The sequence below is a fragment of the Sturnira hondurensis genome, unplaced genomic scaffold, assembly GCF_014824575.4.
Source record: "Sturnira hondurensis isolate 20B ecotype Veracruz unplaced genomic scaffold, ASM1482457v3 Scaffold0002840, whole genome shotgun sequence".
In the NCBI taxonomy this organism is placed as follows: Eukaryota; Metazoa; Chordata; class Mammalia; order Chiroptera; family Phyllostomidae; genus Sturnira; species Sturnira hondurensis.
The window spans coordinates 28,011,333-28,299,690 of NW_028075471.1; the positions used below are offsets into that span (position 1 = coordinate 28,011,333).

Here is a 288,358-nt window from a genome sequence, read left to right on the forward strand (position 1 = left end):
CACACATGCTTGTATATACGTGTACATACATACATACATACATATGTGTGTGTGTGTATACACACACACACATGTGTATATGAGAATCAGACTCCCACAGAGCAGGCCTCAATCCAAACTACAGCCTGAAACCAAGCGCAGCTGAGCCCAGCGCAGCACCCAGAGTCACAGCCAGCATAAGCACGTGGGTAAAAAATAAACATATGCTACCATTTGGTGAGGGGTCGGGGGTTGTCTGTTGGCACCATTGCAGGAAAATCTAATTAGCACAAGCCTCAGTGAAAGATACTTCACATAATACCTACAAGAAGTTCAACCTCGTTGATAATGGCACTTAAGCTCGTAGGACCCAGAGGGAGAGAGCCTGTTGGGAAACTTCCCTCACTTGGCGTTGTCTGAATATGGCCATTTGTGGCCGACAAGCACTTGTTTCGTAGTAATCTGAAGTCTGGGCATGAAGATGGTGTTCCGTGTGTCGTCATCTAGAAAACCCTGGGTAACTAACTATTCAGGGGTATTATTCATTTCTTCATTAGTGGAAATGCTACCATTTACAAAGGACTCCTTGCTAAGCCATATGTACACACACACACACACACACACACACACATGCCCATTATCTACAAACTAATGCACAGAGAGGTTAAGAAAAGCATCCCAAAACCACACAGATATAAGCAGAAGAGCCAAGATTCAAACCCAGACTGTGACTTCCAGAGGCTATTAAGCTGCTGCCTTCAGGAGCCCTCGGGGCTCACAACACTTTGTTCACACACCCCCACCTCCATTCACCCAGCCCCACCCGGAGGTGGCCCTTCCTCCCGGCCTCTGTTCTTTCTCAGGCCTCCGATCACTCCAGGATCCAGACGAAGGGGTGAGGAGCCTCCATGGGAAGAGACCCCTCCATCGTCCTGTGCGACTGCGTCCAGGTGACTCAGCAGTGGTCTGGAGAGGCAGGAACGGGGGGGTCATGTTCCCCAAACCTCCTGGGGGTCATCTGGCTGTGGGCTACTGGCTGGCTTCTTCTTTTCTTCAGTGAGTTCTCACAAAACCCCACAGTTTGGGTTTTTTTTTTTCCATGAAATTTCTTTTCTTGTCCAGGAAAGTCTTGGTTTCTTATTTTTCCTCTGTAGATACTCAGTATTTTTCTTTGGTTTATAGCCTTTGTGTTTACTGCCCGCACGATTCCTCAAGGGCTTCTAAAGGCTGCGATGCTGCTTCCACCTTCTCAGGATGCGGTAAAAGGCGAATTTTATTCGGGTGGATCTAACGTTGTGGTTGGAAAAGAAACAATCCCTTCTGAGGCCGTTTAAGCCAAAGAAGAAAGAAAAGAAAACTATCTGGATTAGAAAGGTAATATGCGTCTATTGTAAAAAAAAAAAAAGAAAATTTCGGGATATAGGTAACTAAAATCAACATAAAACTGCTCATACTTCCTCCTTCCTCCTGAGATTACTGCTTTTAGTTAATATGTTAATATTATACTTTCTGCCAGTCTCTTAAATACATTTTAACCTAATCAGGATTTTACAGTACATAAAATTTAGTAGCTCGCTTTCTCACTTAACATGATAATGTAAATATACTTCCCACATATATCAAAAGTATTACAAGAGTGTTTGCCAAAGCAGGCGAAGGACCACTGGTCTCTGACACCATCTCACAAAAGCTGTGAGGACTGTGGTCAGACACATTGTTTAAGACAATGAGAGTGACATGGCCTCATCTTGGAGCTGCATGCTGACTCGTTCAAATATCCGAAAAGCTAAGGGGTGAAGAGCTCTCTTTCTTTTCACTTGCCCAGCATTTCCCAGAGACGCTGAGTGAGTGTCCTGTTGTTGGGGGGACAACTATGAAGTCCCACCGTGGTCTCAGAGGGCCCGGGAGGGTCTTGGGAATTTCCATTTGGGTGTCCCATGTTGACTCCTCACTTTAAACCAGTTGGTGATTTAGGCCCCAAAGCTCTAAAAACTAGACATTTTCATTCCACCTTGTAGAAAAATCTAGTTGAAGTGAGAAGAAGACATGGAAGGGTATATAGTTTTCCAGATTCAATTCGAATTTCTAAAGAAGGAAAATCCCCTTATTAACCCATTTCAGCTTATATCTGATAGTCATACACACACACTGCCCCATCTCTGCTGGGTCCCTTAGTATTCAGTGTCTGGTTTCACTATAACCATAATCCTGCTCAGGACCTACGGCTGTGCCCACTGTGCAGGTGGTAAAACTGGAATTGAGTGAGCGAGAGATGGGTTCAAGGGCACAGGGCTTTGAGCAGAGACCTCACTCTCCACAGCACTGCAACCAGCTCCGGTCCGCCTCCCTCCCCCCAGCCAGCTACGAGCATATTAGCTTTCAGTGTGGAATTAAAACCAGTGGTCCGGAGCTAACAGGGTTCATCCCAAAGCCATTAGCTGTCTTTTCAGTGATTTCATTATGCCCCCTGCATGCGAGTGATCTTCTGCCTTCTTATCACCCATCCAGCAGCGCCTTCGTCTGAATGCATTTCACATTCCTGCTTGTTTGGGTCACGAGCAAAATCTCCCTGCCTCATACATTAAACTCATTTCACTCATTGCATTGAATTTCAGCCTCTTATCTGGTACATTAGAAGATGTGAGGAATGCTAAGCTAGAATCCATTTTAAGACTGAATACTGAGTGGATCGCACATCATCTCCCCTCCGAAAGACAGGGACTGGAACCAAGCCGGCATGTCTGTGGGTTTCACTAGGGAAGAATGAAGAAAAGGAAAAACTAGAATGCTTTGAACTATCCCAAGTCAAATGCTTTATATACATTATCTCATTTAATCTTTAAAGCCATGCATGAAATAGTCACAGTCATACCCATTATACAGATGGGAAAACTAAGTGTCACCAAAGAAACTACTTATCTAGGTCCATTCATTTTGAAAGCAGTCCACTCAAGAACTGATCTTCCTGAATTTAGACCCGTAGGGCGGCTGTCACATCCATCTATCCCATTCAAGAGAAATGACCCCAGACACAGGCCCTGGTCAAGGGAAGTTTGCTGTATATTGGCTGCTACGGGCAAGGTCAGGATAAGGAGATAGCTGTTGCCCACAATAGTCCCAGTTAGTCCTGTTGTTCTGGCAGGATTATCAATAGCAGCCCTTTGGTTCTCAAAACTGTCCCAACTTGGAATCACAAATTATAAGTTGCCACAGGTTGAAGGAGTGGGTCCACACCTGAGGAGTAAAAGTCAATGATAAAAATCTGGGGGAGGGGCAGCTATCTTTCCAGAAAGAAAACAGTGGAAACAACAGGCCTCGCTCACAGTCGCTTTAGAGTCACCATGGCAACCAGTAGCCAGCAAGCCACCAGGAGGCAGAACACAGTAAGTGAGCAACTTTAGGAAGCCTCCTCTCAGCTGGAGAAGTGGACCTGAAGGGGCTGGCCCACTGGGATCTTGCAACAGGAGTGAGTCCCGGGACCAGCATCTGTGACCACCATCAGTGACTTTGTTTCGCCCTGGGGCCAACGACCCAGAAATTGCCACTTCCCCACATCTCTGTTGCCATGGCTCTGGTGGAGTAGTGCTGTTTTTCATCCTATCTGCTGCTCTCAGCCCAGACTTTTCCATTCTCCCTCCATATTTCTAGAAGGGCCTCTCATATTTTCTGTTGCTCCCTTTCCCCAAAGCCCTTGTCTGAGGCCCCTGACCAAGGGAGACAGTATGTCCCTTTCAAACGAGCGAGAGGAAGCAAAACACTTCACGGAGCCTGCTGGGAGTGAAGCAAGTGATTCTGTGGAAACATTTAATTCATTCTTGGCAAGCCAGGCCATGAACTTGGAAAAACCAGAGGCGCTGTGTAACATCCAGCAAAAAAGAGCCCCGCTTTGCTGCTCTCCTCCGGAAGCCTATTCATGGGGCCATGGAAAAAAAGAAAAAAAAAAGAACTGAAGAAAGGTAAAATGGATGCTTTATTCAGCAATCTGGGCATATCGACGACAAGCCTGTGAGTAACCATTGTGAGCAGGACTGGAACAGAGCAACAGGCTGGCTCAGGCCCCCGGCCTCTGGCCAAACAGCCTGTGTGCTGCCTGGGGGCCTCCCCTGGGGAAACCGAGCTCTGCCCCCTTTTGGACCTGTTTCTGGGCTTTCTTTTTTCTCTGCAGGGAAATGATCTTAGCTGCAAATGGAATACAGGTAAGGGTTAGACCTCCTGGCCTCCCAACTTGCCACGAAGGGAAAGTAGAATTGATTTGTTTGCCACTCACAGTGTGTTGATTGACTCAGCACAGAGCTGTCTGATGTGGCAGAATGGTGGGCAGCACTGCAGGTGGAACTGGCAGCCTGCAACCAGTTGGGACACCCCAAAGCCTCAGGGGGTCTGCAGGTGCACAGCCTGAGGGCCGCAGCCCTTTACTTCTGATGGCAGAGCCTGAGAAAGGACCAGACTTCCCTTTCCTGTCAAGATCTGACCTACAGGCCCCAGCCACGTAGCTCAGTTGGTTAGTGTCATTCCTATATGCTAAGGTTGTAGGTTTGATCCCCAGTCAGGTCACATACAGGGATCCACCAATGAATGCATAAATAAGTGGAACAACAAATCTCTTTCTTTCTCTCTGTCCCTTCCTTCCTGTCTCTCTAAAATTAACAAATACAAAAATGAAAAAGAGATCTGACCTACATAATCAGCCCAGTCCTCCCAGCTGGAGGAAATTGGCACATGACCTGAAACCGAGGCCCTCCCAGCCTCGGCCGCATCTAAGCTTTGTGCTGCATGGCACATCTGGATGGCATCTCTGGCAAGGAACAAGGAGCGGGCCCAAGGTCAGGCACCCTGAGAGTGGCAGAATCCGTGGTATTGCCCCAGACACTCGCCATAGCTGGATAAACATTGACGGAGACCCGCAGCCCTCCCCAGCTTGCGCTCTGTCACCCAGCCTTCACATCACTCAGACTGTTGAGTGCCTTCTGGTCCTCCCAGACTCCTGCCCTCAGCCGGGTCTCCACTTCTCAAGCAGGCACATGTGCTGCCCTGGGTGCACAGGCTCTGAATGCTGCCCGCTACTTGCACAGAGGTGAGCTCAGAGAGACTAGTGAGCCTCGAGGGCCAAACGTTTTGCGATTGACACGTACTAGGTGCAACACTGGCATAAATCACACGAGGGGAGAAGTGTTCCTCTCACAAATGAATTCCTTTCTTCCTCTGTGCACTCTGAGTTTCGAGCCCCTGTGACATCGTGTGCCACGATCGGTGCAGGAAGTGAGAATACAAAAACACAAAGACTCGGTGCTGTTCTAGAGGACTCGGTCTTGGAGAGGAAACACACTGGCCCCAGATAGACTAAGGGGTCTCCTTTCCTAGGTCATGGGCCCTGGAGCCTGGGCATTTCTGCCTCCTTCTTTTCCCTGCACTGGAGTAGCTGCCATCCAGAGTGGCCATGGAGGTCCCCTCCTGATTTTGGACTTGGGTGTTGGCAGGGAACAAAGTGGCCTCGGCCAAGCCCCCCTGGGGCAGCAAAGGCCAATGTGGGGACTTCACAGTAGATGCTACAGGGAAACAGCTGGGGAAGAAAAGTGGCCTGGGAGCAGGAAACAGGAGGGCTTTCATCGTAATTTTCTCTAACCCTTGGTTACCAGTTTGCGTTTCCCACCTCCTCCTGTGACTGTGCCTGGAAGTGGCTGGGTATTTTTCTGACAAACTAACTGCTTTGATTTCTGAACCTGATCACCTCCCCCACCGCCCCCCACCTCCCAAAGGCTACACATCCTGTCCTCAGTTATAGGCAGGAAACCCCTGCTCTAGACGGGACTGCCAGCCCCCAGACACTCAGATCCTTGCTCCTAAGTCACTAAAGAGCATGAAGAGGCCCCATGACATGAGGGCAGAGGAGAGAGGAGAAGCTTCAACTGGCTGCAGTGGGGGCTAAGAGAGACACAGGGACAAAGATATGGGGTGAAGGCAGCCAATAAGAAAAGCAAGAGGCACCCTACTGGGTGAGCTTGCCTGGATACCACACGGCTTCCTTTGCTGAAAAACGTGTGAAGAGTTCACCTGCGCTGATGAAAGGAGAGAAGGAGAGAGGTGACAGGGCCTGAGGGAGGGGGAAGCCAGGCCGAGCCCTCCATAATGAAGCATGGAGGAAGGAGCAGCCGCCATGGATTAGTCTCTATCAAAACAGCTTTATGTTTGAAAGATAATGTCGCCTCCTCATTTAGTGGTTTCTGTCTGCGATAATTAAGCCTCCAAGTGGGATTCCAGAGAGCCATCCCAAACGTGACATCTCCCATTCAGTTCAGTGCAGAGTGCAGGAGGGGGAAGGCTGGAGGAGGGATTGAATCGAAACCCTATTTTCTACGAACGGCTGCAACGACAATAGTGGGATGTGTCGTGGACTCCAACAGACAAGAACACATTACATGCACAGCCAGTGGCCCCCTAATTCTCCTGTTCTCTGGGGGACTTAAATCTGCAGATGAAAAGGCTTAAGCCCTAAGCACAAGGGGAAGTCCAGGGCTCCCTTCCTCCCACAACACACACACAGTCAAATCACAAGGATTTCAGAGAATTTCCCAGAGCGCTTTGCTCACTCCCACCCCACTGCTGGGAGTCTGAGCTCTGGCTAAACTCTCAGCACCTCCGCACTGTCGGAATCCCGACCCCGCTGTTCTCGGCCTTTCCCTCCAGTCACCTTCGCTTGTGAATTCCACAGTCGAGGGAAGGTTTGATGGCCACTGTGACCCCACGTGTTGCCACAAAGTACTTCTCTCTGTTCACGTCCTACCTGGGGCACTGCCTTCTCACTGTATTTTTTTCAGAACCTTCTTGGGAGGGCTCATTTAATTACCATTCACTTCTAGGGCAAAAGCTCACACATTCCTGCATTTTTTAAAAATGAGAAATAAACTATATCTTCATTTTCTCATTTCTCTTCCATCTAAACGGAACCAGGGATTGACCATTTCACACCCAGCAAGCCCCTCAGGGGTTTTCCTGACCCCGAGTAGTAGTCAGCCCCCTTCCCCTGTCGTTAGCCAAGGTTACTTGCTGCTGGCGTCCTGGTCACCCAGTCTTTTCTTGACTCTCAGTGGGTAACCTAGGAACCACAAAAACGTGTTCTTAAATACACCTAACAGAAATTTTTAACTTTTTAAAGTTCCCTGGAACACATTAATGCCATTTACCACTTTTCCCATCTTTTCTGTGTTCTCATTATGCCATTTTCCTTCTCCGTGTTTCTAAGACAAGACACTGTTACTTCTGCTTCCCCCATTTGGTGTTTACTTACCTATGATTTTATTTACCCACATAAATATCCTTTTCATTGCCTCCCCATTCCCGTCTGAATTTTCACGTGTCTCAGTAGGATCATTTTCTCTGCCCCCAAATTCCCTTTAGTGAATGTTTTCTGGCAATAAACTCCCTCAGATTTTGTTTTTCTGAAAACGCGTCTTCAGCAATACATTTTGCTTTTATTTCTCAAGCTATGTTTGCCGTGCGTAGACTTCTGGTCGGCATTTATTGTCTTTTAGCACGAATGGTACCGCAGCACTAAATCCAGCTCCTTGTCCTCTGGATTTCTAGTTTTCATGGAGAAGTCAGGTGTGAGGTCTTAAGGCTGCTGCTTTTAGAGTAATGGGTTTACTTTGCTTTGTCTTTGGTTTTCAGACACTTGCTAATGAAGTGCCCAGGTAGGTAGGCTCTCAAAAGAGAAAAATCCTGTTAGGAGTTTACAGGGCTTCTTAGATCTATGAGTTATTGTCTTTTACCCATATTGGAACATCTCCCCTGTTATCTCTTCAAATACCTCAAATATCTCCTCAAATACATATTTCTACCTCATTACCCCTTTCCTCATCCTCAGGGGCACCAGAACAGGCCAAAACCCTGTCTGCACACTCCAAGACAGACCTTCCCCAGCTCGCATCTTGACATTGACTGACGGAAGTCCCAGGACGGGCACCTTGGCCGTGATTCCTGGGAGACGATCCTCAGGAATTTCAGTTTGGGGAGAGAATGGTACATGAGAATGGATAGCTAACCCTCCCACAAGATCACTTTCAGCCTCTGGATGAAAGGTTCAGCCTGAGGGTGCTCTCGGGCTGGGCGGGGCTCTGGGCAGTGCCACCGTGCCCTCTGGTCATCATCCCTGAGCCTCCTGCCCAGGCCCTCCTCCCTGGGTCGGCTCCACAGCTCAGGCCCACGGCCCTCCACCGCTCTCCACTCTTCACACTGGCTACGCTGTTGGCTCGTGGCTAATTATTTCTATGCCCTTTCATGAGTCACAGACACCAGCTCACGTTCCTCACTTTCAAATGGCACCTGCTCCAGCATGAGTGGAAGTAAAGATTGGCACTCTTTCTGTTTTGGCCGACCTAGCCTTCGGGCTGAGCTCCCCAACTTTGGAAAGGGGGTTGGGTGAGCCGGACTTCGCTGGCCAACATCAAAAATGGGGGTCAGTAGTTTTATTTTTCTTGGGACCCAAACCATTTAAGACAATCATAATACTTTGCCATAAAGGGATTGTTTGTATAGCTATCTGAGGTATTATTTAAAATGCTGCTTTGTTTACAGGTCCATGACCTCAGATGTTTTATGTTTGCTCTTTCTTTCCTCCTGTGGTAAAAGAGCTGACACGTTTAAAAAAAAACTCATTGTAACAAATAGATTGCAAACAGGATGTTGAAGATTCATCTCACTGAAGCATTTCTGTGTTCTTAGTGATATATACGCAGAAACAGTGCTTTATTTATCTCATTTTGGCAGGTTCTAAACAATCCATCATCCTGTGAGGAAGAATGTTCAGGCTCCGCAACACATCAACAAAAGAACAATCAAGTATAAATCCAGAAACCTAAGTTATGATCCCAACTCCATTGCTAATTAGCATGTGACCGTAGGCAAGGTAGTTTTGTGCTGGTAAAAAATACTATTGCAGGAGGTTACTGAGTGAGCTAAATGAGATACTACGCATAAAAAAAGCCCTGGGTAAAAAGCCTATGATAGAATACACATACAAATACTTCTTAACATAAAGAAGCTATTCAAATGCAAATTATGTTAGACCTCTCAGGGATAGTAAAAATTCACCGTGCAGTCTCAGACTCAGTTTCCTCACTTGCACAAATGAGAGGCCATCTTCAAACAAATACAAAAACTCAGTAAAATTATAACCAATGGGCAAAGGGATTTTTTTATGATTCTTTATAAATTCATTTGACATTTGTCCAAACAGGGTATCAGCAGCTCCATACACTAGAAGTGGTCCTGGGTGGGTTGAACATTAGAAAACCAATCAGTATAAAGTAGAGCTGGACATTGTGTGTACGATGAACACAGACAAAAGCTCGGAAGCATGGAGAGAAAAAGCCTGACTGGCAGGGTGTTTGGGACCCAAGGAATGACACAATGGTGAGTCCTTGGAGCTTTCTTTTGGCCTGAAATACATTAAATGAGGAGTTGGAGAAACCAGCAATTGCCAAGAGGAAGAGACAAAAGAGCCCCAAGAAACGCCTGCTGTCTCTAGCCTGGACGAAGAAAGGGGCAACCCCCCCCCCCCCCCGCCTCCCCCGAGACAGAAACGTTCAGAGGACAGCACCCTACTCTGGGCCGGCACCCGTGAGACAGGCGGGGCCGGGAAGCCGGGACTTCCCCACTCACCAGGCTGTAGCCAGACGCCAGACTCCTCAGCTGCACTGGCTCCAGAGAAGACTGAGCCGGGAACTAGGACTTTCCCACCCACCTTGTGGGAGTAAGGAGTCCCTCATCCCCCTCGTTCCTGTGTGGGGAGAGGGAACAGGTGCCTTCCTCTCTCCCCAGGGGCGAGTCAGCACAGGCCCTCCCAGGCCAATGACTGCCAATGACTGCCCGTGGCTTAATCCTCCTCACCTGTTTCCTCCCTCTGGGGATAAGTGGGACGCATGAACTCAGTAGAATACCCCCTTCCTGCGGGCCATACTCTTGGGGCTTCAGGGTGGCTTGAGACATCACCCAAGTCAAATGTGCTTTTGAATTGCTGGCCCTGCCATTCACCAGCTGCCTATATGTGGGCGGGTCAGGTCACTGCTCTAACCCTCTTACCCAGAAGGAGGGAGGGCTCCATCAAGTGAGTCATGCACACGGCATGGCCCAGGGGCTGCTAACACCCTGTGTGGTCCTAGGTGCACGGCAAACAAAAACTGATTCATTCCCACGACAAAATTTCCAGTTGACTCTGATAGGGACTTTGGCTTCTCTGTGCTTCTCTCAGCACAGGCCTTCCAAAGGAAACGATGGAGAGGAGGCCCGGGGCATCTGGACTCCCCGCTACCTGCTTGTGGAATTGCCTTGGTCTCTCACCTGGTTCCACAGGGGACTCCTGCCCTTCTGTGATCTATGCCTGCATTTAAATACGTTTCTGTTTTAAACATCGTCAGACCTGTGGGAGCTTGTTCTAAAAGAAGTGAGGGATAAACTCCCCCGTATCTTCTATATATATGTTAGCAGAGTGTAAAAATAATCAGACACCCCGCCTGCCAGGATTCATCTCTTGGAAATGACAATAGGCTGCCTCAGACTTTAAAACATTTCATTTGGAAGTGAGCTATTTTTATAAAGGGCAGGGAACAGGGCAGGAGTAGGAGGGGTACAAGCTCATTAAAATTCTCACAATGATTTAATGAGGATGACTCGTCTTCATTCTACAGTCGATGAAACAGGGGTTTAGAAAGATTAAGCAACTTTTTCAAGGTCACATTGCATGTTAACAAGGAACCTGTAATAGGAAGCCACTTTTCTCTACCTGCAGACCCCACACTGTCTACAGGAGCCCCCGCTGATACCTTTGGAAATAGGGAAGGGTGCTTTGAGGATGAGAAACAGAACAAAATCAACAACACAAACTCTTCCAAGTTCTAGGTATAGAAACAATATGCACACAGCTAAACAGCAACAAAAACATTCTAAGAGACCACACCCTGAGGGCAGTTTTACAAAGAGGGCAGGGGGCTTCAGGTGGTCCCTCCCACCGTGACCCCATCCGTTTTATTTTTCTCCAACTACATATATAATTTGGAATTATTTGCAGGTCTTCTCCCTGAAGCCTGGGAATCCTGGGAAGCACTCTCAGGAGCATCAGTAGGCTCTCCCTCAATGTCCCCAGTTGGGGAGGCCACCTGTGCAGCTTTGCCTCCCCGGCGCCCACGATGCAGCTGTGGGTGGACGGTAATGGTCTCACCTGGGCCTCGGCCTCCGTGATCACTGGGAGAGGACCTCGGGCTCCAGAATTTCGCCAGCTCTCATTTCACTGATTGTCACTCTAACTCTGTGTCATTGACAGGGGGCAGAGTTTACTCCCACGACATTGTAATGTACTTTTCTGTTGTTATTTAGTCAATTTGTATTGAGTTCCTTCGTTAGACAAAGAGCTTTCACATGAACTGAGTCTCCCTGAGGGTAGAGCGGTTGCTCACGTAAATCCTAAGTTATAGGGCAGGGACTAAAATCCTAGTTAATCCAGTTTCCAGTACATGGCCCTTCCCACTAGCTCAGGGGTTGGGAAACTTCTTGCGTAAAGGTGGAGATAATAAATATTTCAGTCTCGTGGGCTATCCTGTCTCTGTCAGAAATACTCAGTTCTGTCCTTGTAGCATGAAAGTAGTTGTAGACAATTTGTAAAGAATGAGCAAAGCTGTGTTCCAATAAGACACTATTTACAAAAATGGCAGTGGGCCAGCCTGCGAACCATAAGTGTCCCCCCACAATAGGCCACTACCTTAGTGCTTATGGCATCAGCCTCCTTAGCCAGGACCTTGAATGTTACACTAGTTACTTCCCAAGCCAACACCCAGGCACTGACTGACTTGTCCTCCTTCCTTTTTGGTTGTTGTGAGACAGCAAGAGGCCAGAGTTGACCGGTGCTTGGAGCAGAGTTGGAGAGGGGCAGGGAAGTGCAAGACGAGGTCAGAGAGGGAGCAAAGAACCCAAACAGGCAGGCTTTTGTAGATCTTAGAAGGGATTTGGGATTTATTCCAGCTGAGATGAGTATTCAATGGGCTTTAAAGGAGGGAGGGACAGGTGGTGATATGAGTTTTTAAAGGTTCCCCCTGGCTGTGGTTGCAGTGTGCCCAGTGTGGTGGGGGAGGGCGGGGAAGCAAGAGTAAGGGCGGGAGCTCCCGCAGGGAATTGTTAGAATTGTCTAGACGGACAGGGGTTAATAGTGGGAGCAGGCAATGGCCGTGGGGCTGGTGAGAGATGGTCAGATTTGGGGTCTATTTTAAGAGTTGACAGAAATTACTGATGCATGGAGTTTGAGGCAAAGAGAAAGTGTGGAGTCAAGGATGACTCCCAGGTATTGCATCTTCTCATAACTTCTCCCTCACCTTTTCATCCCTGCAGTTGCTGTGGCAACGGGCTTCCTCAGGTGTAGCCTGGCTGCCTGCAATTTCAACTTGCCTTCTGCCCCAGGGCATCTGGGCACCCGAGGAAGCCAGGAAGAGCCAGCAAGTTCACAGCGCATTGGCGCTTTTGACCCCTGGTTTGGAACATGCACGTAGCATCAACATCCCCTTAGAGCAGTGGTTTTCTACCCGTGTGCCATGAGCATCTTTTAAAACTTCATCACCTGATTATTTAATTGGGGGCACTGACCTCTTTTCCAATAGATTGTCAAATAAAAATGACAACAGTCAACATGACAAAAGCCGTCTGGAGTGAACGAATCAAAATTAGACTTGATTTATTGTCAGATCAGCAAAAAAATAGACTTTTTGGTATGCCACAGAATTTCGGTACTTCGTCTGTGTGGGAACACCGCTGCCCATGGACTGAGCCCCCCAGAGCTCCCCTCCAGAAGCAGCCCAGTCAGACAGCCTTGAGTGCGATTCCCCTTTCCATTTTGGTCTTCTCTGCCTCTCACTATTGTCCCCAAGTTTCCTCCCCCAAAATGGGCTTCCCTCAGGCAAGCCCTTGCAGGGAGCTTGGCATTTACAACTGTCTCCATTTACTGAAAGGAGAAGAGGGCAGGAGGGGAGAGGTCAGCGGGCAGGGCAGACGGGAACAGTTAGTGCAGGGACGACCGAAAAGTGTGAGTGGGTGATTAGATCTCTCCCTGGACACAGCGAGGGGGCAGTTGGACGACTTGAGTCTGGAGTTCGAAACCCAGTGAGCAGGAGAGCTGGGGCCACTGGTTCTTCCATTGGCCCCTGTGTTGGGCATGGCAAGTACCCCCGCATCCGCAGACTCCACTAGCACAGCGGGTCTCTGCACCCCACTGTTTCCTTGGTCGGGGACCCTTACCTGATGAACTGTGAAGCAGTGGACAGTGTGACATGTCCTGTGTTGTAATGACAGCTCTTCAGGCCCTCCTTATTTTGTTCCAGCAGAGACTGTGTCCTCACGGTCCCATTAGAATGAAAGCTTGTCATCCAAAGTCAGCACGGACACTTTTGCATAGACATTGCCCTATGGGAACATCTCCCTCCCCTGAGATCCACCGCCCACCCTCCACCGGGTTTCAGGACAAGAGACCAGGAGAGTGAGGGGAGGCACGTGGGGGTTGGGGAGAGGATGAGCAGCGGTGTCCCCAGGAACACCTCCGCCCCACCCCCACCCAGAGGTTCAGTTACAGAAACACTGCAGCGCCAGGAAGGGGCTTCTGTTTTCATTTGCATTTAATTTGCCCAAATTAAAACTGCAATTACCAAGCAGTTAGGCATCCCCCTGTGCTTCAGATGAGGCAGTCCCTGGCACATTTGCTGTCCCCATTTGGAAAATCACCCATAAAAGCCTCAGACTTGCCTGTGTTGTAATGTGGAAATTGGCGGTGCAATCCTTTGTGTAAGGGAGGGAAATTCACCCAGGGGCACCAATGTTAATAAGGTTTAATTAGGCCGATTTGTAGTGAGCTGAGGTTCCCACTCTGCGATTTGACAAGCAGCTTCAGACCTGTTTGTTTTGTTTGAGAATGTCTGTATCTCCAACAAAAGGTCATCTGAAACATAAAATTGTATCTGAAAGATTCCTAAAGGCACAGTGAATTTCTATTAACATTAGCAGGTATGTTGTGTTTTTTAGGATGTGCTTATTGGTAATGAGAACATCATCGTGGGTAGCCACGTAATCCATCCCTTTGGTGAAGGAGGGCAGGTAAAACTGGTCCCCTCTTGAAAAGAAAGACCTTCCTTTCAGAGTCGGGGAAAGGGCTTCACAGACCCCTCCCCAGAGCATAAACAATAATTAAAATTCCCTGGAAGTGGATCGACAGGTATGCCATCTTGTCCAAGGTTGACCAATAAATTTTACATGTTATCATTCGATCAGAAAAGGGTCGGATTTGAACTACATTGTCTTTCAGATCTGCAGCAGAGCTGATGCGACTGCAGTGCACTCTGATGCCGTGGTCCCAGCATCTCCTCCAGGTCCCTTAGAAGGAAAAGCCTTGGCCCATTCACTCACACTGTGATCGGGAAAGAGCCGAGGCCACACTTTATGAAAAGGGCACATGCGACCAGACACTCAAGACAGGACACATGGCACAATGTCTTCTTTCTTCAATGACTTTTGACATCAGAAATTATAGACACTGTACCTGAAAATAGAAGAAATGTTTTACAACCATAAGGAGTACCAACAAGTTGTCCAAGGGCATGAGACGGAGCCAGGCCAGAACGTAGGTAGAGTCGATGTGGCGTCTCCATCGTGGGGCCAACAGAACACCCACGGAGCCTGCCCTCGACGTAGCTTCCCTTCAGATCTCCCACAGTGCCTTCAATGCCCACAGCAGAGCCAGACTACTGGTCAAAGATGCTACTATATTCCAGAGGACTTGAGATAAGAAAATGAAAATATGGTACCTAACACGGATACTGCACAGACCTCAGAGCAGCTCAAATACATTTTCAGTAAATTAATCCTGAGGGGGTAGAAACCTGATCAGCTCCATTTTTTGAGAAATGAAAGTTGCCTGGAAGTAACTGGAACATAAGATGCTGTTGGGAGGGCAGGTCAGTTCAGAACGGAGATGGGAAGGATGATAGAGAGAAGCATGGGACATTGGCAGTTAGGGAGAGGACAGGAGTCCCAGAAAGGGACAAGACTGAAAGGTGAAGGCAGGGGGCACAGGTAGAAGGGAAGGTGGCCCAGATGAATAGGTGACCTGACAGTTTGTTTTAATTCCTGGTGAAAAATCTCAAGAGGCTCCATTGTGACCTGTTTCTCCTAGTGGGAGAATAGTCGTTGGCCCTATATGCTCTAATCCAGCTGCCGCGATCTTCGGCTAGAAATCCTGAGAACCTCTGGTCTTGTGTGGGAGGCCTTTCCTCTTCCTACCAGAGAAGCAACGTGAGCCCAAGAAACCATGCTCTTCCTACAGGCTCCCTAGATATTGGGCAGGAACCCCTTTTCTGGCATGGACACACCCAAACCCTTGACACGTGGGGGCCTGCTGGAGTGCCTGCTCACATCCAGGCTCCAAGGGCCAAGCCAAGTCACCCCAGAGTCACACAACTCTCTACATCCAGCCAGCTCATGCCAAGAAGCCTGGTCCATCTGGAAGTTGGCCCCTCCCCCCAACAGCCTAGACATCTGGATGACAGATCACAGCTTTGAGGGAGTTCAGTGGGTGCTTTGAGACAGGGGGACCCTGTTCCCATGTGTCATAAAAGGCACACAGTGGGCCAGGCCATGCGGTTCAGAAGATGAGCATCTGAGACCTGGAGTTTATTTCCTTGCACTTGTTTGATGGCAACGCAGATAAAGCCACATGTGCAAGACCCCCGCCTGATGCAGCCCTGTGGGGCTGCGCTGGACAGAGACATGTGGCTGGAGCTGCAGCCTGTGCGCTGTTCGCCCCCTAGCCTCTCCCTGGCCCCTACTGGGTCTCTTCTTTCTTTGGAAAAAAGGATCGTGTGCTTATGCCCAGAGGGGCGTGAACAAATGAAGTTGCACACACTACTGGTTTAAAAACAATAAATGTCATTTGAGGAAAATAATATGCATATGCATTATTTAGGCAAGAAATGCCATGCACTTGCTGTCACAAAGCAGATAACCTGAATAAACTAGATACAGGCACCATAAATCACGGACCCAATTTCAAGGAAAAGCAAGCATTGCTTCGGAAAATCACATTCCAATATGTTCACTTGAAATCAACTAAATATAAAAAGTTTAACATTCAATAAGATAGATTAGTAGCACTTGAGTCCAATGAAATTAAAATTCCTAAAATTTGGAAGGTTACTGCTTTACCCAAGTTTTTTAAGATAACACTTAAATGCATATGGTTTATCCCTCTCTGACATCACCCCTCCAAAGCAAAACTGAAGGAAGTAATTAGCAACTCCAGACAGAGTTAATATGGAATGAGCCTTTCCACCGTCTCTCCATCCCCAAACAGAAGGATGAAGCTGATGGCTCTACTCTACCCCCAGGGACAGTCCTGGTGATGCCAACACCTCCCAGCCCAGCTGGACACTTCAGTCCCTCTGGAATGCTCTCCTGACTGCCATCTTTATCTCCTTTAGTCAAAGCAACCCAACCATCCTATGGCCTGAGCCGAACAGCAAGCAAAAGAAAGGTAAGACCATCATGCCATGAATTCTATGGAAAGGCCTCAATAAATAAGCCCCATCTAGTTTGGGATCTAAATTAATCTTCCAGGGTTTTTGAGTGTGTTGGGAACCACTCTGCCTGGTTTCAGGAGCTGTAAACCCCCCATGGCTAAGGCTGAGTTAGTGACCTTTGGACCATAAACCACTAAAGAGACAAAGTTTATCTCCCCGGCAGGAGCACTGCTTCTGCTCCTTTTTCCATAACTGGCCTCCAGTGCTTGCTCGGTTAGCCAATGACAGGTCAGATTCCTCAAGGGAGGATGGACCTAAGACAGGCACAATCACATGGAGGCCTCAGGGAAGGACTTGTGGGGGCTATGGAGAAAGGGGGTGATAGGCCCTGGCTCCTCAGCTTTGACATAACCTGAGTCCTCAGTCTGTCTGTGAGAAGTCTCTGAAAATCCCTTGGCTATCTGCCTCCTCTGCTTGACTGAAGCCTGAAACAATGACAGAGGGTGGTGTAGCCCTGTGCTGGAAAGGGCGGGCTCCCCGGGTGATAAGGCCTGAGAAAGGATATGTAAAATCCTGTGAAGCCTGCTCTGCTAAGAATGCTCTCAGTTAAATAATAAAGGTCTGAGCAGGAAATGTGTTTGTTTCTCAAAGTCTCGTAGCCCTTTAGCTAATAGACCCTGACTCAGAAAAAAGCCCTAGAGTTATTTGTATGCTATCTACTGTTTGATCCTCACTGCTTGACAATGATTAATGAGCTATACCTGTAGTCCTGCACAAATTAAACCCAATAAAAGCCTGTCCAGGCAAGGGTCAGTGCACTCTCCCCTTGAGAGAGTGGCCAGGCCATTCTGAGGTGCTCCCTCCTTGAGGGAATAGCCATGTCACCCCTTTTCCTCCACAGGACTTGGTAGTCCATGTGAATTTGTCTCATATCTCATCCATGGCGCCACGGGCACCACGAGCTGGTGCATGCGTCATGAGTGGGGTGGCCTAGCCTATTCACAGACCATTGGCAGGATTCTACCCAATGCATTTCAAAAAATGACAGAATCAAGAGAGCTGTGTGGGTCCACCATGGAAATGAAATTGCACGGGCTGAGCTGTTCTGACTGTGAAGACAGATATCCCCAAACGCCATCTCATCAAACAGAGGAATGCCCTTCAGTGTTGTCAAGCAGTGCCCCCTTACATTCTGGGGGTGCACAGGAGCAATATACACTGTGGATATATATATAATGAGCAAGCAGGTTTCCTAAGACAGAGTCACCCTGTCCCACTGCCTTCAGGAGAGTCAGTGGAGAGGTCCCCTACCACATGGCAAGGACCTCTTGAATGCCCTTCCTCACAGATGTGTGCAAGGAGCCAGCAGGAACACGTCACACCCCGGGTTCACAGGTCGCCTGGTCCACGCCGGGGATCAGCAGGGCTGCCCGCTGCCTTTCACTCCCCTCCTGCCCGCCTAAGCCCCCGAGCCAGAAGGAGCTGTTCAGAGTCTGATTCTTTCAATTACACGCAGAAACATGGTGCAAATGTCAACATAACTAATGGTATTTACATTTTCAGAGCCAAAGTGAAACTTTGTCATCACTGCAAACATTTCTCAAAGCCCCAGATTTCACTGCTGAAAGCCCCCTCTGAGGAATTACTTAGGAAGCCAAGTTCCCTGCGGAGGAAGGGGAGAAGGCGTTTATGTTGGTTTTTACGGCACAAGTTGGGCTACGACACCAGTGGCTGAAATATAACAGAACTGCTCCAACCAGAGCTCAGGGTAAGCTGTGTTCTCAGGCCTTTTATCTGTACGTGTGACCAGAGCTGCTGACATTGATGGGTTCAACTGTTTGTACCCTCAGCATCCCCAGCCCAGCCATCAGGCCACAGCCAAGTCAACAAAAGCAGCCATTAAATGCATTTACCTTGGACCAGCTCTGTTACAGAAACCAGTGCCCGGAGCGTGTGAAGGATGCCTCCTTGCTCTGCAGTACAACATGGAAGGTCAGAGGCAACGGTCTCATCAGAAGCCTCTTCCCGCTTCCTTCCCTCTCTAGATTCTCAGGAGCTGCAACAAGGAAACTCAAACACACGCAGGTGCAAGAAGCACAGAGAGCTTAGATCACAATGCCAAAATTTCCTCAAGCTGCTATGCTCACCACACTAAAAATTAAGGGACCCTTGCACCGGTCCCTCAGCGTGGCTATATGGGCTCCATTGCCATTAACTCAGAACAGCTCTGTGAATCCATTACACCCCAGCAGGGCACAGCCCTGTGTCTCCGCACCCCCAGCCTGTCGGCTTGCTGCTGGTCTGTCTTCTTATCCACACAGTGACTCATGCCTTACACTCCCAGACAGGGCCATCCCTGCTCACACACACTCAGGTTTTTGTAGAGGTGGAGCTTATTCAGCTGAGTAAGGCTCATCTCAGCAGTCACCCTCCCTGACCAGCCTCTGTGACATGCACCCATGCAGAAAAGCTCCCACTGGACTCCCCGAGACCCCCGGGTCAGCTGTGTGTGGTCCTCTCCTTCATAAGCCATTCATCCCAGACAGTGACTGCCTTAAGGACCATCTCTGAGCCCCAATGTTCAGGATGTCTGCCTAAAGAAAACATTTGATTTACAGTAAATCTGGTTCCCGGCCAGCGTTCCTTATATAACAGGCTGGCCCCAACACTGTGCGTCACTCCAGCTAAAGACTTGCCTAGTTGCCACCCAATCTGTCACAAAACTCTCCCCTTTTAGCTCCTTCCTACCTCCTAGTTTGGGGGCTCATCACTTCTCACCAGGGCTGTCTCATCAGCCTCCTATTTGCTCTTTTGACCGAAAACCTCACCTCCACTCCACTTGCTGCAACAAAGGTCTGGTCACATCACTCTATTTCTTAACACTGTCCCTTAGCTGAATTGGCCCTGGGGCAGATCTTCCCACCCAGTGCCACAGCCCACTGGGAATGGTGTGGGGAGTGGGTGACAGGGGTTGGCATCCCTTCCACTCTCGGAGCAGCTGGACAGGAACTGAGATGTCCCCATCTCAGATGCCCCAGAGGTCCTAGCTGTAAGCAGCCCTGCCAATTTACCCTGGACGCGTGTTATCTTCTGGGTGCACTGTAACACACAGCACTTTGGCCACTCTTTCCCTAAACAACGAAACCCCACCTGAACACCCTTCCCACTTCGCTGTGCCGAGCTCACTCAGGAGCATCCCTGAAGGCTGACATAAATCTGCTATCCTGTCTCACACTGGCCACTCCAAAACTGGATTGTTCCAGATTAATCTGAGAGGGATCCACAGTGAGGACTAAGTTTCTGTTTTTCATGCAATTGTTGGCCATTTCACCAGTTTCATGAAATCCAATAGAAGGCAACACGACTCTGAAAGCTCCCTGGAAAGAACTAGATGCCTGGTTCTTAATTTAGGGTCAGCATAATCACTGGCATCCCTTCCTTTTCCCAGTGTGTTCATTCATTCTTGGCCACTTGAACACTGCCATTTTTCAGAATGATTTTCCTGGATTCTGCAGAGGCTTGTTTGCCAGGATTTAGAATCAGAGACAATTTTTGCTTGTTCCTGAGGGTTATATTTGCAGGAGACAGCTAATTAAAATATCCTGGTGCCTGTCCCCTCAGGCATCCTCTGCCACATGGAGGGCTTTCCGGCTCACATCCGTGAGGCTTGTCAGGTCCAGGGAATGTGAGTGACGAAAAGCAGCAAAATGAACAGAAGTCCAACAAGCAGACGCTCCATGCCGAGCTGTGGCACCGTGTGTCTTGGCTCTATTTTATTTATGCCAGAAAAGTGGACTGACTCCCTATCAAGTTATTTTTCTTAATGAGGGTTAACATATTCATGGGTATTTACAACATTATTCTCTATACCTTTTTGTCTGTCTGAAATATTTCATAATAACAAACAGTTTCCCGGTCAAAATGGTTTATCCACATGCAATGAAACCTGGGGAATGAGTCCTTCCAGATCCTTCTCATTTTGCTGGGAGGCGCCTTTCATGGTCTGGTGGCCAGACACTGGGGAAACTTCCAGTGAGGTCATAGGGAGAGACCTTTGGCCTGAAGAGTTGGTGATTCTCAATGTGCCACCCTCTGAATAAATAACTGTTCTTGTCAGTGTCAAGGACAAATTTGCGTCCTACTTTCAGGACCTTCACACATTCCTACTTCCACAGGAAGAGGGGGAAGAACTTTCCCTGAGCACCCTGTGTAATAAGAATCCCAATAGTTCTTTGTCATAGGCATTTTTCCCTCATCAAGTTCAATGTTCATAGCCAAGGGCATAATCAGCATAGGGATTTTATGCCTGTAGACAGAGCAACATGAACCCATCTATTAATTTTGTAGATCTCACAGAACCTGGGGTATGTACTTTAATGAAAGAAATAGAACACTGTCATTTCAAGTCACCTAAGTCCCGGGAGCTGGGCTTTGAGAACCCAGGAAAATATCTCATGCGAACCAAGTGGGGCCCCATCACTGAAGCACTTGGTTTATCTCCATTATCATCATCAATCACTGGACAAAAATCGCTGCTCAACTAGAGCCTGCGGCTATCCCTACCGGGGAGCCGATTACCCCACCCTCCTCATCAGACAGCTGTTTGGATTCCTGGGGCCAAATCACCCTGTGTCCTCCCTCTTTCTTCCTTCTAGGACTAGGAGTGAAAAAGATGTTCGAAGGTTAAACTAAACCCCAGAGACGGTATGCCCCACACACTTGCGATCAAGCCACCCAAATCCATGAGACGGATCCGGGAAAAAGAGCCTCAGTCCTCCACCCCCATGGGCGGTCCTGACTGCCAGCATCGGCCAAGAGGCCATTGAGTCCTTCTGGGCGCAGGTACTCAGTGCCCGCATGAGTCACGGGCAGTGCGTAACCACCCACAAATTCCCTCTTCTGCATCACTCTTCTTCTGTGCCCTTCTCTCATAAACAGTGAACTAAAAAGGATTTCAAAGATCATCTAAAGAAATAAAAAAAAAAGAAAAAAGAAAAAAAAACAAGACTGGTCAACCAACTGGCCCAATTCCTCCTTTCAGTACAGTGTGGGAGATAAATGGGATTCCCAAGTGCAACTGCAGTTTGTGTCTGGGATCTCTGGCCAAGTGATCTCCCTGGTGGCAGGGTGTCCAGATGGCCTGACCCTTAACCCCGCCCATACGCTGCCTCTTTGTGTCACCAATCAGCAAAAGTGTGGACCCAAATCCTTAAACACTATGAACAGGGTCACAAACTACACCTGGAACTCGTCTCCTAAATCAAAGCTCACCTTCCACGTGTGGCGCCGAAGTGATGGCCTGGGGTGTCTAGGACTCACGTGCAGTGATCACCAACGACCACCCCGGTTCCTCAGCGAGTCGCCATTATATTGAGAGCTTTATTTGGTTTACTCAGACCCCTAGATGTGTCCCAGTAAAAAACCCAAGGTTAGCCTTTAGCTGTCATGAATGTAAGACGAATATTGTTGAGGACACACAACTGTCTTAACAAGCGATGGCAATATGCTGGCTCTCAAAAATTTTGGATTTTGCTGTCTATTCATAGCACACTTTACAAAGTCTTGTAAGAATATAAAATCTATCTAAATAGAGGTGGGAAAGATCGATAAACCCATAGTTGGTAGAGCTGGTTTATAAAGTACAACACAGTACATCTTGAAATAGAAAATGCCTGGTGTTAAGTCTTAAGACCTTTATTTACTTCACTGCAGAACATATATTTTTAGACATTGGTGGGTTCTTTTTTGTTGACATTTTCACATCTTTGGCTGAAAACAAGTCAGGAAAATCGCATGGTGACTAGCAGTAACCTACAAGGATGTCAGAGCAAGTATACAGAGCATTCTTTGTTCGGACTCATGTTAAATCAACTGCCGAGTGAGGGCTTTCTTTCTGCCCAATAATTATGCTGTACGGACAGTTACCAAGTAGCACTGAACTGGGAATCCTCCAGAAATAATTAAAGGCTGTCATTTTACAAATACAAGCACCACAGAATGTAGATGGCCTACATCGACTCGTTGGATCTGCCCATCCTAAATTGCTGAGGTTCAGAGAAACTGCTACACTGTGCAAGTTTTTCCAAATCTCTGCTCATGCTCAGTGGAACTAACATGCCCCTCAGAGAGCCCCTTCATCCCAGTGTGTGACATGCGAGCACGCCTGTCCACCACACACATGTATGTAATTAGGAGACACAAGGGATGTACAAAGACGGTAAGAAGCCGCTTGATTCTTTGGTTATGCTCTAGTAGCAAGTACATTATTTCTTGGCAACTAGCCCATCGGCTTGGGAAATAATATCAGACCGTGACCCAGTAAACTCTGACACCCTGCGCCTCACTTTACATGCACCATTAGGAGCTGTCACCAGCCACCAGCCGCCTCTCCCAGGCATGCACCCCTTTCTTTGGAATCCTGGAGCACCCCTAGACGAGTCTGCCCTTCTCCAGAGAGACACATTTCTCACTCCACTGCAGATCCTGATTCAAAGCTAAAATTAATGCAGGCAGGCAATTCAGGGTTTTTAGAAAACTTCCTTAAAAATGACAACGTAGGTGATGCTCAAACCCTCCAGTATGTCTGCATGCTGCCTTGTTAAATTAAAGACACCTGGTTTATTTATACAATGTATCCAATGGCTTACAGATTAGGATTCTAGAAACAATACATGTCTTATAGCAAAAAATATACATATAGTAATCCACCTATAGTTTATATAAATGATGAAATGTTTCTGAATATATCTATATATCTATATATGTACACATATGTATTCCATGTGAGCGTGTTTGCAGAATCGGCACACAAATGCTGTAGTCCTTCATCGACTCCTCCACTTCAGTGTCAAGAACACCAGGTTTCAAAGTCTTAAGCTGCTGATCGAGGGTCACCGCTGAGGGCAAAGGACTGGCTTGATGCACCGCCCCCTGTGAAGGACCAAGTTGGCTGGACAGTGGCAACCTGCCACACATGGCTTATTGCACGGGCCGATCTCATTCCAGTTGTCACAGGTCTTGACGCATCCTGGGCCACAGGTATCGTACACGGCCCCGTGCTTGCACTGGGTGGCTGGAAGAAAGGAGGAGGCACAGGTGAGACGTGGACACGTGGCCTCGCCAACTCACCGCAGCCTGAGGCCACTCTGCGGGCTCCTGCCGCCCCCTGCAGAGGCCTCGCCAGCCACCGCGCAGGTTCCCTGCCACAGTTTAACAAAGGAAGAACGAACACCCGGTGGTCCGAGAACACCCAGGGATCCACCTGCGCTGAGAGAAGCAACATCAAAGAGCCACCTGCTGGGCCAGTGAACTTGGAAATAAAATAAAATGGAAGCTTTGTATGCACAGATAAGACAGAGTATACATTAGTACAGCTATAAAAAATATCTGTAAGCTTATTTAGTTATTGATAATAGTGTGAAAGATTAATTCCACAGAGTCCTTCAAGCAATTGCACTGTGATGAATATGAACATTTGTTCAACCACATCCGTATTTAAATACACATGGTTATACCTATAGGAGAAAACCTGTCAAGGATATTGGAAATGTGGTACACATTTTGACCATATTTTAATTATGTGTTGAATTAATCCATTTGAGGCAAGTTACAGCAAAAGTAAAGCCAAATATATCTGACAACAACTCAATATCCAAAATGTATACAGCACTCATACAACTCAATAACACCAAACAAACAAACAAACAAACTAAAAAAACAACTGAAACAATCCAATTAAAAAATAGGCAAAGGACCTGAATAGACACTTCTCCAAAGAGGGCATATAGATGGCCAATAAAAAATGCTTAATATCATTAATTATCAGAGAAATGCAAACTAAAACTACAATAAGATATCACCTCATATCTATCAGAATGGCCCATATTTACTGATGGTGATCAATAAATCAACTCTCAACAAGTGCTGGTGTGGATATAGAGAAAGGGGAACCCTCCCCCTGGCCGTGTAGCTCAGCTGGTTAGATTGCCGCCCTGATGCATAGAGGCTGCGGGTCTGATCCTCAGTTGGGCTCATCCGAGATGGTTCTTGGATGCATATATAGGTGAAACAATGAGTTGATGCTTTTCTCTCTCTCCCTCTTCCTCTCTCTAATATCAATAACTTTTTTTTAAAAAAGGAGAACCCTCGGGTACTATTGGTAAGAATGCAGGTTGGTGCAGCCACTATGAAAATCACGATGGAGGCTCCTAAAAAATTTGAAAATGAAATTGTCTTATGACTCGGCAATTCCACTTCTGAGTACACACATGAAGAAACCCCAAACACGAATTCAAAGGGGTATATGGACCCCCATGTTCGCTGCAGCATTATTTACAACAGCAAAGCTAGGAAAGCCACACAAGTGCCCCTCAATAGGCGAGTTGACATAAAGCTGTGGTACATACAATGGAATATTACTGCACTGTAAGCAAAGAATGAAATCTTTCTACTACCAACAGCATGAGTAGACCTAGAGGGTATTACTCTAAGTGAAATAAGTCAGACAGGGAAAGACAAATGCCATATGATTTCACTTCTATGTGGAATCTAAAGAACAACACAAATGAACAAACAAAACAGAAACAGACTCACAGACACAGAGAACAGACTGATGATTGCCAGAGGGGAGGGGTTGGGGGACTGGGTGAAAAGGTGAGGGAGTTAAAAACTACAATTGGGTGGTTACAGAACAGTCACGGGGATGTAAAGGACAGCTTGGGGAACACAGTCAACATTGCTGTAGTAACTATGTGCGGTGCCAGGTGGGCACCAGAAGCATCGGGGGGCCCCTTCATGAGGTATGATCGTCTCACCACTACGCTGCGCACCCGGAACCGAAACAGAATAATGCTGCATGTAAACTCTGACTGAAAATGAAATGTTACAAAAGAATAAAGCCAAATAGGGGGAAATCAGATGTGTCTAAATGTAGCTTTATTAAGTTGTGCTGGCTTCTGATAATCTCACTCTATCCTTTAGGCTATGAGAGGAGCCTCTCGCAGCCAAGTTGGTCCCAGAGATGTGTCCTTTGCCTTGACATAGTGCCATTTTCTAGTGTGGTGAATGTCACCATAATTCATCCCGTCTTGCCCTCTTTTAGACTCAGTTTCCCACCTTCTCTCCTGCCTCTCTCACTGCAGATGCCCCTGGACTGGGCACTGAGAGCACCCGCGGCCCACCTCTAACCCCTGCTTACAACGTGAAATGATAGTAACCAGTTTCCCTGCCCTCTTTCCCCCCAACTCGGTCTGGGAAAGTGTGTTCTGTTCCTGTATTTTCAGTAGCAGGAGGCGTTGAACACGCCGCAGGTGCCTAGAGAACTGCTGGGTGACTGAATTCACAGGTAAGTGAATGACCTAGTGTGCAGACCAGCCTCGGCCTCCATGCAATCTCCTGATTTATGCTTTTCTGATAAACTTTTGACTTTTCACAGATCCCTGCAAAGTCCTTTTCTTTTTCTCTTTTCTGTGACTAACCGAATATCCTACACATGGTCCACGCCTGGTAATCTGGAGACATCCAAGCTGAGCATCATATTCATACACAATAGCTGCATGCCACGTGCTATGTTTCTGCTGGCTAATGGTGTTCCAAGCTGAAAATTAGGACCCACCCCCAGGCCAGGTAATTTACCAATTAACTTAGACCTTTTAAAGAGCTATTTATTTATTTATTTATTTATTTATTTTAGAGAGAGGGTAAGGAAGAGAGAAGGAGAGGGAGAAAAACGTTGATGTGAGAGAGACACATCAATCGGTTGCCTCTTGTATGTGCCCTGACCAGGAATCGAACCCACTACCTTTCATTTGGCAGGATGATGCCCAATCAATTGGGCCACACCAGTCAGGGCTAATTCAGAACTTAATAGTGGGATCAAGTTACCAGTAACTTAAAATTAAAAAAAAAAAAAAAGCCCTCCCAAACAGGTAATGTTGATGGGCTCTCAGGACTGAGAACAGGTTCTGATAACAATCTTCACATTCTTGTTTCAGCCACTGCAGAAACTCATCTGTTTCTAGCACATGAGAGGGCAGCAATTGTTTCCAAAGTGCAAGTGGGCGCACAGTGGGAGCCCCTGCTGTTTCCACCCTCTTCCACCTAAACCCACTGTCCTCTCTTTGATGGAGTCAGGTCATCTGCACGTGCACCTTTTTTTTTCCAGATTTAATTTATTCTTAGAGAGGCCGGGAGGAAGGGAGAAAGAGAGGGAGAGAAACATGGATGTGAGAGAGAAACATCAAGTGGTTGCCTCTCATATGTGCCTAGCTGGGGACCTGTCCCTCAACCCAGGCATGAGTCCTGAGTGGGAATCTAATCAGTGCCCTTTCAGGTAAGGGGACAATGCCCACCCCACTGAGCCACACTGGTCAGGGCTGCACGCTTTCCTTCACTCATCTTCCCACTGCCTGTTCTCGTTTGCACCCACCCTTGCTTTGCCGTTCCTGTTTCAGACCCGTCTCCTCCAGGAACCTGCTTTATTTGTCCTCACTGCCCATTAATCTCCTTCTCTGTTGGCTCCAACCTCTAAGCACTAGAAATATTTTCATGTCAATGCTCATCTTTAACCACAGATTTCCCCTAGCCTACGAGGCCTACTTTCTCCTTTCTTTTACCTGCAAACTTCATAGGAGAGTCGACAGTCATTTGATCCAACTCCTCTGCAGGAAACTGAGGTTGGAGTCCTGTCTTCCTTACCTACCACTTTGCAGACTCCGTTCCCACCAAAATGTTTGGCAATGGCCATATTTACAGACATACAGGTGGTCCCCATTTGCCATGGTCTCTCCACAAAATAGTTGTTCTTTTTGTGCATTTTACCTTATGGCACTGAACTCTCCGGGGTCTTTGGCCAATACCTTGGGAACACCTTTCCTCTCATGAGTTTCTTTGCTTATTCCCTGACAAATTACCTGCAAGACTCTTCCCTCTGCACTGTCTTCTCTCTCTCTCTCCCCTCTCCCCCCCCTCTCTCTCACACACACACACACACCAGTTATTACAGTTTCATCTCCAATTTGTAGAGAGTTCTGAACTATGCTGTCATCAGTTCCGATCCCCATCACAAGCCGAGATCCCCACCACCTTAGTCTCGGCTCAAAAGTGACCTCCTTCCAGTAGCTTCCTGGACCTCCCCCAGGATACCCTCCCCTCCTCTGCATTCCACAGCACCCCTCATGTTAGTTATCAGTTTATTTGTTTTAATCCCACAATTACAGTGCAACAACTATAGTTCTTAAGCAGAGATGCCCCTGGGGTCCCCTGATTATCTTTTAAAAAGACATACATTCCTAAGCCCCATTCCCTCCAGATTTGGGCTGCGGGTCTGCTGTCGGGCCCAGATGGCCATAGATCACTAAGCTCTAGGAACCGCTATGGCGAGCACTGATAGCGAACTGCAGAGACCGGCACTCTCGGGGGCAGAGCCCTCATCTTCCACGGCTGAAGTTCTGGCACAGGGCCAAGAGCGGAGGCACAGCTCAGTCAATGCTCATGCCTGTTGCATGATCATTTAATCTTAATGACAGCTAATCCAAAATCCATTTCCTGTTGTGATTACATTTGGCTGGCCTCGAGTTCATTCTCCACTCTGATGCTTCCAGAATGTCTCAACTTGACCCTCCAGGTACTTTGAACCCTTCAAACCTTGCAGAGACCCCTTTGGTATGAAAGCTCAGCAAAATTTCCTCTTTCCCACAGGGGTCCTCTCCTTTGCCCCCATCGCCGACACGGCCTCTCCCACATCATTTCCTGTCTCTGACCTCTCCATTCTTTTTTCTAGCTCAGCCACTTAACTTACTCTACTCTCCTAGGACATCTTACTTTGGACTGTGGAATACTGATATTCCCTGTACAGGTAGAGAATAGAAGGTAGAGAATGAAGAACTGCTGGGGGGGGGGGGGAATCTTTTCCATCATATCCTTATCATCTCCATTTCAACTCATTAAGTTGAGAAACTTCTACTACGTATCTGCTGTGTAGTATCTAGGTTTCATCTTGGGCCAGGGAATCAAATGCGAATCACGTAATTTCTGATCTCCTGTACTGGAGTCTGGGCTGACCACCAAACAGGTGAGCAGATTCTTAGTGAAATTGCAGGCTGTACCATATCAGACAATGAGAGCAAGGGACAAGGGAAGAAAGAGAGATGTCCACGCAGGCTGAGGGGCTAGGGATCAATGAAGACTTCAGAGAATAGATCCACTTCAGTCTTACAAGGTGAGTAGAAGTGGTCAGAGGAACAGTAGCGGGAGCTTCCTGGGCAGGGAGGGCAGCCAGGGCACAGGCAGGCAGGCAGGGTTGAGAGCCATGACAAGCTGCCCTGGCTCCACCCAGGAAGGGTGTCCTTGGCCTGGTGGGAGGAAGCAGGAAGTTTGAGGGAGGAAGCAGGAAGAGGGGACGAAGGCAGAGAAGCGGGCAGGGGTCATAAGCCTGGACACAGGGGAGTCTTAGGTTTTACTGGGTGATGATATGGTTGAATTTGCCTTCAAATTGGCACCTTTTTAAGGGGGTCCTAGAGAGTTAATATTGACTTGGATCTGGGTGTGCCCTTCTGTGAATCCAATTTTTTTTAAATTACAAGGGCAACTGACCATTTTTAAGGCATAAATATAATTCAATTGGCACATTTGCATTTTAAAAGAATTCATTTGTCTTCATTTAAAAAAAAAACCAGGAAGCGATTAGAGTTGGTAGGTCTTATTCTCAAAGGGGCACATGGAAGCTGCTGTGACACACACACGCGCAGCACCACGTGTTCTTCACGGGGTAGCCCGTAAAGGCACCACACGCTTTATCAGTGGGTTCAGTAAGTGTGACTCTGTCCCCTGGGGAACTCCGCTGTCTCCCTGTCCCCCTGCTGCTGAGCACAGAAGGTCACAGCTGCAACTTCATCCCCTTAACCTTTACAGGGGCACCCAGCCAGCTAAGGAGAAGCTCAGGTCAGAGACACGGCAGCCCAGGGGCGGGACCCACTTGGAGTCTGTGGACAAAGCAAGACGAGCGGGCGCACAGAGCCGGGCAGACCTCTCCGGTGCCGCAGTAAGACACGCACCACTGTGACTGTCCTGGCACCTTCCCACCCAGGAAACCAGCACTGAAATGGCAGTGATCATTCGGGTCAGCGAGAGGCAGGGACGGAAAATCTGCTAAGGAGGGCGAAGCAGGGTGCAGGGGTGAGGCCCCAGCAAAGTCACACAGTCGGAAGGTGCCAAGTAACAACTGCCAACGCTAAGGAGCAAATGAATAGGAACTAGAAATGTCTGTATAACACATGAACACATATTTGTATTTAAATATATTTCCCCCACAATGCTCTTATCTGTTCTCCTAATGAGTAAGAACAGAGTCTCTAAAGCAAACTGGCCTGGCTTTAATTCCCAACTTCCTCCTTCTCTGGCTCTGTGACTTTCAGCAAATTATTATAATATTCTTAGCCTCAATATCCTTATCAGTAAAACGCGGGTAATAGAATGTCACCAAATACATGACAATGTGGATTTAAACTGATAAAATGTAATAAAAGTACTAATGCAGTCCTCTGGGCGAGGAGGTGCTTAGAAAATGGTAACTCTTCTTTTTTTTTTTTAAAGGTTTTATTTGTTTATCATTAGAGAGGAAGGGAAGGAGAGAAGGAGAGAAATATCAATATATGGTTGCCTCTCATGAGTCCCCTGCTGGGAACTGGCCCGCAGCCACGATTGTCTGGTTCGAAGGCTTGCGCCCCATCCACTGAGCTACACCAGCCAGGGCAGAAAATGGTAACTCTTAATGTAAGTGGTCGTTACTGGACTTTCACAGCCCCTGTGTGCCGCACTGCCCTCGGCAATCCGCAGGCTCAGCTGGGCTTCCTCGGGTCCTTCCTCCCACGTCTAGTCGGCACAGACTTCAAGCTGGTGCCACTGTCAAAATCCAGGCCCCTTGGAAAAGTCCCTTGTTCAGAGTTTCAAGCCTGCCTGGTTTCTTATTTGTTCAACTCCTCAGCTTTTTACGCTGGAAAAATTCTCTTCTCTGGGAGCTAAAAACAAGGAAAGAGTGTTCGTAGAGCCTTTGGAATTCCAGTTGAGTCGGAAATGGATCTACTGAGAGGGGCTGCATGTCTCTGTAAATTTCTCATGTCCCAGCTGTTCATCTGCAGAAGTTCTGTGTGTGTGTGTGTGTGTGTGTGTGAGAGAGAGAGAGAGAGAGAGAGAGAGAGAGAGAGAATGAGAGAGAGAGAGAAAGGTCCCCTGCAAACTGCACACAGATGGGGTTATACTTCACTCAGATGGCTCTAGGATTGTAAGTGGTAAATGGAACCTTCCAGGAGCCAGATTCCCTTTCCATTAGAAAAGTAATTTTAGCTTCTGAGATTTGGCCCCTGACATCAGAAGCTGACACAAAATTCGTCGTCTTCAAATGCAACGCGTGTGCTGAAATGGTGCCAAATACAGCTCTGGGCTGGGAAGAGTTCAGAGATGCTGTATCTAACACGACCCTCACCACAGCTAATAAAATCAATGAAGTTCTGATGAGTCTGACATTACAGGGATGGAGGACTTGGGATAGAGGAGTATCCAATAGGAGAACTCAAGATGTGCTGAAGGGACCCAGCCCCTCAAACACGTCGCCCTGGCCAGGCAAACCCGCACCCATGCTCCAGGGAACAGGTGAGCCACCCAGTCTCACCTTCAGGAGCCCCCGCCCCACCTTCACGTGAGCTAGGGCTACCACAGCAGTAGTCCCTGGAGAGGTGGGCGGCCTTGATGGAGAGCCGCTCGTGCTGTGGAAAGTGAGCTCAGACGTGAGGACTGGACTGGGGTTTGCAAGGAGGGAAAACCAAAAGGGAAGTCCGAGGAGAGAAAAGGACTCTGGCCTCGTCAGGGACACAGACTCGTGACCACATCCAGGGGTGGCTTGAGGAAGCTTCGCTGATGTCCGAATACCCGTCAACTTGCTCCCTCCAAAACCACGCAAATAAGCCTTCAGATGAACTCAGCGGTTTCAATCCTGGCTGCGGGTCAGAGCCAACTGAAAGGTTTTAGACGTCACACAGGCCAATTGAAGGAGGACATGTGGGCATGGGGCCCAGGGACAGGCTCCTGGGTTGTTGTTATTGTTTTTGTGTTAAGCTCCCAAAGGGACTGCAAGGTGCAGCCAAATAGAGGCCCGCTGGTCTACGGGAACAAGGTGTTCATGCCCTGAAAAAGCTTCCAGACAATTCCTTTTGACCCCTCCCCCAATCAGAGAGTTAAAATGGAGGCCATATCTATTTTGGTCATATCAATATCTCAGTCTTCCACCAACAGAGACATTCTCAAGTTGGCAGCAGGGTGATCGGCCTTCTTTTCCAGCAGCCAAGCTGAGGTTATCAGCACCAGCATCACATTGCAGACCCCAGGCTCTTCGTTCCAGGCAGATGTGGTCCTTTACAGAAAAACGCCTGCCAACCCTCAAAGGAAGTCAACTCATCTCCAAGTCGAAACATCAACAGCGTCTCCATTTGACTGACCATCTTCTATGACTTGGACACTCTTCCAGAAATGTCACATACATATTGCTAATGCTGGTGACTCGGCATCGTACATATTACTGTAAAATTCCAAAATACATCTAGACCACCTGCTTCCCTCTTAATCTTAATCTAAGCCATCGGCACGGGTTTTCACCACAACTATGGCAACAGCCATCTGCCCGGTTACCCGCTTTCACCGTGCCCCCTCCAACCTGTTCTCCACACAGTCGCCTGTACACGGGGCCATCTTTGAAGAGCAGAAAGGGGTGTGCTAAAGCCCATGGGGGCTTCCACTGCTCCTGGAGTAAAAGCTACACTTCTTCCAAAGACCTGCAAGACCCTGCAGGATCCAGCTCCTGCTTCCACCTCACTCTCCTCGGTGTTTGCCCACCTTGCTCAGCCCACCATGCTCAGCCCACGCAAGCTCCCTTCCAGCTGGAGTGTGTGCAGTCTCGCTCCTGCCTCCGGCCACCAAATACATTTCTTCTGCACAGAATGCCCTCCAACTCTCTTCAGTCCTTCAGAGCTTGGCCCAAATATCACCTTCACAGAAGAGCCTTCCCTCTTCACCATGTAAGTACCGCCCAGTCCCCTCCATCTGTTGTTTTCTGCTGCTTTGCTCTGTTTCTTTCCTTCACCACGTTGGCCATGCTTGGCGAGTATTTATTGTGTTGTCACTATTTATTGTGGTGTCTGGGTCTCCCAATGGACTGCCAGCACCTCAGTGACAGGGACCATGGTTACAGAAGTCACCAAAGTCCCCCCAGCGCTTAGCATGATGCCTGGTACTTAAGCCACTTTGTAGGAAGTATTTCTTAGATGAACAAAAATGTCCATTTCATAGCTATCCGAGACGCTAATTAACTTGCCTGAGATCAAAGAGCTCAACTGTTACAGAACATTCTCCTAGGCTTTGTACCACCATCTCGCTCTCAAAAAAACAAATCACACTTATCCTAAGACCTTAAATGGCTAATTGCCCCGAGTCTCCCTGCTCTCTATATAACCCAACCCACAGCTGTGACTGACTGTGTGCTAAGTACATCCAGCCGGTAGCTTGAGGCTGGGAGGATTTTATAACAGTGGAAATCCTTAAATTGCTCAAACGTGCTTGTCCCAAAGCATTTCTCTTGAGTGCTTTCTATTCTGCCCCGAGTGGGAAGTCCCTGTGTTGGATTAAGTGGCAATCCTTAGAGGCCTGGGTCAGGAAGCTCAGGTAGTTAGAGTGTCATCTCCATGTGCTAAGGATACGGGTTCAATCCCCAGTCAGGGCACATACACCAACCCATGAATGTATCAGTAAGTGGAACAACAAATCGATGTTTTTCTCTCTCCCCCTCCCCACCCCTCTCTCTCCTTTCTTCTTTCTAACATCAACCAACCAAAAGAAATAAAATTTCAGTTGCCATCCTTGGGCCACAGATGGGATTTCCCTGTGGCCAAGCGGGGGATGTGGCGATTGACGTCGGCACGGCAGCACGTGGCCCTGGGCACTGACTGGGCGGCCCGGCTCCCCCTCTCACCTGTGCAGCTCTGCTGAGGCTCCCAGTGGACGCTGATGCCCTCGCGCTGGCAGGCCCGGGCGTACGCCAGGAATGACTCGCAGTAACAGTTTTTGTGGACTGGACACTCACACATGTCTGTCACGCAGGACCTATGGGAACCAACAGAAAGGAATAAACATTTAAAAATATCCAACGTCCTGAATGTGACTTGCAGCAAGGGCTGAGTGGGTGACATGGGATACAAATTCTGCATGGAACCTGGGCTGCTGCCTCTGAGCATGACTGGAGATTCCCTTTCTTCTGGAGCAGAACCGCCCGATGAACTTTCTAGAGTGATAGACACTGTACAATCTCCACTGTCTAAAGCAGTAGCCACTGTCTGCACGTGATGTTGCAGCACTTGGAACACATCGCGTGTAACTGAAAAACCAGATTTTTTACTTAATTTGGGGGGTTTTATTTTACAATTTTTTTATTCAATAAAAGGAAATTAAGGATGTACTCGCCTTGTCTATCCCTAGCTATGAAATTTAATCTTTCCTAGACTTTGATTTAATTTCAATTACTTAGCTATAAATAGCCACGTGTGCCTGGCGGGGATCACGTTGAAACGCAGCCCTTGGCACAGAGCCGCCAGCCATTCCGGGAGGTTTCACTCTGAGAGCAGGTTCTGCTACAATGTAATTAGCGGCCAATGGGACAGAAGCACAAAATCTCCTGGCAACATCTCGAATCTTCCTCTCTTAAGGGACATCACACCCCGTTTTTAAGGCTGAGGTGTGACACATTCCTCATGAAGCCACACCTGCAGTAGACTGATTAGCCTCTAATTGGACTGAAAGGTAAACAGGGCTGAGCCCAGGTCTCCTCAGCAGAACTTCCAACACAGAAACGATGCGCCAGGACTAGAACAGAAATAGGTTTCAATGCTAACTGACACGTTTTGAAACGAGCTGCCCTCAAAGACACAGTGATGGCTTTACACCGGTATGTAATTCTACAGTTTTCAGACTGAGTCTGTCACTGTGAGGTCAACAGGGCACCAGCAGCTCTGATAAATGCAGAGGTGGCTCTACGGATGAAGAGGGGCTCAGTCACATGAATAAGTGGCAAAGGAGTGAATTAAATTCCATCTCCTGACTCAAAGACGAGTGGGTTTTTTTTTTTTTTATCATCCCACACCACCGTCCTCATCTTCACCTTCCAGCAAGTTCACTCGCAACAATTTTGCCTTAACATTCATGTGAGAGGTCGCTGAGATTAATCAAATTAAACCATCTTTATTTGGTCACAGTCTTTCTCAGCAAAGTCTCTTCCTTACAGAACCTAATTCAAGACGACAGATAACACAGATGATCTTGAAAGGGATCAGGACAGTGTTAGGATGCCACCGTTTTCAAACAAGCAGCCAGCTCCGTGTGGACGCCGGTGCGCCCCTTGCTCTGAACAGGAGTGAACGACGGAAACCATATGGAAGGACCCGTAGGCTCCCTGTGTGCCCACAAAGTTACTACAGTTCAACACTGTAGTAACACTGAACATGAACTAGGAGAGACAAAGGAGGAACCAATCTGAAAGCTGAAGAGCCCCTTCCACCTCAGCCCGTGACAGATTCTTCGATGACGGACACTTAGGATACAATTACTGGGACAGGCACATTGATCTTGCTCCTCTCTGTGGTCATCAGGTGCATTTCTGAACAGCTTCTCCCACGGGCTTTACAGGGCTCCTGCGAAGTCACACGCACTGGCAAACCCTTTCTGGTGTGAGGCGCAGTGCTGTGTCTAAATTCCTGTGGAGCCTCCAGGCGTCCAGGAAGAGCCGAATAAAGCTGGTCCTTCAAACGCCCTTTCGGTGTCCGAGTCTGAAGCCTCCTGACCAGCATTTCCTCTGTGGAGTCAGTCTCCATCTCAGACTGGCCCAGTGCACATAAGCACAGACTCCGCAGCCACGTGCAGCTGCCCAGGACCTGCGCTCTCATGTTGTCTCACTCCCCGCCCCCCAGGGCATCTGTCATCTTCCCTCCTTCCTGGCCCGTGGGGTGGGGGTCCCCTTCCTTGTCCCCAAGCCCTTGAGGCGACCCGAATGGAACAGCACTGGGGGGCCTGGAACAGTGACAGTATTTGTATGAAGAAGAGCCAGTCTCTCCATGAGGAGGTGTGTCCTCTGATCTGAAAACACATCTCACGGGATTCTGTGAAATCGTGCAGACGAGTCAACACACAAAATTTAATTTGAGTGAAAGGATTATTGGTGAATGTTTTCCTTTTCTTCTGTTTGTTTCTACAGGTTATCTTATGAAGCTATTTGTACAACTTAAAATAAGTGATGGACAGCTAAATCCAACTTCTCGAGATTATGGTTGGAGAAAGTTTTAGGCTCACATTTAATAATCATTCAGTACATACTCAGCCCACTCCACCCAGACCACCTGCCTGTGCCCTCGGACACTAAAGAGATTGGAGATTATTTGATTACTTGGCACTCTTGAAGAACAACATGTGAGGCAAAAACGTTTGCCAAAGACATCCATCCCTTCACTTGAAACATTTCTCTATTTTTGAAGGCTTAAAAGATGTATTTTGTCACAGAAGTTAAAACTACAAGATGTCTTTTTTCACTTGTCAACCTGATGATTTTTACACAGAATTTTGCCCATGGTTTGGGAGAGAATGTAGAAATGGACAGTCCAAACTACACAGTGCTACGGCAAGCATTTCGCCACAGGCAGCCCCGAATGGGCGTCTGTCTGTTCCTACACCTGTACAGGGCAGGTCTCTCCACCAGCCCACCTGGCAGGCAGGGACACCGAAGCTCGGAGCTGTTGCCACCTTGCCCAAGGTCGTGGGCCAATGACAGGTCCAAACTACAAAACCAGGGCTCTAACGTTGGTCTTTCTCATCCCTACACCGGTGCTCCTGACAACTACATTAGGTCATCTTTCTAGAGAACAGCTGGACAACGCTCAGAAAGAGCCTAAGAAAGGTTCCTGGGCTGTGATTGGGAAACCCCACCTTAAAGAGACAGCAATGCGCATGGACAAAGACTGTGTATGGGGCTCCTCATCATGGCGCTATTTAAAATGAAAAAACAACAAACTGCCTGCTTGGGGGTCTAGTTAAATAAATGCACATGGCCTCTACTGAAATACTCCACAGACATCACGACGATATTTTGGAAACATCTGTTAAAATATGAAGAAACATTAAGGAAGGATTAATTGAAAAAAGCAAATTTGTGTGTTACTATTGTGTGGTCAGCCGCAGAAAACAACAAAAAGCAACTGTATCTGTGTGGAAGGGCTTGCCACAGACGGCTGCGAGGGAGGGACCGCGGTCCCTCTGTTTTCTCCTGATCTGCACTTTCTACAGTGAACCCCTCTAAACACGTACGTCACAGGGCAGTGGCGAAACGGCGCCGTGAAGGGCGTGGCTTGTGTTAATATTGAAGTCGGGATTCAGGAACTGGAGTGAGGACATAAGGCATATGGACTCGGGGAAAATTACGATTCTCATTTTTAGGTCTCAGTGAATGTTTCTTCAGCTGCTGTCCCCCTGTCTATGTCCTGGAGGCCGCCTGACAGAGCCTACACATGGTTCAGTGTGGTGTCCTCAGATTTCACCTCTTGGTCCACTGAGGCTGTGAACTTGACATCGGACAGATGGAAGGGATAATGGAATAATTATGCTACAGGGACATTTATTTAGAGGAAAAATAAAAACATCCTCCAATGCCCTTCACATTTCGGGGAGAGGCAAAACTATTATTATTCAAATGTTCAGTTTGTGTTTTTCACACTGACTAATTCAGTATGAGGAGGCCCTAATTTATGGCACGGTGGAGTTGCACTTTTATATGCTAACGGGAGATGGTCATCCTTTCCTGAGCTGATGTGCACCAATGCCATGCACTTATATTCCTTTTATAAAGTAGCAGAATTGTATCATGTTTAGGCATCACAGAGATTTGTGGCTTCGGTTTCTCTGCCTTCACTGCGTTATTCTGTCACTTAGGTTCCATGCAATGGTGACTTCACACTCAGGAGACACAGGTGTTTGTTGCTCCAGTGGGAAACATGGGCTGCAGTACAACGCAGCTCCTCCAGGGGGCACCTACCAGTTAGAGCGCCACCTAGGCCACCCTTCATGGCATCCTGTCCTTCTCAGGGGTTGTTAATTCCTGCAGCTGGACCAGACTTGCTGACTGTCTGGCCTGCCCCTGGCATCTTCCCGAAGGCAGAGAGGCGCAGGCTGGACTCATGTTCTGTGGGGTCACACACCTGCTTCACATGGACGTGTTTAACAAGGGTGCAGAGAACTCGTGTAGCATCCCAGAGTGCTGGGCTAGGGTGGCAGCACTACGTCACATACCAACAGCCCCTCTTTTCTCATTGTTCTATGCATGTGGGTCACTTTCCAAGAAGGCCTTTCCTCAGAGCACCCAGTGAAGAGCTGGTGTCTGAACCTACCTGAGGTTGGTTCCCTTCCTGAAACACAACTCATCACACTGTGTCTGCAGGGAGCCCTAAATATCTGCTTCTCCCCACGAAGTTCCAATCACAGCTTCCTGCCTAGCTCCAAGACCACAGCCACTATCCACGTGGAGCCATTTAAATGGAATGTTGTGAACTATAGTTAAATCACAGTTAACATTCACTTCCCTTAGCCACACTAGTCACATTTTAAGCATTCAGTGGCCACACATGGCTGATGGCCACAACACTCAACAGCGATGTTTGACAGCTGGTCCATTACTGCAGAAAGTTCTACTGGATCTTGGTATTGAGAGTGTGGCTCCATCTATGTTGGGAAACCATTCCTGTGCTCCTCAGAGGGATTTGGGGGTGTAGGGAGATTAAGATCGAGTTAAGTCCTGCTTTCTTACTGGGCAACTACAGAGAAGGATCAAATGCCTTGGCATCACATTCAAGGTCCCTCGCGGTCTAGGTCACACCAGTTCTTCCCTGCACGTTCTCCCACCCAGGCCTAGGGAATGTCTTATTATCCCGCAGGCTTCCTTACACCTTGCTTTGCCCGCCTTGAATGAGTTTCCCTTTCTCTCCCACTGGAAAGATCTGTTGCCTACCCTTTCAGACTCAGTTGGAATTCCTCCGTGGTGCTCCCTGACTGGCCCAAGGAAAGTTAGCCCCTCCCGACTGGGTCCTGTCCACTCTACGCCTTTATTTCTGCAGACCCTTCAAGTCCCAGTGACTTCTTTCCATGTTTGTGGGGAGGACTGTATCTTGCCCATCCAGCCAAGCACGGCTCAGTAAATGTTCGGGGAATCCTCAGAGGAGCGGATGAGAATGGCCTAATGACCTGTGCTCAGCATCCAGGGTCGGGAAGTGGGATGCTGGTGTCCAAAGAACATGAGTCCCTTCCTGGCCTGGACTCCCTGGCAGCTGCTCAGCATGGCCAGGACCCCAGGGGCTGTCGCCCAGCAACCTCTGGATGAGGCTGCTTCTCCTAGAATCTTTCCATGTCCATTTTCCTTCTGAACTTCTTGTGCCACTCTCCTGTATCCGAGGGGGTACATATTTTTTTAAATTTAATGAATGGTGGGAAAAAAGGATTTGATGAGAGCATTCTGCTCTAATGACACATTTGCAGAAAAGCACATTCAGTATTATAAGAATAGCCTGTGGAGCTTACTGTTATTAAAAAGGCAAGCCTCCAATACTGCTACGATCAAAACATCAAACATGTCTTGGCTTCCTAGCAACCGCATACCAAGTGGTTTTCCCTCTGTTGTTTCTGGCAGGAGGGCCACACTCTGTTGGAGAGGCAAGTGCTCACGCCTTTGCTACTCAGACACAGATTCAGCCACTGGGAACTCTCCACCCTGCTCCTGGGAGAACAGACGGGCATGCCAGGAGTGACAGCAGCCAGTCCCACCCGGGAGTCAGAGTCTGCTGCCACCAGGAAGAGTCTTCAGCTGGACTCCGTTGTTCACTGCAGAGGTCAGCTCTCCTGAGAGCAACAACAGAAGTGGGGCTGGAAGGTGACTAGAAAGCACGCTGGGGACATATGGCTTTCCCTGCCGCACACATCTGGGAAGTTCACAGACGTGCGTGAAGGCATCTCAGGCTTGTTGGCGCCTGGGCATCAGTGGGGAAGAGGGAAGGGGAGGATACGAGGGACAGAGTACTGCCTGGTGGACACAATGTGTTTACCTACCTGGGGGCTACAGAAAAATCCACTTACCTTTTAACCCTTCAGATTCTGCCCTGGCCTCCCTGACCTGAGTTGCATGGAAGTAATTAGAGCTGATAAGCTCAGGAAGAAGATACATCCATGTCATGCTGCACCTGAGAAAATGATTTCATCCATAGGTCGGTAGTGTCTGCCTCAGCTCTTCTCCTCAACACTGTGTGGGCACCCCCACGCACTCACAAAAGACAGTGCTCTGGCATTAAAAACAGGGCCCAGAGATTCAGTAATGGGAAATGTGAGGTTACTCTATTGAGTTGTTTATGAAGCGGTGGGGAGGCCCGTGGTGCTGGCTAGAAGGGAGTCCCTGCTGCTCACTCCAGACCCTTCCTGGGCCAGCCAGCTCGGCACTTCTGTGGCTTAAGTGTTGGCGTGAATATTCAGTATCGATTGTGGGCTTACACACTGGTTCTCTGGCTGCCTGGGGTGCCAGGACGGCCCAGCAAGGCTGGGTGTCTTTGCATGAGTGTGTCCATTTCCCAAAGTCAATCTGCAGAGAAGGCATGCAAGCATGTGTGAGTCTGGTTCTTTCTCTGGCTGTGGACACTGAACCCGCCTGCAGCCCTGCCTCAGCCCGCACCCTGCACAGCCACACACACAGCAGGCCTTCCGCTCACTCCCATGTGTCAAGAATGAATTCACTGAGCCCCGTGGGTTCCAGGCACCAAGGGAGGCTCAGAGAGGAGCAGAGCTGGACCCACCCAGAAAGGGAGGTAGTGCAGACACCAAAACCCAGAGTCCAAACGACCTCAGGGCTGTTGTGGACAGGAAGCTAGTGTGATAGCTACTGAGGACTAATTCCATAAAGGTGAGCAAGGGTGTCCTGAAGGAATCAGAGTGGGAGAGACGTGAGAGGGAGATCCCAGAGTGTGGCAGGCACTTAGACAGACGTGAGCAGAGCAAGGATGCTGGGCCAGGTACAGAAGGTCACCAGGGAGGAAAGCCCAGGCTGCCTAGCAACAGACAAAACTAAGAAAACAATGATCTCACCCCCAAGGTGACCTTTTCTCCCCAAGCATATCACTGGTCCTTTGGTTAAGAACTCCTGACCTTTCATATTGCTGGTTATGAGGTTGGGACCTTCCCCTGACCTGTAGCTACTCATGCATGTGAGACCCCACTTACAGGAGGAACAAAAGGGGGGTGGGGACAGAAAATAGCCCTTAAGCATTGAGCCCCCAGGACAATGAGGTTCTGATCTGCATCAAATACATCCAGGTCTCAGTTGTGTTTCAGCTCTAGGCCTGGAAAGACAGCAAAACCAGACAAGAGACGCCATGGCCGACATCAGGACCAGCTGCAGTGACTGATGACCCCCTGCCCTGGTGCCAACCAATCAGTGGAGACCAAGGCCCTGAAAGGGCTCACCCAGAAAACTGATGAATATTCTGTTGGGATCCTCCCCTGAGACTTCAGGATGGGGGACCCAGTGTGGCTCTTGCTCCCAGGAATAGCCTGTAACTTACCCCTTCCCTCACATCTCCCCACAGGCGTGTTACCTTTACCTTTCTCTTTCCTAAGCTCCAAGGGCCCTTCTTTTGCCTCTGTAACTTGTTTCCTGAGTCCATTTCTTCTGCTCACTCCTTCTACCTCTGTGACTTTCTAAATAAATTTTCTCCTAGAGTTTGAGTCTTGCCTCTGAATTCTTTCCCAACGAGAACTCAAGTACTGAGGCTGCTGAACCAAAGTCTGGTCTGACTCCATGGTTCTAATGCCTGGTGCCATTTTCGCCACCAATGGAAGGATCTGTGGAATCTTGCTCAGTTAGAGAATGAGGAAGAGGAAATTCTAGCAAAGGGAGGAGCCCGAATAAAAGCATGGAGTTTCCAAATCACCAGATCTTAGATTTAATAATCATGTGGTCCATCCTCCAATATTAAAAAACAAAACCAAAAGTCCCTGACAGCTACACCTGTTCTCTATGACCTCCTTCCCCCCGCAGAGCAGCACACAAGGTCTATTGTTAGGACAGTGCTTTCCTCTAGGGATTGGAGTCCTCATCATTTCCAACCTTAACTCTTGGGTGGGACACCTGAAGTCACACAGAGTCAGTCCATGAGCCCGAGTGATGGGGACTCTTTGGTTATCTTCCTGCCTTTGTGTCCCTCCCTCTGTTCCTGCTGCTCCTGCCTTGACCAGAATACAAATCCAGCTACCAACACAGCACAGGGAAGACCTACCAAACACTTGATAATTATTCATGATGAACCCCTTCTTCAGATGCCTGCACTCTGTTCCTGTCGTGTATACTCAGCCTACCTACACACAGTTCCGATGTGAGACTGTGGGACTCCCCATTTTTACCTAATTTAGGCATTCTCTACTAGGTACTGAAAAATACGGATGGCTTTAATCCTATAACAGCCCCCCAGAGGCACAGGCCATCACTGGCACAGCAAAAGCGAGCACAACGCAGAACTTCCAGAAACAGCCGTCAGCCTCGGACACCCTTCGAAAGCCAGAGACTGGTTCTGTGGAATAACGGAGGCATCAGAGGACACAGGCCTGCTTTAAAGGGGAGCGATGCGGATGAACCCCCAGATGCCAGCCATGAAAGAAGTGCCTCAAACTCGCTGTGAGCAGAGTCCTGCTTTGAGCCAAGACCAAACCACCATATGGGTTTTCGGAACCTGAAGCCTTTTCTCGCTTGCTAAGACCATCTATCAGACCCTCGGTGGAGAAAATGACCTCTGTGCCCACAGCTGTCTTGTGTCTTAGTGTGGGGGACTGTGTGTGCCCATTCTATTCACCCCACGCTCAGGGGTGATGACTGTTGACGGGCCAAAGCCAGGGACTCCAACCACCAACAGTTATACAGACTCCTCTTGGGAAAGATGAGCTTTCTTTTCGACAGCAGGGAACATCGGCTCCACAGTGTTGGGGGAGGGGGCGCTGGCCACGACTAAGAGACATTTCCTGAGATCTCACTCTTGGAGGAGTAACTCATTTTTCAGTTCCCGAAAAGGTGTTGCAACCAGCCAGCCAGGGAGAGGGCAAGCCTGGTCACTACCCCCCTCTAGTGGCCCAGAGTTAGAGCGTCAAGTAACCTTCATTCTTATTCTAACATTTGCTTCTTACTCTTCATTTTTTCGTGGGGGAGGCTGGCTGATAAAAGAGAACATCAAAATGAAGGCTTGTCAGAAAACCCATGACTTTTCTCTTAAACACGTGCAATTCATCATGGTCACACCCCCTGTAAAACAACTATGAGGCTGGTTGGCACACCAAATCCCAGCATAACCCTAAAGGCCAACCCAGTACAGCCGCCTGCAGGGAACCCACCTGAGGCCCACGTACGGAGGGCAGGCCAGGGGCAGCAACCGTGGGGACAAGCCTACACTTTTCCACCCTCTGTAAGATCTCGCTTCACCTGTGTACTGCCTCTAGACTCCCCTACTTTTGTTTTGACAAAGGCTCTCAAGTGCCAGGGTTACCAGACCCTTCGTCTAGGCAGGAGAGAAACACTCTCCTCCATATGGGAGGCCAGTAACGCACCAGGGGCTGAAGGTGCCGGCTGGTTGCCAGCATTTGGCCAGATTCCCACATCCCCATTTGTAAAACGACAGGGTCCCCAAACTAGGTGATAGTCGCACTTAAAAAGGCCTTCCAGAAATGAGACGGGGCTCCTTATTCGGAACATCTCAACCCGCTTCTCTGCAGTGAGCTGTCTCATTACATCTCCAGCCCCGACACAGATGTGGCAACACACCACCTTTGATACTGTTCCCTTCCACTCGGCACACACTAATTGAGTGTCTGCAATGTGCAAGGCTGGGTGAGGGGGAGACAGGAGGAAAAGTACCCTGCCTTGGACTTGGGACCGTGTGTGGCGAGGGCAGGGCTAGACTGGTCAAGGCAGCAGGCAACACGCAGCACAAGTAAGGTGGCTCTGCTGGGGCTGCTGCCACTGCGCGCACTGGAGCGGGGCCCTGGCTGCCTCTGCACACACGGAGAGAGAAGAGTGTGCCCGCACAGGTGTTCCCATGAAAAAAGCCATGTAGGAGCTCGAAGATGCAGCCTGGTGAGGCGAAGAGCACCATGGAGGCACCAGACCTGGGAACGCCCCAGCTGTGGCTTCGGGTCTGTGCTTTGCCGGCTCCATGCCTGTCTTCCTGTGCACAGCCCCATAGGATTCTAGTGAAAAGGACATGGGAAAAGAGGCAGTCCCCTGCTGCCACCACTGCTGATCCCTGCAGAGGAGAAAGAAAACCATCTGCCCATGGGACTGAGGGCTAGCAGGCGAAGCAAGATGGACTCATGGGCTCCTGGCTTTGCTCCCCTGCAACTCAGTGAGAAGGCTGTTCATTTTCTCTTTCCTTGCCTTCTAGGGTGGCAGCCCCAAGGCACATTTCTTGGGGACATCTTGCCTAAGTGGTGCCTCTCTGAAATCCAGCAGGATCAGGGCCTGCTGAGGGGGAGGTCCCTGGGGTACGGAGTCACAAGTGGCCGTAAGGAAAAGCCACAAGAGTGAAGGCACCCAGCATCTGGCGGCCACACCCCAGCCCCACAAGGCAGCCACCACCAGCTGGCAGGCTTCAAAGGGGCTGAGCCCACCCCAGGCCTTTTTCACATCAGGCTGTGGATGGCTGCCAGGGCCCGCAAACCCTCCACTACGTGCAGGAATCAAGGGCGGCTGCGCTGAAGGATGTGTGGTGCGGGTGCACATTTTCAGATGCCGGGTGCCTTTCATCAAGCATCTGCTGTGTCTCTTGGCTCCAAACTAAGCTAGAATTTGCACCTAGTCATTGCACAAGGAGGGTCCTTGCCCTTCACCAACTGGGCAGCTTGAATGTGCAGGGAAAACACAGTAGGCTAAAACACATGGAGAATTATCCTTCTACAGAGGTTGACCCCACCCCTACCCACAGGGGATGCTCCACAGCAGCCATCGAGTTACTACTGAGAAGAGGTTCATGGGGTAGACTTCCCCCAAACCCAAATCACCAACACTGTGGGCCAGTTGCCTCATTGCCAGCCTCTGCCAGCATGCAAATGGCCCCATATGAACCCCAGAAAGACAGCATGCAAGGCCCGTGTCCTACAAGCTACCAAAGAGCATATTGCCTTAAGGGCCCCAGACTACTCACAGCCAGAGAGTGGAAGAGGTGGGGATGAGGCAACATTTCCTGAGGACCTACTATGTGTTAGGTGCACCGCATATATGAGTGCCTATACTTTTGACTGCAAAATGTCTAAGAGAAGACAGAACTAAGACTCAAAGAGGTCAAGCAGTTGTAGTTTGGGTTTGTTTGCTGTTTGTTTTTTTAAGCACCCCACTGTTAGTAAATGGCAAAGTTAGGTCCACGCTCCTGCCCCTACACTGGGTTACCATCTACAGCGCATGCTGTTCCCCCCACTGGAATGTTCTTCCACCCCTTTCTCCTGGCTGAAACCTACTCCTCCCCTAACATGCAGGCCGACAGCTTTCTCAGGGAAGGTCTCTGAGATCCCCACTCGGGATGAGGTTGATACTGAACGTTATCACAGCCTTCTCGAGTGACTCCTATCACATTAGGACACCCTCCTGTGGTGGTGTCCTAGCGTGACTGACCCCTCACCCCACCCACCCCAGTACAATCCGGGGGGGCCAGTTTTTGCCCACCCTCTTTCGCCAGCCCAGTGCAATGCCTGTTCAGGAGTAGATGCTCAAATCTGTTTTTCTGAATGAACCATTTCTGTATGTTTACGTAGTCAAGTCCTGATGGAGTGAGTACTAAAACAACAGTGAGGATCACATGGATAAGCAGCCCTGGAGAGTTTGAAGGAGCAAACATTATGGACTTAAGTACTTCCAAAGGCCAAGGGGAGTGAGGGCTGAAACCGGGCCACTGGAATGGGCAACGAGAAAGCCGGCGGTGGCCTTAACAGGAACGAATTCACAGGAATGGTGGGAAAACAAATCACCTTAACACCGACTGAAGGTGAAAACAATGTGAGTCATTGGGTGAACAGTATCTTTCTGAAGGTTGGCAGTGAAGGGAAGAAGAGAAATGGGGTGACAGTTTGAAGGGAGCCAGGAGTGTGGATGTGTGTGTGTGTGTGTGAGAGAGAGAGAGAGGATCAAAAAGACTTAAATACGTTGTGCACCAGGAATAAAGAAGTCCAAGAGAAGGTGCTGAAGCTAAAGAGATGAGGGAAGTAGGTGAGTTATCTAACTCCTAGGCAGGGGGCGTCTAACTCATGGCCCGTGGGCTACATGCAGCCCAGGATGACTATGAATGTGGCCTCACACAAAATCACGTTTACCTAAGGCCTCTTTTGCTCGGCAGTTTTTGTTAGTGCTTGTGTATTTCATGTGTGGCCCAAGACAACTCTTCTTCTTCCAGTGTGGCCCAGGGACGCCACAAGGTTGGACACCCCTGACTAGAGTAATGTCATGAAGAAAATAACTGAGGTTAGGGTCAAGAATTGAAGAGAAATATTTTCCTTCTCCTTACTTACAGTTGCTAGTAAATTCATATATATATACATACATACCAAGAAAGGAAATAAGTCCTTATACTTATATAAGTCACAGTGGGGAAAGAGGTGAAAATCAAGGCTACCTTCTAGGTCAGTAGTTGGATGAAGGAAGACCAAAGACCTAATGCAAATTCCTTGCCAAAAAATGGATGGAACTGAATGAAGTTTGCAAATATTTCATGTGAGGTCACCACGTGAGGAAGGACTCCAGACAATGGGCCAGTTTGCCACCTCTGGAAAAGGAGAGTTCTGCTGTCTCTCAGTCTATGACCTAGAGAACCAATGACAAGTGAACTGAAACAAAACTAAGCCACAGTGTCTGTCTGACAGAAATGCAGTGCTAAAGAAGTTTGCCCTTAGCTCCTATGGAGAGAGAGATCATATGGCAGGTTCTCTAGACTTTAGTCTGTGGTCTGAGATTAGTGATGGGACATTTCCCCCCAAATCAAACAACCTGAAGTTTAGAAACTGCATTTTCTTAGAATAAGGGGAATGGGGCAGGCTTTTCTAAATGCTTTCTTCCTAAACGTTTTAATTTTCCCAACTCTATAAGAAAAGTCTTACTAGCAACCATGGTGGCAACCCATCTTGGTTCAGGACATTGAGTGCCCAAAAATCCTCCCAAGAGGCAGGATGAGTCATAAACAGTCACAAAATCATAAAATTGGGAGTCTTAAAAGCCACTGGCGAACACCTACTTCCTGCAGGAATTCCTTTTATAACTTCCTGGACAGATGGTCATACAATAGCATCGTGTCTGGAACAAGGGCTCAGGAGCTTTTTAGGAATCTCATTCCTATGATAGACAAGTAAAGCAGTTTCCTTATGTATTAAAATAAAAAATGTGTTCTGTAGCTTCCACCCATTTGTTCAGTGTCTGCCGTCTATTCCACGGTGCAGTTGTTCTGTTCTATTCCAGGTTCCATGTGATATCCTCTTCAAACACGTTACAAAAAATAGAAATGACCTACTTAAAAGGTAACTTTGGGGGGACTTCCAGAAACTTTCCCATTATACCATTTTTCATTTCCTGTGCTTCTGTTTCTTTCATACCTACCAGCTAAAGGATGTATCAGTCTTCTTCCCCTTGTATTTATTCTCTCAGCAAAGCTCTACCGAGCAGGGACATGGGGCTTGGCTCCAAGTTAGGGGCAAAGATTAAAAAGATGAAGCTCCACCCCGGCCAGGTAACTCAGTTGGTTAGAGCATCATCCCAATATGCCAAGGTTGTGAGTTCCATCCCTGGTCAGGGCACAGACAAGAATCAACCAATGAATGCACAAATAAGTGGGATGAAAGATCAATGTTTCCAACTCTCTCTCTCTCTCTCTCTCCTGCCTTCCTCGTCTCTCTCTAAAATCAATCAACAAATTATTTTTTTAAATGGAGTTCCTACTCCAAAGTACATAACATACTAAAGTAAATTGTAGTAAAAAGAGGAAAATGATGAGTACTGTAAAAAAAACAGTACAGTGTTACAAAGGAACTTCAAGGAGAGAGAGAGATTGTTTGAGGCTGGAGGATAGGGAGTGAGGAGAAATTAAGAAAGATTTCAAGGAGGAGGCTTCATTTGAATTATATCTTAAAAGAAAGAGTAAATTTTACACGGGCACCAAAGAAGAGAGGTCTTTTCAGAAAACACATATTTTAGAAATGCTTGCATTTGAAATGCCACACGTGGTGGGGGCGGGGTGGGGAGCAGCCCATGAGCATTAGGAACAGAACCAGAAGCCACAGGAATCACCTGGAAAGGTAGGCTGTGCTCATGGGACAAAAGGCTCTGTATGCTGATCTGTGAAGCATACACCTCGTTTGGAGATCAGAGGAGTCACTGACAGATTTCAGCAGAAAGTGATAAAATACAAAACACATGTCAGGAAAGTAAGCTGATAATAATGTGTGAGAGGGGCTGAAGGTGGTGGAGGTGGAGGATTCAATGGGGAATTAAGGAGGTTTTGCAGATAACCCAACTCGGGCTTAAGAAAGAAAAAAGACACAACCAGGGACTTATCTGGGGAAGTATCAATAGAAATTCTGAGACATTAAGCCCACGAGATAGCAGAGGCATACGCTGTGGAGTTTGAAAAAGGATCTCGTGTTGAGGTAAGAGGGAAAAGTAGGGTCAAAGATGCCTCTGGAGATTGGAGACTAGGTTTAGAGTCTGTTCACAAATAAGAAAAATGCAGGAGGAGGAGCTGACTGTGGAAAGAAGTAGTGTAAGGAGAGACAATGGATTTATATTTAAACATGCTTGAATTCCAGTGGAACATCCAGGCAGTGCTGGGGCTGTAAATGTTTAGCAATGGCCCCTTAGGAGGATTGGGGAGCAGAGAGAAACCCTGCTTTGTAGTCTCTGCCAATGTCGGTGGTGTAATTTCTCCCACTGTAGCTACTTTCTGGCTACCAATGCGAAATCACTGATCACTGAACATGGAGTTGGAAGAGATGCTACCAATTGCCTCTAGAGAGCCCTCACAAGCCCACCCCAGCACAACACTGCACCCAGCTAAAATATCTAACAGACTTCGGAGAGAGAAGGCCGGAGTTGAGCCAAGCACATTCCTTATTGTCCAGTAAACAAAACGGGATATTTTGTGAGACAAAGTTAACATCACGGTTACCAACAGACTTGGGCATCCCTACTGATGTGTTCCAATGTCAGCCAAGAGGCACGAATAAATTTTCTCATTGTCTTGCCAATGTTCATGCAAACATTATGAAAATGAGTGTTGACAGCCACCAATGAGTTTATCCTAGTTTTATTTTGCATAATGGTGTAGGAAGATTCCTCTGTTGAGATTTATTATTATTTTGCCTACCATAGAAGAGGATGTTGCTAAATTGATTAAAAGATTGCTTCATTTCACTATTTTGCAAGTACCTTTGGACTCTCCACTGTTGTACAGTGGTCCTCAGTCAATCACAGGGAGCAATTTGGCTTGTACAAAAACCTAGAAGCTACTCTTTATCTCTTTCCAGGTGTATAATGATCTAGCAACACAGCGGACGAATATTGGGGCCGTCGATGATGCAATGAGGTCGGTAAGGGGTGTTACATGAAAGAAGAAGTTTAAAAGGTGAGACAAGTGAACAGTCTATATAAAGATAATGGCTGAACATCAGGCACTAGGAAAGAAGATAGGCAAAAAGAACGGTGGAACAGGATTTCACTATGAGTCACCGGGAAAGTGTATCATTTCTCCCCTGTATCTTGCCAGTGGTAGCACAAAGAGCATTGCACGTCTCCTTCCAGACACAACAGACTGTCAAGTATTTTTGTCAGCCATCTTTTATAATAATTCTTGAAGAAACATAAATTCTTCATTCTCTATGTAGCAGCCAAATGTTCTTTTTAAAAGTATAAAACAAATAATATTACTCCTCTAATCAAAAGTTTCCAAAGGAAGAAAAAAAAAGTTTCTGAAGCTATCTCATCGAATTAAAACTACTCCTCCTGAACCCTAACCCTGCCTGGTTCATGTGCCCCTGGTCATAGAAGCCCCTCCTGCTTCACATCTTTATCTCTATTTGCCAGCCTTAGTTCGTGACCTTCCAACCAGGCTGGGCTTCCTGCTCCTTAAACATGCCGAGCTCATTGCCACCTCTGGCTGGAACATTCTTCCAATCTCACTGGAGGACTGGCTCACACCTTCTCAACTTTCAGGCCAGTACTACCTCCTTAGATGCTCCTGCTCTGACCAGCAGTATCTAAAACAACCCTCTCCTCCCATTCTACCACCCTCTATCAAGTCGGAAATTGTTCTAACTATAGGCAAACCTCAGAGACAGTGTGGGTTTAGTTCCAGACCACCACAAAAAAGTGGGGAACATAATGAGGAGAGCCACAAGAACTTCTTGGTTTCCCAGTGCATATGAAAGTTATGTTTACACACACTATAGTCTAGTAAGTGTGTGACAGCATCATGTCTAAAAAATGAACATAACTTTCATTTAAAAACATTGCTAAAAATGTTGCCATCATCTGAGCCTTCAGCCAGTTGTGATTGTTTGGCTCGTGGAGTCTCACCTTAGTGTTGATGGTAGTTGATTCTCCGATGGAGTGCTGGCTGCTGAAGGCAGTGGAGGTTGTGGCAATTTCTTGAAACTAGACCCCAATGAGGTCTGTCACATGCATAGACTCTTCGTTTCATGAATGGTTTCTTTGTAGCATGCAATGCTGTTCGGTAGCATTTTACTCACAAGAGAACTTCTTTCGAAACTGGAGTCAGTCCTCTCAAACCCTGATGCTGCTCTGTCAGCTTGGTTTGGGTCACAGTCTAAGCCCTTTGCTGTCCTTTCAACAATCGTCACAGCATCTTCACCAGGAGTAGATCCCATCTCAGGAAACTACTTTGTTTGTTCAACCATTAGAGGCGGCTCTTCATCTGTGCAGCTGTTATCATGAGGTTGCAGTGATTTGGTCTAGTTCTCCTGCTATTTGCACCTCATCTACAGTTACTTTTTTCCACTGAAGTCTTTTTAAAAAATGTTTAAAGATTTTTTACTTATTTATTTTTAGACAGAGGGGAAGGGAGGGAGAAAGAGATGGGGAAAGAAACATCAATGTATGGTTGCCTCTCATGGGTCCCCCACTAGGGACCTGGCCCACAACCCAGGCATGTGCCCTGCCTGGGAATCAAACCAGAGACCCTATGGTTCACAGTCTGGTGCTCAATCCACTGAGCCACACCAACCAGGGCTCCACTGAAGTCTTGACCCCCCAAAGTCATCCATGAAGTTTGGAATCAACTTCTTCCAAACTCCTGTTACTGTTGATATTTTGACCTCCTCTTGAGACACAAATGTTCGTAATAGTATCTACATGGCAAATCCTTTCCAGAAGGTTTTCAATTACTTTTCCCAAGTCCATAAAAAGGATCATGGTAGCTATGTCATTAATAAATGTATTTGTTAAGTATTAAGACTTAAAAGTGAAAATTAATCCTTGATCCCTGGGTTGAAGAATGGATGCTGTATTTGAAGGCGGGAAAACATTAGCCTCATTGTATATCTTTATCAGAGCTCTTGGGGGACTAGGTGCACTGTCAACAAGCGGTAATACTTTAAAAGGAATCTTTTATTCTGAGCAGTTGGTCTCAACAGTAGGGTTAAACTATTCAATAAACCATGTTGCAAACAGATGTGCAGTCATCCAAGCTTCGTTTTTCTCTTTACAGAATGTAGGCAGAGGAGAGTTAGCAGAATTCTTTAGGGCCCAAGTATTTTCAGGATAATAAGTGAGCACAGCTCCAATGGAAAGTGACCAGCTGCATTAGCCCCTCACAGGAGAGTCAGCCTGTCCTCTGCAGCTTTGAAGCCAAGCACTGACTTACCCTCTCTCTCTGTGAAGGTCCTAGATGGCATCTTCTTCCAGTAGAAGGCTTTTCGACTACATTGAAACTCTGTTGTTGAGTGTAGCCACCTTTGAGAATCTTCTCAGCTGGATCTTCTGAGTAACCTGCTGCAGCTTCTCCATCAGCAATTGCTACTTCACCCGGCACTTTGATGTTATGGAGGTGGCTTAAACCTCACGACCAACCACTGCCAGCTTCAGAGTTTCCTCACTTTCTGCAACTTCCTCACCTCTCTCGGCCTCCATAGAATGGAAGAGAGTCTGGGCCCTGCTCTGGATTAGCCTTTGGCTTACGGGAATGTTGTGGCTGATTTTAACTTCTCTCCAGACCGCTAACATTTTCTTTCTCCACATCAACAATAAGGCTGTCTCAATGCCATCGTCTGCATGGTCAGTGGAGCGGCACTTTAAATTTCCTTCAAAAACTTTTCCTTTGCATTCATGTAGTCCTGTCTGGGCTTTTGACATGCCTTCCTCACTAAGTTTAATCATTTCTAGCTTTTGACTTAAAGTGAGAGATATATGACTCTTCCTTCCACTTGAACACTTTAGTGGCCATGGTAGTGTTAATGAAATTGGCCTAATTTCAATAATGTTGTGTCTCCAGGAATAGGGGGGCCCAAGGAGAGGAAGAGAGATGGAAACGGGAAGTCTCTGGAGCAATTAGAATACATGTAACATTTACCAATTATATAAAAGCTATAAACACAATTTCACTAAGTGCCAGCAATAACTTCTTAGGAGACACACTGTACAAAAAGATGCAAGTCATGTTATCAACCAACTGATATAACAGAAACAACACTTAAATATGCAGATGCTATATGAAGCAAACAACAATATGTGCTTGTGGAGACCAAGAGAGATTGCCAGGGGTAGCATAGCACATCTTATTTTTCTATTAAAAAATTCTACTTTAGGTAAATCTTAATGCAATATGAATCAAAATAAAAAAGATAAGAAAATCATTTTTAAAAATCTCTGTGGCTGCACAGAAGCTGGGGTGCAGAGGCAGAATGAGTGTAGGTGTGGGGGAGGGAAGTACCTGGGGGTGGAGGGAAAGGACCTTGGCTCACAAAAAGATACTGATGGTCATCACCAGGGCAACAGTGGTTGCTAATGCAACCAAGGAAATGGAGCTGAGGTACGTCTGAAAGCTGACATCAACATGATTCAGAAACTGGCTGAATATTTGAGCATGAGTTGAAGGAGAGGGAAGAATCAGTGACTTGTACATTCAACAAATATTTGCTAAGTACCTTCCATGCGCCAAGCATTAAATGAGGCACCAAGAACCACGGATAATTAAATGAAAACATACATTAATTCAGCAGCCTCCTAGGAAAGAGAATGGGTAAACAAACAAACAAACAAATAAAATAAAAAACATAGTTTCAGCAGACAAGACACCTATGCATATTTCATGAACTACAAACAAAAATCTAATGTGAGACACAATTACCTGGAAATTAGGAAGCAGGTAGGCCTTCAAATCACTGAATCACCAAAGGGAAATCTAAATGTTTGGCTAATGGAGGAGAAGAGCACAGAACTACAGGGAAGGGTGGATGTAAAACTGATCTGTAAATTTGGCTCACACTGAGCAAACACAGTGGAACTGGAATCACAATCCAAGAGGATTATGATGCAAAGGGACATTTAGAAAGGAGAGAGGACCACTGGTTCTCAGCCCTGATTACACCTTAAAATCAGCAGGGAGCTGCAAACAACAGTGACACCAGGGCCCACAGGCCCGCAGTGGTTCGGACCTAACTGGTCTGGGTGTGGCCAGGGGGTGCAGCTCTGAGAGAGCCGCAGAAGCTGGTGCTCATCGCTCGCGAGTCCAGATATCACTTGCAATCAAACTCAGCCAAGAAGGTCCTATTAGTAGGGCTCAGAAATTGCACCAGGCCCCTAATTCTCCACAGGAATTTTTAGAGCATTTTTTTTTAAGAACAGAGCAACTAAGAATCAAATTTTTAAAATCTTCTACAAACTAAACAGCTTTTCCAACCTTGAAAATGCTGGAAGTCCATTAGAGTCAGATGGTTTTCACCACTGCTGTTGTATAAATAAAGTTGGGGGTCCCGTGTAAGACTGCTCCCCCTAAATTGGCATTAAAATAATCTTAGTTTTAGAAATACTGGTCAGTATTGAGCTCTTACAATTTTATTCTTCTATAAAGAATTATTTTGTTAAAGAGCGTACTAGAAGAATGGATTGGAAGAGTTTCTACGAACTCTAAGAAGAATGCTACGTTTGCCCGGTTGCATAAGAACCAGGGAATTGCTGAGGCAAATGTTATTTCAGACCTTTGATGAAAATTGTCCCTGTGCACATGCCATAAACCCAGAGAAAAATGAACAATCTTGGTTATTATTAGGAACATTCAAATAAAGAACTGTAATCTCCCTCAAGGCTCTTGACTCACAATTGTCCTTCATCTAAAGGTCGCTGCAAAACCGAAATCATCAAAGGAGGGAAAGGAGTTAAGGACAAACGACAGGGCTGCCCGAGGCTGTGTCCAAGCCTGGTTTCTCTCCAACAGCCTCCTCCTCTCCCAGGGCTGGTGACCCTGTGCAGGAAAACTTGCTGAGAGGCTGAAAGTCCAGCTGAACTTTGTGCTGCTGGTCCTTCTCCTCCAGCGGCAGCTTCACCCTCACCTGGGGCCTGACCCGGGTTGGGTGAGAAATGCAGGCCTCAGCTCTACCCCACACCGATCACAGTGCACTCTTCATTTTAACAAGATCCGGAGGGACTTGAACGGGTACTGAAGTCTGAGAAGTGCTGGTCTAGAGCAGAGCTACCAAAAATGTGGTCGCTGGAACGGGAGCTCCAGCATCTCCCGAGAGCAAGGGAGAAATGCAGATCCCTGGGCTGTATTCCAGACCCACACAATCAGACTCTCAGGGGGCTGGGGCCCTGGAGCCCAGGAATCAGCATTTTAACGAGCTCTGCAGGTACTTCTTGTGCCCAGCCAGGTTTGAGAAGAGTGCTCGAGAGCAGGTGTTTGTTCCTCCCCACACCTACCTCCAGAGCACTGTCTGGGCGGAGACAAAAGGGTGAACAGGAGTTAAGAAGACCGAGAAGGGGATGGAGCTCCACCACAGGATGGTACATTGTCACCCATCATCTCTGCCCCAGCCTGAGGTTAGCTTATCATCTGAGAATGAGCCTTGCAGTCTCATGCCTGAGAAATTCCAGATTTTAAAATGATAGATTCAGTGGTTTGGAATCTCAGTCTCATTTTTTTTTTTGGAAAAGCATGCTTTTAATTCCTATTAAAAACAAACAAACAAACTTTGGCTCCTGGCCCATGTTCTTACCCCACCATCCCTACTAAAGACGTCTGAGAGTATTAAAAACAAATCTTTCACAATGATGGAAACTGATCTCCAAAATACTCATGTTATCGATGCTGTGGGTAAAATTCAGTTGTGGCCTACTTTCATGCTGATTTCATGGTATGAAAAACACAGCCAAATTCCTCAGAGAGTTTATTATGTGCTTCATTTATGCCTTGTCTCCCGCAACAAACATGCATTGAGCATCTGCTGAGTGTGAGGCCAGGGGGCAGGGCATGGAGGAAGGAAGATGGAGTCCCAGCCTCATGGAGCTAGGAGGAGGAGGGCAGGGAAGAGCCCAGCCATGAGTCACTTAGCCTGTGAAGGGCTGTGGGCAGGGCCCCAGGTAGTGTGGTGGCAGGAACCCCCTGTGAGGCCCAGTCCTGAGCTGGGAAGCGCTGGGAGGACAAAACTCAGTTTGGGAAGTCGGAGGTGGAGTTTCCTAAGTGGCCATTGGTGGAGAAAGGTTTTCCTTTTCTTTCAAAATGCTAATAATCAGGGCTTCATTAGCTTCTTCCAGTTCTGTTATTTCCTTGCTATGAGAAGACATTTAGCTTTTTAGAGATGGGCCAAAGCAGATTGTGACGTTTTTTTGAGCACAGGGAAAGTCCTCCCTCTCTATTTCTTTGGTCCCCCAAGATGCTCAAGATTTGACACCCTGCGTTGGGTGTATCTAAGATGCTCAATGCAATGAATGATTCCTTGATTAAAAAGAAAAAAGAAAATAAAACTTTCCTTCTTCATAAGTCCGGGGGATGCTCACTGAACTGCAATCAAGCTGAAGTCAGAGCTGACGTAGTGGATTTGTATTTCATCCTCACACTGCAGGGCCTGCTAGGAAAGACTGACTCTATAATTCTTTCTTGTTTAATATTTATGGCCAGAACTCTTGGGGGTCAAGGAGAAAAGTGGGTAAGAATGCACACAAAGACTAAACTTCAAGACTGAAAGACTAAAAATCAACTTAGTTTTAAGTATAAATAAACTTTGGAAAAAGTGGAAGGAATTCAGTTTGAAATTATAAACATTAAGAGTTTTCGTACAATAAAAATAAAGAAATCAAAATATTGAAACTAAAATACCAAGCACTAGCTGCGTATCTCTGGACAAGTACCTCCAACTTCTCTTTGTAATGAGTATTTCAAACAGAAAGGAACAGAATGTATTACAGCAAGTCACTATAAATGCAGCCCTCAGAATTATACAAATGTTAATGTTTTGCTATATTTGTTTTAGGTGCACAAAAGAAAGAAAAAATTAGAGGTACAGCAGAAATTCTCTTTCACTCCCTCTATCCCTAATTCCATTCCTCAAAGGCAAATGACTACCCTTTCTTCATAATAATTTCACATTTTTACTACATCTAATTATCTCCATCAAACAATACGTGGTATTTTTTTATACTGTATTTTACATTTAATGCGAATGGTGTCACACTGTGTACGTCCTTCATGAACTTCATTTTCCCACACAATACAATGTTTTCCAAGTTTATGAATGCGGATGCCAGAACATCCAGTTCATCACTTGAACCAATTTCTGGTATTTTTAACAAGACATTCACCTAGTCATGGACAATAAGTTATTTCCCATTAGGGGCTACTATTAAGAATACTCTCAATAAGCATCCTTGCATATGTATTTTTGGTGTCTTTTTGAAAATTTAAAAAATGTAATTGTATATTATATCAATCTTTGGAACATGTTGAGACTTTTTGTAGTCTATCAGTCAATTTCTTACAATGGTGCATGTATAAGTGGCTACTTTTTTAAAAAAGATTATTTATTTATTTATTTTTAGACAGTGGGAGAAAGAGAGGGTAAAAAACATTAATGTGAGAGAGAAACATCAATCAGTTGTTTCTTGTATGTGTCCCCACTGAGGACCAAACCCACCACCCAGGCATGTGCCCTGACCAGCAACCTTTTGTTTTGTGGGATGATGCCCAACCCACTGAGCTATGCAGCTCAGGGCTGGATACACTCTGTTTCTTGAACAGAGTTCTATGCTCTATGAGAACAGAGTTCTATATCTGTTAAATCAAATTAATTCTAATTGTTTAAAATTTTCATATATTTATCAATTTTTCGGTTTGACTTATCCATTTCCGAGAGTGGTATCCTAAAATCTTTCCTCATAACTAAAGAGTTGCCAAATTCTACTTGTCAGCTGGAAAATGTCTGATGTATCAGTATATGCAAAAGCAATGTGATTAGGAATCACACGTGACATCTTAGCGTCTTATCTCTGATACCGCATTTTGCTTTTATCACCTTAAATCTGATTTTGTCTATTACTGCTGGAGCAGCTTCATGGGTTAATATGAGGGTATATTTTCTCACTCTTTTACTACTTCAGTCCTTCTGTGGCATTCTGTTAGGTATTGCTTGTGCAAACCACATATAACTACTATTTTAGAAATCTGAGAGTTTATAATTTTTCATAGGCCGCTTCAATCAATTCATAATTTTTCCAATTATTGATGTATTAGAATTTTTTCTTCTATTTTTATATTTTCTATTTACAATGATTTTTCTCCTTTATTTCTCTACTTCATCTTCTATTTCTTTTAAGATAACAAATGTTACTCTCCTACCCCACAATCCCAGCACTGGCTATTCACCCTGTAGAACAATGAAGCAGTCAGCAAGAACAGATATACAAAGGTGTCCCATGAGGCATTATCTATAGTGTTAAGCTAGAAACATATGTGCTATAAGAGGGAATATGATAAAATATTTTATAACTAGTACAACCACTTTGGAAGCCTATAGAGTACAATAAGAAAAATGTTGACTGATGTTCTAGTATTAGGAGGAAATCCAAAATTCCACGTATACCACGTGGACCACTATTTCAACCACATCGGGATAGGTCGGTGTTTGGTTGAAAGGCGGCCAGCCCACCTGGCTCCTGTGAGCAGTGCTGGCCCTCTGTGCCTGGGTGCTGTGTGGGCGCCCTGGCGCCTGCCAGTTGAACATTTCACTCAGCCTGTGCCCCACACCTCTGCTGTTTTTCACTCTCAGAAACTGAGCTAGTGATGTACATACTCAACCAGACAGTTCTCCTGTACCCACTGGATTAGGGCTCTCCAGAGAAACAGAACTAATTGGATGGATGGATGGATGGATGGATGGATGGACAGACAGACAGGAGACAGATTTATATGTATTAAAAAGAACTGTCTCACAAGATTGTGGAGGCTGGTAACTTCAAACTTTGCAGGCAGGCTGGGGACGCAGGGACAAAATGACAGTGCTGTTTATGAAGGCATTCTCCTGGGAGGATTCCCTCTTCCTTCAAGAAGGTCAGTGTTATATTTTTATTAAGACCATTGACCAACTTGGATGAAGGACACCCACATTATAGAGGGCAATCTACTTTACTCAAAGTCTGCTGATTTAAATGTTAATCCAATCTCAATTATGCCCTTAGAAACATCTAGACTGTTTGACCAAATACCTGGGCACACTTGCCTAGGCAAATGGACATATCCAATTAACCATCACGCTGCTCTTGTTCATATTAGTCATTCATCTCGCTGTCCATCCAGCAAGTTTTCATTGGATACCAAGCAGACACCAGGCATGGCAGTACTCCCACTTTTTAAAGGTGATGTTACCCCTCCTCATGCCATGAATCCCACATCACCTGGCCACCCTCCTGCCCACAGGGACTTTGCTCTGGAAGCCCTTCTTCCCTTTGAGCGGGGAAGATCCTGTAGAAAGAAAACAAGATGCAAATACGAACAGTGTTGTGTGGAGATGGCGGAACAATTTCTCTGAAATAACCTTCTGTGACTCTAAGTTTAATTTTGCTTTGTTTTAATAAAATGAAGTAAATGAATTCAAGGCTTTCTTAAGACAAGAGAAAGTGGAAAACCGTAACAAAGGAATGCATTGAAGGTAGAAATTTAGTGCTCAGGAATTTTCAGAGGTTCATGCTTAAATCTTTAACACAAAGAATAACAGTTCTGGAAAATGCATTTCAGCCCCTCAGGATGGCTGCATTTATTACATTAGCAGAGTGTCCTTTCCACTGGCCTCGGAGCTACCATTCTGAGGCCAAATTGGCAGAATGTCTCCTATCTCAACCTTCTGTTTTTGGGTGAAAAATGATTTCTGAAGCAAGTTTGGCTTGTGCTATGCAGACTTTTCAGAGACCCACAGCTTCCAAGGTATTAAATAACAGCTGACAAAAAAGAAAAACAAAAGATAATAGTAAACAGGGTAATAGTAATAATAACATGTTAGAATACCTTTCTTTTTGTTATCATAAAAGCCCCAGGGTTCACAGGATAATAATTGTATTGTTTCTCTTTAGAGAAACTGAAAATCAAGAGTGATTGTCAACAGTTTACTTGACTGTTAGGAAAATTACTTAGGACTTTTTGACCCCAAAGGGGCCTGGGACAAGGTATGGCCTCTTGATATATACTTCTGAGGAGCTTGTTACTCAAGGGAGCCTTGAGACATCCTGTTGACAATGTGAGCCTAGTGCTTTTGAGTCAGACAGTGTTATAAAAATGGCTACGACAGGTGGAAAGAGAACAATTTTAAATTCAAAAACACCTAAGTTTCTGAGGTGGCCTCCCATTGATGAATGAGACTATTTGACCTGAAGCTCTGACATTTTACTGTATCATAAATCATTTCAAAAAACTTAAGAATAGACGAGATTCCACTTGGGAAGCCATGAATTTACTTCATTTTAAGAGTCCCCCTCGGCAACTCTTAATGCATTACTGTCCATGTACTCCGATAATAACACCCATTAAGGAGAAATAATGACTTGAGAACCCCAATTTGCTTTGGGAAGTTTGTTCATGCATGATTGCTGAACTGGGATAGTTCCGTTGCTATTGTTGTTGTTTATTTTTGCTTGATTTTGTCAAGAATTATGAAAACAGCTAAACAGATGACAACAGTTGTTTGGAAAGGTAAAAAGAATAAAACATTTATGGAAAACATAGGCTTTTAAATGCTTCAAAAGTCTCTCCTAACTTCTACAATTCTGTAATTCTCAAAAGTGAGTAATTCAGAAAACACAGAAAATGAGCTACAGAGATCTGAAATCTGACAAGTTTTCTTTCTTTGTAAATATAGGAATGAGTGTATAAGTGGAGTAAGTAGAGGGAAAAGGCAGATGGAAAAAACTAAATTCCATCTTAGAAATCTTTAGTTTCATTATAAAGAATGAGACACCCATCCATTTTCCTATCTATCCATCTACCCACCCACACTCTCACCCACCCATTCATCCAATACTTCACCCAATACTTTGCTATGTACTGCTGTTGCCTACTACCAGGTACTGGACTGCAGATCTGAATAAGAAGGTCCTGTCCTCATGGAGTTTATATTCTATCTCATTTTAAAATGTTCAATCTTTCATCAAAACAAAAAGATGTTATCCATTATTATTTAACATAAGAACCAATGCCATCACATTAAAAGATGCCAGACATCAATAGTTACAAAGGAAATGCAAACCACAACCACAGTGAGATGCACGTCACACTCACTAGCATGGCCATCACTGAGCAGAGCGATGATGGTAAGTATTGGGCAAGGGCGATGCAAAGTCGGAGCCTAAACACACTGCTGGTGCAAATGAAAAATGGTAGCCACCTTAGAAACCAGTCTGGCAGTTCCTCTAATGATTAAACATAGAGCAACCATACCATCCAGCAATTTCACTCTAAAAGCAGTGAAAGCAGGTATTTGAATAAATACAAGTACACAACTATTCGTAGCAGTACTATTCACAAAAAGTGGAGACAGCCCAAATGTCCATCAGCTAATGAACGGACAAACGCAATGTGGTCTAGCCATACGATGGAATACCATTCAACCACAAAGAAGCCTGGAATACTAGTATGGATGAATCTAGAAACTATTACATTAAGTGAAAGAAGCCGGTCACAAAAGACCACATGATATGTGATTCCATTCATGCAAATGTCCAGAGGCAGGAAATGGAGAGAGACAGAGAGTCCAGGATGGGCTGTTGGGGAGGAGGTGAGGAGGTTAACTGACGCACACGGGGCATCTTTCTGAGGTCATGAAAGTGTTCTGAAATGCACTGTGCTGATGGGTGCGCACATCAGGGAACACAATAAAAAAACACAGAATTGTACATTTTGAATGGGTGACTGGTATGCATGTAAATTATATCTAAGGAAAAAGAAACATATAAAAAGAGAAAAAAGTAATGCCATTGCCATGTTCTGAAGAGAGCAGTCACCTTTCTCCTAAGGCCACTGTCCTGTCTGTACATGTTTGTGCTTGGTTGTCTCCACTGTGCTTTCCTGGATTAGGGTGACCTGCGCACGTTCACCGTCCCTGTTAGAACGCAACCGCCCGGGGGGCGGGGCTTATACCTGCATCATCTTCGTAGCTGCTCGAGCACCTAGTGTAAAGCCATTTACACAGTAGCCACTCAGTGTACTTTTGAGCGACTAAACCATTTATTGGTTCAAAATGAAGAATTATTTGGTTAATAGTAATTAAAAACTGAAGAATTATTTTAAAAAACGTGGTGAATGACAATCACTCTAATTTTTCACACTTTCTTGACTCCCTGTTACTCTTCTTAGTATAATAGTACAATCAGCTGCATCATCACCATGGCCTGTGCCTCCCAGCTGGATGCCTCTCCAGCCTCATCTCACCCAGCCGCCCTCTGGTCCCCTTTCCGCTCCTTTCTACCTCAGGGCCTCTGCATGGCAGGTCTCTTGCACTGACCTCCCCTGGCTCATGCCCAAGCCTCTTCGATGGCAGCTTAAGGCTCCCTCCCTTGGGACACCTTCCCTGGGGTTTACATGACAGCTTCTGACCACTCCTCCCACTTTTCCTGACTGCACTTTGCACGTATCACAATTTGCAGTGACTTTTACCTGTGTCATGATGGGCTATTTTTTCTCCTCACCACACTGTAAACTCAGGGAGGACAGAGACCCCGCTGTTTTTTATTTGCAAAAGCATCTCCAGACCACACAGGTCTGGGGGCCCCCTGGGCACTCGGAAAAGACTTTCAATTGAACTCATAGGTTGAGTTTTTAATAGTCAAGAAAGACAAAGTGTGGAAGAGCCTCAGTGCTAATAAATACGAGCAAGACTTCATAAATTAACACTTCACAAGTTGAATCTGGTTTAGAGACCAAAGGGATGATGTGAACCCATGTGTCCAATCAGTGCCTGTCACAGGAGCAAACCAGCAAGCAGTGCACCCTGGGCTGGCTGACCACACAGCCACCCAGGCTGAGAGGTGTGTCCCTGGGGCCCGGGCCCGTGGGGATGGAGGTGAACTCCCGGAGATCCTGGAAAAACATGTGGCTGTGTGTGGTGGAGTTTATAAGAGGAAGGGGATGAAACACTTGGCCACAGGAAGACAGCTGCCTATAAATGGAAACCCAGGCCTATTATGCAGGAATCATCTCCCCTAGATTAAAAACAGGGAGGCAATAACCATGCCAATTGTGTCAATTAATGTTATCAGTGAGGCAAGATGCACCGACGCTCATTCACGGGCACAGAGCTGCACTTCCAAAGCCTCACAAGAAGAATCTAGCAGGCAAAGGAGACACAGTGACACTGCCCAGACCACAACTCCGTGGCAGGGGAGACGTGAATGAGAAGAGGGAGCACTTGGTGAACTCAGGACTCTGGGTGGATAACTACACGCCTCACCAAACAGCGTCCGGGGGACCATTTGTGGGAGATGACCAGTTACCATGATGACTGCAGGATGCTTTCAGCTTGCTGGAAGCCCATGAACTCATACCTGCAAAGCCCTTAGCACATTACCTGACACAAGGTAAGAGATTAATAAATGTTAATTTTTAAAAACTGTTATTATTGAGCCCAAGGTTTGCTATTTCATTACATAACTTGCTCCGAAACCGTATGGACAACATTTGCGCCTACGTACTGAACGAATTCTAGATGGTTTCAAAAAATGGATGCCGACCAGAATAAATTCCAGATGGATCAGAGATTTAAAATGAAATAAATGGAACCATAAAAGCTCTTGAGTGAAATTTATGTATATTCTTATATAATTGAGGAGCAAATAAAACCCATATAAGCATAAATGCAAAAGGAAAACCCATAAACCACAAAAAAAGACAGACTGAGCACTAAAAAAAGCAACCGTTGCATATGACAATAACCACTAGAACCAGAGTAACAGAACACACGACTTGGGGAAAAGCACAACTCATTGCAAAAGGGTAATGTCTTTAATATGAAAAGAACTCCCCAAACTCACTAAGAAAAAGACAAATGCCATTAAAAATGAGAAATCAATTTTTACCTATCACCTTAGAACAAGTTCTTTCTCTTTGCTTTTGAGTTTTCTAGGTTTTTATTGTTTGTTTTAGTGGAGACGCTCTGTTAGCAAGGGCGCTTGCCCTCTGATTGCTGGTGAAACCAGGAAACTGGCTTGGCCCACCTCGGGGCAGTTTGTAGTATGGACAGGTCATAGCCTTGCAGTTTGTATGCTGTTTGACCTAGAAACTCCACTCCTGACCATGCACCCTAAGGGAATGAAGACAAACACAACTACTAAAATATGTTCATTGCAACGGCACCCAAAATCGCTGTAAAAACGCCTGAAATGCCCAGCAGCCATGGTGGACGAGGATGAAATAAACTGCGCCGCATCTCGGTTTAGATGAAATGAGCTCATATCTGTAGAGTAACTAAGAATTTGCCTGGCACATTGTACACTCTGTGCAGGAGTTTGTTAAATGAAAAGAAAAATAAATAAGACACTGTACAAGTATTTGCAATAACAGTATAGAATAATATTTCCTGATATATAAGGATGTGAGGAACATATTGTTAGGTGAGAGAACCAGCTTACAATGCCATCTACAAAATGATCTGGCTGTGTGTGTGAGTCTGTGTGTATATATAGTATGTGTATATATAATATATATAATACATATATAATGTGTGTGTTTATATATACATATATGCCTGAGAATAAAAACAGGCGTATTGGTGAAGTTACTTCTACCTTCTACATCGCCTCTATTTTCTAATTCGCTTGCAGAGTTCATGATACATGTGTAATACAGTTTAGAGGTATACTGAGTTTGAATTTTAACTTGTTAAAACAAAGAATTTCATAAATCTTGTAAGTTTGCTCAATTTAAAATGTAAAAATGTATACAAATGCTTGTATAAATTCTATTTTAAAAATGCTCATATCCGTTCTTTTGCAGCCATTTAGACAGTACAAGACATTTTTTTCTGTGTTAATTTCTGAGTTGACGGCAATCCCCACAGACTATAATTTTGCCTTAAATTGTTTTCTCTTCAGCAGGCTCAAGGGGGGCTTAGCCTGTGATATTCGCGGATTACCAAGGAAATACTTGTAACATCATCAATGCCAGCAGAGACCCAAACTGGAGTCTTGACTTCAGATTTAACCTCACCTTGTTACCCTCAAATGAGATTAATTTCCAGCAGACCACCCAGCCACCTCCAAATGACTATAACATTCAGGCTTTAGTCAATCAGCAAAGTCTTCACAACCCAACTGGATCAACCAGCTGCGAATCACCTGATTGATTGTGCAGACAAACTGTACTCACGAAAAGGTAACTGGGGGACAAATTAAATGTGAACAAAAGGAGTTGACGCAGGGCCACAGAGAACTCAAACCTCAGCTCCAGCTAGCTCACCAGCATGAGGCCTCTGTTAACAATCGGGGGCCAAAAGAGGATGCTACTGAGTCTCTGATTTCCCATTTGAAGTTCCATGAAACAGCAGGAGATTCCATAAAAGCTTAATAACAAAATAATAAAAAACTGTCTCTCCTCAGTAATTTTTCCAAGGAGTTGTTAACAGGACCGTGTCACCGAAAACTAAGGTAAGCATCCATCTTTCTTATGGAAATCCCAGCCTTCACCCTCCCTGCCTCGCTCCAAAAGGAGGTTCAGCCATCAGTCTTAAAAGAAAACCACAGAACCAGGAGGACTTGGTCCTCTGAAAACATTTTAAGAGCAAAAACAGCCTTCACCTTTCCACAGAGTCTCTCCTACGCCTTCACGTGGGGTTTCACGACCCCAAGATGAACATCAGTTGTGCTTCTAAATCCGCACTCTTATCTGATTATTCAGTCTGGGTGCGTTTCTCACTTCCAACTATAAGTTTCAAAAACCCACCTGATCTGGGTGAGAAAGAATAGCTTTAGAGTGGGAGACCCGCACCTTTGGCTCGCACGGGAAACTCCCTTCCAGGGTCTCCACATGACAACATGAAGCCTTTCTGTCTTAGAGCCATTCTCACAGATTCTTCCAAATTTCACAGGAACACACAGTATATAAAGTCTGAAAGCACATACAACAGTGATGAGGAAAGTGACAAACATACTCCTTCTGTGGTTCCCAGAGCAGCAGGCCAGCTGTTGTTCTCATCACTGCATCCCTTTCAGAACCCCCGGGAGGCTTTGCAATCTGGCCCTAACCCTCAGGGCTGCGCTGGCCACACTGAACAGGAACAAATGCAGACCCACACATCCACCTTCCTTCTCCCTCTCCCTGCTGCCCCACACCCTCACCCCAACAAACACAGACCCTGAGGGGGCGGGTGGAGCAGGGCAGGGAGGGAAGGAACTGCAGTGAAGTTGCTGGATCCATGCTGGATATGCTGGACTTGGATTGGCAATTTGAGGCAATAAGACCTCGGTGCTTATAAAGCCAGGTGTTCTTTGCCCATGAAAAACCAGGGAGGATAAAAATGCAGAGCCCATGGAGAGCAGCCAGCCAAGTCCACTGCACACAAATCCAGCCAGTGGAAACCTTGATACATGGTTCAAAAGCAGGTCGCTACTTCGAAATACTATCAGAGGCATGATTTCATCTGCAAGGCTCCTGGAGCAGCAGGGAGCTTTCCTGGGATGGCACTTTCCCTCACACTGTGTGGTGACTATCGGTGAGACTTTCCGTGACACTGACAGCCAGGGGATACAATGAAAAAAAAATAGCTAGAGCAAGTAAAACAACCTCAAGGGTATTGCTTATACTCAAGAAGGTCAAGTTGTAAAAGAAACCTTCATGCTGACACACTCAGGATCGATTCGTTTGAAGAAAACTAAAATGAGATTGGCAGCATATATCGAGGATGAAGGAAGTTTCAATCTTAAGGCTGAAATCATACCTGGTTCATCTTTGTCCCCCACATAGAGTCTAACGAGTGCCCACACAGAGTGGGAACTCAGTAACTGCTCACCATTTCAGTTATTATGCCATCAAGAAATCTGAGAAAGGATAACAGATTAATAGAACAGCTGGGAGGTCACTTGGAGAATCAGATCAAAGTGAAAGTTCGTATTGTGATGTTCAATTTTGTGTCAACTTGTCTGGACCATGGGCTACCCACATATTTGGTAAAACACTATTCAGGTTACTGTGAGGGTATTTGGGGTGAGCTTAACAGATAAATCAATAGACTGGGTAAAGCAGACTGGCCTTCCCAATGTGGGTGGGCCCACCCAATCAGAACAAAAAGTCAGACCCTTCTTGAGTAAAAGAAAGTTCTTCTGACTGCCTTCCAACTAGGACATTGGTTTGTTTCCTGCCTCTGGACTTGAACTGAAATATCCACCCCGCCCCCCCCTCCCCCCGGGGTTCTGCGAGCCTTTGGCCTTCAGACTAGAGCTACACCATTGGCTCTCCTGGGTCTCCACCTTGCCACCTCACACTGCAGGTCTGGGGCCTTCTCAGTCGTAATAATCACGTGAGCCAATTCCTTACAATAAATCTCTTTACATGTCTTACCGGTTCTATTTCTCTGGGGAGCCCTGATTAATATGCCAATTCACTTGAAAATCATACTTCCACCTCTCCTGTGACTGCCCACTCTGTTGCAAGAAATATTTTAGGCTTAATCTAAGACTAAGGCCATCTGGTAGCCAATACTGGGCTAAAAATTAGAACCATATAATACATAAGGGAGTATCGAATGTTTAGGAATATTCAAAAATCCATGGGGACTATTAGGGTCTTTTTCTTGTTCCAACCCAGAAATTTGGAATCAGGTAGAAATATCTCTAAAGTTCATGTTTCCTGGGTAAGTACTTCAAAACATATAGACTGAAACAACATACCAGTAGTCAGAAAAGTCCTCCTCTCTTCTCTACTCTCATACTCAAGATCCTATAGGTTACAGAGAAACCCTCGAGGTAAACTGAAGGACATGAAGGAGGGAAGTCAGTAACAAACACGCCCTCTGTGTGCTACTCAACCTATCCCGAGACCGCCCAGCACCCTGAAGATGGGTGACCAGGAGAAGACAGAGGAATGTGGGGGCCCTGCGCCAAGTGAAAAAAGTCAGCCAGAGAAAGACAAGTAGCTTATGATTTCACTTATATGCGAAACCTAAAGAACAATATAAACAAAATAGGAACAGAATCATCGACACAGAGAATGGACTGATGGTTGCCAGATGGGACGGGGTTGGGGGACTGGGTGTAAAAGGCGAAGGAATTGAGAAGTCCAGACTGGTCGTTACAGAACAGTCATGAGGATGTGCAGTACAGCACAGAAAGTGTTACCACTGATAATATTGTAGTTACTGTGTCTGGTGCCAGGTGGGCACTGGAGATCCACTTTATAAAGGGAGTGTTTGGTGGTTTAGTCATCTGTGGTACACCTGAAACTAATACAGAATAATATTGAATGTAAACTGTAATTGAAAAATAATTCTTTTAAAAAATGGAGAAGAAGAAGAAGAAAAGACAGCTGACGTGGAAACTGGGGGCTCTGGCGGGGCCTCCTTGGGCAGGTCAGAGGCTCTGCAGTGAGCTGACTTCACATTCAGGGGACTGCTCATGCCAGTGACCTCTACTGGCCCTGCGTGTCCTCGGCTTACTCAGGGTTATGCTGCAAAGGCCATTTCCAATGAGTTGGGCTCACTTTATAACACTGGAAAAGCCCAAAACGACACACCCTCCATATATGTGCAACACTCTGGGAAGCAGGACATGGAAGGATGGACTTCCTCCACTTCCCTGTCAGAATCACTGCCAATAATGAGATGTACAGAACCGGCACAGACCGTTCACTGGTATTTTTTAAATCTCTACAAAAACCTTACAGATCCAGAGTTATAACCTCAAAGAGATTTGTGTTTGTTTTGTTTTGTGTTATCCTCTAATCACTATAATGGCAGGTGGAGGTAGAGCATCTTATAAAAAGTCATAAACATTTATTACATCACAGACTTTGTACACAATGCTTCAAACATATTATCTTCTCTAACAATTACAAGAACCTTATGCGGTAGGTGTGAGTGTTACACTCACCTAGGAGACGAGGAATCTGAGACCTCAAAAGTGTGTCAATTTTTGAATTGCACCCAGTAATGGTGAAGCCAGGATTTCAGCCCAGAGGGTCACACAACAACCCCTCGCTCTTGGCCATTACACCAGAACTCAACACACCGAGAACCAAAAGCAAACCTCATACACTGAGCGTCGAACCTCATACATCACACAGCTTCTGCCACAGAAGGGGCCCGACATGACATGACATGAGAAAGAGTCCCATCGGAAAAACAATCCCCAAACATGCAGAGTTGCCCAAGATTTATTGTGCAAAGACCAGGACACAGAAAAGAGGGGAAAAACACCTGGGTCTGAGTCAGTGTCATATTTCTATTTTACTTCCGAAAAAAAAAACCCCACAAAAAACCTCAGGCTAAATCCAAATTATATAAGACTCCAAATGGCTTACTTTGTCAGCTGCCTGTATTCCAGTTGGGCCTCTGGAGGGTGTCAACCGGAGCCCTGCTCAGAGATTTGGCAAAAGTCATCTAGTCTGACAGCATTAGCACCGGTGTCCAAGGATACAGTGACAAATGAGTTTGAGAAGGTTGCACAGTTAATTAGGTAATTCAAATTGGCATGTTCCAACCAACACTAAGATGCTACATGCTGAGTTGCCACATCTACCGCTGAAAACCTGGCTGGGCAGCTCAGTCGGTTAGAGCGTTGTCCTAATATGCCAAGTTGCACGTTCTGTCTATGATCAGGGCACACACAGGAATCAACCAATGAATGCATGAATAAACAGAACAATACATCCATGTTTCTCTCCCTCCCTCTCTCTCTCCCCCCTACCCCCACCCCCATCTCTCTAAAATCAACCAATAAAAATAAACAAATAAATAAGTAAAGAATAGAAACACAGACTTCTATAAAGAAAATATTTATTCTAATCATGACGAACCTCTCCTGCATCGAATCAATGACCAGGAGCGCCCCATGCAAAGAGCATCACACCAGGAGCCATGAACTGTAACTGCCACACGGTCCTCCGCTTTGTGACATTTACTCCCGCTGGTTGAGAAGAGGGTGAATGAGCTGCAGAAGGGTAAACAGTGGATGTGAATTCCGGTTACTGACCACAAGGAGCTAGGCGGTTTGATCAACAGTCAAACCAATGCTCTGGTCAATTCATGCAAGAATTCAGGGGAAAAACAGACAGAAAGGATTTACGAAAGGCGTGACATCTGAGCTGGATGTGGAAAGATGGGTGGGATTTGGGAAGAAGGAAAAGAGGATTCCAGCGAAGGGCTGGGGGCACCACAGAGCGTGCACGGGACACTCAGAGCCTGTCGGTCCAGCTGCAGCACGGACCTGGGCACGTGCAGTGTTTATGTGAAGAGAAGTGTGGGGTAGAGACGAGCACACCTTGGGTGCCAAGCTGAAGAGTTTGGACTTTGTCTTTCAAGTAAGGGGGTTACTTAAGGTTTTTGAGGAGAGGACCAGAAAGCTCAAAGCAGCACCCGAGTATGGAGCTCCTCAGGCGGAGGTGTAGAGGAGAACAGAGTAAACAGACTCCCAACAGCGATGAGCAGGTGGGGAGTCTATGGCCATAGTGCAGGCTCGTGGGGTAAGTGAGAAAGGCAGGGAGAGGAGCGCCATGCTGGCCTGGATGCTTTATGCTCCTCATCTCCCTGGCTTCTAACAGCCACCCAGGGTGCAGCGCTTGGTCATCCCATTTCACAGACAAGAGAATTTACCCATCCAGACAGCCAGGAAACGGAAGAGCGATATGTGCATAGGATAAATGAGCAGAATTGGTAACTGGTTGAAGAGGGTGTGAAAGGCAGGACAAAGTCAATGAAGCCTACTTATGCCCATAAGCTTTCAAGCAGAAAAGGCTCGAGATCTTGCCTAATACACATTGTAACCAAGAAGAGCAGCCAGGGAACGTAGAGTCCCCTTTTGGGGGCAGCAGTTTTCCTGTGAGTGTGTGAGGCACCTCCCGCAGAGCTGTGTGAAGGACTGCATTCTCCTAAAAGTTCCCACCCAGGCCTGAGATGAGTCCCCTACTTGGCATAAGCTTTGGGTACACGGTCTTGTGGCCCCTGTGGTTGGGTCCACATAAGTTAATATGTTGGTAAGAATCCACAATACCGTTGGAAGGTAGACTTTGGGAGCTGGGATGCTGACAGCCTGAATATCAAGCCAATGCTTGCTCACCACTCACAGACTGGGGCCCCTTGAGATACTGGGTCACGTGATCTGATCATTCCACTTTCTGAATCTGCTAAAAGACAGCAGTAAAAATTGTCTCAACGTCCCCTCAGCTTGGGGGCAAAATTAGCTCAAATAAAACAGTATCCCCAGTTCACGTATGAAAACAGTTCCTCTGCTTACTGCAAGGCATGCGGACACTCCGGCGAGGACACGGCTGCCTTTTATACACACACCTGTGAAGTGAATACACACTTCGTGTATTAAACTGTCTCATCGTCCGTGAGTCAAAAAAGGACCAGTTCCATCCTCACTGAGGAATCCACGTATCAAAAATTGTCTCACCTTCCACCAGAAAAATACCTCGACTCATGAGTCAAAGTCAATCTGTTCTCTCTGGTGGGTCCAGGCACAGCTGACTGGCCCTCTATGGTGAACTTGGTTCATAGTTTTCTTCCACTGTCATCTAGAGGGAAGAAGAACAAAGCTCAAATTGAACCTGCCTTTTGTTTATTTGTTTGTCTATTTATTATTTATTTTAGAGGGGAAGGGAGGGAGAAACATCAGTGTGTGGTTGCCTCTTGTGCGACCCCCTACTAGGGACCTGGACCAAAACCCAGGCCTGGGCCCTGGCTGGGAATCAAACCAGCCACCCTTTGGTTTGCGGGCCAGTGCTCAATCCACTGAGCCACCCCAGCCAGGGCTGAACGTGTCTTCTGAGACCTCTTTTGAGAAAGTCCAAACGAGGACAAGAAGGCATGCACCCTTGTAGAAACATGCTCACAATCTGTGGCCCAGCCTCCCAGGGACAGGAATGTTCAGAAGCCACACAACGTGAGGGCCCTGACAGCGGCGTTGTGCACAATGTGCCTCTGATTGTGACCCACCACTGGACTGAGAGTCGCCAAGGACTGGCGGTCAGGAGCAACTGGACTCTTCCCAACACTCTCACGAAGAGCAATAACCCAGGTATGAAGGCACCTTGTACCACTTGCCTCCTCTGCCCCTGGAAGACCATGCGCCTCCTACCGTCATGCCAAGCACATGTTCCTAGCCAGTCATTTCCACATTGGAGGCAATTCTAAATGAAGATAAATCCAGAAGGCAGATGGTGAATGCAAGAAAGCACATACAGCTTCCTGTGTGTGGTCAGGAATAGCTCTGGGAACCCCACAGCCCTGCAAATGTGCACAAGTCAGTGCTCTCCTGCCCCTCTCTAAGCTGAAATGTGTTTCTCAACACGCCCTACACCCATTTGTCAGGTCAGGATATCCATGCTGGTGACATCTCCTGTCCTTTCTCCCATCCAGGCGACGAGCCAACAGAGGAAAGACGAGTCTGCCTGCCGTGTGAGCGGGAGGCCAGGGAGCTAAGCACATCCAGGAGTTGAGTGCGTCTGAGCTCTTTGCTGGCCCTCCCCGACCACCAGGCGCTCAGATTTCAACCCCAGAGGCAGACCATTTGGTTGGATCGAATTGCATCTCCCTTTCTCTGAGGTGGTTCTAGAAATTTCTAAAGAAAAAGGGAAAGTGGTCCTGAGCTCAGCACAATGTAAACCAGGTGTCTCAAAAATAAAAAATAAAAAAAAAAGGAGAGTTTTATAAACATAACAACAACAGCAACAACAGAAAGGGAATGGCCTGGTAAGTGCCAGGATTAAAGCTGCCCAAGCGGCCACTCCTCAGCCAGTGCGGGAGTTTGGTGCGGCCCCCTCGGCTGTGTCTCCCTGCCTTTCCTTCCCCTTTGGTTCCCTCTGGCACATGCAGGGGGAGGGGTAGCAGGGGTGCAAACGGCCTCTTCCCTCAAGAGCCAGTATCTCTTCAAAGAAGTTGTCATATAGAGGACTAATGGTAACATATCCAAGGCCAGATGGAATTAGTACATAAAACAAAACAACTAACTCCTGAGAGAGAAGGGAGAAAATCAATTGTAGCTGGAGAAAGGTCTTTTAGAAAGAAATGGTCTTTACACTTGGCTAGAAGAGACAGAAGCAGGGAAGGACGGTCCCAGAAAATGACATACACGAAGGTGCATTCTCGGGAAAATGCCAAGTGTACTCGGGGGTTGCCAGAGTGGGTGGGGTTGAATGTGGGTAAAAGTGAACAATTCTCAAAAAAGAACCCCAAAAACATAAGGCCAGAGGGCATGGGCCTACAATGGCCACACTCAGGAGTGTGAGCCGGGTCGAAGAAGTGACAGTCACCACGTGCTTCTGAGCACAGGAGAAACGTGCATGGTCCCCCTGCTGGCCCTGGTGCCCCGTGCCAGGACCAGTGTGGACCCCCCTGGACGAGCCTGCCCTCTGGGAGACGCCAGGGGCCCCAAGCTCATGCTGGTTGCTGGAGCCAGCCTCCTGGTTCACCGTCTTGACCATCCCAAGAGGCTCCCCCATCCAGCAGCCATGCCGACCTGCAAACATGTTCCTCGGCGGCTGCACCTGCATTTTAATCAGACCTCCCTTTTCACTGCTTCCTTCTCCCTGAAGTCATTTTTAAACAATCCGTGTGCTTCCACCCCTTGTTCCCAGGCACGAGTCAATAGCCAGGGCATTTCTCCTCTGCCTTGAGGAGGAGCAGGGGAAATGGCTGAGCTGCAAGTTTATGTGATGTCGGGGAGATGGTGCAGACTTTAAATGCAGAAGAAAACAATGTTACATTGGACTCAAAGGAACACACCCTGGGGATCACGAGGCACAAACTAGAAGACGGAGGGGTAACGCATCCCTTCCTCTGTAGAATGCTGAGCTTTAAACATACGGTTGTGGGAAACATACAGGTCTGGAAGCAAAAATACCAGGTCCCTCATGGGCCTGAGGCTGGATTTTCAGTAGTTGGATATTAACCAAAGAGAAGGGCACGGTTCCTTCTCTCCACATCCATGTTTATTCTATTACATGTCAAATCCTTGTTTCCACATGGGCCACTTTCTCTTCCTCCTCACAGCAACAGCCAAGGCCCTTCCCAAGGCCTGGAAAGCTCTGTTTCGTACCTCAACTTCCTCCCTTTCTGCTCTGCTTTCCCTCTTCTGCCCTAGAGGCAGTGAGCTTTTGTTATTTCTCAGACTCTCCAGGTTCTTTGCACTCTGCCTGGTAAGCCTTCTTCCTCAAGCTGAGCTTGGCTCAGTCCCTCCCCGCCTCCAAGTCTCAGCTCCAACGGTGCCTTCTCCAAGAGGCCTTCCAGGACTCCAGCTTCGTTCTCCCTCTCCTTCCCTGCTCTGCATTTCCCTGTAGCACATGAAATCACCGCATATATTATCAGTGCCTTTGCTCACTGTTGCCATCCTCGCCACCCCTCCAGGCCATGAGAGTAACTTTGTCTTGATCGCAGCTGCAACCCCCGAGCCTGAAACTATACTTGGTATGGACATTCCTCACCACTTACCGGCAGGAGCCGTGCTGAAATAGGGACACAAGCGTGCTACAGAGGGCGAAGTGGAAATATCCGTTCTTGCCTCTGCAGGTAAAAGAGGACCTGGAGTTATGTTGGGGACAACACCTCTGTCCCCATCTCTATGTGATGAGACCTGGACTGGTCCAAATCTGTGGTTCTCAAAGGCAGTCCTCAGACCACCAGCAGCAGCAGCAGCACCCAGGAACTGGTCAGAAATCCTTAGAACCCACCTCACACCTGCTGAGTCAGCGCATCTGGGAGGGGCCTGGCAATTTGTGCTCTGACAGCCACAGGGGTCCGGCGCCTGCTGAAGGCTGGGGACCACTCGTCCAAACGAACCAACTGATTCTATTTTCCCAGTGGTGCTCATTGGTTCAGAGGTGGGTACAAGCCCCAGCCAGAACCAGCTGGGGCGTTTGAGAGAAAAGAGTCCACCCTGCCCATGTAGCAGGTCTGACGCCATCACCATGACGGGCACTGCAGAGAGCACCCCACTCTCTGGCGGGCACCTCACTTAAACCTTGCATCAGGCCATGAGCACCGGGAAAGCTGCTCTGGCCTTTTGGTTATGAGTTAATTGGCACTCATTTCTACAAACTAAACGTGTGACTATTTAAACCAGTTTACTGGTGGGGCTGAGAGGCAAAAAGGTAAAGAGATGAGGGATTAAGCAAAAAGAAAAAACCAACCCTTAGACACAGACAACAGCATGGTGATTGCCAGAGGGAAGGGGGGGTAGGAGAGGTGGAAGAGGATAGAGGGGGATAAATGGTGATGGAAGGAGACTCAACTTGGGGCGTTGAACACACAATGCAGTCTACAGATGATATGTTATAGAATTGTACACCTAAAACCTATATACATTTATTAACCAAAGTCACCTCGATAAACTCAATAAAATAAATTAATTAATTAAAAATAAACTAGTTTAATTGGGATTTTCCTGATCGTGCACCAGGAAGAAGGGTCTAACGAATACAAAGCGAGCAAAAGTACATGTCACAGCTAAACTCAATCGAGTTAAACTGAGGAAACAGAGGGTATCCTCACAGCACAAGGAAAAGTAGATTGCCGCGTGAGTACACAGGCCCCGAGGGGTGGTCCTCTGCCAGCTAAGGGGGGCTCTGTGCCTGAGACACGTGTGGGGAGAGCCTCTTACCCAATGCCATGTGGGAGTGATACTAAAATCAAGGGGAAAGTTCAATAGGGAACAAAATGAGTGACCAGATGGCCCCACAGTGCTGGGGCTCAATCACTGTTATTGAGAACTGAAGGACAGAGTCCCGGTATCAGGGGTCAGGGAGAAGTGAGTCCGGGGGAGTGAAAGACGCAGCTGACCAGCCAGTGCCTGAGCTGGGCAGGTGGCTGGGCTGCCCGTCACTGACGACTGGTGGCCCAGCATCTGTGAAGACCCTTTTAAGGACCAAGGATGAAGCAAATACAAATGACCTTACAACTCATCTATATCAGCTACTTCACTAATTAATAGACAACTGCCTTGCCTTATTGCTACCAAAACACCCCCACAAAACCCCCAAATCAAAAACCTAACCCTCACTTCAAAAACTTCTAAGAGAACTTCCATCTGATGAAGATCAATGGCAACGATCAACAGGCGACCCACCCATGAACAGGCGGGAACAATTTCTGCACAGGTCCACTGGTGAGCCTTCTACCGCTGTGAGTACACACATCTGTCACACATGGGAGTCCCACTGCAACTGTCCCACAACACAGTTCCCAGGACTCCTTTTCTTAGTGTAGAAAAAAAGAGCAATGGTCCCACGAAAATAGAGATCATTAAAAGTTTCAATGTGCTATCAAGCCTTATATGAAAGCATTTGGACAGTTACTGAGTGGCACAGCACAGAGCAGGCCAGAGTGGAAACAGAGAACGGCAAACCCGCATGGCTCAAACTTGCTGTGTCCGCAAGTCACGAGAGCCTTGCCCAGCTGCACACTCTAGTTTGGAAGGGCAGAGTGGCCCCTGAGATGCTGTATTTTGAACAAGCTCCTAGGGCTGCTGGTCCACGATGGTGCTTCAAACAGCAGGAGTCCAGATTCCATGCTGGTGCAGGGACAGGTGCACTGTGGGGCATGGGTGTGCCCAAGCGGGACCACCCACAGGTACAGCAAGGGCGTCCGCATCCTCCCAGGTACTTTCTACAAAGGCACATGGCCCTGACTCCAGTGTATTGGAGAGAGCTGATAAAATAAACCACTGGCCCATATACAACAGCCTCTGTAACATGGAGACCCTGGAGGGGGAAGAAGAAACTCACTTTCAAGCTCCATGAGGGGGATTTACCGTCAGGGGGAGTATGATTTGGCACGTAGCAGGAATGAATCGTCGGCAAGTGAGTGTCTGTGTAATGTACATTATTATGTTGAGAGGAGAAAAATGGACACAGAGCTCCTTGGAACAGGCACAGAGGAAGCTCGGGGCTTTGGCTGTGTTAGTATTTCAGAGGTACAAGAACGAGGCATAATGTTCCCTGGCTGGGCCCCTCTCCCCCACCCCTTAGCCTGGTTGCTGCTATCCATCCTTTGATCTCAACTCAAATATCATTGCCTGGGGGAAGGGGCAGGGGCTCTCTTGGATCCATCTGCCTCCTCCTTTCTCTACAGGCACACCTATGGGTTGATCTTTGACATGGGTCACACCTGTGACACGGTCTTTTTGGCACTGTCCTTCACAACACACCTATACCACAATATGTTTCCTTGTGAGGATACGGTTTACTGTCTTCTTCATTCACTAGCTGATGAACTCCACGAAGACAGAAGCCGTGTCTACGTCCCTTGCCACTGGAATCCCAAGCTTGGAGCCTGACCTTTAACAGGGCTACAACAATGGTGGCTGAAGAGCTGAAGGACGAGAGGGAGAAAGGCAGAGGCGGGTCTCTTTACCCTGTGCCCACGGATCCCTCCACAGAGAACACTGTTCTATACACAGTTGTGCGTGCACTTTTCTGGAAAAGGGAGACTTAGCTTTGTTTAGAATCTCACAAAGCACTGCAGCCTCCCCAAAAGTGAGACTCACTGAGTAACCGGTATCATATCAACCCAAAAATCTTAAGCAAGATGTGAAATAAAAATGAGTCTCTTTCTTCAGAAATTGCTTCTAAACTCTCATTAAAAGCAAAAGAAGAAAAACAGGGTAAAAAAGGAGCAAAGATATTACAGGCCCCCAGCATTGGAATCAAGGATGAGCTCTGCAGGGTCAGGCGTTAGTGCATCTTTAGAATTACACTGCAGACCAGAAAGGCTGTTTAGTAGAAAATGGCACCATTTTGAAATTCATATTATTTCTCTTCAGAAGACTGGTATCATGAAATTGGTTTATTTAAAATTCAGCCGACCTAAACTACAGTGTAATAATTCCAAAGTCTGAACAACTTTGCTTTAAAGAAAGGGAAATCCTTTAAAGGAAAAGAATCTTTCAAAATGAAAATAGCCCTGGCTGAAAATAGCCCTCAGTGGATTGAGCACCAGACTGTAAATCAAAGGGTTCGATTCCCAGTCAGGGCACTGCCTGGATCGTGGGCCAGGTCTCCAGCAGGGGGCGCATGAGAAGCAACCACACACTGATGTCTCTCTCCCTCTCTTTCTCCCTCCCTTCCCCTCTGTCCAAATAGTAAATAAATAAAGTCTTTAAAAAAAAAAAGAAAAGAAATTATAGTACAGTTGACCCTTGAACAATGTGGGAATTAGGGGTGCCAATACCCACACAATCAAAAATCGATATGTAACTTCAGTTAATTCTTCACAGCTACAGATTTCCAACCTCAGATGGAAAATACCGTTTGGATCAGCAGTCACTTGAATCCACAGATGGGAAACCACAGATACAGGGGCCCTCCTCTGTTTACTGAAAAAAAAAAAAGCCCTGCATATAAGCGGCCTGTGTAGTTCAAACACTATTATTCAGGGGTCACCTGTATATGAAACATTTTCAAAATCTGAGTGTTTTAGCTTATTTTAGGAAAAACAATTAGGATCAGATATGGATAACGAAGGAGAACCACTACAGGATTACGGTGCTAAAGAATGAAAGCTCTGAGTCAAACAGATTTAATGCTTTCAAATCCTGGCTCTGCTTCTTTCCTGCCTGGTGACCTTGGGTGAAAACATTCTTACCTCACTTAGGCCCTGGTTCCTCATCCACACAACTGGGACAATATACACAGGTAAAGCCCTGAGCTGCCCCCTGGCACACAGTGAGCACCCAAACACGGACGCTCTTCCTCCTCCTCTCATTATCAACACTGCAGCATATCATTAGGCTTCCCAGCATTTTAGGCACATAATGCATGTCAATCAATCAATGCTGGCTAACACGGTTGTCATTACTCTCTATCATCAAAGCCAATCACTCATCATCTGTATTCATACAGCCCTCTGTTTTCAGTCATCTTCTGAATCTGAATCTTTTTAAAGTTTACCCCTTATGTATTAAATGCCCACCTTGGCCTTCCTGCGGTCCTTATTTGCTTTCCAGGTCAATAAATCCCGTAGGTGGCCACAGAACTATGGGTCAGTATCTGCTTAACATCTTTCTTCCCTGGCTTTGATGGCAAAGACGAAATGAAGACTCCAATTTCCCGGTTTCCTTTTCATATGGAAAAGCTTTCAGGGCCTCTGATTCTGAAAGGCCTTCTGGCCCCTATTCTTTGAGCAGCTCCAATGCACCCTGCCTCACACATGGGCCATTGGCTTGGGACACAATGAAGAAAGCAGCTCGCCCTCTTCCCTTTTTGAAACTCCAAACGCTAGGTAAGACAGTAAATAAAGATCATAGAGAACAGCTCTTTCATGTTAAAAGAATTATTAATTCCAGCATCATCACCAGATTTCCCTGTTTCCCTGCAAATCATTTATTTCCCTCCTCTCTGTGTTCTTTGACCAGGCTCTTTAAAAGCCTGAAGCCCGTGGGAAGGAAGCAGATTTTTACAGACACACCCGGCCCACCGCTGTGGGCAAACGGTGCTGGCCCCGGGCTGCGGTTCCTGTCGTCCAGCGCACACGGTGGGGAGAGGATTTGGGCAGCTGGCCCCCACACAGGAACCCTAGGTTCCATTTGGTCTGGCCACAAAGCTGCATTGTAGCCAGTGCTCTGTCCTTCTGGACTTGCTGGACCCTGGTCATCCACCTAAAAGTGACCAGGGTGGCTCTCTGCGGAAAGCATCACAGTGACCAGGAGAATTCTGATCCTGGATTCTGATTCTGGCTCACAAGTGACCCAGTCAAATATGCACCACACATCTGCTGGGCCTGGCCTCGCAAAGAAGCTATGAGACCAGTATTCCCTTGCTTCCAAAGGTTTGCTTTGGTGTTTGTACTTCAAACTACACACCATGAAAATGCCACTGGGCGCCAATTACCATGTGGGTCTAGGTGGACAGACCCTCAGCTCCTGACCCCTTTACCCAGGGACCCACTTCTCATCTCTAATGTTTGAAGGTTAGAAATATAAGTCCTGTTGACCAAGAAAAGGTCTTTGAGCAGACAGAGTCTCAGGGGATTGAGTCTGTGGGGGACCACAAACATCTGGAAGCCATTCTTGTAACTCCTTCACCTGGTGCTGCAGAGGTCCCCCAGGTGTGGTTCTTGACCCTCAGCATCACCTGGGAACTTGCTAGTAATGTGCATTTCAAGCCCAACCACAGACCCACTGAATCAGCCTTCTACATGGTTCTGATTCCTGCTAAACTTTGGGAAGCATGACCTCACGCCTAGATTATACAATAGGTGTACCAAAGGGGAGACATAAATGAATGGGGAATGAATGAAGCAGCTCCCAGTTAATGGGTGAAAGAAACTTCAGTGTCCCCTCTTCCTGGCTGACGAGAGCTAGGGCATCAGCTACAATGACCTGGGTGTGGCCTTTGCCTCCTGACTCACTGTCCTCACCCCTCACAGTTCACATCACCAATTCACAGGATATTTTTCTGTCCGCTGCCTGTGCCAGGCTCTTGTTGGCCTCCACAGCTGTGAGCGAGCCATCTCTGAGGGTTGGAATCTTTCCCTGTTTTCTCTTCCCCAACGCTCTACTCCTCTTTTTGTACCTCTAAACCCTACATCTCATTTTGGTTTCAGCTTAGAAAGTCACCTCCCCCAGGAAGCCACCCTCCCTGGCAGGTTCCCATGGCGTCTTGTGCATCTTTACGTCGTCTGCTGAAAATGCGTCCCTCCATGTCTGCACTCTGTCTCTGCCACCAACTCGCCTGCACTCAAGCTCCGTGAGCCAGAGAACCTGCTGGTCCCATTCACAGCCAAACTTCCAGCACTTTGGATGGTTTACTCAGTCAATCAACAGTTTACTCAGTGACTATAAAGTCATTTGTTTTTTAATTATAGGTATTATGTACCTATTTTATTATTGATTGACTCCTAGACATGGGTGATGGACCACTAGCCTAGAAATGAAGCCTGTGGATTTAAAAACATAATTTAGCATTTCCATTCTTATCAAAATATTCCCTTCCTTTTTTTTTTTTTTTTTTTTTAACATACACACTCCTAAGTATGCAGTCCCTGGTCAAACCACTGTCCCTCTGAAGACAGCATTGGAAGCCAACTGCTCCTTACTCACCAGGGCAGGGAAAAGTGGGACAGACTAGGGATTTCCATGTAAAGAGGGAACAGTGCGCAGCACGATCCAAGAACACAAAAACCTCCTCCGCTTTCATACTGGCGTCCTCTCCAACAATTTTAATTTTTGCCAGCTTGAGTGGAAACAGTTGACGAGTCCTGGACGGTGATCAAACTGGCACAGCCCTGAGCTCCGGACCAAAGCCTGGTCTCTGTTCCCAGAGCCACTCAGGCCAGGGGGCCACCTGGGAGAAGCCCGAGATGCCGCCAGGACACCCGCGGATTTCACAAGATGCCGTGTTCTGCTGAGTCACAGTGCTGTACTCATGGCACACTGAGGTTCCAAAGGACCTGTCTGCCCACATGGGCTGCTTCGGGGAACGGCTACCCCTGGGTTTCCTCAACACCGGGGAGTTCTGGAACCCAAAGGCATAGCCTCACTATCTGAATGATACCCTGAAACTGCGGGGCTCAGGCCTGTCCTCATGAGTGTTGCTGGACCTCGCCGGCCACGTGACCAGAGGAAGTGGACTCCTGGGCCATTCCATTCGGGCTTCACAAGAGGAACCTCAGGCAGCAACGCAAGTGGCATGTGGGTGATGATGCCGTCTCTGCTTCACCATGGAAACAACACAGGTGGAGAGGTGTTGTATTAGACAGCTTCCCGAGGCTGCTGCCACTTAGTCCCCAGCTGTCCCAGAACTAATTTCAATCAGCTTCAAAATCATGCAGAATGAAATAAAATAGTAAATGAGGAAAACAGGAAAGATAAGCATGAACCCAGGACTGAGATTAGTTTAAAGTTCTAAAAGCTATATTGGAAGTGCAGTACACTTCATACAAATGGGTCATGAACTTGCTCTGAGCTCCCTGGTACCACTGGCAAGAGGGGAAAATGCAGTCTTTGTCCTAAAGTGCTTTGCTCATAGGGCAGAACCTTGTAATACTGAGTTTGTGTGCAGTGTGAACTAACGTCATTTTCTGTATCTAAACTAACGACAAATGAAAATAAAACTGGGCAAGGGAAAGCTATGGAAAGAAGACAAACTACTAAAAAAGAGCTAAATCTGAAGGAATTATGCAAAAGAAGAAAGCTCATAAACACAGACATGTTGTGTGATGATTATCAGAGGGAAATAGGGAAAGGGGGGAGGGGAAGGTAGCAGAGGGTGAAGGGGGATGAATGGTGATGGACAGAGACCTGACTTGGGTGGTGAACACCCAACACAATATACAGAGGATGTGTTATAGAGTCATACTCCTGAAACCTATATAATTTTATTAACCAATGTCACCCCCATAAATCCAATAAAAACAAAAATAAATACAATAAAAAAATCTAAATCTTAAACAGAGGCTGTTCCCCCTTTAAGAGTTCTCAGAAACAGATGCTCCTAACTCAATGGATGCTCTGGTAATAACCCAAAATCATCATGTAAAAGTTAACTTAGACCCAGACACGTTAAAGGAAAGAATGTTAACACAAGAAAGTTACAGTTCAGCACACATTACTTCTCTGCCTGCACTCAGTATCCTTCTAAGCAAGACAATAAGATACATGAATTCCTCTTCACCTCTACCCTCAGTGGGGATCAGTCCAATTTTTTTTAAAGTTCAGAGCTAAACACTCAAAGTATTAATTATCCCTTCCTCATCTCCTGCTCTGGTTCAGGATCATCATTGAAATAATTTGTAAAGAACACAGTATGGAAATTTGAATTAATTCCCAAGTACTGTTTGTTTTTTGTTTGCTTTCTTCTGTTTGAAGAAAAAGCATTGCTTTTTGTGCAGGTTGGGAAGAAGCTCTTCCAGATGGGTCCAGAGATGACCATGGAAAATAAAGGAAATACTTCTTCAAGGACTGGAACCAGATGGCCTAGGTCATACTGAAGGCAAACTCCATACAAAACAGGTGTCTACTGCAGAGCAACGAGATAATATTTTTAACAGTCTTTTTAAAAAAATTAACAATTGCAGTTGATTATTATTTTATATTAGCTTCAGGTGTACAGCCTAGTACGTGTAAATGTCTGTAATTTACAAAGCGATTTCCCCCAACAAGTCTAGTGCCCCCTGGCACCACACACAGTTATATAAACACTACTGACTGTATTCCCTGTGCTGTTCCTTCCATCCCCATGACTATTTTGTAACTACCAATTTGCACTTATGAATACCCTCACCTTTTTTACCTATCCTCCCTCCTGTGCGGCAACAAAATAATATTAATAATAAGACTGAAACCTTAGCCAGGTAGCTCAGTTGGTTAGAGCATCATTCTGATAGATTGTTGGTTTGGTCCCCGGTCAGGGCACATACAGGAATCAAGCAATGAGTGCATGAAAAAGTAGAACAACAAATTGATATTTCTCTCTTTCTGTCTCTCAAATCAATAAATACAGTTAAAAAAAACTGCCACTGACAGAGCACTTGCCATGCCCACACGGTGGATGTCCTGCCATCCTCACAGCACGTCTCAGAGCAACATGGCGGTCCTCCCACCACTCCCTGTGGCCCATGGGGCGTCCGTCCGGGGTGTCCACGGTGGACCAGCCCGCCCAGCCGCACCCACTGGAGGTGGAGGAGCTCGGAGGTCACCTTGGCATCCCAGGTCTGGTTGACAACCGTGCTGCACTCACTCTGTACCACACCCCCATTACTCTGTTAGGAGATATGTTTGCCTCACGCATTCCTTTTTTCCTGTTTACTCATGCAGTACACACATTTGGAGACCCAGAACACATGTGTATCTCATGCACCGTCATAGGTGCTGGGCATATGATAATGAAGAAAACGCATGAGCTTCAAGGAGGCCACAATTTTGTGGTGATAGAAAGTTCTAAAAACTGGTATTGACCGCCCACCTGTAATGCCCAGAGTGACAGGGGAAACTCAGAGTGCTTCGGGACAGGTGGCCCAGGCTGGGTGGAGTCACACCACACTGCACAGAATGGGCAAATTAGGAATGGTTGGGGGAGAAAGCAAAGTGCTATTTCCCTTTCCATCAATATTTAAAGGACAATAAAGCCAAAGGTAAGCCAAAAATGATTTCTCTGTATAGCAGTTGCTTAGTGGTATGTAACAAATTTCGTGGCTTTAGCAGTACATTTAGTGGCTTTAACAACACACTCTTATGTTAGTTTCAGTGGATCAGGGATTCGAGCAGGGCCTCTTGGTGTGGGCTGGGCTGTGATCTCAACTGAACCTCGACAGGGGAGGCAGCAGCTTCCAGGATCCTACAGTTGTTGGTAGAACACCCATCACTTCCTGAAAATGTCAGTCACAGCAGACTCCTTTCTGGTCTTTAAACAGGCCACACTCTTCCCAGAATTAGGTCTGCCCTTCAGCCTACCCAGGACAGGCCTCCTCGCCGGTCCTCCCCATGCACAGCGGGCCCCACTGAACAACGAGCTCCCCGTGACGACTTCTGTCCACCCGATTCAAGGTGGCTGCCCCGGCCCACCCTAGCCCATCAGAGTATGACTGTCCTCACACCTGGAGCGACCTCGATTCTTATTCACAGCCGTCTGCCCAGGCTAGACTGGGAGTTCTCAGAAAGAAGAGTTGCTGTCTTGTTCAGCCCCAAACCGCCACGCCTATGATGGTACCTGTCACAGAACAGGTACTCAGCTGAAAGCTGTCAAAGGGGTGAATGAAATAATTTTTTAAACCCCCTCTGAAGGCTCACAGCAGAGGCAGGGTCTTTCAAAGCCTGAGTGGGCACCGGTGGGCTCTGCTCAGCCGTGGTGGCTCCTGCCAAGTTCTCTGACACAGACTGGAGAACAGGGGTCCTGTCAGGCCGACGGGTGGCCTGGGATGCGTTCCCTCACCTCTTGGTGCCCCAAGTAGCTGTGAACGGTGAAATGAAATGAGCAAAGCACCACTCAGGTCAGCCTTGTCCCCCTCCCCGGTGGAAAGGGCTGCACACTCACAAATAATGAAAATATAATGAAGTTACACCAGACCACCTCCTGAGTACTAAGAAGTAATCAAGAAGTCCCCTCGGCAGCCAAGAGAGATGCTACAAAGTAATGAGTGTTTTACCTGCTACAATGACACTTACTCAAATCTGTGTTTAAAAGCCCTGTCTAACTGCACTCAAGGATGTAGTTTTCTGAGGGGAAACACTGCAGGATTCTAGAAAGTTGATGCTGAAAATAAACTCAAAGCTAAGATTAAAGTTGAACTGCAATTACATTTAACCTTGAGCCGGGCAGTGAATGTAGTGAAGAATTAACTTTGCCCCTGAGAGAGGCCAGTGGCCTTGGCCTTTGGCTCCGGCGGGTAATCTGGATGCCCCTGGAATGTCGTCGCAGGGGTATATTTTTTTGCCTTCGGGCTTTGGCCACCAGATACTCTAACAACGTGATTTATTATGGGGGTTTGGGCCTTGTGATAACAGCCCTAACATCCAGAGAAATTGGACATTAAAGGCATTAGTGCAACCTTCAGGACAGGCTGGGGACTACAGGTCGACCACACAGGCAGCAGGTAGTCAAGTCCCAGTAAAACTCCAGACGCTGAGGTTCAGGCGGACGCCCTGGGTTGGAAATGCCCCATGAAGAGGGTCACACGTGCATCCGAGAGGAATGGGCTCTCATCTGTCCGTGATCCCGCAGCAGAGGACAGCAGAAACTCCAGGCCCACCCTCTCCTGGACCCGTCCCCACGCATCTCTTCTGATGTAACCTGTGTGCTTCCCCTGACCTTGAGCATCGCCATGCATGGAGCAGCAGTCAGTGAGTTCTCTGGGTCCTTCTAGAAAATCACCAGCCCCAAGGGTGACCTTGGGAACACCCCCTAATGGCTGATATGAGAAGTGAGGGGGGCCAACCTATATAGTTGACCTAAACTCTCCTCAAAGGGTCGCCTACCTGTTAAAAAATGCTACAGTTTTATTTGTTGTTGTTGTTGTTGTTCTTTTTAAAAGATGGTGTTTGTTTCTTTCTGATATGAGGAAATTAAATATGAGAGGATTTGGAACTTGGGTAAAGTGACCTCCCCCAGCATCCTCATAGCTTTCGCAGTGTGCCCACATCTCTTTGTTTTCTGCTTTAGCCCCGAGGGAGCCGGCTAACTAGGCGGGGCCCCTCTGAGCGGAAATCCAGGAAGCTAGAGGGCTAGCAGGCCTTCCTCCTCGGTTATTTGGGGGGATCAAACCCAGAAGAATCTGCCGTGTGACTGAGGTGAAGACGATGACTGAAAGGTGCAAAGGAAACCACAACAAGGTTTTGGCTACAACCTGGCAGAAGGCTCGGGGCAGAGCGGAAGCAGAAGGGCTGTGACTGCTCAGTGGGAGTGGCATGCGGGGCCGGGACGGAGGGCCTGCCCGAGGTCCATTTTCCTCAATGGGAGAAGGCTCCGTTGAGGCCCTAAGATCAACTGCAAGAGGCTAGTGTTGAAACACCCATGGATCAAATACTGCCTCCAGAGAGGGCAAGGTCCAACAGGAGCTGAGGGACAGAGAGGAACTGGGATGTCCACGTGGTTCGTACGTGAGCTGGGAGTGGGCAGAGGTGGCTGCTGGGGTGTGACTGCCACTGGCGGTCCCAGCAGTAGACAGACTCCACAGTGAGATGTCACAGCAGGTCTTGGGGGTCCGACAAAGAGGGACCAGAGGCTCTGCTTGCTCCAGCTGGTCATTTCCCAGAAAGCACAGAGATGGGTGCACTCCTGACTCTAAGGGGTGCCTGAGTGTGAGAACAGACACTGAGGAGGGACTTGGAATTGGGGGAAGCAAGTGTCTCAATGGCATCAGAGAGGATGAAGAGGGGACAGGGGCTAGAGAGCGAGATAAGAAGCACTTCCTGAGAGCCAGCCTTCCAGGCTGATGCTGGATGAAACACAAAGGGGTAGAAAGGACGTTTCCCACTCCCCAGGGGACCTAAAGTCCAGTCCTGGAGAGGGACAGTGATAGTGCAAAGTAGTATGCATGCCAAATAATGATAAACACTATCTGCATGTTGCAAAAAGGTAGAGAAAGAACTGTTACAGAGGCCTAGTATCAAACTTAAGCTGTAACTTCAGCTTTAATCCACATAGAAAATGAAGGCTTCTCAGGCAGGGGAATGACATGGACCCAGACACATAAATGTGCATTGTGCAGATACAGTGAGAGCAATAATATAGGGCAGAAGTTTAAAATGAGAGAGAGAGAGAGAGAGAGAACAAACATGCCAGTGAGTAGGGAAGACATTTTGAAATTTAAGGTCGGACCTGTAAGGGCTAACATCTGACAGGTGGTACCACTGAGGTATCTACCGCCCCCTGGTGACTGCATACCTTATAGATTCAGCATGACTACTCATTCTGGAAGCTGAGTTTGCCAAAGGAAAAATAAAAAGGCAGGCCTATATCATCACACACGTGATTTAAGACCCCAGCCCTAATGGCGAATTGGGACAAGCATTAAAAGATATAAACATAAATGTTCCCAGCATGTTCTTTGAAGCAGGGAAAGATTGATTTGTTTTTAGTTATAAAATAGCAGTTATCTTTATATAATTTTCACACACACAGTCTGGATCTCTCCTTTTGCTTTATAATAAATGACTCGTGTCCCTGAAAGGAAAACACAAAGTGGGTTATCCACCAAGTCTTCGACCTCCCCCTGGCAGGAGGCCACGGCCGCCCGGGATGCGGGCATACCAACCAGCACCCTAGTGCTCACAGAGTTCTGATGCATGCCTGCGCCCTGCGCCACCTGCCGCCCCCGCCCCCCAGCACCTCCGCGGGAAGGACACGCCTGCGAATCTTCCTGCATCCCTTGGATTCCTTACAGCTGCGAAAACCACTGCACGGAGAGAGACAACATTTCCCAGCCTGGGGATCCCCAGACACTTTCCCCAACCCCAACAAGTGAACAGTGCTTTGGCACCAGGCAATTATGCCCCACTCAGGGGCATGGGGAGAGGAAAACGGCCCCCACATGTGAGTGGCCTGAGCAAGCCTGGGCTCCGCGGAAGTTCTCACTCAGCTTTTGGACTTCTCTGAAATCTGGGCCTGCCCTGACCCAGGAGTCCTGCTTTGCTGGCGGGTTACACTTACGTGCAACTGTTTCATCTGAGATCTCAGTCTGAGTAAGGGAAAAAGCACGTGGCTAGTGTCTTATACATCAGCCCCAAATATCTGAGGTCTTCTCTTTCTCTGGTATGTTCACAAAGCCCAGCCCAGCCCCTCAATTCTCTCTGTCCCCAAGCTATCTGATGCTGGACTGGCCTGGCCTGGCCAGGGTGGCCTGAGTCGGCAGTGGGGAGCACCTTTGACACTGGACACCACCACATGGTGCCAGGACTTCCCAGCCATCATGTGACAGCACCACATGGCCTTTTGACCTCAGTCCTCAGAGGAGCATGTGGTACCCCAGGTAGTCACTGCCTTGCCTTTTCTACAGGTGAAGGGCCTGAAACTCAGCCAGCTGCCCTGGCCACACAGCTGGGTGGCGGCAGAGCTGAGATGAGACCCAGCTGGGCATCAGCCAACATGCCATGTTGCTTCCTAAAGCCCCGCTAAGGTTTCATCTCTCCCGGAGATACCCTGAGAATAAAACTGCCGTTCCGGGTTGGCCCTGCTTGTTTTCTTTCTTTTGACACTTGAGTGCTCAGAAGAAGAAACTCAGGATCTACCAGACAGGGGCCACAGCTTCACTTGAAAACGCATGAAGACGCTTCTCTTGGCTGGGGCATGAGACCCTCAGCAAGGCTGGTGACCGGTGGGATTGTCCAGCTCTACCCTCCTAAGAATCATCTTCAACACACTCCTGCCTCTTCCAAGATGGAGTGGCTGACTGTGGTGGGGTGCTCAGCCACTATGCTGTGCACGGCAGACAGGGGCGCTTCTCCCGCCTCGCCCCACTCTCCTACCTCAGTGCACTCCCAAGAGCATTCTTGTTAGCACACAAACTTGACGCACCAGGCCCCTCACGCAACCTAGTGCCCCCTGCTGTGCTGCTGTGGCTGCCATTGCCCCTTTCAAAGGCCAAAGGTGAGCATCTGCCTGGCCACCTGGCTGTTCCAATTCTCTCTGTTCATGTCAAAGTTATTTCTCACGACTTCTGCCAAGGTGCTCATCATATTCCTGCTTGCAGGCCAGGGATCCTAATACAAAATAAATCACCAGAGGGAAAAAAACAGAAATGTGGAAAAAAGAAAAGGACTAATCTCTGCAGGCCTGCTCTCCAATTGTTGTTTTCAACACATTCCTCTGAAATGGGATAAGGACCAACAGTGTGGACTGCTGGGGCCCTGGGAGAAGCAGCGTGGCCTTTCCCCTCAGTTTCAGACGGACCAGGGCCCGATCGAAGTCTGCAATGGGGTAGGGGAGCTACCAAAGGGGTCTTACACCGGTTCCTCATTTAATCGATGGAAGAGATGATAGCAGCCCACCGTGAGAGAGCAGGCACTGTGTGTGGGCACTGGGTCGAGCTTACACATCTGGTTCATCATCACACTGAACCTGAATGAGAACTCTTCAAGGTAGCTGCTCTTACTATCCCCACTTTCCAGAGCCGAGATAGCTGCTCAAGGTTGTAGAGCTGGGCTGGAGCTTCCCCCTGGGAGGCCATGAAGTTCTTCATTAGCATGCTCCACCGCTTCCCAGCAGACCTTCAAGTGAAGGGCATTAGGTTCCAAATAAAAGCAGGTTTGCCGGTCCAGCTGCTTACCTCACTCCAAAGTCTTACATTAAGATCTTTCCAGGACTGTAGACAAGAGGTGGGGTTGATTAATGGGGGGCATGCACAGGGAGGGGAAAGACGGGGAACCCAGAGGATTCAAATTATAACAGGAAAATGGATTGAAGGAGATGAACGTATGTGTTGGAGCCAAATGGTTTGGCAGCCGCAGCCACATTCGGGGGTCTGTGATGACAGGGACAGTCCTTTTTCCACCCCACTCTGAGCAGCCTTTATATAACTTTATCTTTTATGTCAAAAGATCAAATAAAAAAGATCACATTTAATGAGAACTAGGGGAAATAAACTGGGGGCAATTAAAGAGTAAAAATAACTTCTCTGTGGGTTCAGACCACAGGCGCTCACTCAGTTTAAGAGGCACAGGCAAATCACTTAAGGCCTTCTAGGCTGTGTTCAGCTCACGTTTCTGCCCACACCCGTAGTGGGTGGAGTCACAGCCAGCCACGGCCCTCGAAGATGTGGGACTTTGCAGTAAGTGGAAGTGTGGCCAGGCCAAACTCACCAACGTGACCTTGTAACATGGAAGTCAAATCGAAGTCCCTTCTGTAACCGGTTGCTTTGTGAGGAAAGGGGTTAAGCAGAGTTAGAAAACCTTATGGAATTTCTTCTCTTAATGAGAGATGTTCCCTGCTTTACCCTCAAGCTCTGATTCCACCCTTCTCCGACTTTGCACGCAAACTCTCGGGCCGTGTCAAAGATCCAAGGAATCGTCACTTCACAGCCTTGCTGTCCACGAGCAGCTCTGTTTTGGTCATAAGAGGGAGGCAGACCTGAACTCTTCCTCAGACTTAGGATAACCAAGTTCACGCCCATGCCCACAGGCAGCCAGAATGATTTGAGATTTTGACTTCTGCCCTACACCACTACGGCTTAGACCAGAATTTGGGGAGCACTCATCCATCTTCGGGTCTAGCTAACACCTGGTAAAATCCTGGGTGCCACCAGCTTCCCAGTGAATCTGCAGACACTCAAAACCAGAATCACCTATAGGGTATTCCTCTGAACTATTCCCTGAAATTTCCTGATTTGGGACATAATGTGGGACTGACTTAAGACGAGACAACCTGCTGAACAGAAAGACATGGAAGTTTTACCCTGGACTTGGGAGCTCTCGTGTTGTACACTGAGAGATGTGTCACACTGCGTTTCAGGGCTGAGTCTGCCCTTGGTCTCTAACCCAATCCCATCCTCCAGAACACTGCACTCACCGGTAGAAAGTTGCATAGTCCACTGTTGAGTGGCAGTTCTGAAACTCCCAGGATTTGAGTTTCTGGCACTCTCGGTGGGCTCGGAGCTTTACCTTCACTGCCCCCTGGCACAGCTCGGGCACCGGTTTTCTCCGGGGTCTGCTGCAGAACTCATTGGACTCCACCCTCCAGGACTCAGCAAAGTCGTCCACATCAAACTTGAAGTTCCCATCTCCACCGATTAAGTCGTCGCGCTTATGTCCATTATAGTTGCCACAGAGACCACAGAGTTTGCCCTTGAGATGGGGGGCAGCCATGACTTCCACAAAACTGTCTCCGTCCCAGGATATTTCCAAACCTAGAGGACAAGGAGGAGAGAAGGGGATCAATCACTCTTGAACCCACAAAGGATTCCCAAGTGTGTACATCCTTACACACTACATGACTTTCTTCTTACAAGGAACACTAAGGGTTGGTTTGAGTCCTTGGTTACCTTTTACTTTTGCCATAGTACATGTGTGAAATTGCACAAATCATTTACTTGTTAGGACCTAGAATGTTTAAAGTGTATAAAATTTGCCCTAATAATGTTTTCTGTACCCTCGTTTGACTTGTAAATAAACACTTATTGGCCATCTTATTCTAGGGCATATAACTGTGTTGGTCCAAATCATTATTTCCTTTGTCTAGTGATGGATTACTCTAATGGGAAAATACAAAGATGATAAAGATGACAGTTTTTTATGTAATTTTTTCTTTATCCCCAAATCCCCCATATGATCACACCAAATATCAAATGTCACAGTTTCTGTTGTAGTGGCTGCATTATGGAATAGATGTATCGCTTCTACACATGTCGTCTTCAAAGGACAACCCCCATATGAAAGAAAATGGCTTCAGTGTTTGAGGTTCCAGAGGCCACCAGGCCCTTGGGCAACACCGCCCCCCGCCCCCCAATGCTAAGCGGAATAGGCAGCGCAGAACAGTCTGGTTTACCACAGAAACGTCTTCACTCCGAAAGGTAGAGAATGCAAGGCCTTCTTGGTTTGCCCAACTGTTCATCTAAAACATTGAATGGTTTTTCCGAGAATATTCATATTCCCCTGAGGCTTCCAAGAACCATGGCAACCAGTGACCTTAATGAATGGGGGCCTTTCTGCATCACACAGAACATCCAGATTATGCCGTCACAGGTGGGACTACTACAGGTCACACCCACAGATCAGTGTGACTCAAAGGTCAAGAAGAAATGCCCTCATACCCTTCCTGGCCTTGTGTGTGGAGACACTTGTCCATAAGAGAAAGGCCTTGATGAAAGCCTTTTGAGGTTCAAGTCAAAGTCAGTGTCAAGTTCTTTCAGTCAAAGAGTTTTTCTCTGTCCCAAATGTTTGTTAGAAGTGTTTCTTGTTGTTCTCCCAGTAACACTCTGGCAGCGCCTGAGCCCCCAGTGAATGGATGACCTGGGACCCAGTGAATGAAAAAAGAGCCACTTGGGGCAGGGACACCCAGGGACACCTCCAGTGGGTCAGTGTGCATGTCTGCCCTAGGACTGCTCCTATTCACTGTCACGGTCTCCTAAGAGTGACAACATACACAAAAAGCAGCTCTTTTTAATAGGAAAAAAAGTCTCCCAATGGGTGTTTTTTAACCTTATAGTCTTGGGTTTTTGACCCAAGAGAGTCTCTCCAGTTCTGAACCTCTGGAAAGAACAACATGTCTGCCTTTGTTCTTAAAGTATAAAACTAGGCTGATGAGCAAATGCTCAGAAGATGCCCGGAAGTTGAGGGTAAGGTAGTGATGGGAACAGAGAGGGAGAGAATGAGAAGGGAGTGGATCTTGCTTGGATATAAAATTGGCATACGGCGACATCAGAGGATGTGAGATCAGTCAGACATGCCCAGAAGTGAGATTCCAAAGCCGCTACTCCCTAAGTCTGGATGTGGTCCAGGGGGAGAGGAGGCGTTCCTGGGAGCAGGCCACACAACCGCCACAAGGAAGAGCTGCACATCCTCTTCAGGCAGAGCTATTGGTAGAATCAGCCGAGGTCTAAAACTGGTTTTCTCCAGAAAAGCCCACAAGGAACTCACTGCTTGGTAAATTAAAGGAATGGACACATTCTTAGATCAAGAAAACTGGTAGAGAAGCTTCCTGGTTGGGATAAAAAACTGGGTTCAAAAAAGCAATTAGATAGAGTTGGATAAAAAAGCAAGAGACATGGTCATAAGAAAGTGTCTCTTGGGTGCAATTTGATGAAGAGAAGACAGCTATGAGACCAGGTGCTTAGAGAAAGGTCATAGCTAGAATGACAGGTCATATGAAAGGTCATAGCTAGAATGTGCACATGCCGAGCAGACCCCCACGTGGCTCTGTGTAAGAAGATACCGTCTACTCTGACAAACAACCACAGCTGTCATATAAAACATGCTTTCTATTTCCTCCTACCCCATCCCCCAACACATTATCTGGCATGTAGTATATATGCACTAAATGAATCCATTACCCTGTAAATTGATACGTCACTTGAAGCCAAGGAAACTGTGAATTTCATGCTAGTTAAGGCATTGCAATAACAATTTTGAAAAAAGACAAGTGAACTATAATGTGATTTGTAATATACTCTCTAAGGTATAGAAGAAACTTGACCTTCCAAGCCTGTAGCCAGGCAGCTGCCCAGCAAGAGAAATGAGAGGGAAAAATCAATTTCACCCACATTCTTTTAGAGCACTGTTCTAAAGATTTTTCTGTGCTGCAAAATTATCCAAACTATAAATCCCTTTTCTAGACAGCAGGCAAATATTATTCTTCCAAGTGCCACAATAGTTGAAGATTTCTCTCCAAAACAGCCTCCAACATCATTACTGACAATGATATAATAAATCTGAGATTTGGGCTGCCAAATTCGGGGGAACTCAACGCATGCCAAGCAAGCCAGTCATCGTGATCTTTCTTTGCAATGGACTGGTGGTCCCTGCTCACTTGGGGAGGTGCAGACCCACTGTGCTCTCAGTAAACTCTCCTTAAAACTCTTGACATCTCATTCATGAAACAGGGTCCCCAAAGTAAGAGAATAATTTGTAATTCACCCTCTTTTCTTTGTTATTATTATATTAAGAGGATTTTCATGGACCAATGCTAGGTTTCATATTTTGAAGGAATAAATTATTCAACTACAGATGCCTTTGATTATTGTTGCATCATATATGTATATGATTGCATGATTTTTAAAACCCTCTACATGAGTAAAATCAATGAAAACTATAGCAGTGATAGGTAAAAAAAATACCCAAAAAACAAAAAAAAACCCAAAACTAGTAAGTTGCAACTAAAGAATTTACTCGTCCAAAAGATATTTTAAACAGGCGTCTGATGGGAGCGTGGGCTGGACTGAGTCCCTCTGCAGCTGCGATGGGTTTCCCACCTGGCGAACAGGACCTTGGGTCAGCATAACCGGCAGAGCCAGAGGGCTGAAGTGAAGTTCAAGTCCCATCTGGGGAAGAGCAGCAGCCGTGCTCCTTCCACTGCATGAGGGCCTTCCAGTCCTCCCTTCTCACCAGGGAGGGTTTCACAAACCCATTCTTCACCCTTCAGCTGTGTGACCTGGCTCTGGACCCCCAGTTTGGAGGTTTTTCTTGGGGGAAGGAGGAGTTGTTCTTTTCTTCGTCAGTTGTTTTTGTTTGTTCTGCTTTGTTTTGTTTGGGGGTTGTCACTGTTGCTTTTGTTGTCCACCGAAAGGAGGGAAGAGGTGCAAAATCCAAACACATACTGCAGAGATGCTTAAAAAATGGGTGGTTTTCTGTTCAGAGTTTACATCAAAGAAAAAAAAGACACATATTCTCCAGGTTCGTCAAGTGTAGAACTCTTGACGAACCTGGAAAAAAGTAAGATAAAAAGCCACAATCACATGTGTTAACGCCTTTCAGGTGGGGCTGATGTAACTTTTCAGGTGGATCTGATGAAGTGAACAGATGGCCGAAAGACAATGCGTTTAAATTATTCACCAAGTGCCGAGGAGAGCGGGGTGGGATGGGGTGGGGTGTCTGGGGGTGGGCAGGGCTTTCTCCAGCTGCTAAGCTTTGCTCTGTGCCCTCTGTACTACCCTGGATGTTATTAAGTAAACAGCTACCTCCTGATTCCACCCCGGGGACAGGCCACCTGTGTCCCCTGCAGGCGATTCCATCAGGAAGTGCTGAGTCCACGGACCCCAGGGGCAAAGTCATTCCTTGCCACTTCCCATCTACCAGCTACAGGTCTGATCTAAGCAGTTATTCTGGAGAAAATACCCTTTGATAATACAAGCTTATGAAATTAAAAAGAAGGGGAAAACCTATGGAAGAAGAACCCTCAAAGACTCTTTTAAATAGACAGTTGATGGATGATAACAAGAAACTATCCCTAGGGGGCAGTACCAACTGGGGTTGGTGGACCAGAGTGAAAATGACCATTGTCTGGAAATGCTACCGTTCCCTTCAAAGGACAGTGTTGAAGCACGTTTGGTGCCCAGAGGAATGCGGTTCTTCCCTAGGAAGCCGAGCGCGTGCGTGCTCCCCGGCTCCAGGAAGTTGCTCCACTGAGCATCCAGGGAGCCACATAAATTACTTGAATCATCGGAAGAGAGATGGGAAAGCAAATGAGGCTGTAAAACTAAGTTCAAGGCCTGGAAGTGTTAAACTCACTAGTCTAATTGTGGTCCGAATGAGGTATTATTATTTCCTTAGCGGCCTCGTCCTGCTGCTCATTTTTACAAGTGGAATCCTTACAACGGGGACGCTTACCCCACTAGGTACTGCCGACTGTGAGAGGAAAGGGTAGGGAACCTCCTAGACTTGGAACCAATCTTCGAGTATCCAGGATCCCTTTGAGAATGTGGCTGTGGTTGACTAATAATTTCCACATTGGCAGAATCCACTGTGTCCAGCTGGCTCGATAACAGATAGGCAAGGTGCTTCTAATTAGTGCCGTGTAATGATGCCTCATCTTAAGGCACATTTTACGGGAGCCATAAACCGTCACCTCCTTTAAGGAATCCTCTGCGGCCTGTCTGTGCCGACTGGCCTGTCATTTGAAGGTGACAACAGGTGTCTAAGTTTTCTGAACAGGACTAATCCCTCTGAAGTTGAATGATTAGAGCTCTTCGCACCTGCCACACTCAACGTCCAGAATGGGAATCTTTCCCCCATTATTGAATGTTGTAAGACATCAATATTTAACATCCTGTTACTGAAACCATGCTACCCTTGCTGAATAAAAGCTCCCCAGGCTTCTCCTTGGCTTCCTGCCTTGTTTAGCTAAGCTGGCATTCCATAGGCTAACTCGATTCATCAAATACATATTTGGCTTGAATTGAAACAATTCACAGGGTTTGGGAGGCACAGAACAAACAGTCTCTATAACCCCTCAAAAGTGTCTGCTCGATCAAACACTTCCCAGGAACCATGTTGCCTGGAGGAACTGGGCCCCAATCGATGCTTTTACATTGTTAAATTCTCATCAGTGCAGAAAGCAAGACATACCTGGATTTCTTCAAGTGCTGTACTTAAAGAAATAGCACCAACCAGGAAATCACACAGTCCGAAAGCCAATTAACAGTACATACTAACCAAAGGTAGCATGAAAGGACCTATACATGACACACGAAACATGTCAATGAGCTGAATCCATACTTTGGAGCTAATATCGAAGAACTGAGTTCTGCTTCTAAGATGCCTCTCTTAGGCAGTACCTCACAGGCAAAAATGTGTGCCTCACTGAACCCCCAGGGGTAACCTGCCAACCGTGACCAAGGTGGCTGCGGGAGGAGGCGGCTGCTAGGGGCGTGGAAAGCCAGCCTCAGGCAACATGGGCTTCTCAGAAAGGGCTTCAGGGGTTGGCCCCGAGTACCCATGGCCCAGGGAAGGGCCCAGAGCAAGCGTCCCAAGGGTCCTCCAGTGGCTGCCAGTGGTTCCAGCCACCGGCTCAGCCTGCATGCTTCCCAGGGGCAAGAACAGACAAAGCTGCAGGTCACACAGTCTGCCCGCTGCACTCCCCTCTGCACACCCACACACGCTTGTGGCTTACTTTGGAGGAATCCCCCTCACTTGGACAGATGCTGACAAGGGAGCAGTCTCACAGATGTGAGACTGCACGCTACTGCACGTTACTGGCTGAGTTGGGAGAGACACTGACGATTCCAAGCTGGCCACTGCTGGCCTAAAATTAGCAGCAAAACATCAGAGAGAGGTTAGGTGGACAGCCCCACTGCTGTTTTTGGAAGGAGGATGGAAAGGCCCTGGCTGTTGGAGTACAAGACTGGCAGGACTGGCACAGGAGGGCAAGGCAGAGTGTGCAAACTTCTCCAGCTATGTGGGGGCATCTTCAAGATCTTCCCGCCTATGGCTGGGACCCTTCTCTGTCTCTGGGTTCCCCTGTGCAGAGGAGGAACGAAGGAGGAGGACCATGGTCCACTGCACTCAGGTGCTGCTGCTGTGCGGGTTGGTGAGGCGGAGGGACACGGATGCCCCATGCTTCTGGAAGCCCACCTGCTTTGGTTGTCACTTTCAGGAGGTAGCCGTCCAGGTCGATGTGAAAGTGCGGCGCCTGCCAGGGCAGCGCAATGCGCGAGCCGTTCCAGCGCACAGTGAGGTGCTGCTGGAGGCTGATGGTGCTGGCGCCCAGCACCAGCTCCACCGACTTGGTCCAGGAGAAGGAGCGGGTCCTGCGCGCATCGTTCTTCACCAGCACCTGAAAGGGCGAGGCGGGGGAGGAGCAGTCTTTTGTCAAAACGTACTGACACGTCCCCTGAAAGTTAAATGTCCGTCCGTCAAAAGTGTTGTAGTGGGGATCTCCGAAAACCGTGCAAACGCCGGGCTCTGCGGATGAGTGAGAGACAAAAGCAGGGTCACAAACCGAGTGCAGAATCCGAGGACAAATCGGGGGTTCCCTGCAGTAAGCCTGGAAGGGGCACCCACCAGGGAAGGGAGGGCCTTACAGAGATGCACTGGGCAAAACTGAGTTACCCAAAAAAGGCTTGGTTGGTGGTTTTAAAAGTCTGTGCCAAACCTCACAGGACATGTAATATTTCTGATGCTTTTATACTTAAAAGTTACATATTGCACGTCTGAATCAGCATCTCTGTGTTGGAGCCTTGATATATATATTTCTGTGGTCTTAGTAAGGGATGGAGAAATTGGACTAAGATAATTTTGTACACAGAACTGGCCTAACTTCATAACCCGTATAAACAGAAATGAAATATAATAAGAAGCAGCAACATAAATAACAATACATCAAAACATACTGTTATTTCCATTTAAATAATTCAGAAAAATTAAAAACACGGTATTCTACATGCTACTCGTGGTTTTAAACAAAAGTATTATATTCAACACATATATTTACTGAAGACAAATGAATAGAATTACCAGACAGATGCATATTTAATACTGCTAGGAACCAACGACTGGTAAAGATAATAGTCTCTATGTTTTATAGAAATACAAAGTTCCTGCATTTTCATCTGTACATCAAAATCTAAAGTTGGATAAAAAAATAAATTGTAAAACCCATCATTTAGTAAATTTAAAAAATTCCAATGAGTCCATCATTTCAAAATATCTTTAATTCAAATACTTATGAGACCCAAGTAGAGTTTCACACTTTGGGGTATCTTGATGTTTTTATAGAAAATTAAATATTATTTATTTTTATAACAAAATTAGGCATTGATCTGTTCTCCATCTAAAGGTATTTTACCTGTTTTAAAGGAGGTATGAACAACCCGGAAATGAGGAATTCTTTAGAGAAATTAGCCCAAACGATGAAAAGGTCTATGACAAAAAGTGCCAAAGCCAGTCAACACCACAACAGGTCACACCTCTGAGAACACTGCGCAAGCAATTGCTCTGAACATCTAAGGGAAGAATTCAGAGTCAAGACAGAGGGGGGAGGGTCCCGCAGACCTGATTGGACCAGTGGGACCCACAGTGAGCATTTGCTTTTAGTGCCCCCGGTGTTTGGAGAGCAACGTTGCTCTGTGTTGGGACACATGATTTCATTTCAAACATCAGTTCTGTCAATCCATACAGATCATGCATATTTGGAACTCAATAGGTTAATTGTTCTAGGTTAGCTTTCTTGTCCATATTTGACAGACACTAGGGAGGAGAGTTTGGGGCATGTACAACATCTTCAATGAACAAACGTTTTAACGCATGTTTTAAAGAGCATGTAAAAGGCACAACTTGGGCAGGAGGGTTAAAGAAGTGGGCAGGAGAAGGAAGCTCTGAAAGGTCAGTAGCTACATTTGCATTCACCTTCCACCTCTGTTTCTTACCCTTTCTTGGTGGTTTTCTCCGTCTGACTCCGGTTTTACTCAGTTTGTTGCTCCACCTTTACCGTACCCCCACCTCTCTGATCCAGCTATGGGTTCTCACCAGTCTAACCACCCCACATGGCATTTTTTCAGTCCTCTCTTCATGTGATTACTTTCAAAATTGTCTTACTACACATTTCTGTCACATGCTGACAAAGAGAATCTCTCCCTGCCATAAAAGTGGTGCTTTCTGGTTATCGGGGAACAAGGGAGTTCTTGGAGACTGCCTGAGGGACAGGAGGAGAATTATAATTCAGAGTCGATAACTGCCGTGTGTCACAAAAGGGCCAGACCACCCGATGCACCGAATTCAAGAGAAGGGCTTCTTTCGAGTTCTCAACTCCATGCACTCAGCGAGAAAATGCGGGACCAAACAAGCCTTTTGAGATTTGGAGCTTGTAACAGATGGCTCATGAAGGCTTTGAAACTATGCCCTGGAAGAAGTCCTCCCTTGGCCGTGAGTGGGCCCTGGGAACGCTTCCGTCCTCTGACCAGAATCTGAGTGGTCAGAGAAAAAAATTCTATCTGAACTGTCTTAAAATAAATATACAGAAACACGCACCCCCCCCAAATTGTAAACCATGGTTATTTCTTGGTGGCAGAATCATGAGTGATACTTTTTCTTTCTTCCTTATGCTTTTCCTACTTTTTTTTTGGTTATTTTGTATAAAGAGTCAAAGTGTGGGTACTTGTAGAGAAGGCCAATTATGTGACAAAGCAAATCCTCAAAGAAGCAACAAAAAATATATCATCTGCAGTGGCCCTGGGGTAACCCGCGAGCTTACTCATAGCTGGGCAAAGAGCGATGAGGACATCCGGGAGACCAGGCAAGGGCAATTATGTGTGAACAGGGCTGTCAGGAAATATATTTTTCAAGAGGCCCTGACATGGGGAAGAGAAGGGTTTGGAGATCAGGATGGTTTTTCTGTGTAACAGTTAGACAGACGAGGCCAACAAAACTTCATGACGGCAAAGATGCCTGAGAGTTATGTGTTGCGTTTGGGGACATTTGTATCATGAGCTAAAACGATTTTGAAACCTTGGCCCTTTCTCCTGGCATCTCGAGGTCCTTATGCCAGAGCCTGCAGGAGCGGCAAACACGTACCCTAAAGGGGGATCGAAAGGGAGAACGTCGGGGTCCTGCAAACCTGCCCAGCCAAAAAGGAATGAAGCTGGAGAAACACGTAGGGGACGCAAATGAACATTGTATTCTCATAGAATTTTCTTCCAGCAGATGCAATGAAATGAGCTACAGTCCAACATGTCCAGATGTCTGGTCCCATTCTTCTGAAAAGCTTGGAGTGAGGCTGGAGCTAAGTAAACAGATCATTCTACAAATGACCTTGAATACGTTAAGTCAGAGGATGGACGGAAAAATGCGAGTTTACCCTTGGTGGTACTTTTTTCCTAGTCCTGTAGATCAGGATATCAGATGTCATTTTTAGTTTGGTTTGTTTTCAATATATGTATACAAAGGTCTAGGCAAAGGGGAAAAAAGATTAGAAGTATATAAACCCAAATATAAAGAGTGTTGTCTATTTTTTCCTCTTAGGCCATGAAATTATAGGTGACATTCATTTTCCTTTCTTGTTTATGTGTACTTACATTAGTTTTTACATTTACATTTATTATTTACAATGACTATGTATACTTTTGGAACAAGAATATTTGCTTTAAAAATTAAAAATATTGGGTTAAAACATATTGCTTTGATCTTACATACTTTAATAAGATCACTATAAGAATTAAGAGAGTCAGGCTGCTTCTGAAAGCATAATTCTAATGCTTTTCTCTTAACCTCATTAAGTACATTTATTTCTGCCATGGGTGTATTTATCCTAATGAAATGCCTTCCTTCTGAGAGCAGTGACTATTCTCAAAACATCCATCAAAGAAAATTAAGGGGAAATTATGCAACTCTATGTTATGAAGAAAAAAATGAGAGAAACTGGGCAGACTCTAAACCCCTTCCTCTAAAACACGACGACGACAACAACAACAAAACAGAAAAGCATAAGGAAGAAAAAAAAAGTATCACTCACAGTTCTGCCATCAAGAAATAACCACAGTTTACAATTGTGGGGTGGGGTGTGTTCGTGTATTTTAACATAGTTACGATCATCCTGTACATGAAATTTCATTTCCTCTTCGCTTAATATGCCACAAGCTTTCCCCGTCACTAAAACCACTTTGAAAACACAGAAATCGACCTTCACCCTCTGTCTGTTGTTTCTGCAAAGAGAAATCTCTCTCCAACTCAGCAGACCATGTACCACGCAAATCAGAACAGAGCAGTGTTCTAACCACGAGAAAGTCTATCAAATAAAACACAAGGCTTGACACTTTTCTCAGCACAAATTGCAGGGTGACGGGTCCTGCTGGGCTCCAGGGTCCCTGTGTCTCCCAGAGGCTCCTTGGTGCCCCCGGCAGGTAAGAGTCATCCTGATCACATTGAGTTCAGGCCAAGAACCAGGAAAGGCCAGGGTCAGAAATGCTGCTATGAATGCGAGCCCCTGTGGTATCGGTCTGGGCGCCTCCTGAAAGTGATGTGAGCGGCTGATATAAACAGGCTGCGTGTGACCAGAACTTCTCAGCACAGGAGGTGGCCCTGACAGATCTTGCTCCCAGGGGGACCCCAGGGCCCACCAAGGGCCACCAGGATTCCTGTGGGATTTTATATCCTTGGCTTCTTAAGTCAAGAATGTAATCTAATTTCACTGTGTGCATGTGGGGAGAAGGGGATAGTGGGTCTCTTCCCACCAATCTCTAATCCCCCAGAGTTACAAACTGACATAAAGAAACACATTTCTAAGGAAGCTGAGTAGGCACCTGAAGGTAATATTAAAAAAAAAAAAACTTAAGCAGGGATATTGTTAAGAATGTGCATTTCTTTTTACCTAGTTTCTATAACCCCAGGTGCTCACCACATGCAAACAGAAGAGCAAAGGAAACCATCCACCTTCGAGATCCGACCTAAACTACATCTAACCCTGAAGCCCCAGCGGACGCCCCAGGGCCCCCAGCTGAGCTCCCTGCTCCCACACCTCTCACTCTGCCCTTGCATCGCCTGTGCCTGTGCCTGCCCCACCCGTGACCGCCCCCGCCCCAGCACAGCCGTCCCCCAGCTCCCACTCCAGCTCCCCCCAGCACCTTCAGGGACACCTCACGTCCCTGTCCCCTAACCCCCTAAAGCAAAGCTGACCACGCAGCTCGGATGTTCAGGGACAGTCTTAATTTCAAATATTCTACCCTGTAGACACATTACATTTTTCAGTTTGGGAGTTAAAAATACGTTGCCAAACCCATAGCATGGTTATGATAATCAATTTCTACCCTAGCCTATAGTTATAATGCCATAAACTGCTTATATAAAGCAGGCCTTAAATTCCATATATGTAAATTTGATTTATACTTCTCAGTGCCTAGTGCACTGCCCTGTATATCAAAGATATATGCCTGTGTGTGTATATATGAAGTTATAATTTATATTATATTATATTACCTTTGCCTTATAGCAATGACTGGTACAATACATACTAGGTATCAATAAATATTAGTGGAATGAATAGGTAATTAATTAAAGAATATATTTTGGTGGCAAAACATAAACTGCCCCCACTGAAGTTATTACTAAAATAGATAAGTAGAATGACTGGCATATGACAGATAATCAATAGAAATTTGCTTAATCAAATTAATTCATTTAATAATTAACTACTGCTCTCAGAACAAGGTGTTAAGGCTCCAAGTGGAATCCGGGGAGCTGATCAGCTAACCTTGAGAAGGGGAGTGATCCTGGGTCATCCAGGCCAAACTAATTGATTTGCAAGAGTCACTGCACACGCAAGGGAAAAGCAGTAGAGTGAGGGGCGCAGTAAGGCAGCATGGGAGAGACTCGGTCCACTGCTGCTGGCTTTGCAGATGGAAGAGGCCTTGATTCAAGACCCATGGGTGGCCTCTAGAAGCCAGACAAGCAAGGAAGCAGATTCTGCCCTAAAGCTTCCAGAAGGGCAGGCCTGCCCACACCTTGCTTTTGGCCCATTCAGATCCATTTCAGACTTTGGACCTCCAGGACTTGTAAGATAATAAATGTGTATTGTTTTAAGCCACTAAGTTTGCAGCAATGTGTTATAGCAGCAAAAAGAAACTAATACACTCAGCAAAAAGCAACACGACTAGTCTAAAGCGACTAGTTTATGCAGGCACCATGCCGAATGATCCCCGCTTTTCACTATCTCCTTTAACCCTCACTGCTTCTCCACAAACTTCACATTAGCACCCTGACTTCTGAGCCATGAGTTTGGAAAGGTTGCCCTGTTGCCCATGGTCACTCAGCCAATAGCAGTAATGACAGAGTCCAGCCCTGTCTCTGCGATGCTGAGGCCAGTGCCTTCCCCGCTGTGACCCAGAGCTTCCACCTGCACCCCACACCATGGCAGCCTGTGCAGTTGTCGTTAGCTAGCTGGGATCAGAGCTCTTCGGGGATCTCAAGAAATGTGTAGACATCCCTCCCTGCCAATGCACGAGTGAATCCACTCAAATGTAGAGGTTCATGGATACCCTGTTCCAAGACTCATTAGTAACCTCCTGGGAGCCCATAAATTTCGGTTAAAGAATGCCTATGTCGAAGTTCATTATAAACTAAATCCTATGGTTTTATTTTATGTAAAGCCTCATCCAAAGATACATTTATTAAATTGAGAGAGAAAGAGAGAGAGAGAGAGAGAGAGAGATCAATTGGCTCCCATACATGCCCCACCTGGGAAATCAAACCTGCCACATTTCTGTGTATGGGACAGTGTTCCAGCTAACTGAGCCACCCAGCTAGGGCTATGGCTTCCTTATTTAATGTATCTATGTTTCATCTTCCAGCCCCATTAGAGGTTCCTAAGCTCAGGGTCTGTGTCAGCTTTTTATCCATGTCCTCCTGGGCACCTTCCAGAATTCTGGGAACTCACCAAGTGTTAATACACACTTGTTACAGAAGATGCATTTTTGCCACTCTCATCATTCAAGCTCTGACCTTAAAATGTTTGCTCTCTTTAAATTAGAAACCGCCATTTATCAAGCAAGGGAGTTGTGCATCTGAGCTGAAGAGATGAGTTTCACATCTCCAAGTTGACCTGGCTTCTAGCTTGAAAGCCACCTTGGAGCTTTGCAAACACTCCCTGCTTTGAAAGGAGCCCTGGTTTGAATCCCAGCCTTGCCATTTAATGAATACAGAACCATGGACCAACTACCTACAAACCTCAGCTTATTCGCCAGTAGCATGGGTCTAAGGACAGAAACCTTGAAGGGTGGTTATAACAATAAAGGTAACATTCCAGGGGTGCTTAGAACATGATAGATGCTCAGAGGGTAGTCATTGCTGGCTTTCTTATTACAAATTCTATGCAAATCCAGGAAATTGCAATCCACTGCTGGCTAAAACAGGGCTGGATAAGGCTGCACCTTATAGAGAGAGCATAGATCAGGTGAAATTTTGAGTTCATTTATAAAATGCAGACTTGGAGCTAGACTGGGGTGACCCTTCTAGACCACAGAAGAATGGTAATAGAGTCACAGACACAGGAAAGAGCACAACGGGCATGAGAAGATCACGAGACCAGTCTGACAGGAGTGGGGAGTTGCTTGGAGACACGGGAGAAGCCAAGCTGTCTAAATAAATTGGCCTGAGATCGATTGCCAGCCTGAGAAGTTTAAACATACTCCAAAGAACCAACATTTCTTAACGCGTTTCCTATGAGACATCAATCCTGCCTGTGGCTCTGCCAAACTAAGTAGAAATAAACAAAAATCTCTGCAGCTCAAATTAGTCCGAGGGGTTCTCTCTTCTCCGTCACCCCACTGAAAGTTTACCCGGCACACTGGCTGGCAATAAGGGGCTCTGCGAATCCTGCAGCGAGGAAAAGTACTCAAGTTCTCTTGACCCGGCACATCCCGAATATATTCAACCACAGACTCTTGTTTTGAAAGCATTACTCATGACTATCCCTCAGCACCAGCATTTTATAAAACAAACTTAGGGGAGCCGTGCGAGAAACCCGGGTGGGAAGCAGCCAGCCGGCGGAGGTTCTTGTGAAAGCCAAGTTGGGGTTCTGACAGCCGTGGGCAGAAAAGAAAGGCTGATGGAGGAAAGACAGAAATTAGTTGCAGGCAGTGGGTTGAGGGTCTGGCTGCCGTGGTAATGGGAAGGAAATTATTTATTAGAAAAACAAGACCAAGAGACAACCCACCAGACTTGATGACTGAGGAGCAACAGGAGAGAGAAATGCCAAAAGTATGAGAAGAAGCATTAAGGTTCACAACCTGTGCAGCTGGGATTGCGGGGGTGCCTCCAGAATTCGGTCAATAGGCACGGGCTGGAAACAGCCGTGAAACCCTCCATCCAGCTCCCAACACAGAGAATTTGGAGAATCAAAGGGAGCCTCGGTTAATGAAATTCAAATGCAGCACCCGAAAGAAGAATGTGGTCTCCCCCAAATGAGAAGCTGACATCTGCCATATTAGCATCTTCTCAGGAAGTGCTACGTTACACACCTCAGAGTTTGGGTCGATCTGAGACCAGAACGAGAGAGTGACCACAGAAGGGGTGCCGTGGGGGCAGGCAGGGCTGTGAGCTTATAGGATGCAAAGGCGCAAAATCAAAGCTGGAGGTAGGTGAACCGAGGAGAGAATGAAAAGGCACAGCAAAGGCACGAAGCAGTGGCTGGGGCCTGTGGTATGGAGAAAAGAGGTCGTATCCATAAACATGAACTTCACACTGAAGGAACTATGGAGTGCGGCTCACACGTCACTTCTCCAAGCTCCCAGGAGAGGTTAGAACTCACATACTGTAACCCATGAGTCTGAACAAGCTAAGTGACCTCATAAACATAGATAAGGTTTTAAAAGGTGAGCACATATATCTGCTTTCAAAGAGAAGTCTTTAGTGACAGGGACAGAAAAGCAACAGGCAAACCTGATAGGCACCAGGAGGCAAACCTCCAGCACGAATGAAAATGTGGTCCACAGAGAACATGAAACAGCGCTCGGAAGTCTGGGCTTGGGAGTCTCCTGGGCAAGGGTCCTGCCCCATTCGACTTCTCCGGTCTGTAAAGTGGGGGGTAACAGCAGCGGCCACTTCACGGATCCCTGTGCGCTCGGATTAAATGACAGGACACACGGAGAGCGTTTGTCATGCTGCCTGACACAGGCTTCCACTCCGTAAATCTCTGTCGGTAACAGGAGCAATTTAGTGCCAGCAGAAGTAGCAATTGCTCTTCTTTTGCTCACAGGAGATGTCACCCTCAAAGAGAAATAGATGTGCCCCAGCTCAGCGCGCAGTGATGTGCAATTCATCACACAGCACTTCCCACGAAGCGCATGTCTCGGTGTCAGGGTTTGGGGTTCGCAGCCTCTGTGTTCTCCCTTAGCTGAGTTTTAGGGGTGCCCTGTTCAGGGGTTTTAGCCACTAGTTCCCACTGTCAAAACTGGGCTGCAGCATCTTTCCCGAGATTCAAGATGGTGGCCATGGCTACGCTGCACCAGGCGTCTGGTAATGGATTTAGAGCTCCACGGACAAAGTGTGTTTTTCAAAGTCTGGCAAGAAAGTCACTTTTAATAGAATGGTTTATTAATGGTACATGAATATTAAAAATAACTTTTCCAAGCAAAGGTAGAGGGAAACCATGTAATAGGACAGAATAAATACTAGAGTAGGAGGATTAAAAAAGAAATGGGGGAAAAAAGCATGTTCCCACCCCACTATTTCCAGTTAATACTACAGTGAATGTGAACTTCCATATCCTCACCTAAAAAGTGGGAGGGTTGCCCTGGCCCAGTAGCTCCACTTGTTGGAGCATTGTCCTATACACCAAAAGGTTTCGGGTTCAATTCCTGATTGGGGCACATGCTTAGGGTGCGGGCTTGATCCCCAGTTGGGGCACGTATGGGAGGCAACCAATCGAAGTTTCTCTTTCTCTCTCTCTTTCTCTCTCCTGACACCTCAGTACATTTACTTCAGCTCCCTCCCCTTTCCTTTCTCTCTGGGATCAGTGGATGTGTTCTTGGATGAGGATTTAAAAAAACAGAAGTGGGAGGGCTGACTTCCCAGTTAAGGCACATTCATTTACACAGTCCCATGATGCTAAAATGCTCATGCACTTGAGTGACAGAGCAAATTTGCTTTTACTCACTCTTGGTAGACATTAGACACAATTAATTCACAATTAATTTCAGTTTAAAATTATATACATTTTAATGTTGTGAGTAAACAAATTTGGGGAGGTCATCACTTATCCTTGGAAATGCCTCGACCCTGAGTTGCCAGGAGGAAAAGTGAGTGGACGTGGAACATGACGCCAGTTGGATGCATTGGTGAGTGCTGAGCATTCCAATGATCGCTGTTCTGCATGAGGACAGGCAGGGGGCGGGGTCACCAGGCAGATGAAAGCCCGGGCACTTTAGTCTACATTTCTTCCAGGTGGGGTGGGGGAACCGCTACTAAACTGGGAACTTCTCCTACCACCCTTCTCCAGTCTCCAGCCCTCACCAGCGGTAAAGCCCTGCAGCCCTGCTCTGTCCTTCTGAACTGCAACTGGTTATCACATGGAACGAAATGACCAAGAAGTCAGGGGGAGAAATTCCAGCCGAGGCCCTGGGGTCAGACTTCCTTGTGGGAATGCAGGCTCTACCTCCTACCTCAGGCATCCCTCCTAACCACTCAGCCTCCTTGACCATAAGGTGGCTGAGAGAATTCAGTAAGGTCACATGGGAGAGTCCAAATCAGTGTTTGACTCAGAGTAGAGGCTAAAGAAATGCTAGCTCCTGCTGAGCTGGTAGGATTACTGTCATTGTTATATGATGATGATGATGGTGGCGACTGTTAACTAAACAGTCAGAATTGATGGGGTACTATCACCTGTAGGTGGTGAATAAAAGACGAGCCTTAATAACTTCAGGCTCTTCCTTCAATTGTGCACCAAGTCACAGCCAGAAAACTTAAAGTAACGATGTCCCTTAGGACAGAACAGCGCACAAAACAAAAACAAACTGATTTCTGCGCCCTCCCTCCAAGGCTCCTGCCAGGGCAGGCTTTCCTAGCCACCATGTGGGGGATGATTGGGTCTCGCTTGCCCCCCTGTCTGCTGGCTGGGCCTTGGGAGCAGTGACCACCCAAATCCAGATGCTCACGCAGAAACTTCAGTGGCCACCAAGCTTCCCACACCTTTGGCAAGGCTACAGGCAACGCCACAAACTCTTATTCTACAAGTGTCTTGGGCTGCGGTTTCAAATTTCCTTGCTTTCCCCAGTTAAGGACAGACTCTTGGTGTTAAGGGACCTGGAGCTGCTTATAGTTTCCGAGGCCAGAAACCTTGCTCAGACTCGGAGTTAGTAATGTGCAGAACCTCTGTCAGGGAAAAGGTCTCCTAAAAGGGGCTCCACTGTGTTTGCTAAATGGTTGCTGTGTCCTCCCCTCCTTCGGCTGCTCTTTAACTGAAGATATCTGCAGGCATGCCCAGAGACTTTTAAGTAAGATGTGCCCAAACCAGCTAGGGTACTTCCACAGCCTCCATGGTGGGTGCATGAAGCAGGTCGTTGGGGGGGAGGGGGGGCGGAGAGCTCCGCACAGCAGGCTCACCACTCAGCGCACAGCTGGAAACTAACCCTTGGGGGGTTTAAAGAGGTCACCTGGCAACTGTGAGCCTCCTTGCACCCCAACTTGCTGGAATCTGATATTTCCTGTTACTTGCAGAACATGTAGTTGAGGTTATTTCAATTAAATGCACATCTGTGCTCAGTAGAGTCCTACCAGCCCTGTGTTGTGCAATGGTGAACTTTCCTTTGGGGTTGGGATTCTGACGGTTGGGACGAACATGGCTACAGGCACAGCTTAGTGAGTCTACGAGACCTGGGGTCCGGAGCCGGGCATCCACGGCTGCGCTGCCTTTGGCTGTGTCTGGTCTTGGAGATGGTTATGAGATTAGATGCTCTCTCATTCTCTTTTCTCTCCCCCTTCTTCTCTATACACACACACATCCCTCTCTTATCAGTGAGAAGTTTGCTTCTGAGTATTATTTCCACGTCTGAAAGCAGACGTTCTGCCAGCACAGCATGGATCTGACTCGGGTCTCTGTGGGATGGGCAGGTCAACCCCCCACCGCCCGCTGCACGCCTCACACAAACCGAGGGCTACATGCCAGGGCCGGTCCCAGCACCCATTTCTCAGTCCCGGGACGCTCCACCCAGGGATGCTCCGCCCAGGCACCATGGGACTCACTTTGGGCGACAGCTCACACTTTGGCAAGAAGTAGCACTTGCACAAAAGCTTTATAAAGTTGCTCATTTTTGATATTTTATTTTAAGTAATCCACCCAAACCAACTTTAATACTTTTCTGTCTGAGAAGGAAAAAGAGAGAATGACCTATGTTAGTAGAAGACAGCAATGCTTTCCATATTTCCTTCAGGCCTAATTTTAAGAGGATTCTTTTTTTTCCCTCTCAGTTTCAATAGAATCATCACTGTGCCTTCAGACCAAGTAGTTAGTACCTCAGTTACTGCTTCTTACCTTCAGAACTATCCATTAACCATTATCTCTGACTCTTGCTAGGAGAAGCGTACAACATGTCCTGCAGCTAGAATTCGCTTCCTCTTTACTATCCCTTTCAGAGGTCTGACAGCCCCAAGCACTCCAAGACAGACTAACCCCGACAATAAGGCTGGCGCTCTGTGGGGTTTTAGGAGCAGACAGAGCCATGCCACCACTGCCGGAACAGGGTGACACACACCAAACTATCACAGGTCTTCAAAGTAAGACTTAGCATATAGGAACTATGTCATCAGTCCATTTCATGTATGAATGAAAGGGTGGATGGACGGGTCTAAGTACTTATTGCTGCCTCCTTCCAAAGAAGAACTACACGGAGTTCACAGGGGTACATGCTCAGCGGCTCACCACACAGAAGGGCAGACACAGGAGATGAAGCCAGGACTGAGCTTATCACTGAGAACTGCATGCCATTAGTGGTGGGCTGCACGTTAACTTCTAGCTCCTAGGGACTAAAGCAAAGATGGTGAATTTCAATGAGTCGAGACAAACTGATGCCTTTATACATTTTTGTAAGGCTGGGCAATGAACCTACAGAACCACATTCAACGAACGCCAGAGGCTCCTGGTCTTTCACATTCCACTCCCGTCTCAGGGGACCCACGCCTTACGGTCCCAGCTCATCTAATCACATGTGCGGAGAGGGAGTCACTAGTACGTCACTAGTACGGTGCCTACGTCTGTATTCACCTTTGCTGTTGCCCCCGTTTGGAGTATCAGTGGTTCTCAACCAGGGGAGCCTTCACTACCTAGGGGACACTGGCCACGTCTAGAGACATTATTGATTGTCATAACCTTAGGGACAGGAGTGTTACTGCATCTACTTGGGAGAGACCAGAGATGCTGCTGAACATCATGCAATGCACAGGCCAGGCCCACAGCAAATAACTACTTATCTGGCCAGACCATCAGTGATACTGAGGTTGGAAATCCTGCAGCAGCTAAGGGGTGTGTGTGTGTGATTTTGTTTGGATAAAATGGAAATCAGTCGTTTTTCTGGTTTTAGAGAATAGTCGCCTTAGTTTTTACTTCAGCCTCCATTTGTCTGCTCCAGAAACCATGTATCAGGAGAGCTTTCAGAACTGACAGAAGGGGGCAAAACAAGCCTAAATGTTTCACTAGGACCCTGGTTATAATGACAGATGAATTTCAAAGGAGACCTTTTGGACACAGCTAAAGCGCATCAGAACAAGTCTGATGTGTTATGAAGGTCTGGGTATTGCGTAAAAAAAATGGGAAGTCATCCCATCTCTTAAGTCAGTATGAACAGGTAAACTCTGCCCAAGAAGGATGCGTTTTTCAGCCCCAGTGGAAAAGCTGTTGGACAGCAGGGGAGAGAGAGTAAAGAGATGGAGTGAACACGGAGGGAAATGGGGAAACAGCCATGCGATGATCTCATGTAGAACTGGACCAGGAACCACATGCCTGCTGGACGCAGGTGCACCAGGTTCACGGTCTCCCAGATGCCCCCCTGCTAGGGGGCTTCACTCTTGCCAATTACCTCTTTCAGTGACAGAGGTCATGGGCTCCTTCACATGTTCCACATAATATTTCATGTGATTGGTTGAAAGCTTGCTTTGATTTTGTCATGCCCGCCCTTCTATTTCTCTCCTTTTTTTTCCTGATAAACCACCAGTATTCTAGACATGGAAAGGCTAACCCACCATGGATAAACCAATAATGAAATGCAGCTTTTCTCTCCACTCTCACTATAATCACCATCTTGACTCATGGAAGATAAAGTCAGAGAACTCAGGATGCAGGCTGTTTTTCTCAACGGGACCAGCCATGTGTTTTTGTGAATGAAGACATGTGTTTCGTGTGGAGCAACGGGCATATGTAACCTATCTGTGCTCACGCAAGCTGAAAGGTCTGCTAGAAAATCAGAAGGGCTCCTTTGAAGTCTGCCTCTGCTTCAACCAGGAGACACAGTGCTTTTTAGGGGAAGGCAAGCCACTCCACCGACAGGGGTACGGAGGAAAACCGTCCATTCAGACTCGACCCCACTCATCCAGAGAGGATGTGGGCTGGAGGCGGCCTCCAACCCATCTGTAAATGCAGTTTCCTCACCCAGAGAGGCTGGGGGGTGGAGATTAAGTATGATGGCTCATCCGTGTTCTTCAGAACCCTGCTGTGTTAATCAGAGGCAAATCTCCCTGCCTTAGTTCCTGGGCTCAACTGAGTCCTATTTTCTTGGCCTCCTTGGAGTTATTTTATGAACTGCATTATCTCTAAAGAAATAGTCCTTTATGGCCCTGGCTGGTATAGCTCAGTGGATTGAACACAGGCCTGCGAACCAGAGGATCGCGGTTTGATTCCCAGTCAGGGCACATACCTGGGTTGCAGGCTGGTTCCCTGCAGGCCAACTCCCAGCAGGGGACGCACAAAAGGCAACCATACATTGATGTTTCTCTCCCTCTCCCCTTCCCCTCTAAAGGCAAATAAATAAATAAAATCTTAAAAAAAGAAATAGTCCTTTATTAAACTTATGATTTAATTCTCACTGATTCAATTAGTACTTTTATCCATGTATGTCAAAAATTATTTAATAGCTCTCCATCTCAAGACTTTGTGACATGTGTATATATATTATATATAATAATGTAATATGATATGCCATATGTAACAACATACATGTCGCATGCACACATGTGTAAAATCTCTGTACCTATTGTCCAAAATACTCTAGACAAGTGGAGTGACCACAGCAGTTCCCACCTGAACACTGCTTTGCAGACCCCCCAAAAGCCCATTTCTCTCAGCCTGACTGGCTCCTAACATACTTTCTAATAGGTTCCATGGCTTTGTTAGTTCCGCCTTTCACATGTGCGAACGAACTTGATAGGGACATCACTAGTTCTCCTCCTTCAAGGAAGCGCTCCTGAAACCTCTCTCAGCACCAAAAGAATCTGAGGAAGCCACTGAATCTGCCACAAGATCCAGGCAGCTGTCTGCGCCTGGGGACACATGGGGCCTGTGCACGTGCTTGGCCTCTGTGATGAGTGGGGTGGCCTCAGATGGCTCCCAGGACAGGCCACGCTAGAACTCAGGTCAAAATGGCAGGAGGGTCAAACCACGGCCAGACAAAAGACCTCACGTTCTGTCTTTGCCGATAGTGACACCGGATGTGCCCAGGTGAAACGATGAGGAGTTGGGGGAAGGAAGTAAATGCAGCTGTTGGGCTTTATAATGATAGAAGGAAAATTCCTCCTAGCTTACGTGTACTGTTTGGTTTCACTGGATACCATTATCTTAGCCTCTGGGACGGCAAATGTGAGCAGAAGTTAAAATGCACACACAGTTATGTAGTCCTTAAACCACATCATACCACTTATCATCTCAATTTCTCACAACCACAAGTTCCGATGGAAACATCTACATTCGTCTCAGTTGTGCTTCTGCAGAGGATTGTAACTGATTTACAGTGTTTGTAGGGAGCTGGGAGGATCCCACCTCTTACCAACAGAAACAACGCATGCAGAAAACTTACCACTTCCATTCTTCTCACCGCACTATAAAGTCAAAATAAACATTCACAGCACATTTGCAAAGGAATAAACTTACTTTCAGTGCAAATAGGACAGCATCCTTTTCTGTTGAGAATTTTACCCTAATCAAGAGAAAAACAAAGAAGAGTTTTTAATGTTAAGAAATAGGGTCTGCTGGGGGTCAAAACTCTTTTTTAAATCTAATCCCAGATAAACCAATGAAACTGGTCCAAGCTGTACTGGAACCCAGTGCCCAGATGGGGATGATGATGGCGAACGCGAAGTTTCCAGTATCAGCTTCTCAGGCCAGGTGAAGCCATTCGGAAAGCTTTCCTGTTTTTATCTGCCGGGAAACACCCCAAGGACTTACTGGTGTGTCTCTTCTCACTTGGAGGGAAGATGGAGACAGCCTCAATTCAGCCTTTTCACTGATGCTCGGATCTCAGCCTCTACGGGCCCAGAGCACACACAGAAAAGCAGGAACTGCCTGTCGGGCCCCCTCTCTGCTCTGCTTCTCGGAGGGGCCCTAACAGTGAACCTTAACCCAAGCGCAGGGCAATGGGTACGGACAGTCTCTGGGCTGCAGATCCAGTGTGGTTGGATTTCTTCTTTCGGAAATTGCTACGCAGTCAAAGCCAACAAAGCTGAGAATTTTGAAGTGTAGAGTAATTTTCCATTACCGTTCTGGAAATACATCTCCTAAAATGCATTTCTTCAGATTTGTTTTCCATGCACGACATTTAAAGGAGGAAGCATATTCCCGTATCAGAAGATGGCATTGTCTCATCCCTGACTCAACGGGACTCACAGCGAAGAAGAACTAGTGACACAGTAACATTTACAGAGCACTTCTCGATGTAACGAAGACCCTTCTAGATGTTTTCCCTCGGTTATTCAGCATCGGGCTATTTGTAAGGATTTAATAATTTAACACTTAAAACACTTAAGGTTTAATTAACATTATATATTGTAGTAATAATTACTATTAAGATGCCTAAGAACCTTATGAGCTGAACGTGTCCCTTTTACAGGTGAAGAAATTGAAGTCACGCGACACAGTGGTGGTAGAACCCAAACGAAACCTAACGTTGTGTAACCCTAAAGGCCATGTGATTTCCACTCCAGATTTTTATCCTCTTTCCTCCTTTATCACTAAGAGGATTTTATATTCATTGGGTAACTGCTGTACATTAGAAAGAATGCTGTGCATTCTTCATACTTTATTCCACTTAAATTTCACAATGACCCTCTACCCTATTCCTGTTTCTAGGAAACAAGAGAAGAGGCCCAAGGCCTGTGTCAAGGCCACATAGATAATATAAGGTTCATTCACTCACTCAACTACTGGTCAGCTGCATCAAAAATAGATTTAGGTACTCCAAAAAATTACACAGACAAAAAATGCTGGTTAATAACTGAGAAGCCAGAACTATATCTGATTCATTTTTCCATCAACTAGAGACCCAAACGAAGGCTATGCTGACGTGGCGTGAGACTTCAAATTTGGTCCCATCCAGTCACCCCACAGTTTGGGGCATCACCACACATTTTCATGGCCTAGAGTTCTCATCTCTATTCAGCACGCAGGTCTCCTTTGGCTTCTTGGACTGAAAGCAGTTGAGGACAAAACCAAGTGTCGTAGGCTCAGGCCGATGGCATGGTGGCCCCCAGGGGAGAGGACAGGTGCTCTGTCTGAATGGAACAGAGCTGTCTACACCCAAGGCCCCAACAATATGCAGCAACATGATCCCCTGTGTGTGCACACTGGCTGGAACTGCCATCAGCTTCCTCAGAAAACAAAAGTGGGGCTGGTAATAATGCTAAAGTAGGTGGGGAGTAAATCAAGCACCAGCTATGGAGTTAAGCCCCTGGACTCCACATAAATAGCTGTGGAACTCCAGACGGGTCGTGACCTCATCTGTAAAAAGGGTGTAGTAACAACACCCACTTCAGAGGGTGGTCTCAGCATTCAGTGGGGTTAGCCCTGTGACTACAGAGGAAGTCTTGGTGCACACTGGCGACAAGGAGATGCCAATGTCAGAACAGCCCTGTCCCCACTAGAATCCACCTAACCCTCCTCACAACCGGGCTCCATTGTCTCTGGGGAGTTGCCAGGGAGGGTGGACATGGAATCCAAGCAGAAAATCCTTCTTCAGCAAGGCACACATGCTTCTGGAAAAGAGACGTATAGGACCAGGACGACAGAGCAGGGAATGCAGGAGGACTCTTCGGATTTTTTAAATTTCTCCAGGCAATGCATGGGCAGGGCAGTAAGTGAGTAACCATGGCCATTGAGTGGGGAGAGTGGGAACTAGAGGGACATTTGGGAAGATGCTTAGAAACAGAAAGATGGCCCTTGAGGTAGGAGCCAGGCACGGATGAGCTGGGACAAGACAGGGTGGGTGGGGAGGTGGGGAGCTGGGGGGAAGGCCTGTGACTGGAGGCATGATGCCCCTGGCCCAAATGTGGTCCATAAAGGAGAAACACCAACCAGATGCAGCTGGTGACATCCAGAGCCCTGACCTCCCCACCGTAAGAAGACAATGAAAACCATCAACCCCGCCAACCGTGGTGGAGCTCACGTGCAGCTGGACTCTCCACCCCGGACTGTGGAGCTCGGTGCCTGAGCCACCAAGTGGGCACGGTGCCCAGTTCTCGTCTTGTGGCATAAGGAAGCCCATTATTGCTAACATGTGCTGCAAGAGGCCATTAGCAGGGGGGCTCCTGCAGGCTGGGCAGAGAAGATTGATCTGATTTTCCCAATGAATATTTATACGCAGACCACGTTCAAGGCTTCAAGTCTCTGTACTCTATCCATTTTTTTTCCCCTTCATCTTCTTTTATGGGAGGTTTTCAGTTTTATGTCTGAGGCTTTCTAAAGCAAGACTAATTAGGGAATTTTGGCGTTTTTTTTTCTTCACTTCTTTCTCCCCCCTTTATTCAGTTGTGCAATAGCAGCAGCTGTTGTTTCCTGAGCCTCATTTGGTAGTCAGGCAAACACAGTGCTGTTTTGTTTACAGTAATAACAGATGTGAGCAAAATTAAAGGCTGTCGATAACAGGGAAGGGCGGACATGCCCCAAATCTGTGGGTATTTTTTTTCATTCACTGGATGGTATTGAATAGGTTTGACATTTTCCCAAAATGCATAAAGCTTTGAGAGGTTTCAAGTTGCTGAGGCAAGTTCATGGAGTTTAGCCTGGGAGGATAATGGCTGTTTTATTCAGCACTGGGACTGTGGGCTTCTGGAAAGAAGTCTTCCCACAAGGACACGAGTTCTATTCGGGACTGCCATGGAGGCCAGGGTTCGAGAGGAAAAACTTCAGAAGAGGGTTGGAGTGCTGCTAGGCAGGAGAAAACCCTTGAGAAATTTCCTGAGAAACAACCACTTATGACTTTGAATAGCTATGGCCATAAAACTCTGATCTGAGAAGAGAGAAAGAGAGAAGGGGAACGCAAAGGAAGCTGCTGATGTTCAACAGAAAACCCAGCCAAAGAAACAAGGGAGCAGACCTAACAGGAATGGGAGACACTCAAGCAAAGAATGAGGCAAAGTCACTAAGAAATAGGAGAGTGGAGACAAGGGCAAGGTGGGAGCTATTTTCACGCAAGACTAGAATCTGGGTGGAAACTGCAGAAGAGCAGGAGCAAGCTTTGCAAGGGGCATGTGGCTACTGGGGAGCATGCAAGCTCCAGGGGATCTGGATTTGGGGACCAGGGGACCATGCCACGAACAGGACATTTCCCAGGATGCCCAGGTAAAGGCATGTCAGCCTGTACCAACACGTACCTGTGGGCAGCTGCTGATGGGAGTGCACTGCTTCTTGCGACACTCTGTCCTGCCTTTCACACAAGCACAAATGGTGCAGTTGACAGAGGACCACATCTCTCCATCCTGGGGAGAGAGCACAGGATTCTGCTGTCAGTTGTGGGTCGAGTGCAGCTAACCAACAGGCTGGGTTTCCTCTGCCAAGGGAAGCATCTCTTACCCTGGGTGAGAGATGCCATCATTAGACTAAGGTTCTCTGAGGCATCTACCTGCCCCTGACCGATTTAACATTAAGATTAGATCTGCATGTATGTGCGTGTGTGTGTGTGTGTTTCCCTCCAGGATATAAACGGAATTCTTGGGCAGCTAAGTCCTCTTTGCATCTTGTTCCTCCTGCATGGGGAGACAAACAGGCGTTTTCACACATGATGTAAAAACAAAAGTCTCATGTTTCCCGCTGGAAAAGACAGAAATATTTGAGCTGTGCCCAGCTCGTTTATTCCCAGAGGTGACATGGTTCTGGACCACATGGGGCAAAAACATGCCAAGAACAGAGGCTGATCCAGACGACTCCCAATGCCCAGCTGCCACCTGACCAGGAAGTCATCTGGAAATGTGGGGTCCAGAGAGCAAACTCTAAGAGCCACTCACACCACGTCCCTTCCTGTCACACACTCTCCTCCCAAAAAGCTGGGACGCACTTTGGGACACGCTTTTCAGCCCTGGAAGAGCTATTAGAAGAACGTCTTTGGTTCATGGGCTTTATAGTCTACAAATGCAGGCCAGAACCCTGGAGGACAGTCAAGGGTGGACATCCCTGCTTTGGGGAAAAGAGATGACAGGCAACAGCACTGGGCCTGAAGATGCGCGGGGAGCCCTTCCTGGGCTGGTGGCAAAGTTCTTAGAAACAGAGAAACGAGCTTGGGTCTGCCGTGTAGACCGCTTCTCTCCCTCCTTCTTCTCATTTTTTACAGTCATTTTACAGACTGTCTATTCCCTAGGGGCTTTTATTCCCTAGGAGAAGACGCACCTGAAATTGTCTTAAAGGGCCAGAATCTCCCACTGCACTTTTCTAGGACTCAGTTTCAAGGATAGCCCTCTGTCCATGAGTTTGGCCCCAGTCATTTAAAGGACCCTCGCACTAAGGAGCTTTGCACACACAGCACCTCCGTGAGGGCAGGTCACTGCACCTAGGTGCTGTGGACAGGGGCGACCCCATGGAAAGAGGGCACAAGAGCTCCAGCTTCCTCCTCGGGCAGCCGGAAAACAGGGTAAAACACAGCTGAGATGGGGGCAGTTAGCAGACAGCCCCACTGACTCAGCGGGGCACGCTCTCTCCCCTTTGCTCAGGGGCCGTGCCAGCCACGTACGCCGGACAGACATCCTCCCCGGAACATCTTCCAAACGAGAAAATCTCCTTTTGCAAAGCAGCAGTGTGGAAAAGTCCTAAAAGCACCCAGCTCTAGACCTGAGCCGTTCCCAGGTACATGAGCACCCATCACTGCACCAGCCAGGGGCAGTTTCGGGTCAATGCCAAGCACAGGCTGACCACATTCGGAAAAGGCAATAATGTTTTACAAGTTTGAAATATTTAATAAAGCAAAAATAAGGCATATTTCAAAAGAAAATTTTCTGAAAGGAAAACATTTTCAAAGCAGTTGCTTCTCTGTCCCTATGTACTTGATTCTCAATATATTTGCATATGTAATATTATAAATAAGTGCATTTATAGGTTATCATACACACACACACACAAAGTATAGATGATGCCAATCTGAATTTTTTTGGGAGCATTTACAATTCAGACTAGCACAGAGTTTCCATGAGCTTGGCTCATGACATACCCGGAAAATCTTGTTGCCAAACTTGCACACTTTGACGTCCTCTGGGGGCACACGTAGGAGGCACTCCTCACAACAGGCCTCCGTGCCCTTGTCGCAGCCACCAGGGCGGGAGCACTCCTTCTTGCACACTACAGTAGAGTCCTGGGGGCCCAAAGGCAAACTGGAGATTAACCATGGTTCCCACCGTTGCCAAACACCCTCCCTGGCCTCGCCTTACCAACCCACAATCACTGCTTTCAAACATATTCCAAAGATACCACATTTTAATTTATTGCAATAAAGCTTTTGTCCACTTCAAAGTTTTATTTGATTAAATATTTGGATCATGCAAAGTGTGACACACATTTCCTACCTTCCAAGGATTTACAATTTAATGCTCATGAGACTAAAGAAGTTGCTTCAGCCCGTGTGTGACAAGAAGGCCCTGCTCATCATTATAAGACAACCGTTTCCTGCCCCTTTCCCCTTTTCTTCACTAACAGTGCTCTCTGGGTCTCCTCCTTGGCTTTGTACCACCTTCTAGGAGCTCGGCATGGAGGCAGGATATCTCTGATCGAAGATCAGACACGAAGAGTCAATGTTCCCCCTCAAGATGAAGTTCCTTAGTGTATTCTGTGTTCACAAAGGAACAGAATGAGCAATTGCCAAACTGGACCCAGGCTCTAGGGCTCTTCCACAAACCATGTGACCCTCACCAGGCCACTTAACCTCTGAGGGCTACAAGTTTGTATCTATAACTTAAAGGTGTATGACTTGATTTCTAAAGAGGTAGTATTCCACAAACAAAATAGCCAAGTAAACTGACTCCTGATTCATCCTGCAGCCCATGGAAGCAAAGTTCGGAGCAGCTTCAGCAAAGTGAACTTCCCTGGCTCCCCAGCCAACGAGGTGAAACTTCACTGGAGTAGGCTGACAGATGGGAGGACTGGAAGACTGAAACACGTGTGAAATTTAGCGGAAGGAGGAGAACAGAAGTGTCCCAGGGCAGACCAGCAATCCCCTCAAAAGTACCGTGTTCATGTGAGAACAATGGCCACGAAATAAGGCGGAACCCTTCTCCTAGACACAGACCCTCTTGGCAAGCTTTGAGTGAGGACTCATTTCTGAGCCTTACACACGGGTGGGTTGTATCAATCAACCCATGTGACTTCTGTAAATTCTATGCTGAAGATATGGCTTCAAGAGGCATTTCAGGTACCACCTATTATAGTCCCACTGATTAATCATCTAATATTCATATGACACTGAGGTGATCCTTCAGAAAATGTCATTTGTTATCCTTGGGTCCAGCCCACATCATACAGTGGATAGGACTGAGAGCTGAACAAGACCAAGTATACATATCAGGGGTGTTATCTTGTGCAAAGCTATCTCTCTGAGCCTCCAGGTCCTCACCTTCAAAATGGAAATAATCATACTGACTTCTCATGTTTCTGGTGTAATTTAATCAAATATTTTAAGTACCTGGAACATTGCCTGGCTTATAGAAGTTATTATAAGTCAACTCATAAACCAAAAAAAAAACCCTTTGTCAAATTGCATGTTCTGATTTGCACTCACTGGCTTTCACATAATGCACAGGTCACAGCATATTTCTCAATTTCCACTGAACACACACAGCTCCCATTACATCAGGTGTCTGGCCCTGAGTTAAGCCATGAGAGCACAGATGGATGAGCATCTGTCTTCAACAAGCTTGGAGAGTAAGAGGAAAGAGAACCATGAGAACAAACAATGACAATATAATGTGGTAAACAGAACCAGTCAAGGTGTGGAGGGAGCAGAGTCGAGGAAATAATTACCTATCTAGGGGGCTGGCACAGCTTCCACACAGGAGGTAACATCTGAGACCGGCTGCTATGGAGGAAGAGGAGTTTGCTAATCAAATTTACAGAAGATGAGGACACGCAGGGAGAGAAATCATTAAGTCAAAAGGCACACTGTGTTCAGAGAACTACTACCTAGCTTCTAGAACCTGCCATAGCACTGAATGAGGATGCTGGAGAGGGAAGCTCTCAGCAGAGAGAAAACGATGCTCTCCAAAACGATTGCAGCCTGAGTCTCCAAGCATTTAGCTCCTCCATGGACTCATACTCTGATAAAACAATGTAAAACAACCTCCGGGAGGAGTGGTGTTGATTACACTCCTTTTGAGTCCTGGGACATGTTTCCTAAGCATCTCTCAGGGAATCTGTGAGACCCAAAGCACTATGAGCAGAATGAATTCCCATCCATGGGAGGCCTGGCTTCCCTGGAATCAAAAGAACTGGGAATGAGATGGGTTTTATGGAAAGCTCCGTATCCCCAAGAGGAAGCTCTAACTTGTGAAATTCCTGGAGAGGAAGAGAAGTCCTGAGGATGGAGGCCAAGGCCAACAGAAGAAGTGGCGATAAGTTTAGCATAGGAAAATACAAACCATGAAGAGAGGAGGGAGCCGCAGGAAAGTGTTCTTGGGCTCAGGAATGGCTCAAGGTTCACTGCCAGGGAACACGCAGGGCAGCCCTTCCACGGCCACCCCCTCGAAGGAGTGCAGGCTACCTAACACAGCGTGCTTCACGTGATCAGGACCCTCTGAACCCCAACCACAGCTACTGACTCAGACTCAGAGCTGACACGGAGCAAACCTCCTCTCTTTCCCTCTCTTGCTCTTTAGCTATTACAAACAAAACAATCACCATCAGCACCAAAATGTATTACTCTCCACTCAGGCCACACAGATGTTTGGGTTAACCCACTGACGAATGATCTTAAAGTCCTCCATACAAATGATCTTTTGGTTCCAAAAATAAATCACTGCATAAGCACACTCTAGAAACATGTGTTGTGTGTCCCTTTAAAACTTGGGAGTGGTGGAATTCTTTCTTTACCAGTCACTAGGCTTCTGGTTGCCTTTTGAGAAAAGTGAGCGGGGCCTCAAGTAACCAATGATATGGTGAACAAAACATACTCTCTTCCCAAACTACCAGGTTTATCTTGTGATGCACTGTAAATCCATGCCTTTCTTTCCCCCTGGCTGTGATTAAAGCTGTTTTTATTGCCAGGCGTGTCACAGAATTCATTGTCGATAATTAGATCCAGAGAGCACTGCCACGTGCATTTGTCTGAGTTCAGCTGGTGCCTCAGACAGCCGGCCCCTCCTAGCTTAGTTCTCACCACCTTCCCACGTGCTCTGCCTGGGAAGATGGCAGTGAGTCGTAATCTGGGTCCTGCGTTTGAACTTCCTCTCGACCTCAAGTGAGGCTACAATGTTAATGCTAAAGCCCCAAATGCTCTTGTTATTGGACTGCAGCCCCCCCAAAGCCTCATACCCTGCAGGTACATGCAGTGCAGTTATCGTAGAGAAATGAGGATCCGTTGTCATAAACGTCACTGCGAAAGAGGCAGCTTCCAGATGGGAGATCGAACACTTTCCTCTGACCTAGAGGGAAGCAATGCAGAGGGTAAACAAGACAGAAGCCAAGGTGGGGCCGCTGCATCATCAGCAATGGCAACATAGGGCAGTTAAACATTCTCACAGGACCAGGGCAATGTGATGCACAGAAATAGAGCCTTGGGTCAGCTGTTCCGAGTGGATATCTGCACAAATCATTAGCTTAGAGAGTTTTTGTTAAAAAGAGTCTGATTGCACACTATAAGTTCAATAGATATTATATATTATATAGGGTCCGGCACAAATAAAGCCCCCTTTTTATGAGCTGAAAAATCTATACCAAATCTTTTATTACAAAACTGTAAGTGTAAAGTTCTGTAACATAACAACGACACTCTCAAGCACACTGAATGACATTTTAGGTGAAATGTGCAAATTGCTGTCCATCTCATGTGAGACACTCACGTAGCCCACCACCAATACTCAGTGGTGTGCCCTCTGTTGGACCCTTTCTATCCATACAGTGAACCAAGAGGAGAGAGACACGACCTCCTCTCATGGAGTGCACAGTCTGCTGGGTAGACAAACACACAAAACATGATCAGTGCAAATATATGGTAAGTTCTGGGAAGAAGCCCATCTGGGAACTGTGGGGACAGGGAGAACAGAGAAGGCTTCTCAAAGGATGTGATGCCTGAGCTACAATGAGAAAAACTATCCAGAAAGTGAGTATTGGAAGGAAGGAGGCAAGGGGAGTCAAGATACCACATGAAGGAACAGATGAGCAAAAAGGACTAACGACAGAGCCTCACAGTTGAAGAGGTTATGAGTCCATTGGCATAAAGGGTGAAGCTAACTTACAGGGCAGCAGAGACATGTGTCCGGCCTCGCATAGGCATTGCATCTCTGTAAAATCAGCTTGGGTTGTTTTTCCCCATAATTTATCTACATATGCTTTGTCTGTTTTGTAAAGTGGACTTAAATCCTTTTTGGCAAAAGACAAGATATATAGTTAAGCTTTTTTTTTCTCCACCAGTCAAAAAACAAGTTCTGAGGAGCTTTTCCCTTCTTAAAATAAATAGCCCCTGTCTGTTACTTTTACTACAATGATACTGCTCAATGTTGTTGCATGGATGGGTGGGTGAATGCATCAGTAGATCGTTGAACAAAAAAGGCTCTTCAACAAGTTTCTCCTCTACCCCCCAAACAAATGTAACCAATGGCTTAAATTATTCTAAGTAAAATATAAAATTTACCTACAAATGCCTTAGCACAGAGCCTGGCACTCATGAAACACCACGGAAAGTGGCCGACGATATGGATGACGCGCATTGTCATTATCAGTGGTGGTACAAGTCAAACAGGACCCCGGGGGACGCCACTGGGAAAGGGGCCCTGGGTGGTCCCCAGACAAAGAACTCTGCCCGGGCTCCTCATTGGAAAGGAGAAAGGAGAGGGAGGGAATGTTGTACAAGACAGAGGCGTGCCGTGTGAATGAATTGTTGGTGGAGGAAAAATTGAACAGCAAATCAGTGCCCACCCTGCCCAAAGTCTAAATTAGTCTAAGATTTAAGCATCTAGATAGTATCCCCGTGTTTTTTTTTTATTGTTGTTGTTTATGTGTGTAAGGGGGGTGTTTCTTTTTACTAGCAAAGAACATAAAACCTTACCTTAATCCCAAAGTCATCACAGCCCAAAGTAAGATAAACAGTCAAGAAAGCGTGCCCTGTTCTGTGCACAGCCTAACGCGAACCATTCCCACTGGGGCTTAGCCCCACTGAAAACAGGTCTTGTGTGGAAGAGTTATGATTTCTGAGTGTCCTAAGACTTTCTATCCTTTTGTAATCTGCCTTATGACCACAAAAGGACAGAAAACTCTGTATCCAATACAAGAGCCACGGCTCACAGGACAAACTTCTGAGCTGACTCAGTGTATCCATGGCACAGGCTGAAAAGCATGAATCAATCCTGCTTATCTTCGAGGCCAGGCCCCTGATGCCACCCCCTCTGTGGTGACTTTCCTGCTCAGACAGAACACTGCCACCCTCACAACCCACAGTGCGATGATTTCGACCATGAGGAACCGGCCAGTTCTATTCCAGGGGTGCGAGCGCATGTCGGCAGTCTAAGGGGCACCCATATCAGTGGGAATATCTTTAGTCAGGCATGTCTACACAAGCCTCCTTTGTTCTTCTTCTAATTCCATATTTACTTAAAATGTATGTATCTGTCTGTGAGTGGGTAGCAGGAAAGCAAACTTAGTGAGATAGGGAGTTGGCAGTAGAATCCCCCAAAGAGGAGAAACTGCCTTAGTTATGAGATGCCTTCACTTGCCAGTTTGGTTGTGGAAAGACAGACGCAAGGGTGTGGCTGTGATAAACTGGGAATGAGCAAAATCAATCAGCAGGATGAGTTGGAACTGAGAAAAAGAGACTATGAAAGAAAGGACAGAGGATTTGAGAAAAGGGTGCAGATAGTGACTGGTGACTGACACCCACATAAAAGAGACAAATGGTAAAATGCTCCTAAAGGCAAAAATGGCTGAGGTCTTTTAAAAACAAAGGAAGCTTAATGTTTCATTTTACACGTTCTCTGTGCTTCTCTGTGAAGTAATCACCCTCGATGACTATAAACCTTCAGGAAAATCCACTACATAAGCCTCAATAGCATGATAAAATGTGAAAAGATTGGATAAGAGTAACTCTGAAAAGACAAGATTAAGAAGGGAGGAGGAAGAGGAGGAGGAATTGGAGGAGGAACAAGAGCCTGAGGAGAAAGGACAAGGGAAAGAAGGGAACAAAGAAACAGCAGGAGAAGGAACACAAAGCCAGCAGTGACTTGGAAAAATATGGCCCCCCTCAAGGATCCCTGGAGAGTCTGGGGAGGTTGCTGGGTGCTCGATTGTATTCCTACGATGGGTCAGGCTACTTTTATTCTAATCTTAAATAGTCCGATTCCTCTAACTCAAGAGGCTAAGGATCACATGGAAGAAGCTGACATAGAAATTATAAACCAAAGTCAAAAAATCTCCTGCTCCAGAGACTCCCGATCACAGACTGTCTCCCTGCAGCTGGTGGCGTACACACTGCCTTCCTTGTCACCAGGGGGTTGGGCTGCAGTGGGTGAAAGCATCGGGCTGAGGAGTCACAGAGATCTGTGTCCCCAGTACCAACCAGTCACCCAGGCTGCACCACCTTCCAGAAGTCTGCTCCCCTCACAGGACAATAAAACTAATAACTGCACCCGTATCACACATTGGAATTGTATAATATATTTAGTACCTATATATGGGGTTGGCCAAAAAGCTCATTTAGTTTTCTTCTGTAAGATGAAAGACACATTTTTCATTTTCACCAATAACTTTGTTGATTTGGCTATTTTGAGTATGTTGTCTATCTCCCAATTGATTGTTCTCAATTAAAGTCTAGATTTGATCACTATTGACTTCAATTGGTCTACCTGACCATGGAGCTTTGTCCATGAGAAGTCTTCGGCATGAAACTTCACAAACCACTTTTGACACATTCAATCAGTCACAGCACCTTCTCCATAAACTGCACAAATCTTTCATTGCATTTCATTTGCATTTTTACCTTTCTTAAAGTAATAAAGAAAGCATAATATGCCCCCAAATGTTATATTTTCTTCCATCGCAAATATGAAAATGGCTACACAAAAATTCACCTACTTTGAAAAGTTTTTTAAATACACGTTGATATGACAGCCGTCACAAGAGAATCTAACCCAATTGTTTTGAATGAAGTTAAAGACAACCAAGCACTGCTAGAGCCATCTGATGGGAAGAAACCAAACAAACTTTTTGGCCAACCCAATATCACAGCTTTTTAAGATTAAATGAGAAGCAGCACACAAAAAATATTTCACACGGTACTTAGTATCTAGTAAATATGCAATAAGAGCGAGCACTTCCTTTTTTGGCTACTATCCATTGCTCCCTTCCAAACCTCTTGTTTTTGGCATGTTATGCTTTTGCCTCTAAAAGTAACACCAGTCCATATTCCTCTGTGTGTCTACTTCACATGCCTTTAAAATCTGTTCCAATTTATCATCACATGCTCAATTAAAGATAGCATCTTCGATACTGTCCTCACACAAGAGGGTATTTATCGCCCCAGGCTGTCTGGTGGACCAAGTTCACAGACACGAGGGGGGAACAGAGAGGAGCAGCCTCTGCGGAGGCCTTGGAACGGAGACAAACATGCACCCACCTCATGCTCGTGTGGTTGTCATGAACACAGGACAACAAGAGGACCCCAAGACAAGTGTGCGGAAGAACACGTTCAGCAGAGAACTCCGAGGATATATGACATTGTTCTTTCACCTTGAAACTGGCACTCACCCACGCACTTGGGGCAGCACTGTCCTGGAGGCACGTGGCTAAGGTGCTTAGGACAGGAGAGAATGGGACAGACTTCTCGCACGCACTGTGTCCTGCCTCCCTGAAGAAAAGAGAGAGACGTAAGTAAGTACATTTGGCAAAGTCAAGTGCATGGAGATGGGATGACCGAGGTGTCTGGACCAAACTGGGCCCTTCCCTGACACTGAGTCCCTGGGGTGACTGCTGAGACCCATGAGATTTCTCCCAAGCCTCCTTCTGCCTTCCATACAAACTGTCCCAGTAAAAAGACGCTTCATGAGACGATGACAGGATCTCCTCTCACACCAGCCACCGCCTCATGTCTGTCCTTCTGAAGGCAAGCCAACTGTCTCAGTGTGTCTGAGACTTGAACTTGCAGGGCTCCAGCTGGGAACATGTCAGGAAAATCAGGAAGAGCTGGCCCCCCCACCCAACCCCCACACAAGCCAAGGAGCCCTTCAGATTTTGCTGAGACTTTGCTCCTCTTTTGTGTCCCCATCTCTCCGTAGGTCCTGTCCACCACAGCTCAGAGGTGCTGCTGGGGTGGCTGGGTGAGGTTGGAACTGCGGGGAGCCCCCCACATGCTCAAAATGGGCACAGGGACAGCCAGCGTTCGGAAGAACAATTTCACTGAGTTTACCAAGCTGACCTAATCGGTTTCCACTCACTAAGTAGAAGGTACATGACGNTGGGAACATGTCAGGAAAATCAGGAAGAGCTGGCCCCCCCACCCAACCCCCACACAAGCCAAGGAGCCCTTCAGATTTTGCTGAGACTTTGCTCCTCTTTTGTGTCCCCATCTCTCCGTAGGTCCTGTCCGCCACAGCTCAGAGGTGCTGCTGGGGTGGCTGGGTGAGGTTGGAACTGCCGGGAGCCCCGCACCTGCTCAAAATGGGCACAGGGACAGCCAGTGTTCAGAAGAACAATTTCACTGAGTTTACCAAGCTGACCTAATCGGTTTCCACTCACTAAGTAGAAGGTACATGACGACTGACACAGAAAAGACTGGCGGAGCCTCCGTGTGCCCTGGGAGAAGTCTGGAGCCTGCAAATATTGCCCCTGCCCCCCATTGTGATCCCTCCGGCGCCCATTCCCTCAGACACCCATTCCTTCCTCCCAGAGGGCAAAGACACAGTGTGCTGATACCACTCCCCTCCTCTGCCCCTCAGAGACACCTGCTTTTCACGCCTCAGCAACTTGTAACTGAATCTTTAGGAAGTGAAGACAGGACTAAAAAAAAGAACCTGCTTTCCAGTCCATTTACAGCCAACACCTTTGAAAGCCTAATGTGGAAGCGACCCTGTACAAAATGAATTGCTATCCAATTTGTGAATATTTCCAATGGACTGGCTTTTCTGGGATTTGAGGTAGAAACTGACTTAAGAGACCCTCAGGTATCCCTCGTCTTGGGCTGGTGATTTCTACCTCAAGAGGCCTCGGGAAAGGAGGAACTCACCTCAGAGAGCCCTGGGCTTGCCAAGGAAAAGATCCCCACCCCACCTCCCAGTCCCCACACCTTCAGCCCCAACACCAGCCGTCAGCCAGGAAGTCACATTCAGCCCGTGCAAGCACACTGCTGTCTCCCGGTGTGTCTGCCTTCTCTCCCTGTTCTTGCCATTTTTATTATTATGGTTTATTTTTTGGTGGGGATGGAAGAAAAGGGTAAATTCTGTGTTTTTAAATATTTATGATTTTGAAACCACCCTAGAGTTGGATTCTTCCCCAAACCAATAAAGAACACGTGAAAAATACCACAAAAGCCCTTCTGTTGCTTTTACATTATTTTCAGGTCAGCAAGAATCGCTCAAAAGCTCCAAAGAATATCTGGCCGGTCCCTGTGCGGCTCCTCACTCACCTCCGTACAATCCTGAAGTCCGGCCCCTCGCCAGACCCCAGAGACGCAGAGGCACGTTGAGGCCAGACTCGGAGGTCTGCCCCAGCACACACAGAAACCGCGGAAGCCAAATCTGGAGGGAGGACATAGGCTGCCCTTAGCTTTCCGTTTCAAAGAAATCTACCTGCCAGTAAGGCCCTCAAATCTGGAAGCCTTCGGGCCACGCAAGTTTACCTCTGTGTCAGCTTCTCTCGGCACACAGAGAACACATTCTATCTGTCGATATTCTCTGCTCTTGTTGGATCAGCAACTATTTTTCATGCATGTTTTAAAACTGAAACAATTTTTAAATGTTGCATAATTGCATTGGACTGAACTTGCCCACACTTTGGAAAGCTGGCAAAAGATTATGTAGACTCCAGTAATTTTCCTTACAGTAAGGTCAAAGAGCGAATTTTGCATACATAATACGACTGCAGTTTGTGTTTCCCTAGAGGCCGTTGAAGTAACTTGAACTCCAACCTGGGTCTGATGGTTTGGTCAAGTTTTATTTTGTTTGGGCTGCAGCGCTGGGGCACAGCCCCAGTCCCCAGGCCGCATTCCAACGAATGGCTGCAAAGAAAGCCCCCAGCTCTCTGGGCTCGCAACCTGCTTCTAGGATTTCAACTCTGCAGGGACTCTGGTCAAACTATGAGCTGTGGCTCCACTGTAAACGAAACAAGTTAAAGTAGCAGAAGTAAACATTACTGTTTCTATAAATGTACACATTCCTACTGTACCCGCCGCACTAGCTTGGTTGAGCTTTGGAGGTGGGCTTCCCGGCCTCAACTCCCTTTCCCTACTTCATCCTGGCAGGATCCACCTGCCCATGACTCCTTTCCAGCATCCGTCCATCATTTCATTACCCGATCAAATATGTAAGGCCTATCGTATGCTGGGATTTGGCAGCGAGTGCAGCGTACAAAAGTCACTCTTTCTCGAGCCTGCAGCACCTCAGACTACGACCCCATGTGAAGGTAGAGGATGACTTACTGCCACACTTAGGATCTGGTGCAACCCATTCAGGCTAAAAGTCACTGGCTAACATCTATTTCCTGTCTGCCTTAACACAGAGTGTGACCTTTCCCAGACTCTCTTGCAGTGAGGGTTGGCCCTATGACTCAGTTCTGACCAATGGGAAGTGGATGAAAATAACACACCGTACTGGAAGATGCCATCCACAAAAGTCTTTCATGCACAATGCTCCATTCTCCCTCCACTGGATGGATAACCAGCTGAATGGAAGGAACATTAAGAGCTTTTAGAAAATGAAGAAAGCCTGCTTTCCTGAGTCACTGTACGGAAATCTGCCCACTCGACACCTACTGTTAAATGAGCAAGAAAAAATACTACTGCACTAAAACATTCAGACATATTAATTCTCTGTTACCAGTGAGCCTATTTTGTCAAGAAACCCATAACCTTCCTTCTAGCCTCCTTCCCTCCCAACTCCAACCTAAAGACAGAGTTCCAGGTTCCTCATGCCTTTCTTTGTTGCCCTCAAGCACATCCTACAATGTCCACCTTTCTTATACATACCTCTTCCCCTCCCCGCCTCCACCACTGACCCCTATGGAAACCCTGCTTCAGTCAAGGTCTGTGTCAAGTGCCTTCTCACCTGTGACACCTGCTAGATGTGTCCGTGCCCCATAATCTTCTCCTTCTCCCCATAGCTCACCTGTTCTCTTCTGGACTCCTGTATTTTGACACATCCATGTGTTTTAACCCTGCAAGGTGACAGTGGTTTTATCTTCAAGCTAGACTATTGTTGGACCAGGGACCAGTCCTTGGAGCAGAGCCCAAGATCCTTCAGGAGAGTGAAGGGCTCAAGGAACGTTTCAGTAAAAGCTTACTGCACGGAAGACTGAGCCACCATTGCGATGAGCTCCAGAAGGCAGCTGCCTTCTCCAGACACCTTTAACTGCAGGGCACTGCAACAACTGGTGGGTCAGGGTGTTGGCCTCCACTTCCTTCCGTATCTCCTTGAGTTTTGCACAATTTAGGTAACAATCAAACGTTTCTTGGTGCTGAGACTTCCAAAACGAACACTCAACTTCAACTTGCAAAGCTGATGGTGTTCCTAGGATCCCATGTATTTTGTTAAGGGTTTGAAAATTTCTCAACAGTTAAAACATATAGAAACTAATGACAACAGGCAACCCTTGAACAATTCAGGGGTTAGAGGGGCCAACCTCCCACCAAGTTGAAAATCTTCGTATAACTATTACATTCTCTCATCTGGTCAACAACAAAACAAAGGGATGCCAGGAACTTGCAAAGCACAGTCGAGTTATGATTTTCTCCATTCGTGTTTTTCTGGTAAGGGGAGCTTGCTCTTTAGAAGTGGTCATTTGTTCTCACTGCTTCTCTGAACGCTTCTCCAAAAGGAGCTGTTTTACCAGAAAGACTGGAAACTTGTCCCAAGTCTCTCTTCTGCCCCCCGGTTTCGGTTTTAGCAGATTCAGTCAGGAGCACAAGGCTTTGTGTCAAAGTTGACCCCCAAATAGCCGTGGTTGTAAATAAAAATCCGTCTTCCTGAGTTCGGTGATGAGGGCAAGATGATAACCCCCCAGCCACATGCCTGCAGGGTGTGTCTCCGCCCAGAGGACCTCGGAGACTGGGGGAGGGGGGAGCGCCCTGTGCCATGTGACAGGGCAACAGGGCTCCTGCCTGGACCAGGACACAGAGCCGGGCGCCTCCACGGGAGGTGAGAAGCAGAGTGGTGCCCTGGCAACCAGTTACAGCCAACCGGCTACACTGGAGCATATTCTAGAGAGACTTTCCCCAGCAATGTTCAGTTCTTTAAAGAGAATGGAGTTCTCTGTTTCCAGAGGGAGGGGGAACTAGGGCACAGGAACACTGCAGGGGCTGGCACAGGGGAGATGTACATCCTGAGTGCAAGTGTTTTTGTGTGACCCCGAAGTCTTATGTCCCAACTTAAACTAACACAGTGGTGCAAAGCTGATTTGCGAGCAGAGCACCCACTCTGAATTACAAATCAGGTCAAAAGCATCACACACAAATGAACAGATGCCCTTAGCCATACCTGTGACCTGGATCTTTACTGTGGCAAAGTTTCAGAGCCTGACAGTTACTTCCAGGGGTAAAGGCCGTGGTGCTTGGCTTTCCCTGTTCTTGGCCAGAGCAGAACAGGAAGTCAAGCTGAGGAGGGGCAGCAGGTAAGCTCTCCAGCTATAAGACGAGAAGGAGATTGGACAAGGGGAGATGCCCTATTACCCAAATTGCAGTGGGTAAGACGCACAGTCAGAGAGAGAGAAAGAAGGTCTATAGAAAGACACACACACTATACTGGCTTGTATGTATATATTGCTGTGGTGTAATAATTGTGTGTGTATGTGTGTGTAAGGCTTACGCACTAGCCTGGAGTTTCACAGCTTTGGCACTACTGACATTTGGGGTCAGATCAGCGTTTGCTCCGGGGGCTGTGCTGTGCTTGGTAGCAGAGTCCCTGGCCTCCGTCCACTAGACGCCAGCGTCACCCTTCACTCCCCGATTGTGATGGACAAATGCCTCTAGACACTGCCAAGTGCCCCAGGGGGCAAATCACTCCCACGGACAACCACTGCATGAGACCAAAGTGTCTTCAACAGCAGTCCAGAAACTTGCATTTTTAAAAATATTTTATTTCTTTATTTTTAGAGAATGGGGGAGGGAGAAAGAGAGGAAGAAAAACATCAGTTTTTAAGAAAATACACCAGTTGCCTTTCACGTGTGCCCAACTGGGACCTGGTCCACAACCTAGGCATGAGCCCTGACTGGGAATGGAATGAGCTACCTCTCGGTCAGCAGGCGGGCGCTCTGTCCACTCAGCCAGACCAGCCAGGGCAGAACCTGCATTTTCAATAACATATCCAGATGATTTAAGACGCTGCTGCCTGAGGCACCGTCTTTTGCAAAACGCAAAATAAACTTCAACTTTGGTTTCACATAGAGTCAGGGACATGTCAGGAAAGCTTGACCAGATGCCCTATTTTGTCCCATCCAAGTTTAAGCAAACAATACCTGTGGGAAGAACGCGCAGGGCCGACAAAAACAAATACCCTTTTGTCCTTCACTGCCTATTCACAACGAGCGTGACCTGCTGCTTTGTCTTCAGAATCAAGCCTGAGACAAATCCCCTTTCTTTTTCCCATCAATCAGTGTTTCTAAGTCCAATTGTTGTTAATGTTACTGTTTGGTTTCCTGTTGCTGCTGCAACAGTTGCCACACAGTCTTAGTGGCTGGAAACCACGTGCGTTTCTTATCTCCCGGCTCCCGAGGTCAGAAGTCTGACATCAATCTCGGGGCTGAAATCACAGTGGCAGGGCCACCACATCCCTCCTGGAGGCTCCAGGGAAGAATCCATTTCCTGGCCTTTTCCCAATGCTAGAGGCCACCCACATTCCTTGGCTCAGGGCCTCCTCTCTCCATCCTCAAAGCCAACAGTGTAGCATCTTTAAGTGTCTCTCTGCTCTGACGCCGGCCCTCTGCTCCTGTCATCGTATTTCCTGTGATGGTGACCTCCCTGCCTCCCTTTCATAAGGGCTTTTATAAAAGAGTTTATCCACATAATCCAGGCTAATCTCCCATCTCAAAATCCTTAACTGAATCACATCTGCAAAGTCCCTTTTGCCATATAAAGTAACAGTCCCAGGTTTGTGGGGTTAGGATGTGGACATCTCCGGGGTCAAGGGGTGCATTACTCTGCCTAGCACAATTACTACTCAAGAGATGACATTTAATCCCACTCTGAGTCCCAGATGTAATATTTCAGGCCAGAAGGAACACGCTAGTCTAACCTGCTCCATCCGCCTTTTCCTCACTGAAAAAGCTAGTTGCTCCCATGCATTTCAGAAAGAAAAGAGAGTCGAGAATCTCAGTTTAACTCTGGGTGGTGTGGCTGCTGAACTGAAGGAGCTGTTGCCCCTTCTTCTAATGTTCATCTCTAGTCACTTCATCACAGCTTGCAGAAGGTGGCGTTCAAAGCAGACCACCTGCGTTTCCCACCCGAGTCTCTCCTTGTCAGAGGCAAAACCGCAGGTGCTGACAAACATCTTCAGGGGCAACATTTTAGTGTTAATGGAGTAGAAAGTCCTCCCTGTTTGCCAACAGGACTCTTTAAGGGCACGACGTCCACCCTGCCGGGGAGCAACAAACCCCCCCAAGGTGAAGTTCCCGTCGAGCTGCCTGACTTGGCCAGTCACCCTTGGGCGAGTGCCAGCCAGCCCCGTAGGGACATCCTTGTGTTCTGGTGGCCAGACAGGTGGCTCCCCAAGCTGGACTGTGTTCATCCTCTTCAAAGCCAGGTGCGGAAGACAGTAGGAGAAGGCCTGGACTGGCCTGGGCAGGGGTCTGCATGGCCTGGCACTGAGACCCTCCCCGGCTGATCTCGGAGCCCCAGGCCGGCTGCCTGATGGGGCGGGCCTGGCTACAGAGGCTTCAAGTGCACGCAGAGGTAGAGCCAAAGGGCACCAGGTTGGTGAAATACACATCAGGTTCACAGAATTCATAGGTGATACACAGAGTTTACTATCGCTTCACTCATGCCACTTTAAAAGGGGGGGGCATGGCAGGGAATATAAAACAGAAAACTGTACTTGAATAAGAATTAAATTAAAAAAATAAAAGGGGGATTCAGTATTGTGTTTGCTTATACCCCATTTTTAAAGGGAATATTTGTCCTTTGAGTCCTTGTCCTTTGCTCTTTCTTGTCACTTAGCAGATTGGCAGGTTTTTGAGTTTTTCTTCATGTTTTTGCTTAAAAAAGAAAAATTTAGAAAATTTTCCTCTTCCCCAAACCTGGCTTTCCACACAAGCAGACTCACGGATCACTGGTAAGACGGGGATTCCATCTGAAGCAAATTTCCAGCTGGTCCCAGGTCTCTGCAAATCTTTCCTTCCTTTCTTGTCTAGTTGAGAAGCAGTAGAAGGAGAGTATCCTACTGGCCCAGGCTCGGGACAGACCTCCGCACCAACACCCTGGGTGCGGAGGGCAGAGGAGAGCCCTGGCAACCAGAGTGGTCTTGCCTGCCCTGGGGGAGTGTTCGGTGTCTGTGAGCAGGTGCTGAGGGACAGCTAGGATGTGAGTGATCTGCCCTGAGGACATGACAGTTCCCCCAGGGCTCCCTGAGCAGAGAGGAGGGGCTGGCGGATGGGACCCCAAGACCTGGCCCTGCCAGGCCGGTGAGCCCGGGGGTTCCGTCCCTGACACGATGGATAAATAAACAAAGAAATCCCTAACAGAACACCCTCCTAATAGTTCAGATTCCAGGAGACCACCCTGGCAGGACATTTCTCAACTGCCACCGGAAAGAGAGAGCCAAAGGAAGGGGACGAGCCCTCTTCCTGCTCTTGCCATCTTTATCCAAGTTCAGCTTTCATCATCGCGGACATAGTCAAAGCTGTTACAAGCCTACTGCTGACACATCAAGCACTTCCTCTGCAGGCTGGCCCGCCGCCAGGGAGATGAAACGCGCAGTTGTTCAGAACTCACACCTTCTGTGAGCTACGAGCCGTTCCTGAAAGGAAGGCAGTAGCACCACTGGGCAGCAGAAGGGGCGTTTTTCACGTCCCGCGGGTGGCCCACACCACAGCGGGGCTGGACCTGCACCAGGGAGGAAGGCACAGGGAGACCTCGGAGGGAGGCGAGAGTCCCCACACACAGGGGCCTGCAAAGACAGAAATACAAGCCTCGCTGATGAGCTGTACCTCTAAAACCTTTCTGTTGACTATGATGTTTGGGCCACCAAAACTAGCTTACATCTACCACGCGCTTTATGTGTCGCTTCATTTTGTTCTCACAATGTCACACTTGGATTCATCATCGGCCCTAAACTAGGCCAGTGTTCACTAAGGGCAGAAGCCCTGTTCGCCCTTCTTCGGTCTCCCACAGGCGCCCTGGCCTTCCCCGCACCACGGCCCGGGCATCGTAGCGTCCGAAGTGCTGGCTTGTTGGTGGAAGCTGAAAATAATTCCAAAATGTTTGTGCTCCAGCGAGGTCTCCGGAGGCACCAAAATATCTGTTGTCTTGAAGTGGCTGAGTCTTCATTAACATACATCTGCATTCCGTCACTGTATCAACAGAATGATGCTTAGAAGTCTTTGAGCTGTTTCCTAATATAGTTTGTCTGAAAACACTTCTGAAAAATAAAATGACATTTACAGTTTATTTCAGTTGCTGAAGAGCAGTGGACTAGTCCCAGCCCTTTGGCTTTGGTTTGCCTATTCCACAAACATGTGAGACACTGGAGTCTTTAAATGAAAACCTTCAAAATCTCCATTCAGTATAATTACTGTGTGCCGTTCTGTATTTTGTATCAGGTGCCAATTTCCTAAAACCCTAACAGATATTAAAATAGTGTAAGTACAGTGTCACGGAGTCCTGTAAACACTCTGGCCCCCACCAGGGGACACGGTCCAGGTCGACGAGAGGTTTTTGGCACAACGCGTTCCAACTGGTGACCCCCGGGTATCGGCCCTGTCAGCCTACTCTAAGTTTATGTTCTGAGATAGTCAGGCTGCGACCCAGGCCTGGCGAGCTCTTGGGACAAGTGCGATCTAGGCCAAATACAATCAAAGGGGGAAAGTGGACAGGCTGTTGGAAACAGCCGTGGTGGGGGGCCGCTTTGAGCCCAAGCCAGTGTTCTGACGTGTCTGGGCAAGTCCCGTGGAAGGGAGCGTCTCCCTCGTTTGGCTTCTCCAGAGAACAAACAATCCGTCCTGAGGGAGCAGGAGACGGCACTGCAGAACCACTGGTGCCTGAGCCCAGGGACAGAAGGAAGGCGTCGTCTGCACGCAACTTGGCCTCTGTCCCTCGACCCACCCCAAAGCCGGTGCCGTGGGGGCTGGGCTGGCCCAAGGGGAGGAAGACGCTGGAAGCAAAGCCTAACATGACAGTTACTAAGACCTAAGTGAAATAGTCAAGGATGGGTCCCACTAATTTGGGATTCCTAGAATTGAGTCAACAATACCAAAAAAAGAGAAAGAAAATGGTTTGGGTCCTTCCTGCTTCCCCTCCAGGACATTAGTGGTGATGCACAATCAAGATGCACAGAGCCTATGGAAGGAGAACGGAAGGGCCTGGGGAAAGGTGGCGGTGCCAAACAGAGGCAACCTCCGCAGGGAACCAGCCTGCGCAGGAAAGGGGCATTTCCTCTCGTGAACACGGACTCGCAGGACGACTGGCCATCAGCATCCAGAAGAGGGCGACGTAGAGCAGCACCTGGAGACAAGGCACAGCCGCTTCCTCTGACAAAAGTATTTATCGATTGGCTGTGCAGAAAGAGACAGTGTCTGGTCTCTCGCAGAAGCAGTGAGTTCTACTAAACTGAGCTTCTCCTGGAATGATGTCACGATTGGAAGTCTTGTGATCATGGCCGGAACACACGTGGAGAGGCCACAAGGGAGGAGGTGCTTCAGGGAGGGAGTGGCTGGGTAGAAAGTTCATCTGGTCATGTACAGGGTCCGAGGGGACCAGAGCTGCATAACTGACAACACGCTTAGCAACCCCAGAGTTTTTTTCAAGAAAGATGCAGGGCCATAGGATGCAATCCTTAACTGATTAAATCCTTAACCATATAAAAGGAATGGAGAAAAGTTCTACCTAGACAATGCAATTAGCAGCTTCTATCAGGAACTAATGCAGAAAGGCCAGCGGTTCAGGACTGGATGTTTTAGACCATGGCGAGGACTGCAGTTTCTAAGTGCTGGCCAGAACAACTCTAAATGCTTCGGTAGCAACCAAGGACAGTTCCCATGGTGCCTGTGAACTAGTGGAAGCAGAGTGAGCAGCCACCTTTGATGGGAAAAACCAATCCACTTAGAACACCTGTCAGGACATCGTGGACCAGAGATGTGCCACTCGGAATGTACCCAGGGGCTCTTTTTAAAGACCAGAGTAAAAGGGGATTATTGGGTCAGGGGGGAGGATGTCCAGGACTCAAAGAGGCGGTGGTTTAAAATTATCTACCATTTTATTATGCCAGGCCACCTGGAGGTTGGTGGTAATGTCCTGAAGACAGGCAGATAAGGGGAAATTTATATAATAAAAGAGAAATATCCAGCCTTTTTTTTTGACCAAGAAATCCAGGAAAATCTCTTTTTTAAACTGATCTGTGTTGTTTATAAACAGCCTCATCAACAAGTACCACAGCTGGGTTGCCAAGCATGAGAACTGATATGAACAAGCACACCAAAGTATACGATCATGACCAGAACACGGCCAGTTCCGCCTGGTGGAGTAAACTTGCAATCGGAAGAATGTCCAGCACCTCCACAAGGATGTTGACCATGAATACTGCCCTCGCAGTGAAACGTTTCTCTTCGTTTGTAGATATGACAGACAAGTTTTCTCTGTTCTAAGGAGTGTCCCGAGAAGGCTCTTCAGAGACTCTGTGGGTGAGACTCCAAAAAAAATGTCTCTTCCACACAAAAACAAAATTGCTAAGGTGGAAAATGCACTCATGGGTGTTGTAGGCTTGACGTAAAGTGCACAGTGTGGACATTCATGGGCAACGACTCTTTTGTGCCCTTTGCTCTAACAGGGTGTGTCCAGTGGTCCAGGACAAGCAGTACGACCCACGGAGTCCGAACTGGCCTGGCTTGAGAGCCAGCGAGCTCAGCTCTGGCGCCTTTTCCCACAAATGCCCGCAGGCGGACTGGCTTTGAAATCCCAAGTGGCTCATTCCCGTGCATTGAGTCTGCCTGGAAAATGGATGCTCTCCTGACAGCTGGAACAAAACACACCCTGGTGCGAGAACCGGCAACTGAGAGAGGATCAGGATTCAAAACCCACAATTCTCAGAGGGTCTAATGGGCTTTACTTTAAAAAGCAGAAGAGTTCTTAGAAGTTGGAAATGACGAGAACACCACAATTGTTCCTAGGGAAAATTCTAAGCAATTCTGTTCTCAAACATTCCCAAGCGCACATCCTTCAGCTAATACTTCGCTGTGAGGTCTTTGCATTGAAATAGTCTCAAAAGTCCACATCTGATCTATTATTAGAGTTGTAGAAATAGCATCATCCATGAATGTGGAAATGACACTGAACTCCAGATACTGGGTGATAAATCAGAAGTTGCATGGAAAATAATGACTTTCTAAAATGTTTATGAACTCCTAGCCAGTGACGCCATGAGCAGATCTGTGCCTTGCTGCTCAGTACGAACCAGGAAAGGTTCCAGATTCTAAAGCAAGAGGGAAACTGGAAAAACCCCCCACTGTTCCAAGAAACAAACCCCTGGGCTTTGGGGATCCTCCCGACCCTAGTTTGCACCTCCCTTACTCCTCTCCACCAAAGTTATCTAACTTCCCTAAGATTCTATTTCTTCGGCTATAAATCAGGAAAAACAACGGTACCCAGACTCACAGAATGCACATAAAGAACGAGATGACGGAGGTAAGGCTCTTAGCCCAGCGCCTGGTGCATAGCACGTGCTCATTAAATGGTAGCTCTTTCAATAGTTAGGGTCAAATTAATTTTGAATCCCCGCCAGCCCCATAAATGAGTGACCTTGGGCTATGTATTTCATCGGAGCCTTAGCTATTTTACTACTAAACAATGCCGTTTTCCTCACAACGCGGTTGTGAAAATTTTATGAGGGAACGTGCTTAAAGTACCCTGAACAGCGTTTGACCTATGTACTTGACCTATAAAATTTACCAATAAAATTGAACCTTCAGCACCCTTACCCCACCTTGCCTCCTGTAGGATTAGCCACTCAGAGTACCTTTAACTGGCCGAGAGAACAGGACTGTCGAAGGTCCGGAGGAGCTATGGTGACTTTCGCTCTTAATTCACCAGAGATCGCTGCTGTTTTTTTGGCACTGGGAACACATGGAGTAGTTTTCGGGGTGTACAGTAGTGTATACATTGCCCGTGTATTTGCATAAAGTTTCAAAGCACTTTCTTGATATATGCGGTATGACAGCTGCTGTCACAATATGTTTGTATAAGTTCTATGCAGATTTTATAAAATAAACTTGCAAATGTTTGTTTTTCTGAGGAGGGCTGTGTTCTGGAGCTGCAGGGCGAGTCGTACTGTCTCCCTATGGAAGGGGACCCAGGCCGGCCTGCTCCCTTGCTGCCTCGCTCCATGGCCACACACAGGCTGGCGCTCCCAGAGAATGTGTGAGGCCACCCCGCAGGCAGAGTAGGTCACTGTGTAGCCGTTTTTTAAAAATACTTTTTCTGTAAAACCCAGCATTGATGGGCCACGTCTCCACCACCCATCTGAGGCCCAGAGGGAAGGCAAGCTGTCACCGCCCCAGCTGGCTGTCCCTCCTTTCATGGGAAGGAGTTAACCAGATGTGACAGGCAGTGATGACTTGGGACCTGCACAGGCCAGTGTTCGCCTGTCTTCTAGCAGAGGCCCTGAAGGGGTTGTCTTTGTGGCCTGAATCTTTCCATCTAAACCGTGGAGGTCAATTCACATTCAGTTACCCACTGTGGGTAACTGAATGCAAATGGTGGCACTTCCTAAACTAGTTCTCTGGGGAACCCTGTTTCCTAAGAGGACAACCGGGGCTCCATGACACAGGATTCCTACAAAGAAATGAGCAATGTTGTGTTAAACAAAGTCACATTGGTTTCTTTATCGCGGGACTTTTCTTATCCTTCAATGCGTGTGGCTATTCAATGGGAAGAAGGCAGAATAGGGTGTTTCTCAAACTTATTTGACCCCGGAACCCTTTTCTCACAGTGCATAAACATCTTCTGGTGCAATATAACAAGGAACACAACCTGGAAGATGTTACTCAACTTCCATTTACAACCGTACCTCTGTCCTCAGTATGTACAACTAACTATGGGGCCCTTTGTCTTTGGCACAATTTCTTGATATCAACTTTTGGTTAAATGCGTCCTTATATTGAGTAATCAATATTCCTTCATTGAAATTGAACAATCAAATCTGTTTCCCAAAGCCTCCTCCTATAAATACAATATCAAAAAATAAGCTCCTCAAATTCATTTTTAAGATTATGTTTTTATACATCCCCAAAATCACTCCGAGGGAGGTTTTTCCTATGTTCATTTGAAGAACACTGCACATTCAAGCTATCTTGAAATTCTCATTCATTTTTTTTCAGGATTATCGATTTTTTTGCAGAACTTTTACATATTTTACCATAGAAAAAAAAAGTTCCACAAATCAGTTCACCCCACCAATGTCTAGCATTTCTGGAATATTTCTAAATACCACAGTATGAAAACTCTACCTCCCACATCCTATGTAAGCAGAGCTGGCTGCAAATTCCCCAGGCTGACCCTGTGGGATGTGGTTTCCATGTATTTAAACAGGGTGTTTGGAGAATGTGCTGAGGGCTATTTCAGCCCTGTCTTTCTCTTGTCTTCTTTTTGCCTAGCCAACTTGCCCCTTAATTTTGGGTGGCCTTTAAAAAATTGACACATTGTATCCAAACAGAACCCCTTTAGAATCCTCAGAAGGTGGTAATGTCAGAAACAAAGATGCAAGGAGAAGGCCTATTTACCACGATAGCTCCTTTGGGTGGGGCGCATGGGACTGCAAGTGAGGCTGTTACAGCCTTGGGCTAGGTTAGGTCAAGGAGCTGCATAAACAGAGTGAAACAAGATAGGAACTTTGGGGACAAGACAGGGACATCAGACTGAGAACAGCCAAAAGCATCTGTACCCATCCTAGTGCCCAGGGTTTTAAAGAGACAGGAGTCCAAATAGCATGAATTACACACCTGTCTCTAGCTGTTCTTTCCCTGATATTGAAATAAATATTAATGTCAACAAAATATCTCTTTTAAGAAGTGTGAGAGGTTTGAAGCAGCTTCCCCATTAATCTGTTGTCATTTTTACTCATGACCTTCCAATTTATCAACATGGCATGTATCATTTTATATCTCTAGTTAAAAACTGTGTCTTTTGTTCTCCAGTGTAACCCAGTGCCTTGCAATAAGTAATTATAGCTTTTGCTGATAGAATGTAATGATGGACTGTAATATCACTGGGTAATCTACCTTCCCTACTTGAAATCCTAGCAAGCAGTTTTCATGAGTTTCGACAATTAATATGTCATTGCCTATATAATATTCCATCATGCTGATTATATTCTTTATGATGAACACATAAAGAGTCCTCCAATTCCAGTTCTGTCTTCAGGTAAGAAAGGTTTTACACAGAAGCATTCAGGCTGGTCACTCTGTCCCCAGCTAGCTGTCCATCTGTCCATAGAAAGCAGTCAGCCAGACACGACAGACAAGAACAGCTTGTCCATAACCTCACACGGCTGCTCTCTGCCCTATCAGGTGGTGGGGCCCGCAGTTCACGTCTCCTCCGGGTGGACAACGTGCATGTCTGGGGGCCTTCAGATGGGTGTTGGCGAAGGTGTTTTACAGACATTTCTGGATAAACACACAGGAACCAAAGGACAATGGAAAGGCTAAGGAAAAGGGGGTGTGGAGAGAGGGAAATGCTTTATATTTAAACAAGATATGGGCTCCTCATTTGGGCCATATGTGGAAAATGCAGTTTAAACCAGTGCTTTTAAAACTTTCTGATTCAGCAACCCTGTACATAAAACCTATCAAAGAGGTTTTGTTTGCATGGCTTACATCTATTAATATTTACAGTATCAGAAATTAAACTGATGAATTTTAAAACCTCGTTAACTATAAAATAACAAAGATCAATTATGTTAACACAAATAGCATATCTTCATGATAATGAACTATATCTGTTCCAAAATAAACAAAAAGTTAGTGACAAAAATGGCACCGTTCTACTTTTTTGCAAATTTCCTTTATGTCTGTCTGGCTTCATAGAAAATACAGGGTTTTCCTAATTGTTTCATTCAATGCATTGCAATATGTTGTTTTGGATGCAGTAAGTAAAGAAAAGCCAGCTTTACTCAGATATGTGGTTAGAAAACAGAGGCAGGTTTTAAGAGCCATTTCAGATCATTATGAATACCCTCCTTGAACACTATACCAACGGGTGGCTACTATGTGGGATTCCAAACCATATCTTACAGTTTAGGTGGGCATGTTTCTCACACATAACTCTCATGACATTGAGCTCTGGCCATTTGGGAAATACGGACTTAAGTGAATTTTCCAAATGTTGGTGTGTTTCATTATCAAATATCAAAAAGTTACATTTATTATTATCACCTCTTACATCTTCAAAAAGTCTTTAATTATCAGAAATCTGTCAAGCTCACAGTGGCAAATAAAAGTTTTCCAAAATTCTCATTTTCCCAGAATGGCTCCAATGGCATCACTGGTAACCTAGACTGCCGTTCGTTTTCTTTAAAGCGACGTGGCTCACGTCCTTCTTTTATTTTTCAGAAGATGTCTTCCAAATGCCCCCGTGGAAACCATTTGTCTGTCACTCATTCTTTCAAGTAAAAATGGAATTCCATGAACGAGGGTGGTTGGTTCAGTTCGTAACTCATAGATACTCATAAGTGTTTTCCCTTTTAATATTCACTGTATTTCAATACTCAGCAAGGCTACTTTTTGCATTCAAGGGTAAGCTTTAATAAAAACAAATAACCTGCAGTTTCATCAATGACATTTTTAAGTAAAAAAAAATTTTTATATCACTGAGAGTATGTGGTGTGGACCAGCACAGGGACCACTGTGGTGCCGTGGAGTCGGCTGTGGCGAGGGTCTGGCATGCATGCTCACCACCAGTGCAGATGTGAACGTAACCCCCCAAAAGGCAAACAATATCTTAGTTATGATAAAAGGAGTTTTGAACTCATGAACATTCTGAAACAGTCTCGGGGACCGCCGTGGGTCCAAGGTCTACACTTTGAGGAACTTTCGACTTTCACATTCTTGAGGTCTACCTCCTGTGAAGTCACCCTTACAACATGAAAAACAAACCAAAGTAGAGCCACACGTCTGGGTCACAGAAATGAACTCTGTGGTCCCAGGGAAACACAGGACGTCATCACTTAAGCCAGCAAGTTCACTTAGTGGGCTGCAATGCTGTATGGACGACGGGGGCAAAAAAGGACCATCATCACCACCCAGGGAGCCAGCCAGGCCTGGGCTATCAAAGCCCGAAAACACCAGTTCTGTTCCAGCAAACCCATCAAGAATCCATATTAGTCATTTGCACCCATAGACTCAGGTATTCAGTAATAAAAAGAGAGCTTTTGTGTTGGTAAAAAAATGAATATAAACCTAGAAGGCAAGACTGAGAAAAAGCAGATGCTTCTGTCTCCGGAGTTTGTGTTTTTTTTCTCTAAAAACATTATCTGTCATCAACTTCAACTCAGAGGACCAACAAAGTACTTTTATAAATAAACACAGTGGCCATTTTCATTTTTGGGACTCTGAATTCTTGGTGATCAATCGGGTGCAGTCACGTGAGGGCCAGGAAACGCCAGCGAACCCTTCTCCGATACACTGTAGGCCAGTTGTCCTCACAAGACGGTCATTGTCTTGAGTAAACCATGACCCATGAGAACTGTGCCCGGGGTGCTAAAATTAACAACACGACATTTGTAGCTACTTGCTTAAATTTTCATCTAAAGGAAACTGAACAAGAAGTTTTCATATTCCCTTTCATTTCAAAAGCCAAGAAATCCTTGCATAAAGTTGCCTCTTGAAGAAGAAAATAATTCAATGGATTTTCATTCATAAAGATGATGATAATAAAAATATCTGATTGTCTAACAGGGTCATCTTTTAACTCTGCCTAGTCTTGTCCCCTTACCATGGCTCCCAACCTGTCTCGCTAGAGCCACATCCCATCCCAGTTCCCAGACCAATGAGGGCAAAAAAAATAAGGGGTCAGCCAGTCTCGCACCCTCTACCTTCCCAATTCCTCAGAGGTACTTGAGACTGGATCACCTTCCTGACTAGGATGGGTCAGGAGGTCATATTCTAATACTGAACCCAAAGTAGGGAACCTAGAATTGTTCCTGAAACTCCAAGAGTCCTTGAGCCCTTATCCTGATTCCTCCTGATCCCGGGCACCCTCTGTCCTCCCAGACTGCCTGGAGCTGGACAAGCTAACTGGTAAACCCTATTTCAGCCTCCAAACAAATGCAGAAGTAACATGTAGGTCAAAATAGCCTAGTGGCTCTATCTCCACAACTTTTTCTCTTAGGCCCTAGCAGCAGGTGAACACATGGCAGGCTCCCTTGCTCACCCCCGATCTAGTTGACAGACAAACATGTCCAGGACCTGGAAAGAGTATTAGTCCCGCCATCTCTCTCACCCCAACTGACTCATGCTTTCAGGCTGGTCATCTGCCTCAGCTCCCTTTGTAATCGTTGCACATTTACTCTGCCTGACACCTGGGACCTGGAATCACTTCTCTCTCTGCCCCTGAACCTCAGGCTAAGGGGTAGAAGCCTCCTTCTTGTAGTAACAGTTCCTACAGAGGATGCAACACTTGTGTCCCTGGATGTGTGAGTGCCAGGCATTCCTGATTTCCAGAAAATAGGTGCCACCCTCCTGGGATCTCCCCAGCTCACCTCAGCCCCAGGGCACTATGTGACTGAAGCTGGGCTGTGAGGTTCTGTTACCCAATGCCAAGCCCCCTGTCTGGTTGTGCCTTTGACTTTTGGAGTCTACCCTCTGCCTCCTCCCCACTAGCTGTCACATCTGGGAGCCTCAGTGCCACCTAGACAAATACAAACACATATTTAGAAATCAAAGAACATTATAAATCACTTGATTAAATGGTCAAGTTAAAATTTATGCTTTTGCAAGTCATTGGGGGGGGCAAGTTTGCTATGTTTCAGGTGAATAAATCACCTTTAAAATCCTATTTGTGAACAGTAATTACAAAATTATATACAAACAATTTGCATGGAGTCTATAGATTCATTTTCCCTGGTCATTAAAGCAGAACCCCCGAATCATTACTTGCAAATTACTACGCCTTTACAGCCTCCACAGTTCTGGAAATCCTGCATCCCTGACACCTAGGCTGCAGTGTCTCCAAATATCTTTTTTGGATACTTGCATCAGAATTACCCGAGTCATTTGTGTGAGTGCATACTGCATAAAAATGAGGCCACCTTGCACCTACTGTATCAGAATCTGAGGGCAGAGCCTGGGACGGCAATGAATGCTTTCTCATTGGAGATATGTATTGTAGCAATAGTACTATTAGTATGGGACCTATTAATAGTACTAATAGACATATTAGTATGTCTCGTATCTGGATAAAGGCTCAGTAAAGAGAGGCACATGCAAAAGAGATAACCATCATCAACCATGGTAGGAATTCTATAGGTAGTATTTAAAATCCATGAATCAAGAATGAGCAGTACATGTGTTACATGGAGAAAGACATGGAAAGAAAGAGCTGAAAGTACTAGAATCAGTCACTTTGGGGAAAAGACAGAGTAGGGGGTGGGGAGCTATTGGTTTTGTTATTAACTTTTAGTACTATTTGACTTTATCCATAACCACATATTAATTTAATTAGAAGTAAACATACATCAAAAGTAAAGGAACTACTCTATTACTCAGACTTTTAATCTATTCAGATGGATGTTTCCATCATATTTCCATTCATCTATGGTTATAAAATGGCACTTCTGGAAACAAACCCACAGTTAATCAAGGATGACTGACTTTTCAATTCTGTTTTGCTTTGAAAGAAAACAAAATATCAACCAACATATTATTTTAACCCTTAGCTTGGCTGTCTACTCATTAAATAGGTGAAAAAAAATTCACAGAACCTTCTCTCTTGACAAAAGGTAAAAAAACACTATTAAATTCCTGCAAGTGATCAAAAATGGATTCTAAACATAATTAACTTGGACCACTTCAAATTTCCTGTGCAATAGCTACATAATTCCTACTAAAATGTAACAACATATAGCATAATTCCCTATTCTCTAGAAAGTCGTGTGATTTTGTGTAAAAGGCCACCCAGGCGCCTTCCCATCACCCCTCCCCTCCGTGGCCCTCTCCAGCAGTCTGAACTCACTTCACTCCTAGTTTCAAAGAGCAGCCCAAGTTGGCTCAGAGCCCCTCTGATCACATAGCAAGCAACCTCTGTGACACGAGACAGAGTGCAGTTCCCCTGTGACATCCGAGGGGAAGCCCAGAAGGGTGATCAGTCACATCATCACCACAAACAGCTTGAGACAACTACTGTGTCTGAGACAGACTCGGGACTGTTGCTGAGACAAGGCAAGGGATGTTTGAGCCCTTTGCCAAGGTGATCACTCCTTTTCTGCCTCTTCTCTTGCCTTTTTTTTTTTTTTTTTTTTGGCCAGTGTTAAAGGGATTGGTCCACCCAGTCATAATCTTGTTAAGTGAAGCCAAATCTCAATTACCCTTGCAGGCTATTCCTTCTTCCAGGCTGAGCAGTAGAAAGTTGGCTATAACAAGGGTCCATTCTATGTTCTGCAAAGCTTTAAAAGATTTTGAATTAAATTCTGAGTTGGAGTCTCCTGATTGAGAAAACCTTCAGAAAGAGTTCAGATTCTGGCTCCATGTCTTGAAGTCTCTGTGGCCTAATGGAATCCATGAGTTTGTCTTCCCCTGAGAAGCCACGAAAATGGCAGAAGAGGTTGCCTGAGCAGCTCTCTTCACTGTCAATTCCCCAAACATAGCACAAGACAGGGGAAGACAAAGTTTAGGAAATGGTCCCTAGAACTTGCCCCTCACGGAGCATGCCCAGTCAAAAGGAGACCCGAAGAGTGAGTCCTACTGAAGGGGAAAGTTTTCAGTTGCAAGTCTCCAATATTTTCAAAAAAGAAAGCAGCTTCCTGAGTCCTGCAATTGGGAAAGGATCCCTAAAAGAGCCATCACTAGGTGACAGGAGTTCCTACATAAGCTGGACAGCTTTCGTGAATGCCAAGAAAACCCTAGAAGCCATGAGTGACAAGCACCAAGGAGCAGAACAATCAGCAACATTTTTCAATTCATCGTATTACCTGTTGTCCACTAGGACCCCATCACGGCCATCACTCTCCAAGAGCAGCAGTCTTCGACGGGAAAGCAAGTTCCCCGATGGCAGGGACACACCACTGGGTTTCACACTCCTGCACTGTGCCTAGCTCTCACTAAGTATTCGGGGAGTGAAAGGAGGAATGAATGCCCCAAGCACAAAGGATGAGAACAACTCGGAGGACTTGGCATTTTCTTAGGATAATCATATCCGCCAGAACAAAGTATTGCTAAGAGACCTGGTAAACATGTTTTATGTTTCTGCATCAATATAACCAATGAGAAAAGAATGTTAATCTGGTGCCTTTAATAATGCAGTGGAAAATGAATGCCAGGATCACAACTCTCTTTGAATGAATGAGTTCTTTGAGGATTTGCTCTGCAGCCAGACGCTGGTTCCAGTCTTAGTTCAGCCATTTAATTGTTGTGTGAGCACAGGTATAAATGGCCCCTCTGAAAAGACACAACCCACCTCCAAGGACCGTTCTGAAAACCACCCAAATTATCTAAACCTTCATTCGCAGTCCCTGGCACAGGTAAAATCCAACAAATACTGTTCTCTTCCTGGCCTCATGTGCAAAAAATATTCATTTTTATTAAATTTCCATTCATTATATCAGATTAAAATCTTTTAAACAAGGGACTATCTAGAATGTTTACTATAACATGCTATTATTATCAAGTCACACAAGGAAATTAGTCTGACCTCATAAGATAAAAGAACACTTGATCACAATTGATCATTCGTAGTTGCCCAAAAATTCAGAGATGATACACAGGAGTGGCGGGAACTCCTGTTACTGAGATAGTACTCCTTAAATATTTGTCCAAAAGTTTCAAAACATGTAAAAAATTTTCTTGCCACATTTCTATTAGCTCTGTCCAAATCAAAAGCCTTTTCTTCCCCCCCAAGCTGGGGATTCTGTGGCCTCAGGGCTGGGGAAGCACCTCCCCGCACAGCAAACACAAGTATTGGTAAAGCCATTGACAAACTGGAATGAGAAGTGCCAGTTGGCCCAACCCCTTCTTTACCTTAAATCTCTCTTTACACACATACATGCCTGTATGTATATGTGTAAAAAGTGCACATACACATGGGTATACACATGTATGTGTACATAAACCTATTTCTTAAAGAAATGTACTCTTCAGAGAAAGATGATTTGAGTTTTGGTTTTCCTGCTGGAGAAGACGCATCTATAAAGGGGAAAACGGCACGGGAGGTTCCCTGCTGTCTGCAGTGTGCTGACAATCGCCTTCTCTGTCCTCACTTTGTCCATAACTGACTGGCACTCTTTTCTGCTGGCATTCAGTAGACGCTACCCCAAGGGAATAATTCTGGATAATTCAGGCCAGTAATCCTGGCCCTCACGTCCATTGTCCAGGCCTGATCAGGTGTGTCACTGCTTAAATCTCCCGGTGGTCCTCTCTGCTCTGGGGATAAAAGTCAGCAGAGAAATCCCCAACTACTTCCATCCACCTCCTGTTTCCACTGCCCACTCCACTCCTCCCAAACTATTTCTAGCATGTTTTGCATTTTCTCTTGTCCCTGAGCCTTGGCACCTGCTGTCTGCTTGCCATCCAAGGGCCTCTTTCCTCCGGCACATCCACATTTATTGTCCAGATTTCAGCCTGGCTATTACTTCTTCCAGAAAATCTTAAAGGACAGCATCTCCCCCTCCTCCCAAACTGCAACCCATTCCCCTCCTGTGTGGCCTCGCTGGCATCTTCTACCAGTCTCTGAGTGCCAATGACTCATGCGCAGAGCTTCAGAGCACTGCATCGCATTTTATGGTCCTTGTTACACTGTTCTGTCGTCACTAGTGGATTTGCTGTCATTCTTCATTACAGGTCCATGAAGCAGGAGCCACATGGGTCCTCTCCACAGTGGCACCCCCAGCATGTGGCAGGGGGCCCAGACCCCAGTAGAGCTCCACATTACTGAATCAATGAACAGACAGATGAGTGGTGCTTGCTGCCTGAACTCCCTCGAATGTGAGAAAGATGCTTTTGTGCCTGTGACATCACCCTGGGGAAGAGACTAAACTCAGCAATGTCAGGCAGCTTTACACAAAGGCAACAAGTTCTTGCTCCCAGGACTTTACCGAGGGTGAGAGTACAAACGATGCAGACCAGAGAGGGGAAAAATGTTCTTAATGCCTCTGGACTCCCAGAGGTCAAATCTGAGTGGGAGAAGCTGAGCCAAGAGTCAACCTAGGGTAATAAATAGCGTCCTTGATCTTGTCCCCTGACCAGGGAATGGCTCTTGGTCTGCTAACATGTAGTTTCCTCCTAATCCCCGCTGTCCAAACCATGTGATTTATGAAAGAATAGAAACCCAAGTCTCCACTGTAGACAAGCTCTTTGAACAGTGAAGAAGGGGAGTGATGTTCTTTTTTCTCCAAAGCTATATGCTAGACACAGTGATGCACTCCTGCCAGCAACTCATTTCCAAAACAAGACCTTCACTCCTCAAAGATCAACATCTTCCAGGGAGTCACTAAATTGGCTGCAGGGCAGGTCATCCATCTGGGGGGCTGTTGCTCCTCAGTCCTCTGCAAACCTGTGTTCCCCTGTCCCATCCTGAGCACTGATGAGGATTTCACGAATGGATCAGTTACCGGGATCTTTCCAGTGGCAAACTGACGTTTCCATCCGCCCGACCCCCTTCTGTGTCAAGGCGAGCAGCACTTTTCAATTCCAACATGACACAAGGCACAAAACCACTTCTTTCTTTCTTTCTTTCTTTCTTTCTTTCTTTCTTTCTTTCTTTCTTTCTTTCTTTCTTCAGTTTTTGTTTTGTGATTTTTACCTCCTGGGAATTTGTCTTTCATCTTCTAGATTTACAGGAGAAAATTGAGCTTTGCCAGTTCCCCGGAAAAACTGCTCTGCAGTGCGGCTTCTCCGCGGCACAGAACAGCTCAGCGAGTGTTTGAGATTACGTCGCAGCAGACCTGCATCAAAGGGCTCAGAACCGCTAGGCAGGGAGCAAGTGCGAACCACATTGAGGTTGGAGATGAAACATGGAGCTCATCCTGGTGTCTGGTTGCATCCCAAAACTTTTGCCAGGTGTGCAGAATTTTGCCAGGGCTCTTCCAACAAAACTTCCAAAAAGTCAAGTTTTGTACCCAGACTTGCTAAATAAAGGTCTGGAGGTTATAAAATGGAGCCATCTGTGCTAAAGGTGAGCTTTCTCTTTATATTTTAGGGTGTGGGGGTGTGGAGGGGCGGAAGAAGCACATTTCCATTTGGTTGCTAAGAGAGAAAACGTTCCCTTATATTCCTAGGTCTCTTTGAAGTCAACCTATTTTTCTACAGCTCATAATTAGAACCTTCAAACCAGTGTGTTCTCTGTTTTGTTTTGTTTTTTTTTCCCAGCAAGGAAGGTGGAACGGCAAACTGGAGGTGGTTGGTGACTTTGAAGCCCATAAATGCAGCTCAGGCCACAGGCCACAGGCCACAGACAGTGGTTTGGGACACCAGCAGTGACAAGACATGTAGTGGATGTTAAGCCCAACTGAGATAAATGTACCCCTTGCTCAATACTCACTCATAAAACTCAACTACTGGCTTTGGATGACAAGCTTAAGCATCTTTAGTAGAGGCACCCAGAGAAAGGCCAGGGTCTCCCAAGAGAGAGGTCACAGAGTCAGAAACAACAAGAAAAGAGTTAGACAGGCAGGCCTCCAGGCCAATCAAGAGGTAGCTAGCCCTTTTGCCCAGGTTCTCAGGCCTGATCAGCATCCTCTGAATCACCTGGGAACACATTGAAATGCACCTTCCCAGGCTCACTCCACACTTACGGTGTCTGCGTCTGTGAGGGTGAGGCCCAGCTATTTGGTTTTTAACAAGCACTTCAGGGGATTTGAGTTTGAAAGTTACTGCTTCACTCAATGGTTTCCAAATCTAGCTAATCACTAGGTACCACAAGGCAGCATTTAAAAACGTTCTCATTCTAAGAGCCACCGCATACACACTGCACCAGAATTTCCCCACGTTCAAATGGCCAGCCTTCAGTAAGAGACCAGTGACTAACTCATGAGACTCAGTCAGTGGGGTAAACAGGAAACGTCCATGGAGTGAGTGTCCAATGTTCCACAGGGACACTGATGGTCTTCCCATTCTGGCTACACCCAAACTCAGCAAAGTCTCTCAAATCCCTCCTGGGTTTAAAATCAAGTTGGCTTCTGCTTTAAAATTAAGTTGATACCCTGGCTGGTGTGGCCCAGTGGATTGAGTGCTGGCCTGCAAACCAAAGGGGTGCTGGTTCGGTTTCCGGTCGGGCACCAGCCTGGTAGGTGGCAGGCCAGGTCCCCAGTGGGGTGGTGCATGAGTGGCAACCACACACTGACATTTCTCCCCCTCTCTTTCTCCCTCTCTTCCCCCCTATCTAAAAATTGATGAAAAAAATCTTTAAAAAATAAAAATAAGATAAAATGAAATTGACTTCTGTCACTGGTGATAAGACAATAGCAACATTGACTAACACCAACACTCTACCTGGAAATTCTGAATTTGCAAGAAATATTTAGTAAGTGACAAACTACCTGTTGCTCCCTCTCTCCCCATCCCTTCCCTTTGCACCCAAGTGGCTTTTCCTATGAGCAGGAAGCATGCATTGGGCAGGAGAGTTGCAAGGTGGACAGAGGCGTTTTGTATGAGGAGAAAGCTGCTCGGATGAAACTAGAGCCGTGGGGACCACGGAGCACAGTACAGTATGAAGAATTTAACGCTCACCCTGGGTGAGGTGATACAGACCCCCCATCCCTTCAAAGAAAGTCAAGTCTCGTCTCGGTTCAGATCCAGATGAATTTCACCCCAGGATCTAAAAGAAATTGCAGATATTATCTTCAACTGCAGTCAATAATCAGAGAAATTATTGAGAGCTCACTTTTGAAAGAAAAGAGAAAGCTGATTTTTGAGAATTTCAGACCAAGGCGTCACACAATTCACTTGAGAAGTTTCTTAGGCACCACACCAAACAGGACAGAACATTCGAGAAAGAAAGTAAAGTGATTACGGTCCCGTGCAGAGATTATTCAAGAACGAATCAGAGCGAAAAACGCTTTCCAGTCTGTTCTATGTAGTCACTGGGGGTCAAAGGCTATTTGAGCCATGCTGTCTCTTTATTTCAGGAAGGTAATTGGCAAACATCCCATTATTTTCCTGGAGAGAGGATAAAAAATATGTGAGATGAATGATAAATGCCACCCAAACAAAAGTTTTCATTGTTGCAATAGGGAATAGATTATGGTCCTGACCCTGTCTTCTTTAGAAGCTTTATAACTTTATAGCATTCTCATTTTTCTTCCCCTCCCCACCCCCATTTTTTTCTTTTGGATAATTCTGTAAGGTCATAGCTGAATGAAACGCCCGAGCCATTATGCCCAAAATGCTCCTGCTCCTTCTCATAGGAACAAGCGGTATTTCCCAGGCGCGCTGCTCCCGAGGAGCGGCAGGCACACCCCAGGCCTCTCTGCTTCAGCCCCACGGCCAGGAGAAGGGTCCAACGGCCCCTGGCTCAGAAAACGCGCCCCGCTGCTCCACCCACATGGCTAGAGCACTCCACCTTCCACAGAAGCCCTTCTGGTCAGGATTATCAGCCGCCAGAGAAAAACCGATGTCACACCAATCAATCACCTTTTCACCTGCTCAGCAGCGAAGGGACTGCACAGCGCCCCCTCCTGGGATTAACTGGATTTCCCTGTGATGCCGATCTCAGCGTCTCACTAAGGAATGTGGGAGGCAGAGAGGAACCCGTCTGGTTTGTGTGGGTGTGGAGCGTCAGGTAGCGGAATGGCAAACAGGAGGCAGAGAACACGGACAGTTTAAACAGAGGAGAGGTAAATATGTCGCAAGCAGAAAATTAAGTCCCCGTCCTTCACTAAGACCCTTTTGCCTTATGGTCAATGCCAGCGCCTTCAGGATACCACCATTAGTTTTCTGCCAATCTCCGTTTTCAGAGTTCTTGAGAGTATATTCTTAGCTATTTGGGGGCAGATTCTTTTTGTGAGATATTGGAAAAGGCTGCATTAAGGACTATCATGGAAATGAGATTTTGAAGCTAAAATCCCTCATAGGAAATCAAACTAAAAGGAAAGGCATCCAGTCTCCTCTGAACTTTCAGCCTCAACGATTTTTTTTTTAGCTTACAGAAGTTTCCTACTGCCAGTCTTCCTTTGTCCGACATCTCAGCACAGAATTTGTATTGGAAAATTGATTTTCCTTACTTCCCTCTTATTAGGTTTCTATGCCCCTTACCAATTTCATCCTAATAATTTGCAGGTTTCATTTGGCTTCATTCATTCCCATTGTTGCTATTTCGAGGCCCTCCCAATTGCTCCATGACATTCAACTCTGGACGCATTCTTGGGGTTTTTCCTTTCAATTAAATGCTTCCAGAAACAAAATTTCGGAAAATGGGTTCACCCTAGCTGACTCAGATCTGAAAGCTTTTCCAAAGAGGTTTTACAGGGAAAATATTGCTGGCTTTAAACCTCAAACACGGAGCTCTGGCCTGCACTTTGAATTTGGCTTTCATTTTTCATATCGCCAGCAATGTAAAAATCCCAGCACAGGAGAAGTCTTTTCTCAGAAGGGCCTGGATCTCTGGAATGTGCTCGTTTTCCTTGTCCAATGAAATTTCAAGGTACAGTATAAAATTGCTTTTCTTGCCCTGACCAACTGAAATCAGCAGAGCCCTTATTTATATTCTGGCTCACAAGGTTTTCCTTTCATGGAAATTTTTACTCGTCTTCCATACAGAGTGGTATGAGGATGAGGGAGCTCAGTTGTATTGTGAAACTTTGCATAAGCAAAGCATGCTCTTTATTTCCTGTCAGTGATGCCCTCAGAGGCAGCCAAACAAGTTTCTAATACATTCTTAAAGGTATAGCCTCAGTCCCGGTCCCTGCTACTTGAAGTATAGTTCCTGGACCAAGTGCTTGTTAGAAATGCAGAATTGTGGGCTTCACCCCAGACCGACTGGGTCAGAATCCGCATTTTAACAAGAGCCTCAGATGATTCACGTGCATGTTCAAGTCTGCAGAGCAACCGGATTCCAGGTGTTGCTGCTGCTGCTGATCTGTGGACTGATCTCTTGAGATGCCAGAACCAGAGAACAAAAGAAGGAAAAGCGCAGTGGTACGGCAGAAGACGGGTGGCCAGACTGTGTCTCCAGGAGCAGGCTAAACGCACCAGGCAGTCCCATTAGGCAGAGAACGTAAGGAAAGGAGCCTTGGAGGTTAGCAGAAGAAAAAGCAGTTCAGGAGGAAGAGAATAACATGGCATTTCACACACACGCATATGCACACACATGCATAGTATGTATGTATGCTCATAAGTATAATTATAATATGTACATAAGTGCATGTACATATTATAATTTCTCAATTTCATAACAGTCTGGCAAGGTGTATGCTTTCAGCTTTTCCATAAAGGAGACAACTGAGATTCTTCGAGTTTAACTAGCTCACCTGAAAACCGAACAAGAAGTCAATAGTGAGTATAAATTGAAAGCTAGATTTGGCCAATTCCAAAGCAATTCTCAGGAAAAAAAATTGCTTTCACTTTACCATCATTCCAAGATCTAAAACAGACATGTTAACAGTAGTTAAATTAATCTCTTTATTTTTTTAACAAATAACCTTACTAGAATCAGTATGTGGATAAAGAGAAACATGAGACCAAAAAATCATGCTCTCAAAAAACACTGCAGATTCCCATTGTAAGTTGAGGAGGGTTTTTTTAGCCCAACTCATACTTCAGAAAAAGAGATTCCTCTTAAATCCAAGTATCCACAAATCTCTCTTATTAAGAAGGCATTTTCTAAATTACTTCATTCTGAACATCAAATTACTGTTTAAGTAAGACCCATTAGCCTGAATGTATGTCAATCAATACTAGCTGACAGAGGTCACCAAATGAAATCAGTAGAAAAGAAAAGAAATTTCACAAAGACACGGTAATTACCCCTGGAGCAAAAGTTCACCTTTAAGGAGCACGGACTATCATCCTAAACAAAGCTTCACAAGATCACATTAAAAAGTGGTACAGCATGTAGTTCACGGTGAAACTCAATGCATGAATATAACCCTAGATGTGAGGGAACAAACCAATGTCTCTGACTTCATGTTGGTGGGGACTCGTGGCAGCATCATGCACAGACTTCATGAGTCCTGGACCTCAGACAACTGAAAGGGAGGTAAAGATGGTTTCCCCTGGAAAACCACAGGATGACGCGGAGAGTAACCCTAATGACGTCAAAGGTCTCGATGGAGCTGCATGCAGTCAGTTTGAATAAAATTGTTTTGTGGGCCCTGGCTGGTGTGGCTCAGTGGATTGACTGCCTGCCTGCAAACCAAAGGGTCACCAGTTCAATTCCCAGTCAGGGCACATGCCTGGGTTTTGGGCCAGGTCCCCAGTAGGGGGTGCTCGAGGGGCAGCCACACATTGATGTTTCTCTTCCTGTTTCTCCCTCCTTTCCCACTCTCTAAAAATAAATTACTGAAACTTTTAAAGAATTGTTTTATGGAATGTGATATTAGATGAGCTATGTTTCTTAAATAACATTTCATATAACAAATAATTTTAAATATGTAGTGTAACTAAACTAATAAGTCAAACATTAAAAGCACACTTTTGGCTAGCCCATCTAAATTCCCCAAAATATATTTATCTAATTTGACTGAAAAGTGTTTCTGTGGCATTTTCTCAATGAAAAAGTGGAACATAACCTTCCTAATACCATGACACATAGGAGTATTCCTAATACTCAGGAAATACAAACAAAATTACACAACCATGTAATAGATGTAACAGTGAACCATGAGCAAAACGCATATAGAGAAAGGAGTAAGTGGGGTGACCAGGGAAGGCTTCCCAAGGGATGACATGTCAGCTTACTTTCAAAGGTAAACATAAGAGGAAGAGAAGGACAAGACTGCACACCTAAAACACCATGTGTCCTGAGTCGAGGAGGTGAGAAGAGACAGCATGTCTAAAGGGGCACATGGCTTGTAAGATGTGTGGGGAAGGGTGGCTATACAAAAACATTTGCATCTGGAAGTAATCAGTTAACGTGCTCTGACCCCAGGAGAAGAGAGGGAGAAGCATGGTATCTTATCAGAAGTCCCTGGAAGGTCACCTTCCTTCTAAGATTTCCTTATTTCAAGAAAAATGCTTTGCCAATCATTTTCCTGCTCTCATGTTCAAGAAACTGGTCAACACAGAAGCGCAGTATAAGCCTAAAGACACAGGCAAAGTGATGCTTTGGAAGAAAAAATGGGGAATGTGTAATTTTCTAGAAACAAATCCTAAAACTAGCTGGACACGCAAAAAAAAAAAGGAGACTTAGAAATTTTAGCATTAGTTTAGAGTAGCTTTTTCTTCATATCTCTCCCTCCTGATCCTCAGAGAAGTCACCTCTTCTCTCCCAAAAGAGCAGCCAAAGGAAATGACCCATCTTTTACATTCACGGACCTGGTGTGGGGATGCACCCCTTTGAGCTCCAGGACACTCTTTTACATTTTATATTTTATTATAAGTACTAATTTTTATAAATAGACAGCAGTGATGTCACTAAACGCCCAACTCTACTACTCACATTTGGAGCTGGGCATTCCAGTCCAAACGCTCGTTTTGCACGCGGTGGCCAAGGCGCCCGACCAAAGCAGGTGGAGGGTCCTTCCCGAAGGTGAAGCCCTCCTTTCACTAACAGAGCGCCCTCACCACGCGCAGTCTGGGTAATTTCAGAAGAGCTGCTTCGTCTCCTTTTGCAGTCATTAAGGGTAGAGAAAGAACAGATTCTAATCTCAGAGAATTTGATAACAGGCATATTCAAGAATTCTGCTTTCATACGTTATTTTTATCCTAAGAAAACAGAGTTGGATGAATATTTCCTTAATATGATGCTATATCAGCCCCCTAGAAAACAGTCCCATGGGCGATGAAGAAACTCTGGGTTGCTGCCACTCAGGTTGGGAACAAGGCAGACGTCCACTCACCTTGCAGTCAAGGTACCAGTCAGTGACTGTGCTAGAGAAGTGAAATGTATACACACCCAATGAAGAAAGAAAAATTGCTATTGTTGGGTAATACGTTGATTTATATAGAAAGTCCAGAGAGCACTCCAATAAACATATTAACTGGATGCTACTTAGACTGTTTTCTAAGTGATACAATAAAAAATTATGGAACATTATAAAATGATAAGTGACACAATATTAAGGTAAAACAATCAGGATAATAAGAAAAAATGGGGAAGAATTATTTTTCTAATCTCAGAATAGGAAAAGCCTTTGTCATAGCCTTTGACGCAATATCCAGAAGCCAAGGAAGAAAAGCTGTATGAATCCAGCTACATAGAAATAATAATACTCTGCATGAAAAATGCTATGGAATCAACAATTAAAAATTGGGGAATGTAATACACATCACAGATTTAGGGCCAGTTTCTTCAATGTAAAAGCACTTGGAAATCGATACCAACAAACCAGTAGAGAAACAAACAAAAAACACTTCACGGAATGAAAACATATACGGCCCCTGCACCACATTTCATCAATTCTAAGTTTGCTAAATTGGAATATTTCTAAAATCTGGATGGATATTACAATCATTAGGTTTTTTTAATTTGTTGAATTGCAGGACACATAAAGGTATTCGACTGTCTTCATAGTAAGAGAACTCAAACATAAAATGCAATGAAATAATATTTTTCCAGTCATATTAACAAAATAATAAAAACACTACATTGCCACGGTTCGGGCCAACAGGCTTTCACGCACAACAAAAAAGGAAGTGAAAACCCCAACAACCCTCACGGTGACGGAGGGCAGGACCCGCAAACAATTAAAATACACATGCTCTTTGATCCAACAGCTCTGGTTCTAGGAATTGATCCTAAACAAATATCTTCACTTGTGTGAAATGAAACAGGTCCAAATATATTTTAATTTCACCATTGTTTATAAAAGCAAAATACTGGAAAGATATATGCTTACATACATAAATAAATTACCCTATACCCATGAGTAAATTATACCTATAAATGGAATAACATGCTGCCATTAAAACAATGAGACAGCTCTGAAATACATTGATTGGGAACCATATATAAATATGCAGTTAAATGGAAAAAGGAACACAGAACAGGGTATACAAAGTACCACCATTTGCAAAAATAATAGGCGTGTGTCCATAGAAACACGTGTGTTTGTGGCCGTGAATGCACAGGCTGTGTGTGAAGAATACACAACTACCTGGTAACTGTGGTCACCTTCAGAGAAGACGAAGCTACTGAGGGACAGGGGTGGGGGCGGGACTTTCTTTTCTCGTTTATCACCTTGTACTTTAAGAATATACATGTGCATGTGAAAGCTACTCAAGAGAAATGAAATTAAAATGAAAATTTTAGTACAATATGCATAAAGATTTTAACCCCTTAAAAGCAGGGGATAAAAAGGGTTGAGAATCCTTAAGTAACACAAATCTCTCATTTCATAGATGAGACAACTCACCTATGATTAAGCAAGTTGCCCAGGATCATTACATTACCTCAATGCCCTTTCCAGTGCTAAGATTCTGGTTTTATTTTTGTCTATATTAAGCAATACAGTGAATTGACTATGGGAGGGCATAGTTTAACTGCCAGTCATTGAATTCTAACTTAACGCGGGAAAAATTCTCATAAAAATAGTGTGATGAAGATGCCTTGGCAGAGAAGGGCTGGTTCGCTCCAAAACAGATAGATGGGCCTGGATGTACTCCTCAAATCTCCCTCATTCTGGCCCGTTCTCTCTTTCTAGAACAAAAGAACAATCAGAAAATGTGGACTGCTTGCTTTGCTCTCTGTGCCAGTTGGCACTAGAGGGCAAACTCTGACCACCCAACTCCTGCCCTTTTAAGCGCTTCCCCAAAATGAAGAGATAAATTACGATGCACGTGTCCAAGAACTGAAACATTGCTGTTGGCAAGCAGTACACCGACCTTAGCAGCACACCTCCTGGGGACTCGTGGTGGCCTGGGAATGTCCGCTGTCAACTCTAACCCACCCCACTGCTAGTTAAGGGTAACATGTCAGTGACTTTCCCTAAAAGGGGCTCATGTTCCCAGCCGCAGCAGCAGCTTCCCCCGAACAGAGCGCCACAGGTTAGTGATTTTGATTTCTGGAGTGCTCGTCAAACTTAGCCCTGGCTGTTTGCATGGGTCTTGCTTTCTGGTTTTATCATTATTCCTCCTTGTTTCCTGGCAAATAAGAGCTCAGTAAGGTGTCTCCTTCCCACCAGAACCTAGCCAGGAATGCAAGATGATTTTACGGGTTTGCCCACACTGTACTCCCTGACCCTTAATTAAGAAGACAAACTAAAATATCTCAGAATTTAACAACAATGTATGTCACCTATATTTCCTAAGGCCTTTAAAAGTGAAACTTGCATTTGTATATATTTTTTACATAGGGTAGACGATAATGATTACTTTAGAAAAAAACAATTATTTTCATGTAGATCACATTTTTTGGCCATTATCCTAGTTGTTCTAGTAGTTTATCCAAATAAGGAAAAAAGGTAGAATTAGAATTCTGTGTTTTCTAACTTTGTTGTAGAAAAACTAATATATAGTATCCGGAGTTGCTAAGCATGAGGGAAAACATGACTTGACTTATACTAGTGACCAAAGAATGAATTGAGTGTCTTTGTGAAACAAAAATTGGCCAAGTATAATAAAAAATAAGAATATTAATACCTTTGGACACAGAAAATATCATTCTAAAATATATTATCTTAGGAAAAAACTTAAGGACACAAGGAAAAGGTTAACCTCAAGGATGTTCCTACGGCTTCAATAAAATGAACTGATGAAATGAAATACAAAAGTAACATGGAATGATTCTGGAGTGCTTCTAAATTCCAGAATGGTAGAGTAAGGACTTCTAAAAATCCACTTTTCCATTAAGCATATGGCAATTAAACAACATGCTCCTAAAGCCAGTAAGTCAAAGAGGGAAGAAGAAAAATTTAGAAAACACTTTCAGGTCAATAAAATTAAAAGCACAGTATATCAAAACTTATGGGATGCAACTACTGCAGTGCCTAGAGAAAAATCTATGCCTGTAATCGCCAATATTAAAAAATGAAAAAAATCTCAAATCAATAACCTAAACTTTCACTTTAAGAAATTAAAAAGAGGAACAATAAAATCTAAAGCAGTCAGGAAAAGAAGAAAATAATAAAGACTAGAACAAAAACAAATAAAATAGAGAATAGAAAAATAGAAGAATTCAATGAAACCACAACTAGGTTCTTTAAAAAGCTCAATGAAATGGACAAGCCGTTAGCTAGACTGAACAGGGGAAAAAGAGAGAAGACTCAAATCTTTCAGCTCAGGAATGGAAGTGGGGACACGGCTACCAACCTTACAGAAATGGAAACTTTGTAAGAGAGCACTATAAATGACTGTGTGCCAACTCACTAACTGATCTGCATGAAATGGAAGTTCCTAGACACTCATATCCTCCTGAATCTGACCGAAAGAAAAAAGAAAGAAGAAATAAAAAATCTAAATAGAGCTATAACAAGCTTTAAAAATTAAATTAGTAATCATAAAACTTCATACACACACACACACACACACACACACACATACACAAGCACCCAGGCCCAGATGGCTTCACTGTTGAATCCTACCAAATGTTTAAAGAGGAATTAAAGCAAATCCTTCACCAAGTTTTCCAAAATATGAAACAGGAGGAACACTTCCCAACTCAGTCTATGAAGCTATTATCCTGACCAAGAATCAAAGACATCACAGGAAAACTATAGACACTAAAATCTTTAACAAAACACTAGCAAATTGAATCCAGCAACATATAAAAAGAATTACGTACCATGACTAGATTGAATTAACATGAAAATCAATCGCTATAATGTACTCTAATTAATACAACAAAGGACAAAAATCCACGTGGTCTCCCCAATAGATGCAAAGAATGTATTCAACAAAATCAGCACTATTCATGTTAAAAATATTCAACCAATGAGAAATAGAAGAGAATTCCCCCACCTTCATAAAGGCATTTACAAAAACACCCACAGTGAACATCATACATAATAGTGAGATGGGTTAGCGAACAACATCACAAGAACTATCTCTGCAACCACTTTCTGTTCTTTCCCCAAAATTTAATTTTGAAATGTTTAAACTTTCAGAAAATTTACAAGAACAGGATAATGAACACCAATAGACTCTTCACCTAAAATCACCATTTTGCTTTTGGTTTTAGCATTTTGCAGTATTTCTAGAGAGAACGAGATGGGGGTGCTCTTCTCAACCATTTGAGACTCTTATGTATACCCTTCCCCTAATTAACCGTCTGTCTCCTAGGGCTAAGAACATTTCCCTTTTTCCTTTATAACACAATGAAATCATCACACTCAGGAAATTTGTCATTAACGCAGTACTGTTACCCGACAGTCTATCTTTGAATCTTCCCAATTTTTCTAATAATGCTTTTTATAGTTTGAGGATTTTTATTATTCTATTCTATTCTATTCTATTCTATTCTATTCTATTTTTTTTTTTTTTGATCAATCCAGGATTCAGTTCCTGATCTTGTGTTGCATTTAGTTGTCACATCTTTTTCATCTATTTCAATCAGGAAAAGTTGCCCCAATTTTCCTTTCCTTCACAACACCCACAGTTTAAGAATCTGCCTGACTGTTTGCTCACGCTAAGACTCAGGCTGAACACTTTGGGTTGGAGTGCTACATGGGTGATATTTCAACCATTATTTACGAGGACAGGTCTGTTTCCTTAGAGTGGAGGTGCTATTCCTCCACTTTTGTGCAGATATTTTTTGGGAGAAAATATCAAAATTCACTTGTAAAACAAATGGCATCAGTACCTCCTCTAAAAAAAAATCACAGAATGCCAGGCCCCCCAAATTGGCTATAACTCAATGGGTCAGCACTCAGTTCAGAAAATGAAATGTGAAATCCATATATTCATATGCACTACAGTTCATTGTGTGGCATAGACAAATCAATGGGGATACCTTAATTAATATGAGCTCTCCTTTATTCGAGTTATTTTATTTAACAGATACAGGAGTGCCTATGAGTTGCACACCGTGGTTTGGGATCCAGTCGTCCTAAATACACTAGAGAGGCAACAACCTCTTTGTCTGAAATTATCATCCACCCTGTCCCAGACCCCCTCTCCCCCTCCTCTGCTCTGTTCTCCTTAGCACTTTCACTGGTGTATACATCCCTCCCTTGTTTCTCCCGGTTATACCTTACCGCCCCCATGGGAATGTAAGCCTTGTGGGTGTGAGCACTTTTATCTTCTTAGTTCACTGCTGTTCTCCCAGCATTTGGAGTAAGAAATCGTTAGTACATGAATGAATGAGTGGTTTCACCTACCACACCGACATGTGCCAGAGTCACAAGGGCACTTGAGACCTGGGGTGTTTGAGCCACACGGTTCCTTGAGCTCAGGCCGTCCCTAACTCTCCTTTCCACCTTCTCTGCTCCCCCCGGGCACTCAGCACGTGACTATCATGGGATTTAGGGGTTTGTCAGAGAAAAGGGTTACCAATGGGCCATTTATGGATATGAAAAATGAACACAGTTGTTCACCAGTTTGTCCTAGACAAATTTAAAACTCTTGCAGACCTTGACTATGAAACTTGGGCTAGGACAGCCTCTACTAGAGGGTTTACAGAGGTCTCCACATGACTTCCAACCACAGTTACCTTTGAAGTTCTGAGGAGGTAGGAGAAACCAAACAGGGATGTAGAAGAAGAAAATAGAAAGAACATTTTTTAAAAGACTGGCGTATAAAATGGGTTCCCTGTTCTCACGTCTCTTCACGAGCCCCAGACCCCAAGAGTACACATAGTTCAACATCAGTCCTTGAAAAGCATTTGATCTTGATCCGTGAGGATTGCGGGAAGGTCAGTAACTGAGTAGCCAGCAGACAGGATATTTGTCTTCTTTTCTAGATTGTAAGGTCCGAGCAGAAGGTTCCAGAGGGAAAGGTTCTTTAAGAGAAGTGGAAAACTAATTTCAAACATAATATCCTTTCCCTGAATGAATTCACAAGTCCCTGTCACACTGCACCTTTGTAAGTGCTCTTAAGGTATGAATGAATATCCCAAAGCCTTTTTTGCACTAATAAACTTTGAAAGTATAATGATTATTACATACTAAAAATCAGGTTCAACAACACACCTTCCTACATTTGATTCTTTTTTATGGGAAGAAGATACACCTTCTTAAGCTTGTGTTGTTTTAATCCAAAACGATCTCACCAAACTTTCAACTCAGCCACAAGACCTTTCTGACTTAGAATTCCAAATTCCCATTCATGAGACTGCGTGTTCTCAACACATGAAACCCACTGGGTTCCAGGTGCCCTGGCAGGTCAAGTGAAGCCAGAGTGGGACTCATCATCTAGAAACTTCCATCTTGAGTTTAGACTCAAGCTTTTGACAAAGTCGGATTTCCTCTCTGGGAACATGTAAGGGAATGAATGGTAAGAGGCTGCTCCACAGCTAGAAAGAATGACTTAGTGTGAAATATATTTGTGGCCATTGCCAACTCTGTGTTAGGGGACTGAGAGCAGGCAGGGAGGGAGGAAGAGATGGCAAGAGCTCCTTGCTCACCTCACACTACAAGTCACAAAATCCGGAGAGAGCCCCTTGAACCCAGGAGACTTTCCTCTTGCTGAAGCCTTCAAAATTTGCCTTTGTGGAGAAAAAAAAACAAGGAAGAGGAAAGAGAGTTGCTTGGCTTCTAAATTAGACTGGCCTTTCCTCCAAAGAGCCAGGCAGCCGCTGCACCAGGCTTTGGCGTGGGCTGGCCTTGGGCAGCTGGAGGATCATGTCACACTGTTTGGCCGCACGAGCCCGGGGTAAGCACCCTCCCCACCCAGACCCAGCCAACAACAACAAGCCCTCCTCCCATTCAGCCTGACCCCTGTGCACACGGTCACAGCATTCAGAAGGCCTGTGCTAAAACTCAGCGGGAGAGGTCTGTCAGAAGGGGGTGTGGATTTGTGAAGATGGAGGAGGAGATCCAGCTTGCCTCCATTCAATATTCAAGTTGAGAATGGCTAAATTTTGAGAATTCCTAAGAATCGACTTCCAAAGAAGGAAAAGCCTTCAAGGACTCATGAATTGGAATCTGCTCCAACATTCCAACAAGCCACCATTGGAAAGTGAGCAGTGCTGTGTTTGAGGGCCCAACCAGGCTCCCGCTGGGGTCCAGCTGACCTGGACAACCCCATAACAGACCGTAGTGGGCCCCCCAAACCAGTGCGAAGCTCACACAGAGACAATTCAATTGTGTTTTCCAAATGAAGCATGATGGCTCCATTTATCTTGGGCAGGGTGGTATTTAGTACTTGTGTACATTGTCAATTAATTGTTGGTAAATACTATGATTAAAATTCTGCATTCTTAGAAATAGCAAATGCTTGGTAGTATTCATTCATTCACCCATTCAGCTTATATTAGCTGAATGCCTAACTATGTGCTAAGCTCCATTTTAGATAGTGAGAACACAGGGACTTGTTGGCAAAGTTGGGTCCCCATTATACTATCGATTAGGAAAGACCTCATTGAGAAGGTGACCTTCCAGCCAATCCTTGAAGGAGATGAAGGAGCCAGACCTGGGCACTGGGGGAAGAATGTTCCAGATAGAGTGTTGGTTCTACAAATACAAAAAGACCCTGAGGTGAGAGTGTGCCTGGCACGTTGGAGGAATTACAAGGAAACTAGTGTGTCTACAAAAGTTTATGTGAGGGGGGAATCTTAGAAAACAAGGTTGAGGGGAGGAGTTTTGGCTTCAACTCTGGAAAAGAAGGGGGACCCGTGGAGGACTCAGAGAAGAGGGAGGCAAAGCCTCAGAAAGGTTCACCCTGGCTGGTTATTAACATTCCTCCTGACTTCCTGGCATAGTATTAAGCAGGCAGGCCACAGGTGAATATCAAGGTGGCATGTGATGGTACCAGGTAGGAAGGACAGTCCTGACAAGTGGGACTGTGGGGCCTGGTCCTTTTTTACCTCCCAGCCCTGGTTACACCTGTCCACCGTGCTGTCCACTGTGGTAGCCACGAGCCACAGGTACCATTTTACTTGAAAATACGGCTGGTCTCAGAGAAGGGCTGTTGGTGCAAAATATACACCAGAAGTTAAATACATGGCGAGTGTAAAAAAATAGACACTGTAAAATGTCCCATTTAAATTTGTGTAACACTATATACAAAATAATAATACTTTTAATACAGTGAGTTAAATATAGTGTATTCATAAAATTCATTTCACCTGTTGTTTTTCTTTATTTCATGTGGCTACTAGAAAATTAAAAATAGCATGTGCGACTCACATTCTAAGCCCACTGAAGAGAGCAGGATTAGAGTGTGTCTCGAATCATGCTTTGACCTTCCCAGCAGACAGGCATCTTAGATAAAATCGCAGTAGCTCCTTACATGCAGAGAAAGAACAACTCAGACTATGAAACCCTCTCTCCCTGTGAGCAAAGAGAAAGGCACCGTCCGTCCCTTGGAGGCCAAGAGGCAGCATCTCCGTGCAGCCTTCTATAGGAAGGACGAACATCTGCTACGCCAAGAAGCTACCTGGTAGGTTTCCCCTCGGAGAAACCCATCCAGAAAACCCCTGTTTTAAGCATTTAGGTTTGGCGTAGAATTGAATGTCCTAACTTCAAACAGGCTACCATGGAAAGGACTAGAACTAAGAGTTACTCAGCCCTGCAGGAAAGGGGAGGTGAGTATGAAATCTGTTAGTAGGCAGGGCACTCTGTGGACATCACCCCCACGAAATCCTCACAACAGCCTGGGATTTCTTTTATTTAAAAAAAAAGAAAAAAATAGGGGTGGAAATATTTCTACACCAGGAAGCACAAAGGATCCTCGCCCTTTCTGTTTTGCGTAACACCCCTTATGTGGGGAATAGATTCGTAGGTCCCATTTGCTATAATATCACCTACATTATAGTTAGAGGAAGAAAACATAAGGTCCCTGAGTATTTTGGGGGCAAGAGACACTTCCCCACATTTTCTTTTTTTTCATACGTGGTGTGTCTTTAACTTCCAATGTGTATTTCCCACGAACAGCCCTTCTTTCAGACCAGCCACAGTTTGAGCACTCCAGAGCACGCCTGGCTGGTGGCCATCTCCTTGGACAGCACGCAGCTACGCAGGTCTGCAATCTCCCACCCACAGCAACAGCCGCTAAGAGGCACAGAACACACGTCCCTGCCTAAAACCATTCGAAACAATATGGCAACAAAGGTAAGGCTTTTAGAAGCACTAAAAACTTTGTTGCAATTTTCCTTGTGCTTGGCCGAATGATTTCACTTAATGATTGGCATTTCAGGTAAACATCCAGTAAGGTTATAAGGGAAATCTTGCTTCAGTATATGAACATTTTCGTGTTGGAAAAAAATCTTCCTGCAGCCGCCTGTTCGCTGGCGTGCGCTCCGCTCTCTCGGCGAGGCGGCTCCGTTATTAAAGACAGCTGTGTCCACTGTTTATGAATAGTGTGGATGCTGAAAACCTAATAACAAAACCAAAAAGTCCCACGAGTCCCCTCCTCTCCTTCTCTTGAACTTGAAACTGAAAAGACACACATTTCCCACCAGTGTCAGGAACAGTCTCTACTGTCACGACCAACCACACTCATCCACACGACCTGGTGAGTCCACACAACCCTACAACAAAAATACACAAGTACCAAAAAGGCTTGTTTTGTCAAATTAAAGAATGAAAAAAAAATTAAGACATGTATCAATATGAATGTGGGAAGAGTGATTTTTTGCACATTTTGAAATTAAAAAGTAATCTATGAGTGAATTTCAGTCCTTAACATAGGACTGAAGTGTAGTCCTTCTTCATTGGTAACTGCTTTTATTGATGTTTGACATCAATAAACTTATATTTAATTAGACCGAAAACAAAACAGGTACCTTCCCCCCCCCCACTCAGGGAATGTCTTTTTAGTCGTTATGAATCTAACTGTTTTGTCTTTTGTTTAACTCCAGCAATATTCAGGTTTAAAAAGCCCTTGCACAAGACCTTTGGAACACAACACTGTCAAGTGGGAACTCATTGCCTGACTGTGTAGTGAGCATCACGGAGAAGAGAAGAGAGGCCCCGGGCTGAAGAGCAGCATGTAGAATCAGGTGACAGAGGCATCTGACTCAGGGGAGGACTCCGATTGTGTCTACACGGCATGGCACTGCCTACTCAGAAGGTTTGCCCAGAGCCCGGAGGCCTGTCCCCTTCCCAAACAGGAAAGGTGGCTCAGTATTCAAGCAGGCTCTTCTGAGCCACAGCTAGAGGACATGGGTGGGTGGACAGGGGTAACTCACTGGGGTGACTCAGTGGAGGCCTGGGGACGGGCTCTAGAAGATGGGGTTGGATGCATACAGAGACAGTAATTCTCTCCCGTGTCTGGGGTTCCGTACCCCCCAGTCTCCGGGGGCACCGAGGCTCCCTGGGATCTTAACACGCTGCTGCTTCCGCGCACAAGTGGTACCATTTAAAATTCCACTCAAAGGAAATGGTGGTAATTGAAGCCATTCACGGGACCACAAAAGCGCTGCCACCCTCCAAATTGAACATTTGAATGACATTTAAAAGGTGCCAAAATGTGTAATCAATTCATTCAAAAGTTATTTCCTGAACATCTAGTGTGTACAGCACTCTGGGATGGTTATTTCAGGAGAAACCAAGATAGCAATGAAATTGAATTATGCTATTTTATTAAAATGGGCTAGCAGGAACAGATACTGGTGAGAATCCAAGAGGGACAGCTTAGGGAGGACTGGAAATGACCCGGAAAGACAAATGGAAGCTGGAGGAAAAGAAGAAGGAATGGAGGTGTAGGGAGGGAGAGGCAACAAAAGAGGAGCAGGCCCATAAATACCAATTAAAAAAAATACGGCCTCATCCAACCATGATGCTGTATACCTAAAAATAATACAAAATAATACTGAATGCAAACTATAATTGGAAAGTATAATTTAAACATAAAATAATAAAAAAAACTTCAAAAAAATTTTTCTGGATAATAATGGAGAAAAAGACCAAAAATTCTGTAAATATTCTAAAGGCCTGTGACATTAATATTGTATTCCATTTTGCTGATAAAACAGAATATTTCACTTTTTAAAAAATTTTACTTAGAGAGAGGAAAGGGGAGGAAGAAAGAAAGGGAGAAAAACATCAATGCAAGAGAGAAACACGAACTGGCTGCCTATCTCACACGCCTGGACCAGGGATCAAACCTGCCAACCTGACAAGTGTCCTTACTGGGAATCAACGAGTGACCTTTTGCTTAATGCCACCTGACCAACTGAGCCACACTGGTCAGGGCTAAGATGTTCCTTTTTACTTTCATTAATGCATGCTCCCTTTCTCTTCCTGCCACACCCCGGAAGACACGTTTGTGTACGTGTCATCCCGTGAGGCTGTGTGAAGCCAAAGCTCACCTCACCCTGACCCCATCCTCTTCACATAGCTACTCTGCAATCTTCTCAACAGTTTTTGTAATGCTTTAAGTTGGATTCCCTTCCTCTCTAGACTTAACATAAATCCTTCATGTCACCATGTTCACTGAAAGAAAGAGTGAGAAGATTGAAACAAAGACCCAAGTAAGAAGATAAAAAGTTCTAGGTCACATAACTCATTTTCAAGAACATACATACTTAAATCAAGAAGGGTGAAGACCAGGCATCTAGTCAAATATCTTCTGTTTTTTACAGGCAAGACACTGTACTGAAGATGTGAGGTATCGTGGGCCCGTCCACAATACTTAAACTCTAAACTTAAACTCTAAAACAAAGGAGAGGAGGCTGGAGGGTTGGGAACTAGAGCCGGAATAGACCAGGCCTGGGAGGCAGCCCAAAGCTGCCTCACTCTGAGCCAGGAGAGGACTAGAAGCCCGGGGTGAGACAGAGAGGTGGGAGGCCGCAGAGCCATGGGGAAGGGAAGAGGCATTGCACAAACTCAAAGAACAACATCATATTAGTATGGGAGCGGGTACTGAAAGCGATATCTCAAAATGAAGAAGTCAGGGAGGGAAAGAGAGAAGCATAAACAAAGAAACGTCTTGGATTAATTAAAAACTTAGGAGCTGACAATGTCGACTCACTTTTCTCTTTGCTAATATATTTGGATCAAGATTTGAGTAGGAAAGTTTGGAAGAAGACACGGGATTTCGGCACACTCTGCCATTTTCCAATGTTCAATACACACAGTAAGGTCAAAGTGCACACACAGTGGTGTTTTCAATGTTTTTAAAAACATACCTTCACATAACCAGCAGAAGATTTATATCCTTTGCCCATGCATAAACTTCAATAGAACTTTAACTACTCAATAGAACAATGAGAAATGAAAACACAATTTACAGAAGAAACTCAACTGACTAAAAAAGTACAAAAAATGTTCAGCTTCAAAAGCCAAATGCCAGTGAAAACAAGATTCTCAAATGGAAAACCAGTTTTGAGGCAGGAAGATATACACATATGCACTATTGGTTGGAGTGCAAATTAGGAGGGCAGCACCTGGAGGGGGTATTGGAGCAACACACACACACACCTCCCTTAAAAATGCTTGTAGCCTTGACTCACTAATTATCCTTTTGTGAGTTTAACTTAAGCAAATAATCAGAGAAACAGGTGAAGATTAATTTTCAAAGATGTTTGTTGTATCATTCATAATAGCCAAAACTGAAAACAGTATAAATTTTTAATACCAGAAAAATGATTAAATAAATTACAGTATACTGAAATTGTGTGACTATCATGTGAGTATTAAAATAATTTTTCAACGACTTTCTAATGAAATGGAGGTATGTTCATACTACCTCCATTTAAATGTATTAAATGAAAACAACCAGGACACTGAGCCACCTACAGAGTGTGGCCCTATCTAGTCACATCACTCTGTGGGCATAGGAAGAAAAAAAGGGTGAAAGAAAATGCATCAAGTTATATCAACAGTAGTTCTCTTTGCATTGCAGAATTGTTTTCTATTTTTTGATATCTCTGAACTTTTTACAATTGTCATATATCTTATAGTTGGCACACATCATATATTATCTTATACTTGGCACACACAAAAAAATTTGCACATGATTTGATTTGGGGCTTATTTTTAACAACACACCCAAGCCAATAGAATGTTATTGTCTGGACAGAAAAAGAGAAACCCCCTTCTCTGAGTGCTCACTGCCTGATACACAGTGTCCAACACATAGGAGAAAACGCCCAGTCACTGTTAAATTAATAAGTGATTGGCTGTCTGTATACACAAGTGGTGTATGGAAAGAGTAATGAATATAAGTAGTTGGAAAATTCTTCAGTGTTTAGTAAAGTCGGTATCTTTCCTGGGATTTCCAGGAGATGTAAGGGGTTCATAGTGAGACAGCCTTTAAGAGAAGAAAGAAAGAAGAAAAAAATAAAAGGAATGATTTCCACAAGAACACAAGGGGATCAGAGTTAATCAATTGAGCTCATTTTTCTACCAACTCTCAATATCTATTCCAAACTTCACTCCAATTTGTAAATGCATCTGCTTCTTTGACAAATAGGAAAAAACAATGGTTCAAAAGCAGTTCCACAATTGCCCCTTCATCCTGCCAGGAGGATGAATTTAATTCATGGAACCACGGTAACTCGAGTCTAGGTGTCTCCCGACTCCTGCACAGGTATAATCGCCAAGGAGGGTTGTCCAGAACTGATGCTTCAACTTTGTCAGCAACCGTTACAAGGAAGAGGTGGCCTCATCAGACAGCCATGCATTTCTAGCTGTTTGGAAGTGGAGGCAGTGAGCGTGGCTCTGTCCCAGCAACCGTCATGTTGTCTGTGTGTGTTCGTAACTTCTTGGCAAGCAGACGCATTGCCTCCGTCCTCCAACTGATGTGAGGCTAACAGATATGTCTTCTTCATCCTCTCTGGCATCACAGTGACAGATTCTTAGGCTAAATGCCCAAGGCGGAAATCTGGTATGAGTTTAAACTTGCTTAGACTTGGGAACTTCAAAAAGAGGAAGTGTAATTCATATCACTATTGTGTTAATATTTCTCACACCAAAACTGGGGTTCTTTGTGGATGTTCATGTCACGTCACTACTATTTCTTCCCCAAATGTCTGGTTACCCTCCACTTCATAGATTCAAATGGCATTTCCCACTTTCAAACGTCCACAAACACTCACACACAATATCCCAAAATGGCCCAGGTTGGCTGGGAGGGATGGTAGGTGAGAGAGAAATAACATGTGGCTTTGAAGCCAGGCAGTCCAGAATTTCAGCTCTTGTTAGGTCTTTGACCTGAAGCAAGTTATTAAACTTCTGGGAATCTCAGTTTCTTCAAAAACAACCACCAAAAAAACCCCCACAAAAAAACAAACCTACCCCCCAAAACAGGGATTATGCCTCTAAGTTGCAGAACAATTTTGAAAATTAACATTAAAGCCCCATATGTAGTTGGCACAGGGAATACGCTGAGTAAAAATAGCGGTTGTTATTAATGATGGGCCTGTAAATGAATCGTTGGCCGATTGTGTGTTTTCCTACAAGTGCTCAAATGCCATACAAGACATTTCCTTTCTAACTCTTTCCTGTTGGACTTACTTATAACATGGTGGCTCCCTGTGTAGCAAAATAACTTTTCAGGATGATTCAACCATAAATTATATAAAGAAGTAAGTGTAACAAACCTTAGAAACCACGCAAAAATAAAAACACATATGAGGACTAAAATTCTGGATTTGGCCTGAAAACATATGAGGCAGGGATGAAACAGAATTCAAAATATGTTAACAGTCACTCCCACTCTTTTAAACACCCAAAAAATTAAGCCCCCCATTGATTTCAGAAACTTGCTGATGATCGTCAATCAGGAACACAGGGAACTCAACGAGGCTCATGAACTCCTTCAGACATGCCTTGGGGACCTCACCTCACACATCCCAAACTAGCATACCATGACGGCTGCCCAGTCCTGGTTCAGTCCTTACAGTGAAAAACCCACCTTAAACCCGGCCCCTTGAAACCTCCTGCATAACCCAATGCTGGTCTTTTCCTTCCAGACTCAGTTTTGTGGTCAAAAGGTAATGACCACAATGAGCAGTAAACTCATCTTTGCCTTCTAAACGGGCCATTTGGGTGGTATTTTCTAGAAGCAACAATCCAGCCCCCCTAAAAGAGCTGGGTTCACTCTGAAGCGAATGGCATCACAGCAGACCTTCCCAGGGAATCCTGGGCTGACAGATCACAGCGGCACCGATTCATGTAACACAAAACACCAAGCCCTCCAGCGACTTTTCCAAGCAAGTTGGAGGCTGCTCCTAAGTAGTCAAAGTACTCTCTAGTCCTTAAAGAAAAGCTCTCCCTCCCAGCTGTTGACTGTCCCAAACGAAGACTTTTTTGTCCTCAGGGGAATGGAAGGTCCACAGTGTAAACACTGCGGCAACAATACCAGTGTTTCAGCCTCGTTCCAAAAATGACTGAGGGTTTTGGTCCCCCACTGCTGCAGCTGCCCGCATTGAGCTAAGTCACTCGATAATTGCTCAATTCTCCAATTTATTGCCCAGATGCAGCCAAATTTCTCCCCATGGACAGAGAAGATTCAGTGATAGCCCATAAAGAAAATGCGCCAAACTGCACATATTACAAGTAAGGCAGAGGCCGTGAGAGGGTTCGGCATGGAACGTCCCTTGTCAGAGGAACTGCAGTGTGGCTGAGAATATGTAACTGGAACTGGCATCATGGGACCACAGAAATGCTGGGCTGGTCCACCGCTTCCTGTTAAAGGGAAATGCAATCTGAAGCCAGACGTTGGAATGGACGAGGTTGGATGGGTCTGCCCCTTGATTCAGGGCAAGGTCAGCTCTGAGCAGGGAGAACTCTGCTCCCTTTTCAAAGATCTGGCAAAGAGTAGCCCCAGTCATCGGTGAGAGCTTCCTACTACTACATCTTCCTGCTGCCATGCGCAGTGGCAGGCTTTGAGGCTCAGAGGACACTTGTCAAATACGACATCTCCAGGGAGGCCATCCACATTCCATCCAATGCAATTTATAACAAGTACTACGCAGCTGATCATAAATCCACCCTCCTTTCTGAGCTCATGGACTGTGTGGTGCATCTCTCTGCTCCCTGCTGAATTGATAAGGACTGACTGTGCTGGGGGGAGACCATGTAGCAGAGCAAGAGAGAGGCAATGGGGAGAGAAAGAAAAATCGAGCAGTTATTACAAACACCCTCTGTGCACCAGGCACTGAAGGTTCACCTTCACCCTTTTACCCAAATGAAGTGAGATAAAATTATCACAAACAAAAATAATATAAATCATGTGAAATATTTGGAACGTAAAGTGTGGTTGCTCTAACAGGTTTAGCAATGACTTGATCTAGTCTGGGAGTAGGAACAAAATTCCCTAACAAAGGGAGGTTAGGGCTTCCAAGGGCAGGGTAAGTGCATGCTGATGAGTTACGGGGGACCACAGACGGAAGGAGAGACGGAAGAAAAGGCAGCCCAGGTAAAGGCCCTGAGAGGTTAGGCCAGGGCTATTCAAACTTTATTTGACAAATGAATCCTCTGGGTAGCTTGTTACACTGCACATTTCAATTCAGTGGGTCTGGGGTGGGGCCCAAGATTCTGCATTTCTAAACAAGCCTTGGCGTGGGGCCGATGGTGCTGGTCTGGTCCACACTTTGTGTCCCAAGGATCCCAGAATCTGCTCAGAGGCTAGAGCAAGGGAGGGTTTACAAGGAGGCCAAAGAGCTTGGCAGAGGGCAGAGGAATCGGGCTACAGAGGAAGGGGACCCATGAGGATCTCCACTTTCTTTGTTCTCGCCAAATGACTGTCCTAGGAGTTATTTTTCCCTGAGAGACAGCACTTTGCAATCTCTCCAGTCTCAGGGAGAGCAAAGGTGTTTATGGACTTCAGGGCTTCTCAGAGCTAATAAAGTACAGCTCCTTCATCACAGACAGCCCATTAACAACCCATGTTTATTAGTAAAACTCCTCTGAACTTAATACCCCTTTGTCAGCGAAAGTAATTGATCTTGGCCGATTAACTTGGCGGCTTTCACAGACCCAGGACTTGCCACTCTCTTGAGCATCGGACTGCTCCACGGGTTTTCCTCCTTTCAGTAAGCCCCTTCCCAAGACACTGAGCCCAGAGGCTTCTCGGAATAGTTTGGTGAAAGACACACCTCTCAGTGACACCATGGTCTGGGGGCTCAGAAGCCTGGAAGATGTTGAGTTTTACAGAAATGTCCGTGCCAACGGCCACCATCCTGTCCCCTGAGAATCTGGCTGACAAAGGCCTAAAGGGGCTTTTTGCTGTTTGGTTAGGCAGGCAATGACAGCTGAGGCTGAATGTGTGCCCTACTCAGCACTCGAGATACCTGATAAACTCTCCCTTCCACCTGCCCTTGGGAAGAGCCATTGCTCTCCCTCTTAAAACGAACACAGGACTTACTCAGACCCAACATGTGCCATGGGGAGCACACTCCACTGTGGCCGGGACAACGCTAGCTGGAGGAACTCGGGTTTCCGCCCTCCACCCCCACTGCCACTGGGACTCGGGAGAAACCACTCCCTTGGCTCTCTCACCCACACAATGAGTAAATGGGGGTGATACAGTCACAGGAAAGCGTTTTTTACATGAGTCCGGATGATGTTCACATCAGTGAGTGATGTGACAATGAGTGGATTTTTAACTGTGAAATCCTCTCCAGATATCTCCCAGCGCTGGCGTGTTTTCAGCCATCTGGAATGCCGCAGGGACTGTCCCACCCTGAACTGGGGACGGAAAATCCTGGGCCAGGCCTCTGTTTCCTTATCTAAGGGATCCAGCTCAGTGGGATGCAGTGTCTTCCTAGGCGTCTGCCTCTGTCACCACAACACAAACACAGGGAGAGTGGAACTAAGAGATTTGGATGTGAAATGCAAGCCACCTGCCGTATAGTGTTTACGGGCAAGTCAGAGGACAGCTCAAGGAGCAGGGGACTCATTTGTCAGAGACGGTGACATACACAAGGGATGCTTCACACTTGCACGACCCCAGAGGGGGTGCTCTAAGGTGGAGAGGGATCCAATGAGAGTGGGATGCCTATCGAACAATACCCATTCATCCCCAGCAGGAAGGGACAGGTCATCCTTAAAGGGCAGAATGTCACAGTTTGGAAGAGAAGACTGTCACGATTATTAGTGGCCTGTGTCACAAGTCCGGTAGATGAAACCAGGAGAAGAGAGGCTTCCAGGCAGGGTGGCAGCAGGGGGAAGAGACTGGAGGCCAAAGAAAGAGTGATGGGTTTCTTCGGAAAGAAGAAATGGACCCAGAAATGGAAACCCAGGCCACTGATTTGAAAGGATATACGCACCTCTATGTTCATTGCAGCGCTGTTTACAATAGTTAAGATACGGAAGCAGCCCAAGTGCCCATCACAGATAAACGGCTAAAGAAGGTGGGGCACATTTACACAAAGGGATACTACTCAGCCATAAAAAAAGAAGGAAATCGTACCTTTTGTGACAATACGCATGGCTCTGGAGAGTATTATGCTAAGTGAAAGAAGCTAGTTAGAGAAAGACAAGTACATACGGTTTCACTCCTGTGCGGAATCTAAAAAACAAAATAAACTAACAAACAAAACAAAAACAGACTCACAGATACAGAGAACAGACTGTGGTTGCCAGAGGGAGGGCGTTTGGGCGACTGGGTGAAAGAGGTGAAGGGACCGAGAAGTACAGATGGCGGTTTCACAACAGTCCCGGGGATGTGAAGTCCAGCACAGGAAACACAGTCAACGATGTTGCAATAACTATGTGTGGTGCCAGGTGGGTACTGGGAAGATCTGGGGGAGCGCTTTGTGAATACATGACTGTCGAACCACTATGCTGTACACCGGAAACTAATACAGAATCATACTGAATGTAAGCTTTAATTTAAAAGTATATTTAAAAAATAAAACCATTTTAAAAAAGAAAAACTAATGGGCTTTGGAAAGAGCCAGTGGTTCAGTGTTCCAAAAGTGTGTGCATGAATAGGAACATGCACATGTGTGCACATGCACATATTCAGAGCCCTAACAATGTGAACGCACATGTGTTTGTGTGCATATTCACCTCCATGTGTACACTTGGAGCTGCCATCATTGACTGGTGCTGCCCACACCCTTCCCCCTCCCCATCCAGTGCTGGCACCTGTGTTTCTTCCTCTTGCTGCTGGAGGCCACGTAGCCACCTCAGCGGTGGGCTCAGAATGGCACCAAGCCAACCCCCCCAGAGCAGACAGGAGTTGGTGTAACCAGGTCGAATCTTTCACCCCTCGGGCAGGAGATTCGGAGGCCTCACACCAGCTTGTAGAATTTGTCCAGCAGGAGTGAGCTCTGGTCACACACAGTGACACTCACCTGGTGACACAGCCTTGAGTGGCTGCCTCCTCACCTTGTTTCCCCTCCACACTCCCCAGCCACAGTCTCCTCCATCTCCCATGAAACTGCGGACACACAAATATTCATTTCGGGATCTGTTGCTGGGGCACCCTCATGCAGACATGTAAATGTGTGTGTTCATATTTATATTTATAGGCTTATTTACATAGATTTGTGTGTGTGCATATATAGTCATAGATACAGATGTACACACATATGAATAGGCACACACACATGCCAAAAGGCATGAGTGTGTTCATATCTCTCTATACAGAATATTGTTGTTTTTCTCCTTATCAAAGTGCAGCAGATCTTCTATAGACTCTTATTTTCACAAGGAAACCTGCAGCCGAGGCCCTTCCCTGGAACCTCCTGGGTGAAGCACCGGGCCTCACACTGGTGCTGTCCAAAGCCCTGTCCAGCTTGACCCTCTCATTCAGCGAGGTGGCTCTACACTCCCCACCCGCCTCTCACGCGGAAGCTTCCAAGGCTACTCCGGCCAGCACCGTCCAATCCCAGCCCTCACAGAGCCAGGCCAGGCCACACATCTGCCCTACAAGCTTCTAAAACAAACCTCTGCAAAGTGACCACTCCCAAGACAGGACATTTGCTGCCGAGACGTCTTCCAAGAGGAGAGGTACTACATCAATAGATGGCAAAATGAAAGAGTATTAAAAAGCAGGGTATTTTAATGACAACCTGCCAAAAAAGAAAGCTTACGCCTCAAATTTCTATACTCCCGAAAAACAAATCTACCCTGCTGACCCTCCCCTTTCCCGAGCTTACCCACAAATGACCTGCCTCGGGGCCTGCGCTCCATCCCCTCCTCCCTCACTCTGCAAGGGCAAAGACGAGCCTCGGGAACACAATCAAAGCCATGAGCTGCCCCTGAGGTGCTGAGGGCGGCAACATGGAGAACCAGAAAGAACACAGGATTAGGAATAGAAATGAATAAAAAATTAGATATGAAATACAGAAGATATTAGTTATGGGATATAGAAAATCAGATAGAATATGGGTCTGGAGAGAGCTCACTAAGCAGGAAAGCTTGGGCAACAAATTGCTTTGGATTTTTATTTCTTCAACCAAAAGTGAAAGCGGGACTTCCAGGGCCCTGACCTTGGCCCTCAGGTGTGTTTTGTTCAACACGCACTGTGTTTAGAAACACCTGCATTCTGAAAGGCTTGACTGCCCTGGAGTTTCTGACCCCAGCTCGTACAAGCTCTGTAGTCATTTCTGGTCCCCCCATTGGGTGACTTGGCATGACTGTCATAGCAAAACCTATGGGGCCTTCTGTCCTCCTTTCTGCCTCCTAAACGGCCTCCTCACGGAGGCTCACCTGCCGGCCTTGGCACCCCTTTCCAGTACAGACACAAATTTAAAATTTCCTGCTTAGCTGTGCCTTGTTTTTCCTCAATCTACTCCAAAGAATGAGAGGTATAAAAAAAATTACCAGAAAACCATACATCAATATGAAAGACATAAAACGGAGCAATGAGCAATATTTAACGGCAAATAGAAATTATTTACATTAAATATAACACAAAGCTATTTAACCATAATTAAGGAGAGAAAATACATGAAAATTGAAGCTGAATATGCAAAATCACGTTCATCTTCATTAGTAAATTACCTCTGTGTTTTTATATATTATTACAATCTGGTATATTATATACCTCATATTACATATGTTATATATATATCCCCTCCTTCTCAGTCCCCCTCCCTCCCCCCCCCTACAAACCCCCCTCACCCTTGGCCATGTTTCCTTTACTCCTGGCTCTCTAAGTTGTGTGCCGTAGGAAGGGGAGAGCTTTTGAAAAGACATGTAGAGAAATGACAAATGATATAATTTATGACAATCCACATATGATTCTACTTTGGTGAAATTACAACGCTAGTCTCCCATTATTTTTTAATATTCTGAGGTGCACACTGCATGTTCTTTATTACAAAAGACTAAACGCTTTAAAAATATATGGTGTAAATAACTGGGAACGGCTGCTTAAGACTGGGTTCCCCATCATCACCATGACCACCATCGTCACACATATTTTATTCCAAATTTAAAATACATACATAAAAAAGATCCCCTTAATGTCACAACATAGCCAAGTCCCTGTTTCACTGTCAAGCACTCGGAAGGTATCCTCAGTACATGAATTATACATCAACAATGCTTGCAGAGGAAGTCTGTGGCTCTGTCTCACTAATCCCTCCTCTGCGCTGGGTCCACAGTTTAGGGGCCACTTCCTCCTGTATGTTCCCCCCAGTGTAACTGCCCAATCCTCTGACCAGGTTCTGTCACCCCACAGGATATACTGAGGCAAGCTGCACCTAGCCCCATCTGCGTCCCATCTGACTCCACTCAAGAACACAACAGTCGCCTCAGTGAGAAGCTTCTTCACCCCAAGAGCAGAGAAATCCCGTCTTCCCCAAGAGGATGCCGAGTGGAGGAAAATCAGTCTCTTCCCTTCATTCTTTAGACCAGTGGTTCTGACTCAGGAGGGCCCTTGTTCTCCGGAGCACATGTGGCAATGTCGGCAGACATTTTGGGTTGTCGCCCTAAAGGGGTGAGTGATACTCCAGTCTAACGGGTAGCAGCCAAGGAGGCTGCTACACATCCCGCACTGCGCAAGACAGCCGCCGCCACCAAGGCCTCCCCAGCCCAGAATGCCAACAGTGCCAAGGTCGGGAAACCTGCTGCAGAGAAACAAGCTTGTCCCTTGGCTCCATGTCAGGAGGGAGAGAAGCAGAGACTGTAGGGAGAGTCGGGGCCACTCCTGGGAAGTCCCAGCGGCAATGAGCCCGAAGGAAAGTCCTGGGAACGCCCAGGGCGGTACTTACAACGCAGGAACACTTGGTGCACTTGTCTCCTTCCGGCTGAAAGTCCTCCCCTTCTCGGTACTGTACACCCTCAAACACGCAGCCTGGAGAGCAAAGAAAGGTTCAGAATGAGGGCGACAGCCTTTGCTCAGTTTGCCGCGATTCTTCCATCCACTGTTCATCCATTTCCCATCTCCACTTCACCTAGCAGTGGGGCCCCTTTAACCAGAGGACAATATTGCTTCATAGTAAAAAACAAACAAATAAACAAAAAATCCCAAAGAATACAAAGCACTGACATGGGCCCTGAAAGCCAAAGATGCTAGACAGCACGTAAGAGCCTGGACGTGGGTCAGCGTGGGGGATCTGTGCACAGAGGTGAGCCTGGCAGAGTCTGTGGGTGGGTCTCACCGTGACCTCACTGACCACGGCCAGGGAACCAAACAAAGCCCAGAAAGGCCAGGGGAGGCAGACAGAGGAGGAAGTCCCAGCAAGAGAAGTCCCTGATGAGATAAGGAACAAAAGGACACAAAGAGCTGCCCCTGGGTGAGCGCCCAGGGGTTGCCCAGCCTCCCCCAGGCCCTCTGTATCCCCCTCACACTTGATCTTCAAAGTGAGCCTGCAAAGTAGGGGCTCTTGTCATGGTTCTCATTGATGAGGAAGACATGGCTGAGAGCGAGAAGTAGCGCACCCAGCTGGCAGGTGGAAGAGCTGGGATTTGAACTCAGTTCTGACCCACTGGCCACAACAATGAGGCACCAAGACAAGAGGCAAAGGCAGGTCAGGAGATATCACACAGGTGTTCAGTCTTACTTTATGTCCTGTTAAAGGGGCTGTGACCCCCCCACCACGTCTGGCTAAAAATAGGACGAAAAGCCTGGGAGGTGTGTGCCATTCAGAAAGATGCTCAGGACATGAAAAAAGTTATATTCTTAACAGATCTCACAAGTGACCTAAAGCAGAGACTGCCCAGTAAGCCCAGGTCACACAGGAAAGGCCACGAGAGGACCATCTAATGATCTAATGTCCATCTAATGTGGAGAGGACCAGCTAATGGCAAAGCGACTTTCCTCAGGTCTGTCCTCTGGAGGCACTTTCCCAGAACAGCTGAGGGTCCTCTCCACACAGTGGACAGGGCTGGGGGTGACAGTACCAATGACCAAAATGCAGCAAAGAGGGCTCTAGCAAAAGATGAACTTGTGTCCCTGGGGTAAGTGTTCGAAGACCGCCAACTGAACTCAACAACAGAATCCACCAAATTCCTGAAGCAGTTGGTTCCTTCCAAGGAGAAACAAGCGTTACCCCTCCCCCCTAGAATGGGCTGCTGGTCCCACTCACTCTGAAGTCAGATATAGAGCCCTCTGTTCAGATGAAAGACGTGGAGACAAATGGCACCAAGTCCGAAGTGGCATAGCTGAGTGAAACTGGTTTGAAAGTCTTTTCGATGCCCACACACCCCCACCCACCACCTCCTTGCAGTCCCTACTGATGTGTGCGGACCTGATAAGCCTGCGCGCCTGCCAGTGGCTCTAGCTCGGCATTGTACACAATGGCAGGTACCCATCTAGTCCCCTCTTTTCAAAGGACACTGCCAACAAAAAAGGGTCTTCCATTTTCACATACGTTCACACCACTGGTTCTGTCATCCAGGTGGCCAGATGACGAACCACAACAATCTATGTTTGGCAACTTAAACAGGGAATTTTACATGGACATTCCATACAAACTCTTCCCATCCAGACTCACCATACTTGAGCAAAGAGTCTGAAGAAAAGGAGGGAGAGACAACCAAGCATGCCCTGGCATCTGTCTCAGGAAGAATCTGACCACAGACAGTACTTACTGGCCATTATGTGGAATACCATTCCACAATCAATGACCGAGGCCAGTCCTTCTGAATACCAAGGGCAATATCCCAAGACTTCCCCTGACTGTCCCTATCTGGACGTGGCTGTGTCCAGCCTCCCAAGACAAAAGATAAAGAACTCTGGATGTGGTCTCTTCTGAGTCTGCTGATTTGCATTCCCAAGGGTGGCCTTTGAAATTAAGGAGAGGGAGCAAAGTTGATTCTTGACTCCATAACCAAGGGCAAAAAGCCTGCCTGGGTGTCAGGGCCTAGTGTGTGTCCCTGCATGCTAATTGTAAACATCTGCCTCTCGAGGCTCCTGGAACCAAGCAGAACAGTCATCATGGCCTGCGGGTGGTGAGAGGCAGTACGACACAGTGGCTGTCTAGCCCCACCCCACCTTTGGCCTTTACTCACGAACGGGGCCCGCACTCGTGGGTCCAATTCCTTCCTCTGTGAAGTACGAATAGCACCCCCTCTTCCCTGGAAGGTCATGAGCACCCAGCAGCGCAGGATGCACAGTCATGGCGCTCAGCCTTTCATTCTCGGGAGCTCAACCAAAAACGGAATGGAGGAGTCAGTTGCTCAAATATGACGACTTCATCGGCTGCAATAAATTCACTCTCACATCTGTAGAACCACACTTTCAAAGGCAGCCAAAAAATATGACCATCTCCTGCCCGAGGAGAGATGTTACATACGCTGGGTTGAGTCTGTATCAATAAAGCCATGGTCTACTCAATGCAACTGAATTCATATGGAAGAGCTGTGATAATTTTTAAATCTGCACGGCGTAGAACATTTGCTCCGTTATCAGTCTCAGGCCTGGACCTATCTGGGAGGCCTGGGTCCACGAAAGTCAGAGAATTTGTTGGAATTGGTCTGCAACGCAGCCAGAGGCACCCATGTTTATTGTTTTAAAGCTTCCCAGGGGATGTTACTAGGCAGCCTAGAAAACTAGTGATCAAACTTAATAAAGATCTTTCAGACACTGAAGAGCATGGTTACATGATACAAAGCCTATTTAGTGCATTCAGAAGAAAAAAGTACTCAGGCAACCTCTGTTCGGTAGATACAAAATAACTGAATTACGGAAAGAATTATCAACCCATTTTTGGTCTTCGTGTGAGCTCATCCAATAATACTTCTCAGAAATCCCACTGTGAAAGAGAAGTTTGGCTCCGTAAAGACTGTGCAGGGAACTTAGGAAGGTCAGAGCTAGTGGAGAGGGAGTGTCCCTCCTGTCACTCAAAGATGAGAAAAGACTAGACTCCAGAAGGGACTCAGATTTACATGCATTTCAGGCCACATGGAGGAGAATGGCAGGAGCGTCCCCCCCACCCCCACCGTTGTCTTAGCGCTGTCCCACCCCGAGAGGTCCGCAGAGCAGGAGGCTCTGGGCAGATTAACCTCAAAAGCAAGGAGGAGTTGTGAGGATGGCCTCCTATGAGGAAAAATGCTCAGCAGAAAGCCCAAAATGCAGAACATCTGTCTACGAGTATGGGCCAGGGGCTTAAGGGATCAGAAAAAAATCTCTCACCTCAGAATCCCCCCAGCTGGTACCTAAGGGGAAGGAGAGACCGGGGAGACCTTTGGAATCCTGTTCAGGGAAGCAGGAGAAAACCCTCCAGCCCCTGAAAGGGAGGACCCTCTGCTGTTAGCCGGGCAGTGGGGCCCTTGGAAAGACAGTGGTCCAATTTGCTGCACCACAGTGAAAACTGAGACCAGCAAAAAAAAAAAAAACCCAGCTGACTTCATGGAGGGCCCCAGCTCTCAGTGTTCAGAAAACATCTGGTTACCTCATCACCAAGGCCAGCTCTGGCCAGCGAATTGCAAACCGAAGCAGTGAAAAGCCATTTCTGGTAGCAAGGAAAAGCCACAGGCTTTCCTTCCAAAATAAGCGTTTGCTGTGGCCCCGCGGGGTGGAAAGCGGGCCTCCCGAGCCTCAAGCAGCCACATGCCAGGACCTACAGCATGGCACGCTCATCCCGGGCTCACCAGAGAGTCCAAGCAGACATTTCTCTGCAAAGAAGTTTGCTCTCTGAATCTCCCAGGCACTCAGACATAAAGTGAGAACAATCCCAGGCAGGAAGGGAGAAAAACAGACGTTCTTGGAGAACTCGGAGGTTTCAACAGCATGGCGCTGTTCCAGGGAACACTGCAGCCTTCCCTTCCCGAGCGGTTTACCTGGACACGTGGGACAGCATGCTCCCAGGTGCTTGGAAGGGTTTTTACAGTGGACGACACATCGCACCTCAGACTCAGTGACAACGCCTTCCTGGAAAACAGGACATCGCAGGTGATCAGCCTAGAACTCCCCCTGAGGATTGACCAAGGAAACCGGAAAATAGTCCCAGCACAAAGCGTGCCAGGCAAGGGTCTGTGTCAGGTCCAGAGTTTTGGTTCGGTTCACACCCCAGTGAGGTCAGGTCTCCCTGGCTCAGCCCTTTGATACCTTTGAACTCAGAGGGCTGAATCTGTTGCTGCTAATCACCCCGTCCTGTGTCTTTCTCTTTGGCCTCAATTTCTTTCTGTCTGTTAAGTCTAGAGTTTGAGACCTTGCTGTCAGTCGGTAGCTGAGAGAACCTCGCTGTCCATTCACAATGGTTTGAAGTGTTCAGCCCTTACTGTATTTTCTGTAATTGTCATTATACTTAATTAGGAGGCAAAGAGTACAAGCCTCACATCCCAGACTGGCATCTGGAGGCCTACACCCTTACCAACCTTTTAGGAATAACGGGACCAGCTCCGCAATCTTGGAAATCGCACTCTGCCTCCCACAGAGCCTAGCTCTCCAGCATCGACTGAAGACACTGGCTGGAACTATTTTGAAGTTATAAGATACGCGTCAAAATAGAGACTGCAGGTCTTCATAATGAAATCAAATGACTCCTTTGCCAACTGATCTTGGGACTCTAATATTTTAATGTCAGTCAAAACATTTTTTAGATTAATTTTCAGAGTTGGTTTTTGAAGAATTTCCACCGTATTCTCTTCCTGTTTTATAAATAAATTTGTGTGTTTGTTCAGCCAGTCTGTTTTGAGGGGAGGTATAGCACAGGCTAAAAACCACGTAACGATTGGATGACTAGACAATTTTCTTCATCATGTCTGCTACTACATCATCTCAGTCCAACAGAGAAGGTTATATCCTGAATGTCTTCATGTCTGTCAGGCCTGAGGTTTCTACTTTCAGGGGAGCATATCATGGTCTATGTCACACTGGGGAAGAAAAAAAGGACCATAGGACACCATGACACGCAGCATCAAAAAAGGATCGGTGCTTTAGTGAAATAATTGAAACAATGCAAATGATTATGGCTCCAGATCAATTTCCCTTTATCTGCAATCCACATGGAGGATTCAGGGTAGATCCCAGCATGAACTGCCTTTCTCTTATCTTCAGAGTCTCTTCAGAGGTAAGAGGATATAAGAAATTCAACTCAAGTGGAAATAAGACAGGTCATTAAGCCAGCTGTTACCTGCCTGGCACCCAGCTGGACCCAGGATACACAGGTGCTTCCAGAAGTGTCTTCCATATCAGCCTCCTTGTTGCTCACAAGCACCCTGTGACACACTCCTATCCTCATTAGGTCCAGAGAGGCTCGGTCGCAAGTTCCAGGAGTGGCAGAGCCCATATTTTCCTTACCACAATGCACCCTCTCCCCTGTTACTGAATCTGCGCCCTTGAAGACAAGAGCTTGGAGAGGCTGCAACTGGGTTGTTCTGCATAGGAGCATCGTCAATGAGGCCATCCCTAACAGGTGCCAGTAAACGGTCACGGACCAGGTCTCCCCCCGAAGAAGGAAGAAGGCGCGCAGTAGTGGGAAGGCACCCGTCGAGCCGAGCAGCAGATTTTGGTACCTACCTTGATGTAGGTTTTGCTTTTGAGCAGGGCTTAGGCCAAGTTTTTTTTAATGGAAGAATATTAAAAGGCCAAGTTCATCTCAGAGAGGTAGCATTTCCTATCTGTGCTGCATTTTGCAGGTCAGCATTTCCTGACTCCCAGGGCTCTTGGTCTTTAGGATCTCTTCCAATAATGATTTGATGTTTCTACATCATTTTCTCTGGGCCCTGCTGAGTGGCCAGTGACTCAGATGATTGGCAATAGGAGTTTTGGTGCTAGTGAATGATGGTTTAATATGTTATTTGATCCTCAAAATGTTCTCCCCCAGATAATAGTTTTCATGTAGTTGAAACAAAGGCTTCATCCAAGTTCACCACTGGTCAACGCAACCTAAGGATCTTCAAGACCTCTGACTGCTATGTAAAGATGTTACACTACACCCCAAAAGGCATGCACTTGTCTTGTTTAAAAGGCATGTAATGGGGGCTTTCTGAATGTCCCTATCAAAGAGTGGATATTTCATTGGTCAAAAAGCAGGGTGGAATGCGGTGGTACAGATTTTAGAACAAATGGGGGCTTTTTATGCTTTTAAAACTCATTGTGCTGCCCTGGCTGGTATGGTTCAGTGGATTGAGTGCCAGCCTGTGAACCAAAAGGTCACTAGTTCGATTCCTGGTCAGTACACATGCCTGGATTGCAGGCCAGGTCCCCAGCTGGGGGCAAGAGGCAACCAATTAATGTTTCTCTCGAATATGGATCTTTTTCTCCCTCTCACCCTCCCTTCCTCTTCCTCTCTCTCTAAATAAAATAAAGTCTTCAAAAAAATGTTAGCTTAAAAAAAAAACTTACTGTGCTTGTCTCTTATTTTCATAAAGCTGATTGAACCTATAATCCAGAGTAAAAATTCAACAAATATTTGTTTGTTCCATTAATCTTTCATTTGCATCTGTTCTACCTACTACGTATGTTTTTCACAAACAACTTAGATTTACTACCTATACAAGCCGAATATTTAACTATATGAATCACTGAAGATCTACAAGTGAACCTGACCACTGCTGGCATATCATAAGGACGTAAATAGAAACAATTCAGATTTAAGAAAACTTAATGTAAATATACTTGAGATAAACTCAGAGAGAAACACACATTATTATATTAATCTTTCATTCTCTTTTACATGCAAAAGCATATCCTTGGACAGTGAAATGCAGCTAGGAGTAAAATGATTTCACGGCATCCTCTCTTCAGAGAAGAATTTTAAAATTATGTCAAAATTCAACATGTACTTTTTAAAGAGCACTTAAGCAACAAAAATGGAGCTTGAAAATCTTCCTGTGCTTCAGAACGTCAGAGCCACATCGAGTCCCCTCTTTTCTGAGCTCAGTGAGCACCAGCCACAGAGGGCTCCTTAGGTGCTGACCCGGTGGTCCTTACATTTGTTGGGTGAGATCATTGGGTTGCTTTGATTGAATATAGTGCACAGATTGGCTCCAATTCAAAAAGTTTTTCAGTCAAAGAAGGAAAGCATATATCCGCTCACAATACCTCTTTCTGCTAACAGGAAGGAGTTTGTATTTTGCTCACAGTTGATTCACAGGAAGACGCTGAGTTCTCCCCAAGGACACATGCATCTTCTCAAAGCTTTTTCAGGCACAACTGAACAATAGTGAACTATTCTACTGTGTGTTTCTGAAAGCAAGTTGTATACAATCTTTCTCCTGTGCTTATTCTGCTTCAGTGGACGTCACGACAAACATGTACAGGAATACAGTTGGGTCTTGGTGTTTTCTCACCTGGCACTGGTGCAGGACACAGGGTTCCACAGGACTCTGCCACTTGAAGGAGCTGTTATAAGTATTTCCTTCATAGGTGCAACCTAGACGGGAAACACAGAAGCAGAAAGACAGGCCAGCGATGAGTGTGGGTTTGTTTCCTTTCTCTTTGGAGCAAAAGAAGTTACGTCATCTAAGCCAGGACTTAGTGATCCTGGGGACCATCTGTGGTCACTAAAAACACAACTAAGCTTTTTAAATACCCACTTGACTTTCACTTACATTAATTCTTTGGCTACTGAGATTAACCACACAGACTATATTTTCAAGTGAAAAATCATGGGTTGATAAGCTCTCTTGGCCAAAACCCATAACCTCGCGCGCAACTTTACTTCTGCCTAGTGAAATAGGAAGGAGACGGTGCTAAAGCACCACGGGGAAACGGGACCTTCCGTGAGACTCAATGGACTCAACTATGCTAAAGGTCAGGAGGAAAGTTTAGAACACGGTAGGAAATAAAAGCAGAACATTAAAATATAGGAAATGATTGTAAACTCCTATACCAGCCTAAGACTCTTGACAAGCTATGATATTCGCCAGGTGAAAGAGCTGCCTCCCAGCTCTAAGAGCTATGATTTCATGTTTGACTAGGATTTTACCTTCAGACTGTGAACTAGATTAAGGAAATCTGAAACTATCAATGTACAGATTATCACATGTTAATTCCAAAATGGAAGCTATGCTCACTCATTAGAAACAATAGAAGTCAAAGGCCAGAGATCCTCAAAAAGGCAACAAGCCAGTTCACTTAAGTCCTTGTAGAAAAAGCCAAGAAATAAAGGTGCAGACCTGAGTGGGTGGCTCATTTGGTTGGACCATCAGCCCCGTACACCAAAAGGTCATGAGTTCGATGCCCAGTGGGGACACATGCAAGAGGCAACCTGTCGATGTTTCTCTCATGTCGATGTTTCTCTCTCTCTCTCCCCTCCCCTCCCATTCCTCTCTCCCTAAAATCAATAAACATATCCTCAGGTGAGGATTTTTTAAAATTTTAATAAACAAATAACTGAAAAAAATAACTGGCTGTGCCTTTTGGTGCTGCATGTCAGATCATCAGGAGCCACCAGGCAAAGGGATTCACGGGTTGGCATCTGACCACTAAGCCCAAAGAGTGCAGAAGCAGGAGCGCACACAGGGGATAATGCAGAGATAAAAGGACCTGCCGCCTCCGGACCAACAGCTGATGTCCGGCAAGCGCACATCGCTTTTACTTGTCCAAGATACGGAGGAGACTCACCTCCTTCCCTGAATTCTTTTAGATGCTGCTGTGGTAACAACAGCAGCAAACTCTCTTAGTACATACGATACAAACAGAATAACAAAGGACATCAGAAAATTTCAACAGACATTTTCATGGGCTTGGAATCATGATCTGAATTCCCAGGGCATTATGAATGATTAGCAGAGAGCTCTTCTCTCTAGTTCCTACAAATCAAACCACTCAAGTGCACAGCAGATTGGAAACAGATTAGGGAAATGCTTTCACTGTATATTTTTTAATTTCCTTTGTGTGAAGTGTTACGGTAATAAAATGTTCAACCACAGAACCCCTGTACACTACAAATGCTTACCCCAAACCGAGAAGAACACAGTGAATTTTCAACAATGAAAACCAACAGAAAACAGTTTGGGCCGGCATAAATCTTCCCGAACAAATGCACTTACAGCAGATGTGCCGCGTGCATGTCTGACCCATTCACACAGACGCACTCGGATAACAAACAGCTTGTCCTAGGGGGTGGGGAAATCAGAGGGCCAAATCCAATGTACGTTAAGTCCAAGTAAATACGAAACACCTGCCAAGTCCACCAGTGGAGTTTCCAAATATGTTACATATTTTCATCCTCTGGATTCAAAAAAAACTGAAAGAAGGGGTGATTCTATGCTGCTAATAGGGCAGGCAAAGCTGTTGCCTTTGTACTGTGGAGCCCTAAGGACGGAGAAGGAGCTTCAGGTCAAGAGACAGTTCCCAGCGGTGCCAGGTCTTGCGCGCGGGGCTCCCGGGGGAGGGAAAGGCCTCTCTGACTCCACTCCAGGTAGGGCAACAGGCCCCGGGGCAACTGGTCCTCAGTGCAGGGAGCCCAGCAGTGTTTTCTGCTTCCAATAAATGCCAGTGGGAAGTCTGGCTCCTCTACATGTAAAGATCAAGGTCAAGTTGTAAACTGCTTTATTGCTTAACTGCCCCTGTTCACATGTCAGTCAGCCTGCCACACCTGACTCCGTGTCATAGATTTTTCCCAAATGTTGAATGAGTCCAAATGATGGAACAGACTCAAAAACACTTGTTGTTATTTCTCCAGTGACTCTAACCCATCCATTTTCCTCCTGTGCGTACCCACCCTCCCAGCCTCGGCTAGTGATGGAGACTCCAGTACGCTGAGCCTTCTGGCAGATGTCATATCTAAAAGGATTCTAGGGAATAAAATAACTTTAAAAAGGATTTGTTCACTGCTCTTCGGTTCACATCCTAAGAAAAACGTTCTTCACGCCAGTCACTCTGATGAGCCAGGTGAAGACACATACACATACAATAAAAAAAGAACCTCGTGTTCATTCCAGAAGCACTTCTTGTTTTCCACAAGGCAGATTTCTTTCTAATAAATTCTGTTGGCCACACCTTCATGCTACTAACACGGCAGACCAGCAATATCTTGTCTCCATTTTTATTTAAACCCCACAGGAGTACTATACTAAATAACTGGTGCAGGCCAGGGTAGAAAGGGAGGCAAAGAAAATTTTCCATTATACATCGAGCCAGTGCTTCTCAAACGACCTCTGGTGAAGGACCAATTTGTTGCCTTTTTGTTCTCACAATCCAATGTGAACTAATACTTCCACAAAATATAATAAAAATTAATTACTAGAAAAACTAAATGTAAAAAACTAGCACAAAATAGAAGCCTAATGTTTTATCATTCTATGTAACAGACATAGGACTGCTCTGTTGAATTGTAAAAAGCATTTCTAATGGTTTACTCTCCATTTCCTCATTTATCTCATGGGAGACCAGCATGGTAGTCCTGTGGGTCATCAGGGACACACATAGCACATTTTGGTTTGTAGTGCATTGGGGGTAGATCATGGGATCAATCTTAGATATTTAGAACTAACAGCAAACTTATTGATAATATAGACTATCTCCTTCAGTTTACAGGGGAGAAAATTTGCACAGACAGATTAAAGTAGCTTGCTCCAAGTTAGAAGGCATTAGGTGCAAAACTAACACTAGAATCCAGGTTCTGCATGAAAGCCTCATTTTCACACCCACGTCTAAACTGGCAGTATTATTTGGACACTTCCAAATTCATAGTACCCTTTCCATTGAGGACTTAAAGGTCCAGGAGGAAAGCCAATACTACCCTTATAAAATTAAATGTGAGCAAATCCAGGAGCTAAATGAAAGAGTGGGTAAGTAGGGTTAGTAAATGAATGGTTAGGCAACCAATAAAGTAGCTTTTCCTTTGTCTTTGAATATTTTAACACAAACTCTCAATAAGGGAATTTATAAATGTCCGTTGGTTTTCTTCTGGCAGTAAAAAGCTTTGCAGGTTCCACAAGCTTCAATAAAACCATCCATACTGCAGCAGGAGGAAGTGGCTGGGCTCTGATGAAATGACTATACTCTATGTAAGCCAACGATTCTCAATCCAGGGCAGTTTTGCCTCCCCCACCCCCATTTCCTACCAGGGACTTTCAGAAATGTTAGGAAATATTTTCAGCTATCACAACTAGAGGATAAAGGTGCTACAAGCATCCAGTGGGTAGAGGCCAGGGATGCTGCTAAACATTCTACATTGCACCATAAGAACCAACCAGCTCAAAATGTCAGTCATGCCAAGGTTGAGAAACTCTGACCTAAGCCATCACATAGCCCTGGCTGGGTAGCTCAGACGGGTAGAGCACCATCCTGATATGCCAAGGTTATGGGTTTGACCTCTGGTCAGGGCACATACAAGATTCAGCCAATGAAGGCATAAATAAGTGGAACAACAAATCAACCTCTCTCTCTCTCTCCCTTTTTCTCATCACTAAAATCAATCAACAAAAAAATGTTATCATTGTATACAGCCAAAAAAGGTTCTTCTTAACAAAACTAAAATAATACAAAAACAAGTCTAGACTAGGTATACTTTTCTTTTGTATGTATTTTGTCTGTTTGTTGTTGTTATTAAATATTTTCAGAGTGAAGAAGAATTGCAGAGCATTTGTTTTTGTAAACATCTGTACTCTTAATAGAAAAACTTGGCCTGGTCAACAAGTCAACTCAGAAATGTGAAGCAGGAAGAACACAAACAAACTGAATCCACAATTAAGCAATAAAATCCACTTTTCCTATTACTTGTGACCTTTTCAATGGCCGTATTATCTCAAGGGAAAGAGAATACCACACACTGTCATCATTCTGTTGTTAAAATAGCTGTTAAATATCATCAGGACTATAAAAAAAACAGCAGTAGCCTTCTCCACCTACTTTCAGCCTTTTGCTCCACCTACTTTCATCGTTCTAACCTCAATCTGTTCATTTCTCAAGTTATCCTCAGCCTAAGAGCAGAGAACTGGATCTTACCACTACCGATAATTCAACCGTTGGTGCCCAAAGGCCCCAGGACGTGGCCCTCACTTACTTTACCAGCCCTTTGCCTTTATTCCTAGACCTCCATCCCTGGGATTGCATACCTTTCCTTGACCATCATGAACCTGAATGGTTCTTAAAATAAGTTCAAGTTCTTTAACCAATGCTATCGGGCTTCCACCTCCACCATCTCAGGCTGCAGCTACCCAAGTGCCCAATCCAAGGACATTCAATCTTTACCTTTTAGATCTTCTCTGTCACAGTGTGCACACACTTCTCTTCTGATACGTCCCCACATGTCTTCTAGAAGCTCTTTTCCACTTGCCTTTTCACTCCCCCCACACCTGCCTCCCCTAAGCCGCTGGTTATTTCTCACCTGAACTGTCACACAGGCTCGCTGACTGTTTCTCCTGGGAAGAATGGGGGCCTTTTTCAGGCACCCTCCTGCCCAGCTACAAGTGCGGGCTCTTTGCAGTGACTCTAGCAGTGACTCTTGTCCTCAGCCTGACTGAGGTGTAGACTGGTACCCACCTCCAACCTTTCATCTCCAGACCAACTGGATCAGAGTCTCTGGGAGAAGGAAGTGGAAGATAAATCCAGAGTGCACCCAGGATTCAAAACCACAAGTCAAACTTCTTGCCATATACAGCTCTCAGGCCTGGCAGGGACTCACTTCATTCTCTTACCTGCTGCTCGCACATTCCCCACACGGCAGGCATGCCCCACTGAGAATTCCCCCAAGTAGGAACAGGAGATTGCATCCTGTGGTTCTGCAAATGCCAGCCCCTTTTTGACAAACACAGATCTCAATCATTCCCTCCATCTGCATCATCCCCATAATGATGCATGTGTCACCCAGGTTCTCCTTCTTTATTTAAGTAACCCCTCCTTCAAGATCCAAGCCAAGGCCACAGGCTCTAGCAAGCCTTCCGCACACCGGGTCTGCTCCTATGCTCTTCCTCTGTGCACACCTGACCTCTGAAATGTCCAGGTCCAGGTCCCTCACAGTGCTTTGGGTGTAGGGGGTATGTAGTCATGTTTAATTTCACTGGTAGTAAACAGTAAGTCTCAGCACTTAGAGAGTCCTAAAACCCACGGAGAACACACGTGGGACAACATTCTCTGGACCTACTGTCTTCTCCTCTCTGCAGGTGGACCGTTTCAGCTCACGATTCCACCTCCAGAAACAGCAAGCTCTTCTGGATCAAGTCAGAGAGCAAGGCTTCGGTCTTCTCCCACCAACCCCCTTCCTCCTCCCTGGGCCAGGCGGGCTGGGATTGAGCACAATTAGGACAACACTGGAGAATCCCAGTACCTACCAAACCTTAGAAATGAGAAATGTATCAACACTTCCTTGTCCCTTCTTCCCATGGTGTTCAAGACTCAAATTCAGATAAGTTCAGAGGTATCTTTTCTTTCAAAAATTCACTTTTGCCCCCCAATTTACCAGTTCCTTCTTGTCTTTTGAGGACAATGCAGACTGTCAAAGTTACTTCAATTAAACCAAACTTGGGGTCTTTGAGATCAGTTCATGCCACATGGAGCAGAGCAGGCAGCTCTGCCAGTCTTTGCTGCTTCCGGCCACACCTGACAGCCACCCCAGCTCCCCGACTTGGCCAACAAGCCCCAGATCACCCCAGCCCCGCACAATTTGTGTAATGAACCACTTTTCGGATACTGTTGTCCAGAAACATGTGGAAGAATAATCAAAAGGGATAAACATAAAACCTGACTAGGCATCTAGGGCTTAAATCGTGTCATTAGGAGTTCATTCAAAACAGGCTTTTATTACTCTTCAAGGCTGTACCTACCATGGATCCCGCAGGCAATTTTACTTAGTTGGGGCTAATGGGAATTTTATAGTCCAACCATTTCCTCGATCCTAAAAGAAAGAATCAGACCCAGGAGCCGAGCCCTGAAAGAGGGTGCGTGCGTGCCTTCTTTGCCACAACATTCTTTTTCATAGCCGCTACGTTCTGTTTTCCAATTAGGAATTAAATACATGATTGAAACGAAATAATCAACAATAGAAAAGTAACTTATAGAAAGCTATTGTACTTAATTTCGATGGCTTTATGAATAAAACCCCAAATACACAGAAATAGCAGATGAGAGCGCGTGACTTGCCAATTCAGCTCACTTCACCAATAAAAAGCAGCACAAAGCCCCCCCATGTGACTTCTTGGGATTTCTAATCTATGTGTTTATTGAAGACTGTAAAGGGATGGAGTTGAGGTTTACAGAACCAGCCTCGTAACTTCCTAGGATTATGATATATACAATATCTGGCATTGATACTGAAGTAATAAAACAGATTCTATGAGCCGTAACTAATTCAGGACCCTATTTGGAAAAACGTGCTTTCAAACTTTTAATTAATACAAGAAAGGAAACACACAATGCATTAGGGAAAAACATACTTGCAACAACTGTTTTCCATCAGCCACACTGCCCAGTGTGCCTGCATTTGATTGATGGCTACCATTGCCACTCCTCAGTGTCGGGGCGCTTCTATCCCTGGGCAGAGTCGACATGGCCACTGCCCTTTCACCCTCAGCACCCCACTCTCCAACAGCCGACACCCGCTGCTTCTATGGGCGAAGAGGAAAGAATGAAGCAAAAACAGGGAAGGAAAAGAAAATGAAAGAGACTGATCCTCGCAGTCACAAGGCTGGTTTTCTGAAGGGGGCAGAACCATGTTGGCAGCTGTGGTGCTCTCCAAAGATGCATCCCAGAAAACACGCTCATAAACACGACGTAAATGCCCCTCCGACAGGAGACAAGGAAAGGAGGAAACGAAAATCATCGCGTAATCATTTCCAGGGGAGGCATCACTCTTGAAGGTGTCACGTGTGATTGACGATGTTATTCTCACCAAGTGTTCCCCTCAGACACAAAACACTTCACCCCTCGTTTTTAAAGTGAGAAAACCAAGAGTCACAGACGCTGAATCCCTTCATCCAGGTCCCTCAAACGCTCTTTTCATCTTACTCTGAAGTTCATGCTCCTCTCACTGTTTGAGTCTGGCCAGGTACCTGTAAGAAGCTCGGAAAGTGCTGAATTCAAGAGTGAAAATGATATCCCCAGGGAAGATGACACGGTGCCTTTCAGGAACACTGACCATACCTCGGCCATGTCTGAAAACCAACAGGATAAATTAAAATGCAGGTTTTGTGGCCTGCAGAACCCGTTTTTGTGCATGTACGGTTAAACTGTTCTAAAGGCCTGGACCTTTGGCCACCAGTCATGGTAGGTCTGAGGCCGTCTGACATTATGAAGCAACAAATAATAAGATCGATAGATTAAATTCAGGTTGGACTCAGGAGTTTTTCAAACCAGGCGCATGTTTCGTAGTTTGGGCTGCATGGCAGCAGCCAGAGAAAATAGAGTTTACTTGAAGACAGCAGAGCCACCAGCAACCTCATGGAATAAATGACGGTGGCAAGCAACAAAAAGCCATGAGTGGAACTGTCAGCTTCCCCAGAGTAATTTCAAAGACGCCAATGCAAATCTCTTTGACGAGTGTAAAGAAGGAATGAGTTACATAGGCCACACATAGGAAATGCTGTCTGTGTGGTGAATGCGACGTCTGGCACAACTTTCGGCCTTTGAGAAGCATATTACACAGAGGCAACCTTTATGCCTTTGCGGTTGATTAAATAAGATGTTTAAGGCTCACGGCAAAAAGAAAAAAAAAGCAGAAATATCTTATACCTCTCTTTTCCTCTTTTCTTTTGAAATAATCACAGACTCACAAGAAGGTCCACAGCTGTACAGGGAGGTTCCACACTCCGCTCACCCAGCCTCTGCCACTGTTAACATCTTGCATAACTCTACTGCAAGGTCAAAATCAGGATGTTGACCTCAATGAAGTGTGCATTGGCATTTTTGTTACACTGGCAACACAGGCAGACAGGGGCATTAAGGAGAAAAACTCACCCTCTCTAAAAACAGGACAAAATTGAAAGAGACCTTAACCTAGCGGCAGAAGCTGTAGAGGAGAGGGCCAAATACCTGGTAGGAAAAGCAGTCACTGATCAGCGTGGTCAGACTCGGAGATGAATGAGGAGAAATCCCCAGCAACAAAGGAGCCCCCACCTCATCCAACATGGAGTGGATGGGGGGGCAGGGGGCTAACGGAAGCTCTGCACCGCCAACCTCCTGAACTTCCAGAGTCAGAGAACTGTGGATTTCTGGGTGTCAGCTTGTCAACAAAGGCTTATCTTTGAAAACTGTATGGCTTTGGTTAGTGATATTTGTTAAAAAGAAGAAAAATGCCAAACACCTGGCGCATACCCGGTGGCATGCTGCTGATGGCTGGCAGCCAGCTCTATGAGAGAGAAAAGGCCTGGAGTTCTCCCAGCATGGTCGTTTTGAGTCCTGACACATCACACTGACCAGGGAGTGAGGAAGACAGGACTACAACGCAATACTCCCAGAGGAATTTTTTACTTTAACAGCAGAGGCTACTGGGCCCGTGAAAGCTTTTCTCTTTCCTAATAGCAGGCCAAGATCATTTCGCTGCAGTTTAGGGTGTTTTATGGGCATGAGAAACCATGCTGCTCATTCTACATATGTAGATAACGTGTGTAAGAATGCCAGTGCTACACCTTTTCAGTTTTGACATTATCTGTGGCCCTCCTCCTCCTAAACCTTGTGTATACAAACTCATAATTCAACCAGGAGAACATCCATTCCAGTGGCTCCCAAGCTCCCCACCTTAGGGGCTAATTAAGAATGCAGACATTTAGTGAAAACAAACCAAATATCCACAGATAGATGAATAGGTGAACAAAATATGGTATATGCATACAATGGAATATTATTCAGCCTTAAAAAGGAATGAAATAATGATATATTCTACAACAAGAATGAACCTTGAAGGCACTATGTGAAGTGAAATAAGCCAGACACAAAAAAACAAATACACCTGGTGAAGGTCAAGTCCCTATAAGTGGCAGAGTAGGAAACTGATTCCATGTCTGATTCCAAGTCCAGTCCCCTTTCACTTCATCCTTCAGTCACTGAGGCTTGCTGTGACTACCCTCCAATGCACAGGTCCCAAGACACAGAAGTTACCTATCTTCCTTCATTTGTGGCCTTGCTTCTAGAGGTCTGAAGCTGTTCCCCATGCATCTACAGCCTCATCACGGTGGCCATACCACAGTCTCCAGAACTCAAAATATCAGAACCTCAAAGTGCATTTTCAAATCCAAAGCCTCTGCCTGTCCCAGGCATGGCTCAGAGAAAGCCCAGACATTTCCAAGTAGTCAGAAGGCTGCCTCATGTGTTCAGCTTCAGCTGGCCAATGCCCGAGCACGTCTGCAGATAAACATCTTGAGCCCTTTCACTGCTAAGCTACTGGAAACATAATTAGCTGGCTCTGGCTCTGTGAATAAGCTCATCTGAGTGAGGAAGGCACTCAAGTTCATAGACATAGCAATGTTCTTTGTTCACCTTCATTATCACGTCAGTCCTGGTAAATGCAAGCCTCTCTATCAGACAGAATTTCATGGCAAACAAATGCACGTGAGCTTTCAAGATGAAATCGCTTTCACAAAGCAAATCTAGAACACTGGGTGTTAGAAAACAGTGACCACTTCTGAAGAGACTGAGGTTATTCTTTGATTAAAGCCCAGTAAGAATGGTTATAATTGCATCCTGATGATCATTTTAAAAATAGTAAATAGGTGCATTGTGTATTCATACATCTTTATAAATGGATACAAGTCACTCCTACAGACATATGTTCAATGTTGCAGTTGCCAAGGCGCTAGCTACCATGGGAAATCAGTTCTTTCCTGTAGTTCCTGATCATGCATCCAAACTTCACATTCAGAATACCTTGCTTTATTTTGCCCAGCCTGACAGACACCATGAAACAATGCCAGCAGAACCCTCAGAGGAGATGTTTGTATTCTAAGATATTTTGTGGTGATAAGCATCACTGTGATTTCACTCCACAGTGGAATACAAGACAGAAGGGGAGAAATCCTCCTCAAGTGCAGAGCGGTTTGCTCCACATGGTGGGCCGGGTACAGGCAGACACAGAAGTTCTAAGAGCAGCTGCGGAAAACTCAGATCCAAACTAGACATGCATTTTATGTGATGTTATCAAAGAAAGAAGACAATCATATCAAACTGAAGGTAATTAGAGGATCTGAAGTCATAACTGCATAATATACTTGGTAACTTTGCAGAATACAATGAAAAGATCTCCTAAAAATTGCATGTAAGGTATCACTATGCTTATTAGTCCTGAAATATTCTACAGCCACCTCCACATGAAAATACCCAGACGCCATGATGATGTGGAGGATTTTTTTTTACCTCCATGGAATTTAAGTGAGGAAATATTAAAAGGAGCTGGGACTGGTGTACAAACATTTAAGCATTTTTCTTGCAAGACGAGGCACGTTTAAAGTGGTATGGCCATAGACTCAACCATTTTTCATTCCTATTTATCCACTCTTACTCACCCCCTACAATCTCACTCAGCTTCTTCTGTAAGCCCCACAGAATTCCAAAAAGGACACAAGATGTGTTAAGATGTATATGGCTCAGAAGCAATACACTAAATATGCAGTTGATGTCATGAGACGTGTATGGAACTAGGAAGACTAGAATTTAGCCCCAATTTTCCTATCTTTTCCCCACTCCCCTCTCCCCAGAGTATATATTTCCAGGAGGACATTTAACTGCTGGATGCTAAGCACAAGGATCGCAGCTGAGAATACTGTGGTCCCTGCCCTCGAGGAACCTCCGGCTCAGTGGGAGTTAGAGAAAATCAAACTGCTAAATCACAATTGTGCCAAGTGTTAGGGACAGATCCTCAACGTTATGGCAAGTAACCCCGGGGGCCAGGAAGTGATGCCTAAAGTGAGAAGTAAAGAAAGGGTGCGAATGACAGAGGGTGGAAAAGCTGCCCAATCAGAAGGAGCAGTGTGTCCAAAGTTTCACGACAGGAAGTCTCCTACCTGAAGGAGTCCAGGACAAGAGGAGGAGAGAGGGATAAGCAGGAGCCAGAACTTTCAGGGCTTGGTGGCCACCTAACCAGTGCAGAGGGAATGGCTAAGAGTTGGACTTGCCAGCACTTACTGTGTGCAATGATGTGCCATAAGCTCTCTTCTAGCCCTACACGCCATTCTCCACAGAGGCATCCACCTGCCATACGTCCTGGAGTGTCTCGGAGTATGGCTAGTAGAATTCTAAGGCAGTCCCCAGTATCACCACTCCCTGGCACACTCACTGTATGAAATCCCCTGCCCTTGAGCACGAGCAAGCCTTGTGCATGTGATGGATGTCCCTCCCTTGGTTAGGTTACATCATGTGGCAAAGCTGACGAGATTTTGCAGGTAAAATTAAGATGCCTCATCAGTTTGACTTTGAGTAGTTAAAGAGGACAATGATCCTGAGTGGGTCTGACCTAATAGGTGAGCCCTTAAAAAGAGTCTATGGGCCAAAAAGATGTTCTCCTCAAGGAAGCAAGCCATGCTATAGCTGCAAGGAACTGAGTTCTACTGACAACAATGTGAGCTGAGAAGATGACCTTGAGCCTCCGATGAGATCCAGCCATGGTTGACCTTGTTTGTAGGCTTGTGAGACCCAGCAGAGACATGCCCAGAATCCTAACCCATGGAAACTGTGTAATAATGAATGAGCATTCTCGTGGCATAACCTGTTATACCTCAGTAGAAAATTCATAGACTGGGCATCAGCAGCTGAAGGCTGGGGGCCAATGGAGAGGACACCCAAGTTCTGATGGCGGCACTTTGCATGTGAATGGACAGGGAGACCAGGGCCCCCAGCCTCCTCTGTCACAACGAGGAACACTCTCAACTTGCCCACTTTAGACAAGTGAAAGCCAACTCGCCCCGAGACAGCAGCAAGCCTGGGAAATCTGATCTTCGAACGTAAAGACAACCACAAACTCTCCACTTAAACAGCCTTCCAAAACCCTACAGAATCTAAAACTCAGAGGCCCTGAATAAATGGATTGGGACAAATTTGACAGGGAAAGCTGATCTCTGTTTTAAATTTTCTTGCTAGTTTTAACAATAAAAATAGATTTTGTAAAGGATGATTTTAAAGTTCATAAAATCTTTTCAAATAAATAGGGTCATTTTTATTTAAATGCCAAAATAGCCTGGTTTATATTATGGGAAAATAATCTATGAAATACAGCTTTTTATACATCTTTTTTCAGTTAGAGAAAAGAAGAGCAAAAAAGAAACCCCTGTAGTTTTTTTATTTTATTTTATTTTTCTCATCTTTAAAACATATTACCAACCCCCACTCAAATTCCTGGGCTAGGTAGATAAAATTAGTTGTACTATTAAAGGTTAACATAGTCATTGGTTAAAATATATATGCAGGCATTCCATAATCTAACAATTTTCATCAAAAAACACATCATAAATTCTTTTAAGCACCAAATCATGGTAAATATAACACTGTCACTACAACATTATAGGTCAATGGTGGGAATGTTATTTGGGGCAATGCACTTTCCCAAGGTGTATTAAATGATAGGTCAAGGTCTCCTATTAACACAATTGGGAGTAAACGAGTGAAGAACTTCTGTGTAGTTGGGAATGGAAAAACACACACAGCATGCAGAACCTGGCTCTGGAAAGACCCCCAAGAAGATGGTAAGTGGCTGTCTCCAGGAAAGGGTACAAGATGGCCAAGGTCAAGAGTGGGAGGAAGCCTTACTTTTTCTACAGATGCCTCTATATACTTTGAATTGTCCATGAAAACTAGTTTAGGGAACCAGGCACATACTACCTCACAGAAGAGTAAAGCTCATCATGGATATTGAAGAAGAAAAAAAATAAGTTAGGGTTTCCCCAAAGAATGTTAACTAATGAGAAAAGCCACCACCTCCTAAGCCACAGGTTGTCTTCAGTTACCTCCACAAAGCTTCATAGCCACATACTTCCTGGTAAATCGCCGGTCCACCCAGAAGGACTGTGGCAGGCTGAGGCAGGCAAAGCTGAGGCAGGTCTCTCTCTCCTTCATCTCNTACCTCACAGAAGAGTAAAGCTCATCATGGATATTGAAGAAGAAAAAAAATAAGTTAGGGTTTCCCCAAAGAATGTTAACTAATGAGAAAAGCCACCACCTCCTAAGCCACAGGTTGTCTTCAGTTACCTCCACAAAGCTTCATGGCCACATACTTCCTGGTAAATCGCCAGTCCACCCAGAAGGACTGTGGCAGGCTGAGGCAGGCAAAGCTGAGGCAGGTCTCTCTCTCCTTCATCTCCAGAGCCCTCTGGCCTCTCCAGGTCTCCCCTCCCTCCTTATCTCACAGGGAGGGGAGACCAGCCAGAAGAATGAGCCTCTGGGGTCTGGGCCCTGCAACTTCTCACAGCCCTGTGATCCTGAGAAACATCACCTGCCCTCCCTAAACACGTGCATCTGTTAAATCAGAATAATAACCATCACCACAACAGGGCTGAAGGCAGCAGAATCTATGAATGTCTAAGGACTGCGGTTTGTGCATATCAAAACATTCTCTAAGTGGAGTTCCCAGTGTAGACAAGATGACTGATAGTGCACTAACCTTAAGGCGGATACTCCTTATTTGGGATGTGAAACCGGGGGCAAACTGCAAACTGCATCAGAGAATCACTACCCAGAATTTGTTTGCAACCAGAGGAAGCAAAAACAGGAGTTGGGGGAAGGGCCACGCTTTGGTTTGGGCACTGTGTGGCTGCAGGCCTGCAGTCTCTGAAAGAAGTTCAGTTAAAAACAGATTGACACTGGCACGGCTGACTCAGCCTTTCCATCTTAAACAGTTGAAATAATAAGATGGTTTACTTGGTCAACAGACTGTGATTTTTTTTTAAGTTTTTTTCTTTTTTTTTAATGCTCATTCCTATATATGGTAAGTGGCTGGTTCCCTTCAAAACAACCACATAGCAATACTCTGAAAGGCATCGTCGCCTTCTAGGCCATTCTCAAGGCCACACGGAGAAAAGGACTCTTATTCGTGACCTTGTACTGTATGAAAGGCAAGCTGTAAGTAATAAGGCCCAATCTTTTGCTATTATTCACGGTTCCCTTTTACTTTGGACAGTACTTGGTCTATACAAACAAGAATTCTCCATGCGTGTTTTGCTCTCCAAATCTTATTTGTCAGAACTTAGGGTGGTTGCCCTAATTTTGGAAAATGGTATGCAAATATTTATATTTTACCTCTTTCCTTTCATTTTCTAAGACATCATAGGATATTTTTAAAGCGAGTTAAACTATTTAAAAATGCAACTCATGAAGTCACAACTCGTGGAAAAACAAGACACAGCAGAGAATAATCAAAGACAAGAGAAGACTGTAGAAAATAAACCCCACTTGACAAATGAAAGACTGTTTTCTTCTACCTTCAATCAAAGGATTGCAGACAATTAATATTTTATGCTGTACACAAAGAAGGTGGAATCTGACTCATAAGGCTTTGAAACACACCTTGTTTGTTTATATCCACTAATAATAAACATATACGAATTCAGATCAGAAACACATTATTGTTTATGAAAGAGCCCCAAACTAAAGGGCAATTCTCAATCCACGTAAACACAGAAAAGCCGCCAAAGCTGCCTGTTTGATTCTTGATGATCTCATTTGTTTTCATCAATCAATATTGAGTTTTTTAAATTAGGTTAATCTTTTACACAGCTGTTAGGCAGTTGGATAAAAATGTATAACCATTATTAGCATGAAATAATCTGAAAAACACACTAAAACAGATGCTTGAGAAAAGGTAGTTATAATTTATTTACTTTGTTTTGAAGGAATATTCTGGCTTCCAGAAGTTAAGAACAACTGGTAAGCCATGCCAGGCCATAAATACCGGGCATATGGGTTGGCAAATACGTGTTCAGTGAACGAATGAATGAACAAATGAATCACACGAACAATCTGAAGCAAACGGGAACACAACACAAGTGCATAAACACACACACACACACAACCTTAAGAATCCTTTTGGAAATATGAGTTTTTGTATTTCTGTCCTCAAACAGATTTGCCTTTTTAATATCAACATCTCTTTCAGAGGAAAAGAAGTGGAAATCATGATAGAATTCTGTTACGTTTTTGTCTGACCCCTCTACCCTCCCCCAGATGATCAACAACTTACAAACAAAAACTCCTTCCAGATTTCTTTTAATTCAATAGATCTGGAGGGAAGCCCGGGAACTGATATTTTAACAAGTTCCCTAGGTGATTATAAGTGGCAGGCAATGCCTAAGAACTATTTCATGCCTTTGTGTGCACCAGGGTTCCCTCCCCCAGCCCTGCCCCGAACAGCCCTCTTTGGAGGTGATTAATTCCTTCTTGTTCAGGAAAGTGAACAGCTTCCCAGAACACTCCCAACCCTCATCCCACAAGTTGTCCGCCTTCCCTTGTCCCCCTCCCCTGGAGAACGTCCCCCACCCCCACCGAAAGGCATTGCTTTGTCCCCTCTGGTACAGAGATCCCCTTAAAGACACAGACACTTTTGGCTGATCTTTGGGTTGATAATTTAACTTCTTTGGGCCCTTGGTTTCTTCACGTGTAAAAGGAGAAAAATAGAAACTACCTGCTGCGGTGAGGACTAAGCGATGAGCATAATCAGACTAACCCAGTCCCCAGCATAGTGGGAGGCAAACAAGGCCCTCTGGACTCCGTGAAGATAGTAGATGGGGGTAAAGGTCTTAAAATCAACCAGGTAATTCACACCCACAAAGCCCTAGGCCTGGGGCTTTCACAAGCACAGTGTCCTCAGGAGCTGCGTTCTTGACCAGCAGCAGGGCCTCAAACAAAGAATGGGAGCGGCCCAAGGGAAAAGCCCAGGAAAATGGCTGTGGTCCAATACAGAGATACAATGAATATGAACTTCTGTAACGGTTTAAAGAAATGAAACTAGGCTCCAATAATCATAAATAAACTATTCACACCAATTACAGAAGTGGACCCAATACATGGTAGTACACAGAACAAAATATGAACACAGCATAATAATCAAAATTTTATTCTATCTTTTAAGATTTTATTTATTTTTAGAGAGGGGATGGGAAAGAGAAAGAGAGGGAGAGAAACATCAATGTGTGATTGCCTCCCCAGTGCCCCCAACACTGAGAACTTGGCTTGCAACCCAGGCCTGTGCCCTGACTGGGAATCGAACAGGCAACCCTTTAGTTCATAGGCCAGCACTCAATCCACTGAGCCATACCAGCTAATAATGGAAATTTTAAATGCCCCAAATTTCTTAGTAGACTGTCCAAGAAAGAATAAGCTAATAATATCCCCTCTTCTCTGCATGCTTTCCCCACATTGAAAATATCCAAACAAACAAACAAACAAAAAGCAATAACCTCTGAGAGCCTTCAAATGCCTCAAATGTGGAGTATGTATGGTAATCAGGATGTTGAAGAGGATGGCAATGGTATTTCTCATTGAACTAAGAAGCAAGAAAATCACTCCCCCTTTCTCCACCCAGCCTATGTTCTACATTGAATTGGTTCTGTAATTGTAGTTCTTCGGCATTAGGTTAAATTTTGCAAAAATAATAAGTCTTATTGACAACTGTCTGGGATTTCTGTGTCACTGAAAAACATAAAAGCAGTTCATGGCCTCAGCTACGTTCTTTACGAAGAGCTTGAGTCCATCTCCTACCGAACCACAGGAAAAGGGGGAAAATATCCAGAACAGGCAAGAGTTGGGAGGGAAGCGTGCACACAACAGTCGAAGATGGGGAACTGGCTGCGTGAGCAGCACACCGGCAATGGCAGGTTTTTAAAGAAAAATCACCCAACTTGTCTAAATGTCATCATGTGTAATACCAGCTCTCCCTCTTCTAGTCTATCTTCTTTGGGGGAAGAAAACTCTCAAGGAATGGGAAAGGAGACTAATGCCTTGCCGTTTCTGGTGGCCACTGAGTACTGTCTACTACAAGGTAATTAGTACACACCTCCTCCCACAGCACTTTGATACCCAGGTCTTCGTCCTGGAGAAATGTACCCCCATGGCCACAACAGGGATGGCAAGCGGGCTCCCTGCAACTTGGCAAGATGCTGAACGTCTAAACCTCTATCAGTAAGATGTTAATTGCATTGCTGTGTATCTGCGTTCTGGAAGCCAAACAACAGCCTGAAGTGACCTGGGAAAATCTCTAAGTCATGTTATTGGTGAGATGTTTTTTTAACTGTTACAGAATCTGTAGTTTCATTCCTTCTGTGCAAAAATAAAACCACACAAACAAAATTACGTGCGTGTGCATGTATCTGAAACACACCCAGAAAGGAGGTCTGCAAAAGACACAGAAAATTGATAACACTCATTGTTTCGGAGAAAAGAAGAGTTTTGTAGCTCAGAAAATACTCTTTTCCCCTGCATTGTTTAAATGTTTAGTATGATACTATATTAATGTAGTCATTCTCTAACTAAAGCTAAAAACAAAAAATTATGCTAAGGAAGGGAAGAAGGGAGAGAGAGATACAATGGAAGGAAAACAGAGCAAAGTCAAAGTCCCAACGAGTGACCAGAGGAGGTTAGCCAGTTCTTGGTTCAAGTCCCCTCACCCCGTTTAGCTACACAATTGGAAGAGTTTTGATGCGCATTCACCAGCACTTTAACGTCGAAGTTCCATTTTCTTGGCCATTATGTTTTTTTACCTTATTTCTTATATTCTAATAATAAAAAAAATCAAAATAGGAGGAGAGCAAAGGGTCAAAAAAAAACACCCCTGCTCCAAAAGGCTTCAGAAAATGTTCTTATAGTCAAGTCTGTCAACCATTTTAAGAGCACCTCCTCTACTGGTATCAGTTGAGAAACGTTTGCACGCCAGGCACTGCGCTAAACACTTCCATAGGATCTCCCTGTGTGGTTCCTCCCGCAATTACTGTGCTCACGTTACAGGTGAGGAAACCGGGGCGAGAGAGGTTCTGCATCTCCACCTGCCCAAGGGACTAGGTGGGGTATCGGTGTGCCGGGGCTGCTGCAACCAATGACCACAAGGTTGGGGGCCTAGGACAGCAGAAAGTGATTCGCTCGCACTTCTGGAGCCTGTAAGTCCAAAGCCAAGGTGTCGGCACAGCCACGCTCCACTGAGGGTTCAGGGGAAGACCCCTCCCCTTCACCTGGTCCCTAGTACCACCAGTCTCTCCTCGGCTTGTGGGAGCACAATGCCCATCACTGCCTCTCTTGTTTTTTGTTTGCTTATTTGTTCATTTGGGGGAGGGAGGGTGAGCAAAAAATTATTATAGTTCACAATAACTATAATCACTAACAATTTGGTCTTCATACTGGACATGCAGATTTTGTATAATAGTGTGTTTTGAGAAGTTTACAGGGTCTTCACAGGATATAGAGATTCGTGGGTTGCCACACAAAAAAAGGGGGCTTTAGTTTGTTTACCTGGTTTTTATAAGAGCTTTTTAAAATTTTTTTTCAGTTACCCTAGTCTTATTCCCCCTGACATGTATATTCCTCTGTGGGGGCAGAAACCAACTGGTACTAGGTTGAGAATGCTTTCGGAGTCCCACCCCCAACCCCAGGCTACACATTAAATCTTCTCGGAGCTTTTTAAAAATACGGAGGCCTCAACCCTCCCCGGAACCAGTGAGTCTGCCTCCCGGGGAATAGAGTCCAGGTGTTTACGTGGCTTCTCCAGCTACACGACCACCTTCTCGTGTGTCTCCGTCTGTCTGTCTTCTTCTCTCCGAGTAAAAACAACAGTCACATTGGCTCCGGGGCCATCCTAATCCACTAGGATGCTATCATCTTAACTGACTACATCTCCAAAGATGTCATTTCTGAAAAAGGTCACACTCTGGTTCCGAGTGGACACGACCTTCCGGGGAACACTCTGCGACCCAGGACCGTCGCATTAGGAGTCAGCAGTGTGGTTCCAGGGTCCATGCCCGGAACCACGTGCTCACTTTGCCTCCCGAGGGCCCCACTCTGTGGGACACTGTTTCCACACATACTAAGGCACGCCCGGCGACCCCAAGGTGTGACCTGGGCCCTGCCCTCCCAGAGCAGGTGACACGCCACTGAAGCACGTGTGTGAACCTCCCTCTGCCATGGGAACTTAAAGGGGAAAGTGATGCTTGAGGCCTGGGGGACGCAGCACAGGCAAAACCCGGGCTGGTGGAAGGACCTGAGCGGAGTCCCAGATGAGACTGGGAACAGGGCTTCCGAGAGATGCACGAGCTGCAGGCCACGGGAACCAGGACGAGGTTGGGGAAAGACTCCTTTAGAGATGCTTCGGAGACAAACAACGTACATTTAATTTGGAAGGTAAGAGAAACTTTAATGGGGACCAAGATGATAAAATTTGGGCTTCAAGGCTCTGGCTGAGGTGGGCAGAGCGAGGGGTTGGCCTGGGGAGAACAGAGTGTTGAAACTTTCTTGCAAAAAAAATGCCTGCGTAAACAGAAAACTGTACTTGAATAAGAATTAAATTTTTAAAAAAATGCCTGTATGTGTTTGTGCCAGCGTGCCAGGGCATCACGTTCCTCCGTGCGATTTTAACAACGTGCCTTAGTGCCTTAGAAAACAAGCCCACTAGGCAGATGCTCGCCTTACTTCCAGACTTCCGCTGGNGAGGTTGGGGAAAGACTCCTTTAGAGATGCTTCGGAGACAAACAACGTACATTTAATTTGGAAGGTAAGAGAAACTTTAATGGGGACCAAGATGATAAAATTTGGGCTTCAAGGCTCTGGCTGAGGTGGGCAGAGCGAGGGGTTGGCCTGGGGAGAACAGAGTGTTGAAACTTTCTTGCAAAAAAAATGCCTGCGTAAACAGAAAACTGTACTTGAATAAGAATTAAATTTAAAAAAAAATGCCTGCATGTGTTTGTGCCAGCGTGCCAGGGCATCACGTTCCTCCGTGCGATTTTAACAACGTGCCTTGGTGCCTTAGAAAATAAGCCCACTAGGCAGATGCTCGCCTTACTTCCAGACTTCCGCTGGCAGAGTCCCCTGATCCACCACCCCCACCCCCGATACACACACACACACACACACACACACACACACGTGCACACACACCATTCCCTCCCAGCACCTGTTTGCACCCAGCTGAAGGTTGAGTGGACAGAAAGGGTGAGAGAAACAGAAGTTGAAATGTCTGCAGCAACAGCCAAAAACACAGGCCCCCCCCAGACATCAGTCACCTTTGCACCGCTCACAGCAGGCTCCCCGCTGCTTGATAGCCAGGGCGCAGTCTCTCGACAGCACGGGGCACTTCTCCCTCTTACAGGTCACCTCCTTGTTCTGGGCAAAAAGAGACAAGAGTCACGTGAAACCAGCTTCGAACGGAAGCCCCGGGCTCCCAGTACACGGCCGAGGCTTGCCCGGCCTCCCTCTCCCTACCTGGCCTTCATCTTGGCACAAAACTTCCATGACAGCAAAAGCCTTTTGCTCCCACTGGAGCAGAAATACCCGTCCAGAAACACAGCACTTTTTTAGATTAAGGGCAGACTAGAGGGGATAAAAAGTACCTTTTTTTACAAGACAACCTGACCTTGATAACTAAATACTGAGGGGGGGGTGGCTTTCTCCCACTCTGTTCTAGGGTTTCCTTTTAGTATGCACTATAGAAACCATAATATTTGCGTAAATCATGTTTTGCCCATTGGGCTACCTGGGCCAGGACTGCATCGTGAGAACAAAAATATTTGCACACTGCCGTCCAACAATCCTTAATAGTTGAGTGCATTAAAATGCAGCAATCTAAAGTTCCAACGCAAATAATGACAAAGTTGAGGATTGAATCGGCTCAGTAAGAGAAAAAAAATATTCCCCACGCCAAGCAGAGACACAGCCCTCAGTGTTGCATAGCTGGGGGTGGCTGCGTTCCATCAGCCTCGGCTAACGAGAGTAGGGTGAGTATTTGCATCTTTGGTTTTATCTGGAAAGGTCAGCTGATACAATGCCTTGGAGAAGACCCAAACAGAATGTCTTTTCCTGTCTGTGGAGGGAAGGCACAGGAACCAAAGTCGCCCTGTCCCAGACCTTCAAGGAGATTCAAGTTTTGTTAAGAAGGATCTGTTAAATGCTAGGTGCTGTGGCTTCCATTCTTACTCAAATCCTGTGAGGCGACTATCATCACTGTCCCCTGTTCACAAACAAGAAGACTGCTGCTTAGAGAAGGTCTAGGGCTTTTCCAAGATTACACAGCTTCACAGCAGGAGACAGATTTCAAGTTGAATCCACACGTATGCGTGGCCAGGGCCCCACTCTGAGCTCAGACTGCTGGTTCTGGCACACTCCTTGCCTAACTGGGGGCAGATCAGAGAGAATGGATGGACCTCCTCCTCTGACCTTGAGGTGAACCTAGAACCTTTCAGGAATATGGACAGGAGAAATTCTACCTCAGCTCTGACAGTGACCTTGGGAGAGTCACGAGTGTGCCCGGTCTGCTTCAGCGTCATTGCTGGTCCCAAACCAAAAAGAGGTGTGTGTGCATGTGTGTGTGCATGCATGTGTGTATGTGTGTTGGGGGCGGAGGGTCCAAGCCAAGCCCCTACAGCATGTTTCAGCCCAGACACCATTCTAAGATCAAACTCATCAGTTTCTATGCCGCCCTCACATTCCTTAGGAGGGGCGGCGGTCCCGGGCAGGACCGTCATCTCAGGTAAGGACCCCTGAGGCGAGTATGGTAAGTATACTGGTGAGGCCATCCCAGGACCTGCCTGGCCACCCAGAGAGGGCGTCCGTGCCCAGCTACCTGTACCAGCTCTTGCAGGCTGGTCATGCAGACCTTTCGGGTTTTTACTTATTAGTCCTCGCTGTGTTTTTTGGTGGTTGACCCAAGTAACCCAGTGTCCTCTCTTTCCCCTTTTGGGAGATCTATAAGGTGTTAAGGGCCCTCATGGGGACTAATCTCATTAATTCCTTAAAATCCTATGAGGTGATGGTCGTCACACTGGCAGACAAATCAGAGCCCCACCTAGTTCTTAGCAGAGCCTGGCACCGCCTCCCAGCCCCCGGAAGCTCAGACCCCAGTTTTCCAAGGCCCAGGCCCAGGCCCAGGCGTTTTCTCCAGGCACCCCGGGTGATTCCAGTGGGCAGGCAGGGCTGACCATAGCTCTTCGGGGAGCATTCCTGGGGCCAGTGAGGCCGCAATGGGCTTGGGATGCCCACAGCCCCTTGGAGGACAGCTGAGCTGCACTCTGAACCCAGGCACCCTGCCTCTGAGCCTCCAAAACTGCCTGCTCCGCTCTCTCTTCTTTGTAAGAATGGGGGCGTGAAGACACTGTGAGTCACAGCCCTTCGGTTCATCTTCAGGGCTCTTCTTACATTACAAATGTAATACATAGCTACACTCACAATGCCAACTAAAGAAGCAGATGTGAAAACTTCACAGTGCCCTTCTGCTACCACCCAAGGGATCGGAACAACGATCGGGTGTGTGTGCTGCTTGGCACCGTGAACGCCGGCTTTGCTTCACAAAGCATGCTTCCTGCCCCCATTGCTTGACACCAGCTCCCTCCACCCCAAGGCACCAGTGAGGTGAACACCTTCCCAAGCAGAGCATCTGCCCCCCAGCCTTCTGCAAACCTGGCTACAGCTTAGGGAAGGACCACCCCCGCCCCAGGTGCATCTCCTTGATGAAGGGCAGACTCAGGTGCAGGGAATGCAGTGCCCCAAGGGCTGCCTGAGTGGGTGTGAAGTTTGGGGTTTGATAAACAGGAAGGAAGACACATCCTCTCTTAAATACAGCAACTCGTTGCTGAATCTGAAACCTGGGCACCAGTCAAGATCCATAACGGGATCCCAAGATTCATAATAAATAGCTTGTAATTACAGTCCAGCACAAAAGTTATTCCAACCAGATGGTTTATAGATTCACATTGCGGGGGGGGGGGGTGCACACACACACAGGGAACAAACCTAGACCTTAGCTGTAGGCTAGTGGGGGTTTTCTCTCTCCCTTCTAATAACACTTAGAGTTTTCTTTATATTCTACCACCGGTCACGGTGGCCTGGACCTGCCACGTCTGATCATTTTCCTGGTGTCTGGCTGGCGTGGACAAGGAGCACATGCTTAGAATCCCAGGCCCTCAGAGAGAGAAAGACAGACTACAGAGAGCCACTGGTGAGAGGCTGATTCCTCCACCCCCTAGATTGGGTCCGGCAGCCACAGAGTAAATCCAAGCACAGGTTAATTAAGACCACTCGCTGCACTGTCCCTGGGAAGATGAAAACACGGGTGGTCCAGCACCTGCTCCCGCGAGCAGTGGCCTACAGGGAGCCCCTCACTTGCCTGTGTCCATCAGCGCTCTCATCCCCCAGCCCCACCCTGGGAATCAAGTGTCCTCCGCTCTGATTCAAGATCACAACTCATTCCCTTCACTTTTTCACTCAAGAAGCATTTTCTGACACTGGTGCACACCTACTAAACATGTTTGTGTAACAGGCTCTGGGTTAAGAATGTTACAGGCACTATTTCACAAAAAATTCCTCATCGTCCCATTTCACAGAGGAGGCACCAGGGTTAAGAAACTTGCCCAGGGTCACACAAGCAGATGTGTGTCTGATTCCAGAGGAATCATTTTTAAGTGTAAAAGCTACATATTCATACTTCCTAGGCATTCAGGGTCCAGACCAGAATAAAACAGTGTCAGCCCCTGAGGCCACAGGGGAGTTCAGTAGCTTCTTGGTGGTCCCACCAGTGCGACGCGAGCTCTCTCTCCAACAGGAGCAGAAGAACGCCAAGGAGCCGCATTGTCCCCAACCACGGGGAGGTCTGCAGACACTCGCTGAATCCTGGTAGCAAGGAAGTTGTGCCAGTTTGGTTACTGGCAGATAACTCAGCCAATCGCATCTCTGAAAGCCAGACCAGCATCCTTAAACAAATTTTCCCCAAGATTCCTGCTCGGGTTCGAGCCTCCCCAGATCTAAGCCACAAAAATGGTGGCACATAGGCCCTGGAAGAAAACACCAGAACACTCTGAAACACCCACCCAGCCAGTGCATAAGCAGGACAAACCATAGAATAAACTGCATTACATGCTTCCTCCTCCATCTCTGTCTCCCAGAATCCATCCCTCTCCAGGGCCTCCCAGACTGTGATTTACCCATTGTCAAGAGCGTCCGTTTGCAGCAACTGCCTCCTTTCTGAAAGACCAAATATATCAAAACCCAAAGTGTAGCCTCTAGAGACACATGAAATTAAGTGTCAACATACAAAAATGAAAGGGGGCATAGGGAGTGAAAATGAAAAAAAAACCTCCATGGCTGGCAACAAAGCTCTGTCAGGATGCCCGCCAAACCACAGCTCCCTCCACAGCCAAGTTCAAAGGGGACTCTGGCTAGCAGCTTGCTGTGTCAGAGGTGGGCCACTAGATGGCAGCACAGAGCCCTCGGCTCCCTGTGCATAAGATCTGCGATGGCCTCCTGAGCATTTTTCAGGGTCTAGTGTGGAGGGAAATGATGTCTCAAGGATGGGGATTGGGGCTTCGCCGGGATTGGGGTGGAGGGGAGGCTGGAGACAGAAAAAATAACAAATCACCACCATGAGATTTTCCTGTTTGCTTTCCTCCGAGAAACTAGAAAAATAAAATGTTTTGAGATGCTTTTGTTCTATGTCAAGCCACTGTCTTGAAAATATTTTTTTCTGAGATTCATCCAGAACCAATCCTATTATGGACTCTGGGAAGTAATACCTGACCTTCCATTTATATTTTTAAGATAATAATAAAGTGGAACTCTGGGGAGAGAAATGTAGCACCTAATACGCAGCGAGTCATCAGGGAGAGAGACAAGTCAGCCGGCAGACTGTTTTCAGACTGAAACAGCATGGCGAACCTCTTGAAATAAGAATGAGGACAGGGCACTTCCATCTCTGCCCTGGTGCCCTGCCAACCAGCCCTCCACGGCCACATTAGGAAGGTGGCGGGCATTACTTTCCTTCAGGCCTGGTCTCCCGAAAGCAAAGCCTGCCTGCAAGACAGGCAGCTGCCGTTGGGCAAACCAGCAAACTCTGAGGGCAGGCTCCTTTTTCAGAAAATCAAAAAAACCAAGAAGTGGTCATGCGTCTTCCTGCCCAAATGAGCAATACTCAGTGTGCTTGTGAGGCACTCAGGCCAGAGAGTGGTGTCATATGAGGGACACAGAGGTACCAGTGACTGTCCCCCCATGCCTCTCTGCCACCTCATCACTATTGTCTCCTTGGGGGAGTGGCCCTATCGATTTTGTGGCCTTCAAGAATAGCCTCACTGAAATGCAAATGGCCCTGGGGGCGGGGAGGGAGAACCCATATTATTCCTGAACAAATTACTCCCCTGGCTGCCAGCTACTGTCAGGGAGGAAACGCCCAGCAACCCTGAGAAGCCATGAAGCCGTGCGGCAGAAGTTCTAGAGCAGCCGGACATGGCCACGCACGGCCTTCCTGTTCAGTGCGGTGCGAACAATGAAGCAATCACGCTGCAAGTTGCCGTCTCCCCTCCAGAAACTTCGAGGTCCTGGAGGAGACAAGACGGCAGACCTGGCAGGTGGCACACAGGCTGCAGTCGCCACTGGCACCCAGTGACACCCACAGAAGAGAATTTCATTCACCACGACAGCCATCGTGGTCAGCGAATGCAAACAGGACACTCTGATCCTTAATTAAATTCCTTTTATTGAAAAACTCCTTCAGGGCAGACAAGCAGTTGTGTCTTAGTATTTGAGAGTCTCAAGATGGCGCATGGAGGGGTTTGTTTTCAGGAACATGGATGCCTGTGTCCAGGTCCCCAAGGAAGGTGACTCAAGACAGTGCACTGTCCTCCCTGTGACCTGGGATCTCTCCACAAATGAACTCACACAGATCAAGTTCTCCTTGAGGTGTCCCCACGGTAACCCAATTCCAGACCCCAAATAGCCAAAAGGAACTTGAAGGTACTTTTGAACACAGGTCGGAATTTCTCCTAGGCAATATTATAAAACTTCTCATAACTAGAAGAGTAATCCTTTATGTTTACACAACATGGTTCTCTGCACATTATTTCATTAATTACACAGGTTTCTTGATATTCACGGACCGAGGAACAGCACACAACGAGTTTAGGTGTCACGGGTCCCTCGAAGAGCGGGCTAGCAGTGGATGGTGGGATGCAGGCTGGTTCTCAGGCCTGGACTCAGGGGCCAGCCAGGGAGGCCAGTTGCTAAGGCACCGCGTGAAAATGTGTGGGTGTATCACGTTAGTGGTAGGTTAGCTCCCACGAGACCACTGCAGTTTCAGGAATAGATGAGCATGTACTTGAACAAGTCTGGAAATTTTCAGGAAAGACGCCCATCACCTGGGTCAGCCACGGCACCCTGTGCTAACGAAACCTGTAAGCCAAAACTTGGGGAACCAAATCTGACTTAAAAACATCCCACGAGAATACAGAGATGTAGGCGAAGGTTGAAAGAGAAGACTCCGAGGGGGCCGATTCCACTGCCTGTCACCCCTGTGGATAATTAAAAATGTAAAAACAAGGCGATTCCCTCGCTGGAACGCAGGGTCAGGGGAAAGCCTTTGCGAGCGAGCGTGACCTCTCCTGCAGGAGACGACACAGCCTTGTACCTGCCCCAGCCTGCCCCTGAGGACAAACTCCACTCTTCGTCTCTTAGAAAATAACCCCTGGGAGCGGGAGGCGCCCAAGATAGCTCAGTGATTGCCAATGGCAGTATTAAATTTGACTGATAATTTATTATTTTAATTAAGCTTTTACTTGCTTGTTCTTTGTTACTGATAGTACCATTGATGTCCCCATAATTCTTGCCCAGAACGAGCTGGGAGCAAAAAAGAAGGCAGCTGGGTCAACTACAAAGCCCTCATGTCCAAGTACAGGACTCCGGGCCACGACTCTGCTCGGTGAAAGTCGGAGGGAGGGGGTGGAAATGGAGAGAAAAAAAACAACGAACAAAGCAACTTCTAAGTGAAGAGATTATGTCTGATGAGGAAAACGACCCAAACTGCCCCACCAGGAGGATGGTTTTCCAAGCTCTCTTCCCCAATTGAAAAAGGTCAGCAGGAGAGGTAGGAGGTCCAAGCCCTTGCTTGAAACGTAAATTGGCATGTCCAGAGCTTTCCGAACCCCCACCTTCCTCTGCTTTTTGCAAATCCCTTCAACGGCCAAAGCCCCAGAGCTGAGCCATCTCTGACCAAAAAACAAAGGGGCATGGAGTTTTCTGGGCATGTTGTGGAACTCTGAAGGATAATAACACCCGAGCTTTAATAGAAAATCTACTATTTTCCAGAGGGTGATGAACACATATTACGTATGTCCTTTTCTAGCCCTTTCGAGAAGCCCGAGGAAGGCACTGATTCATGCCTCTGTTATGGGTAAGAGAACACTTCTCTGTGCCACGCTCCAGTCTGCGTCACCACCCAGGGCCGAGATTCGAGCCGGGGACAGCGGGGTCAGAGCTGACCACTCGATCACGGCGCTGCGCAGCTTGGTTTAGAGGCTAAGATGGGCCGTCTCTCCCCTGCAGCGAAGAATTTAAATGCGTGCCTTTGCTAAGCACTCCTCATTCTCAGGATTATCAACTTGAGCAGTTTATGGTTTCATCTGGAACACAGGAGCGAAAATAGCGCTCCTGTCTTTTGGAGAGACAGATGAAGCCTCTGACGTAAAAACTCAAAACAAGACCCAGTCGGTGAGTCCCTGGTCATTTGCAAGATGGACCAAAACCTGGACCCAGAGTCTCCAAGTCCTCTCTTAGCAGAGGGGGCGTCTGTCCCAGAGGCTAGCAGCCTCCCGGGGCCCCGCTTTCGAAGTCTTCGTGTGGCAGAGCCTTGCAAGAGCGTCCCATAGCCCCTTGCACTGCTTCTGTGAGTGTTATTCTTTCTTCCTCCGGTCCCTCTGCACCCCCGGCCCTGGACCCCGGCACACCCAGCCCCCTCTGGCCCAGGGAACAGTGCGAGCTCCGAACAAAGCTGCCCTTGAAGCCCAGCCATTTAAAAGACTTTATGAAGCCCACTGGGGCCCCCTGATTATTTTGCAACAAGTCATATCCCATGAAGAAATTCACTTCTCTGCAACACAAAACAGAGGGAGATTAAAGAAAAAGGCAGGGGGTGGTGGAGAAAAGAAGTAAAGACCCCCGTTGTTCTGTCTGGCCAGAGCCGTGGCGTGTAGTGCCCACAAACAACGTGTGGGGGATCTGTGGCCCTCATACATCACCAGGTGACAGTGCTCTCCTGACTCTGTACCTCGAAAATATGACACGTGCCAGCAGAAGCAACGGGGGACCAATAAGGAGGCCCTTCATACATTTTGACGTCCCTAACATTTCAATTCCTTTTTAATGGGCTTTAGTTTGTTGGAGGGAGCATTTTGGATCCTATGAGGTGTAAAGGTTTAGGTCTGGCTTTTTAAAATTTATTTATTTATTTATTTATGTGGCCTTCTCAAGGAACGCTCAGAACAAAGGAACACGAGCCATCTCACTGTCCCGGCCAGTCAAGTGCAGCTCTGATTTAAACCAGGGCCGTGTCACATATCACCTCGTTGCGCGTCACTGTCCTGTGCAAAAGAACCAAAGCATTCGAGATGGCAAAGCACAAAAGAAATAACCCCCAAATAAAAGCAGTAGCCCCAAAGACAGTGCTCTGCCTGGTTTTCATCACGGCATGCGTTGTATGGGCAAGGGGTCTGCGGAACCCCACGTTGGGGCGACTGCCACACGTTGAACACAAAGCAGCCAGTGACGTCACCAGTGGACCCTGTCACAGGGCAGGCCTGTCACTGCCCTTGGGCTCCCAGAAGCAGCATAAAAACCAGAGGGTGAGCTACAGCCCCATCTTCCAGGGGACAGGTGCCAGGTATGGGCACCAGAGGAGCAACCGTAAGCATTCTTCCTTTATTTCACCCAAATTCCCAGGTCTCCCCAGCTGAAAGGGGCCCGAACAGCTAGGATGTGACGTCCACTGGTAGGTGGGAACCAGGGAAGGGAATGGGGCTGAAAGTCACAGGGCCTCATGCACAAGCAGCCCAGCTGCCTCTCCCACCATCTCTGATTATTTCACACTGCTGGGTGCCCTTCAGCACACGACAAATGATGAATTAGCTTCTTTTTCCACCCCCACAAAAGAAAACAGAAAAGAGAGGGGAGATGAAGTTTTATGAACATTTGCATACTTTTCTGGCGGGTTATTCTGAACCACAAAAAGGTGTGGCCACCAGTAGGATCTATGGCTCAGGGGACATCGGCCTGGCTTCCCTATGTCAGGGGCACGACCCGGAGGCTGCCAGCTAGGTAGGCAGGGGCATTAGAGCGAGTGTGGAGTGAGGATGAAGGAGTGAAAATCGTCCCGGGAAGGGCTGCAAGGCGCACCGAAGGCAGGAGAACTGGAAGACTACTCTGGCCGCCCCTTTGCTGACTCAGCACAATGTAAGAAGCAGGGCTTTGTGGCTCTGCAGAGACACCAAGAGCTCCACGGACCCTCTTCATCGTGCACCTAAGTGGTTCTTTGCTGAACAGGGGAAAACACATCCGAAACACAGGCGCAGGATGTCTTGCCCCCACCCATGTCCTGCCTGGGGGAGACGGGCGATGGCCAACCACTTCTAGCCAGCATATGTCTCTCCGTGCGTTCACCCAGCCACCATGGGTAGGACTCACCAGGCCCTCAAACGCCCCTCCCTCCTGCGGGTCAACAGCGAGCCACTGAGCCAATTTTTCACAGAACAGAACAGACTGTACAGGGGTTGCCTGTAAAAGCCCCACGCTGCTGGGAGCTACAGAAATACCTGATCTGGACAAGTAAACAGAGCTGACATGGGGGGACAGGGCCAGGCGAGGCGCTGCTCTTGGCCCATCCGTCATCTTGACAAAGGAACTTTCTGGTCACTGGTGAGACACTTTTAAAGCCATCTGCACAAGTGACCCCCAACCACCAGCAATCAGAGGCTTTCAAAGGGACCCCAGGGACAGCCGGCTGCGGAGCTGGTTCCTGCCGTCCTGCCTCCGGATAGCGGTCAGGGCGGTGTGATGTGTCGGGAGCTGGAAGGGGCCCTGCTCCTGGGCTTTGCGCACATGGGCACTCACTGCAGAGGGTGTCCAGCTCCCTGAGGAATGACAGGCAAGGGACCAAGGGGCAGCGGCCCTCCGGCTGGCTGGACAGTCGCAGCACTGAAAACACCAGCCTTCAACAGCGTCCCCCATAGGAGGGCAGGCCTGTGAAGGGGGCCGCTGGTCGGACCACTCACCAGGGCCATTAGCAGCCTGTGCTCATCACCCCGGCTTCCCCAAGGGCCACAGGCAAATGCCAGAAAGACCTCGGGAAGCCACCGATTCATGTCATAGTTTCAGAACACAGTTGTAACCCATTAGCTTCCACTTTTAAACTCATTAAACAATCAACAAACACTGATTTTACCAATAACCCACTTCTGATTAAGGTATGATCCAGAAAGTAACTCATCACCCACAAAAGATGAACATAGCCTTGTTGCTAATGGCATTCACAACGTACTCCATTAAAAAAAAAGGAAATTGGTTTTTAAGAGAGTTTTCACCATAAAACAGCTCCTCAGAAGGTTTAACATCTAAAATATGACAAAAGAGATGTCTGGTCTACAAGGCTGAACTTTTCAGCAGGTTAAACTTTGCAGCACAGAATTCAAATGCACCCGGCTGAAGCTGCATGAATCTGTATAACAAGTATTTTTTGAGCTCCTGAGGCAGCCCCGTTTTGCTGGGAAGAGAAACTGCACCAGATCTCCCTCCAGCCCGAAGAGCTTACAGTCCCAGAGGGAGAAGGGCGAAAACACCACGAAAGACCCTCCCATGTAGCAGCCTGAGTGGCAGGGGGCTGTCCGTGAGCTTGGAGTAGGGGAAGGTCCGTCTCCACCGCCCGCACTGCCACGTGCCCCCAGGGGTCATCCAGGTCATCGTGGTTCTGAGACACACGGGAGCCAACGAGTACGCCTAAAATAAAGTCTTGTTTCACAATTGTCTCCCGGAGGTGGATTCTGACCTACACGTGTGACAAGACACAGCAGGGACCTCCTGCAGGGGTGGCATGCCAGGACAGTCTGGCTCTGGGGAGGCCGCATCTCTCGGCACTGTGAGCACGGCGGTCCATCCTGCGTGTCTCGTGGGAAAATACTTTGTGTCATTTCTTTCTCGCTCTGTGAAATCGGAGGATTAACACACTCTGCTGGCCTGTTGTCTGGATGATGTTCTAGGTAAAGCATTAAATACCAGAACACTGCATTTTAATTTACATTCGAAAACCAATCATTTTGTGCCACCGAGTGGGAACAGTGATATCTATTGTTTAAATAGTTTTCTATGGAAAAAAATAATTTTACAGATATTACCGCCTTTTAAATATTATAATAGATTATAATATTTAAAATATTATAATCTATTTTACTATGATTGTATCATTGGTCACTGGAGACAACATTTCCTCTTTCAGTCCCTGTATTTGCCCAATTTTCACACCACCAGAACTGATTTGCAAACTAACGTGAGCAATGAAAAAGGCAACTCAGCACTGCAGCAAAAGCAGAGTATAAAGTAGAAAAAAAATCGTGATTTATTTTGGGGGAAAAGAGTTAGATCTCTACATTATTGAGTAAAAAATACTAAGCGCCAACAGCACATATTCATTCATGTAACAGTTCTGCACTGAGTGGTCCCAGCACTGCCCCAGCCCTGGGGTTACAGCATGACAGAGACAGAGTCCACCTCCTTCCAGAGCGGACACTCCCGTAGGGAGACGGGCACGATACAATGGGCACTGATGAGGGTCTTGGGAAAAAGGAGGCAGGACAAGGGAACAGCAGGACAAGGTGTGGTGCTACGGGGGACAGTGGTCAGAAAGAGACCCTCTAGCAAGGAGACATCTGCTCAGAGACCAGAATGAAGGAATGAGAGTGTATAAAGATAGTGGATAGGTGTGTTGTGAGTGCAGGAAAGAGCAAACGCAAACGCCCTCATTGAGAGAGTGCTGTGCAGGAGGAGCAAGGAGCCGAGGGACGTGGTTGGAGCAGAGGGTGATGGGAGGATGCACTGGGAGGTAAGGCCAGAAATAGCATCAGGACCAGTTTGTGTAGGACCTGGGTGGACCCGGTTGTACTTCAGACTGCATTCCGATGCCGTAAGAAGTCGCTGGAGGGTTCTCCATGAAAACTGTGAAATAACTGCATATGTGCTTTTAAATGGTCCCTGGTTGATAATTCATTGTCCGGAGGCAAAAGTGATCATGCAGGTAGTTAGACACCATCAGATACATTGTCAAGGTCTTGCTGTCAGGATTTGCTAACAGACTGAATGCAGAGTGTAAAAGAAAGCAGAATAAAGGGCCCGTAGTTGACGGCCTGAGAGAATGCAGCTGAGGTTTCCAGTTGGAGGAAACTAGATTTGAGTTTTCTTCCAGAAACTAGAAGATCTCTGTTTGAGATGCTTCTTAGACACTCACGTGGAGATGCCAAGTAGACATTTGGATACACAAGTCCACACTTCAAGGGTGAGGCAGCCGTGAACATGAACATGGGAAGTTTCAGCATAGAGGTGGTCTTTAAGTCCTAGACCTGCATAAAATCACCTGGGGAAGGACTGTCAGGGGAGAACATGTCCTCACTGAACCTTGGTGCCTTCCAACACTTAAAGTTTGAGAAGATAAGGAAGACCCAGACCAAAAAGGTCTAGTAAGGAGTAGCCAAGTAAACAAAATTCTCATAAATCCATCAAGCAAATGCGGAGAGAACTCTATGCATGTAAGTCTTCACACACATACAACTGTACATCGTCACTGGTTGAGATTATTACATTAATCTAGTGACTACCAGATTAATGGCACATCTAGTGTCTGGTGTGGCTCAGTGGATTGAGCACTGGTCTGTGAACTGAAGGGTCACTGGTTCAATTCCCGGTCAGGGCACAGGCCTGGGTTTTGGGCTAGGTCCCTGGTTGGGGATATCTGAGAGGCAACTGACCGATGCATCTCTCGCACATTGGTGTTTCTCTCCCTCTCTTTCTGTCTCTCTAAAAGTGAATAAATAAAATCTGGAAAAAAACTTTTTTTAAAAAGTAATCTAGTGACCACCAGAGGTCACCTTCTCTCAGCACCAGCCACTGTGCCAGCTACGAGACCACAAGCCCCCAGGATTGTCACTGTTCACCATTTGAGACTCATAGGAGATGCCACTGCTGGCCACTCCTTGCCCCGAGGGCTAATAACCCCCAGGCCCGCCAAGCTACACCTCTGAGGGACTAGACTCCAGTTTAGGGAAACTCTGGGTGGCCAGAGGAGCTGAGGACACTGGAGAAAGTTCTAGGACCAATGTCTCCAACCCACAGGCTGGGACCCACCACAGCCTGGCAACCAGAGGCCAGGTGAGTGTTAAGAGTGGGTGGGGTGGGGGGTGAGAAGGATACCTAACCCTCTTGAGTAATGGAAAGGAAAGTGGGAAGTCCCTCGTTTTAAGTCTTCCTTCTTCGTGACCCTGAGAACCAAAGACAAAGTGCTGGGATCAACAGAGTCCACGGTCAGACCCTCTTCCCATTTCTGATCCCAACACATGCAGCTGGAAGTTAGGCGAGTGCGCTCCCCCACAGTGGGAATCCCAGGCATCAAGGGTCTGGGGGAAATGCCAGCACTCACAAGGAGGCACTGGCCAAGACGCTGAGGGGCCAAGACCCCACAGCCATGTTGGGGCTCCCTCTGGAAGCGTGTGCAAGAGGCAGGGGCCAGCGGGGAAGCTGGATCTGCAGATACGTCCCAGCTTTGGGATCTGTGCTCCTCTCTGTCCCTTTCGAGATCATATTTCCTTCCCACGTGTTTGCAGGCTGTTACAGCTCCCCAGGCTACATGACATCAGCACATCGGCCTGAGTGACAGAGATTGGCTAAACCCCCACCCAGGCACTTGACACTGCCCTAAGCCGGCCCGAAGCTCTCCCCAGCCATCCTTATCCTGACCCCTTCGTCACCAGCACAGACAGCCCTGCTCCGGCCTTGTACCAGCTCGCCCACTACGGCCTGTGTCAGAGAGGTCCCCACTGGATGCTGCCTCCCCCGAGTGTCCGGCCCAACGTGCGTGTAGGAAGAACCACAGCCCCCTGTCATTCTGTTTTCGGATGCCATTATCAGGCTGCTGCCCAGCACTGAAAACAGACCCTGAGAAAAACAAGCCACAAAACCTGGGGAGAGGCAACATCATGGAAATGCTGGGTTAATAACAGGGAAAGAAAATAACATGGTTAAAAGAATAAAGATGGAGATGATAAAGGAACAATGGAATGCCAGGCTAATTTTATTTTTTTTAATTTATCTCATTTAAAGTGTGGACAATAGTTTATCAGTGCGACCAGAATTGTGTGAAGGCCCATGAATCAGAATCTGTTCAGCCTGACTTTTTTGGGGGGTGGGGATTTTTAAAAATCCTCACTAGAGGGTGTTTATTGATTTTGAGAGAGAGAGAGAGGGGTATCGATGTGAGAAACACTGATTGGCTGCCTCACACACACACCCCAACCAGGGATCGAACCCATAACCTAGGTATGTGGCCTGACTAGGGACGGAACCCACAATATTTTGGTGCATGGGACGATGCTCCAGCCAGCTGGGCCAGGGCAGTTCAGCCTGACTTTACATTCTCCAGGACCAGGTAAAGGAAGGGGTGGGCAGCAACCTGGCAGACTAAAGCGAGAGAACTGAAGTCGCCCAGGATGGTTCTGCCCTGGATGAGGAAGGTACTGCTGGTGGGGTGTGGCCAGGAGGAGGAACCAGTGTAGAGATTTGGCAATGGAAAGGGTGGAACCCTGCTTCGAGTGGCCATCAGCTCGGTCGCTGCTTGTCTCTGGCTCCTCCAGATATTGCTGGAGCCCAGCTAGTCAGCCACGAAACCCTGGCTGCTGTGTCACGTTGCTACATCTCGCTGGCTCACGCTGCAGAATCCACAAACACACGTCACATCAGCTTCGTCTCGCAGCTGCTGCCCATCACAGAAAGACCACCGGAAACGCAGTGCTTCCCCAAGGGAATCCATCCCATGAAGAGGCTGGCAGCAACCCAGGGGGCCAGCCTGTCCCACCCAAAGGCGCCGGTCAGGGCTCTACCTAACTGAACCCCAAGGACTATTAAAACCAGAATCCCCAGGGAAGTGACTGCTGGGTCTCTCTCCCCCCCTGCCCCCCCGGCTCAGGGGCTTTCTCAACCCTGTGGTCAGGAGACATTCCTTGCAACATATCTGCCTCCGGGGGACCTCCCTGGGAGAGTCAGGATTCTCAGGCTTGAACTGCAGCCCCAAGTCTTGCTGCCGTGCGGTGTGCGTTTACCTGGCTTTACACTTCCAAACCCTTGATGATCTCAACTGCGGAATGGGTTTCCTGAGGAAGCCTGCCCTGCCGCACAGCCTGGAAAACAGTGTTCGGGCTGGCCCAGACTTACCAACGTGGCATTTCTCCACCACAGAGTCGTGGAGACTCACTGCGTGCAAGGTGCTGTTCTGCTGAGAAGAATCAGACATTACTCCTGCCCCAAAGAAGTTTTAAGTTCAGTTGGGGAGACAGTCATGTTAATAATTAATAAAACTTCAGGGCACGCAGGAGTAAGGTATATAACATGAGTAAGCAACATAAGAATAAGTGATTCATTCTGATGGGGTGACTAGGGGAAGCTTGACTGGGGAGAAGATGTGAGAAAAAGTAGCACTTCAATACACACAGTTAACGAGAATGCCCCACAAAACCAAAGTTACACAAGTGAGAGTCGACCTGTTACTGTTCTGTACCAAGAACAGAATTTCCGCTACACCTAACCACCAGCGCACACGTCGCCTCATTGTGGAATTTGCTTATATCTATATAGCTGGCCCTTTCCCTAACCTCAAATGGGAACAGGTTTTCAAAAACTGGCCACAGAGTCCCTGGACAAGTCGATTAAAAATGGACACTCTGTGGTCTCCATCAGAACTGCTGAGTCAGGGTCTCTGGAGGAAGGCCCTAGAATCTACATTTTTAACAAGTTCCCTATGGCTTGTCTGCACATTGAACTTGAGAGCCACCATGGCTAGATCCCTGGGCTGGGGTGGCGGGGACAGAGGACACTGAAGGCAACATTGTCACCACTGACTTGTGAATGACTTACAGCTGTGTGACAGAGGCAGGGGTCAGACCAGTGTTAGTGTAAGGAGGCAGGGAGAGAAGAGGCCATGGTGCCAGGGACACAGGTGTCTGTCCCTCGTCCCCCGAGCTCAGAATGCTATTGCACACACCCACCCCCAACTTGTACACAAGTTCCAGTTCAGTCACATGGTCACACTGTTTTTTAGGTTGTCTAGTTGAGAGAAGGTAGTTTGCAACCTAAATCTATCACCCAGAGGTTACATTAAATACAGACACATGAGGTCTTTCAGGAAAAATCCAGCCATTGTTAATACATCAAGAACGGTTTGCGCAGCATCGATGTGACCTGGCAGCCAAGGGGAGTGGACTGGAATGCACGTGTGTGAACAATGATGACTTCACTGCACTAGTCAGTGGAGGCAGTAGATGCTGCTGAGTGAGTGTGTGTACTGTGTGGTTGTCACATTCAAAATGACTGAGCAAGTACAGCAACAAATCTTCATTGAATTTTGTGTTAAGCTTGAACATTCCTCCATGGAAATTCTTTGGACGGTTCAGTGGGTCTTAACTATGGGCAGCCGGTGATTGGCAGCTTCATCACAACAACATGTCTGTTCATACAACACGTCTCATGTAGAGTTTTCTGGAGAAACATCACATCACCCAGGTGACTCAGCCCCCCTACAGCCCAGATTTGGCGCCCTGTGACTCTGACTTTTCCCAAAACTAAAATTACCTTTGAAAGGGAAGAGATTTCAGACCATTGATGAGATTCAGGAAAATAGGAAGGGGCAGCTGATGGCGATTGGGAGAACTGTGTGAGGTCCCAAGGTGCGTACTTTGAAGGGGACTGAGGCGTCATTGTCACATGTACAATGTTTCTTGTATCTTGTATCTTCTTCCAAAAATGTATCTCTTATTCATAGTACATGGCTGGCTACTTTCTGGACAGACCGCACGTATATTTATTTATGCATGTATCTGTATGTGTATATATGTCTAGTGCAGTCAAGGAGTAATGCTTTGTACTGATTAATCAAATATTCAAACCAGGGGTTAATATCTATGGTTTGAAGGACCTCATCAGTTTTCAAAGAACTCTAAAGCAATAAAAGATATCTACCTTGAAAACTATCTGGAACCTAATTTAATTTCTCTCTGTTCACATTTTAAAAAAAGTGTTTTTTTCCAGTCTTTTGGGGCCTCAGGCCATTATTAGCATAAATGCTTGGTAAAGACGTTCGGAGTTGAATGACCATCAATCACTCTCCTACTTCGGTCCTTCAGTCCAGTCACCACATTTCCCGCAAATCTCCCCCTTTGCGCCCCCTGGCGCTGGCCCTCAGGTGGACGTCCCCTCCCCCACCACATGACAGGGGTTCTGAGGGGGAGCAGGAAGGCCCATCCATCCGGAGCTGGGATTCAGAGAGTAGGGGTTCACATTTTGCTCTATCTCCACACTCTGCTTCTAGCTCGTGAACCCAGTGTGAAGTCACCCTGCTGCTGAAAGTCCCCCTCATGGAGACAGGTGGCTGTGATTCCTCAGCGTCAGTGACTCTCTCCAGTGGGAGGAGCCTGCAGGAGCCCATGGGTTGGGTTGAACCGCAAGAAACTGCTGAGTCCCTAAGTCAACACCAAAGACCCAAATTTCCAAGTGCTTCAGTATGACACCAAAATCTGAACTTGGCCAACTAGCGCTCAGAGTCCTTTAAGCAAACTTTTCTTGGCCCTTATCCAGCATAAGGTTTATAGGAAACAGATATTTTTAAAAATCCCATTTTGTAATAAGTCCCAGCCACTCACCTCCACGCTCAGGCGCTCATAGGGAAAAGGCAGCAGCTGCCACTGTCACATGCACCCCCGGAACCCCCAGCACGTGGGGGGGAGCCCGTCCCTCCTGGACTGACCAGATCCCAAAAGGGCAGGCTCCTGCCACCAGCCCCTCCCCAAATTCTAACATAAGTCACTTCTTAGGGGACAGAAATTTCCCCGCTGGGTGGTCACCTGTGTGCTAATGGGACGCCGCATCAGCACTCAGGTGGGTGGCACTGGGCACGGGAGCCACCGTTCCACACGTGTCCGAAAGCGGCAATCACTCCCTCACCATGTGACAAGCCACTGTCCCCCAAGGAGCACCAACACAGGGACCTGGTAGGAAGTGGTTTTGGCAAAGCGCCTCTCGGGGGTGGGGAGACTATCTGATTCACCTTTCATGTCCCCGCCGTCCGGAAATGAGTGTCCCCCGAGACAGGAAACACTGCTCCGGGAATGCCCGATGCTACTGCATTTACACCACCATCCGCGGGAGACGCCGTGAGTTTCTGAGAAGTACAGGCTCAGGACGAGGCAGGTGCGGCACAGGGAGGTTTCACCGGAGCAGGAGCTTCCAGCACTTTCCACCATGGACACCCCCCCCACCCCCCGGGGGCACCGGAGCCAGAGGGAGCAACGAACGGCCCAATCTCAGTTCAGGCAGTCCTCTCCAATTAGAAAATTAAACTGAATAGGAATCCCCAATATTTTTTAAAAATAATATGCTCCGAGAGTAAATATGGAAGAGAATAAAAGTGTCATTTCTTCACTCGTCAACATGAAAGCAGTGAGAGGTTAAAGGAAACGTAATGCTATCGCTGCTGGGCACAGACTGGCCTCGGAGAGAGACCTGGGAAGTCAGGCTTTAAAAAAACATGTTTACGCAGAAAGAGGAAAAGAAATCAAGATACTAAAAAACGCCTCTCGCTGAGGCCAGAGGACGTCCGAGAGCAACCTTGCGCCCTCCAGTTTCTGGGCCTGGTTCGGCGGTCTGGGCCTGCTCTCTCCTGGGGACAGCCCTCCTGAGGTCCCCACAGCTGACAAGGCCAGAGGCCCAACCAGACAGGCCCGGCACACGGAGCCGGAAAAGAGGAGGCTTGCCCACACCTCACCGCCTCCAGAGCCATGAGAAAACATCTGGGCGACATCTCTTTATTTGACCAAGAGTTATTTTGGAAGCATGTACTTTTATAGGCTAAAATGGGACATTATTATCTCTAATATCTTGATGGTCACTGTCGTTCTCTTTGAAGTGTCTCTGAGGCCCCCTCACTTGTGTTGCAGGTCCTCTCCCAGGGTCGTTTACTGTCATTGCATCAAAGCAAGTCATTCCATCAAAGCAAGTCATTCTGGGGACACACTGTGGTCAGGGAAGAAGCCACCACATCCACCCTCCACTCCTTTTCTTTGCTTGAGTTGCCTGAGTGAAGCCTTCAATGCCATTGAGGTTACAGACCTTTGACTTTCTCATTTGGCAGATCTGACTTAGTACCACCCATTACCTAATATTAAAAAAAAAAAATCTCATTATACTACATGACACACACATACAATAAGGCCTTTGTCCTTAAAAGAAAAACATAATTTTCTACAGAGTCAGCTCCCCGAAGCCAAGGGAGCTAACATCCAAAACCTAGTATAAACATGAAGGCTGATGTCCAGGTTTCAGAGTGCGTCTCCCTGGAAGGGGGAGGAAATGACAAGGACCAGCCACAGGAACCAGAGGCAGTTTTCACAGTGACTTTGGAAAGCAGAAGTGACACAACCCCAGACCCTCCTGCCTTGTCCCCTGCATGGCTGCTTCTGCAACAGGCTATTTCTAGAAGAGGGAATGTTCCTTTCGTCACCAATAAAAGCAGGTCTTAGGTCTTATGAATCTAAACTTTCAAATGCAAGTACCTTCCTTTCAAAGGAAAGAAAAGTGTTTGTGTAATGATTACTTAGGATGTCTTTTATAGAGTTGGTTGACCTTCTAGGACAAACTTTCTGGGAGAAGCCTGTTTTGGAAATCGAGTTCATTCTGTGGGGGGGCTACCCCAAGGGTTAACAACCCCGACTATAAACAGGAAACTCCAGGCCGACTCCCACTCAAGTCCCAAGGTTGCAGACCTCTCACTGAAGCTATGGGGCTTACGGGATCAGGTTCTTGGACTCCTCTCTGAAGACACAAATTCACCCAAGGAACTACACCCCAACACAGAACACGATGGAAGAGAAGAAGACGCAGACTTGTGGAGGGGCAGACAGGGCCTCTGGTTGCAAACGTACAAAGCTGCGGGGATCTGTTGGGTCCACGTGTCCACCTTGACACATCAGTGTGAGTCTGGAATTAGCCTGTGAGGCCCCCTTCCAAGGGTACACAGAGTGACAGTGGCTGGTCACACAGCCGGACCTCACGTGCTCCAAAAAGGGGAAGGCTCCGAAGTACCAGGCTCAGGGGGTCCACTCAGTAATTGGTTTTACATCTTTGCCATCCATTGTCACTTCCCGATTCAGTGACAAGTGCCAGGAAAGGACAACTAGAGCTCAGTTGTAAAAGCAATGCTGTGATTAGCTGATGGACACCAGTCAGGCAGGTAAACCTGTTTTTAGATAAAAATTGAGGAGCAACCCATCATGCTGACCCCCAGTACTGCCAGGACTATCCACCTTGTAGCAGAGGGCCAGCTGTCACCTCTGCTGAAGTCCTGGTGTCGATGCAAACAGAAATGCAAAGTAATTACAGTTCACCCTGGCTGGGTGGCTCACTCGGTTGGAGCATCACCCTGTGCACCAAAAGGTTGCAGGTTTGGTCCCCAGTCGGGGTGCATCCTGAGGGCAACCAACCAATGTTTTTCTCTCACATCAATTTCTCTCTCTTTTCCTCTCTCCCTTCTTCCTCTCTCTCTGAAATCAATCAATATCCCCTTGGGTGAGGATTAAAAAGTGATAATAAAGTAAATACTACATTCCATAGATGTTGACAATGAATTGGCAGAAGAACAGCCTATTCAATCACTCCTAGAAGCACTGCGCAGGCAGTAACTGCAGGGTGTGTAGATGCCGCAGGAGCTGTCCTTTCTGGAGTGCTTACCGGGTTCCAGTCCTTATTTTGAGATTGTCCTGTGTTTCAACTTACAAATCTGACCAAAGCACTATGGCAAAGATAAAGATGTCAAGATACAGAAATACTAGCCAACTTACCCAAAGCCATCCAGCTATTAGGAAGTCGACATATGAACTACTGTATTATCATTCCTCAAAAGTATATATCCATTTAAATGATGTACTGAAAACTGGTTTATGGCCTACTTCACTTATTCTTGTCCTTAAAAATAAATCCACTTACACTATTTACAGGTGGCTTTCATAGACATCAGTGAATTTAACCTAATCATATCCGTTCTCTTAATTGATACCACCAATAGTTGAGGTCTGCAATACTATTCCCCCTTAGAGTGAAGCTGAAGGAGAAACAGACGCACCTTTGTGCCTTGCTCTGTACTCACAGCTAAGTCTGCGGGAGAGCAAGGCGCCTGCTCAGTGACACGCAGCCACCAGGCAGCCCAGGTGAGACTTGAACCCATAACCTCAGACACCAAAGCTGCCACTCCATAGCTGTACTTCAATAACAAAATGGACATCAAAAATGCAGTGAAATAAGCCCTGGCTGGTGTGGCTTAGTGGACTGAGTGCCAGCCTGCAAACTGAAAGGTTACTGGTTCAACTCCCAGTCAGGGCACATGCCCAGGTTGTGGGCCAGGTCCCTGGCAGGGGGTGGGTGAGAGGCAACCAATCAATGTATCTCTTGCACATCGATGTTTCTTTCCCCCTCTTTCTCCCTCCCTTCCCTCTCTCTCTCAAAAGAAAAAAAAAGTTTCTTGAAGATCTAGCTAAGGGATTAAATTATGTCATAATATTTTTAAAGTGCCATTAGCAGTTTAATAGAGAAAACCTGAACGTTTACAATGGTAAGTTTTTATATTAGACAGGCTCTTTTATATTACTGCTCTTTTCATAATAAAAAAAAAAGCCTCAATGTGGCCTTGTCCATTTTGCACTTAACTATAAAAACATTCCAAAGGCATTTGCAAAAATATATTACTTTTATCCATGAAATTAGTTTTGTTTTGGTACCTTTTAAAATTTCATGTGGTATTTACTCCCTTTTTCTGAGATCTTTTCAAATCCAAGTTTGGAAAATCTGTGAGTTTTGCACTCAATTTTCAAAATCCCTACAGCAATCTTAGTTTTGGATTTCTGTCAAAATGGGATTCACCCGAGCTCCGTTGACCAACAACTCAACCCGTGCGCACGTGTGCGGCGTGGATGTGGGAGGCAGGCACCGCTAGCAATTGTTCCAGGTCGTCTGAGACAGTGAGGAAAGCTCTTTCTTTGAGAATCTTCTGGAATTTTCAGCCTAATCTGCAAACATGAATACCAGTGGATTTTCTCCTCTTCAAACATCTTCCGTCTTGGCCAGTGCTTTCCTGGTTCTACTCTTTCTTCTATAATTCCTTTTCCATCTCTTCCATAGGTGTCTCCTTTCCTACCCTCTTAAATGTAACCCTTCTTCTCCTGATGTTTTAGACTCATTTCTTGACATCTCAGTTTAGACCGCTTCCCAGGAAAAATAATTTATTCCCAACGTCTTGAAGTTTATTCCAATGCAGACAGTGAATGAATGGGTGTTTCTCTAGTCCTGGTTTCTTTATCGAAATCGAAATCTGCATTTGGAAGAACCTACTCAGTTTCCCTACTTGGAAGGTCTACCCGGCCCAACTCCGCAGGTCTAGACGCATCACCACCCACGCACGGTCCTGGTCTCATCGCTTCCTACGCCGGCTCCGACAGTCTCCAAGTCCCCTTCAGTCGCCCTCTCTCTCACCTCTGCCATCTGTTCTGTTGCCAAGGGCTATCAGCGGGGGACCCAGAACTCCTCTACCAGAATAGGACACCCAGCACACTGGGACACCTTTAGACAGCGAGCCATCCGACTTTGATTAGTGCATAGTTTGGGCGACACTGAGAATACATAGTATCGTGGCAATAAAAAGTTTGCCGAGTGGGTCATGGGACAGCAAGGTGTCCCGGTGAGTAAGAAGTAAAAGCTGATGGCCAACACAGGATTTTGAGAGTGAGCTCTAGGAAGTGACCCATTGCATTGAAGCAGCAGCACCTGCTCTAGAGACACCAAGTGACACGCAAAGTGACCGCTACAGAGACACCCTGGCATGTCACTCCACTGTAATGGCAACTGCATCTTCACTGCCATGTCTTGCTGGGCATTGTTTAGACACAGGGATGTCAAACTCATTTTCGCCGGGGGCCACATCAGCCTCATGGTTGCCTTCAAAGGGCCAAATGTAATTTTAGGACTCTATAAATGCCAACTAGTCTTTAACTAGAGGCAGGGAGCTCATTGGAGCTCAAAGGAGCTCACGTTCAGCCCTTCAAAGGCAACTGCAAGACTGATGTGGCCCCTGGGGAAAATGAGTTTGACACCCCTGATTTAGAGTCTTTTCATCCAAACATTCCAGAACTAAAAGGCATTTGAAGACATTTAGAAGGGTGAGTCACACTGGTCACCCTAGTGCCTCCTTTCCATTCCTGCTGCCCGTCCTGCTCAACTGACCACAACTGTCCACACTCCTGGACACTACTGTCCACACCCCAACCCCCCCACCCTCTGAACACTGACAGTAAAAGCACCTAAAGGAATTTATATGAAACATATCTTATTACATCCTGTGGCTGCGCAAACCTATTAAATGGCTCCCCCTATTAACAAGTGGAACTAACATCCCTGCAATTGCACTCCAGGTTCTGCCCTTGCTGGTCCCACCAAGCTGTGGGTGCATGGGACTCCACTGTCCCCACATGGCCCGTGCACACACTTCTCTGTGCCTTTCCTCCAACCGTGCCTTGTCAGGACAGTCCTTCTCCCGGCCCCTCAAGGTCCTAGGTACACAATGCCGTCAAAGTTCACCTTCAGCCCCTCAGCATTTGGGTTCAAGTCCGTTAGAATGCTTTTCTGTCACTGCTGTCAAACTTACTTGTGCGTGTGTTCATCCCCCCATTAGGCTGTGAGCGAGAGTCTGTCCTGTTGGTCTTTGCCTCCCAAGGCGCCCAAGCAGCACAATGCTTCAAACACAGAGAAGGCTAAAAATAATAAAATGAAATGGAAGGGGAGAACGAAGTGTGGAGAGAAGGAAGAAAGAATAATATTATTGAATTTATAACCTGCTATCCCTGGTGCCTTGAGTGGTGTTTTATAGAACTAGAACTGGGAATCGAGAGGTTTTAAAATACACACCCAGCTCATTTGCTGAACTCGACTAAGTTCAACAAGCGCACTTGACCCCCCAGTGCCATGAAAGGTGGTGTTATTTGTATTCTTTTATAGCACAAAGGAGTCAATTTATGCAATCAGTTGGACAGAAGTGCCATAGAAGAGGGTGTGAAAAACTGATATCCTTTATTTATTCAATGGAGTTTAGTAATTGGCTTTATTCGCCCTCGTTTGGCCTTGCCTGACATCTCACATTATTACGTCCTGTTCTCCCGCCCTCACGGTGCCTGCGTCTGTCCCCCCACACAGCAGCATTTCCTATACACAAAACCCAGTGTACTGCTGACGTGCCCTGGGGAGACCAGTGTCGAAAAGCGAAATGAACGTGTGTTGAAGATGGGACGGGGGTGGGGCGGGAGCACGTGAGTTAGGAGGCAGCGAAACCCACTCAGGTCTGGATGGGAGCTGAGAGACTTCCGCGAGGCAGGCCAGGAAAATCCCCACAATGCCAGACCACTAGGCAGTTTTTCCAGAATTACGGTGCTCCTGAGTCCCAACCCCATCCCTCTGCCAATAAAAGTACAAGGGAAGGTGACCCCACAGGCGCAGAGATGTAAATACTGCACAGAAAAATGAGGCCCCTCTTCCATGGAAAAAAAAATTCTTTAGTGTTTAACAGAGAACAAGAGGCAAACTTGTACCGGGGCCCACAGACCACTGGACCAAGAAGGAAGCAGCACAGATTGGCTCCAACCCAGTCTGAGGGGACAGAAAGCCCCTCTAATGGGGTCCTGTTCATGCAGAATTATGGGTGGGCTTAGCATCTGGATGCTACGTCTCTTCTCCATCAGATTCCCTTTTTTCCCTTTTCCGATGAAGCTTTACAACCTATTCCACGTGAAGAAATGAGAACTCAAACAAGGACGTTATCACCAACAAGAACCACTCTTGTTGACAATGAAAGACTCTAGAGAGCTCTGGTACACTAAGCCTTCTCTGCTGTATCTCCTGTAATTCTCCCAGCAACCTTCGGGCTCACCATCCGGATGAGGAAACTGAGGTTTAGAAAGGTGAAGTGACTTTTCCAAATTTACCGCCAGTGAGTGACAGAGCCCAAATTGGGAGCTAGGGCTGTCTGGTACCAGACCCAAAGCCCTTAGCCAAGTTGCTGTGATGCCCGCCAAAATCCACCTGAACTGCGTCTTCCTCTGAGAGGACCTTCCAAATTCCAGACTTGGTGTGTGCCACAAGACCAGAGTCACTCTAACTGCCCCCAAGGAGTGCCTATGTCTGCTTTGGGGACGTTGAAATTACTCTCCAAAGGCCCTGGAGGTATTTTTAGACGCCTTTAAACAAGCAGCAGAAGCAAACTGGTTTAGTGGAGAAGGCACAGGCTTCACGTCACAGTCTGTCTCTTAGTAACCGTGGACTCTCAGGATGTTTGCTCCGCTCTGGGAGCCCCAGGAAAGCATGGGGAAAACTAACTGCCTCAATGCTGGTGTTGGCCAAGGGGCCAGCACAACACCGTAAATTCATTACCTGCCCCCTAAAACTGTTATATTCAATTCCTTGTTCTATGCGTAGGCAATTGGTTATAACACCTTCTATACAGAACAAATGAATGAACAAACGAATGAATGAATGAATCCCGATCATTTCTTTAGTTGAGAATCTAAAGCCTAAAAATGATACAAAACAACATTGAAAAAGTTATGGCATATATTTATATGTGCATGTATTAAGTGAAGTGTCTTTCTGAACACATCTGGATTCCTTTATATCTCTTCTTTCTTTCTCTCCCCCAATCTGCACCCCAGTGCCTTTCTCTCTCTCACACACACACACACTCACACGAATTGAATCCTGATGCAATGTTATTTCTCATTCCCAGACATGTGCCTAACACTTGTTTAGATAATAGATACCTATTCTCTAGCCAGTTAATTGGAACAATAAAATACATGAGGATTTTATAGAGATAAGGCACCCAAGAGAATCGAAGATGCTGGTAGCTACTTGTTTCATGACAGAAGACTTTTGTGATTAAGAAGTAGAAGACAGCAGACAAAGTCTCCTCTGTTTTCAACACTTGCTGGGCTCCGCGACAGGGGGAGGCCCACTCCTTGTGACACCAGACTTCACGTTGCTTTTTATGAGCAGAGGGTCCATTTCTACATTGCACCTCTGGATTTAAAAGAGGAAATTTAAACTTCGGAATAATGTTTTTTGCTGAACAAAATGTCTGCCAAACTAAGCTCTGACTGACTTCTGGTTTGCAAAGTCCCAGCCTCCAAAGTTTCCTCCAGTTTCCAGCACTGGGCCGAACTCATGGGCTCTGCCGTCTCCCCCTCTGCTTCTGTCAGGGAAAAGGGGGACAAGTCAGAGGGATACTCTCGGGTCTGCTTGGTGGCTTTGGGGATGCCCAAAAGATACAAACAATTGCTTTAGACTCATTATCTGGACGTGGCTGGCTCCTATCAGCTCCCCCTTAGAGAGAGCACCAACTGTTTTCCTAGGCATTATAGGCAAAATAGTTCTAGCAAGAAGGGGTAAAAAAGTCACACAAAACAGCATTAAGTCTGGGCCTTCCTTCCTTAGTCCCTGAAAAGACCATGTTGTAAGGTGGTGAAAAGCCACACTTTGCTTCGTAACTAAAAAATGGAACACTCTGCATCAGGCACCTAAACCGCCTACCCCGGTTCCGCAGATTTCAGGCCAGCAGCCCAACTTCTCGCTTTCCCCCTTGAACAGAGGAACCAAGCTTTTTGTCCCACACACTTTAAAATGATATCCATCACCCACTAACAAACAGGTTATTCTTGGACTACGACCAGTCCTGGCAAGAGGCTCCGGTCTACGCAGGCGAGGACAGACGAGAGGGAAGGGACTCGGTTCTGCCCGCGGTGGCCACGGCTGCCGCTGTCATCCTCAGAATTCCCACAGAAATGAGCTCATTCCGCCTCTGAAACCTTTCGGAGCTCACAAGTTTAAATCAGGCCAAGTCGTGGGGTTTTCAAGCTCCTGCACTGTAATTATATGCAGGGACCTCATGCCACCCGCTTCCTCCCAACTGTAACGTTTTACGTCTTTTTTGAGCATATGTTGAGGTTAGCTTTTTTTTAATACATGTTATGAAATAAGATATGAGCGTATGCTCAGGCTTATGTACCTTTCTGCCAAAAGGCTGGACCAACACAAACTAAATATGACTATTTGCTTTATCCAAAGTACAGTTTTGACTATTACATACCCTCTTAATGGACATACATAAAACTAGCTCACAACCAAAGCTCCCCGCAGGTCAACCAAAATCATAACGAGATTTTTCCTTTCATATAATGTGATTAACAAATGTTAGCCAAGCAAACTCCTACAAGCCTCGAAAGAAAAAAAAAACAAAATAACTCAAAGCAATGCCAAATAGTAAAGTAAATCGACAATCTTTCAGTTTTCTTCTTGCTTTCTCACATGCTCATGCAGCAAACAGTCGCCTTCACTCAGTCACAGGCATGAGCTCCAGAGGCAGACGGAGCCAAGAATGAGTTTCAGCTCCCATATTTCCCACAATGCGCCTTTGCAAGCTACTCAATCCTCTGGCCTCAGTTTCCTCATCTGTAAAATGTGGGTAAAAGCTCTCAAAAGACTTTTTCTGAGAATCAAATGAAAGTATGCCAATCCAGATAAGTGCCGGGTTTAAAGCTGATTGTAGATACGAGTTGCCATGACTAATGTCATCAGTCTGTTAAACAGACCTGTCTTCCAACCAGAGTATAAAAATATAAGCAGCCTCATGGCCTCTGGGGGTGCTAAGAAACCCAGAGCTGCAGCGGGTCCCACAGAAACTTACAAGCGCATATACAAATAGAGGTTTGGTTATCCATCTACTTTTACTCAGTTGCATTGAGTTATTACAAATGCCCGGGAGGCAAGAATGGCTATAAGGGCGTGGGCCTCATGATGCTAAACCCACACACAGGTCACAGAACACATCACGGGGCCTTTGGGCTCAGGCGAGAGCTCTGAGTAACTTCAGTTGGGTCTCCCAAGTCTCAACCTAACACATTTAGAAAGAATTCCCCACAGCGCTCACTCAAGACAGATACCTCTAAATGTTAAAGACACAAGTGAACCTACTAGCCATCTAAATTTAATCAAAACTTGTCTGAAATACATAATATTTTTGCTGATTACCAACAGATGCATTTTTTCCCCCTTCAGAGTCGCTCTTTGCCTTCCCAGGCCAGGCTTCTAACCTCTGTCTTATCATCAGCAAGGCTCCACTTCTAGAGGAAAAAACTTTTCCACCGGGGTGTGGTACTGAAAGGGGAATGCTGTGTGGAGAATTCTTCATCATGATGTTCGGGAACAGTGTGCAAAACCCAAGCCGTACATTTAAACGATGCATAGTAATACCGCCGAGGAGTCAAACAATATTTTCACGGGTGCCGGGAGCTCCAAGCACATTTAAATGTTAGGATCATTTCCATTTAAGACTAAGAGAATTCACTCACAATATACAGAGAAGAGAAATTTAAACTAAAGGTGATCTCCGCCCCCTGTTGGCGCCCCCCAACACATCCACTGCCCTTGGAAATATGTGACTTTGCCAGAATTTCAACGCAAAGCTTCTTTTCAACAGGGCCTTTCGTGAAAGATCATTAGTGAAAACTGGTAAACACAAAAATCTGGAAAGCCTGTCTCTCTTAGCCCTCTTTTCTTAAGGCATCAATATTTGTCTTCCTGGCACATGTAAGATATTTTCACCTCTGATTTTGTTGATTTCCTTAATCCTCAGAATCTGATAATCATTTGACAGAGGCGCTCACCTTCACCCATTTATCATTCACAACACTGACCTCATCTGTTGTCATGAACAAGTCTGGGTAGTTTAAACCCAGATGGCTTGGCTTTCCCTACACACAGAGGAGTCCCTTCTCCAGTTCTATACAGAATGTTGGTCTGACAACAAATACTCATCTATTTCTTTGGAGCTTTACATTCGATGCCCTTCATGTATTTCCAACAGGAAGGGTTCTGTGGTGTGCAGTCTTTAATCAAGAGCTTGCCAAAATGATTGGCATGTAAAAAAAAAATCTCTCTTAACAAAAGCGTTGTTCTTCTTCAGTCTATTATTTCATCTCAGAAATTCTTATTCATATAAGTTAATCACCACCATGCCGTTACTTACTAGTTCTTATCATTAACTATGAAGCTAAGGTAAGTTGAAACAAATTCTTCTTGTTTTTTTTTTTAATCTACTGCCACTGCCAGGGTTAACTGAGCAGCTGAGAGCCAAGCGTTACTCTCTATTAGGGATTGACTGTCCCTCCTGACTCATGCTTCCAAGTCAGAAATGTAATGAAGACCGTTGCTGAGAGTTTAGGCCAAAACAGGCAAAGAAATCCCAGATTACATCTGGTCCCCCGCTTGCCCTTTATAACTGTCACTTCTGTTTTCCTTGTCATACCATGTCACTGGTGAGATACCTAAATGTTATCTCCCGTTTTCACACTGAGCTCTGGGGACAGAGTCAAGGCAGAGAGTCTGCTGGCGCCTAGGAGTTGATGGTGACAGCCATTCCTGGGAACAGACAGTGCAAATGGTAATTACCAGGGAGACAATGCCATGCAAAGTCTGCCTTCAATGGGTCTCTGTGCAGACAATGTCAATGATAAGCATCCCCAGCTTGGTGACATGGAAATGGCCAAAGTCCATGAAACTCAGAAGTTCAACTGAATTCAATTCACCAACTATTTTGTAAAGACCGAATGCAGTGTTTGAGCTCTGAGAGCTGGTCCTGTTATTAACTTTAATGGCTTCACCTGGTCAGAGGGAACAATTGGCCTCCCAGGGCTGGGTCCCCCTACTTACCAGGCAGACACACGCTATGCAAGGGTTGTCCGTGATGAACGGGATCTGGAGGACCTCGCCTTCATTTTCACATTTTGCAACAGAACCTGGGATGAAGGGGGAAAAAATCATTTAACCTTAGCTTACTGGCATTATTACAAAATTTGAGATTTTTACAGTAATCCTTTTTGACACAACTACCCACATTTCAGAAATTCCTAATGGGTTTTAAATGATCACACTCACACACGCACAAAAAATCCACCCCCACACCCCAAATCTACTCTAATTATATTTAAACAGGTTGTGTTTATTTTTTGATGACCTATAGATTTTTTATTGTTGTTCTCACATGGTTTAAGCACAATTACAAGTATTTCATTAGATCTCCAATAATACTCCTTTAGAAAGGCCTTTTGGCACACACCCCCATATGCAAAAAAAAAAGTTCAAATTGGCCATTAGGGCAGATTTTAAATTTGAATAAAATTCAGGACTGCATTAATGAACAGGCCTTTATATGAGTGTGCCTCTTATCGTCTTGATTTGAAATCACTTTTTGAAATACAATCTTCTTTCCTCTTCTCTTAGAAATTGACTCAATATTTTCTTTCCTGCACCAGGTGTCAGTAAAGTATGTCCTTCAGAATAGCAGCTAAGGTCTTCACCTGCCTGAAAACATATAATTACTATATCCTGCTATTATTACCCCTTTAAAATACGGTAGTTTCTTCCAATTCAAGGTCTGAAGTGCGGGGTCTTTCAAAAGCGCTAACACATAGGACATAAAGGAACCTTACAAAGTCAGAACGCAGGGTGTGTGGAAAACGGTGCAAATGTTTCCTTAATTACATAGGGAGGAGAAGAGACCAAAATAAGGATCGAGGAAAACATTTAAAATAAATAAAGGGATTTTAAAAAATTCAGCTAGAACCATTTCTATCACTATATTGACGTCAACATCCACTCAGCCCTCCACCCCTTAACCTACTCACTGCCTCCCTCCCCTGAACCCCACGGGCGCCGCTTCATCCCCATCAGCCAAAGAGGGGCAGGCGCCTAGGTGCTCGCTCCGCACCCTCCCTTCCCCCGGGCGAGCCAGCGCCTCCTTTCCCAGGTATCAAGCCAGCATCCCGGAGGGCCGGTCCCTCCCGCCCCCTCCCATACCTGTCAAGAAGGAGGAAGCCAGAGACATGGGGACCCCCGAGCAATTGAGCAGCAGCAAGACGCAGCAGGTAATCCCAGGCGAGCGCCGGCAGGGACGCTCAGCCAGAGCCCTGACGCCGGAGAACCAGAGCATCGTCACCTGGAGGGAATCCCGGGCGACTGCAGGTCCCGCGCCGCCGCCTCTGCTCCACTATGACCGCTCGCAATCAAAAAGGGCTCTCAGCCGGCGAGTCAGGAGACAGTCCGCGAAGGAGGGAGGCGGGCGCCCGGGAGCGGGGGGGGGGGGGGGGGAGGCGGGAGCTGGAGGCAAGGGGTGGGGGGCGCCCGGGAGGAGGGGTCCTGCGGCCAGGCTCCTCCAATGCGGCTTTTTTGAGGGAGTTGCCCCCAAGGCTTAGTCTTCGGCCCCTCCACGCCAGATACGGGGCCGGGAGGAGGAGGTGTCGGAGCCCCGGGAGATAGGCAGACAGGACTGACAGCGCCGCCCGCTGCGCACCGCGGCTCCGCCGCCGCCCGGCTGCAGCCACGGCCCGGGGCGCCGCCGCCGCGCGCGTCCGGCTCTCCGGCACTCCCCACCTCCCGCCGGCCTCCAGCTCTCCGCCCGGCCGGCGCGCGCGCTCGCTCCCGCGCCCGACACAGGGGTGCTCCGGGCGCCTCCGAGAACCCGCTGGGGGCGCCCGGGCGCAGGAGCCCCGTGCCCCGGACACGGCTCAGTGGGGCGTCCAGACCGCCCCCCAGTGCCTCGAGGGAGGCCACGGTCCCCGGGGCTTAGGCCTGAGCGGGGCAGGCGTGTCACCCACGCTTTCAGTGCCTCCTCCTCTTCCCCGGGGACCCTCCCCTAACCGGGATGCCGCACCACCCCTGCTCATGCCCGGGCGCCCCCATTCTAATAAGGGAGCATCAAGTGGGGGTTAGGCGTGCCTCACCACCCCTACTAGCTCCCATGTCCCCAGCTTTGGGAAGGAGCGACAAATTGGGCACAGGGCGAGAGGTGGGGGGTGGCGGGCGCAACTTTTCACTCAGCTTTGCTTCCCTTGGGCGGGGGGATAGGACAGCGGACTCGCGGGTGGAATGGACCGAAGGGTCCAGACCAGCGCCCTGTGGCTCTGTGTCCGAGAGTCCTGACACTGCGGGAGGACAGAAGTAGAAACGACAAGCAAGGTCGATTAATAAACGCACGGAGGCCAATGCTTTTCGCCCTGAAAAAAGAAAGTCTCTCCAAGTCTCCTCCTTTTCAACCTCGGACGAACCGGGGCGGGGAGACGCTGTTGGACTAATCATTCATTCACCCACGGAAGAGGGGGGAACCCGCGGGGCCGGGGCGGCAACCTCGCGGGGGCCTCCACCGCAGCCTCCTCGGCTGGGAGTCCTATTGCCGCTGCTGGCCCGCTGCGCCCTTCCCGCGTCGCAGCCGCGGGGATCGGGGTGTCAGGCCCTGCGCCCCGCGCGCGGATCCTCCCTGCAGAATCCCTGCCACCCGCGGCAGCCGTGACACCCTCTGCTTCGAGGTGGGGGGGGGCTGCGGGGGGGAAAAAGAGAATTTTGTAACTGAATTACGACGGCGTGTGGTGGGAATTAGGAGGTGCTTGGGAAGTGCTGGGACCTGACCATCAATGGTCTTAGGAGCTGGCCGTGGGCCGCCGGCTCCCTCTCCCCGAGAGAGCAAAGTGGGTCCCGCACTCCCCACCCTCCTGGGCCGGCCGGGGCGAGTCCGAAGCGCTCTCACTGACTAGCCCAGCACTTCGCTCAGCAGGACGCACTGCCAGTCTCCCTGGAAGGTGGGTTGCTGTGGTCCCAAAGAGTACACCTTTGAAAATAAATGAGTCTGTTCGCTGAGCTGACACAGTCGGGTTTCATCTTAACCCCTCCCACTTGACGGGGCGGGGGCGGGGGTGTTTATATGTTTTCATTTTTTCTAGTGCTTCGGAGGTTTTACTTAATTAATGCTGCGTTGCCCGCCTCCCTGCACGCTGAGGAGCTGATAGGGGTGCGCACTGCTCTGACGTGGGAAGAAAATAAGAGTCTGGAGGGTTGTCATTAGCTTGGCACGCTCCATTTCCTTCTCAAAACATATTTTTAGGGTAAAACTGAAATTAAAAGAGATGAAAGATGATGTGCCGTTGGGTTTTTTCCCCCAAATAACCACCAAGGCCGGGCAGCTTCTTGAAAATCAGTGTGTGTTTAATGTATTGACAAATCATAAAAAGAACATGCAAAAAAAAAAAACCATCCAGCCTTCACCTCCCAATCCATAGTGACTGATTATAAAATAAAGTAAAAACACTCCAGGTAAGTACCATCAGTCGGAACCACTACCTCTTCTACCTAAAAAGATCCTGTCTGCATGGGGTCTTCACATAAAGATGCCAATAGTGACCCAAGGGAAATGGAATAATGAGAGGGCTGGGTGGCCTTTTATTGCCCTAGACTTCAGCAGTGGACTGTGATTAACGCACTAGGGGACTGTGGGACAGTTGAAAAGTGGACGTGACTTACTCTGCTGTGTGTCTTCCCTGGCACCAGGCACACATCCCCCAGGGTTTGCAGGACACAGTTCCTTATGTAGGATAGAAACTAGGGGGGTGTGGCATTTCCCTACCCAGGGGCATGGTGCTTGTGAAGGTGGGGTGCACTGCAACTCCCCCTGAAGGTACAAGTTCCAAAACCACCTGGAAAACATTTCCGTCTACCTGGAAGCTTATGAATGAGGAAGATGTAGAGATGCCTCTGGCAAGTCTGTCTATGTCTCTTTAGCATCCTTCTCCCCAAAGGGCTTGTCAATTAGAACGTTTCTGAGTGCACCCAGTGCTGTTGCCACCGCCCCTCTGGTGACTGGTTCTACAGGGGCCAGTTGGTCTCTGTCTACACAAAACAGGGACATTCTGGAGTCAAAAAAGAAAGAGAAGAGGAGGCAGGCTTACACTGAAAGACACATAGATCTACTTTCACTTTTAAAATAAATGGCGATACTATCTAAATCCAAAATACTCTTAACTGAAATAAAAATATGAACAAAATACATTTGGCTCTGCTTATGGCACTTTTCAAGGGGAAGGAGGTAATAGGACCCAAAGAGCATATTTAACTCTGGGCCTGTCCCAGTGGCAGACGAAGCACCATCTCTTTCTCTTTGCAGTGAAATACAGAACCTAACCAGACTAAAAGGGAACCAGGCCTATACAGGCAGGAGAAATTCTCCTTGCAAAGAAAGCTGTGATGCTGGATTTGCACTGAAAAATCCAACTAAATATTGATTTTTGTCATGTGGATTCAAAGTTACTGCAACAGACATTGCATTCCCCTGGCTGGTGTGGCTCAGTGGATTCAGTGCTCACCTGTGAACCTAAAGGTCTCCGGTTTGATTCCCAGTCAGGGCACATGCCTTGGTTGTGGGCCAGGTACCCAGTTTGGGGGTGTGAGAGGCAACTGATCAGACATCCACGTTTCTCTTCCTCTCTTTCTCCCTCCCTCCCCTCCTCTCCAAAAGTAGACAATGTTTTTAAACAGAGAGAGAAATTGCATCAACTCTTTAAAAAAATAAGCAGAAGCAAATAGACCTTTCCAAAAAGCACCCTAGCGATTGTGATACCAACCACGGGGAAGGGCCAAAAGTATCCCGTAAGTGTGTGAGGGTTTTACTTTGAAAGATGCCAGGCTGGGCATTGTAGACTTGACAAGGGAAGGGGCTACAAAGGAGCTCACAGTCGACTAAGGGAGACAAAGCATGTCCATAAAGGAATGCAGAGCAAGGTAGGAAGTGAATGTAAGAAGAGGTGAGGTGCCCTGCCTCCGAAGCTTAAAGAAAGACAAGAGTAAGCTTCCTGGAGGAGGTGATACAAGAGCTAAACCTTGAAAGGGGAAAGCTGTAGTAGGAGATGGGCAATCTGAGAACCGCAGAGAGTACCAGCAGGGAGACCCTGAGTTTGCAAAGAGAACAGGGAGCATCATTCGGGTCCTCCCCGTGAGCTGAGCAGGAGGAGCTGGGGGGTAGGTGGGGAGGCAACGAAGACCTTCCAGGCTGCGCTTGAAGGATCCACCCCACTCCCTGCCCTCTGACCACAGGAACTTTACCACAGAGTAAGTTCCCAATTCTTTGAAAACAACTGCTACATTTATTGAGAATGGAAATGATTTCTGTAGGGCGATGCAGCACTACGCACCTTCACTCCTTACTAATCGCCATTTCCACGCACAGCTGACTACCTTCTGGCCAGTGGGACAGAAGTGGAAAGTGTCTTTGAAGGGGGGGGGGGGACATACTCTTTCTGCTTCCCTTCCTCCTTTCTGATGGGTGGAAGGTGAGCATAAACCATGAAGGAACCACCTTGACCCATAAAAAGACCCTGAGGAGAAAGGGACCTGGCCGAGCAAGAGCAGCGGACATCAGACTCTCACATGAACGGCAGCAAGATCCCTGGGCTGACTATCTGTGTGGAGGACGGGCAGCACCTATCTTACTGCGGTTCTTCATTAGGGTTTTTTCTCTTCTTACTTCCAAATAAATCTTCAGCACCAAAGACAAAGTGCCTGATAAAAAGTGAAATGCATTCATGAATTTATTAATTAAAGGTCGAGGCACTTTCAGAGCCAAAGAACAAATCTAAGATTTCAATCACCTGTGGTCCCTGTTAACACGTGTCTTACGAATTTTAGAAAATTTAGGGGAACTTATAATATTCTGTCTTTAAAAAAAGATTTGAGAATATTTGTACACCCCCTAGGCAGCAGCACTGCTCACAACAGCCGAAAGGTGGAAGAAGCACCCAACGCCCATCAGCAAATGGGTGGGGAAACCCAACGTGGGCCATTGAGACAGTGGAACACCACTCAGCCTTTGAAAGGGAAGAAAATTCTGACACGTGCTCCGGCACGGGTGAACCTTGAGGACTTTCTGCTGAGTGAAAGAAGCCTATTCCAGACAGACAGACACTGGGAGAGCCCACTCGTGTGAGGCCCCTACAGCAGTCAGATTTCTACGAGACAGGAAATAGAATGGTGGCCACGGGCAGCCAGGGGAGGGCGGGATGGGGAATCAGTGTTTCACGGGGACGGAGTTCGAGTTTTGTCAGATGAAAAGAGTTCTGGAGGTGGCTGGCAAAGCCCTGTGATGTACTTACCACCACTGAGCTGTACCCTCGAAAATAGTTAAGACGTTACTGTTTGGTGTTTTACGGCAATTATACATTTTTTAATGATTTTTAAACTTTTGCATTTTCTTCCTCGTCACCTAACTAGCAACAAAGTTGCTGGCCCCCCAAAGTAGGGAAATGCTGACTGGCAAAGGAAAGCAGGTCCTGTATTACAGCCTATGAGAGGGGCTGGCTTTGTGCGGAGCAGCTTACAGTGACGACCGCATGGAATGCACGCCACAGGCTCGTGGGGCAGGTACGCTCAGTAGTCCCGGTTTACACCTGAGTAAAATGAAGCACAGGTTGAGTAATAAGTAAATCGTTCAAGGTCACGCACAGGGACTGGCTGAGCTGAAATCCGCGTCCAGGTCGGCTGACTGTGCAGCTCAGGCTCTTACTGGTTAATGTTTCCGTCGCTAATCACTCCCCGGCAAAAGCATTTTTAATAATTATACAACATTCCACTTCATGAAGATAACATATCCTCTTAAATAATCTCCCATCGAAGTTGTTTCTAGGGATTTTACTACCACAAGAGACACTTCCATGAACAAACCTCCTTTTACTACTCATGTTGAATTCCTTGAGGATACATTTATTCATGGGCAGATAAATTTACTCATCAGGCAGGTGCATTGAGGCTTTTGAATAATATCTTTATACATTCTTCATCAAAGATAATTTATCCCTTTGGTCTTGAAATTGTTATATGCTAGCCTAATAGACTCGCTCAAAAAGACAGCAAGTCATTAGGCACGCCCAGCTATCTCTCCAAGTTATTTTAACAGACTCTGTAGAGGCAGAGGATACACAAGAAATTAAGGATCTTTTTAAGAACAGAACACATCCCAGGGACTTCCTAGACTCCATTGACTGCGTGGTGGAAATATCTGTTTAGGGAAATGTTAAAACAAACAACAGTGACCTATTTGAACACGATCGGCTGCGTGACTTCCTATCAAGTGTCCGTGAGCTGAAGGTAATCGTCAGTTCCTCCCGGTGTTTCCAGCAACCTCTTCCTGAAAGCAGCCTTTCCACTTGAATTCTCACTGGCTTTTCCTTCCCCGGGCCACACTTTCCAGTATTTCCCATCAGAAAGACAGTAATCGTATCAATGAACAATCTCAGCACCTCTCGAAAGACAGCCAAGTAAAAAACTCAAGGGCCCCGGATTTCATTCATCAGAAGGACCCCATCAACTCTAGCTGTATTTATCATAGTTTACTATCAGTGAGATTAGTGGTCATCACAGAATGAACAAAACTAATTTCACTAATGTGGAAAGCATTCAAAGGGAATTCTTTGAAACTAAGCCAATGACTTAATATCTAGTCCCAGTCTGGCTGCTTGACATTCTAATGACTTGAGGCAAATGAATTAACTTTGTGAGGCTCAGTTTCCCCATCTAATAAGAGGGTGAATTAGCATCACCTCTGCCTGCTTGTCAGGGTTGAAAGCAAAATCATTTTATGAAGTGCTACATGAAGAAAGGTAACTGAAAACTACAGATTCTAGATATGAAAGGACCTCAGAAAGCATCTACTCCTACTTCTTCATTATACAAATTCTTCAACTGAGGTTCAAAGAGATTTAAGTAATTTGCCCAAAGCTATAATGGACATGATTTTTTTTCCGGAAAAGCAAGGACTTTCTTTGAGAAATACTCCTTAGAATAAGCGGTTTTACTAAGATCTGACAATCACCGCGCAGTCGTTTCCTCTTGGCCAGGAGGAATACAGCCCAAGAGCCCCAGTGGATGCCTGAAACTGAGGACAGTACCAAACCCTCTCTATATACTATGTTCTTCACGTATGTACTTATGATGATGTTTAGTTTACAAATTAGGCATAGTAAGAAGTTAACAACAGTAACTAATAATAAAATAGAACAATTAGAGCAATGTACTGCAATAAAAGGTACGTGACGGAAAGTCTCTCTCCTTCCCTCACTCTCCAAATGCCTTGTTGCACCGCACTCACCCTGCTTCCTGTGATGAGGGGAGACGACACAATGCCCACAGGATGAGAGGACGAGAGGTGAGCGACAGAGGCATTGCGATGGAGCATTGCACGGCTGTGGATCCACTGGCCGTACATAACAAGCACTTCACGGCTTCTCTGTGGCGTGTCCGAATCACCAGCATCACCGCTCTCGCACTTCAGGACCACTGTTGAGTAAAATAAGGCTCGGGTGAGCACAAGCATTGAGACAGCCTGTCTGATCACCAAGATGCTACGAAGTGACCGAGGGGGTGGGGGTGGTGACACGTACAGCCTGGAGATTCCAGGCCAAGAGATGGGTCACTTCCGGAGCAGGATGCATGGAATGGCATGAGGTATCATCACACTGCTCAGAATGGTGCACAATTTAAAACTCATGATTGCTTATTTCTGGAATTTTCCACTTCATAATTTCAGACTGAGGTGGACCGTGGGTGACAGAAACTGCAGAATTGGAGCTCTCGGTTAAGGGAGGACTACTGTACCCACACCCATGCACACACCTCCCTTAAACAGGGGGAAGGCAGCCCAAGCTGGGCCAGTTGGAGCCTCTCACCCCTCTGACCACCTTCCTTGGTCCAGGGTTGGGAACATGACCCCGGCTCTTCTGAATGTTCACACTTGAACTGAGGGGAAGTGCCCTCTCCTCTCTGCTGGGAGCCGGCCATGTGGTTTGCCCTGGGTAAATACTGGCAAACGTAGGTATTATTGACAATAATCATGTGCAAAGTTAATATACCAATACCTAGGTACTACAGCACCTGCTATAAGCTAAGGGTAGGAACATTTTGGCGTCAGAGTAGGAACTGCAAAGGAGGAAAGACAGACCGGCCTTGCTGGACCCCTCGGGTCACAGGCCGCAGATACAAGCAGCCTGCTTCCCCACTCTGAAGCACCCTCATCTTTGCAATCTGAGTCAGTCTTGGCTGTGCAAACCTAGCAATCAGTCTTAAGGCCATTCAAGGCAGTAAATCACCTCTACTGAAAAACTACTGTGTGCATAGCAGGTACTTTGTTCCCACTGAAGTGACCACACTTTCTTCTCATTAAAATTGCTCTAGTTTCCACTACTTGCTTTGAGACATTATATTCTCCAAAATATAAGGCAGTCATTTATGTTTAACCATTTAAATGTACATGTTTTATTTATGTAAATAGGAAGTAATGGGAGAGAATGCAACACCTTTGCTGACTATTTTAATTGATGTTTGGGGGGAAAATCAATTCCAATCAGAAGAGCTAGTTCTGTTGCATTTCCCATCCCCAGTGAGGTTTATGATGGAAGTAATTGCTGGGCATTAGCTATTGTAGTAGTAACAGATGTCATTCAATGGACCCCAGACAAAACAAACATCTAAACGGCAGTCTATTTATGGGTCGCTCTAATTCTTTACTGCTATAAATAGCTTGTCCTTTGGGCATCATAATAGGTGTTTCTTTCTATCACATGTGATTGTGTTACTTTTTCACCCTTCAGCGTCTGGAGACTCTGCTAAGTGTAGCATAAATGAGCCTTTAGCCTACAGATCAGAGTGATATGAGGAGGTGCTTCTTGGTTTTAAAGTGGGTCACAGGGTCTACTTCTCTGCCCTATGCAGTCAATTCCCTAAAAGGCAAAAGGGTCAGCTTGAAAAGCCTGAAATAGCAGAAAGGTTCATTTTGACCTGTTTTTTGTAAGTTAGTACCATCCTCATTTTCCCTTAGAGTTTGGAAAACAATTCTCATGTTGCCTAAATTACGCTTTGGTTGAAGGCAGAATCCTTTGGGTCACAGAGTTCCTAAAGATAAATACTCTATAATCCAGGCAGGGAGAAGAAATAGACTGTCCGGATAAATTCAGTCTTCTCCTTGATAAAGTATTTTGGATGGAATGTTTCGTTTACTGCTTCTCAAAGCTTTAGGAAACCATACAATTAGTATGCAAGCAATTAAAATCTTATTTTGACCATTCAAAGGAACTTTGAGATCCTCAAATTGCTTGAAACTCCAGGTGTGGGTCCTGGGCCAGCAGCATCTCCAACAGCGTCTGCCTCATGTGGTGACTTACTCGAAATAGAGCATCCCACACCCCATCCCAGAGCCAATGCGTCAGAACCTGCGTTCCAACAAGTTCCCTGGGTGACTGGCGTGTGCACTCAGGTTTGAGAAGCACTGTGAGTGCCATGGGATGGTCAGTTTAAGCAAGACCTTTGTAGTCTAAATGGAGCTGAAGTGCACCCAAATATTGATTAATCCATAAGGAGTTGGAGTTGGTAAAGGCCAGACAGAGCACTTTGTTCCATCGGTCGGCTTACCACACTGATTCACTCGGTTGTCTTGCGTGAATAGACATAATTTAATTTATAAATGGACACAGATTTAGGCCCTGGGAATAAAGACTTGTACACACACAAAAAAATGCTGCACCAACCTGTTCCTTTGAGGAATCCAGATTTTTAAAGCCATAGCTCAAGGTTGAAGCAGCGTTTCCCACGTGCAGACAGAAGCTCTTCGTGGTTGTTGGTCCTGTTTGGTCAACTCAGCATGTGTGCTCTTCTGCTTGGGGAAGATGGAAACCAATCTGTCAGCCACATGTTGTGACTCACATGGACTTTGGGATGTGAGTGGCACAGATTCTGAACAGTTATGAATTAGATCCTTTAACCCACTTTGAAATCGGGACAAGAAGACTGATGCTCTTTTTTATGTGGGTGAAATGCAATAACATGTGCCCTAAGTCAGTGCCCGGCACACGGTCCTATGTCGATGTGTCATTTCAAGGTGACATTTCAATGTGACATGTCTGAGTGGAGCTTTGTCTGGTTTTATTTTTCACTCCCCCCTCTTAGAAATAATGTTTAGAAATGTGTTCAGAACTGTCGTGTCCCAGGGCAGAAGCATTTAAAACCTGTAACAAGGGGAGCTCACTATGGCTGCTGAGGAAGCTGTAGATCCTGTCCCGACCCAGTGCCCAGCAGCCCAGGAGCCACGAGGGTTGCGCCTCTGCCTCGAAGGCCCTGTAGGTGGCAGCACTGAGGCCGAAGCACCAGCACAGCCCCAGACGCGGCAATAGAAGCGTCTGTCCACTGCGACCAGGGCTGTGTGGTTAAGCCCATGCCATCTGCCACATCATGCAAAGACTTTGCTCCCACGCATGCAGAAACTGTTCTTTCCAGTACCTGTCAATATTTCCTTTTCCCTTCCCTCCCAGCCAACTGCTGCGCATGTGTTTACATTTGTATGGTTTCTCTATTAGCGTGAGTCTGGTCTCAAAAGGCCTTCCATGATCTCTGACCAATTCCTTTGATTTGCACCCAAATATGAGAGTGGTCTTTCTACAGTTACTTCTTCCTCCTCCTGGCCACCCCGGGGGCACTCCTGCCCTGCACCCCAGCCCATTTCGGACAAATAATAATGCTTATAAACCATATATAGTAAATGCACAATTTTTTTTCTTTTTAACTGATTCTAGAGAGAGCGGGGCGGGGGGGCAGGGAGGAGGAAGGAGAAAGAGAGGGACAGAAATATGGATCAGTTACCTCTTGCATGTGCCCTGACAGGGTACCAAACCCACAACCCAGGCATGTGCCTTGACCAGGAATCAAACCCACAACCATTCAGTTTGTGGGCCAACGCCCAAACAACTGAGCCACACCTGCCAGGGTGGAATTTGTACTTCTGTAACAGAGCACTCAAACAATGCTAAAGCAGGTATTTAGGGGACACGATTTGAAGATCGCTTCCTTAGAACCATTCTTCTTCTTCTTTTTTTTTGTTCTAACGTGCTTTTTACTCATTCTTAAGACCAGACCATGAGATAGGCTGTATTCTCAGTAATTTGCTAGAAGACAGGCCGCAAACCAGGGTTCAAACCCTGGCAGCCTGGTTATTGAATGGGTGTTTTTAACAACACACTGAGCTGCCTCTTAAGGGAAGATTGTAGGAGAAATTGCAAAAGCCATCAGATAATTGCCTGCAAATTGAAGAGCTCTCAGAAAGGACATAAGCCCCTGCTCTTCTGGAGATTTCCCCAAAGGCAGATAATAACTCTCCTGGCTTGCAGACCAGACAGTGGGCTTTGAGCAGGCAGGGGGGAGGTGAGAGGGCTCAGTCTGGTAACACAACAGGGGGGCCCACTCAGAAGTACCCACGGAGAGAAGAATGCCCTGTGTCTAGTCACGGGAAGAGCCACAGCCCGGCCAACTCCTACCCAGGCCTGCGCTGTGTGTTTGGCTGGGTGCCTTCCATATCATTTCACTGCCATGGGAGCCCAGTGGCTCTCCCTCTCCCCAGGCAGAGGTACAATACAGGTAGAGTGGAATCAAATACTTTCTTTGTGGTCTTTGGAACCCAACAAACATGGGTTTGGATTTTTATTTTTGTATTGACTTGAGGACATGCAAGTTAACTCATGGGAAACCCCATTTCCTTGCCTGTGAAGTGGGTCTCTCAGTAGTGCCTACCTCACAGCCACCCGAGATAACCTAGGCTGAGCTGCTGATAACCCAGTGCTCAGCACTTGGTTAGAGCCTCTCCCCCAAGGGCGGGGGGCTTCAGTGGCACTCCCAAGAGTCTTCTGTTTCCAGCTTCTATCTGGTCTAAGGAGAGAGACTCACTCCCCTACCTGCTGCTAGAATCATCGCTCTGAAGTACAGCACATGCTGTCCCTCCTTGGCTCCCAGACCTTCACTTGCTCCGGCGGTTTACAAAAGAACATAGGAACTCTCTACACTGACGATCAGACTCGGCCACACAGTCCTCTCCCGTTGCCTGGACCCCAAGCACCTTCATGTAGCCTGGGTGTCGGCTGAGCTGACGTGTGTGCTGTACCCTGGCCTGCCCCCCAGGGTTTCATGCTCTGTCACCACCGCCTGGTCCTTTGCCATCGGACACTAGCCATAGGTGGCTGTTTAAATTAATCAAAATTAAAGTTCTAATTCTCTCCTCCATCACGCTAGCCACAGGTCACAGGCTCAGCAGTCCCATGTTTGGGACTGTGCAGGTCACAGCATATTCCCATCACTGCAGGGAGTTCGATGGGAGCGCACTGGCCTAGAGGGACCATCTAATCCTCACCATCCTTAGGGACCAGCCCAAATGTCCCTGATGCCACAAAGCCACTTCTGTGCCTCCCCAGCTGCAAGTCATCTTCCCCAGAGCAGCAAGGACCCTGCTAGCCATGACTCACTAAGCTGACTGGTTACAACTGAGACACCCGATGTCCCAGGCCACATGTCACTTCAAGTAAAGCAGCTCTTTGGTGTCTGAGCCACATGTGGTAGACGGGTAGGAATGGAGGCTGGAAGCTCCAGGGGATAGGAAATTTAATCTGTTTGGTTTTTCCTAAGTTTGAAGCACCTCCATCCCACGCACAGTACTTGGCCCCCTTTAAGTACATAGAGTAGATATTTTTATCCCTATCTTACAGATGAGAAAACTAAAACACACTGTGGTTAGGTAACTTGCCCAACATATGGTATGCTTGGTATGCTCACACACCAAGAAATAAACCAAATGCAGAATGCAGATCTCTGTGACTCAAAGCTGGGGCTGGTTCCATACACAGGAGCTGCCCCCAAGTCTGTTAGAGGAGCGTGTCTTCACTGCTTTCAATCCAGTAAAGTGATTTCAGGCAGAGCTGGGGGCTGGGTGGGAGGGGAACGCCCTGGACAAAGGGCAAGAATGTTGTGAGTAGAACTGCCCAAGCCTTTAATTCATGTAGGTGTGTTACCTCACTGATGTTTGATTTTCTTAGTGTGAAGGTCCCAGAAGAGGAAGACTGAGTCTTCCTCACATAGAGTGTGTGTGTGTGTGCGTGTGTGCGTGTGCATGTGTGTTCTTAAAACCAGTATTCTGGGTTCAGGAAAGGAAGTGGAAACATAGTGAAAGATGAAACAGAAATCTTTCGATACCTTTTCATTAATGTCCGCAAACATTTTTCAGTACTAGGTAGAACCACAGGAAGATGCCATATCTGTTACTAAAAAAGGTCGAATATTAGCAGTTTCTGATGATTTGACCTAATTTTATCCATTACCAACTATTTTATCAATTTTTCTATCAGTTCTGTCACCAATTTCTTCTCAGTTAGAAACAATGTCTACTTAAAAATCTAACCCTCGATTCAGCACCACCCAATGGGAGTGCTTTAAAACCCCTGCCAGACGCATCTGGCCACAGGGGCCGTGCCTTCTGCCCACAACCCTCCCCTGAACTAGGAAACAGAACCAGGCTTCTTTCTGAGCCATAAACAATCTTAGAGATAGAAAGTCGCCTCCAGGAGACTGAGAGGCTGCCTCAGGTAGCTCTGGGGGAGGGGGCATTACCATATCTAAGGAAAGAATGTGAAGATGGGGGTTGGGAGGAGACTCAGAGCTGGAGAAGCTTAGTGTGAGCCAGGAATGTGGAGACTGGAAGCTTGTCCGGGCTCACAGGCTTGCAGGGGTGTCTCCCTGGTGCACGCAGATGAGCCAGGCTAACTGCCATTAAGATAGCCCAACTTCACTTACTGTGACTTCCCTGTGTATTTTTCTGCAGGGGAAGGAATTCCTTTGCTAGCCATCCCTAAAAACACAGCAGTTTTACTACCGCTGCACAGAAACAAGGCAATTCATGCCTGCTCCCCCATCGCTGGAGCAAGTTGTCTCCTTGCTACACAACTTCTGAATGAGAATGGTCAAAACGAAAGTTGGTCCTGGGTGAGTGAGAACCTGCCATAGAAACAGAGAGGAAGTCAAGTCCCAGAATATCCCTGTAAGGGGGAGAAGCCTGTGATTCCAAGCACCTTTGGCTGAGTTCTTACTCTGTGCTAGAGTGCAGCACCTTGTGATATGTTACTTCCTCTTAGACTGATGCCCACAGTTTCATGGATACATTTAAGCAGTCATTACAAGCCAAACTACCTTGAAACGTTAACAGCCCCTATCAAAGACAAAAAATGGAAGTGAAGAAAAGGTTAGCCTTGTAAATATGAATGGTCACGTGTCCTGCTGGACAAGCAGGTTACCTCTGACCCACAGAAAACAACTCACTTTAAGATGTAAGTGTACGTGGAATTTTTTAAATAGTGCATATTTATTTTAGTTATCGTTATGAAAACACTTCGAAGTCTTGTAAGGACGCTCTCCACAGGTTCAAATCAGCTTCTTGACTGATAAACTGTCCTTGAAATGCTGAACTAACGCTTCCACTCACTTCACTGAAGAGTTTAACAGCTTTTGTGGCCAAATTATCTCATCTTTGGAACTTTCTAAAAACAGAGAGAGAGAACTTTAACACTTAAATAATGCATCCCTGTCACAATTTTCTTCAACTCAATTGTGATGTTCGTAATTTAGTTTTACAAAATATCCATGGGAGGGATAGAAGTAACCATAGAGGTAACCATAATCAACCAAACCATATTTATATTCAAAGAACAGGTCATTTTAAACATTTAAGGTATCAAGGTGGACCTGTGATAAAAAATAAAATGAAAAGAGAAGCAAGAGGCTTCTCTTTGTTTTTCTGGAAAATGTGAATAAAGGGGCCCAAACCTTATGGTTTTTGTAATTCTTGACTCCAAAAGCCTCAAAAGTGCAAGAAAATTGTTTTTAAGTCTAGTTAATAATGAAAACAACCTCCGAACAGAATGGCTCTCCTTTGGGAGATGAGGCGAAATCCCAATGAGGGCAGTGACTTGGGCAGCAACTGCTTGCTGGATCTTGCAGCCTCATCGGCTGAAGTGACTTGATGGCACGTGGAGTCTTGGGGACCTGCCTCTGCCCAGGACCATGCCTCAGTCCCATTCTCACTCTGTCATCTGGCCACCTCTCAGGCTAGCCCGTATTTGCAAACCATTAAGCCAGAGCCTGAGAGCGAGGGCAGCAATTCATGTTCCTGGCACCCAGGACCCCCAGCCTCAGCACTTAGCTTTCATAGTCAGACTGTAACCTATTCAAGCGGTGTGCGCAATAATTTGCATATCTTCTAATCTTGCTCTAAAACCAAGGTTGTCAGATAATCCAGGACAGTAGTTCCCCACCTCTCCCATCCTTGTTAGATATGTTCCAAGACCGGTGGTGGAGGCCTGACACTAGATAGTACCAAACTCTATGTGCACCATGTTTTTCCTATATAAATATCCCCGTGACAAAGTTTAATTTACACATTAGGCACCATAAGAGATTAACAATAACTAACAATAAAATGGAACTATAACAATATACTGCAGTGGAAGATTTATAGTATCTCTCTTCCCCCCTTACTCAAAATATCCTGTTCCGTACTCACCCTTCGCGGGATGAGGTGAGATGACTCAGTGCCTACGTGATGAGAAGAAGTGACTGAGTAAAATTAGAGTCGCGTGAGCACAAGCGTTGTGATACCAGCACAGGTGATCTGAAAACCAAACGCGTCACCGCAACACTGGGCAAAGGGATGAGTCCCTTGCAGGCAGGGAGGAGCAAGATGTCGGGAGATTTCGCCACTCAGGCCAGGGCGTGCGATTGAAAGGTATCAGTTGTTTATTTGTGGAATTTTCCACTTAGTATTTCCAGACCATAGTGGACCATAGGTAATAGAAACCACAGAAAGGGAAACCAAGGGTGAGAGGGGACTACTGTACAAAACAAAAGAGGATTATTTTGAAACCAGAGTACCAGTGGGTCCCTGGCAGAATGGATACCAGTAAATTTTCCAGGCTTGTGGCAATGTAAAGAGATATTAGTGTGGCTAGAGTTTACTGAATAAGCAAACCTCCTCAGGTTTGTTTTCGCTGGATACAAAAATATATACAGTTGTAGGAAATGAGCGGGGCCAGCATCATGCGTGTGTGAGCCAGGCTGTCACCTGGGACCCGAGCTCAGAAGGCCCAGCACTTGGCTTCTGCTCTACTGTCGTGGTCTTGAAATTCTTAAGAATTTTGAAGAAGTAGCCAGTCCACATTTGCATGTTGCACTAGGCCCTGCAAATTATATACTTGGCCCTGACAAGAATCCACACTTGATTTGCCGGGCGGGGGGGGGGGGGGGTGCGGCGGGAGGGGGAGGCTTCTGAGTCAGCAATCAGAAGAGCTACATGTTGTTATTATTGCATTCTGTGACTTCAAATCGATTTACTCCAGGTTTGAATCATTAGCATAGTCTCAAAAGGGCAGTGCAGTGGCAATGTTTTTAAACAAAACCATTGATGACGTAGTGTGTGCTTGCAGTCATCCTCATTAATATGAAATATTAGCAAGCATCCAAGCAAGTTGTTTCTGTGGTCAGTGACATTCGACCTCATCTTTGAGGCACTGTCTGGGGCCCAGGAAATGGCAACAAACAAGAGATAACAATCTCTGCTTTCAGCAGGCTTATATGTTAGTTAGCAGAAATGGGCAGTAAATATAAACAAACGAGTCAGTTATGTGTTAGAAGGTGATTGATTGTAAAAAAAAAAGTTGGACAAGAGGCAGTGGAGATGGCTTAAATAGGACAGTCAAGGAAGAACTCAGTATGAAGGTGGCATTTGAGCCAAATAAGGGCATCAGCCACACAGTCTTGGGCTGAGTAACAAGAAGCGCGCAGGCTGGAGGGCAGGCAGGTCTGCGCTCTTTGAGGAACAGCAAGAAGGGTAAGAGAGAGAAAGGAGGAAAAGATGAAGTCACGAAGGTAATAGGAGTCCGATCTTGCACGGACTTGTAGGCCACTGTAAAAACTTTACTCTGAATGAGAAGGGAAGTGATTGAAGCGGTCGGAACCTGGGAGTGATGTGACAAGATTAAACAGGACTGTTCTGGCTGCTGTGAGGAGAGGCACCAGGCGGCTGGGATGAAACCAGGAGACAAGATAGGATAGTACCATCATGTAAGTAAATAGAGGCAATATAGTTAGGACCAGGTGATTGGCAGTGGAGATGATGAGATGTGGTTAGATTTTGGGTTAATTGGGAAGGCAGAGCTGATAGGATTTGGTGAGGAGCAACCACAAATAAGAACAATAATAACCACAACAAAAGTAAACAAGAACTTAGGCCATTTTCTTCAACTAGCCTAACCTCTGGCCACCGTGGCTGCCTACAATACTCAGTAAATCTTCACAGTCACCCTGGGTAGGAATTACTATCTCTACCTTAGGTAGAGTCCCGCTCTACCTGCCCGGAGTCCTGCTCCACCTGCGGATAAGGAGAGTGGGACTCCAGGGGCATTGTGTGACTTTCTCAGGGCACGAACTAGTCAGTGGAGAGGACATGGGTCTATTATGTGTAGAACCGTAAGTTTACCAGCACACACCACGCTGGGCAGATGCTCGATTTCAGAGTCAACTCAGAAATAAAGAAAGAAAGACAGCATGAAAAGTCTTCTTTGGATTCTAAACTGTATTCTTTGGCAGCTGGTGGAAAGGGCTGCTACCAGTGAGTTAGCACTGGGTAGGTACCCTAGTGAACTTTGTGCTGGGAAGATGAGAGCTCTCTAGCCGGCACTAATTTAAGAGAAATGAGCTCATCTAGTTCTTTGAAGAATTTTAACAACCATGGAATTTTGCCAGTAGGGCAGAACCTGAGCCAAATAGATACCCACGAAGGTGGCCTCATACCAGCCCTTTTCAGAAAAAGCCTGTAGGCGCTCCCTCCCAGGGTTGTGGTAAATGGAGGCTTGAACCGCATGAATGGCTCTAGAGTTGAAGGGAAGCTTTTGCCCTGGGGGCTGATTGGACTGAAAGGTATCTGCCATCCAATGGGGATGCACGCGGGAGGGGTGGGAGGCTGTCAGCCAGAAGTGAAGGATGGAAAAGGGCTGGGAGCCTGGTCAGGAGAGGCAGCTGTAAAGTAGCTGGCTCATCCCTGCCAGTCTGAAAGTGCCCTCTTCAAAGAAGATCAGCCCATGGAGCCTTCCGAGAGTTGCCACGGCTTTTATCCACAGTTTATTGAAAAATAAAAGCTTGGGCCTGGGGGGGACAAGGAAGGCTGCCCCTAAAAGTAAGTGAAATGAGATGATGCTCTGGTTAGTATTGCGGCCCTCCATCCACTCCCAAACCTGGGGACATGAAACAATGACTTTATTATGCTGCTGGATTCCATGTGTTGGGAATTCTGACAGCGCACAGTGGGCACAGCTTGTCTTGGCTCCATGAAATCTGGGGCCTGGACTGGGAAGATACAGAGACTGGAGGGGAAATAAGGGAGTGATTTGAAAGCTGTGGACTGGAATCAGCTGGAAAAGCCTTTACTCACATATCTGGTGGTTGATGACAGCTGTTGATTGGGACCACACTTGGGGCTGTCGGCCAGAGCACATGACCTGGGCTTGCTCACAGCACAGCAGCCCCATGGCTGTGAGATTTCTCACACCGGAGCTCAGGGCTCCGAAGGGAAGTGTCCCAACAGAAAGGGTGGCATTTGCATTGCCTACCCTGACCCAGCCTTGAAAATCCATGCAGAGTCACTTTTGCTGCATTTGGTTGCTTATAAGCAAATCCCAAGTTCGCCTAGACTCAACAGGAGGGGACCTAGCCCCCCTGCCCAATGCCACAATGGGATGAAGGTTAAAGAATTTTATATCTGTGCTTGAAACGACCACAGAGGAACTTAAAATATCCTGGCCTCTGGGAAGCCTGCCCTGATCCCAAGTTCCAGGAGGCCAGTGGGGTGGCATTGTGACCGACAGGGGTGCAACCTCCAGCAGAAAGGGCACCCATGTCTTCTCTGCTCCTCCTGTTGGTCCTCTGACACCAGGTAGATTCCGCACGACCTAGCTTGGTGACTCTGGGAGGACATGATGTTCCTGATGGTCCCTCAGAGTCTGCAAGTTTATTCTTATTTTCTCTTGCTCCTTTATGCACAAGAGTCTTCCTCCCTGCCTTACCATAGTGATTAGAATTCCAGGTGACTTGGGTGTGAATGTTGACTCCATGAATTTTGAGTCATCAGACTTCAGACAAGCAGGATACCTGAGGAAACTGAGGTACCTCAGGAAACTGAGGCCTGAGTCTCAGTTTCCTCACCTACAAAAGGGATTTCTGTAATCGTTAAAAGGCGTGAGGGCCCAGCAGAGAAAACCACTCAAGAGATGTAAGCTGACCCGATTTTAAGGGGGTGTTTAACCCGTGGCCGGTGGGCTACATGTGGCCCAGCATGGCTGTGAATGCGGCCCAACACAAAATCATACATTTATTTAAAACATTAAAAGATTTTTTCTGCGCATGGGATTACATGTCACAATGTTTTTAAGGTGTGGCCCAAGACAGGTCTTCTTCTTCCAGTGTGGCTCAGAGATGCCGAAAAAGTTGGGACACCCCTGCTTCAGCACAACTCTTATTTCTTTGGTGACTTTCCTACTCTTTCTACTTAGTTCATGGTCAGGACCCAGACAGACCACATTCTTTGGAGTCTCTGTGCCTCACGGAAGTGAGCAGAGTTCACTCTACTGAAAGTTTTAGGACTTCTCTCCAACTCCACCCGGAACCATTCCCCATCTCCACGGTGAAAATTCTAATATGTCACCCTTGTGTGAGGGGACGTTGCTTAAAGATGGCATGATCTCCTGGATCCTGGAAAGTCAGCAGGACCGAGTTGGGCTGGGGGCAGCCCCTCCCAGGGGGCTGCCATGCCTGGAGGCCCAGATAAAGACAGGACCCACGCCTGACTGCAGCCCCCCAGTGGGGAGACTGACGCCCACAGGCTGGAGGGAAAATTCCTCTGAGTGTAGGACAGTTGTCCAATTTCCAGCCTTTGTGCTGAAGGAGCAAGAGGGACAGTATTGCCCAAGTCCAGGATTTTCTCATTGAGGATTAACTGAGCTTAGAGTGACAGCATCTGTCGGGGTGTGACTTCCTCTCAAGGGAAGAAAAGCCTTATAAAACTCTCCCCCCAAACTCTTAAGTGATCCCAGCTCTCCCTATAGTGTCTTTGCCCAAATACCTGTCACGGCCACAAACACATTCCCTGGCGGCACAGCAGAAGTCATCCCACAAGGAACTGCCCGTCTCCTCACCCATTTTCAATGGAAGGAGATGTTATTTATCAATGAAAGAAATCTGAGTGTGTATATTTCTTCAGCCAAGATGGGAGACACAGCCCCTGGGAAAAGACTGGCCAGAAAGTTGGGTGGGCTTCCTCCGTCCTGTTTCTTCTTATTATTATTTCCTTTAGAGGCTTGCAAATGTCATCTTTTTTTCTACCATTCCCCCATGTCTGCATCAGTTCCTTGACTTCTGCCTGCAGCAAGCACTTAACGAGCATCTCTTCTGTGCCCGGCTACGTGCGTGACCCGCCCCAGGAGCATAAAGACAAATTAAACAGGATCCAGCTTTTGTGAGGCTCCACGTCTGTCTTGGTGGGAGGTGGTGGGATGGCTAGATACACGAGAACACAAATGTCATCTGGTATGTGAGTGCTGTGGTTGGGCCCGACCGTGCGGCCCCACAGGAGGGCCAACAGCTTCTGGTGATGAGTGAGCCGTGGATGAGTGGGTGTCGGCTATGTGGGAAAGGAGCAAGAGAGAATTTCTGTAAGAAGGGGCAGCATGCGCAAGGGCATGACGCAACATGACCTTCTGAAGAACCTCAGGTCGCTGGGTGCAAGAAAGGCCCAGCTGGAAATGGAGCGGAGGCTGGACCTTGCCACGCTGTGGAACCTGGGCTGTTCTCCAACCCCCGAGAGAGCTGCTCCTCCAGATGAGAGCAGCCGGCACACAATTATCTGACGGCCACACCCGGGGACAGGGACCTTGTGCTCCCTCAGTTTCCCCATCTGTAAAACATAAAGCAATTGGTTCTCCAAGTCCTTGCACGGCCTGGATGAGCTACACAGAGAACACTGTGTGGCTTCCAACTTTTTCATCTGCTTTATTGGTTCAAGAGTGAAAACGTTCGTTTATTTTTATGGGACACATGGGCTTGGTGATTTTTTTATTATTAAAAAATGAAATTCTTGAGGAAAATTCAAAACTTTGGTTTCACAGCTTCCAGCAATACAAAGTTTTGACTCTGTGTCTCTCAGGCAAAGCCAGGACTGGTCAGTGCTAAGTGACGGGGAACCACACGGGTTTCTTTGAAACAAAAATAAATGTGTGAATTACTATGTATGATGTCAGGTGGGTACCTGAAATTTCGGGGGACCACGTTGTAAAGCACATGACTGTCTAACCACTATGCTGTACACCTGGAGCTAATACAAAATAATATTGAATATAAACTTAGTTTTTTAAAAATTGATGTGTACATTACTTTCCCCACCCCTTTTCTCCATGTTCCCCAAAACAAAGACTGGTGCCAATTTCCCTTTACTATTGTTCAAGGAGTTGATGTCCAAGTAATGAGCTGGCCAGTTAATGGAGTAAGTGAGGCTTAGAGCTGGTTGTTTCCACGGGTGGCTCCTCAGGGTGTCCCGTTTCCCAGGTGAGAAAATACTGCTTAAGAGGAGGAGAGAAAAGACTGTCTCCTTCCCTTGGCCCCTGACTTCCTGGCTGGTCCTGCTCTTCAGCCTCGGATCCCATAGAATCGAGGCCTGATGTTTTTTATGCTAAGGTAGACCTGTGTCTGAATCTACCTTGTGCTGGAGGGGAGGGGTAGGAGTGGGGATGTGGATGCTGTAGTGAGGTGAGCCCAAAGCGCAGGGAGGAAGAATAGGCATTGGAGACAAATGAGCTTGACTGGACAGGTAGGTAGCTAACACATGGCAGTGAGACTGAAGCAAGGGTTTGGGAAGTCTTGGCATGAGAAGCACTTGTTCTGCTTGCTCAGAATGGAGCGACATTCTGGGACCTCAGCTCAGGGTCACTGAGCAGGATCTTTGGGCGTGAAGCAGAGGAACCTGCCTTTTTGACAAGGGCCCCAGGTGGAGTTAGAGTATTACTGTGAGGAGGAGTGAGCACTCTGGATCTGGGGCCAGACAGAGGAGGATTCCAACCTGGTCAGTACTGCTGCTCACGAACATGTCACCCTGGGAAGCCCCAGAGTCTTCACCTATTGCTAAAGGTAATAATCATATCTACCTGTATTGGTAAGATATAGTCAGCCACAATGAACATCATTCTGTATAGTGTCTTAAATAATAAAGTGTTCTACCCTGGCAGTGTGGCTCACCGAAAAGTTTGTGTATTTGATTCCCGGTCAGGGCACATGCCTGGGTTGCAGGTTTGGTCCCCAGCTGGGGTGCCTATGAGAGACAACCCATTGGTGTTTCTCTCTCACATCAATGTTTCTCTCTCTTTCTTCCTCCCTTCCCCTGTCTCAGAGCCAATCAATAAAAGAAAGAAAAATTTTAATAATAAAGTGTTTGATTGTCTCACATAGAAGTTTGGAGAGAGTGGTCTGGTTCTACAGCTTTGTGCATCCACTGGCCTTTCCTCCACGGTTGCCAGGTGGTGGCACAACCCCCGCCTGTCCGGCTTTCCCACTCAGGCCCGAAGCAGAAAGGGGGCTCTTTCTTTCGGTAGCGTGAGCCACAGCAGGCTCTCCCCACAGAGTCCCTGTCACACTGAAAGACCTCCCCTTACATGTCAGTGGTCTGAACATGGCCACCTCCCTTTGCAAAGGGCTTTGGTGAAAAGGGTCCCAAGCAGAGGCAACCTGTAGCCCATGACAACCTTCCTGTGGGGTTTTGGAACAAGGTTGTTTTCTCCCGAGCCCCGGGCATCTTCACTACCTGAATCAACTTAGCTGCTGAGCGTGGAAGAAGCTGGGCATGGCTGAGGAACTGGTAGGTTTTTCCTCTTGCATGAGCAAGCCCTGCTTTTTGTTTGTTTGTTTGTTTGTGTGTGTGTGTGTGTATGTGTTTGTTTATATCCTTTTGTGCAACTCAGTTGTAGTCACTAAACAGTCCCGTGCATCCTGCTCCAGGACTTCAGCTTCCCAGTTAATTTACATTGTATTGTCCATGGTGCTATTACTGTAAGATGGCTCAAGCCTTTTGCATAAATGAAATAGGTAAATATAAATAAACACTATGGAGAACTCAGGAATGAAAGCACATGTCTGGTCTGCTGTAACTCCACAGAGCCACCTCTCTCGGCCGGAATCAGCGATTGGCTACCCTTGTTCAGAAGAGTTTCTGGGTTGTGGTTAAGAATGAAAATCGAAACAGTCCAGACTCAGAGCCTCAGCCCAGCCCATCGCCACCCTGGGGAGGGATGGGAGCCGGGGCCAGAAGTGCCAGGAGACCGAGGTGCTGGCCTAGTGTGGGCAGCTCTCCTGGGGAGCCACAGGGCTGTCCCTGGAGAGAAGCAGTTCTAGACCGTCTCCCAGTGACTGTGAGACAGCCCCCTACCACCAAGTGCTGCCCAGCACAGTGGCCCGCCCCTTGGCCATGACTTCCCAGCTACTGCCACCGTGGAGTTGTCAGGAAATTTGTGATAATTCTTCTTATTGATCGTCTCTATTGATTTTGTCTGTGGTGAAAATATACTGCAGACACATTAAATAGCTATTATAGGCAAATTGTCTTTTAATGAATTGTACCAACAGACTGGATTTTACATTCAACCCTAACTGAGACGTGGGCTTTCTCTCAGGCACTGAATGATCACAGAGGGACTTGGTTCTAGTCCAGAACCCAAGCTGGCATTTGCAGACTTTTCTGGGTACTGCTGAGGAGTGCCCGAACCTGCCCAAAGGGTCATACCCAATAAGGTGTAACTAGGAGATGAAGCAGATGACCACAAAAGTCACACAGGGATCAGTCCTGGGTGGCTTGAACATGTGCCATGGTTGCCATTTTTCCAAACATTACATTCTGACAGTTAGTTTCTGTATTTCAAAACTCCAGGAAAAAGAAAAAAGAAAACAATGGCACCACTCTGGATAAACTCCCAGCCTCATCCCACATCTTAGCACGAGGCTGGTGCTGTTGGGATGCTAGAAGAAAGCAAGACTCCTGCCTTATCTTCCTCCTTCATGTGGGTTTTTGTTTTTGTTTTCTAAAAAACAAACAAACAAAAAACAACCCAAAACGGAAAAGCCAAAGCCTGTGTGTGCATGTGTGTGTGTCTGCATTTTGGTAAAAATGTATTCAGAAGAATGCTCGGAAGCTTAAATTTAATATGCTGAGTATTAGCCAGCAGCAAAAAATTCCCGACTCTGTTATCACACCCCCATACCAGGCCTTGCATTGGAAGTGTCACTCTGCAGTGGTGATAGCAGATAAGGGCCCTCTATTACCAGAAGCAAGACTTTGACTATTATAATTTTATAATAATGGGCAAAAAATCACAGTAGAAATGCTATCTCTAATGGGAAAAGGCTCCTTTGCCAGACTCTTGAAAATTGTAGCTTCAACAATTTGGCAGGGAAGGACTATATTTTTGACAGAGATGAATTATAACTACAAGCAGTGAATACAGAGGCCAATGTCCCAGTGGTACTTGTGTTTGGGGTTTAAGAAGAACATTCAAGGCTGGTCACATGTTAAAACTGCACTTTCCTTACACAACATACGGGAAATGGAGTGGCCCTTCCAATCCTCGCTGGCTGACACCCCGGAGTCCTTCTGGTGGAGATTCAAATGAGGATGGCTCTCCAACTCTGCAGAGCCCAGGCTGCTACTTAGGCCACATGCACTCAACAGTGATATAGTCAGGCCCCACGTTCACAGTATTGGTCCTTCTGTTCTGACTCTCATCAGAGAGGTTCTGTGCCAACGCTTCTTCACCTCTTGGTTACAGGATGGCTGCCTACAGCCATCCATGTTCATATACTTCCTGTTTCACACCCAGAAAGAAAAAGAAAGGAAAGAGAAAAGAATGTTCTCTCCCAACATGGGATGCAAATCATTCCAGTTGTATGAGGGGGTCAACTGAATCTTGTGGCCTCCCCTAAATACATGCAGGTGCCAGGGAAGGGCCATGGGCTCCTTGGTTTTCATGGCTCAGGACCTCTCTCTGGAGCTCAAGACAATGTGGATGCCTACGCTAACTTGGGACTCTGTTCAGGAGTTAGAAATGGGTGGCCAGGTGGGCAATCAAAGGTGTCTGCTACACGATCTCATCAGTGTTTACTACACATTTATGCAGTGAGTATGATTTTGGCTCATGGGGAAATTGAGGCTGAGAGATATGAGTGAATATGCCCAAGGTTACGCAGCCGATTCGTGGTAAAGTCTGGGTTTGAACCTGAGTACATTAAATGGTGAAAGCCCATGACCTTAGTCTCCTCACTGTTTCCTGTTAATTGGAACGTTGCAGAGCTAAGCTCCCATGATATTTTCCTCTATAAATGCTTATCATCTATGCCACAAGGAAATGGCATTTTCTAGTAGTAATATGGACAGCAAAGAAATAGAGGCAAACAGGATGTCAGCAACCAATGCCAGTCTATTACTGCTTTCACTTATCCATTGCTGCGCTTCAAAACTTAATGGTTTAAAATAACTGTGTCAAGGGCTAATTTTCAAAACAAGGCAAAACCATGGCTGTCATGCAAATATAAAATGAGTACGTGTGAAAGAGTGTATTTATCTCAATTAAATGAAGGAAATAGGTATATGCTATAAGTAATTCGAAGAAGAAGTCAAAGAAGCACACACTTATGTGGGCTAAAGGAACACAGAATTGAAGATGAAAATGCAGACAACGCTGAGTTTGGGAGGGGAGAGACGGCTGTCCCCCACACTGGACAGATTCCATTTGCACATCCATAGACAAGAATGATTTGGAGTTGAGATCAGTTGTCGATAATAATTGTTAATAATTGTGCTGAAATAGCTCCCTTAGCCTCAGAGTCCGACACCCTGGCTGGGCACGCTGTGGACAGTGCAGCTTTCCATTGCGGCATAAAGTTTTTTCCTAGACCATGAACACTTTCCTGGAACTTTACATGTTCAATTGCACTCACCCTGCTGGGCAGGAGGTTCTGCTGGCTTCACTCGAGGTTATTCCTGGGGCTGCACTCATATGAAGGCTTGACCGAAGCTGGAAAATCCAGCTGGTTAATGGGGGCCTGTTCAAAAATTTGTACCTGCAGGAGTTTAATTTATGGTGGTGACCGAACAGTGACCCAGAGAGACTAATGCCACTGAAAGAAGAGTTTCGTTACTTACATTTCCCAAGAGAAGGGGGGCATGCCACACCATGCGGTACTATGGGGGGTGGGGTACCAGGTTTTTGTCAGGAGGCAGAAGCAGGAACAAGGGGAAAACCTGGGCCAGACTCTTTTGGGGACTTTCATGGGGAAGGCAAGGGAGGGTAGAGAATCTATTTTAGGATTGGCTACTTTAAATTATTTCAACAAGTCCTGGGGCACAGGGGCTATCCCTAACTATTGGGTAGCTGGCCCTTGGTCAATTCAGGGTTGGGGAAATATTGGCTTGGTGTATGAGAGGTGGTTGGGGGGCTGATTGGTCAGTATGCAAATAAAAAGCATGCTCCAGGCAAGCTGACCACCATCTCTAGGAATTAGCTAGCCCCCGGAGGGGCAGTCTCTCCCAGGTTCGAAAGCCCCCAAGATGTCAAAACATTATTCGACCCAGAAAATCAAAAGCATGATTAATACAGTGCTGCCATCAGCTGAGGTTCCTCCATTCTCCTCACCACCTCTCATTGTCCAGGAGGCTCAATCGGTTTACCCACAGGGCAGCTAGATTCCAAGCAGAAGTGCAGAAGCTTACAAAGTCGCTGGAGGCCAAGGCTCAGAAATGACCCCTATCACTTCCACTGCAAGGTATAGATCAAAGCAAGACACAAGGACAGCCTATGTTCAAGAGGGAGGGAAAAAGAATCCACTTTTTAATAGGAGAAACCACGAACAATTGGTGGCCATATTTAACCTACCCACAGAAACTTATCAGATCACTCACCGAATTGTATGGAAATTGCTTGTTGATGCGGCCAAGTTAGGGCTAAACAAAAACTTCTTATCGACATGCTCTACCTTATCTTATTTATCTTTGGGAGATAATAAACACTGTCTAAAGTTAATGAGTGGGAAGATCATTCAGATGGATGGAATTAACTGAGCAAAGACAGGGAAGCAAGAAAGAACAAGACATTTCAGAAGTTGTCCTATTTTGGTGTATACGATACAAGATAGAAGCAAAATTCCTAAGAGCCTTATTTTCAAGACAAGGAGTTAGACTTAGTTCTGGGGAAATAGGACACCATGGCAAGTTTTCCAGGGACAATGGCTGGGACCGTTGTATCTCTAAGATCGCTTAAATTATCCGATGGCTTGGCTGAAAGTGCAGATTAATTCATTATTTACCATAACCAGCAAAAATGCTAGGGGACACACAAGACCCCTATCTTGCAAGGAAGACAGTCAGTCACCTGATGCATTAACCTCTCGACACATCAGCTCTGTGGCGAAATGGCCTAAATCTATTTGGTTATTCACTGATCATTTCTTTCTTTTTGGTGTATTTCTTTAGCCTCTATTAGAAAAACGCGAGAGCCACACATTTCTCAAATCCTCAGTAGCAACTAACGTGTCATCTTGAAAGCAAGCCCCTGACCCAATGCTGCCTCCCCGGCAAGCCACTATTAACATGCAGGCACAAAGGAGTGTCGGAGTCCGCTCTTGGGAGCTCACAGATAACAGGGCTCTTGCAGCTCTGTCCTTCTGACCCTTGACAAGTAACTTGCTGGAAGGTTTTACCTGAGACAAAGGTCACAGTGTCCCAGCACTCAATCTCAGCTAACCCGAGTCAGATTAAGCCACATAATCCCTCCATGCGATGGCCAAATCCACAGCTGAACAAGAATCCGAGTTTAGGGTACCATTTAGAAGCATACTGGGCCCTGAGCTCACCATATTATGCCACAGACACTCAGAGGCAGAGGTACTCCATGCTGTTTGCAGCAAACTCATGTATTTTATACCCCATGCCTTTCACAGACATGTCTGTAAGTGTTTCTAATATTATCTATGCTATTTAACACGTGCTTTAGCATTCTAAATGGCTTTACTGAGGTACAATTCACAAATTCACATATAATAAATGTATATAATTAGATCAATTACACAGATTAAAACGTATCTTTGTAGATCTTGTATGCCAGTTATCCACTGCTGCGTAACAAATTACCTCGAAACTTAATGGCTTAAAACAACATTCATTAGCTCCCAGTTCTGAAGGGCAAGAAATCTGGACACAGCTTAGAGAGGTGCTCTGTTTCTGGCTCTCTCTCAAGCTACAGTCAAGGTGTCAGCTGGGTCCACTGTCATCTCATGGCTCAACCTGAAAAGAGATAGCTTCCCAGCCCACTCTAGAGGTGGTTGGAGGATTCAGTGCTTTGTAGGTTTTTGGACTAAGGTCTCAAGTTTTCTCTGTTTGGAGACCACCCTCAGTTGCTTGCCAGCAAGCCTAGAAGGTAAGAGAGAATGCCAGCAACATGGGAGTCATAATCTTTCATAAGATAATCTTGGCAATGACTTCTCACTCCTCTTGCCATATTCTACCTGTTAAAGCAAGCTGCTCGGTCCAGCCCACCTTCAATAGCAAGGGATTGCTCAAGGGTGGGAATTGTAGGAGGCTGCCCACCACACCTCATGTTAACTTACTGGAGACCCATCATTAGAGTTTCTCAAATGTCAATCAACGAACCCTGGCTAGGGAGCTTCAATTAGTGACTAGCCTAAATCATGCTACCAAAGCAAATTAACACAAGTATTTATCACCTTGAGGTGCATGGTGAAATATTTTAAAGTTAATCACAGACCAATATAGTGAGCCCTGCCACCCTCTTAACAGACACCAAGCCATGTTCTCACCAGATTTTTACTGAAAATCATTGTATTATTTTAGTATGAATTCCCTGTGATCTCCAACATTATTGTTTCATGTTTCTGGAGCCTCTGCCAGGACTTATGTTTGCCTGGAGGAAAGGCAGGGCAGCTTGAAGTGCAGGAATAAGTTGACACAAACTTTGGAAAATTGGGAATTTTTAGGATTATCAAAGGCTTAAGTCAACAATGAGGCACAATACAGAGTTATCGTGTGTTTATTGAGGTTGCCAAAGTTGTGTTGGAAAAAGATTGTTGATGTTGAGATCATTTTTCTTTCTAAGAAAATAGCAAAAATATTTTTGTCTGTCTCATATAAATAACAGAAACAAACAAACAAAAAACCCAGCAGGATTTCGTCTACCAAACATAATCTACTCTCTCCCTGGTATTGAAAAATAGAAGCCTAAAATGCAACAAAAAGGAAAAAGTACTTCTTTGGGATGTGATTTTTAAAGCCTGATATGGAATTCACAACTTCTGCCTTGTGACTCAGTTAATGCGATAAACTCCTCTTTGCTCGGATGAGCTTTCAAACTTCCCACCCGCTTGCCCTGTGAAGGGCAGCAGAAGGAAGACAACACTCTCCCATCATGCACCAGCTTACGTGCCTTGGAAACACAGGACATACTGTTACGCATTGCTTCATTCAAATATGACTTGGATAGAAAACCATTCTCGGGGTACACAAACCACAGAGAAGGCTTTGGATGGAACACAACCTCCAAAATTTAAATGATTTCCATCTTGCAAAGCTTCAGTTGGCCTCGTGTCCTTATACAAACCATTTTTCTGCCATTTGGTCATTGCAAGGTCCAATCGTAAGGGGACAGAGTGCAAAATCTTACACGGTGTTGTTAGGCAGCCAGGCCGACAAAATGTCCTGTTAGAAAGGCAATCTATAGCTCATTCAGGAAAATCACTTTATTCCAAAGCAACCGTGTGAAATGGCTCAGATGAAAAGCTTTTGAAAGGAGAACAATACTGCCACAAAAACCAGAAATAAGATGAAAGTTTCTATTCACTTGTTATATAATGGATCACATCTTCACAAACATTGGATTGGCTGTCGAATAAAATCTCTTAGCCTATCACATACAAATACAGCATTTTCTCCTCATAGCCTCACGAAGTCCGGGCAGTCCCTGAGCATGAAGCCCCTCCCAGTGAGACACAACAAGATCTTTATTGACTTCGAGGTGTACATAACCGAATCCCAGATAAGAAATTTTATCTACTGCCTAACGTTATTATTTTAAAGTTGCTGTTTTTCTCCTGAAACAGGTCAGCTGACTGTAGGTTGCTGGAAATCCCTGCACATTTTATCATGCCTGGGTCAGCAATATATTCTTGGCTTCAGAAACATTGATGTTGGAAATTAAACATCTCTCCTTCCCTTCCCGTTTCCCTCCCCATCCCACCGCCGCATCATTTCTCCCCCACATAATCAGTATTTCTTCCTTTGTCTCTCTGGCTCCAATAGCACTTAAAACTTGAATTTGGTGTATATTATATTTATTTGGGGGGTTTCTTTTGGAGTCTGTTTGATACCATTTCTGGTCCTAAAAAGCTCCTAGTAGTGCTGATTTCCTGTTGTTCCTTTTTATAAACCACTTAAAAGCAAATGCAAAGGTCATCCTGATGAGTTGGATTAATTGGTCACCAGGAAGAGGAATTATATCACCGCCCAAGGCCAGGACCCTGGTTCTTTCATCCCACTTATCACGGGTGCCTTTTGCGTAGACTTAATGGAGTCTCTCCCATCATGGTATTCCAGACCTGATGTGTCTGAAGCCCAGGAACTAAATGCAAAATACTCCCTTTTTCTTGCCTTTAATTTGTTTCTCGAAATCATCTTTAAGCCTAATATTTTAAGAATCACATTTCTAAACCAAGAAGAGTAGTCACTTGCTCTAAGGAATCCAAATGCCCTCCTTGGACCACTGCTGGTTTTCATACGGTGTGAGGGACTCTACTAACAGAAACTTTCTAGGCAGAGTAGAGAGGAGACAAACCCAGAGTGACCCATGACATCCCCAACTGCATCTAAAACACGAGCACATGCTGAAGTGCAGAGCGTGATCATGGGGGCACAAATCCTATTTTCATCTCCCCAGTTCCATTCATTTTATAAACAGATCATTCTTTTTGTTATGATATATACAATTTTTGGACAATTTTTGTCTCTTCAATTAAAGATGCCTTTGAAAAGCACGACTTTTGGTTGTATATATTTTTCCCTAACTCTCTAGATTTCGCTGTAGCTGAGAAGTACCCCCCACATCCAGGGTCCTCATAGTAAACGGTGACTGAATGTTTGAGGGAGAAGTGTACTTTTCACAGGACTTTCCTGGGCTCCCGGAGATGCGAATGGAACCCAGAAGAATTCATTTCTTCTGTTCCATCTTAGTACAGGGCTGAGAATGGAAGCGATGCCTTTTCACGTGGAACTGGACTCCAGCTTTTAAGAGCTACTGGAGGCTTTTGAGGGAACAAAGGCGCGTGACTGAGACCTGGCACCCCCACGTGGTTTCCAGCTTCTGAAATTTATCTTGTGTGTTCTAAATTGTTCGGCATAAATTTGAAGCACTTCCCACTTCCATTCGATGTGTTAACACTTAGACGAAGACCACCCGGACACGCTTTTTTCTTATTTATGAGCAATTAAATGATGCACTAACAAGAAACGTGACTTCATTTACAGCACCGGTGGGAAAAATGTCAATGTGATAACTTACTACAAAAAAGCGATTTCCTTTCATTTTTTCCATTTCTAAACTAACTGTTAAAACAAACTATGTCTTTTCTCAAGGCAAGGCCCTTGGAACCACTTAGTGAGTATATGTTGAATATTTTCCTTTCTCTTTCCTGTGATCTAGCAAGAAGGTCATCCAAATCGAACCATGCCTCCACCACATAAATCATTCAGGAGATCTGGTAACTTTCCATGTGATTTAGTTACATCCTCTCAACCCCACAGGAGAATGTACTTGTTTTTGGCATATTTCACCATATTAGGAGGAAAACCAGTCTCTAGAGACATGGTGGCTAATGAGAATGAGCCAAAAGCAGATGTCCTAAACTCAGTTTTGTTGGCTTAGGCATTTTCAGATGGTGTTTCTCTTGGTTGAGACTTCCTGAAGAAGTTTCCTTTCTGAGTCCTCAATATTCTTTAGGCTCCCGTCACTGCTCTTCTTCATTTTATTTGATTTTTAATTGAATTTAGAGAGAGAGGAAAGGAGAGAGAAGCAATTGATTTGTTGTTCCACCTATTTATGCATTCATTGATTGATTCTTGTATGGGCCCTGACTGGGGATCAAACCTTCAACCTTGGTGCAATGGGCCTCCCCTTAATGCTTTCAAAGGACAGAACCTTCCCCCCATAATTAAAGATAAGACAAATGTAGAGGAAATGTAACACATTGAACTCATTCACTGACACTGAACTAAAAACCCAACTGACACCAGAATTGCTAAATCTGAGGGGAGCAGGGAGAGACACAGTGGCATGATTGCGGAGAGGAGTGAGCACCACAGTTGCTGGGAAATGGAGGGGCTGGGGGCGCACACCAAGTGTCCCCACCTTTGGGTTTTGCCCAGGCTCCACAGGTCAGTGCCTGCTCTGGGATGAGCTAGAAATCCAACCCCTGAAGACTGTTGGTATTTGTGGGTAGTACAAACCCTAGACTGAGTTTTAAGTCAGAGGGCTTTCCCACCCTCTATCTCTACCTTTCATTATGTAAACGTGAACCCGCAATGCCCAGAAGAGAGGCTTCCTGGGCCCTAAGGAGACTACGGTACATCCAGAGAGGTTTAAGGTCATAACAGGACTTTAAGGAGAAAGTTTCTTAAAGTCCTGTAAAGGGAAATGGGATGGAGGGAGGGAGAAGAGGAGGCCAAACCCAAGACTGCGTGATATCCACTGTGCAGGGTGGGGCAACAGTAGCTTTATGGTTGTGAACACATACAACACAGAGTTTATTATTGTGTTATTTTCCTTATGAAAATCTGTAACCCTACTTCCACCCCACCCTGTAAACTATGTTGAAGCTACAATGCAAAGAAGCATGTACCTCCTCAGGAAGACTTCGCCTAGTTGAATAAGTGATGCAAATATTCTTAGTACCATGAGTTTGGGGGTAAGTTTAAAAGGTCTCACTGGGGGGTCTCTGCCAAAGGCCATGGCAAAGCCTAGTCTATCCCAGGGTCGGAGTGTCATTGGTCACCCCCGGCCTAGGGAAGCTCCAACATCATAGTTTCGGACTGGAAGAGAGAGGACAAGCCTCCGGATGTGGTGTCTTGCTCTGGCCTCTTTAGTAATCTTCCTAGGTCCTGATGAGCTTCCCCATCGTTTTTTGTGCTGAAGAAAGTTTCCCAGAGCAGATCTACAGGATTCATTGCATCTGTACACACAGGCTTTTTCAAAACCTAGCAGATCTGCTCACAGAGAGAAGGAAGCAAGTGTGATGTTCGGTCTGATCTAAGAGGAGCACAGATGATGAAAGGGTCCCCTAACCCTAACCTGCCCCTTACCCCCAGGGCTCACATGGGGGGGGCTTCTTTGTTAAATAAAAAAGTTAGATGTCCTCTTAAAGTTCATATGTGAAGAATCAAGTTACATATAAGGTGCCGTTTGTTAGGGAGGAGAGAAGAGATAAAACAGAAGAATGAGAGCAGAAACCAAGGCATGTTAAGGGCGCACCATCAGCATTTCAGCCGAGTCTAGCAGGGTGAAGACACTCCCAGCCTGCAGCTGTGACCCAAGCCCAAGGCTCCAAACCTGAACACAACGGCTCCTTCCAAAGTCAGCGCTTGACTTAGCCGCCCCCACTCCAACCTCAGCCCCAGATGTCGCAAGAACTGGATTCATCTGAGGTCTTTCTAGACTCCCACTTAGCATACATATTTAAATTCTGGGACTCTGAGCCAAAATTCCTCAGTGGACTACCTTATTCTTTGTTAGCTGAAAAAATAAACAGTTCTGTAGTCATGGAAAAGGGACTTTTTCACAGAAATGTCTTTGATGCTAAGGTTGCTTAGGGGCTACATGCCCCTGTACCTCCTGTGAGTTTTAACACCAGACAGACCCAAGGACTCTGCAATACAAAGGGGCAACCGATAGCCAAGACCACAAGGGTTTTCTGTGAAAGCAATGGACGGGGAGTTCTCTCCCCTGGCTGGAGTTTAGGGGAACCAGATGGGGGGGGGGGGTGAAGAGTAACGGCTCATGCCTTCAACACAGAAGGCTGAACTGAGCTCAGTGAGGGTGTGACGGCCACACGCACACCAGGCTACTGCTACTCCTCTCTTGAGGTGGTGACAGCTTATGACATTGTATCTGTTGCTGCTGCTTCTCTGGAAGGAGCCTTTGGTATGTTATTGCCAACCTCTTGTTTCTCCACTTACTTACGTGTTGCCATCATGGGTGGTATGAAAAAAAGACTTAGGGGATATTCCCCTTATTTTTCCCATGGTGGGAGAGTCGGGAAGCTAGTGGGTGCCTATATACACTTGTTTTCAGTTGACTGGTTTTAAATAAGCATGACAACCTAGCTGAATATTACTTTTTCCTCTTTGCAGGATGTTTTTTCAAGAGGATGAGGAACACCTAACTTCAAGGTCAAAAGAAACACCCTATGTGTAGCAAAATAAGAATGTGGTTATATAGAATTCACATCTAGATAAACTGACTTGCCAGCAAGCTCACACCAATACTTAGTTAAACGTACTCATTAAAAGCACGTGAATCAGACAGCCATGGTTCAAATCTTGACTTCTGCCACGTAGGCGAGTAAAAGTCTTCAATCAGAATCTCCCAGAAGCAGGCGGTGAAAGACAAGTACCATATGATCTCACCTTTAACAGGAATCTAAACAACAAAACAAACAAGCAGGCAAAATATGACCAAAGACACTGAAATACAGAACAGGCTGACAGGAACCAGAGGGGAAGGTGGAGAGAATCACAGGGGAAAAGGGGAAGAACTCAGAGGAACAAGTATAAAGGACACATGGACAATAACCAAGGTGGGGGTTGGAAATGGGAGGGACATGGGGAGCACTTGGGGGGGATGGGCAGGGCTGGGAATATAAGACAGAAAACTGTACTTGAACAATAATTAAATAAAAATAATAAATAAATATAAATAGAGATAAAAAAAATCTCCCAGAAGTGGACTTTGAGCCAAAGTTTCAAGTTCAAGTGATTTATCAACCAAGAACTCCCGGAAAAAAGTGGATGGTAAAAGTTTGGGAAGCAGACTAGGGAAGAAGAAGTAGCTAAGGCAAGGGTCTGATTTCAGTTGAAGACCCATCTCAGCCTGAACCCTGCAAAATCTTTCAACCCCAGAGCTTATCCAGAGGCAAAGGAAGCTGGGCTTTGCATTAGAGCACCGATTAGTCTTCTGCTACTGGGTGGAGGTTCAGGAGTAAACTCCTGGGCAGGCGGGCACAGGCAAGGTGGACATACTAGTCCTTGGGCAATCCGCAGAAGAGCTTTTCGACTACAGGCCATCCGCAGGGATGGATGCATAGCACTGATGAAGGTGACCGGAAGGGCCGGGAGGGACAGGGTGTTCCAAGAATGTGCACCACAGTGATCGTGGGAAAATGTCTGAACTTCTCCGAGTCTGCTGCCTTCTATGTAAAACGAGGATACTAGTACTAACTCAGAGTATTTCTGTGATAATGAAATGGAGATACCACATAGAAAACACATGAAACTTGATACAGAGTTAATTGTTCGACAAAATATTACCCATTCTGTTCTCCTGCTGGGCCGCAGCTCTGCAGGAGCAGAACAGTGTCTCCTTTACTATCTTCCTCTCCCCACACCCGAGAAAAGGGGCCTGCACCTAGGAGACACTCAATAAATATTTGTACAGCCGTAACGTAAGAACAGCATCCCAGGAAAGCATGAGACTTTGCCAAAGACAGAAAACGATATTCAACTGGAATTGGACAGTGAGCCGTGGCAACTCAAATAGTCTGCATTTGACAGCACGTAGCAGCATAGTTCTCATGTGAAGAAGAGTACGTAGATGGGACTTCCTAACTAGGTTCTTATTGGTGAAAATCACAATCACTTCTCTCCAAGTTCAGGGCCAGGCTCAGTGCAGAGAGGGTCTTCTGGCTACAGCAGAGCTTCGCACTCACAAGTCTCAAGCCACTGGTTTGACTTTTGGAAACTGAAAGAATGATCTAGTCCAGTGGTTCTCAAATATTTTGGTCCCAGGACCTCTTTGCATTCGTAAAAATTTAATGAGGATGTGAAAAACGTTAGTTTATACAGGTTATAGCAATATTGACCATATCAGAAACTGAAGCTGTGGATAAATTCTAATGTTCATTACTTAATTTCAAAATAATAAAGGTTACATGCTAACATAAATAATATCTTTTTATGAAAATAACTATATTTTCTAAAATCTAAAAATGGGGTAATATCCTTATTGTTGTATGTAATTACAATTTCTATAGTGTCTGGCTTATTGTTGTACATATTTAAAATTTCGGTAATGTCTGGCTTTATAAAGATGGCTGGATTCTCTCTGCTTCTGTATCCAGTACTTTGCAATGTGTTGTTTTGGTTGAAGTACATAAGGAAAATCCAGCCTCACACAGTTGTGTCATTGGAAAACTAACGAGTGTTTTAAAATACTGCCAGATAATTTTGGACATTCTTGTTTGATAGTACACCAAAACTCAGCAAGCATTAGTTATTCGAAGGTTAGTTGCAGAGTAGAATTTGATACCCAGTAAAGGCAAGCTTCATACTGTTACATTAAATGCCTATCCTGTATTCTGACTGTGTCTTTGATCCTGCATGATTTTGTAGCATAATGCATTGGAAAACATTATGCTGATTCATGCAGATCACCAAAATGTTGATGCTTTTCATTATATAGCATTTTTAAAGAATTCTATACATTAATACCACCCATCTCAGCAGGGAAGTCCTTAAGTATTGAGAAGCTGTCCAGCCCAGAGTGGAAGATAAAAGTGTTACAGAGTGCAGTTTCCAGTAGAGTGCTCAGACTTGTGCGGCCCTCCTAGGGCCAGTTTGCCTGGGGAGATTTCCTCACCCTCCTGGGCTGAGTTAGGGCCCCTCCAACAGCATTCTTTCCTGACCCTCACCAAGCACTTGGACAACATTCTATTTGGATGGTCTGGTTTTCTCCCTGGATCTCTCAACAGAAGTAGAGCTGTGTCCTGTCTCCCCACCTTCACGCTTCACACACAAGCAGCGCTCAGTGAGCGAATGAATGACTGACTGAACCTGAGGACCAAAGAATGTGGTGACCGCGCAGGTCTACTCTACATTTCCAGAAAGGAGATTTTAGTGCGATGGAATTCCCATGTATTATTAAAAATAAACAATAACAAAAAAGGCAAGAAAAGCAAAAAAGCAAATAAAAAACAAAAAGAAACATACGCACGCACACATTAAGATAATTCTTCAGTCCTGGCTGGTGTAGCTCAGTGGATTGAGCACGGCTGCAAACTAAAGGGTCGCCTGTTCGATTCCCAGTCAAGGCACATGCCTGGGTTGTGGGTCACGTCCACAGTGGGGGCCACATGAAAGGCAACCATACATTTATGTTTCTCTCCCTTTCTTCCCCCCCCCTTTACCTCTTTCTAAAAATAAATAAATAAAACCATTAAAAAAAGATAATTCTAACCCTGGCTGGTGTAGCTCAGTGGATTGAGCACGGGTCCCGTGAACCACATGATCATGGTTCGATTCCCAGTCAGGGCACATGCCTGGGTTGCAGGCCAGTCCCCAACAGGGGACTCACGAGAGGCAACCATACATTGATATTTTTCTCCTTCTCTCCTTCCCTTCCCCTCTAAAGATAAATAAATAAAATCTTTTTTTAAAAGATAATTCTTCAGATCTGAATTTTGAAAGATTTTTATTTTCCCATCAACTTTAATCAAAACCAATGTTACTGTGTATCATGCAACTATGAACAATTCTATTTTACATTGATGATTTCTACACAGTCCTTTATTTTCGGTAAATGTTTGTTGTTTTCAACCTTACAAACAGGAGGTGATTTTTCAGGCAGTTCATCCCCTAACACTTTATTTTATATGTTATCCTCAGTAATTCTATTATAAACTGAAACACAGTGTGATCCTTTGCATTGACTCCTTAACTAAACTAGAATAAAATTGCAAACAAGTCTTCTCAGATATTGGAAGGCTGCTCTGCTGTGAAAATACTTCCATTGCTCTCGAAAGTCATCCTTCAGCTGTGACGAACTTCATAGGCTCTAGGGCATAGTCAACACCCCCGGGGTCAAAATGGTAGGAGGGAGAACACTGGGGGAACAGTGGCCTCTGCTTTGGACCAGGAGAGGCCTCGTGCCAGGTGCTAAATTTCCGTCAGGCACTGAAGGAGAGCTCGGAGCTGCTGCCAGAAGGAAGGAATGCACAATGTTTCTGTGCAGCTGCTTGGCTCCGGCTTTTTGACTCCGCAGTTTTGACTCCACCACTGGACCAGGTGGACAGCATGGCCCCGCCCTTCTAGCCCATTTTGACTCATGTTTATGAATTTCACATCCAGATTTTGCCAACACGGATGCGTCACCTTCTCATGAAATCTTCCTCAGATGAAAAGCATTCTCTGGACCAAATGCCATTCAGTGATTTTACTTCTTTGATTAAAGTTTATTCCACATGCTTAAACCTTTTTCAAGGTATTTTTTTCATTTTAGTTCTATTGGATGGTAAATTTTAAGATTTTTGCACAGCATTTTAAAACGGAGATACCGTGATACTCTGGGTACTGTTCTAGATGCTGGGAATACACAATAATTAAGACAGATACTGATTCTCACACTCAATATTAATATTATATTAATAATACTTTCTTGTTATCTAAAAATAATCTTAGAGCAATTATCTTTGCCTCCGTAGCTTTTTTTCTGAAGCCACTATTTCTAACAAGTTCAGTGTTTCTGGGTCCAATTTTACAGATTTAATTTTTTTTAATAAACCTTGCTTCTTCTATCAGTTTTTAATATCTGTATATTTCCATGTGCAATTTCAGCTGTTGACAGTTTTATTTCATGTTGATCATTTCTACCACGTCTACTTTTTTTCCCTGAGCCAATTTCTGCAGGATCCAACACAGCCAACATGCTGACCCTTTCGGCAGATTTTCATCTGTACTAAGTTTTATCACTTGTATCTTAGCCATTGTTAGTTTTATTGCATGTTGATTATTTCTCCCAAGCCAGAAATTTCTCCAGCAACCTAGTCACAATGCCCTTTGGGTCAACCTTGTGTGATCAAAATATATTTCAAAACATCTGTGATTGAAATGGTGTGGTGAAAATTGTGACTCATCAGTTCCTATTTTGCAAGAAACAGCATGAGAAAATGTGCAAAGTCATAGCTGTCAAGAATTGAGAGTGGCCATGCTTACACTTTAACCTACACACAAATTACCTGGGATCTTGATAAAATGCAATAGGTCTCAGGTGAGGCTGAGACCCTGCCTTGCTAACAAGCCTGGCATCTAGTAAATAATAAATGACAACAACCCTTAACTGACAAGTGGAGACACAGGCAGATCCCAGAATGAATGGTAAGTGGCCTGGCCACTCAAAGTGTGGTCCACAGACAAGCCACATCTGGAAGCTCGACGGGAATGTGGAGCCTCAGACCCCACCTCAGGCCTCCTGGGTAATCATCTGTACCTTAGCAAGATTCCCTGGAGATTCGTGAGTATCTGACAGTTGGGGACGTACTAGTCTGGCTGGGAACTGCCAGACTCGCCCACTGTGAACTTTGAAACTCTTCTTGGAGGGCTGTGAGGTGGCAAATACCCACTCTTTCCACCTACCCGCCCCCCACACACACACATACACACACACATTCCCAAGTCGGGCAATATTTGTCAACCTCTAGTTAGTCCACTCAGGATGCCTGTCTAAACACACCCTAGACAGGGCCCCACCAAGGGGTTCTAAGTGACAGAAATAATATATTTGCAATCACTGCAAGAGACCATGTGGAGCCATTTGAGAACTTTAAAGAGGAAAGCAATGAGACAATACATGTGAGAGCTTCAAAGAGAGCCTGCCTGGTGTACCTGGTAAATACACACAAGTCAATTGTTTCTACCCAGCTAATAATCTGTGCCCATGTTGCTCCCATGTGAGAACATTCAGGACAACATTCCGTGTATCTTGGTATTCCAATGCCCTTTTATTGTGAAATGATGGGGAGAGTAGACAGAATTCTTTTAAATTCTCAAAAGGCAAAATTAAAATTTCGGCAATCCCACCCTCTCTCCTGCCCATTTTTTGTTCTCATAAAGAATGGCTCCAGGCACAGCTGCAGGCCTGTCCTGCTGGGCCTGTGGGCACTTGGGTCTTTTAGGCAGAAGAGGCCTGAGCCAAGTGAGCTGGCCCTTCTGCCAGCTCCCATCCTGTTGTCCCACGATGTCTGCCTTTGAACGAGTGAAAGGGACAAAGTTTTCTCCCACAAATGGCAGGAGTTCTTTCTTTTACCACATTGTGCCAGAATGAACTTTGCACTTATAGAATACTATGGACCATTAGTGGGAGCCTGTGGCAAACCTGGGGACAGGGGTGGTGGCTTAAAGCCATCACAGAGGGGTAAACTCCAGCTGTCCTCCAGAGCTGAGTCTCGAGGCTACACTTGGGTAGGCTTAGCAGAGTCCGAGGGCCCGGAGGTGAAGATGGCCATTTTGTACTAGTGCCCCGAGAGAATGTGCCCGATGTGAGCCTCACACTTTTGAACCCAAGCATGCTGTCGGCTGTGCTTCTGGACACTGCCCCACAACAGGACTCCCTCAGCTCCCAGAGCCAGTGCTGGCTTCCAAGTGCATGCGCTCCCTCACTCTCCCTGAGAGCTCACTCGTGATTTGTTGACCGAACTGTTCTAATCAGCTCAGGAAACAAAGTCTACTGAGGTTTAAACCTTTCTTATTTGAAAACATTTTGTATGTATTGCTTTTTTTTTTAGGTCAAATACAAGCAACCATGTGCTATAGTAAACCACTCTCTTCATCCACTCGCTATGCTGTGTGTGTAGTTACACTGCCCTCTGATTCTACAAAATTAATATGCAAATGGCAGTAACACCACATAGTGAAATGCAGCATTGTGTGTAATTTTCACACTGGTTTTTCTTGGTGAGGCAACGAGAGAGAGAGCGTGCGCCAGAGTTCAGCACATCTACATGGGGGGTTGAGGCGGGAACCCCATTTAATACCACTCTGTGTACCGTATCTCCAGCGGGGGACCCCTCTTGACATCTTTTTGAATACTTAACTTACCCAAGCTCTTCATTAATTCACTTTTAAAGTGTGGTATCAACAGACTTCACATAAAAATATCTGACAAATAATGAAGGCTTTGGTTCTACTGTGTTGCTTCAAAACAGCAGTCCTTAAAAACATGATTAAAAGTTTCCATTGAAGTTTATCATCAATGAATAAGGTTTTGTACTTATGCATATGAGGCCTTCCAGAGAGAAAGACTTCAAATTCCTTTCCAGATGAGGCCTGAACCACTTCCCTTCATGAGTAGATGCGCTAGGGTTGCCCTGTGTGGCCGTTCCAGATGCGACTTAAAATGTGCAGGATTTTCACCTTTTATGAAAGGTTTAAGGAGTAAAAGAAGACGTGGTGCTCTCTCCCTCCCAGCTGGCTTACTGCGTTAACTCCATCCTTTGTTTTCTGAATCCGGGTGCTCTGACATCTGGGGTCTGGCCGAGCTCAACCTGGAGCCCCCACGAGCTTCTCTATGGGGCTCTCACCCTGCCAGGCTCACTTCCTCCTGCAGAAACCATGATAGAGGCTCTCTCCCAGTCCTGTCCCCTTCCCCTGTCTTCCATCTGACCCTGGTGCTCCTCCGTGTGTCCCCTCTTTCAGGGCCATCGCCCCTCCTCTTGGGAACTGCAACAAACTGTCTTTCCAGTGTCAATAATCTCAGGATCTGTTGGCCTTGCTGTACCTCAGCTTTTCTCGGAATACACTTTAGAACTGTTTGCAAGCACTCTGCAGTTGCATAGACCTGACAGCACTGGACACCCACCTGGCTCGCCAGATGAGAGCAGCATGCCTCCAGTTTTTCTGCTCCCTGATTCTTCTAGGGGACTCCCATGATCCTCTGTTTCCCCAGAACCTTTTGCCTGTGCCCCATTTGCCATGCCCCTGGCTCCCACCCCTGACAAAGACGGTTTGTCTCAGAGTTGCTACCATCACTAGGCAACGCTTTGACGTTCTGGCACCCCCAGCCTTCATCACCTCCCAGGGGGTTCTTGCTCCACTTTGAGAACCTGCTCAATGAGCAGCAAAGCTGCTCATTGCTGTTACTACTTCCAAAAATGTAGAGTTTATTTCATTTTACCCTTCAGGAGTTTACAGAGATGTTCTTTAGAAATTCCTCTGAGGCTAAAATGACCTTGTTTCTATTGATGCTGAGGATTCTCGGATTGGTAAAGAAAATATTTCCCTCCCTCCTTCCCCAAACTACTCATTTCAGCAGGGCTCTATTTCCTTGAGAAAGAGACCCTGGCCACCCATGTGGCAAGGAGGTCTATTCCCCTCCCCCTTCAATCCCATCACGTGTGTGTCCTCCATCACGAGAGTGTGGTAACAGTTTCTACACACACAGGACCTGCTTTCACATTCAGCTTTACGAAGGCCAAGGTGAATGCTTCCAAAAGATACACAGACAGCCCCCTGAGTTTTCTCCCACTGGACTTGAGATACACAGGGAGATGCTGCGCTTCACACTGTCCCCATCCCTGCAGTCACCTATACCCTCCACCCCCGGAAAAGAAAGCAGGAAGGATTGCTTTCTCATTCTCTGGTGCACAAATTGTCTCATGGGATTTGGGAGTGCCTGAGATGATATCCACATATAAGCCTCTTCTCCTTATCTATTTTTCTAGCTCAAGACCCAATCCACCCTGCAACGTGGTTGCCTGTTTCTCTGTGATATTTCACCTGAAATAGAGGCACTGTGGGAACTTGCATGATCATGAACCCTAGTCTGGGCTTCCTTCCCTTTCCTGTCTCACTCACCCGCTCTCCTACCACGGTTGCCCAGGATCACCTCCACAGGGCCTTCGTCCGAGGATCTGCTTCTGCAGGAGCCCAGGCTCAGACCACTTGTGAAAGGTCCAATGGCTGCAAGGTCTCCTTTTTGGGAACAGGGATGCACTTGGATGAAGTCCGTGTAAGAAGCGGTTCTTGGACACATCATGGTATACTAAGCCCCCTGCCTGCTGCCTCTCCCTAGAAAGCCAGGCTCAGTCCTAGTCCTTGTCATCCCATAGACTAATGACCAATGGGGCTCAATGGTGAAGAGCCAAGGCTCCAGAGTCAAAGGGCCTGGGAATATATACATGTGTATCCGTTGGTGCACAAGGCAGAAAAAAGGCACCTGGTCTCAGGGAACATAGCAGTTCCTCAGGGCGGGCGGGCTGTGAGCACATGGTTGAAGTAAAGTGTAGTAAATGTTCTGATAGGGGGAAAACAGAGCATGTGTGAAAACATGTGAGAGAACCTCGATCTCAGGTCAGGCATGCCTCTCCTAAGGAGTGCCCATGGAAGCTGAAGCCAGGACAGGAGACGAGCTGACGTTAATGAAGCACCTGCTTCACACAAGGCCGTAGGTTGAGTGCTTTGCATAAGTTATCTCATTTAGTCCTTGGAGGTAGGGAGAACTACTGTCTCCATTTTACAGTAAGGAAATGGACGCTTGGGGAATAAATTATTCAAAATTGCACACCTAGCGGATATTAGGACCTGGGTCTCTCCACTGGGTGGCTACCACTCAGCCCACTATTAGATAGGCTTTAGTATTTATAGTGAACACATGTAGAACAAATTCATACATACATGTCCTCAATGTATAGCACAGAGCTGTTCACGTAGCAGATGCTCAATCATAGAGATTGATGGAAAGAATACTAGAATAGGATCCCTGATTTTAAGGAGTCACAAAAGCTAATGGCAAAGGTAGGTGAATTCATGCAGAATTAGGCCCTTACAAAATATTTTATTCCCTCGCAATACTCCTCCAACATCAACAGTTATGCGAAGAAGACAGCCTCACTTTGGTAAAACTGCAAATCCCTCCTGAAGAACAGCTGGTTCGGGTCACTGCCTGCCCCCAGCGTCCCCTGGGGAAAAACACAATGGCTCTTCTACTTTCTCATGAGCAGGATTCCCTCCAGAATATTCTAGCACTTATAAGAAGCTTCCATTCACCAGGATTTCCCTCTAAAGAAATCCTAGCTCTCTACTGCTCACAACTTTTCATTATGAAACTGAGGGAGAGAGTTGGGGGTGGAAACCCTACTGTTTTCTTTTCCTCAAAATATAACATTTCTCCTGTACTCTTCTGCCAAAAATGGCACTTCAGAAGATGTAAGAGGGGAACAAGAACAGACGGTGCCAAGATAACCACGGATAATACCACCCATCTCAGCCACATGCTTTCTAGAACACAGCGAGGAAATTCACTTTTCATTTTCTTTACTATTTGATAAAGACAGATCTACGAAGACATGGTCCAGCTTCTGTGGACCACCCTATTATTTGGAAATGTCACTTTGACAGCAGCCACCCCATGTGAGTCACTGAGTCATCTGAAGGTCACAGAGAGGTGTGGCAGAAAGGCAGGGGCACCAGGGAAGGCTAAGCCTGTGCTGGAGCTGCCGCCGTAGGCGCCCTGGCCGCACACCACCTCCCCGCCTCACCTCCCGTCACCAGAAGGCTCCAGATGGTAACCATTTTCATGTTTTCCCAGTTAGGTTTGGACCTGACCCAGTGTCAGCATCTCCTCCCGCCCCCAAACCTCTGCAATGGGATTGTTCAGGGTCAGTGCCTGCCATGTGCTTCTTTCTGGGTTTCTCTGGAGCCTTGACCTTGGAGCCCTGACCTTGGAGCCCAGGCTTTGGGACCAAGAGCCGTCCAGAGACTCCATGCTGTAGGGGAGGACGGAAATGTCTGATTGTAAAACCTGAGAGTGTCAAAAAAGTGTCCAAGAAAGCGCAAAAGCAAAACAAAATCACTTCCCATTTTACTATTCAGAGAAAACCCACTACCATCCTTTGTTGTTACTCCTCCAGGCTTTCTTAATGCACTAGATTGACATATTTCCTCTTGTTATTTCTTCATCCTTGCAATATTGGGACCATATATACAACAGGTCTCAGTGAATCTCCTAACGCACCTTCACCAGTTTAGGAAATGGTTTTAATCCCTACAACAGCAGTGGAATATAAAACGAGGACAGTAGAAGCTCCGTCTGATACCAGCTCAGATGGGCAAAAGGCAGAGCAGACAGCCAGGTGCAGCCTGGCTTCTGAGCCCAGCAAACCCGACATTCCCATCGGGGCCCTCAACATACCGGCACCATGGCCTTGGGTAAGTCACATAACTCCCCTAACTCACAGCCTCCTACCTACTGCATGTGAAATGATTAGCACGGTACCTGGCAAACAGGTAAAAATACAAATAATGTGAGTAGCCTTCTCCTTCTCGATGACAATGCGATGCCCAAGGAGACTTCAATCATCTCCTCTAGGTAAGCATTTTGTTCTTAAGAAATAAAGCTCAGTTCAAATGATCACCACTGTTTACATTAGTCAATTCGGGCTTCCATCACAAAACACCGCAAACTGGGTGGCTTAAACAACAGAAGTTTATTTCTCACAGTTCTAGAGTCTGGAAGTCCAAGAGCAAGGTGCCAGCTGATGTGGTTCCTGGGGAGAGCCTTCTTCCCGACTTTTAGCTTGTGGGTGGCCACCTCTCACTCTCTCCTTGTGTGGCAGGGACAGAGGGTGAAGTCTGATGTCTCTTCTTTTAAGGACACTAATCCTGTCAGACCAGGATCCACCCTTATGACTCCACGTAATAGCAAGTGCTTTTCTATAGGTCCTATTTCCAAACAGTCGCCTGGGGGATTAGGGCTCCGATATTTGAAACTGGTCACTACGCCAATTTCAAATCTGACCACAGCAGTACTTCCTTCCAGGAGCATCTTCAGGGTTGCCCAAGCAAGGCTCTCTTTCTTGGGCCATTTCCTTGGGGTGGCCAAAAGGTGCACACAGTTTTTTCTACCAAATAAAAGTCACATTTTTCATCTTCACCAATAACTTTATTGATTTGGGTATTTTGAGGATGTTGGCTATCTCCCACGTGGTATAATGTTGATTGTTGTCAGTCAATGTCTTGATTTGATTGCTATCAACTTGCACTGGTCTATCTGCCTATGGAACCTTGTCCATTGAGAAATCTCCAGCATGAAACATCACATTTGACAGATTTCATCAGTCACAGCACCTTCTCCATGAGCTGCACAAATCTTTTTGTGCATCTCAGTTGCATTTTTACCTTGCTTAAAAATTATAAAGCATAAAATGCCAAAAATGTTGCTTATTTTCTTCCATCTTCAGTATTAAATTCACCAGTTTTATTTATTTTTAGAGAGTGGAAGCAAGGGAGAAAGAGACAGAAACATCATTCAGTTGCCTTTCACACACCCCGCCCCCCACCCTGGGACCTGGCATGTGCCCTAACCAGGAATTGAACCAGGGGCCTAAGGTTCACAGACCTGTGCTCAATCCACTGAGCCACACCAGTCAGGGTGAAATTCACCAGTTTTAATAAATATTTTTTAAATGCATGCTGAGATGACAGCTGTCACAACAGACTCTAACAAAATTGTTCCCAATGAAGGAAAAGACAGCTATGTGCTACTAGAGCCATCTTATGGAAAAAAACCAACAAACTTTTTGGCCAACCCAGTATTTGCTAGTGTTGGAGGGGTTTCGTGAAGGAATGAAGTATTTTGTGAGGCCTTAATTCTACGTGAATTTGTCTGCATTTCCCATAACACTGATTATAATATCAACAAAACAGTAGTTTTGTTGAGAAAAACAACAGAATACTTTTTGCCTACAGTTGAGCTGGACATAGAAAGAAAGAAGGGGGCAAAAGGAGCCCTCTCCACCGCAGTGAGGGAAGCACAGTGATCTACTCCCTCAGGTGGACCAGAGTCTCCCTCCAGGTCATGGTCAACGCCCAGAGGAGAACGAAGCTCACGGCTGCAGGCTCCAACAGGGAGTCTTAAGAGGAAAGGTCAGCATCTGGGAGCCTCAGAGAGGCTCCTAGGTTCAGCAGTCTTTGTTACTTTAGATTAAGAATTGATATTACCTTCTTTTTAAAAAGTTGAAGCAGCTTTTCTCCCCTTCATCCCAGGGGTTGGAGGGATTTTCTAGTCTTTTCGTTAGCTGCTTGGAGAACACTGTGGCTGAGGAAGATAGGAATCCCTCCTAACTCCCAGTAGCGCCCCTTCATTCATCGTCCCCTCCTCCCACTTCTCCATTCCCCGGGAAACACCGCTCTGACCCTGGCCCTCACACCCACTTCTCCTCAAATTCCAACCTTTGATGAATCAGATATATCCCCATATGACACCTGTAGACGATGCAGGAAGATTTGGTTCCACCCCATCTCCCATTTCCTCTTCATTTCCTGCTCAAAGAACCCAGGTGGTTTAATTCCACCCTTAAAAGTGCCTGGATGTTTTTGGAGAGAAGTACCTCCCGTAGTGTCAAATGGGCTCGAATTTCTCACCCCATTGGTGGTTTCCAGCTTCCCAACTGTGTAGACCAAGATAAAATTCTAGGGGATTCTCACAAGTCCTCAGTTGAGTACGCATACTGTCATACAGGAGGGGGCATTTTAAATTAGGAAGAAGATAATCATAAAATAAATCAGCCTCTCTAACAAAGAACCTTTGGGAACGTTAGACTGACATGTAGTAAAATACCCCATTGTGCTTAATCTTCTCATTTTGCCACAGATTATAGAATATCATGAAGATGGCACCAGCCTGCAGGTTAGACTTCTGGAATCTTCAGCCTTTTGTTTTGTTCTTCCTCCTCCCTGCTACAGAGCTGGCTCTGTTCTGCTCTGCTGTTAATTATCCCCTCACTTTGTGAGGAAGTGTTTGTCTTCCTCCTGTGTTCTTGTCTCTTTAATTCACAATCATTGGCTAACCCATGGGATCAGTGGGTGGTGGACAAACACTTGTGGTTAGAGTTGAAGGGCAAGCCAGGCCTGGAGAGGGACAGCTAGTCTTGCTTCTACACAAACCCGAGTCCTGCAAGCCTCCGGGATGTGGTGATTTGTGTATTGTAGAATAAATTTACGTCACACACACTTGCTAGCTGCAGGAGATTCTAAGCTTTTTGAGGACATGAGCTGGTCATCATTCATCTCCATATCCACTGGGTTTGGCCCAGGGTCTGGCGGAGAGTACAGCCTCACTAATTTCCTGTGGAATTCGTGTATGTTGAATGATTATTCATTCATTCGCCTTGATTACCATTATTTTTTTTTCCTTCTGGTCGACCTTGTTCAGCCACAGATACTTCAAAAACATTGTGATGGGGACCCATCCCATGACCATCTCAGTTACACATTGCTGTATTTTATTCTCAGAAACGACATAATCCAAGGGTGACAGAGCTTGGAATTGGAGGCAGCCAAGTACCATTAAAAGAGCAAATGCTGACTGGTGTTTTCCTCTTTGCTGAGACTTCTTCCTCCTACTCTCTCTTCTGCAATTGACTGATTCATACGACATAAATGCATGCTCATAATAACCTCCATCTGTGGACTGGCTTGTATCACACAAGCAGTGGTCATTTTGTAAACTTCAGTATCTTGTACTCCTCACTTATTTAAAGTATTTTCTTAAGTAACCTCTATGTAGCATTTATTCATCAAAAGGAAAATGAGACAATTAAAAGGTCAATAAAGCCAAATGCAAAGATTCACATTAATTGCCTGAAGGAGGCTGTGGATTCCAGTGGCCTCTCTAACCAACATTCCCACTGACTCACATCCTGAAATGGGATCAACCTCTTCACCTTCTTCACCCAAATCACTGAGTCGATACAGTTGGGGAGGGCATAAGAATGCTTGTTTTAAGAGAGATCTGAAAGAGTAAAAGATGAACCTCTTCACCTGCTTTTTTCCTGTCACCAGCGTAACTTCTACACAGTGATGTCATGTCAGTCCGGCTAACTCAAGCAGAAATGAGACTTTTTTGAAAGGAGATCAGGAGAACTCTTTAGACCAAAGGGATGCTGAAGGACTATGTTAGGGCAATGGCAGGAACCAGGGTAGCACTGAGGACCAGGTGGTGCGAGTCCTATGTTTGGCATCACCAAATGGCTGGCGCCTCTGCAGGCCCCACAATGAAACTGACTTTGAAATATTTTCTTCCCTATTGCATTATTTATTGAATATTCAAAGTTCCAGAAATAATTTCTGGTTGTTGAGCTTAGGTCATGTGCCTGGCCCTAAGATCACACGTTTGGTCTATAGCTCTCAATGCTTGGCCCTTGAACATGGCAATGAATAGTAAAGAGGAAGAATCTAGACTCTTAGATTTCATAATGTGAGCATAGTCTTGGAATTTCTCTCGTGGCAACCTGCACACAAGAGGGCATTCCCCTAAAAATCAGAACATTGGAATGCCAGTAGGAAGATCAGGAATGGTGGGATATTAGAAGCCAGATAACAAGAAACACCCACTAGAATTGCCTGTTGAACAAGAAGTAGCCCTCTGCACTCTCAAGTTGGCAGTGTGGACTCTATTCCATATGTGTATTTGGAATATATATACATATGTATGGTCTGTCCGGAAAGTATCCAGCCACACACTGAAAAACTTGCTCTCTCACTTCCTTCTTGTTCCCCTCTGGTTTCTAACGCATGAGAAAGAAAAAAATGTGCCATAGTGATGCTTCAGAAGGAAAGATACTGGCCATGGATTAACAAAAAAATCTTGCTTAAAGTATGGAAGGAAGGGGAGTTATAAGAAGGAAAATAGTTGAAAATAAAAATGGAAAATGGTTGGCTATCCAGCTAGCACTGGGTGTCTGTATGTGCTAGACACAGTATGTATTTATTATGCTATTATCTCCAAATCACGAAGGAGACAACACAAGTCCAAAGGTTGGAATTACCAAATGAATGATTGCATGAAGGAACAGGATGCTGAGCAGATCTGAGGGGTCATGGTATCTGGGGTGCCCAGGGCCCACACACCCAGCCAAGTGTGGTCACCATCCCCCAGCCAAATTGAGAGAATGTAGTGTGTGCCTTGTCTTCCCTGCCTACAACTCTGCTACCTCTTGGGGCTTGGATCCTTTCTCCAAACCCG

At 46.3% G+C, this 288,358-nt stretch overlaps 1 protein-coding gene and 1 long non-coding RNA gene across 3 annotated transcripts in view; one reads left to right on the top strand and one right to left on the bottom strand.

The window, feature by feature from the left end:
• Positions 1-22,195: 22,195 nt before the first annotated feature.
• BMPER (BMP binding endothelial regulator) lies at positions 22,196-238,858 on the bottom strand. Of its 2 annotated transcripts, XM_037041160.1 has the most exons (15): positions 238,341-238,858; positions 237,195-237,280; positions 207,356-207,455; positions 186,584-186,666; positions 183,128-183,218; positions 179,116-179,198; positions 126,005-126,104; positions 121,583-121,692; positions 118,275-118,415; positions 116,452-116,556; positions 112,739-112,784; positions 96,754-97,083; positions 90,260-90,596; positions 33,532-33,662; positions 22,196-23,589 (listed from the first exon to the last, which is right to left on the bottom strand). In XM_037041160.1, the coding sequence occupies exons 1-15, from the start codon at positions 238,471-238,473 to the stop codon at positions 23,408-23,410; spliced, it is 2,058 nt and encodes a 685-aa protein (XP_036897055.1). In that variant the 5' UTR covers positions 238,474-238,858; the 3' UTR covers positions 22,196-23,407. The 2 variants fall into 2 exon arrangements, with proteins under 2 accessions (XP_036897055.1, XP_036897056.1); XM_037041161.1 differs by lacking the exon at positions 96,754-97,083.
• Positions 238,859-284,798: 45,940 nt separating this feature from the next.
• Positions 284,799-288,358, top strand: part of LOC118983681 (uncharacterized) — a 6,662-nt gene continuing 3,102 nt past the window's right edge. The window contains exon 1 of the long non-coding RNA XR_005065759.1: positions 284,799-284,870. This is a non-coding gene — a long non-coding RNA (uncharacterized LOC118983681). The remainder of the gene's footprint in view (positions 284,871-288,358) is intronic.

What these genes read in the sequence shown, in the direction of transcription:
- BMPER (XM_037041160.1), bottom strand. Translation starts at nt 238,473, where the DNA reads ATGCTCTGGTTCTCCGGCGTCAGGGCTCTGGCTGAGCGTCCCTGCCGG. An exon ending in GTGTCCTGCACCAGTGCCAG is followed by an intron (nt 183,219 to 186,583) that starts GTGAGAAAACAC and finishes CCTGTTTTCCAG; the next exon opens with GAAGGCGTTGTCACTGAGTC. An exon ending in CTGTCCTATTTGCACTGAAA is followed by an intron (nt 97,084 to 112,738) that starts GTAAGTTTATTC and finishes ACTCATCCGCAG; the next exon opens with AGCCCGGCGTTTGCACGGTT.